This window comes from Chiloscyllium punctatum, chromosome 5 (genome assembly GCF_047496795.1).
Source record: "Chiloscyllium punctatum isolate Juve2018m chromosome 5, sChiPun1.3, whole genome shotgun sequence".
In the NCBI taxonomy this organism is placed as follows: Eukaryota; Metazoa; Chordata; class Chondrichthyes; order Orectolobiformes; family Hemiscylliidae; genus Chiloscyllium; species Chiloscyllium punctatum.
In genome coordinates, this window is record NC_092743.1 from 141,400,150 (window position 1) to 141,688,507 (window position 288,358).

The 288,358-nt window shown below is 41.9% G+C and overlaps 1 long non-coding RNA gene across 2 annotated transcripts; it reads left to right on the forward strand.

The window, feature by feature from the left end:
• The first annotated feature begins 88,898 nt into the window (after positions 1–88,898).
• LOC140477504 (uncharacterized) lies at positions 88,899–221,013 on the forward strand. Of its 2 annotated transcripts, none has more exons than XR_011960754.1 (3): positions 88,899–89,003; positions 213,068–213,217; positions 218,318–221,013. It is a non-coding gene; the product is annotated as an uncharacterized lncRNA (long non-coding RNA). The 2 variants fall into 2 exon arrangements; XR_011960753.1 differs by lacking the exon at positions 88,899–89,003 and adding an exon at positions 201,491–201,631.
• The last annotated feature ends 67,345 nt before the right edge of the window (positions 221,014–288,358 follow it).

A 288,358-nucleotide genomic window follows, 5' to 3' on the forward strand; every position in this document is an offset into this window, starting at 1 on the left:
AGGCTTTGTCAATATTGGCTCTGGGCTCTCACAGCTGGTCTTTTTTTCCAGGAGTTTTGGAATGGAAAGCAATGGACTCAGCAGAGGGCTGTGTGGCTCAGAGGCTGCTTGCTGAGAAAAGTGAAAGGATCAACTTTGAAAATGGTCTTGCACTGAGGATGCAAGAGAGTGACCTGATTATGGAAGCACACAGTTTGTTTTAAGATCCAGAGGAGACTTTGTCCATCCAACTGCACATGAACCTCCTTTTCCCAGAATTTTTACCTGGCAGGAAAATCTCATTAAATTACCAGCTCACGACGCCAGTTAAGAATAGCCTGGTCCTGATAACACCATTGGGCCTTGACATAAGAAGAGCCACTCTGGCTCGGTGGGTTTCTTCGGCGCTGGAACACATGACAGATGGTTATGGTTGATGTGCTGATAGCTGTTAATGAGAAGTAATTTGGGATGATAGAATAGTTTAAAGCACAGAGAGGTCCTCTGCTAGAGCAACTCCCCAAGATCCACTGCCCATACTCTTTCCCATAGTTTTGCAAAATGTGAATAATTCAGATAATTCTCCAATTCCCTTCTGAAAGCCATATTTGAATCTTCTTCCACCACACTAATGCATTCCAGATCCTAATCTGGGACAATTTCTAACAGGCAGATGAAACTAATGTATAAGTCAAAACCCAGTTGAAAATTATTCTTGGAACATTTTATTAATTCCTAGGATGTGAGCATCATTGACTGGGCCAGTTTTTAATGCCGATCCACAATCTCCCTGGAAAAGATGATGGGAAGCTGCTATCTTGAACTGAAGCTTCTCAGAGTGTCCTGCATTAATGGAATTCTGTATCACAGAGGGCTGTTAAGGCTGGGTCATATTGAAGGCTGAAATAAACAGATATTTTTACTCAGTAGCGGAATTAAGGGTTATAGGGAAAAGACAGGAGAGTGGTGTTGAGGGTTATCTGATCAGCTATGGTCTCACTGAATGGTGGAGCAGACTCAATGGGCTGAATGGCTTACTTCTGCTTGTAAGTCTTATGGTCAATCCATGCATTCCCATACATCTGTTGTTCTTGTTCTTTAACATGGTAAAGGTCATGAGCTGGAAGTTGCTGTCAAAGGAATGCTGGAACTGCACCCATCCCTACAAGATTAAAGTATTCCATCACAATCCTAACTGGTGTCTTGTAGATAGAGGACAGTCTTTGATGAGTTAGGAGCTGAGTTACTCACCGCAGAATTCCCAGCCTCTGACCTGCTCTCGTTGCCACAGTTTTTATGTGGCTAGCCCAGTTCAGTTCCTGGGCAATGGTAAGTCCCTATAGTGTTGACAGTAGGTGATTTGGTAACGCTAATGTCAGTGAGTGATAATTAGATTCTGTCTTATTTGAGATGATCATTGCCTGGTACTTACGTGGTGCAACAGTTACTTGGCAAGTAACCAAAGCCTGGATATTGCCCAGGTCTTACTGATTGTGGATTATTAATTAATAGGATGTGAGCATCATTGATTGGACCAGTATTTATTACCCATGCACAATCTCCCTGGAGATTTAGTAACTGAGGAAACACAAATGATGCAGAACATTATCAGAGAACATCCACACTTCTGACCTTATTATAGGGAGGTCAATTATAAAGTAACTGGAGATGTTTGGGGCTTAAAGATTACCTTGAGGAACACCTGCAGTGTTGCCCAGGGCTTGAGGTGACTGATCTCCGACAAACACAACCATGTTACTTTGAGCCAAATTGTGCTTTAGTTCATCAAAGCCTCATGCTTGACTTGGTGTCAAATGCAATCTCATTCTCACCTCAGCTCTGGAGTTCAGATATTTTGTCACAGAATGACAGAATTGTTATAGTGCAGAAGGAAGTTGTTCAGCCCATCATGTCTACGTTATGTCCATGTTTGGACCATGCCTGAAATGAGATCAGGAGCTCAATGACCCTGGTAGAATGTAAACTGATCCTAAGGAAGCAGATTATTACTGAGTAAATGCCAGTTAATATCACTGACCTCTTCCATTGTTTTGCTGATGATTGAGAGGACACTGATTGGATGTCAATGGGTTGTGTTGGATTTAACCTTTTTTTTGGAATCCAGAAATATGTGGGCTATTTCCTAAATTGCTGGGTGAATGTCAGTTTTGTAGCTTTACTAGAACAATTTGGCTGAGGCATTACTAGTTCTGGAACACATCTTCAGTACTATTCTGTCTTCACAAAGGAGAGAGATGATGTAGATATCCCAGTTAAAAGGAAGAGTGTAATATTGGATAGAATAACTATAATTAGAAAAAAGCGTGCTGAAAAGACTGACTCCATTGACCGTCGATAATTCAGCAGGATTGGAGTAATTGTATCCCGGACTGTTAAGCGAAGCTCGGAAGCAAATAGCAAAGTGTTCTGTGGATCATTTTACAATCTCCACTCAATACAGGAATGGTACCAAAGGATTGGAGGTGTGAAAATGTTGCATCATTATTCAACAAAGAATGTGGTGGGGTAAGTCAAATCATTACAGGTCTATCAGTCTGACCATAGAGTCATTGAGTCATACAGCATGGAAACAGACCCTTCGGTCCAACCAGTCCATGCCGACCATAGTCCCAAACTAAACCACTCCCACCTACCTGCACTTGGCCTCTCACCCTCCAAACATTACCTATTCATGTACTTATCCAAATGTCTTTTAAATATTGTAACTATACCCTGCATCTGCCACTTCCTCAGCAAGCTCATTCCACACATGAAACACTACAGGTGTAAAAAAATTGCCCCCAAGTATTTTTAAAATCTTTCTCCTCTCACCTTAAAACATGCCCCTAGTCTTGAAATCCCCACTGTAAGGAAACGACACCTCCATTCACCTTATCAAACCTCTCGTAATTTTATATGCTCCTATGAGATCGCCCCTCAGCTTCCTACGGTCCAATGAGAAAAGTCACATATTTACTAGCATCAATACTGAATTATGAGATTTATTGTTACTTAGAGATTTTTGAAGATGTAGTAAGGAGGACTGATAATGGTAGTGTAATAGATCCTGTCTGCATGGAGCATGTGGCAAAGCCCATTGGAAACATGGAAACGTGGTGAGATGGGTCCAAACTTGGCTCAAGGGTAATGATTGACAGATGCATCTTGTAAACAGAAAGCAATTTCCAGTTGTGTTGTACAGATTCCTTAGTAATTGTGAACTGTGAGAGACATGATTGGGAAATTCGTAGACAACACACAAATTGACAATGTAATTTATAATGAAAAGGATAACTTTTGACTGCAGGATGAGATCAATGGTTTGGTTGAGTGGGTGGAAAAGTGACAATAAAATTCAATTGGGCAAAATGCAATGTTTTGCATTTGGGGTGAAGTAAGAAGTATAGAGAATATAGAATAAACCGTAGGATATTGTGAGGAGTAAAGGAAGTGAGTAACCTTGGAGACAAGTTCTTGAAGGTGGCATGGTTATGTAGATAAGGCAATAAGGGACACTTAATGGGATGCTTACTATCATTGGCCAGGGTATTGAATAAAAAAGCAGGATTGTAATGGGAGAACTATATCAGACACAGGTTAGGCTGTAGCTTAGAATTTTCCATCTGAATGACCTCTCTCAGCACATTAGGGGTTCAAGGACATCATCACTAATCCACTGTCTCCCCTGAACAGTAGTTTCAGAATTGAAGAATTCAAGGTAACATTAATAGATTGGATGCAGCTCTAATTCCAGTTAAGCTGAAGTGTGCTAACAGAGGACTGCCGAGGGTGTATGTGAGAGTGTGAATTGGGGAACGTGCGAGGGGAGCAAAGTTGGAAAACAAATTTGCAAACTACTTCAATGAAAATTGCTGGAATGGATTCCCTCTCGATTTTTTAAGGATCCATCTGAATCTTCGCCCTAAAACTAGCAAAGAAATTAGACATTGCAGATTTCTTAATTTTCTTGCATTTAAAACTTTACCTTACCTGCCTCTGTTCAGCGAGCACCAGGGAGGTAGGTGGAGGTGAGATAAGGGACGTGTAGAGATTGATTAAAATCAATTTCACATTGTCAGGGCAGAGTTTTAGTGGTACTTAATATGAAATTGGAAAACAAATTTCTTTCTCCTTGATAGCAAATTATCAAATGATAACATTTTTAAAATTAATATCAGTAACCTTTTGCCATCGGTATTGATGATATGCTCCAGGCCCAAGTACTTCTCTGTTCAATCTTTGATTACATCTAGTGCCCAGTCCTTCCCAGGATGTTAAATAAATATTCTGCACATGCACATACCCAAATCAAATTTGATCTTGTTTCAATACAAATTCAATACAAGTTCAGCTCATAAAGTGCCAGGGTGAATACTGGGAACTGGGGCATCTGGCTCAGTTGGCCAGTAGGAGCTTTCATTTATTAAAATCATATTTACTCATAGTTATTTTATTTCTTCTATTTTCCCCAGCACTTGGTGCAATCCCTGCAGTCACAATAGTGTGTGCTCTATTGTCTAAGAGAAAGGATTATTACAGTTTCGGAGTCTCACTGCAGCTCTCACACTTGATTGCATTTCAAATTAATTGGGTTATTGGCACGTGACATTGCGAGGGTGAAAGATGCACCATTTCAATTGGGAAGTAGTGAGATCAACCAGCACTCAGCAAGGCCTTGTGTTGCTTACTACTGTCGATTGTGTGGTTTTCATACTCATTAAAGGAAATAAGCCAGTTATTCCCACTCCCCAATCATAATGGTGAACTATATGTCCTGATTATGCTTCATTCGAAGCTATTTAAATGTTATTACTGTCCCACATTCATATCAGGCAGAGAGATCTGTAATTAGGTGGTTACTGCAGCAACCATGTAGGGCGTGAAGCTGAAAATAAGATGCAGTTCAGGCGGTGAACATTAATGTACTTGAAAATGTGTAACCTATGCAAAAAAGAACATAGCCACTTACCAGGAATCCAGAACTAAAAGTAGAACATTAACAATAATTGAGGAATATAGATGGCTGTGAATTTTCAATGCCTTTCACCTAATCAAAAATATCTATTTGCCTGATGCTCAATTAACTAAAAGCTGCAGTCACATGCAAATCATAATATGCAACATAATATTGTCCCTTTAAGAGTCAAACAAAAGCCACCATTGGTAATGTCCAAGTGATTAGATGCTAGATGGCTTATTTGGGTTAAATTACAATCGTTGCAAAATTTCATACATTTTCTGTTCCATAGCTCTGTTCAATCCTTCATTTTCTGGGCAATCTTATTGTACATGGGGATTGAAACCATTTTTGATGAAGGGTCAAAAATGTCCTTTACTCAGCAACTCAAGTCACAAATAAAAACACAATAAATTTCCATTTCTCTTCTAAACATATTCATGTTTTTAAGATTCTCTTTGATCTCTTTTTCACATACACTTCTGCCTGGCAGAGCTGCTTTCTATCCCTGAATTTATGTCAGAAAATAAATAATAAGTTATGGGGTAGGAGCTGATTTGTATTGTTTTTCTGTCAAGAAGTGGACACTGGTGAGAAAGCACAGTGCCAGAGCATGTAAGGCAAAACCTGATCAAAATTGGGACTTATGACTTAATTTACTAAAGCCAGCAAACTTCAGATATCTAATGTGAATCCCAAGCATTCTAAAGTAGAGAATGAGGCTGGCTTAGTTGCAAATGCAAGTGCAGAGGAGATTGAGCTTCTGTTGAGGAGGTGACTCCAGCAACTGCTTCCAATTTACTTTTTGCTTAAAATATTGATCTCTTTGGTCAAAGTTAAAAAGCACACAACAGCCAGTCGAACACCGGCTCTTCCAAATCATGAGTACCATCGATCTCTTTGGTGGTTGTCACCACAGTTTTCTTTTCAGGATGACTAGTCCAGCCTCCAGTAGATCCTTGCAATCATGAGTGGGGGACAAAGCTGATAGAACTGGATTTTTGGAATTACTGCTAAAACAAAAGCCAGCATCCCTGCTAGCATACTTAAATAGCATGAGGAACACTTCTAAAGGGCTTGTATCAAAATGGTGTCAGACATGCTTTCAATATTGTTCAGGCACGGGCACTGATGATCTAAATTGAACCTCTGTGTTGCGGTTATCCATCCAGACAATGGGTTAAATGAGTTCCAATGTGTCTTGACCATGCCTTTTATTTTCATTGTTCTTCCCCTTCACAGTCCAAAAATTAAATACTTATTCAGAATTATGTGTGCTAAAGTGATTTAATAATAGTAAATTGTTGCAAATGCTTAAAGTAGATTAATTCTCTAATTGTACATTTAGTTGGAAGTTCACTAAACTTTCGATGAACATATACAAAACCACAGCTGCTTTTCTCTTGCATAATGATTGTACCTGCACTAACATCTTATTCAAAGGCATTATTAAATGGACACCACTTGCTGATGTGCAGTGATCATTAGCACATTTGTTCCAGACTTTTATGTTTGAAAACTCATCTGGAAAATCTGGCCTTTTATTTTGTTGTCACTCTCAAACAATCTAAAAATGCGATCATGAATCACACTCTGAATGACTTACTCCTATTGGTAACATTGTGCCTTTTGTTTGTTCGCGTTCATTTTTTATTTAGGCAAAAAAAATAGAAAAGTAAGGAATGAAAGAATATTAGCAGAAAGTACTCCATGGGAATCAAGGGTTATGGGGAAATCTCAGGAAAGTGGGTTTGAGGAATGTCAGATCAGCTATGATCCTATTGAATGGCAGAGGAGGCTTCAGGGCAGAACAGCCTACCCCTGTTCCTTTTTTTTATGCTCTATGGCATGGCTCAAAGATATTCAGTGATCTTGAACCTTCTCTGATATATAGTTGTTGGTCTAGACTGTGCGTTTAAGGCCATCCTTAAATCTTTCTTCTGGAGAGCTGACTAAGTAGGAATTCTAGGTAATGAACTCTGATTGCAAACTAACATCAGAGTCTTTTTTAATATTCTGTCTCCAGATCATTTTGATGAAAGATCATTGAACTGAAATAGTGACTCTTCATCCACAGGTGCAACCAGAACTGCTTAGAATTTCACTACGTTCAGTTATCCCTTTATGAGTTCATTGCCTTTGATTGACTTGCTTTAAAAAAAGGTCTTGTGCATGTAACAGCAACCAGATAGTTACTGACTCCCAGATGGCAAGCATAGATCCGTGGGACCCAATTAAAGAGCTTTGCAAACAAGATGAGCAGCCAATTGGAGTGAGACATAGCACGATTAAGGGCAATATTCCTACACCTCTGGCAACTTGGAGAAACAATGGCCTAGTAGTAATGTGACTGAGCAGTTAATCTGGAGAACCAGCTTCCAAGAATCCGGGTTCAAGTCAGATATGAAATTCGATTTCAACAAAACACGTCTTGAATTAAGAGTCTAATGATGACCATGAAACCATTGCTGATTGTTAGGAAAAAAGCCCATCTGGTTCACTAATGCCCTTTAGGGAAGAAACAGTCATCATTAGCTGGTCTGGCCTTCACGTGACTTCAGACCCACAGCGATGTTGTTGAATCTTAACTGCCCTCCGGGATGAACAATAAATGCCCATATCCTGTGAATGAATAAAAATATCTCTCTGGTGAAGCAGCTTCGATACTTTGTAGGGAGTCAGCCTCATTCAGGGAGTCAGCCTCATTCAGGGAGTCAGCCTCATTCAGGGAGTCAGCTCCATGCAGCTGCTTTGGTAGCAGTAGCAAGGCCTCAGAATGTCTGGCCTCTGGTACATGTTAAGGTTTATTGGTATGTCCCATCCCTTAACACACACATGGACATAAGTGAGTAAATAGATTTTTGCTTCATTCAGTCATGAATCTGAGAGTTGGCTATCTGGGTCAGCATTTATTGCCCATCCTTAGTTGCCCCTGGAGAATTTGGTGGTAAGCTGCCTTTTTGAACTGCTATCGTTTTTGTAAAGACACCAACAGTGCTGTTCGAAAGGGAGTTCCAGGACTTTAACCTATTAACAGAGAAGGATGGTGATATCCGTCCAAATCAGGATGATGTGTGACTATCAGATACCTTTGTCATAACTTCAGTAATGTCTTGTTAATAGTTGCCCAATCAGAAAACAACAAACATACACTCCAATCCCACCAACACTTTCTGATCCTTGCTATTCCTACTTCACACATACTGATTCCACTTCCTACTTATTTTTCCTCACTAATGCCTTTATATCATATTTTATTGTACATCACTTTCTCCTGCAAGCGAGCAAGAAATTTGTAAATACGTTTGATGCAATTTGTTGGGTAACTTGCCAGCCTTTAAATGAATACTGTGGAGTGTGTGTGTGTGTGAGAGAGAATGTGTATGTGTTATGTATGTGAGAGTGTCTGTGAGAGACAATATGCGAATCTGTGAGAGTGTGTCTGTGTGAGTTGTGTGCGTGTATTTGTGTGGGAGAGAGAATGTGTATGTGTTATGTGTTTTTGTTTGTGTGTGAGAGAGAGAAAACCAGTGTGTGTGTGTGTGTGTGAGAGAGAGAGAGAATGTGTATGTGTTATGTGTATGTGTGTATGTGAGACCGTCTGTGAGAGACAGTGTGAGAGTGTGTGTCTGTGTGAGCACGTGTGCATGTATTTGTGTGGGAGAGAGAATGTATGTGTTATGTGTGTGTGTCTGTGTGTGAGAGAATCTGTGTGTGAGAGAAAGTGTGGGTGTTTGTGAGAGAGAGAGTGTGTGTATGTGAGTGCTTGTGTGAGAGAGTCTGTGTGAGAGTGTGTGTGTGTGAAATGAGAATATCAGTCTTTCAGCAGTGCTAATTGTATGGAAATGTGATGAAGATTATGAAAGTGATGCATAAATCATAATAGATACAGAATATATAGATGAGTGATGAGGATGTAAAACAGAAAGTGCTGTAAATATTTAATAGGCCTGGAAGCATCTGTGGAGAGAGAAACAAAGTTATTTTCAAGAGAAATATAACTGTCCTTCAAAACTAGGGACTGATCTTCACTGAAGGAGATATGTTGCATTGAATAGGGTATGAGATTAATGTTGCAATTTGATTTAAAGATGAATTCTCAGACCATGACCCTTTATTTGAGGTAATTGAACTGCATGTGATAGTATCCCAGTCCTTGGGAATTTACAACTGGCATTGACCACAATGGTATTTGCATGGTCTACTTGGATTCAAAGTGGGCAAAGGACTAATCTCCTGCTCGCCACCTTCTCATTGAGAGGTCCATTGAGAAACTTGGGTATGCTCCCTTCCCTATTCCACCATGATTCACTCTCCTGCCAACTTTCAATGAGTTCCAGTGTGTGCTCCAGATAGAATGTACCTGTCCGCTATAAGTGGAGTCTGGCTTTAAGTATCATGGGCAAGCTTTAAGTGGTAGAAGCCACTTCAAAATGTGAGCCTTTTATGAGGTATGCAACCATTCAACAGTAGCCATAATGTGGAGGAGCCAGTGTTGGACTGGGGTGAACAAAGTTAAAAGTCACAACACCAGGTAATAGTCCAACAGGTTTATTTGGAAGCTCTAGGTTTCGCAGCCTTGCTCCTGATGAGGAGTAACACACTAAAAGCTAGTACTTTCAAATAAACTTGTTGGATTATAACCTGGTGTTGTGTGATCTTTAACTTTGATCATTCAACAGTAATTGCTGCTGGCTGCATGCTTCTATACTGCATACCCACATCCAGCTCAAAACTGGCAAGTTAATATCACATTCTAATTCCTGCTCCTGTCTTTGGGGACTATCAATTTCAGTCCTCAGAGACTCTGACGTGTTTTATCTGGAATTCAGAAGTTACTTGTACACTAAATGAATGAGCTACTGCAATGGAGTAGAAGCACAGATTATGAATGAACCCAGTTCACATAAGAGTCTTTCTGTCTCCATGGTCAATTAATAATTCGCTCAAAAAATACATTGAGGGTGAACTTACTGGAGAAGAAATTAGGCATTGAGTAAAAGGACTGACAGATTTGCCAGCACCCAATTTTGCAGGCAACATAATTTCACCTCTTCAGAAATCTTTAATTGACCTGCTCAGACCTGTGATGACACACAGCTGGAGCAGGTGGGACTCGAATCCAGGACTCCTGACTCACAGGTAGGGACAGTACCATTGCACTACAGCAGTCCTTCCCATTGTCCTTTAATTTTAGAATAATACTTATTCCATTGCTATATTAATCTGCATTGGAGAGACCGTTCTTCTTGCTCCATATGGGTCCCCCCATTATTTTGTGCAAATCTAAACCAAAGGAAAGCTCAAGAACTCTAGAAAAAAAGTTTCTGAAGGTATTAATGCTTTGTATTCAAAAAACTTTATTATTTATACATAAATCAAAGCTCCCTAGTGATCGTCAATAAGCCACATAGTCCAGGAATATCTCGTTTCTAATGCCAATTCCGATAAGTTAGCTGAGACTGTACATGAAAGATGAGGAGAAGTGAGTAGGATTTAAGTTCCTGATTGTGATCATGCTGTTGATTTGGGTTTAGAAGTGAACATTGGCTGAAGTAGAATTGGACTTGCTGGTGATATGCTGAAGTAATTCAATATCTCAGGTCATGCATATTAAATAGTCCCTTAGATGGATACCCAGGTGGTCATTGTCCAGAATGTGTTAGGGGATGTTTTTGTTAGACCCTAAGGGGTCAAGATTTCACCTGACTATTTTTATTGAAAAAACAGAATTGATTGAGACTAAATTTGTAATTTTTATTAATGACTTGGATGAGGGAATTGAAGGATATGTCAACAAGTTTGCAGACGACACAAAGGTTGGAGGTGTCGTTGACAGTGTAGAGGGCTGTTGTAGGCTGCAGCGGGACATTGACAGGATGCAGAGATGGACTGAGAGGTGGCAGATGGAGTTCAACCTGGATAAATGCGAGGTGATGCATTTTGGAAGGTCGAATTTGAAAGCTGAGTACAGGATTAAGGATAGGATTCTTGGCAGTGTGGAGGAACAGAGGGCTCTTGGTGTGCAGGTACATAGATCCCTTAAAAATGGCCACCCAAGTGGACAGGGTTGTTAAGAAAGCATATGGTGTTTTGGCTTTCATTAATGGGGGATTGAGTTTAAGAGTCGTGAGATCTTGTTGCAGCTCTATAAAACTTTGGTTAGACCGCACTTGGAATACTGTGTCCAGTTCTGGTCGCCCTATTATAGGAAAGATGTGGATGCTTTGGAGAGGGTTCAGAGGAGGTTTACCAGGATGCTGCCTGGACTGGAGGGCTTATCTTATGAAGAGAGGTTGACTGATTAGATTACTTACAGTGTGGAAACAGGCCCTTCGGCCCAACAAGTCCACACCGCCCCGCCGAAGCGTAACCCACCCATACCCCTACATCTACATTTACCCCTTACCTAACACTATGGGCAACTTAGCATGGCCAATTCACCTGGCCTGCACATCTTTGGACTGTGGGAGGAAACCGGAGCACCCGGAGGAAACCCACGCAGACACGGGGAGAACGTGCAAACTCCACACAGTCAGTCGCCTGAGGCGGGAATTGAACCCAGGTCTCAGGCGCTGTGAAGCAGCAGTGCTAACCACTGTGCCACCGTGCCGCCGACTGAGCTCGGACTTTTTTCATTGGAGAAAAGGAGGAGGAGGGGACCTAATTGAGGTATACAAGATAATGAGAGGCATAGATAGAGTCGATAGCCAGAGACTATTTCCCAGGGCAGAAATGACTAACACGAGGGTCATAGTTTTAAGCTGGTTGGAGGAAAGTATAGAGGGGATGTCAGAGGCGAGTTCTTTATACAGAGAGTTGTGAGAGTATGGAATGTGTTGTCAGTAGCAGTTGTGGAAGCAAGGTCATTGGGGACATTTAAGAGACTGCTGGACATGCATATGGTCACAGAAATCTGAGGGTGCATACATGAGGATCAGTGGTCGGCACAACATCGTGGGCTGAAGGGCTTGTTCTGTGCTGTACTGTTCTATGTTCTATGTTCTAACATGCTATGCAGCTGTTGTTTTGTTACTTCCTTACTCTTAGATTTAAATTTCACTGTTTTATTAAACTTTCCTAGCCTTAGATGATGTCATCACTGTTAGGTGACAGCACAGAGAACAGCCCAGGAATTGTGAAATGGAAGACACTATCCCAGATTTCAGGAAACAATCTTATCTCTCCGAGTCAGTCAATTTTCAGGTCCAAATCCATCAGAAACAGCTGTTGTGCATTTATCTACTCTAACCAGCTGTTCTCACTGGTGGAACCCTTGACAGCTACAACCACACAGAAACTCCTGATTCAAATACCACACAAAACTAAAATCAAACATACAATAGGTCTGTGAGCACAGTTTTTAAATCACAGAATGAATTGTGAGATTGCACTGTTCATATGAAAGAAGCTGACTTTTCTAACCACTCTAAATGTAATGCTCGCTAATAGAACAACATCCAATTCTTGTAGCTTAAAAACACATGGCTGATCCCTTCTGTATTGGAAGGTGTGATATTGATAGCCTATGTAAACATTCTGCTCTTTTTAATACAAAGGAGGCCTGCAACATTAAAACACACTATCTCTGTCAGCTATTAACGTTTGCAGTATTTACCATTTCTAGTTCAGAATTCTATCATGTGCAGGTTTGCTTTCATTGTTATATGTGAGAAAAACAGTAAATTAAGTGATTGTAGTAAAACAAATTTGATGAAATATCCCTCCCATGGTTTACAAGCATCTGAAATATCTGGCGCAAGATTATTTTCCTTTTAATTATTCATGCTCCATATTACTGTCAATGGAATGATGGCCAATGTGATATAATACAAAAATATCATACTGTAATAATCCTAATTTATAAAGTCGAATGTTATAAATTCGAGTCAGAGTAAGGCTGACCATGGCAAGGTGCATGGCAGATTCAGGTGACAAGTGAGACAAGCAGCAGGTTTAGATTCTCACTCGATAGCCACAAGTTATCAATTGACAGTCATTGACTGTTAAACACCTTGTTATAAGCTCAACTCTGCCCATTAGTGTACAGCCTTGTACTAAACTCACCAAATAAGCTTGATATTGGGGAGTCCTGATAAGGAAACCAGAGCAAGGACCAGGCAGATTTAGCTCGCTACTTCCTCCAAAATATCTCCATGTTAGATATCAGACACCAACATCTCTAGGCATGCTCCATGGGCTCCAGCTACACACACTACACATCCATGCACATTGGCATCTGACATGTACCAGCCTCTAAGAACCCTCATGGCACATTGCCCATCCACTTACAAGACACCTCCGCACTTCAGTGCTGCCCCTTGGGATGCACTGAGTGACTCTCACTGTAACACTGCAGCAAGGACACTGTGTGCTCAAGCACACCCACCTAGTTCAGGGCCTGCACCCGGCTGTATCTCCAGGTTATTCACTGGCTCTCCTAACACTCACTCACACAGAACCCATCTGGACTCTCAAACTATCCCTGACTTGAGTTGTCTGGCTTTGTCTTTCGCACATTGTTCCCTCAGCTAGAGATACCAGACTTACATGGTTGTAAGTCGATAAAATGTGCAGCTGAAAAGGCACTGCAGGTCAGGCAGCATTGGAGGAGCAGGAAAGTCAATGTTTCAGGCCGGCACCCTTCAGCAGGACTGGTTGCAGTCTTGCATTGCTGTTTAGTGCGGACAGAAAGCTTGTTGTGATTGTCAGCAGGTCTCATTCAAGTCAAGATTGAAAGCCTTCATTCAGAGGTTCCCAGCTTAGTGAGTGACAGGCAGCAACTGAAACTCCAGGGCCTGCTCAAAGCAGTCAGAGTCAGGATCCTCTGCTGATAACAGGTGTGGCAAAGACTGTCAGGCAGCTCACCACCTAGGCAGAAGTGGGTGCTACAGATGCTGAGATTAGAGTCAAGATTAGAGTGGCCCTGGAAAAGCACAGCAGGTCAGGCAGCATCCAAGGAGCAGGAAAAAAAAATCGACGTTTCAGGCAAAAGCCCTTCATCAAGAATTCCTGATGAAGGGCTTTTGCCCAAGACGTCGATTTTTCCGACTCCTCAGATGCTGCCTGATCTGGTGTGCTTTTCCAGCACAGCTCACCAACTACCTTGAGTCCTTCTGCTCTGCTCTTTATACACCATCCTAATAACTTCCTCATCTGAGTCCCCTACAGCAAACATCATCTGCAACCTGACCCTCAGGTAGCTTTGTAGATGCATTATTCCTTCCATCTTGGCTGGAGCGTTTTTCCACTGAGGATATACCATCTGCTATTTGGCAGAGCAGTATGAGAAATATTATCCCATTTATTTTAAAACTCAATGAAAAGAATTTCCACATGAATCTAGTAGGCAACAGAACAAGTTAACATCACAGTGCACCAGTTCTCTGAGTGAATCCCAGACATGGAAAGAGGGATTAAGACCTGAGAAGTGTACTTTTTTGTACAAGGTACTATACCTCATGAAGAATCACTGTGCAACGAAGAGAGAATTGTCTAACTCCTTTCTGCAAAACGTATTGTCTTCTAGACTTGGCTTATCCTTTTGAGGCAACAGACTGATTGTCACATATTAATATGCCTATTTTAAATGGTTAAGAACTGGGGCTAATCCCACTAGAATGGCAAAATGTTAATCACACTCAAAGTCGTGAGCCTGTTTATTTGCATAATAATTACAACTCCAGGTGCAAATTTGGATGGGTGGATGAAACATGTTAGTGCTAGGAGCAGAAAATTGGATATAGGTGAAATTCAAAGGGATAATTGATGGGAAGTGATGATTAAAGGTAAGTGGCAAAACAGGACACAATAATAGTGCACTTAGAAGACATTGCAGTCCATTTGTACTCTTTATCAAGCCTGAAGGGGTAAGATGGTTAAGAAATAGAAGGTTAAGATTAAAGAAAGGGAAATCCAATGTGAGAATCCGTACTTGCAGTCAAGTGACAAAGGATTCTCGCACTCATTACCTACTGAAAGGCTGCAGGAATAGAGATGCTGTTGTGATTGTGACAACTACAGCCTCTCCATCATCACAAACCCACAGACCTGGGGAAAGTTACTTATACACAGAGCTTTTGTGCACGGAATGCATTGTCACTTTAAGGGAATTGCAAAAATATTTAAAGTAGAGGAGTAGAGAGAGGTGTAGGCCAGATCCTTCCTTCTATATTATTAAGGAAACTACCGTTATGGTGACACTTCATCCTGGTTACATTTAATCATAATTCACTGGAAGTGGTAAAGATTTTCTGCTACGTCAGATTCTTCATACAGAATACGACACAAGCATAAGGAAAGTACTTTACTCAGAAACTATACATAAATAACCTCATTGAGAGTGTGGTGCTGGAAAAGCACAGCAGGTCAGGCAGCATCCGAGGAGCAGCAGAATCGACATTTGGGGCAGGAGCCCTTCATCAGGAATGGTGAAGGCCTCACTTTCTCCATAAATAACTTCATGCTGACTCTCAGGACTGAGTGTGAAGTATTTCAATACCATAAGACAGGATCTGGCAAACATAGACTAGGAGCAACTACTTACGGGTAAGTCTACACTAATGGCAGGGTCTTTTAAAAAGAGTATACTAGGAATTCAGGGCAAGTGTGTTCCTTGAAGAGTGAGGAGGGGACAGCAAGTCCAGGGAATTCTGGATGTCAAGGGATGTTAAGAGATTGATAAAGAAAAAGAAGGAAGAATATGTTAGTGTATTTAAAAAAAAGGAGGTCCTTAGGAGGTTTTTAGAAAGGGAATTAAGAGGGCAAATAGGGGCCATGGAACACTTTTGGCAGAAGGCTTTATTTCTATCCAGTGAATTGTGTCATGAATGTCTTTGATTTGATTGAGGAGGATAGATTTCATAAGTGAAAAAAACATATCTCCTAGAAGGCTTAAGTGAACTGTATTTCATACCTGGCTGCTAATTTTATATTGGTTGTTAGTGTAATTCTGAGCACAATTGGGATTGTTCAGCACTTGCTGACTAATCTTGGCATCATATCAAATGTTAGACATTAGAATCTGAGTTCTTCAAGCGCAGACTGGTTTAATAGGGTCAGTAACCTGTTATTTGCAAAGAGCCATACCATTTATACAGCCATTTATACTTTCCTTCTGCTTGTGTCGCATTCTGTATGAAGCAGTACGGTGGCACAGTGGTTAGCACTGCTGCTTCACAGCTCTAGAGACCTGAGTTCAATTCCCGCCTCAGGTGACTGACTGTGTGGAGTTTGCACATTCTCCCTGTGTCTGTGTGGGTTTCCTCTGGGTGCTCCAGTTTTCTCCCACTATCCAAAAATGTGTAGGTTAGGTGAATTGGCCATGCTAAATTGCCCGTAGTGTTAGGTGTAGTGGGATGGGTTGCAGGTTGGTGTGGGATTGTTGGGCTGAAGGGCCTGTTTCCACACTGTAAGTAATCTAATGCAATTTAGCCGTCATGGGTGTTTTGGCTTGATGGCATTATCCTGTTAGTAAGAAACAATAAAACTTCAACTCTGATGAAAAGTCACCTAGACTCGAAGTTTTAGCTTGCTCTCTTTCTATGGATGCTGCCTGACCTGCTGAGATCTCTAGGATTTGTTGTTTTCAGTACAGAATCCAGCATCTGCAGTAATTTGCTCTGAGATTTGCATAAGAGGAGCATAAGAGGAGCATAGGACTTAGCAGCAAGGGTTTCAATCCTACGCCTTCTTTCACTAAGATGGCTGTGATCTCAACTCTATCTTCCTGTCTGCCTCCTGTAGTCCTTGATTCCATCAACCATCAACAGTTCCTGTAACTAATTAAATTCAATGATCCAGTTTCTATTCCTTTCTGGAAAAAAGGAGACCAGCAGCACTGAGAAAAAAAATTACTTAAACATCTCGAAAGGGAGACATCCTAGTCTCCTGGTTCTAATCTCCCACATAACAGGAAACATCCTCCTGGTTTCCACCATCATGATCTTTTATGCTTCGATGATGTCACATTCTGTTCTTCTAAACCCTAATGAACACAGGCTTAACCTGTTCAACTTCTGTTTCATAAGTTTACTCTTTACCCTAGCAATGAATTGAGGGGACCTTCTCTGAGGTGCTTCTAATATATCTTTCCAAATGTGGAGGTGAAAAGTGCACACAGGATTCTAGATATGGTCTCACTAACGGTATACAGCTGCAGTAAAACCTCTCTACTTTTACAAGCCATTCGCTTTGTAATGAACATCAACATTCCATTTGCCATCCTGGTCATTTACTGCACCTGCATAACAGTTTATTGTGATTCATTTATTTGGAAAGCTTTTGAAATGTAGTGTTCTGAAACCTTTCTCTTAAACTGCGTTTATACTTCCCCTGTCAAAATGGTAAAGTTCAGAGTCTCCCACATTAAACTCAATCCACCAAATTTCTGCCAGTTAACCTATCTATATCTGTAACCTCTCTTCACCATTTATTTTTCTACCTATCTTGGTGTTATCAACAAATTGTGACTATATTTCTAATTACTACATCTGAATTGTTGATAAAGATTATAAATGGATGAATGCAACACTTTTATTCTCCAATCACATTCCATTAATTACAGATCTCTACTCTCTGCTTCCTGTTGACTTACAAATTCTTTATCAATGCTAACATGGTGCTGAGTATGCCATATCGCTCTCATTTTGTGCAGTAACATTTTATGTAGGACTTTATCAAATGCTTTTGGATTCCAATTACACCACAGTTACAGGTTTTCATTGATCCACCCAGCATGTTCTATCTTCAAAGAATTCTAATGAATTAGCTGTGTTAAGTTTGCCTGATCCCATTATGAATTTCCAAATGTCCTATTATAATCTTATTAATAATGCATTATAGCAATTTCCCTATGACAAATGCTAGGCTAACTGGTCTATAAGGAGAAAGTGAGGACTGCAGATGCTGGAGACCAGAGTCGAGAGTGTGGCACTGGAAAATCACAGCCAGTCAGGAGAGTCAACATTTTGGGCATAAGCTCTTTATCAGGAAGGGCTTAGCCTGAAACGTCGATTCTCCTGCTCCTCAGATGCTGCCTGACCTGCTGTGCTTTTCCAGGCCATACTCTCATAACTGGTTTATAATTTCTGATGCCCTTCTTTCTTGAATAAAAAGTGTTGTGTTGCTTTTTTTCCAACCTCCCAGCTATAAGGATTTTTTGAAGATTATAAACAATGCCTGTATTAGCTAAATAGCCACTACTTTTAAGGAATGCAAGCTGTTTGATTCTTGGGACCTGTCAGCATTTAGGTTTCACAGAGCCTTTTCTCTGGTGACAATGGTTGCTTTATGTTCCTCACTACCTTTTTGTCTCATGATTTTCATGTATCTGCAAGGTTTTCTAAGTCTTCTACAGTGAAAAAAAGGACAAATTACCCTTTCAGTATCTCTATCGTTTCATGGAATTCCATTATTAATTCCTCAGTCTTGCTCTCTGGATAACCCACACTAGCTTTGAGCACTCTTTTCCAATCTAAATATTTGTAAAAAAATCTTACTCTTTATATTACTTGCTAGTTTTCTCTCACGGTCTACTTTCTGCCTTTTTACCGCATTTTATTAATTTGTAGTTATCTTTAAAATCTTTCTCATCTCTGACCTACAATAAGCTTTAAAACAATGTTTCCTTTAATCTAATGCTGTCACTTGCTTCCGTATTTAACCATAAATGATGCATCTCTCTCAGAATCTTTCTCACTGAATTAGATCTTTGCTGAATGTTATTAAATAGCTATCACAGCATTTCAACTTTTCTACTTTTTAAATTAGTTTCCAATTAACTTTAGCTAGCTCTGCCTTCATGCCCTTATCTAAACCTTAATTTAGATTTAAAACTTTAGTTTTAGAAACACACTTCTCCTCTTAAAGTTAATGTGAAACACTAACATGTATCATAACTATTATCCTCAGGGTCCTTTGTCATGTGATTATTGATTAATCCTACCACATTACTCATCACTAAATCCAGAATAATTGGTATTCTCTAAAATGTACTCCTGTAAGAACATGTCTTAAAAACACTCAAATGGATTCATTTTCCATGCTATCAAGGCCAATCTATTTCATCCAATCCCACATAAAGTCATCCAATACTATTGGGGCACCTTTTTTCCAAGCCTCATTTATGTCTCCATGCATGCACCTGTCTTACATTGTAATTACTACTGTCCAGCCAATAAATCATTCCCATAAGTAATTTCTGACCTCTCCTAATTCTTAACATTTTGCAAAATGGCGCTACATTTACCCATTCAAGCCAAGGTCATCTCTCAGTACCATATTGATGAACTCCTTAATTAACAACATCATCCCATCACTGTTCCCTAACTACGTATCTTTTTGACATGTCACATATCCTTCAAAACATGAATTCCAGCTTTAGTCATACTGTAGCCCTATTCCTGTTAAGGTTATCAGGTCATTTGTATTCATTTCTATCTGTTTTAATAATTTTCTATTTTGTTATGAATGCTGCATACATTCAGATGCAAAGCCTTTAACTTAAGCTGTTTAAACGCTGCTATCCATTCTCCTCTCATCCCTATCTATCATTTTTTTCCAATCTCTAACCTTATCTTCTTCAGTATCATCATGTGTGTACTCTCTATCCCACACAACACTGATTCACCATTGTAAACCTACTCTATTACCTCATTGTTTTCCTTTGATTGAGCACAAAACCCCACATATTATTCCTTTTCCCCACTATTTATTTCAAAGCCCTCACCACTACCCTCATTTTATCACTCACCAGTTCCCAACATTATTCAGATGAAGCCCAATTCAGAGTACTCTTCCCAGTGTGCCCCATGAATTAAAAACAAATTCTCTTGCACTAGTCTTTGAGCCACATATTCATTTCTCCAAACTTATTCAGCATAAATTGCAGGTGCCGGTGTTGGACTAGGATGGACAAGGTCAGAATTGTGACTCCAGATGAAGGGCTATTAGATCACAGAATCATAGAGATGTACAGCATGGAAACAGACCCTTCAGTCCAATCCATCCATGCTGGCCAGATATCCCAACCCAATCTAGTCCCACCTGCCAGCACCCGGCCCATATCGCTCCAAAACCTTCCTATTCGCATATCCATTCAAATGTGTATTAAATGTTGCAATTGTACCAGCCTCCGCCACTTCCTTTGGCGGCTCATTCCATACACGTACCACCCTCTGTGAAAAAGTTGCCCCTTAGGTCTCTTTTATATCTTTCCCCTCTCACCCTAAACCTATGCCCTCTAGTTCTGGACTCCCTGACCCCAGGGAAAAAATTTTGCCTATTTACCCTATCCATGACCCTCATAATTTTGTAAACCTCTATAAGGTCACTCCTTAGCCTTCGCCGCTCCAGGGAAAACAGCCCCAGCCTGTTCAGCCTCTCCCTATAGCTCAAATCCTCTAACATCCTTGTAAATTTCTCCTGAACCCTTTCAAGTTTCATAACATCTTTCCGCTAGGAAGGAGACCAGAATTGCGTGCAATATTTCAACAGTGGCCTAACCAATGTCCTGTACAGCCGCAACATGACCTCCCAACTCCTGTACTCAATACTCTGATAAATAAAGCAAAGCATACCAAACGTCTTCTTCACTATCCTATCTACCTGCGACTTCACTTTCAAGGAGTTATGAACCTGCACTCCAAGGTCTCTTTGTTCAGCAACACTCACTAGTAACTTATCATTAAGTGTATAAGTCCTACTAAGATCTGCTTTCCCAAAATGGTGCATCTTGCATTTATTTGAATTAAACTATATCTGCCACTTCTCAGCCCATTGGTCCATCTGGTCCAGATCCTGCTGTAATCTGAGGTAACCCTCTTCACTATCCACTACACCTCCAATTTTGGTGTCATCTGCAAACTTACTAACTGTACCTCTTATGCTTGTGTCCAAATCATTTATGTAAATAACAAAAAGTAGAGGACCCAGCACCGATCCTTGTGGCACTCCACTGGTCACAGGCCTCCAGTCTGAAAAACAACCCTCCACCACCACCCTCTGTCTTCTACCTTTGAGCCAGTTCTGTATCCAAATGGCTAGTTCTCCCTGTATTCCGTGAGATCTAACCTTGCTGATCAGTTTCCCATGGGGAACCTTGTCGAACGCCTTACTGAAGTCCATATACCGCTCTACTCTCATCAATCCTCTTTGTTACTTCCTCAAAAAACTCAATCAAGTTTGTGAGACATGATTTCCTATGCATGAAACCATGCTGACTATCCCTAATCAGTCCTTGCCTTTCCAAATACATGTACATCCTCTCCCTCAAGATTCCCTCCAACAACTTGCCCGCCACCAATGTCAGGCTCACTGGTCTATAGTTCCCTGTCTTGTCCTTACCACCCTACTTAAACAGTGGCACCACGTTTGCCAATCTCCAGTCTTCCAGCAGCTCACCTGTGACTATCGATGATACAAATATCACAGCAAGAGGCTCAGCAATCACTTCTCTACCTTCCCACAGAGTTCTCGAGTACATCTGATCAGGTCCTGGGGATTTATCCACTTTTAAGCGTTTCAAGACATCGAGCACTTCCTCGTCTGTAATATGGACATTTTGCAAGATGTCACCATCTACTTCCCTACAGTCTATATCTTCCATATACTTTTCCACAGTAAATACTGATGCAAGATACTCATTTAGTATCTCCCCCATTTTCTGCAGCTCCACACAAAGGCCGCCTTGCTGATCTTTGAGGGGCCCTATTCTCTCCCTAGTTACCCTCTTGTCCTTAATGAATTTGTAAAAGTTCTTTGGATTCTCCTTAATTCTATTTGCCAACGCTAGCTCATGTCCCCTTTTTGCCCTCCTGATTTCCCTCTGAAGTATACTCCTACTGTGGGCGGCACGGTGGCACAGTGGCACAGTGGTTAGCACTGCTGCCTCACAGCGCCTGAGACCCGGGTTCAATTCCCGCCTCAGGCGACTGACTGTGTGGAGTTTGCACGTTCTCCCCGTGTCTGCGTGGGTTTCCTCCGGGTGCTCCGGTTTCCTCCCACAGTCCAAAGATGTGCAGGCCAGGTGAATTGGCCATGCTAAATTGCCCATAGTGTTAGGTAAGGGGTAGATGTAGATGTAGGGGTATGGGTGAGTTACGCTTCGGCAGGGTGTTGTGGACTTGTTGGGCCGAAGGGCCTGTTTCCACACTGTAAGTAATCTAATCTATACTTCCTTTATACTCTTCTAAGGATTCACTCGATCTATCCTGTCTATACCTTACATATGCTTCCTTCTTTTTCTTAACCAAACCCTCAATTTCTTTAGTCATCCAGCATTCCCTATACCTACCAGCCTTCCCTTTCACCCTGCCAGGAATATACTTTCTCTGGCTTCTTGTTATCTCATTTCTGAAGGCTTCCCATTTTCCAGCCGTCCTTTAACTGCGAACATCTGCCCCCAATCAGCTTTTGAAAGTTCTTACCTAATGCCGTCAAAATTGGTCTTTCTCCAATTTAGAACTTCAACTTTTAGATCTGGTCTATCCTTTTCCGTCACTATTTTAAAATGAATAGAATTATGGTCACTGGCCCCTAAGTGCTCCCCCACTGACACCACAGTCACCTGCCCTGCCTTATTTCCCAAAAGTAAGTCAAGTTTTGCACCTTCTCTTGTAGGTACATCCACATATTGAATCAGAAAATTATCTTGTATACACTTTACAAAGTCCTCTCCATCTAAACCCTTAACACTATGGCAGTCCCAGTCTATGTTTGGAAAGTTAAAATCCCCTACCATAACCACCTTATTATTCTTACAGATAGCTGAGATCTCCTTATACGTTTGTTTCTCAATTTCCCTCTGACTAATTGGGGGTCTATAATACAATCCCAATAAGGTTATCATCCCTTTCTTATTTCTCAGTGCCCCCTAAATAACTTCCCTGGATGTATTTCCGGGAATATCCTCCCTCAGCACAGCTGTAATGCTATCCCTTACAAAAATGCCACTCCCCCTCCTCTCCTGCCTCCCTTTCTATCCTTCCTGTAGCATTTGTATCCTGGAACATTAAGCTGCCAGTCCTGCCCATCCCTGAGCCATGTTTCTGGAATTGTTATGATATCCCAATCCCATGTTCCTAACCATGCCCTTAGTTCATCTGCCTTCCCTGTTAGGCCCCTTGCATTGAAATAAATGCAGTTTAATTTTTTAGTCCTACCTTGTCCCTGCCTGCCCTGACTGACTCGCTTCTGTTCTCAACTGAATCAGTCTCAGATCGATCTCTTTCCTCACTATCTCCCTGGGTCCCACCACCCCCCGCCCCCCCCCGCCCCCACCTTACTAGTTTAAATCCTCCCAAGCAGTTCGAGCAAATTTCCCTGCCAATATATTAGTCCCTTCCAATTTAGATGCAATCCATCTTTCTTGTACAGGTCACTTCTACCCCAAAAGAGATTCCAATGATCCAAAAATGTGAATCCTTCTCCCATACACCAGCTCCTCAGCCATGCATTCATCTGCTCTATCCTCCTATTCCTGCCCTCACTAGCTCATAGCACTGGGAGTAATCCAGATATTACTACTCTCGAGGACCTCCTTTTTAAATTTCTGCCTAACTTTCTGTAATCTCCCTTCAGAATATCAACCTTTTCCCTTCCTATGTCATTGGTTCCAATGTGGACAATGACTTCTTGCTGGCCCCCGTTCCCCATGAGAACATTCTGCATCCTCTCTGAGACATCCTTCATCCTGGCACCAGGGAAACAACACACCATTCTGCTTTTTCACTGCTCGCCACAGAAACGTCTGTCCGTACCTCGAACTAGAGAATCCCCTAACACAATTGATCTCTTGGAAGCCGACGTACCCCTCATTGCATTAGAGCCAGTCTCAATACCAGAAACTTCGCTGTTCGTGCTATTTTCCCCTGAGAATCCATCACCCCCTACATTTTCCAAAACAGCATACCTGTTTGAAATGGGTATATCCACAAAAGACTCCTGCACTAGCTGCCTGCCTCTCTTACCCTTCCTGGAGCTTTTGCTTGAAACGTCAATTTTCCTGCACCTCGGATGCTGCCTGACCTGCTGTGCTCTTCCAGCACCACACTCTTGACTCTAATCTCCAGCATCTGCAGTCCTCCCTTTCACCTGGACAAGGTCAGAAGTCACGCGACACCAGATTAAAATCCAATCGTCAAGAGGAAGGAGCAGCGCTCCAAGAGCTTGTGATTACAGATAAGCTTGTTGGACCATAATCTGTTATTGCGTGATTTCTGACTTTATTTACCATAAGCTGATTTTCTTGTAGTTTGAATAATAATCCAGGGAGTTCTTTGTGACTCTAATGGCTCAGATACTATCTAAGCAGGACTTATTTCCTGGTGCTATCTAAGTTGGTACGATCCATGTAAACCAACTGGATCCACAAAATCAGATGGTGTTCTCATAAAGGCTGCCTCCTGAATCAATGTATCTTGGTAACTTCATCCCTCCCTGATGGATTACAGTGTCTGTAGCTCAGCATCCAACTCATTAACTCTGAGCCAACATTCCTCAAGCTGCCAACACATATTACAGATAAGTCTGCCTTGGATCACACTGGTATCCATCAGTTCACATGTACTGCAGTCAACACACACCACCTGCCCTAGCATCTTTATTACATGCTACTTAGTTTATTAATAACTTAATTTATTTTAATTTATAAAAAGTACATCTCCTAATAAGCTTTATTACTGCTAGTAAAAGTTCAAATGAAAGCTTATTATTACAAATAAATTACTTGAGCTTTAAAATATAAATAAAAATGCCCACCAATCAATGGGTTATTTCCCCATGACAGTACACTTTGATTTTCCTCAGAACATGACTGATATTCTCTGGACCCACCGTCCTGCTTACCTTTCTGTGTTAGACGCTGCTTTCCTGTTCTTTTCTTGCAATATTTTAAGACACAGCTACAGCAGTTTGAAACGGTTAGCTTCATTTGTACATCGAAACTTGGAAGTGATTAACCTTACTGGATTAATTGACTGGGCACTGTTCAGGCCAGAAATTGTGAATGTGTGTGATGCACAGCGAGGAATGATCTCAACAGGGTAGGTGGTAAATTTCTTTGATGTCACCACTAAGCCTGCATGGCAAGCAAATGCCTCAGGTCCTACTTACAGCATTGCTGACAAAATCAAACTTACAATGTATGGAGCTATAGAAATCTCAAAGAAAAAGTGATGTATATTGTACAGGGAAGATCGGCTTGTGGAAGAAGAAAGCCCAGTAGCAGATTCTTCAACTCACAAGATATAATGAGGGACCTCAAGTACCTATAGCTTCTTGAGTGACACATTAGGAGATAAGAAATAGGAGTTTAATTCATGGTACCGTTTCACTTTCATTATTTTGCTTAATCACTATCTTATGTGTAGATCGTGACAGAAAACACAAAGTCACACTGCTGCTCTTTTTTGACTTTGCAATTTATTGAAGTTGAGTAAAAGCAAAATGCCATAACTCTTACAAAGTTCAGAATTATAAATTCTGCTTTTCCTTACATAACAGAGTCAGAAGTCACATGACACCAGGTTCGAGTCCAACAGATTTATTTAAAATCACAGGCTGGGCACCCGATGAAGGGCAGCACTCCAAAAGATTGTGATTTTAAATAAACTTGTTGGACTATAACCTGGTGTCGTGTGACATCCGAATTTGTCCACCCCCAGTCCAACACCAGCACCTCCACAGCATGGTGACATATTACAGACTAGTCACTTACTGAGATGTACTTAGAATACATATGCATCTGCTTCATTTTTGCATGATTTTTACCAACTTGTTCAGCTTCCCACATGTCATTGTATTTTCATTTTCAAGTATGTAGCTTAATCAGTGAGTATAGAGTTGGCAGGGGAAAGGCTACAACTCCTTTAAATAATTGTTATTATATGGTGAATGTTGTCTTTGTATTGGTGAACTTTCAGAGGTATCCTTTCCCAACGGTGTAAGCTCATCATGCAGGATTAATTTGCCGCTATCTTGGAAGTTATGGTTGAATAACCATGACTTTATATGCAGTGAACTACATGCTGTGCACCACTTCTCACTGAGATAGAGCCCTTTCCAGAGTTTCTACCACCTTTTACATGGAATAAAGGTGTTCATCAACAACAACCAGTTTGACAGTAATCTGAACCAAGGCACCACAAAGTCTTTAAATATCAATGTGAGCGGTGACTTAAAGAGGTCATTTCAAAATATATAAATAAATAATGTTTTCTTCAGATTCAATTTTCTTAGTTTCTCTCAAACTGCAGCTGAAGCAGGTGGTAATTGGAGCTGGATAGTGGTATTCAAGGCTTCCTGTGTATACCCTGATTAGTATACATGTCCCAGCAGAATTCTAATAAGGTATTTTTAGAGCCTGTTAATGATTGTGGGCTTTTTACACATGAGATAAATGAAGTTGATTAATAGGGGTATAACACTCCGAGCAATATTCTCATCAGGATAGCTTTTTTTGATCCTGACAGTACAGTAAAATATATGCTGAATGCGATCTTTCAACACTGAGCTTGCTTTAGCTCAATCCTGGTGCCTGCACATTGTGGTAACAGTCTGGAGCATTTCAGGTAGTGTGTGTCTACACTGTTCTCTGAGGCTGAATGGTCTTTACGTCGAAGCAAGGCTCTTCAATTCTATATGTAGAGTGACACTCCATTGTTTATGTTGATAAACAATAAAGCTTTCTTGTATACTATTAAAAGTGTTACACTTTATAGATATTTTTAATCAACCCATTCAGACAGGTTACGGTGCCTTTGGATCAGGTGGGACTTGACCCCAATCTAGCTGGTTCAAAGGTATGGACACTAATATTGCACCAAAGTGAATGGATGAGGTTGGAGTAGTCTCAAGCCATCAACCTTTCAGTAAATAGCCAAAAGCCTGACCAATTGCCTCACAGAGACTGGTACATTTGTTCAAGACTAATGCTTTCATTCTGAACTGATGTCAGAGTCAAGTGATCAGTTACTTAATCATAATTTACCTGTTTTTAATCATACCACCAGCTTGCAAACTTGTGATGTGGGCATGCAATGTCTTGGTCTTGAATCCTTTAATCATTGAATTATTCATTACACTAGTTATAGAGTCATAAAGCCAAAGAGATGCACAGCACAGAAACAGACCCTTCGGTCCAAGTCATCCATGCCAACCAGATATCCCAACCCAATCTAGTCCCACTTGCCAGCACCCGGCCCATATCCCTCCAAACCCTTCCTATTCATATACCCATCCAGATACCTTTTTAAATGTTGCAATTGTACCAGCCTCCACCACTTCCTCTGGCAGCTCATTCCATACATGAAACCCTCTGTGTGAAAAGTTGCCCTTAGATCCCTTTTATATCTTTCCCCTCTCACCAAAAATGTATGCCCTCTAGTTCTGGACTCCCCCACTCCAGGGAAAAGACTTTGTCTATTTAGCCTATCCATGCCCTTCATGATTTTATAAACCTCTATAAGGTCACCCCCAGCCTCTGACACTCCAGGGAAAACAGCCCCAGCCTGTTCAGCCTCTCCATATAGCTCAAATCCTCCAACCCTGGCAACATGCTTGTAAATCTTTTCTGAACCCTTTCAAGTTTCACAACATTTTTCCGACAGGAAGGAGACCAGAAGTGAATGCAATTTTCCAAAATTGGCCTAACCAATGTCCTGTACAGCCGCAACATGACCTCCCAACCCCTGTATTCAATACTCTGACCGATAAAGGAAAGCATACCAAATGCCTTCTTCACTATCCTATCTATCTGCGACTCCACTTTCAAGGAGCTATGAACCTACACTCCAAGGTCTCTTTGTTCAGCAACACTCCCTAGGACTTACCATTCAGTATATAAGTCCTCCTAAGATTTGCTTTCCCAAAATGCAGCACCTAGCACTTATCTAAATTAAACTCCATCTGCCACTTCTCAGCCCATTGGCCCATCTGATCAAGGACCCCTTGCAATCTGAGGTAATCATCTTCGCTGTCCACTACATCTCCAATTTTGGTGTCATCTGCAGACTTACTAACTCTACCTCTGATGTTCATGTCCAAATCATCTATATAAATGATGAAAAGTAATGCATCCAGCGCCGATCCTTGTGACACTCCACTGGTCACAGGCCTCCAGTCTGAAAAACAACCCTCCACCACCACCCTCTGTCTTCTACCTTTGAGCCAGTTCTGTATCCATATGGCTAGTTCTCCCTGTATCCCATGAGATCTAACCTTGCTAACCAAGGCAAACCATCTACCCCTCTGCCATCATCAATCCTCTTTGTTACTTGGTCAAAAAACTCAATCAATTTTGTGAGATATGATTTCCCACTCACAAAGCCATGTTGACTATCCTCATTAGTCCTTGCCTTTCCAAATACATGTACATCCTGTCCCTCAGGATTCCCTCCAACAACTTGCCCACCACTGAGGTCAGGCTCACTGGTCTATAATTCCCTGGCTTGTCCTTACCACCCTGCTTAAACAGTGGCACCACGTTAGCCAACCACCAGTCTTCTGGCACCTCACCTGTGACTATCGATGATACAAATATCTCAGCAAGAGGCCCAGAAATCACTTCCCCAGCTTCCCACAGAGTCTAAGGTACATCTGATCAGGTCCTAGGGATTTTTTATGTGTTTCAAGATATCCAGCACTTCCTCCTCTGTATGATGGACATTTTTCAAGATGTCACCATCTATTTCCCTACATTCTATATCTTCCATCTTCTTTTCCACAGCAAGCACTAATGCAAAATACTCATTTAGTATCTCCTCCATCTCCTGCGGCTCCACACAAAGGCCGCCTTGCTGATCTTTGAGGGGCCCTATTCTCTCCCTAGTTACTCTTTTTTCCTTAATATATTTGTAAAAACCCTTTGGATTCTCCTTCATTCTATTTACCAAGCTATCTCATGTCCCCTTTTTTCTCTCCTGATTTCTCTCTTAAATATACTCCTACTGCCTTTATACGCTTCTAAGGATTCGCGCAATCTATCTTGCCTATACCTTTTATATGCTTCCTTCTTTTTCTTAATCGAACCCTCAGTTTCTCTAATCATCCAGCATTCCCTATACCTATCAGCCTTTCCTTTCACCCTAATAGGAATATACTGTCTCTGGACTCTTGTTATCACATTTCTGAAGGTTTCCCATTTTCCCGCCCTTTACCTGCGAACATCTGCCCCCAATCAGCTTTTGAAAGTTCTTGGTAAAAACAATGACTGCAGATGCTGGAAACCAGATTCTGGATTAGTGGTGCTGGAAGAGCACAGCAGTTCAGGCAGCATCCAAGTAGCTTCGAAATCGATGTTTCTGGCAAAAGCACCTTCATCAGGGTTATTCCTGATGAAGGGCTTTTGCCCGAAACGTCGATTTCGAAGCTACTTGGATGCTGCCTGAACTGCTGTGCTCTTCCAGCACCACTAATCCAGATTTTGAAAGTTCTTGCCTAATACCATCAAAATTAGCCTTCTTCCAATTTAGAACTTCAACTTTTAGAACTGGTCTATCCTTTTCCATCACTATTTTAAAACTAATAGAATTATGGTCACTGGCCTCAAAGTGCTCCCCCACTGACACCTCAGTCACCTGCCCTGCCTTATTTCCCAAGAGTAGGTCTAGCTTTGCACCTTCTCTAGTAGGTACATCCACATATTCATAAACAAAATTTTAGTAGTCTTTGGACTGAAACTAAAACAAACATTTTACAGAGAATCTTAACCTATAATTTATATTTAGTTAATGGCTTCTTGTTAAAGTACAATTGTTAAAGTATCTTCACAGAATTATAGATATCTAAGATGCTTAATACTGACTAAACTAAAACTCATACATTTTTTCTTATGTAGTTATCAGTTAAGATATAAAGTTAAGAAGATATCAGTGTAATGACACTGCTGACATGGTATAAATGAGAGCATGCAAAATTCAAAATGCCTCGTGATTAGAGTGAAGATTAACCTGGCATTTTCCGTCACACTCATTTCCAATTGTGTGTAAAATGTCCAGAATTATAAGTTAATCTACAGAAGTGACTTGTGCTGAATTACATTTAATACTTAATTCATACTAGCTGCATGAATGATTTTTACAGAAATACTCGACACGCTTTGATGGCCTTGGTGGATCTTTTAAGACTTTGGGAATGGGGAGGTCAGTGATGCTGTTGTGCATACAGTGTTTCAAATGGGGTCAGGCAATGTGATACCAGACCCAGGGCCGTACAATTGGAATTGGATTAAATACACCTGACACTACCCTACTCATACATACAGACAAAGAATAGCATGTGTAGCACTGGCTGTGAGGAACCTTATTTACAAAAGCAGGCAGTAAGAATTTAACATGATGTTTGCAATGCAATGGATAGGAGTGGGTTAATTGCATCCGACATCCCTACGCCTGATTTCATAGACTATCCTATTAAAGAAGGAATTCCGCCTTATCTCAGTCTTACATGTCCACTGATCCTTGGTTCTCCCACAAGGAGAAGCAACTCCTCTACATATGTCAAAGAATTTACCGTCCATGCTTCAATAAAGTCACCCCTCATTCTTCTAAACTCTGGTGAGTACAAGCTCACCTACTCAAATTGTCTTCATAAAAATACTTCTCCATGCCAGCATTAACTGAGTAAATCACTTGTACCAATATGAATAATGGCAACTTAATTCCCTGTTTCCTAAATCTCTAGCCCTAATGAGATGTCCTTAAAACTTGGCACCGGGGAGGCAATACACCTTTTGGGACTCATGCCAATGGCTGTATAGAACATTATCTTTATCCCAAATGATATTGTCCCCTAGAACCACTAAATTCCTATTGTCACCTTCTATGTGAACATCTCCCTGTACTGTATTGTCACTCTCCCTGTAGACCCCATTCTCATTCATACAGCTTGTGTGAACCTTATAACCACTGGACAATTGCAGGGTCTAAGGCTGCTTTAAACCTACCCGTTGGGTCCCCATACCTGTCACAATCTCATGTCCCTGATCATGAAACAAACCTGAATTTATCTAATCTGAGATGTTTGGTCACCTCCTGCAGCAAAGGGTCGAGATAATTTCCGCTGATGGATGTGATACAATGTCTGCAATTCAAACTCTGATTTTGATCAAAAATTGCCCAAACTTTAAAGACTTGCTGCAGATGAGTTCACTTTGGTGTCCATCTGCTCCCACATGCTGCAGCACCAACACATCATTTGACCTGCTATTCCTATGGTATTTTGTTTGATTTTGTTCATTAATCCCTACTATCTATCCTTTATTCTATTTCATTTTGCATCAGCATCAATGTTATACCTAACAAGCTATTTTTAAAGAAAACAAGCCAACAACTGGAGACCTAAATACAGTCTAAATACCTCAGTTTTACCTTAAAGCCGAACAATATTCACCAATGCTACGAATCAAACTCATGGAATAGCAATCAGTTCTTCCTATCTTCCTCCACTTAATCCTTTGGGATGTTCAACTCATTTTATGTAAATCATACTCTCAAGCACTATGTTTTGCTAAATTGGCTACATATAAATGCTCCCATCAAAGATGTGAGCCCTTGCTGGTGATACAGTTTCAACTGATTCTTAAGTTATCTGCACTTCCACTGAAATCCTTGAAACAAAAAGCCTACTTAAGGCTAGCACTGACAAAATGTAAACTGTAGATTTCAGATTAATAACAACTGTAAATTACAAACTAAACTGGGCTAAATTAGTTTTGCACAAATTACACATGTGGATTTTCGTACAAAGTAAACACACACAGTCCTAACTTGAACTGAGTTTGCTAAGAGAGAGTACATCATGTATTAGTGCCTGCTGAATGTATGTCCCATGATACCACCTTGTATTTCTCCAGGGACCAACGCACCACATTTCAACAATGATCAAGGAGAACTGGTTCAATGTACCCCGGGTCAACAGGGAACCAGATTCAGAGCATGTCATCTGTTACACGATCACCCATAGGCAGGTAGCACCTTGAGGTGAAAGCCTTGTGATAATTGAGATCAATTCCTCTGTCAACTTCTCAACATCTTCCAGTTAACAGGGTGTAGCTGCAGTAACAACCAATGTGCAGTGTATATGAAAGCCAAGCAGGGGACTGTTGTATCAGTTAGCACGGCAAGCAATTTCATAAACTTTATTTTCTGAACAGCACCATACATGACATGGCCATTGACCATCAATGAGCAGTTACAAAACATTCTATAAACTTGAATTAACTCTACAATTTAAGGAAATTCAGCCTCAAAGGGTTAATGAGGCTGAATCTCTTTAAATTGTAGAGTTAATTCAAGTTCATAGAATGTTTTTGGATAATTAGGGATACTAGCATGTCCTGGAGCTGTCCAGACTATGGGCTGTTCTAGACATGGTATTATGCAATGAGATAGGATTAATTAATGACCTCATAGTGAATATTCCCCAGGTAGCAATTACTATAATAATATTGAATTTTATATCCAGTTTGAGGGATAGAGGACTGAATCTGGGACTATTTTAAAAATTTAAGTGAGGGCAATTAAGAGGTAATGGAAGCAGAGCTGGCTAAAGGCAAGTGGTCGATTAAACTAAAGGATACATTTAGTATATGATATTTAAGTACAGATATTTAAAAGGATTTTTCAGAATCCACAGTATAGATACATTCTAAAGATACAAAGAAGTCCAAGGGAGTAACCCACCATTTGAGGTTAACTAGAAAGGTTAGAAAAAGCATACAAGTGCAAATATAGGTGGCAGGCCTGAAGATTGGACACAATATAAAGACATCAAGGAATGGTCATAAAAATAATAAGGAATGAAAAATTAAAGTACAAACGAAAGCTCAGCAAAAATGTAAAAACAGATAAGACTATAAGACATAGAAGCAGAAATCAGGCCATTCAGCCCATTGAGTCTGCTCCCCCATTCAATCATGGCTGAAATGTTGATTTTCCTGCTCCTTGGATGCTGCCTGACCTGCTGTGCTTTTCCAGCACTATTCTAATCCAGGCTCAGGTTTCCAGCATCTGCAGTCCTCATTTTTACCCCTGATAAATTTCTCAACCCCATTCTCCCACTTTGTCCCTGTAACCCTTGATACTCAAGAACCTATCTATCTCAGTCTAAAATGACCTGCCCTCCACATCCTTCTGTGGTAGTGAATTCCATGGATTCCCCACTCTCTGGGTGAAGAAGTTTCTCCTTATCTCCATTCTAAAAGGTTTTTCCCTTTACTCTAAAGCTGTGCCCTCAGGTTCTAGTCTCTCTTACCAATGGAAATATCTTCCCAACACCTACTCTGTCCAGGCCATTCAGTATTCTAGTAGAATTAAGTATCGATCCTATAGAAAGTAAGTCAGAAGAATAATAATGGGAAATGGATGGCAGTTGAATTAAGTATGTTTTTTGCATTGCTCTCACTATCAAGGATTCAAGAATTCAAGTAACCCCATCTTGGGAGAAACTATAAATCAGGAAATTGGAATAGAGGGAAAAACTCAGGAAAATGACAAATACTAGATAAGTGGTAAATTGTTGGAGCCGTGAGCTGACTGTTGCCTAGTTTCTAATGGGCTTTATCCAAGAGTCTTAAAAGAAATTGCTGCTGAGATGATTGATGTATTAAGTTTACCATTCCAAAATTTTGGTAAGGTTGCTTTTGGATTTGAAGATAGCAGACGTAACTCCTTTAATCCAAAATATAGGAAATCACAGGTCAGTCATCTTAATATCTCTCTTAGGGAAAATGTTGAAAGTTATTATTAAAGGTATTATAGGAGGGCATGTGCATAAAGTCAAAGTAATCAGGCAGAGTTGACATGGTTTCGTGAACAGGAAATCACGTTTAACCATTCTATTGGCATTCTTTGAGAAAACATCATGTGCTGTGGATAATGGAGAACCAGTGAAGATATTACCAGTACATTTCCAGAAGGCACTTAATAAAGTACCACATTAAAAATTTATTGTGGAAAATTACCCCTGATAAATTTCTCAACCCCATTCTCCCACTTTGTCCCTGTAACCCTTGATACTCAAGAACCTATCTATCTCAGTCTAAAATGACCTGCCCTCCACATCCTTCTGTGGTAGTGAATTCCATGGATTCCCCACTCTCTGGGTGAAGAAGTTTCTCCTTATCTCCATTCTAAAAGGTTTTTCCCTCTACTCTAAAGCTGTGCCCTCAGGTTCTAGTCTCTCTTACCAATGGAAATATCTTCCCAACACCTACTCTGTCCAGGCCATTCAGTATTCTAGTAGAATTAAGTATCGATCCTATAGAAAGTAAGTCAGAAGAAAATGAGGACTGCAGATGCTGGAAACCTGAGCCTGGATTAGAATAGTGCTGGAAAAGCACAGCAGGTCAGGCAGCATCCAAGGAGCAGGAAAATCAACATTTCAGCCATGATTGAATGGGGGAGCAGACTCAATGGGCTGAATGGCCTGATTTCTGCTTCTATGTCTTATAGTCTTATCTGTTTTGTGGTGCAAGCTAACAATTTGGTAGAGAGAGAAGATTGACTTTCTGACAGGAAACAGACAGACAGCCTAAGTGGGTCATCAGTTGGCAAGATGTAATAAGTGGTATGCCACAGAGAACAGGTGTTGGGACTTTCTGTTAATAATTTATGTAAATGTCTTGGATGAAGGAATGGAAGTTATGGTTGCCAAATTGCTGGTAGCACAAATTTAAATCGGAAAGTTAGTTATCACAATGTAAGGAGGTTACATAAAGATATAGGCAGACTAAGCGAGTGGGCCAAAAATCTGACAAATGGTATGTAACGTGGAAGAATTTGATATTGTACATTTTGGTGGGAACAATAAAGAAGAAACATATTGCTTAAATGGAGAGTGATTGCAGAACTTTAAGATGCTGTGGGAAATGAATGTACTAATGCATGAACGGTTAAAGGTTAACAAGCAGGTATTGGGTTAGTATGTAAGGGCTATTGAATACAAAAGTAGAGAGGTTCTTCTTCAGTTATGAAGTTCATTGTTGAGACCACATGTGGAGTACAGAATAAAGTATTGGTCATCTTATTTAGGAAGAATATAAATGCATTAGAGATGATTCAGAGAAGATTTACCAAATGAAAACATGGGTTCTCTTATGTGGAAAAGTTGGAGAGACTAGGCCAGTGTCTACTTGTATTTTGAAGAATTTAAGGTGACTTGATTGAAACATATCAGATATGAAAGACATTGGCAGGTTGCATGTTTACTCTTTTGGGCAAATCATGGTCTAAATGTCATTGTTTAACTGATACAAAACAGAAATGAAGCAAATGTGTTTTCTCTCAGGAAGCTGTGAACCCTCTTCCTGAAAAGACATTGGAACCGGAATTCTTCAATATTTTTAAGGTAGAAGTTGACAGATTCTTGATATGTAAAGGGTGAAAGGTTATCAGAGGTAGACAGGAAGGTGGATTTGAGATTACAATTAAATAGTGAAGCAGGCTTGAAGGGTTGAATGGCCTACTCCTGCTCTCTGTAAACCTTGCCTGCAGATGATTTGTACAATTTTCATCCAGATTGAACTGGAGGTTTGTCAGCTACAGCTGATTAGGTTGGCTTTGTGTCTTGTTGGCGATAGTGTGGACTGCAGATGCTGGAAAGTCAGAGTTGATAAAATGTGGATCTTGAAAAAGCACAGCAGGTTAGGCAGCATCAGAAGAGCAGGAGATTCGATGTCTCGGGGCTGGGCCATGTCCTGATGAAGGGCCCTGCCCAAAACATCGACTCTTCTGTTTTTCTGATGCTGCTTGATCCTTTGTGTATTGTTGGCAGGGGTCCTGTGGGATTGGAGCTGAGCAAAAAACATTTCCCTGCCCTTCATTGTAAACATTAAGCAATAGAGAGAACTCTGCGCTGATGGAGGTGAGATCCAGAACTTGTGATGATTGTTTTCATGCCAAGGACGCTGCATAAAACAAACATTCATGTTCTCATTTTCCAACTGTACTTGCACACACCAGTGCTTAATGAGGTCTATGTGGGTGCAGAAATGCACCTGAATTTGTGCTATTGGTTGTCATTACTTAGCAAGTTTTGAGAAGATTTGTAGCTCAGGTTGAGGTTCTGGATGTAGGTTTGCTCGTGGAGCTGGAAGGTTCATTTCCGGATGTTTCATCACCTTACTGGGTAACATCTTTAGTGGGCCTCCAGATGAAGCACGGTACATGCTTCCTGCTTTCTATTTATATGTTTGGGTTTCTTTGGGTTGGTGATGTCATTTACTGTCATGATGTCATTTCCTGTTCTTTTTCTCAGGGATGTGGTAGATGGGGTCTAACTCAATGTGTTTGTTGATAGAGTTACCCCCTGAGAAAAAGAACAGGAAATGACATCACCACATGAAATGACATCACCAACCCAAAGAAACCCAAACATATAAGTAGAAAGCTGGAATCGTGCACAGTTCTTCGCTTGGAGGCCCACTGAAGATGTTACCTAGTAGGGCGACGAAACGTTTTGAAATGAACCTTCCAGCTCAGTGAGCAAACCTACATCTAGTTGTCATTACTAACAAGCTGAGTTTTCAGTTGAATCTTCTATCTTTCCTGTTGATAAATTACTCGCTGCTTGTGTTTTGTATTTATTGTATAATTGCTAACTATTAGTGGCCAGCAGTACAATCCATTGTTCTTAGTCCTCCTCAGATAATCACATTTTCTTGAGAGTGCTGGTCAGCTGCCTTACCTTTTCCTTTTCCAGCTTTTCCATCGGGTTTGTCTCAGGATCTGGTCCTGATTTCCAGTACATGGCCAATGTAGCACATTTACACTCTTTGGCATTGAATCAACACTAATGCCATTGTTTGGGTTGAAACTTTAAGTATTTTGTTCTGTCAAATAAGGCTCAGGGTATTACAGAGGTACCTTATTTGAGTCTCAGTATTTCTTTTGCATGATTTTTGTTATAATTTCAGCATGGTATATCAGGGCGATAATAGTATATTAATCAGCTTTATGTTTGATCTTCATCACAGAGCATTAGCCCAATTCTATTGTATATCCCATATTTTGATTGTTCCAATTTTGATGACAGCACATTTTAGCTTCCTGAAACCTATCTCTTTGTCCAAACCTTCAGTCATCTGTCCTATTATTCCTTACTGTAGCTCAATGTTGAAGTTTGTTGCATAACAGTAAAATGACTTAGAAGGACATTTTACTGCACTAAAGATACTACAGTAACATAAGTTGTTATCAATCGATGCCCATTTCTTCTTGCATTTTTCATTTTGCTGATATCCTACATATTGCCCACCTACTGGTGGAAATGATGCTGTTCAGGTGTGCTGCTGTCTTATGCGTTCTGTTTGTGAAGCCTGTACATTACTCAGTACAGTGTTTAGTTGTTCTGTGCTTTATTATTCATCCTGTTTACTAATGATGCTGTCTGTGCCTGATTAGTTTAGCCTGGATGTGGACTCAGAGAAAAGCAAACAAAACTGCAGCAGGAGCCAGAAACAAGAGAAGCATGGAGGAGACATCATAAACATGGTGAATAAAATTTGCCACATTTATGTCATCATTTTACAGGTCTGTGAAGTATAAAGCATACAGCAGTGAGAACCTTAATGAAAAGTGTAAATCTGTTGACTCCTGCACCTCTCTTTTCTTCACCTGGAAATGCTGTGTGCTCGAGGTGTTTGGAGTTAAAGGTCTACTTAATCAACAGATATCATCTGAATGTAGCACTGATATTTAAGAAGGAGATATTTGTGCATAGTCTCAGGGCAGAAGGTGAGTGAAAATTTAAGCAACTCACATAAGGATTGTTTACATTTGATATGGTGGTTGCATGCTCTCAAAAAAATGCTTCCAGCTAAAGGAAAGTATGATGATTAAATTATATAAATTCCATCAGCAATGCCAGGGAAATTTTCAGCACATTAAAAAAAATATGACAGCACTGTGTGTATATTTGGTGCACTAACTAATGAACTAATTTGTGACAAATTAATTGAAAAGACTTCGGGGCTGAATCTTATGTTTTTATGGATAGGTCCAACTTGAGTTGGATTTAATTTTGAGGATTTATCATCTTTAAAAGCCTGTGGTGCAGCCAGATAAGCACTGTCAGTCCAGCGCTGCTTTGCACGGTTACTGACACTTCCCCAACCTGTGGTCCTCTGCTTTGTGGGCAGGGAGCTGAGATACTGCACAGGTGAGATTTCCTCTTCCCCCAGAGATAGCAGGGGAGGCCACGACACCAATCTGGTCTAAAGTTACCACTGGGTTAAAGTAATTTCAATTGTCTGGAGGAATGCCTGGCACTGTCGCTAAATGATGAACCCCAACCTCTCTTCAATCCCTCACACTCACTCTATCTCTGTCTCTGCTACTGCACTCACCTCCAAGACACATGCTCCAACTCTCTTGCCTGCAACATTATCGTTCACTTGTACCAACCCATCCCAGCCCCTGATACCACTAACATTGAATGCCCTCTGTGCTCCCCACTCCCTCACTTGGGACACTACCCCACCTACACCAACAGTAACAGCTGTGCACCCATTTTTTAAATCTCCCATATTACCTGCTTCTGTCCTTCTGTGAAGAAATCAGCCCACAACAGGGCAGAAAGAATGAGGTGAGTGGTTAGCTAGCCCTGGTTCAATTCGTTTGCTCTTTTGAAGTGAATATCCAGACTCCAACCGAAGCAGGGCCTGGACTGGTACTTGAGGCTGTCATTGACATCCTGTGTTGGGATTCCCTGAGCATACCCTTCTTGACTTGACTGAGAGCTGCTGACAGCCATCAAAAGCTTCCTGGATCTGTGCTTGCACTAAGCAGCATGGCAAGACAGCAGTGATGTGAAAGGTATCTCTCTGGCTGAGGGGACACAGCACAGAAAGACAAGGCAAGGATGCTATGAGCATCAAGGTATCATCAAAGTGAGTGAGGCTATGGCGAGGAGTGAGGATCCCAGACGGAGAGATAGCCCGGTGCAGTCCCTGAGCCTGGGGGGGTGAGGGATGTGGGGGGATGGGAGGTGTGAGTTGGTGGCAGGGAGTCCCAGAGCACACAGTGTCCTTGTTGCAGTGAGGGTTACAGTGAGAGTTCCCAAGGGACAGCACTGAAGGGCAGAGTGTCCTGTTACTGTCTCAGAGACAATCCAGGAGGGTGGCTGGCACATGTCCGATACCAATGTCCATGGACTTGGGTTACTTATTGCTGGTACCTATGGGGTGCACCCTGAAATGTTAGTGCCCAGTTTAGAGGTGATTTGAACCAACCAGAGAGCTTAATCCACCAGTTGGTCACTGCTGTTTCCATGTTGAGCTTTGTCTAGAATCAGAATGTTGAATATTAATGAGATGAGTTGTGGAGTTAAAAGGGAGTTTAATGCATTATCCTCATCAACTGACATTTCAATCCTGCCATACTGCTTGTGAAAAGTATCACAAGAGGTGCACGTTGCTCCTGAAGCTGAGATCAGCCTCATCCTGCTTCTCTTCTGATTTTGCTGAACATTTTGTCATAGCCCACACTGCTCAGACCCTATAAGGTTTCAACCTTCACTTCCATGGATGAGAATGTATCTCCTCATGGAGGGCAATGATTTAACCATGGAAAAGGTGATCTGAATTTGTAATTGTCATTGTTGACTCAAAGAAGTTCTGCAGAAATGTACCTTTGGACTCAGGTCTACAGACAGAGTTTGTCCAGCCAGCTCACATGCAGGGGAACACATTAAAAAGATCTCAATATTATCATTGAGTCAGGCTCCATCATGGTCAGATAACGTCAGAATGGTGCCTGAATTATGAAAGTACTCATTCAATCACAACGTCATGTGCAGCTTAAGGGAAAAATAGTGATATAGCTTAGAGGTGGAATAATTTCACAAAAGTATATACTTTGAAGAAGAGGACTTCATTGAGTCAACACAGAGAGGATTCTTTTCCTGAGAGTAAGGTATCGCATGTGTATATCATTATGAATGGAAAAACACCAGGTCCTTTTAAGAATTGATTGAGATTGCAGACATGTCAGTATTGCCTCTCATCAATATTGACACAGAATTATCTCTGTGTTTAACATCTACTGAACTGTATTGATTGTAACGGGGTCAACCAGGTGGACCACATAGAATATGAGTTCCCTGATTGGGGCTGTTAACCTCGTCCAATCAGGGAGCCCTGGCTGATAGATATAAACAGAAGTGTAGAACATCCTGTTCACTCTGAGATCTGACTCTGAGGGAGCTGGATCAGTGTCAACAACTCTCCACATGCAAATGAAAGGTGACTTGGTTATTGGATACCATCCCCTGTGTTGTTATTTCATGAATCGTAGATACTTTCCACAAATTTCGCTCACTCATGAGGCAAGCAACCTCTGGGGTTATGATGACTCAGTTTTCCAGGTTTAGAAATGCTGTGGTCCACTATAGAAATGTCAATCTAGGGCAGATTCAAGTTCCAATGGGCTAAAGGTGGAAGCATTTTGGGCCAGGCCTTTTCAATGGGCTCACATTTTTCATAATGACACGATTAACAATGCAAACTATACATTTCAATATCTTTCCTTCTCTACCAGACTTGGGAAGATTAAAGGGTAGTCTTGTGCGCTTTGCATTATTTCAAACAGATCGGAGTACAGGAGCAGAGTAATCTTACTGCAGCTGTACAAGGTGCTGATGAGACACATCTGGAATACTGAGAGCAGGTTTTGTTCCTTATTTAAGGAATGATATCATTTTGTTGGAGGTAGGTTAACTAAGATGATTCTGGTATGGAGGGATTTTCTAATGAGCAAAGGCTAAACAGGTTGGGACTCAACTCCCTGGAGTTTAGAAAAATGAGAGGTGATCCTAGTGAGGCATAGAGGATTCTTAAGGGGCTTGACAGGGTCAATGCTGAGAGGGTGTTTCCCCTCATGGGGGAGTCTGGGACCAGAGGGCACAGTCTCAGAATAAAAGCACACCAATTTAAGACTGAGATGAGGAGGAATTTGTTCTGTCAGAGGGTTGTGAGACTTTGAAACTCCTTACCAGAGAGAGCTGTGGAGGCAGAGTCCTTGTGTATGTTTAAGGCTGAGATAGAGTTTTGATCAGTCAGGGAACCAAGGGTTACAGGGAAAAGGCAGGAAAGTGGCCTAGAGGAATTTTGGACCAGTCATTGATCCTATTAAATTGTGGAGCAGGCTTGAGGGGCTGAATGGCCTACTCGTCTTTCTATCTTTTAAAATCCTAAAAACACATCAAGTTTGTGAGTTTCGCAACCATTTATAATCATTGCCAAAATGCCAGAGGAGCTGGAATGACTTGAAGCAGATGGTAATATTGAGTAAATAGACTCATCATCATGTAATCTAGTCATTTCCATACACTAAAATGGTGAACTTAGAGTATGCATCAAACTGAAATTGGTATATAGATTGCTATTTAGGAGAATTCATCAGAAACGTCGTAGCTTGCACTTAATTACAAAACTGCCAATCTATGTTCTGCAATTTTACAGCTGACCCATGGCAAAAACTCCAGGTTGATATTTTTGGAGAATTGCAAATGTTTTTACTTGCTCATGATCTACACAACAAACAGAAATTAGAACAACTAATTCCAGACACACCACTTCATTGACATTCTGGACAGGGTAATACACAATGAGGTTTTCCAGAGACTATCACCATAGACAAGGAGCATGTAATTTTTCTGGTCAGCTTGAAAAGTTCACAAGCAAGCTTTGGAATTCATCATCATCTGTCCTTGTGATACAACCTGTAAATGAATTATAAAATCCGACAATTCAACAAGGACAGTTTGAAAGCTAAATGCAAGAAGCGAAAATATTCCAACGCGCTATTTGTATCTTAACTTTGTGCATTTTGAATCATTTCCCACTCTGCCAGAAAGGTGGCAGCTGAACTTCAGGTAAGTTATAACTTTCACAAGCCATTGACAATTCTTAAACAATTATCAGTAAAAGAGAATGTTAGTGTGAGCTGAGAAAAAATCGCAACGAGACAAAAGTAAATCAAAAACACATTTCAATGTGGAACAGGGGCAAGGGAACCCTGAAATTGGAGATTGGGATTGCATCAAAAGGCCAGATCAGGATCACCTCTCTCTACACAAGGGCAAATCAAGCAGTGACACAGCATGAATACTTATCTGTTTAATGCCAACGCCAATTGGAATGCAAGATGCTTTATAGGAAATAGACCAGGGTCTTTCAGTGATGGTAACTGTGAAGATACATATCTCTTTCTGATGCGTCTCTGTTATATTGATCATTTGCCCCATTGAAATTGATGACAACCTCAAATTTGTAGACTTTTGTATTTAAGAGACTATTTCTGTACTTAGAGAAAACAAACAAGCTGAATTCTAAGAAATGACTCAATGTACATGTTTTTTGATCTAGATGGTTTCAGCTTGTTACTGATGACTCAGCTCTTCTTCAAATATCCTTTAAGGAAACAATTGACAGCATGAAATCACATTTGTTATTTTCTTCTTCTGTCCAGTGAAGAAACTTTGCCGAGAATCTAATAACTTCGACAGTGTTGGTGGGGAGAACTCTCGACTCAGGATTCTTTTAAATAAAAGTTGGTTGTTCAACAAGTGATGCTTTCAAAAGAAGAGGCATCTGAATGATCTCGCAGCTGTTCTGCTTTTGGCATATGCTTGAAACCAAAGTGAAATATAATAATATTACACCATTTAGAGACAGGGAGTGAAATCATAACATGTCAGCAGATGTATTCCAGAGGCAGCTAGATATAGCCCTCGGGGTGAATGGGATCAAAGGTAATGAGGAGAAAGCAGGTTGAGTCTATTGAGCTGGATGATCAGCCATGATCGTGAAGAATGGTAGAGCAGGCTCGAAGGGCTGAATGGCCTCCTCCTCCTCCTATCTTCTGTGGTTCTATGCATTAGATAATTGTCACATTTCTAATGAATGAAGCAATAATTAACTTCAACTCAGCAAAAAGAATTATTAAGTCTGTGCCAAGCACTAATTAATTAAATAAATCATTCACTTGAGTTTAAATTCTTTTTGCTACCAAAAGGCCACTGACTAGAACAGTGACCTTCACGAATTTCTTACCCTGAGGCACCAGGACAACACCTCCAGCCTTTTGCAGATCCATGTAGGCAAGAATAACTAGCATTTCAGAAGATTCAGAAAAACTGCTACAGAATTCATAGTGAGTTGACAGTTTCTTCACACAGATCTTGAGGAGTGTGGTACCGACAGTTTGCAAAGGGAATTTTTTTTTCTTAAAAACGCATTTGACCGGGTGCAAACATGTGTGAACTCTCAGTTGGTCAAAATTGTACCTTCAATGTTTGCAACTTGGTGTCTGTGACATCACCAGCAACCCAGTTGATAATGACCAATGCACTGAAGAAATACACTTTGCATCCTTTGCTACTGTTTCTGCAGTTTGACCAAACTGTAATATCATACTAGCCTTTGCAGCAAAGTCCACCTTACAAAAAGAAATTCAAAAATAATGGACACAGTGTGTAGATATCATGAAACTGAACACATTCCTAAATTGACTCAAGACATCATAATAGCAAAAGTGAGGACTGCAGATGCTGGAGATCAGAGTCTAGATTAGAGTGGTGCTGGAAAAGCACAGCAGGTCAGGCAGCATCTGAGGAGCAGGAAAATCGACATTTTGGGCAAAAACCCTTGATCAGGAATCAAGACATCATAATGCACATCTAAATCTACTACATAACAGACAATTTGCACACACTTTGCTGAAGGGAAGTAGTTTGGAGTTGACTTTGTAACAAGTTTTCAAAGCTTAGCTGTTTGTTTAATGCACCAAGAAGTAGTTGTATTTTTCTTCTCCTTACACTGACTGATAAATAAACATGAAGCTACACAAATATATAGGTTCAATTCTTAAAGTGTTGCAAAGTTGGAAGTCTTGCAGATTGGAATGCTAGAGGACTGGAGTATACAGATGTAGTTGTGATGCTGTAGCTGTATGCTACCTGACCTTAGGACTGCTTTCTCATTAGAGAGCTGATTGATGATAGTTTAACCTGAGGTTTACCATGCCTCAGGTGAGAATAGAATAGCAATTGTCACTTGCATTTATGAAAATACAGTGAGCTGGGTCTAAGTCACCACAATTCAGCACTATTTTAATTACAGAATTTCTAAAAATATTTAATGGAGATAATGTTGGAACAAAGTTCACCTGTTGTTCCCTTCATGGCTCCTGGGTTTCTGGAGTTGCTGTAGGACACCGCCACTGAAGGTGCCCCTGAGGCCCTGAAAGCAAAGATTTCTGGACAGGACTTACCATACTGTCACCACCGAAACAGGCACTACCAAAGAAGGTGTAGGTGGACCCAACCAATATTGAAGTCCTGGTCTTCGGACACCATCTTTGTCAAAGGGCCGATACTCCTCTGCCACTGTCTCACCGCTGCCTATGCCGGACTGTCCAATGACCAAATCATGTCTCTCACCGCTGAGTCTACCTCATTGATGTCGCTGTGATGCTCTTCCACCATCACTTCACAGCCACCGGTACTGTACCCAACTAACAAGGTGCCATCTTTTGCCGCTGGGCCGACCTCACCAACATTCCCTCTGCCAATGGAAAAATAAGTAGGGGCTCACTCTCCTCCACCCTGGATCCATTCAACGCCCATGCCCTTGGTTCACCCGAGGTCTGTGCCCTGGTTCCACCCAAGGTCTGTGCCCTGAATCCATTCAAGGTCTGTGCCCTGGATCTGCCTGAGGTCCATGCCCTGGGTCCACTCAAGGACAGTGTCCTGGACTCTCTGAGCCGCTGATGCAGTCCAAGCTCAGGAGGAGGTAAATAAAGAGAATGAAAAGAAAGGGAAAACAAAAAACAAGGAAAAAGAAACATGATTGGAGAGGATGAGCTCCAGCACAGTGGCCCTATTCGGCTGCTATCCTGAGAAGCAGCTCCCCATCCACAATAACAACCAAGGCAGCAATGGCCACACATTGAACAATTCAGGAAGTTATCGAGGGTTTTATAAATCAGGTGACACCCTGGCAATACTGACCCACTGTGACATTGCTTGCAGTGGGGCACAGCCCTGCACTGCCTTCAATGTTCAAGTAGCCCTCACGTCTGTGTCCCCGTTTGCCACTCCTACTTAGACAGGAACCTTTGAGGGACCCAACTTCGTGCAGGTGGGTGTGACTCAGGCACCATCAAGACTGGATCCTACCTACAATTCTGAGTGTCTAAATACAGTGTCAGAGTAAGTGAGGGTAATGTGAGTTATACAGTAAAATTATTGATAAGCACAAGGCTGCATTGTTTACTGGAGCTGACCTTCAAAGTTCACAGACTTGGCACAAGCAATTTTGTTGATTTCCACCTCTAAAATATTTCCCACTTCAATCCACATTGCCCTGCTGACATCAAATCTCATTCACACCTTCATTTCCTTCAGGCTTGAATTCTTCAATTTTGCTTTCCACCTCCTCATGTTCCAACCTTTATAAATTGCAACTCAACCAAACCTTTACAGCAAAATTCCTATTAGATACCACCTTCATATCACCCCAACCTTTCACTATTTCCATGAACTCCCATCCTTCCAGCTTCACATTAAAAGTCCTGAAGTAAGTTTACATTGCCATCTATTGCCTGCCCCTTCAAACACCAGGAACCTGTTTTGCTCTCTGTAGCAACCTGTGCCCTCATTGTCTTGATCACACACTTTGAAATGCTCTTTGTAAACACTTAACTCTTGTTCTTTCTCTTCCTTCCTTCAAAGTAGGGCAGCACGATGGCTGAGTGGTTATCACTGCTGCCTCACAGTGCCAGCAACCTGGGCTCGATTCCAGCTTCAGACAATTGTCTGTGTGGAGCTTGCATGTTTTCCCTGTGTCTGTGTGGGTTTCTTTCATGTGCTCTGGTTTCCTCCCATAGGTCCAAGGATGTGCACGTCAGGTGAATTGGCCATGCTAAATTGCCCATAGTGTTTAGGAATGTGTAGGTGCATTAGTCAGGGGCAAATATAGGGTAGGGGAATGGGTTTGGGTGGGCTACTCTTTTAAGGGTCAGTGTGGACTTGTTGGGCTGAAGGGCCTGTTTCCACACTGTAGGGATTCTAATTCTAAAATCCTGCTCATGTCAATTGTCTTAAATCTGTTGTGTAGTCACCTCCTCTAAATTTTTCTCATCAGCATGAAGCACTATGAGTTGGTTATGTGCAATGATTATAGAAATCCAGATAATTCAAAGTAAAATGAGAGAAGATTCTTGTTTTTGCATTGTGTGACAGCTTAGTTCCTTGGCTCGGACACTCCTTTCTTAGAAATGTCATGGATTCAAGTTCCACTCCAGTAGTTTGGTCCCCTAATTCAAATAGACATGCCTGAGGAGACAAAGGCAAATTACTGCAGAGGCCAGAAATCTGAGGTAAAAACAGAAAATGCTGGAGGTAATCTGCAGATCAATAATATCTGTCATCTGAGTTGCAGAGTTAATATTTCAGGTTCAAGATCTTTCATGAGAATGAAGAAAATTTAGAAGCGTTAATAAATTTAAACAAGGAAAATGGGGGGGTGGAGGGGGAGGTATAAAAAGGACGAGAAAGGGAAAGGCTGTGAAGTTAGGAACAATAATGAGAGAAAAGGACAGGTTGTGCAAGGACAAAGGGAATGAACATGAAAAAGTAACAAAGCCAAAAAGTGTGTCCAGAGGAGGTGCAAATGTTAGAATGTTGGAAAGCTGCTTCCTAAAAGCAAACACTGAAGAGAAATGGAAGTAAAATCGAAAGCTGCAAAGGAAAAAGAAACAAACTATAAACAGAAGTTCAGGTCTGAAATTGTTGATGATTTGGATGAAAATGTAAATGGCCTGATTAGCAAGTTTGCAGATGACATGAAAATTGGTGGAATTGTGGATAATGGGGAAGGTTATCAAAGGATTCAGGTAAATATCATACACATGGTGGGAAATATATAACTTGTTTGCTGATTGAACGATATAATGCCTGAATGCATTAATGATAATCGCCAGTGTTGTATCAGTGAGATAGATATACTGTTAGCTTTGATTGTATCCATTATTTCCTAACTTTCAAAGAACTCAATACATGTTCGCAATTCTTGATATTTTAGTTGAAGGAAGTATCCAAATGATTGGAACCCTAAAATGAGGTCTAGGGTACTACAATGGTGATGTTGTAAAATATCCAATTTGCTGCCGTGTTTACTAAATTGAGAGAAACTGGGTTATTAGTAAGCTGGAGTTCTCATGGCTATTCTGCATACATTATTTTACCATAGCAACTGGTTCTGCAGCATGCACAAACCTTAAATGATGAAGTGACCGCATACGCATACTAACATAAGGACAGGAAGGCAACTCCTTTATTAAGCTTTAATTTTCATAAATTGTAGGCATGATATGAACTGAGAAAACATCATGTGTCAAGACATTATGAATATTTTGTGTTATGGATATTTGATGCATTTTTAACCAGGAATGACACTCTCTTGAGTATTTTCACAAATGAAGATGAATATGCAGAGATCCATTTGGTTGATTTTCCGCCAGATGGCAAGTAACAGAGGCTCCATGAAGCTGATTTGCTTGAATTGTTTTTGCCACATTGGATGCTGACATCTACTTGAGTTTATATCATCTGCAAACACCTACAGCATTTCCTCACAGTATCTCAAAGTACTTGAAGCCAGGCTTACTACAGTTGCCAGATTTTCAAGAGTCTGTTAACTCTTTTTGTCAATTTGCATAAAGTGCATTTCAAAGTGATTAAAGTGCATAAATGAAGTGAATGTATTAACAATAAAGGTCTGAAAAGACATCAACAAAAGTCAACGATACAAGCCAATGAACTCAGTTGAGGTGATGGATGACAACTGAATGATGGATTTGGCAAGACTTTTATATTTTTCAATTTTGTTTATAAAATTATGAAACAAATGCCAAATTTAATAAATGGCCATAATGTAGCTCATTTAATTGGCAGCTCAATATACATGATGTAAGGGTTGGATGCTCTGACAGATATTGTACAAAATTTGATTCCCAGTCAGTTCATAGAGACATCCAGCATGGAAACAGACCCTTCAGTCCAACTCATCCATGCCAACCTGATATTCTAAGTAAATCTAGTCTCATTTGCTGGTGTTTGGCCCATATACCCTCTATACCCATCCAGTTGCCTTTTAAATGCTGCAATTGTACCAGCCTCCACTACTTCCTCTGGTAGCTCATTCCATACACGCACCACCCTCTGTGTGAAAAATTGCCCCATAGGTCCCTTTTAGCTCTTTGCCCTCTCACCTTAAATCTATGCACTCTTGTTTTGTACTCCCCTACCCTGTGGAAAAGACCTTGTCTATTTACCCTATCCATGCCCCTCATGATTTTATAAACTTCCATATGGTCACCTCTCAACCTTCGATGCTCCACAGAAAATAGCCCCAGTCTGTTCACCTTCTCCCTCCAGCACATCTGTGTTACTTAATCTTGTCTAGAGCTTTAACCTGGGAAAACAAGCTGACATCAGCACATCTGGGCTAGGAAGATTAAAGCAGAACAATAGGTTTTGATTTCAAAAGGTTGCATTGACTCTCACACCCTAGAACATGTTCTATAAAAATAACAGATCTGATTTGGTGTTGATGGTATGTTCCAACATTCAAATCAATTGTCCAGCCTCCTAGGTGAAGCATAGTAATATGGACAGGTACTGTAGGATACTGTAACCTAGCATGATTCACACCAGGCACAATGAGACAGGTCAGAAAAGAAAACTAGATCAAATATTTCTCCACAAATCATGTACTGCAATTGCTTATAGTATGGTAAATATCGCACATACACAATTGACAAGAAAGGTTAAAAAATACTTGTTGCAGTTATTAATGCTTACCTTTAAGTATATTTAAAATAGAGTCGGATAAATTTTTGATTGTCAAGGGATCAAAGGTTACGGGAAGAGAGTAGAAGAATGGGGTTGAGAAAACTTATCAGCCATGATTAAATGACAGAGTAGACTAAATGGGCCAAATGGCCTAATTTCTGCTCCCATGTTTTATGGTCTTTATATCTTTCCCTATAGAAATTCAATCATGTGAACAGACCACCTCATTATTGGAAAAGCTGAGGGACAAAGAGCCAATTTCTGGGTGGAAAAGAAACCAGCAGGAGATTTATTTTGGAATTTACTTAGGTATTTTATAAATTCCTCACTTGGTTTAGGAACGAGCGTACAAGTAGTCTGGAGGAATTGTAGCAACACTCCTTCCTCTAAATTGCATTAGAACAACAAACTCATTTATTGTGTTAGCATTCACACTGACCCTGATTTACATAAACAGAACCAGATCTTTACATAACTGAAGAAACCAGTTACTGTGGGACTGACTGCTCAGTAATTTTGAATCTGGGGAACAATGAAAATACATACTTTGCAAATAGAACCTTATTCTGAGTCCATATGGATACTTTGCAAGTTTAGTCTTTGAATCATAAATGCGTTTTGCAGACGCAAGAACAGAAAGTTGTGAAAATTATATCTGATGTATGAGTGCATACTTCATAGCAAGCACCACCTGGTAAAGGAGAATTATGAAGGATATGTTCAGGATTTCCCATTTTGTACTGTCGATAAGTGCCACTCTTTGCTGCAACTGCCAATTGCAGACTCAACCTTATAATGTAGCACTGGTCACATTCTATCCAGAAGTTCTCAAGCATATAATATTTATTACCAGGCTTTGTCAACCATTGAATATTAAACAAGTCCTCATTGGCACTAGTAGAGCAGGTGCATTACCAATGGTGCATATTTTTGTTTCAAATGCATGTTACCACTTTTGGAAGTAGCTTTTTCTATACCGTGACATGTCTGAAAAACAACATATAATAATAATGAATTATGCTGAGGAGGTACTTCAAACAAATTATACCCGTCAGATGTAAGATGCTGCATTAATAAACCAAATGGCTTGTACATAAAGCATCACTCTCCACTGACATGTTACAAAGCCTCTGTGCTTCCAAACAATGTGTGAATAATCCACAATTCTTTGTTAGATGCAGATAACTTGACATTATTTTGATTTATAACTGACTCAAATTAAACATCTTGCTGGATGTAGGTATTTTAAAATGTTAATTATGAAGTCTGCCTTTGTTCTTAAGAAGGGTCACCAGACCTGAAATGTTAACTGTGCTTTCTCTCCACAGATGCGGCCAGACCTACTGGGTTCCTCCAGCGATTTCTGCTTTTGTTTCTGATTTACAGCATCCTCAGTTTTTGAGTTTGTTTAAAACTCCGCTTCTGTTTTTCACACGCGCAGGGTTTAGGAGAAAGTGAGGATTGCAGATGTTGGAGAGCCAGAGTTGAAAATTGTGGCACTGAAAAAGCACAGCAGGTCAGGCAGCATCCGAGGAGCAGGAGAGTTGACATTCTGGACGTAAGTCCTTCATCAGGAATTTGGCTGTAATTCAATATGAGCTATTGCTGTATTTCAGTTTTAAAGAGCCTTTGCTTTGAGCTACCTACCTGAGACTGGTATGCTGCAGAGAAGGAAGCCTAAGGGTTATATTACAAGCTACAACTTTCACTCCATGCAGTGTGCATAGATCGGCCTGCATTAGTAGGCGAGGGGGCGAAAGGGAAAGAAACTTTGAGAGATGGCGGAGGGGAAGACCAACCATTGTCTTCACACTTCCATAGCATTTCAGCAGTGTAGGGGGAACGTGGAGGATAGCCCTCCCACCCAAGGCCCAGTTGTGGCCCTTTAAGTGGGGTTTTCCTGCTGGTGCTGGAATATTTCCAGCAGTGAGAGTCTGAGCTTGGATGGGGAGTGTTACAGGCCCTCTTCATCACGCCCTCTGCAGCAATCAAATAGACTCCCCAATGACAATGGGCTGTTTTGACAATAATCCTCCATTCCATTGCCAATGACACATTGTCCAACCCCCAATACATCTATTTGTTGTGTGGTCACCATCCATCGACAAACCTCTTGGATGTGTGCAGGCCGAGTATTGGCCACCACTCCCACTGAGATGCAGGGGCTGTAGCTCTGCTGGGCCCTCTCTTTGCCTGGCAGCTCTTGCAGATGGTTCACATTGATTAAAGGGATGGAATCTTCTTTAGCCCATTGTCATGGTCATGCAGAGCTAACTGTCTCAAGAGGGAACAGAATGTACCTGTTGTAACATCAAAAAGGTTCAAAATTAAAATGATTCCATGAATTAATTTAAAAAGTAACTGAACGTGTTAGGAAATTGATTTGCCTGATTTGCTAAGTTTTTTTGAGTTTATTTTTATTAAAAATGAGCAGCTTTAACACTGACCTCCCACAGTGTTAGAGGACTCTTTAACTTGATACCAAGTACAAGTATGGAATGATCAGCCTTTCAGATAATGCCTGAAATAACTTGCCTTTAGTTTATTCTCGATCACATTGGAATCTGATTTGGAAGTTTTATTAAGTGGCCAAGGTCTTCCAGCCTCCATGGGAATTGTTCAAAAGTTTGAACTTCTGGTGAGCAATTTCCCTGCTCAGCGGGATTTTGAATTAGAGTTGGAAACTTAGACCATAAGACTCTGAAAGTGGAGTCACAGGTAGAAGGGGCAGTGAAGAAGGCTTTTGGCACACTGGCCTTCATCAGTCAGCGCAATGAGTTTAGAAGTTGAGTAGTTATGTTACCGGTTTACAGGATGTTGATGAGGACGAACTTGGAGTATTGTGTTCAGTTTTGGTCACTTTGTTATCAGAAGGATGTCACTAAACTGGAAAGAGTGCAAAAGAAATTTACAAGGATGTTGCCTGGACTCAGTGGTCTGGGTTATAAAGAGAGGTTGGACAAGCTAGGACTTTTTCTTTAGAGCATAGGAGACTGAGGGGGGATCTTATAGAGGTGCATAAGATCATGAGAGGTATAGATAGAGTGAATGTACTTAGTCTTTTTCCCAGGTTTAGGAAATCGAGGACTAGAGGGCATCAGTTTAAGGTGAGAGGGGAAAGAATAAAAGGGAACCTGAGGGGCAGCTGTGGTACGCATACAGAATGAGAGGCCAGTGGACGCGGTTCAGGTGGGTACATTAACAACATTTAAAAGACTTTTGGACAAATCCATGGATAGGAAAGGTTTAGAAGGATATGGGTCAAGTGCGTGGATGGACATTTTGGAGTTAGTGTGGATGGACATTTTGGTCGGCATGTACCAGTTTGGGCAAAAGGACCTGTCTCCATGCTGTAGAACTCTATGACCATATAGGAACAAAATTAGGCCATTCGGTTCATCACATCTGCTCTGTATTCGATCATGGCTGAAATGTTTCTCAACCTCATTCTCCTGCCTTCTCCCCATAAACCTTGACTCCTTTACTAATCATGAACCTATTTGTCTCTGTCTTAAATACTCCCAATGACTTGGCCTCCACAGCCCTCTGCAGCAATGAGTTCCACAGATTTACCACCCTCTGGCTAAAGAAATTCCCCCTCATCCCAGAGCTAAAACGTCATCCTTTCATTCTGAGGCCATGCCCTCGGGTCCTAGTCTCTCCCACAATCACCTTTCCCAAGTGGGTGGATTATAGTAAAATGTAAAAACAGCAGGGTTGTACTGGTGGATGATTTTAACTTCCCCTTTATTGACCTTGACTTGCTTAGTGCCAGGGGCTTGGATGGGAGAAATTTGTTTGGTGTATCCAGGATGGCTTTTTGAAACAAATTGAAATATTCCAACTCTCGAAGGGCCATACTCGACCTGGTACTGGGGAATGAGCTTGGCCAGGTGATCAAAGACTCAGTGGGGGAGTATTTCGGGAACAGTGATCATAATGCTGTAAATTTGAAGTTACTATGGAGAAGGATAAGAGTAGTTCTCAGGTGAAAGTACTAAATTGGGGGAAGGCTAACTACCACAAAATTAGGCAGAAACTGGGAAATGTAGATTGGAGGGTAAATCCACATCTGGCGTGTGAGGACCTTTCAAAGGCCAATTGATTAGAGTTCAGGACCAGCATGTTGCTGTGAAAACGAAGGTTGAGCATGGCAAAATTCAAGATCCTTGCATGATAAGAGAAATTGAGAGCTTAGTCAAAAAGAAAAGGGAGGCAAATGTAAGTTTAAGGAAACTAAAGACAGACAAAGACCTCAAAGAGAACAAGAACGCAATAACAAACAAGGAGTTAGGAGGGATAAATGAGGCCATGAACTGTCTTTGGCAAACAGGATTAAGGAAAACCCTAAGACGTGTTATACATATATAGTGAGCAAAAGGTCGCTAGGGAAAGGGTAGGTTCACTCAAGGACAAAGGAGGATGTGGATGAGTCATAAACAAATACTTTGCATCAGTATTCACAAAGGAGAAGGACATGGTGGATGGTGAGTCAGGATAGGGATATGTTAATGCTCTGGGGCAGGTCAATATAAAAAAGAAGGAAGTGTTGGATGCTTTGAAAAGTATTAAAGAAACAAGTCTATAGGACCAGAGGGATCTATCCCAGAATTCTGAGGGAGGCAATTGAGGAGATTGCTGGGGCCTTATACAAAATCTTTGTATTGTCTTTAGTCACAGGGGAGGTCCCAGAAGACTGGGGAAGAGCCAATGTTGTTCCTTTGTTTAAGAAGGACAACAGGGATAATCCAAGAAATTACAGACCAGTGACCTTTATGTCAGCAGTATGGAAATAATTCAAAAAGATTTTTAGAAATAGGATTTACTCACATTGGCAAAAATAACTTAGTAACATTAGACAGCATTAGGCTTAGTGCAGGGAAGGTTTTGACTGAGTTTTTTTGAAGAAGTTGCAATCTTGATTGATGAGGGCAGGTGGTAGATGTTGTCTATATGGACTTTAGCAAGGCATTGATAAGGTCCCTCAAGGCAGGCTGAAAGAAAAAGTGAAGTCACATGGGATCCATGGTGAACTGGTAAGATGGATACAGAACTGGCTTAGTTAAAGAAGACAGAGAGTAACAGAGGAAGGGTATTCTTCTGACTGGAGATCTGTGACAAGTGATGTTCCACAGGGATCACTGCTGAGATCCCTGTTGTTTATGTATTATAACCAATTTGGAAGAGATTATAGGTGCCCTGATTAGTAAGCTTGTGGATGACACAAAGACTGGGGGAGCTATGGATAGTTTGCCAGAGGATACAACAGGGTATAGAGAGGCTGCAGACTTGGCTGGATAAATAACAGGTGGAGTTTAACCTGAACAAATGTGAGGTGCTGCATTTGGAAGATCTAATCTAGGAGGAAAGTACACTTCCTCCTAGTAGAACTTTTAGTAGCATCAACAGACAGAGGAATCTAGGTGTACAAGTACACAATTGCCTGAAAGTGGTAACACAGGTAGATAAAGTGGTCAAGAAAGTGTATGGCATGCTTACCTTCATTGGTCGGGGCATAGAGTATAAAAATTGGCAAGTTATGTTGCAGCTGTATAGAACTTCAGTTTGGCCACATTGGAGTATTTTGTACAGTTCTGGTCATCACACTCGCGGAAGGATTTGAAAGTTTTGAGGAGGGTACGGAAGCGTTTTACCAGGATGTTGCCTAGTTTGAAGGGTATTAGCTGTGAAGAGAGGTTGGACAAACTCGGTTTGTTTTCACTTGAACATCAAAGGATGAGAGGTGACCTGGTAAAAGTTTACAAAGTTTAGAGAGGCATGGACTGATTGGATAGTCAAAGATTTTTTTTCCCCATGGTGGAAATATGAACTACGATGGACATAGGTTTAGGGTGAAGGGGGGTGAGTTTAAAGGACATGTGAGAGGCAAGTTGTTTACACAGAGAGTTAAGAGTGCTTGGAATGTGCTGCCAGAGAAGGTGGAGGGGGGTACTATAGCAAAATTTAAGAGGCATTGTGACAGACACATGAGTAGACAGAGAATAGAGGGATACATACCACACAGAGGCAAAAGGTTTTTAGTTTAGAAAGGCATTATGTGTCGGTGCAGGCTTGGTGGGCTGAAGGGCCTATTCCTGTGCTGTACTGTTCTTTGTATTAATGGATCTCCACACCCACTCTATGCAGACCTCTCAGTATTCTATAAGTTTCAATGAGATCCCCCTCATCCTTCTAAACTCCATTGAGTACAGAGTCCTCCACCACCCCTCATATGACAAGCCTTTCATCCACAGGATCATTCTTGTGAACCTCCTCTGGACCCTGTCCAACACCAGAACATCCTACCTTAGATTTGGTGCCCTAAGCCACTCACTTCTTACAGTTCCAATTTACTCCCAGGAATAGTTGGACGTAAAGATCCTAGTCCAAATCCTTGAAAACAATACATCTGTTCACGTGACTCCTCCAACAGTAGACTCCCAGCCATTCCTGATTTGACCTTGGCATCCTACCTAGCTACCACCTTATCAAGCAATGACCCTACTCAACTGCCACCCTTACCCACTTCCCTCAACACACTGTCCCTCTACTAACTTAGCCCACCCACCTTACCCACTTACACACCAACATATTCATCCAGTTTTTCACCAATTCACTCACAATCATTCACCAACACACTGAAACACTGTTTTAAATATCCCAAAGAATTTCCACCTGGTTTAAACATGGCAGAAAGCAGTACATTCTGAGCTGTATTTATCTCATCCTGAATGACTTATTGTTCACCTCAAGTATAATTTCCTGCTTGTTCCAACCTGGTGATGAATTTTGAAAATAATTACTAAACACTGAGCAGAATAAGACACTCCCTGCTGTGGTCAATGAGCCAATCGATTAAGGGCTCAAGTAAAGGTCACTTTGTGTCACCCAGGCAATATGTCACCGGGAGGGGAAGCTACCTAATGGGGAGCCATCAGGTAGACACCCAGCCTCCTGGGGGTGGGGGTGGGGGGGGGGGGGGGGGGTGGGGTGGAGGGAAATCCACTTTAAGAAACTCCTTGGCCAACTGAGGAGTCCCAGTGATTTTGGTTGCCCCCATTGTAACCCACCACTTTGCAGTTGATGGCCATACCGTGACTGTCATAGAGAGTCGTATAGTCCAAAAACAGGCCCTCCCCAATGGCCAAGTTGCCCAACATAAACTAATTCCACTTGCCAGTATTTGGCCCATATCTCTGTAAACCTTTCCTATTCATGTACTTTTCCAAATGTCTCATAAATGTTATAACTGCACAGCATCTACCAGTTTTTTTGCCTGTTCATTCCACGTACACACCACCCTCTGTGTGAAAAAATTGCCCCTCAGGTCCCTTTTAAATCTTCCCCTTCTTACCTTAAAACTATGCCCTCTAGGTTTGGATTCCCCTATCCTGGGAAAAAGACTTTGGCTTTTCACCATATCTATGCCCTGTATGATTTAATAAACCCCTATATGATTACTCCTCAGCCTTCTACACTCCAGGCAAAGAAGTCCCAGCCTATTCAGATACTCCTTATAACTCAAACACTCCAGACTTGGTAATATCCTTTTAAATATCTTTTGCATCCTTTCCAGTTTAATACCATCTTATCTATAGCAGGGTAACCAGAATTGTACACAACACTCTGAATCCGGTTTGCCAATGTCCTGTATAGCTGCAACATGATGTCCCAACTCATATTCAATGCTCTGATCAATGAAAGCAAGCGTGCCAAATGCCTTTGTCATTAGTCTGGCTTTCAAGGAACTAGGTACTTGCACCCCCTCGGTCTCTCTGTAAACAACACTCTCCAGGGCCTTACCATTAACTGTGTAACTCCTGCCAAAATGCAGCACATTGCATTTATCTGAATTAAACTCTGCCATTCCTTGACCCAATGGCCAAGTTGATCAAAGTCCCATTGTATTCTTGGATAACCTTCTTCACTGTCCACTATATCTCCAATTCTGGTGTCATCTGCAAACCTCCTATATTCACATTCAAAGAGTTTATATAAATGACAGACAACAGTGGACCCAGCTCCAATTCCTGCGGCTTTGTTGGAAACGTTCATATCTTCCAGGGTGCCTCTGCATTAAAGTGCACTCGCTCTCTCACTCTGCAGTCTCAGTTTTGGGCACCTTGAGTGGTGATGCTGCAAGGCTGCTGAGCTGCAAGCTTTCTGATTGGTCAGAGAGCTCTGTGTGGTGGTATAAACCTAAACTGAATAGCGGTATCTGCAAAGGACTGCCAATTGAACTCCATCAGCAAATGCTGCCCACTGGAGATCTTTGGCCCCAAAAGTGGATATTCTTTGGGACTGACAAATATCGGTCATATGAAGTTCAGGGGTAGTTTTCAGGAACAATCTTTCCTTGAACTAATATGGGGACAGATCATATTTGACTCAATAATGAACAATGTGCCAGATTTAGCTAATGGTGTATGAGCATTCGTACAATCAGGAAAGCGAAACACAGTGAATATTGGGAATATGAAATAAAAAGAGAAAGTGCTGGAGAAACTCAAAAGCGTCAGTTCTGAAGAAAAGATACCGGATTCAAAACATTAACTGTGTCTGTCTTTCCACAGATGCTGCCAGCCCTGCTGAAGTTCTCCAAGGCTTTCTATTATATCTAATTATAATCAGAATATGAGCAACGTAAAATGTAAAAGGAAGAGCCAAAAAACAGCTACTAAACTGCTGGATTCTAAGATGCTAGACTTCAATGTAATGAGATGGAGATAGTAAACTGGAAATTGGTTTCTAATGGAGTAAATGATAGAAGGAGTGGGAGATTTTCAAAATAAATACCTAAATATGATTTAGAAGCAGGTCAAGCATTCTATTTGTCAAAAAGTGCATCAATAGAGAATGAAATTGATAACATATGACTGAAATAAAAATGTACAAAAGTGCAAACATTATCACTAATCCTAGTAAATGGATAAGAGACAGAGGACAGCAAAGCAGATAAGAACGATAAAGAGAGAGAAGATAAGCTACATAAGGGTATCAGAGTTAACAGAAATATTTTTACAATTGCATCAGGGAATGAGAGTTAACTGAAAATCACAAAAGACAGAATTATCAGACAGTCATGATCACATAGTCATAGAGATGTACAGCATGGAAACAGACCCTTCAGTCCAACCTGTCCATGCCGACCAGATATCCCAACCCAATCTAGTCCCACCTCTCCCTACAGCTCAAATCCTCCAACCTTGGCAATATCCTTATAAATCTTTTCTGAACCCTTTCAAGGTTTACAACATCTTTCCAAAAGGATTGCTATTGACTGGATGTTGCTATGCCCATAATGATTGTCATGGTTCTTCATTTCTGACAGTACACTTCCAGACTATTTAATTGGCTGGTATTGGGACATCCTGCAGCTGGAAATGATGCAAAAAGGTCCAGGTCACTTCTGCTTTCATATGACAAAAATATCCATAAGATAAAAGATGAAATTAAATAACTACGCACCACTGATAAATAACTGGGAAACAACCAGTAATTACCTCCTAACAACATCAATCACTGTGTAATCAGACCATGAGATTTTATCACCTAGAGAGTAGGTGAACTTGTGAAATTCACAAGCACAGAAAATGAGGCCAAATGTTGTGAAGTTGATGGCATATACTGTGCCTTTAGGAGAGAGTGACTGCTCTTCTGCAGAGAGCCTACAAGCACCTGTCATATGACTAGCTAGCAGTATCAGAGTATACTGGAAAATTGAAAATATGTAACATTTTGCTGTGAAATAGATACCTGAGTTAGTTGCTGTTTTGACAACAAATTAAATTTAACCAATCTGTTTAAATTATGCCCCAGGATATTAAAACCCAACTAAGTTTGAATTCATTGTTTTTGCCAAACTTGAACCAATGAGATGATCTGATATTTGGGATTTTGCCAGACAGACAGTAACTGCCATCGAGAAAGACTGCCATTCAAAACACTCTCTATCAATGGTACCTTTTTCATGCGAAATATACAAGGTGACAGCCGCTGTGTGGTTTCGATGTAATTTTAATATGGAGTTTTCATGAGAATAGTATATTGTTATACAGTTGGAGGCAGATAATACGAAAACATGGGCTTAGAGTTAATTGTTGTTTAATGTTCACTTTTAGAGTTAAAAAATGATATTTTTTCTTTAAATAGTGGAATTTGGGAGTTCTCTATCATTCATACTTTAACAGATTACGAGGTGAGGTGAGCTTTTCTGGATGTTTGGTTTAATTAGCAGAAGGGTTCACCACCGTGTTGTAACACCAAAACAATGTGTTTGTAAAAAGGGAGTACATATACCTCTTGCGACTAAAGGGATTAAGCGATATAGAGGGGGAGGGTGCGAATCGGGTATTGAGCTTGATGACCAGCCATGATCATATTGAACTGAGGATCAGACTCAGGTGGTCATTTTCTCCAAAAGCACTCTCTAGTCATCTATCCCTGCCTCCACCTTGCCCCCCGAGAGACCCAGACTCCCTTCTCAGTTCTGCCTTGACATCCGACTTGCCAAATTAGACTTTATTATTTGTTTTAAATCAAGTCCTATCGTGCATGCACAACAAACCATAAATTCCTCTCATTTTTAAATGCAACATTTGTCTGATTTACTAGTAACTTATTTGCTTTAGTGATTAATTTGTTTCGTTCAACTTTCCGTGCATTTGGAGGTTTTTGGTTGTGAGATTTAGGCCGACTGCCTGTGTGAGATTAATGGCATTTTCCTCTGTATTTTTATACAATAAGTTATATAATAGTACTCCCATTAATAACCAAATATTCTCTAAGTCATTGCACATTTGGTGATTTATGAGGATTTAAATAAAACAGAAGAAAATAAAAGCATCTTTGTACATTATGATTGCGTGAATCTGCAAGATACAAAAGAACTTTGGAAATCTTTTCAGAAGCACAGTACTTTGTTAAGCCCAATTAACCATTGCTTGTAAAGATATTTTGTATTCAGACTTGCAAAAGACAATTCTGCATTTTCTTTAGTTCAGTATCCTTCTGGAAAAGTACCTTCTAGTTATTATTCCATCCAATAAAATGCAGAGGGCAAATGTGCTCCCTCGTTTTAGTAAAGGTTGTATCAATCACAATGCATATGAAGTTTCTGCAGCCTTTGATGAAGAATTGCATTTCATATCAACATAGTCATTTCAGATTGTCCGGTTAGAAAACGACAGTCTATTATATTACTACTGCCTCACAGCACCAGGGACCTGGGTTCGATTCCAGTCTCGGGTGACTGTGAGCACATTCTCCCCGTGTCTGTGTGGGTTTCCTCCGGGTGCTCCGGTTTCCTCCCACAGTCCAAAGATGTGCAGGCTAGATGAATTGGCCATGCTAAATTGCCCGTACTGTTCAAGGATGTGTACAAAGTTAAAAATCACACATCACCAGGTTATAAACCAACAGGCTTATTTGGAAGCACTAGCTTTCATAACGCTGCTCCTTCAAACACAATCACCTGATGAAGCTTTCTGCACCCCAGTCCAACACCGGCGTCTCCAAATTAAGGATGTGTAGATTAGGTGGATTAGCCAGAGGAAATGTAGAGTAATAGGGCAGGGGAACGGTTTGGGGTGGGATACTGTTTGGAGGGTCGGCGTGGACTTGTTGGGCCAAATGGCCTGTTGCCACACTTTTAGATTAGATCACTTACAGTGTAGAAACAGGCCCTTCGGCCCAACATGTCCACACCGACCCACCGAAGCACAACCCACCCAGACCCATTCCCCTACATTTACCCCATCACCTCACACTACGGGCAATTTAGCATGGCCAATTCACCTGACCTGCACATCTTTGGACTGTGGGAGGAAACCGGAGCACCCGGAGGAAACCCACGCAGACACGGGGAGAAGGTGCAAACGCCACTCAGTCAGTTGCCTGAGGCAGGAATTGAGCCCAGGTCAACCTGTAGGGATTCTATGATTTTATGATAACGTGATAGTTCCATTCCCATGCGATCCTGTGTTATAAGGAAATTGCATAATAACCATTTAAACCAATGGGACCAGAATTGTATTATAGCCCATACTGGTAAGCAAAATTTGTGTTCTACAAATAATGGCCTAAATTTTACAATCGTGTTATAACCAATTTGCATTGAAGAAACACACGTTATTGCAGAACTGACAGTACTTAAATATAATGTGAATATTAATCCATATTCAGATGATTTAACTGAATTCTATAATTGTGAAATGCAGCATTTTGAAACGTACATCAATTCCTTCCACCAATCATACAGCTGACCGAAGGTCAGACTGTATGGGCAGCCCAAATTCAACATGTCAGCACTGAATTGGTCATGTGGTTCAATACCATTCACAGAAATATGTCCAAAAGCACCAGAGTTGCTTCCATATCAAATAAGCTATCAGCCTTTCTTTCACATATCACTTTTCAGATGGGGCAGTACCCAGAGGACACAGATCCTGAAGAATGAGAAGGGAAGAGTGGATTTGATGAGTTGTTCCAATCAGAAGTTCACTGCCTGAAATGATGATGGTAATAAGTGTCTAAATATTAGCTAATAATAACATTTGAAATCAATTGAAGATGTAAAGGGCAATTTAACCACTGAATCCCCACCATCACTGAATCCCCACCATCACTGAATCCCCACCATCACCAAATCCCCACTATCACCGAATCCCCACCATCACCGAATCCCCACCATCACCGAATCCCCACTATCACCGAATCCCCACCATCACTGAATCCCCACCATCACCGAATCCCCACCATCACCGAATCCCCACTATCACCGAATCCCCACCATCACTGAATCCCCACTATCACCGAATCCCCACCATCACCGAATCCCCACCATCACCGAATCCCCACCATCACTGAATCCCCACTATCACTGAATCCCCACCATCACCGAATCCCCACCATCACTGAATCCCCACTATCACCGAATCCCCACCATCACTGAATCCCCACCATCACTGAAACCCCACCATCACCGAATCCCCACCATCACCGAATCCCCACCATCACCGAATCCCCACCATCACTGAATCCCCACCATCACCGAATCCCCACCATCACCGAATCCCCACCATCACTGAATCCCCACCATCACCGAATCCCCACCATCACTGAATCCCCACCATCACCGAATCCCCACCATCACCGAATCCCCACCATCACTGAATCCCCACCATCACCGAATCCCCACCATCACTGAATCCCCACCATCACTGAATCCCCACCATCACTGAATCCCCACTATCAATATCCTGGGGGTTACTATTGACCAAAAACTCAACTGGACCTGTCACATAAACACAGTGGTTACAAGAAAAGGTCAGAGGCTAGGAATACTGCAGCAGGTAACTCATCTTTGGACTCCCCCAAGCATGTCCACCATCTACAAAGCACAGGTCAGGAGTGTGATAGAATATTCCCTCCTTGCCTGGATGGGTGCAGCTCCAACAATAATCAAGTAGCTTGATATCATCCAGGACAAAGCAACCTGGCTTGTTTGGCACCACATCGACAAACATCCACTATCCCCACCACCGACACTCAGTAGCTGCAGTGTGTACTATCTACAAGATTCACTGCAGAAAATCATGAAAGATCCTTAGACAACACCTTACAAATCCATAGCTACTTCCATCTGGAAGGAGAAGGGCTGCAGATACATGGGAACACCATCCTCTACAAGTGTTCCTCCAAGCCAGGAAAATAGTTTAACTTGTCCAGTTCATCATTGACCCAGAGAGCCAAGCTGCTTGAACTGAGTGATTTGTCCCTATTGCTGCATTCTCTTGGATACAAGCCTGAATATATTTGGAAATTGAAGCTCCTTGGCATCATCCAGCCAGGTTCCTGATCAGCAAGGGATTTCACTCCCTCACTGTCCAGCTCCTTTGGAACCATGGGCAACAATTCCATCACCTATGTGCCCACAGCCCAGGGAACTGTCATGATGCTTACATTCTGCAGAGTTCCCAGGTTCCTTGAACATTTGGCCCACAATATCATCACCAGGGCTTGGGTGTTGATGACAAGAGGGAACCTCAGAAGATGACCCCAGTGCAAACCTTGAGATTGATGTCAAACTGCACTCCAATAACTACACTGTCAATGTATCCATTACTGCCATCATTGAACAGTCAATTAAGCTTCTGATGTTGTGTCTTTCTTCCCACAATGTCATGAAGAACATTGCATTACTCACTGGACAAGGTCTCCAGAATAATAATTATTGTTGCATCATGTACAACCAGGCTCAATGACAGAGTGAGGGTTTAGAGGAGGGAGAGATGGAGATAGCTAACTGTCTCCTGATTTGAGGGAAAGGGGGAGTCTAATGGAGATGCTGAGAGGACCTTTTCTGTGCTGTATGACTCCATGGTGCTGAGGATGCCAGGGCTGTTATGAGATGAGACAGCCAGTCTGACAGCTGCTAGATTTGAGGCTGAGTAACTTTGCATGATTGTTTGTAGACACTCACAAATAATAGCCAATTCCGAAGCAGAGGCATTCCTGCTCTCAATGAAATGTTTGTTCAATATCGGTTGAACCTTACACGACTTTGCATTTCTCACATTGTCCATCTTTCTGCAGCAATAAACCCTGTTCATTCTGATGGTCATAACCACAGGATGGAGTTCATGAAGGAGGTGGGCTGACATCGCAAGGAACATTCATCTATCAGAGTGATGGAAAAGAGCCACACCAAGCTGACTGAGAGTCAAACATCCACGGGGCTGGTGTTCCTCTCTTTCAGATTTTAGCTCTCTTCAAGCACACACGAGCATCCAGGGTGATAATCCACCTCCCTGTCAGTGTGCAAATAGGACTTTCTAATCCCTTGAGAGGATCGGCCACCAAAAGCGAGGTTCCTGTCACTTGATACCTCTCAGCAAGCCAATTCTTGACAGTATCTGTGGCTTGGACGATGGATTTTTTCATTTAGATCTTAATGCATGATGGGCAGCTGATATTCACTGCTTGGAGGAATGCTCACAAGGGGATTGGATCTATTCAATCTCAGTGCTCACACACATATTGCCTGTGCTCAGCTGTCAGCTCAGCTTCCTGCTCCTCCAACTGAGTGAGGAACCTGCGGTCTGGCAACTCCTTCACTGGCCATGCACACTCTCATTGGCTGAGCAGGGTCTTCATCTGCAGCTGAGAGACATTAACATGGGAATCTGAGCACTCTGCCTGTATCTGTAGATACAGAGAGATACCTATCCCCAAATTGTCCCTGTGTGTTACTTGTTTGAACAATCAGCTCGAGCTGACTGGGATCCATGAGGCTTTACATGATCTGAATGCCTGATAGACAAGTGAGTTGTTCACCCTGAAGCCACATTTTGTGATGCTGTTGTTGCTCCATGCTGGTTTGGTGAGACATTGTGATGAACTGGGGCTGTATGTGCTGCTGAGTATTCTCACCCCTATTCCTGTAAAGTGTGAGGGCTGGCTGATGGGAGAGAGCACTGCAGTCCACATGTGCATGTGTGCAGTGAACTGACGGAGATCGATTGCACATGAGGGAAGTCTGGCATTCAATACTGTGTTGAACATTTTTGTTAATTGGCAAGTTTACCAAACTAACTCACCCTCACACCCTATGGCCAAACCACCTTTGGACTGTGTGTGTGTGTGTGTGTGTTGGGGGGGGGGAGAGCAGAGCACCTGGAGGAAACCCATACAACATGAGGAGAATGTGCAAACTCCACACATTCAGTCTCCCAAAGGTGGAATCAAATCTGGGCCCCTGGTGCTGTGAGGCAGCAGTGCTAATGACTGAGCTACCGTGTTGCCTAGAGAGATTAGTTGTTTTCTTGGACAGCTCTGGCCAGTCTTTCTTAACCCTCCTATTGAGGTGAACCTTCATTGCTCCCTCAGTCCAGTCTACCTCAGTATTCCAGTTGGACCTGTTGGATGGCCGGTGAGAAAATCCCTTGGTAGGAATCACTGAAGCAATGCGTTGAATTTCTGGGGGTCTCTGACATCTCCAAGGGTAAATGAGAATGGTGAACTGGGGTCCACTGATAGTCCTGATTGCAGACAATAAAGTGCTGTCAAGGTGGCATTAGAATATGATTTGATTTGATTTATTTCTTTTCTTAATTTGATTTATTTATTGTCATGTGTATTTTTGTTACAAAATACAGTGAAAAGAGGAGCACAAAGTTCCTGGCAGATTTCAGAACTTCCTGCCTGCCCGGCACTAAAATTTGACCTTTAACCATTAACCAGTGTGTGGATATGTTATGAGCTTAAGAGAATGTAATAGAAATGCCCACCTCACTTAAGTGAAAATCAATCCTGCTTAACTGTCTGCGTCTACATTCATTCTCCGAAATGGAAATTTCAGCCAAAGGTTCCATTTAGAAACTGAGAACAGCATTTCACTCAGACATTTGACTGAACAAAAATGGTCTGGACAATTATTCTTTATGAACTTTGTTCTGTCTACACTAAAAACAATGTCCATTATCCAGGTAATTTAACTTGTGTTGCATGTAACTGGCAAAATTTGAATCGATACATTTGATATGTACCCCTATCTGTAAAAGCAGTCAGTAATTGCTATAATTTTACTTATGGCAGTATTGTAAGGGACTAAATTTCTGCTTGCAAATGTTAGTGACTGCTTGAACACTGCTCAGTATGATTTCCAGTTTCAGCTACATGTTAAATACTTTAAAATCTAGTGCTGTATCAGGTTCCTGTCCTTTATTTTGCAGTGAAACCCACGTTCTCTTACTGTGCCCGTCCTTCCAGTTCATATGGGGTAGGAGTGAGAAACAACGCTGTTATTCAATGCATGGATTGTAATGCCAGACCTGTCACTGTGGCTATGCCCATGCACATGCATTCCTTCTGTTGTGAAAATTTGGACAATGGAAAATTCTGTCCATCTGACTAAAGAAACAACAGGTTAGTATTTTAGTAGCAAACTTTAATCCCGAAACATTTACCTGATTTTGCTGTATTGAGCTGCTCATATTTCTGCCATGCACTTATGACAATGTCTGCTTCCCTTTCAGTTTTGCAGCACTAAAAGTTTATAATAATCCTGAATTTGGTCACACCTCACCTAATCCACAGTCAGTACAATTCAATTTATATCGTCTGTTCAATCAGTCATATAAATGACAACTGTTTCCCTTATACATTTCCATTTCTCTTTTCTGGCTAGAAAGCAGTATTGTAAACTCATTACCGTGAATCTGACAATAAACAGTCTTACCAATCTTCATAGGTGCACCATAGAAAGTATTCTAACTGGATGCGTCATAGCCTGGTACGTCAACCGCTGCTCAGGACTGTAAGAAACTACAGAAAGTTGTGACAAAGCCCAATCCATCACATAACCCAACCTCCATCCATTGACTCCATCCATACATCCTACTGCCTCAGAAAGGCTGCCAACACCGTCACATATCCCTCCTACCCCAGTTATAATTTCTTCCAACTTCTTCCATCGGACAGAAGATACAAAAGCTTAAACACACGTACCAGCAGATTCAAGAATGGCTTCTTCCCACTGCTATTAGACTTCTGATTGGACCTCTCAAATTTTAAGCTTAATGTTGATCTCACTGTTTGTGCACCTTCTCTGCAGCGATAAGTTGTATTCCTTGCTCTGTTCCATTACCCTAATGCATTTTGTATGGTATAATTTTCCTGCACTGCACACAAAACAAAACTTTTCACGGTACCTAGGTACATGTGACAATAATAAATCAAATCACATCAAATATTGGGTTCTCAGTATTCTTCCTTAGCACTTGCTAGGTTTTGGTACGTTGGATAGTTCCAGCTTCGCTTGTCTTGCTGGTCTTTCCTCTTGCACATTCAAAACATGAGGAGTCATGTCTAAATAACTGAAATACAGTAAAAAGAGAGCCACAGAACAGCACTGCACAAAGGGAGACATTATGTCCATCAAGTCTGTGTCAGCTATTTTAAAGACAAATTCATCTCGTCCTACTCCCACACTCTCTCCACATTCATGTCCTTTTCATTATTTAGCTGACTCCCTTTTGAATCCTACTATCCAATACATTTTCCACCAGCTTTTTCTTATTACAACTTTTAATCAATGATAAAAACGATAAGTTAGGTTTGTTTTTAATAACCAGAAATAATGTATATGCACTTTGAACTACCAACACTGTCAAGAGTTAATGTAATATTTTGGAAACGTGAACTCAGCCTGTTGGCGTGGGCAAACCTATACGGATCTCATCTAAAAGGGTACAACATTTTCTCAAGTTCAGTTTGATGAAAACATACATTGCTGAATTGAAATTAACTTTTTGCATAAAGGCAAATTAATGCAGATGTTGGAAATCAAAAACACAAACAGAAATTGCTGGAGAAACTCAGCAGATACGGCAGCACCTGTGAAGAGAGAGAGAGAGACAGGGTTAATGCTTTAAGTCTAGTACAACTCTTCATTGACTAAGTCTAGTCCAACTGTTCGTCAGAACTGGATACCAGTCTTGAAATGTTAACTCTGTTTCTCTCTATATAGATGCTGCCAGACTTGCTGAGTTTCTCTACCATTCTCTCTGTTTGAAGCAATGGATGTGCCTTATCCTTGTCAGACTGTTCACATTGCCATGGATTATGGTGAAGGCAACTACAACAAAGACCTGAACGAATCGTACCTTTACCGTTTAAAGAAGGTGCTTTCTGGTTGTCTTTCACAACATGCCTGATTTGATCTGTTGAAAAACATTCCTCTCTGTAGCCTTTGTACCTTCAACAGCACCAATCTACAGTCGACATTCAAATTTATGAAATCTGCCTGTGGGGTTTTTCTCATAGAGTTTGACCATTCTCTCATTGTTGATGTTAAATATTAGCTGTAATAATTCTAACAAAAAAGGAGATTTTTTTTTCCCATGGATTCAAATCAACTACTTCAGCAGCTAATTAATTGGATGATGCATTAGTTTATAGAAATTACTGATGCTGGAAATCCAAGCAGCAAATGCTACACACATGCGAAAAATAATAGTTTATTTGTTCAACTTTTGTGCTTTCTGCCAAAGACACTTCAGCAAATATTGTTATGATTAAGTACAACCTTTGATTGTAAATATTATTTTTCATATTTAGAGACTTGTTTGCATCAAGTACAATCATTTCAAGGGAATAAGAAAAACAGCTGTGTCAGACTATTGCTTATCCTTCCAATACGAAACCATTTCACAACAGTTTTTCTCTGGCAGCATGAGTCCTCAGCAAAATTAGGCAAGCAGGAATGTAAACAAAAATCAACATTCCATTATTGCTTTCCTCATCAGATATACTTTTCTGAAAAAAAAACTAAAAGAACATGCAGGTGAAGGCAAGTAGGTTACTGCAAAAGAGTACATTTATGGGCTGGTTTTAGCATCATAGCATTCATGTCACAGTATAAATACAGAAGGAAGCCTATGATTGTAGAATGAATCAGAGTGGGAATCTTAAATGGTCTCATTCCTAAATTCTGGAAAAATATCAGGACATTAAACGCACACACCGCCATTGCTGTGTAAATAACCATGCAGTTTCTGCACAGGCAGAGGTAAGTCGTCAACTGCAAATTGTCACAAATTCTGTCTTGCGTAAATGGGAGCTCACTCATCTTGAGGGTATCATGAAATTGCTTGCACTTGCTAGAAAATGTTAGTGCTGGCACTTAACAGAAAAAAAACCATTTAATAAAAAAAATTCATTTTTTCTGATGCAGCAGTTTTTTGAAATGATTGTGTTTGATTAAATCAAACCTCCAAAGACCTCCCCGCGGCCGTTCCCCTCAAGAACAAGTATACCGTTTTGGGTACTTGTGGGGGGGACGACTTACCAGGGGTAAGCAATGGGGTTCAGGCCTCTGGCACGGAGCCTGTCCCCGTTGCTCAGAAGGGAAGGGTGGAGAAGAGCAGAGCAATAGTTATTGGGGACTCGATAGTTCGGGGCACAAATAGGCGGTTTTGTGGGGGCGAGAGAGACTCCTGTTTGGTATGTTGCCTCCCAGGTGCAAGGGTACGTGACGTCTCTGATCGTGTTTTCCGGTTCCTTAAGGGGGAGGGGGAACAGCCCAAAGTCGTGGTCCACCAACGACATAGGTAGGTAGAGGGCTGAGGATGTTAGGCAGGCTTTCAGGGAGCTAGGTTGGAAGCTCAGAGTTAGAACAAACAGAGTTGTTGTCTCTGGTTTGTTAACCGTGCCATGTGATAGAGAGTCAAGGAATAGGGAGAGAGAACAGTTAAATGCGTGGCCACAGGGATGGTGCAGGAGGGAGGGATGGAGGGATTCCAGTATCTGGATAACTGGGGTTCTTTCTGGGGAAGGTGGGACCTCTATAAACAGGATGGTCTACACCTGAACCTGAGGGGCACCAGTATCCTTGGGGGGGGGGGGGGAGGTTTGCTAGTGCTCTTTGGGGGGGTTTAAACTAACTCTGCAGGGGCATGGGAACCTAGACTGTAGCTTTAGGGTGCAGGACCTGGAGTGTAGGGAGGTTAGGAACATGGCATCAATCTCGAAGGAGGGTGCCTGTAAACAGGAAGGTGGCTTGAAGTGTGTATACTTCAATGCGAGAAGTATACGAAATAAGGTAGGTGAACTTGCAGCGTGGGTTGGTACCTGGGATTTCGATGTTGTGGCTATTACGGAGACATGGTTAGAACAGGGACAGGATTGGCTGTTGCAGGTTCCAGGGTTTAAATGTTTTAGTAGAGTCAGAGGTGGGGTAAAAGAGGGGGAGGTGTGGCATTGCTTGTCAAAGATAGTATTACAGCGGTGGAAAGGACGGTGGATGAAGACTCGCCATCTGAGGTAGTTTGGGCTGAGGTTAGGAATAGGAAAGGTGAGGTCACCCTGTTAGGAGTTTTCTACAGGCCTCCTAATAGTCCTAGAGACGTAGAAGAAAGGATTGCGAGGATGATTCAGGAGAAGAGTGAAAGTAAGAGGGGGTTGTTATGGGGGACTTTAACTTTCCAGGTATTGACTGGGAAAGCTATAGCTGGAGTTCGTTAGATGGGTCGGTGTTTGTCCAATGTGTGCAGGAGGGTTTCCTGACACAATATGTAGACAGGCCAACAAGAGGTGAGGCCATACTGGATTTGGTTCTGGGTAACGAACCAGGCCAGGTGTTAGAATTGGAGGTAGGTGAGCACTTTGGGGACAGTGACCACAATTCGGTGACTTTTACTCTAGTGATGGAGAGGGATAAGTGTGCACTGCAGGGCAAGAGTTATAGCTGGGGGCAGGGAAATTATGATGCGGTGAGGCACGACTTAGGATGCGTGGCTTGGAAAAGTAGGCTTCGAGGGAAGGGCGCAATCGATATGTGGAGCTTGTTCAAGGAGCAACTATTGAATGTTCTTGATAAGTATGTACCTGTCAGGCAGGGAGGAAAGGGTCGTGTGAGGGAGCCGTGGTTTAATAAGGAATTTGAATCCCTTGTTAAAGGGAAGAGGGCGGCCTATGTAAAGATGAGGCGTGAAGGTTCAATTGGGGCGATTGAGAGTTATAAGGTAGCCAGGAAGGATCTAAAGAGAGAGCTAAGAGCAGCAAGGAGGGGACATGAAAAGTCCTTGGTTGGTAGGATTAGGGAAAACCTAAAGGCTTTCAATAGGTATGTCAGGAATAAAAGAATGACTAGGGTAGGAATAGGTCCAGTCAAGGATAGTAGTGGGAAGTTGCGTGTGGAGGCTGTAGGGATTGGGGAGACACTGAATGAATACTTTTCGTCAGTATTCACTCAAGAACAGGACATTGTTGCCGATGTGAATATCGAGTCACAATTAATTAGAATGGATGGCTTTGAGGTATGTAGGGAAGAGGTGTTGGAAATTCTGGAAAGGGTGAAAATAGATAAGTCCCCTGGGTCTGATGGCATTTATCCTAGGATTCTCTGGGAAGCAAGGGAGGAGATTGCAGAGCCATTGGCCTTGATTTTTATGTCCTCGTTGTCTACAGGAATAGTGCCAGAAGACTGGAGGATAGCAAATGTGGTTCCCTTGTTCAAGAAGGGGAGTAGGGATAACCCTAGTAACTATAGGCCAGTGAGTCTCACTTCTGTTGTGGGCAAAGTCTTAGAGAGAATTGTAAGGGATAGGATTTATGAACATCTGGATAAGAATAATGTGTTCAAGGATAGTCAGCTTGGTTTTGTGAAGGGCAGGTCGTGCCTCACAAACCTTATTGAATTCTTTGAGAAGGTGACTAAGGAGGTGGACGAGCGTAAAGCGGTAGATGTGGTGTATATGGATTTTAGTAAGGTGTTTGATAAGGTTCCCCATGGTAGGCTACTGCAAAAAATACGGAGGTATGGCATTGAGGGTGAGTTGGAGGTTTGGATTAGGAATTGGCTGGCTGGAAGAAGACAGAGGGTAGTAGTTGATGGTAAAGGTTCATCTTGGAGTGCATTACTAGCGGTGTTCCGTGAGGATCTGTTTTGGGACCATTGCTGTTTGTCATTTTTATAAATGACCTGGAGGAGGGGCTTGAAGGTTGGGTGAGCAAGTTTGCGGATGATACGAGAGTCGGTGGAGTTGTTGACAGTGAGGAAGGATATGGCAGTTTACAGCGGGATATAGATAAGCTGCAGAGCTGGGCAGAAATGTGGCAAATGGAGTTCAATGTAGCTAAGTGTGAAGTGATTCACTTCGGTAAGAGTAACAAGAAGATGGGCTAATGGTCAGATACTTGGTAGTGTGGATGAGCAGAGGGATCTTCGTGTCCATGTACACAGATCTCTGAAAGTTGCCACCCAGGTAAATAGTGCTGCGAAGAAGGCGTATAGTGTACTGGGCTTGATTGGTAGAGAAATTGAGTTCTGGAGTCCTGAGGTCATGTTGCAGTTGTATAAGACTCTGGTACAGCTGCATCTGGAGGATTCTGTGCAGCTTTGGTCGCCATACTATAGGAAGGATGTGGAGGCACTGGAACGGGTACAGAGGAGGTTTACCAGGATGTTGCCTGGTATGGAAGGAAGATCGTATGAGGAAAGGCTGAGGCACTTGGGGCTGTTTTCATTGGAGAAAAGAAGGTGTAGGGGTGACTTGATAGAGATGTACAAGATGATTAGGGGTTTAGATAGGGTTGACCATGAGAACACATCGGCCTGGACCCAATATACCGGCCACTACAGCGGACAGCTCGAACTGACAACCGGAAGCGGCAGAGACAGGCCACTATAAATGCCGGAGGAAACAGCACAGAAGCGCTTCACAGGAGGCTACCAAGCACTGAGGATGTCACCTAGACAGGGGACGAAATATTTGCAAGACAAATTCCCAGCTCGGCGAACAGAACCATAACAATGAGAACCTTTTTCCACGTATGGAGTCAGCTATTACGAGGGGGCATAGCTTTAAATTAAGGGGTGGTAGGTATAGGGCAGATGTTAGGGGTAGATTCTTTACTCAGCGAGTCGTGAGTTCATGGAATGCCCTGCCAGTAGCAGTGGTGGACTCTCCCTCTTTATGGGTATTTAAACGGGCATTGGATAGGCATATGGAGGATAGTGGGCTAGTGTAGGTTAGGTGGGCTTGGATCGGCGCAACATCGAGGGCCAAAGGGCCTGTACTGCGCTGTATTTTTCTTTGTTCTATGTTCTAATATTTACAATCAAATGCTGTACTTAATCATAACAATATTTGCTAAAGTGTCTTTGGCAGAAAGCACAAAAGTTGAATAAATGAACTACTGTTTTTAAGTTTGTGTAGCATTTGCTGCTTGGATTTCCAGTATCAGTCATTTCTATAAACTAACATATCACCCAATTAACTGGCTACTGAAGTAGTTGATTTGAATCAATGGGCAAAAAAAATTGGGGTGGCACAGTGGTTAGCACTGCTACCTCATAGTATCAGGGTCCCAGGTTCAATTCCAGCCTTGGGCAACTGTCTGTGTGAAGTTTGCACATTCTCCCCATGTCTGTCTGGGTTTCCTCCCACAACCCAAAGATATGCAGGTTAGGTGCTCTAGTAAGAGGGAGAATGGGCCTGGGTGGCTTACTCTTTGGAGGGTCACTGTGGACTGGATGAGCCAAAGAGCTGGTTTCCACACCGTAGGAAATCTAAATTGTCTACCTTTTGTTTTTCTGGTCCTTCATTCAACTTTCATAGCCCAGAAAAGGAAAAAAATATTCTAGATTTTGTTTCTCACAAATAATAAATTGGTCTCAAGCTAACCTTTTTTTATGACACTTCTTTTCAGCCTTCTGTTTCCCTGTTTATCCAATTTCTATTTTTCTCTATAGTTCTGTTTCCGCATCTAATTCTGTTACTGATTCTCCTTTGATTCTATTTGTTTCACTATCTTTGAAACTCATTGTTTAACTGTTTCATTCAGTAAGCTCTCAAACATCTCCTTGCTTCACTCTTATAATCTTGCAGTACCACCTATTTGTATTTCAAGTAACATTTTGAGCTGAATGACAATTGAAAATGTCCAACTAATAGGATATGCCACAAGATGCAAATGAAAAACTCTCCTAAGGCAAATTCTGGGTCAATGGACTGAAGTTTTGACACTTTTAAAATGTGAAATGTAATTCAAGATGAAAGTCTAAAAGCAAAACACTCATTGGACTGATATTCAAGGAATGGAAGCAGGGAGAAAGAATCTCCCAAAAGTTCCAAGAGCCTGGAACTTATGGCTACGTATTTGCAAGAAACATGGTGTAAAGTCAAAATGTTTCAGAATGTATACTTCAGATGTACTGATTAGTAAATATGTAAACATTATCTTCTCAGTTTGAATTAGTCAAATATTGAGTAATGTCAAATGTATCGAAAAGTGTGGCGCTGGAAAAGCACAGCAGGTCAGGCAGCATGCGAGGAGCAGGAGAATCAACATTTTGGGCATAAGTCCTTTATCAGGAATTCCTGATGAAGGGCTGATGCCTGAAATGTTGATTCTCCTGCTCCTCAGATACTGCCTGACCTGCTGTGCTTTTCCAGCGTCATGCTTTTAGATTCTGATTTCCAGCACCTGCCGTCCTCACTTTCTCCTAATGTTGATTTTAAGCAGTCTGTTGTAGTGAATGTGCTAAAACACGAAATCTTCTAATTTGGTTATTTCTATTGGACATTGAAATAAGTGTTTCCTTCAAAAGTCATTGGTCTCAATTGGGATTTTTGTAGATCTCTTCAGGGATCAACACATTTCCTGATAGATCAGTGATTGACTGTACTTGATGGTGGTTCGATACTGAGTCATATACTCCAGGAAGGCAGTTGTGGTGGAGAATTTAACAACTAACAAGGGTTGGTATCTCCAAAAATATCTCCATCCTCAATGAAGGGGGAGCACAGTATATCAGTGCAGATGGGAAGGATGAATCACTTCAGTAAATCTTCAGCCAGGTCAGATTGGATGATCCATCTTAAACTTCTCTTCATAAAAACAATGCTCCCAGCAGTGATTAGATTTGCTACAGACTTGAACTTTGAGACAGTAGTTAACAGCAGCATCAATTTGCATATAAAAACTGAACAAACTGTGGATGCTGTAGATCAGAAACAAAAACAGAAATTGCTTGAAAAGCTCAATAGGTGTGTCTGCATCTGTGGCGAGAAACCAGAATAGAATTTTCTGTTCAACACAACCCCGAAAGGTTAACTCTGATTTCTCTCCACACAGGGGTTATACCCGAAATGTTGACTTGCACAATCCTGATGCTGCCTGCCTTGCTGTGTCCCTTTCGCTCCTGATGCTGCCTGCCTTGCTGTGTCCCTCTCCCTCCTGATGCTGCCTGCCTTGCTGTGTCCCTCTCCCTCCTCATGCTGCCTGCCTTGCTGAGTTCCTCTCCCTCCTGATGCTGCCTGCCTTGCTGTGTTCCCCTCCCTCCTGATGCTGCCTGCCTTGCTGTGTTCCCCTCCCTCCTGATGCTGCCTGCCTTGCTGTGTTCCCCCTCCCTCCTGATGCTGCCTGCCTTGCTGTGTTCCCCTCCCTCCTGATGCTGCCTGCCTTGCTGTGTCCTTTCCCTCCTGATGCTGCCTGCCTTGCTGTGTACCCCTCCCTCCTGATGCTGCCTGCCTTGCTGTGTCCTTTCCCTCCTGATGCTGCCTGCCTTGCTGTGTTCCCTCTCCCTCCTGATCCTGCCTGCCTTGCTGTGTTCCCTCTCCCTCCTGATGCTGCTTGCCTTGCTGTGTCCTCTCCCTCCTGATGCTGCCTGCCTTGCTGTGTTCCCCCTCCCTCCTGATGCTGCTTGCCTTGCTGTGTCCTCTCCCTCCTGATGCTGCCTGCCTTGCTGTGTCCCCCTCCCTCCTGATGCTGCCTGCCTTGCTGTGTCCCCCTCCCTCCTGATGCTGCCTGCCTTGCTGTGTCCCTCTCCCTCCGGATGCTGCCTGCCTTGCTGTGTTCCTCTCCCTCCTGATGCTGCCTGCCTTGCTGTGTCCCTCTCCCCCCTGATGCTGCCTGCCTTGCTGAGTTCCTCTCCCTCTTGATGCTGCCTGCCTTGCTGTGTTCCCCTCCCTCCTGATACTGCCTGCCTTGCTGTGTCCCCCTCCCTCCTGATGCTGCCTGCCTTGCTGTGTTCCCCTCCCTCCTGATGCTGCCTGCCTTGCTGTGTTCCCCCTCCCTCCTGATGCTGCCTGCCTTGCTGTGTTCCCCCTCCCTCCTGATGCTGCCTGCCTTGCTGTGTTCCCCCTCCCTCCTGATGCTGCCTGCCTTGCTGTGTTCCCTCTCCCTCCTGATGCTGCCTGCCTTGCTGTGTCCTTTCCCTCCTGATGCTGCCTGCCTCGCTGTGTCCCCTCTCCCTCCGGATGCTGCCTGCCTTGCTGTGTCCCCCTCCCTCCTGATGCTGCCTGCCTTGCTGTGTTCCCTCTCCCTCTTGATGCTGCCTGCCTTGCTGAATTGCTCTCCCTCCTGATACTGCCTGCCTTGCTGTGTCCCTCTCCCTCTTGATGCTGCCTGCCTTGCTGTGTCTTTCTCGCTCCTGATGCTGCCTCCCTTGCTGTGTCTTTCTCCCTCCTGATGCTGCCTGCCTTGCTGTGTCCCCCTCCCTCCTGATGCTGCCTGCCTTGCTGTGTTCCCTCTCCCTCCTGATGCTGCCTGCCTTGCTGTGTCCCTCTCCCTCCTGATGCTGCCTGCCTTGCTCTGTTCCCCCTCCCTCCTGATGCTGCCTGCCTTGCTGTGTTCCCCCTCCCACCTGATGCTACCTGCCTTGCTGTGTTCCTCTCCCTCCTGATACTGCCTGCCTTGCTGTGTTCCCCCTCCCTCCTGATGCTGCCTGCCTTGCTGTGTTCTCTCTTCCTCCTGATGCTGCCTGCCTTGCTGTGTCCCTCCCCCTCCTGATGCTGCCTGCCTTGCTGTGTTCCTCTCCCTCCTGATGCTGCCTGTCTTCCTGTGTCCCTCTGCCTCCTGATGCTGCCTGCCTTGCTGTGTTCCCCCTCCCTCCTGATGCTGCCTGCCTTGCTGTGTTCCCTCTCCCTCCTGATGCTGCCTGCCTTGCTGTGTTCCTCTCCCCCCTGATACTGCCTGCCTTGCTGTGTTTCCCCTCCCCCCGATGCTGCCTGCCTTGCTGTGTTCCTCTCCCCCCGATGCTGCCTGCCTTGCTGTGTTCCCCCTCCCCCCTGATGCTGCATGCCTTGCTGTGTTCCTCTCCCCCCTGATGCTGCCTGCCTTGCTGTGTTCCTCTCCCTCCTGATGCTGCCTGTCTTGCTGTGTCCCTCTGCCTCCTGATGCTGCCTGCCTTGCTGTGTTCCCCCTCCCTCCTGATGCTGCCTGCCTTGCTGTGTTCCCTCTCCCTCCTGATGCTGCCTGCCTTGCTGTGTCCCTCTCCCTCCTGATGCTGCCTGCCTTGCTGTGTTCCTCTCCCTCCTGATGCTGCCTGCCTTGCTGTGTTCTTCCAGCCTCCTTTCTATTGTTCCTTTCCAGCAATTTGTGCTTTTGTTATGAATTTGCAGTACATAGATGAATAAAACAGCTTGTTGATGAATTGGTGGAGAACCTAATTTCATCATCACTTTAATCCAAAAACAGACCCCCAAATACATTCAGCATAATCCCTGCCACTGACAACAGTGACCATTTGTTTACTTTGGCAGCATTGGACGATCCTCTGACCTTCACGAACTGCAAGAAGTTCTACTCCATCAATGTCTGTATGGTTAATAGTCCACAGCACAGGATCCTTTCTGTGCAGCAGTCCTGACCCCTCTGCTTTCACATCAACCTGTGTGGTGGAGCTATTTAAAGGTATTGCAGCCCTTTGGATTGATTCTTAATAGGCCAAGGTGACTCTCTTCACTTATGGTTTATAAGACCAGACAGCAGGTTGATGAATAATGATAAATTTCACACAGTCATGAGGATTATCATCAAACACATTAGTGAGAGCTCAAAGTGGTACTTCAGGTGTCTATATAGATTAAGTGGTATCAAACCATGAGTGCTTTATCTTAAAATGCTGCATGCTGCCAATTTATAAGTCGAACAATACATCAAGTGTATGAGGATGAAAATACGGCGTAACTGCAGCAGAAAAAGAGCAAGAGCCTTACACTGAGTCTGTTGGCATTTCCTGCAGTTATGTCCCAACACTCCATTGACAAGAGCTTAGACAAATGAAACATCAGGTCAGGACACTCATTGTTCTATCCACCTGTAACAGAGTACATCCATCTGAAAATTCTTTCTGAACTGAATTGACTAATAAGGATATTAACGCTTTAATCTGCTTTTACTTTATTCTTGACAACCAGATGGAAACTCTCTGGCAGAGTTGAAAGAAATTGAGACAGAATTTACTTCCATTAAGTGATGAGTAGATGTGGTAAGTGCATTTTTGCCTTGACAGTTCATCTTGGAGGCTCTGTTATATTTTGTTTTCAATTGGACATGATCTTCTACTTGGAGTTACTCTGGTGACAGGTATTAGTGAGGTGGTTGTTGCTGCAGGTCAGTGGCACAGTTCACTGTGAAAGTTGAGTATTCTTTCCTCACTCTGAATTAGTTAATGTTTAAAATTCTCGTCCACTTCTGAACCAAATTCCACATATTCTCTCTACCATTTAGTGCTGTCATTTTTCCCCTTTGACCACTGAACCAATTCATTGCCATTTATTAGGTGAAAGTGAGGACTGCAGATGCTGGAGATCGGAGCTGAAAATGTGTTGCTGGAAAAGCGCAGCAGGTCAGGCAGCATCTAAGGAGCAGGAGAATCGATGTTTCGGGCATGAGCCCTTCTTCAGGAATGAGGAGAGTGTGCCAAGCAGGCTAAGATAAAAAGTAGGGAGGGGGGATTTGGGGGAGAGGCATTGGAAATGCGATAGGTGGAAGGAGGTTAAGGTGAGGGTGATAGGCTGGAGTGGGGGTGGGGTGGAGAGGTCAGGAAGAAGATTGCAGGTTAGGAAGGTGGTGCTGAGTTTGAGGGTTGGGACTGAGACAAGGTGGGGGGAGGGGAAGTGAGGAAACTGGAATGTTGAAGTAGACATCATATTTACAGAATAAGGGAACATGCATTCAAAACTGAGATGCGAAGGAACTTCTTCTCTTGGAGAGTAGCAAATATCTGGAAAATCTACCCCAGAGAATAGTGGAGGCTGGATCACTGACAGTATTTAAAAAGGAGGTAGATGAGATAGGAATTGAGGGCTGTGAGGAGCTGACAGGTAAGAGGAGTTAGGCCTGCGACAAATCAGCCATGACCGAAAGAAAGTTGAGGCAGGCTGAAGGAACTGAATGGCCTTGCTTCAAATACTAACGTTCTTTTAGATTAGATTACTTACAGTGTGGAAACAGGCCCTTCGGCCCAACAAGTCCACACCGCCCCGCCGAAGCGCAACCCACCCATACCCCTACATCTACCCCTTACCAAACACTACTGGCAATTTAGGATGGTCAATTCACCTGACCTGCACATCTTTGGACTGTGGGAGGAAACCGGAGCACCCGGAGGAAAGCCACGCAGACACGGGGAGAATGTGCAAACTCCACACAGTCAGTCGCCTGAGGCGGGAATTGAACCCGGGTCTCAGGCGCTGTGAGGCAGCAGTGCTAACCACTGTGCCACCGTGCTGCCCACATGGCTCTCCATTGTCATCATTTTCTCCTTCAAAATCATCTGGTCAACCTCCCTAGAGAAACTACAAGTGACTGTAAATGAAAATAATGAAAAAAAAGACTCTCCTGCTTCCCTTTGACGAGTCTGATGGGATTCAGCCAGGTGGCGTGCCCTCAATTATCATTTCACCGAAAAGCAAGTGCAATCATCACGAAGTACTGCATGAAGAGCTGGAATGTTTAGCAGAAATGGTGGCCCAGTGCACCAGCTGAAATGTCAGGGTGGGCTATCTCTTCTGACTCAGGAAACAGCAACCAGATCCTGAGGTCGTGACTTCCATGCTATGAGACGTTATGTCCCACCTCTAAGAGTTAGCCATCAATTGGATGGCTAAGAGCTCTCCAGGAGCAACAGCATGACCAGAGCTTGGCCTCTGCAGGAAGTGCCATCAAATCTGAATGAACAGTGATAGAAGCTGGAGAACAGGGTAAGGTGGGTGGCTCCTGTTAGGCAGATCCCAATAACGAGGGGTTTGAACAAGCATAGTCAGCCATTTGCACTGGAGGGTCCTTCATTGTTTGACTAGTAAAGAGCAGCAATTTCTTAGGGTCAAAAAGTGTGGTGCTGGAAAAGCACAGCTGGTCAGGCAGCATCTGAGGAGCAGGAGAGTCGATGTATTGAGCGTAAGCTCTTCATCAGAAATTTCTCAGGGTCAAGTAGACTGTACAAAACCCTCCCCATTGCTCATAAAAACTCCAGTGGAGATGAACAGTTGATGGGCATGGCTGCTGTGCCCATGCCACCAAATATTATATCCTCCTCCTGTACTAGCACATTTCTTGGAATTTCTAGTGTGGAATGACCCATTTATGGATTCATTGAGTCATAGAGATATACAGCACAGAATCAGACCCTTCGGTCCAACCTGTCCATGCTGACCAGATATCCCAACACAATCTAGTCCCACCTGCCAGCATCAGACCCATATCCCTCCAAACCCTTTCTATTCATATACCCATCCAGATGCCTTTTAAATGTTGCAATTGTACCAACCTCCACCACTTCCTCTGGCAGCTCATTCCATACACGTACCACCCTCTGCATTAAAAAATTGCCCTTTAGGTCTCTTTTATATCTTTTCCCTCTCACCCTAAAACTATGCCCTCTAGTTCTGGACTCCCCCACCCCAGAGAAAAGACCTTGTTGATTTACCCTATCCATGCCATTCATGATTTTCTATACCTCTATAATGTTGCCCCTCAGCCTCCAACGCTCCAGGGAAAACAGCCCCAGCCTGTTCAGCCTCTCCCTGTAGCTCAAATTCTCCAATCCTGACAATATCCTTGTAAATCTTTTCTGAACCCTTTCAAGTTTCACAACACCCTTCCGATAGGAAGGAGACCAGAATTGCATGCAATATTCCAAAAGTGGCCTAACCAATGTCCTGTACAGCCGCAACATGATCTCCCTGTACTCCTGTACCCAATACTCTGACCAATAAAAGAAAGCAGAACAAATGTGTTCTTCACTATCCTATCTACCTGCGACTCCACTTTCAAGGAGCTATGAACCTGCACTCCAAGGTCTCTTTGTTCAGCAATACTCCCTCGGACCTTATCATTAAGTGGAAAAGTCCTGCTATGATTTGCTTTACCAAAATGCAGCACCTCGCATTTAACTAAATTAAACTCCATCTGCCACTCCTCAGCACATTGGCCAATCTGATCAAGATTCCATGGTAATCTGAGGTGACCTTCTTCGCTGTCCACTACACCTCCAATTTTGGTGTCATCAGCAAACTTACTAATTACACCTCCTACGTTAGTATCCAAATCATTTATACAATAACAAAAAGCAGTGGACCCAGCACTGATCCTTGTGACAATCCACTGGTCACAGGCCTCCAGTCTGAAAAACAACCCTCCACCACCACTCTCTGTCTTCTACCTTTGAGCCAGTTCTGTATCCAAATAACCCTGTATTCCGTGAAATCTAACCTTGTCAAGCAATCTCCCATGGGAAACCTTGTCGAACACCTTACTTAAGTCCACATAGATTACATCTACCGCTCTGCCCTCATCAATCCTCTTTGCAATTTCTTCAATTAAGTTTGTGAGACATGATTTCCCACGCACAAAGCCATGTTGACTATCCCTCATCAGTCCTTGCCTTTCCAAATACATGTACATCCTGTCCCTCAGGATTCCCTCTAATAACTTGCCACCGCTGACATCAGGCTCACTGGTCTATAGTTCCCTGGCTTGTCCTTACCACATTTCATAATACTAGCACCATGTTAGCCAACCTCCAGTCTTCCAGCACCTCACCTGTGACTATCGATGATACAAATATCACAGCAAGAGGCCCATCAATCACTTCCCTAGCTTCCCACAGAGTTCTAGGGTTAACCTGATCAGGTCCTGGGGATTTATGTATTTCATAAAATACTTTTATGTATTTCAAGACATCCAGCACTTCCTCCTCTGTAATATGGGCATTTTGCAAGATGTCACTATCTATTTCCTCACATTCTACATCTTCCATGTCCTTTTCCAAAGTAAATACTGATGCAAAATACTTGTTAAGTATCTCCCCCATCTCCTGTGGCTCCATGCAAAGGCTGCCTTGCTGAACTTTGAGGGGGCCTATTCTCTCCCTTTTGCCCTTAATGTATTTGTAAAATCCCTTTGGATTCTCCTTAACTCTGTTTGCCAAAGCTATCTCATGTTCCCTTTTTGCCCTCCTGATTTCCCTCTTAAGTATACTCCGACTTCCTTTATACTCTTCTAAGGATTCCCTCGATCTATCCTGTCTATACCTGACATAGGTGAGGACAAAAGGCTAACTAAGGAGCGAATAGGTCCCCTCAAAGATCAGCAAGGCAGCCTTTGTGAAAGCATAGACCACAAGGATTGGTGCTGGGTCCACTAATTTTCATTGTGTATATGAATGATTTGGATATGAACATAGGAGGTACAGTTAGTAAGTTTGTAAATGGCACCAAAATTGCATGTTCATAGCTCCTTGAAAGTGGAGTCGCAGGTAGATAGGATAGTGAAGAAAATGTTTGGTATGCTTTGCTTTATTGGTCAGAGTATTGAGTACAGGAGTTGGGAGGTCATGTTGCGGCTGTACAGGACATTGGTTAGGCCATTTTGGAAAATTACGTGCAATTCTGGTCTCCGTCCTATCGGAAGGATGTTTGCGAAACTTGAAAGGGTTCGGAAAAGATTTACAAGGATGTTGCCAGGGTTGGAGGATTTGAGCTATAGGGAGAGGCTGAACAGGCTGGGGCTGTTTTCCCTGGAGCGTCGGAGGCTGAGGGGTGACCTTATAGAGTTTTACAAAATTATAAGGGGCACGGATAGGATAAATAGACAAGGTCTTTTCCCTGGGGTGAGTGAGTCCAGAACTCAAGGGCATAGGGTTAGGTGAGAGGGGAAAGATATAAAAGGGAGCTAAGGGGCAACTTTTTCACACAGAGGGTGGTGCGTGTACGGATTAAGCTGCCAGAGGACGTGATGGAGGCTGGTACAATTATAACATTTAAAAGGCATCTGGCTGGGTATATAAATAGGAAGGGTTTAGAGGGATATGGGCCAAGTGCTGGCAAATGGGACTAGATTGGGTTGGGATATCTGGTCAGCATGGTTGTGTTGGACCGAAAGGTCTGTTTCCATGCTGTTTCCATTCTGACTCTAAGTATGTAATGAAATGTGAAAGCTGATAACTCACCAATTCACCAGGCTCCTTTCATAGCACCTACCAAACTTCTATTACCTTGAAGACCATAGAGCAGCAAATGCATGGGAACACCACCACTTGCAGGTCCCCCTCCCTGTCACACAGCATCTTGATTTGGAGCTATGTTAGCATTCATTCAATTTTGCTGGGTGAGAAATCTAGAACACACTTCCAATAGCTCTAATCTACCCAGCTGCTGTTCCTGAATACCACTTAGGTCCTGGAGCTTGAGATAATACACTCGAAGACAACAAAAAGATCCACATCAACCCCACTACCTTCAGCTTGCCATCTACAATACAAGGAGCTCAACCAGCTTCTGTCAGGAGTCACCATAGCCCAGGGCATAGTCCTGCCCAACATTCAGGTCACCATACTGCACAAGAAAACAGAACAAGCCTTGTCTTAAAGGTAAAGAGAAACTGCTGGAGAAACTCAGCAGGTCTGGCAGCATCCATGGAGAGAGAAACAGAGTTAATGTGTCGACCATGAAGTGTCACTGGACGTGAAATGTTAATTCTAATTTCTCTCCACAGATGCTGCCAGACCTGCTGAATTTCTCCAGCAACTTCTGCTTCTACTTCTGATCTTCAGTATCCATAATTCTTTGTCTTATTTTTGACGTCAAAAAGCAGCATGAGTAAAGGTTGAAAACTTAGTCTGAATTTAAAAAATGTTAACGGAAAGGTCTACCACTCAATGTGTGTTTCCTTGTGACTAACATCATCTGTTGAACAGTGAGTGAATGTGGTCCTCACTGAATATGTTCAGTATAAGCTCTATACCGCTGAGTCTTAGTACAAACCCTTGCATTTACATTGAGACACAAACAGCATTGAACGTTACTGAGCACTGCACCTGTACAGATTAAAACAAACAGGTGAGGAGGCTATCACTTTGCTCAGGAATTCATATCTACTAAATAAAATACAATAAACAATGCATTGGGACTTTCTGTCATGTGAATCTTTCCTTGACTCCCTTCTGCATAGCTCCAGAAATGACTGTGAACAAATTTAGGGTGTAGGTTTGCTTGCTGAGCTGTAGGTTTGATATCCAGACGTTTCATTACCTGGCTAGGTAACATCATCAGTGGCGACCTCCAAGTGAAGTGAAGCTGTTGTCTCCTGCTTTCTATTTATATGTTTATCCTGGATGGGGTTCCTGGGGTTTGTGGTGATGTCATTTCCTGTTTGTTTTCTGAGGGGTTGATAGATGGTATCTAGATCAATGTCTCTGTTTATGGCGTTGTGGTTGGAGTGCCAGGCCTCTAGGAATTCTCTGGCGTGTCTTTGTTTAGCCTGTCCCAGGATAGATGTGTTGTCCCAGTCGAAATGGTGGTTTCTTTCAGCTGTGTGTAGGGCTATGAGGGAGAGAGGGTTGTGTCTTTTTGTGGCTAGCTGGTGTTCGTGTATCCTGGTGGCTAACTTTCTTCCTGTTTGTCCTACGTAGTGTTTGTGGCAGTCCTTGCATGGAACTTTGTAGATGATGTTGGTTTTGTCCATGGGTTGTACTGGGTCTTTTAAGTTTGTTAGTTTTTTTTGATGATGTTACCTAGCCAGGTAATGAAACGTCTGGATATCAAACCTACAGCTCAGCGAGCAAACCTACACCCTAAACCTCAACCTGAACTACAAACCCTCACAAACCTTGTGAACAAATTCCTTACCTTCATTTGTCTGGTAATAAGGAGACATAAAAGGAGTAAACAGAAAGGTTTTGAAGTATATAACAATGTAAAGATATTCATTGTTTATATTCATAAATATTTTGAGAACCAGTGACTACTTCGACAAATCTTCCCCTCAAGACTGAATTCAACATGATTCAATTCACAATAAGGTTGTCTGAGCACGGTTTGCTGAAATAGTAGCAGGCATGAGTAGAATATAGTGTTCCAGTTTTATTTTATTCTTGTACTCTTTATTGTTGTTCCTGATAACTTTTATTGACCTTAAGTAAGATCAAAAGAGAACAACAATATTGTCAGCATAAGCTACAAGTCGCTATTAAGGAAATGACCTTTAAGATCTCTCTTCGTTTCTGAACTCCTCTCCTAAAGGCACCAATTCAGCACTGTAGTGCCTCAGCCAAGACACCAATTTTCATGTCAAAATTCAGAAACTACATGTTAGTTAAACAAAACTATGGATAACACCACAGTGTAACCATAACTTGATCTCACCTAATGTGCGCACGTGCAAATGTTCAAATCTAGGATTCGTAGGTAACAACCAAGATAGGGAAATGATATAGCCCTGCATGTCAGCCTAGTTTCCTGTTTTTCTTGAATGTCTTAAAACTTCAATATTCAGAATCGAAATCTCACCATCGTGAATCCATGTCTCTGTGATTGCTATCAGATTGTACTTATTTGCTTCAATGTGCAGTATAAATGTGTTTATTTTTCTTATATATGCTATACATGTCCAGATACACAGCCTGCTTTTGTCTTCAATATTTTCATTTATGAAGCCCAAAATCCCATTCTTACACAAAGCTTTGCACATGAACCCTGTGGCTATATGTGCCTTTCAGAGGGATTTGTTGCGTGCTCTTTCTCCTGCAGTGAGGTCTTGGCAGTGATTTGATTTGACTGTTACATACATTTTATAGAAAAAATGCAGTAAAATACAGTGAAGAGCTTTCATTTATCACTACAAAACATTGCCATTTTGAATCATTTAAAAATAAGGAAAATTAAAAGATGAAGTCTGAGCCTGATCATCACTGTCAACGATGCCCTGAACTGCACCGGACCCAACCAAAATTGAAGTCCCCAATCCTCAGGCACTATGTTTTACCACTGGGCCTGTCTCACCGAGGTCGCCTCTGCCAATATAGCAGCCGCCGAATCCTATTTTCCTGTGTCAGCTCCAGAAAAGTAAGTAGTTCCTCACTGTCCTCCGTGCTGAGCCTGCCTGAGGACTGTGCCCTGGACCCATCTCAGTACCACTTGAGGTCGGTGCCCTTGCCTCTCCCCATTGCCAGTGCCGTCCAAGTTCAGGACAAGGTCAGTAAGTTAGAGAAAGAAAAGAGAAAGAAAAAGGAAAAAGAAAGAGCTCAGAAGGGATGAGCTCCAGCAGCAGCCCTACTCCACCACCATCTTAAACCAGCACGGTGTCCGAATGACTGCTTCAGACGGTAAACAGCTTTAAACTCCCTGAGTGTTTGTTTTTAATTAGACAAAAGACTCATGAGTGGGTGAAGTCAGGCTCAGACAGACCCAGGGTTTTAGTTTTGTTTTCAGTTGAAGTCGAACCCGGGGTCTGAAGCATTTCTGTCTGCGGCAATTAAAATCCTGAGTCCCCTCTCAGCTGCTAGACTGACTCTTTTGGTGTTCCCTTCTCCTGGACTGGAGATAGTCCAGGAGGAAATCTATTTTGCTACATTTGCCTTTGCCAAGGGTGCGTTTATGGGACGCTGTTGTGCTGGAACAGTTCATGAGTAGTAATTAAATAATATATCTTTTTGCTAAGTATTTCAATAGAGTTAAAGATATGCCAATTTGGTTTTTGTTTGCATTTTAATAATTGTGTAAAAATGAAGTGTGCTTTGTTTAAAGCTTAGTAGTTTTTCCAATTGAATCATAACAGGAACACAACACCTTGCATTTATAAGATAAAAGTTAGGTTCTAGGCTATCTCCTTGATATATTTTGAAGGGGTTTGGTCTAATAGAGAACAAACCCTAGTTCCCTCAATCTCTTTAGAAATGTGCCATTAAGTCTACATTGCCTCACATTATCCCTTCTGTGAAAATGCAATATCTTATGTTCTCTATATTAAATTCCTTTTGCCACTTATCTGCTTGTTCTTCTCACCGATGTCCTGTTGCAGTCAATTGGTATCTTTCTCACTGTAAGGCAAATGTTTGAAATGCTATTCTGTATTCCAATATACAGATTGCTTATATATCAGAAAGATAGTGTTTCCAACAGTGACCTTGGAGAGCAACACTCTCTATCATTCTACACTCTGAAAAACAACCCTTTGCCAAGATTCGCTGTTCTCTGTCCTTATGCCTTTTTAAATCTAACCTTTCTATTCCATGAACTTGAATTTTGTTATTTGGGTTTCGAAGTGATATTTTATCAAAAGCTTTCTTGAAACCCTAAAGTGCTTATCTTATCTATTATTTCATAAAATAATCCATTAAATTAGTTACTAATGAGCTGTCTTTTGTAAATTCGTATTTACTATCCTCCTAATACAAGCTTCTTCAAGTATCAATTTGTTTTGTTTCATTTATCACTTCCAAAACCTTACCCACCACTGATATTGAACTAACCTTGCAGTCTTTTTTAATCAAGTGTGTCACATTTGCCAGTCTCCAATCCTCTGCTGCCTTTTCCAAACTTGTATCGTTATGATGTGGAGGTGCCAGTGTTGGACTGGGGTGGACAAAATTAAAAATCTCACAACAACAGGTTATGTCCAGCAGGTTTTATTTGGAAGCACTAGCTTTCAGAGTGCTGCTCCTTCATCAGGTAGCTCGTGGGGCAGGATCATAGGACACAGAATTTACAGCAAAAGATCATCGAGTCATAAAACTAATGCAATGTATTGAATAAACCTAGATTGCTGTTAAGTCTTTAATGTCTTAGAATGGGGTTACAGGTTTTGATTCATTGATATGTAAATCCCAGAACTTCTTTCAGGTTACATAGAGTCATAGAGATGTACAGCATGGAAACAGACCCTTCGGTCCAACCTGTCCATGCTCACCAACTAACCCAACCCAATCTAGTCCCATCTGCCAGCACCTGGCCCATATCCCTCCAAACCCTTCCTATTCATATACCCATCCAAATGCCTCTTAAATGTTGCAATTGTACCAGCCTCCACCACTTCCTCTGGCAGCTCATTCCATACACGTACCACCCTCTGTGTGAAAAAGTTGCCCCTTAGGCTTCTTTTCTATCTTTCCCCTCTCACCCTAAACCTATGCCCTCTAGTTTTGGACTCCCTGACCCCAGGGAAAAGACTTTGTCTATTTACCCTATCCATGCCCCTCATAATTTTGTAAACCTCTATAAGGTCACCCCTCAACCTCCGACACTCCAGGGAAAACAGCCTCAGCCTGTTCAGCCTCTCCCTATAGCTCAATCCTGGCAACATCCTTATAAATCTTTTCTGAACCCTTTCAAGTTTCACAACATCTTTCCGATAGGAAGGAGACCAGAATTGCACGCAATATTCCAACAGTGGCAACATGACCTCCCAACTCCTGTTCACATTCCCGAGATAACATAAGATTTTATTTTTAAAAAGTGACATCTCAGCTCAGACAATGCATTAAAGATGCGAGGTTAGAGTCTGTCTGTATTCCAACCTTGAGTCAGACTGATTCTATTTCCAAAGTAGGAATTTATAAAATGTCACATGAACTGACTGCCTTATTATTCTACTATGGAGGTTCCATTTGAAGAGCTAAAATTCGGGCTAAGACAAATTCCCTGAAGTACTCTGAAATCACGCGCCAAAATTTGATCCACCCTTAGATTGGTGATTTAATTCCCTAATAATTTTCTTTTTCATGGAACACAGAAAAACATTGCAATAAAATTAGATACTACAGAATGTCAACATGCTCCCACTCACCCTGCAGTTGTAACATATGGATGACAACCCAGTATGTTGCTTTATTTTATCACCATTTTTCCATACTAGCATTAAAGATATGTATATAAACCAGAAGCATAAGAGGACAAACGAGAAAGATTAAAAAAAGACACGGGGCAATTTTTTTACGCAGAGGTTGGCTTGCATGTGGAATGAACTTGCTGAGGAAGTGGTACAATTACGATGTTTAAAAGACATGTAGATAAGTACATGAATAGGAAAGATTTGGAGGGATATGGGCCAGGAGCAGGCAGGTGGGACTAGTTTAGTTTGGGATTATGCTCGGCATGGACGGGGTGGACCCAAGGGTCTGTTTTCCTTGCTGTATGACTTTCGACATTTTCCTGTAGATACATGTAGTAGTTGGTGAGATTAAATTGATTTGTTTCAAATTTATCTACGGAAAAGAAAACAGACAATGAAAAATGTTATTGTTATTTGATATGCATGGTTTTGAAATGTAGACTAAATTGGCAATCTAGGTAGTCCTGTTTCTTTTGTGTGGAATGATAATGGTATAATTGTATTGTAAGAAGAAACTGGAAAGACTGTTTAATGAGTAACATTACATAGGCACATCCCTTTTTGTGCAATCAGCTCCTGCACATTCCCCTATGTATCGGTATGATTTGCCTGCAAGGCTGGTGTTAATACTGATTGCAGCAGCTGCTTACACATGGATTCACCATGGCAACCGTGATAGTTGCTAGGCAACTATGTTCTTTTAGGGACAGTGAAAATGCCCAAAGGCTCACTAAATATATGTGAGGAGAGAGGAAGTTCCTACTTTTTGTACAGATAATTTAAAGGAATCAGCACCAGGGACAGACTTAATAGGGTATGTAATCAATGAACTGTATGTAATGGCCTGCAAATGGTCAGCTAGAGCTAAGCAAGTACGCAGCCAGTGAAGTTGAGAGCTGACCATTCAAAATTATGATTTTCTTCATTGCGCAGTGGGTCAGGCTTTATTCACAATTCTTTATTGGTTTGCTTAGAGATTGTGGGACTCGCTGCTGCATTGAAGCAGCTTTCTCTAACTGTCATGAAAGCACAGAGCTTTCCTGGCAATTTGATGTTGGGAGAAGAGTGTGATATTGATTGGTGCTGGTGAATTAGTGCCTCGGTTGTCTGAAGTGTTGCTGCTCAGGGGTGTAATGTACAGTGGGGGAGCAGAGATTTGTGAATTTGCTGCATTCCATCAGTGTGTGTATGTGACATCATTGCAGGCAGCTCAGCTGTTTCTGCAGATACCATAAATAGCTGATGGAAGAATCAGACTCCCTGCAATGAAAAACCATTAACCCTTGTAACCCTGGTATTAAGAATGTGGCAAACCTAATTACCAATTGGTTCAATGCTGGTATGAGCTTTGGATTTTAGCATTCAGAATGATTCACTTCATCATTTGAGCATCTTAAAGTAATGGTTGAATATCTTTTTTTAATGAGTGATTCATTGAATTGGTCAGAATTAAGCACAGTTGCCAATCTTCATCCTGATCAAATCGAAGTTTGCCACAATTGTGACTTAATGCAGTACTATTTGCAAATGTGCTCTAAATATCATGTTTGGATAAGTAAATGCTGGGAACTGTCTCGTTAAATGAAGTGTAGGTTGAATTTTGAGGTAGAATAGTGCAGGAGGCGTTTTTGTGTTTGAGAAACATCTATCAAATGTTTGTCAGAATATAAAAGTAAAAGTTGATGCAGAAAAATTACACCGATTACGATTTTGAAAACGCAGTGCAGTTTAATTAATCCAAATGATAATACCAATGTTAGCACAAAGGTTACCAGACATATGTAGCTGCTGTGGAACCAATTTTTTTACCCCCTACATGGGTTGCTATAACAATTTTAATTACAAAATTTGTAATGGATGAGTTTGCTACTGGTAAGCCACTTTTTAAGAGGAATAATTATGATGTATCTTGGGCAAAATCTTTGATTTTGGAAACAAATGTTTCAGATTCTGCATTACATCCTATTGGGAAGGTAGGTTTTGTAACACTAGGCAAAATGATTTATTTTCTCAAGTGAATTGGTGCTGAACTGCAAACATGGAATCTCATGAATAATGCAAACATGATCTGAATCGCAAGTTAAGAGTTTTACCCGGCGTACTTTGGTGTGTATGTGTGTAAGACTGAATATATGGTAACACTTGCTATCTGACTGATATATACTGCTAGGTCACACTAATAGAGCTTTTCTAGCAGCATTGTCACTGGCTTAGCTTCAAGCAGTTGATTCACTTCTTTCATACAACTAGGAAGGTAGATGCTCTAAAATGCAATGTATGTTTGCGTCGTGGAAGTGAAAACAAATGGCGAGAAGAGAATTCAATGAATGGGGATTTGATTTCAGACACATTAGTGGGAAAGTTAACCCACTCAGCTGCTCCCACATTGGCAGCTTGCCAGTCTTGTCGTGTGCCATGCTTGTTTTTATACTGATGTTGCTTAGATTGGCAAATGCTGCTGCACATTGGAGATGTTGGCATGTCACTGGATGCCTGCCAGGACATTGTAGGATTGATGCCATAACTGGCTCTGCAGCCTGGCAGGAATAACTAGCGCAAAGGCATTCAACACTTTGAATGTCACTTTGTTTCTGAGCGCAATGCCAGGGAGTGTTTAATGAGAGAACTCTTTGTTCCCAGGCCCTCAACATCAAGTGGGCTGGTGGTCTCATTAACTTGACTGCAGCAAATAAAAACACACACAATAGACTCCTATGATACTGTGCTTGATGTTGTTAAAGTTCTCGGTTTCCTTTTAATTCATGATTCGTTAATGGGTATTGAGGAAAGGTCTGCGATCAAACTAATTTAACATATGCGGTTCACACTTTTTGATGTTTATGTATTAGCAAAAGTGTATTGTTCCTTCAAAAAAGTACACAGTTCCTGAATCCAATTATAGCTCAGCGAGTGTGTATTTGAAATTTTGAGTGGGTTACTTCCTATAATTCATACATATGAAATTTGTTTACTTTGCAAAGCTGAATAAGCTGATAACTGCATACTTTTTTGCAGATAAAGCAGTAAATTTAACATTTAATCAATTACTTTATATCACTGTAGAAAGACATGGAATTTCAATAATATTTTAGCAAGTCTTCTGTCACATCGCAATTAACAATATAGTTAAAAATCACACAACACCAGGATATAGTCCAACAGGTTTATTTGGAAGCACTGTTGTGTGATTATTAATTTGGAGAAAGTGAGGACTACAGATGCTGGAGTTCAGAGACAAGAATGTGGTGCTGGAAAAGCACAGCAGGTCAGGCAGCTTTGTCCACCTCAGTCCAACACCGACACCTCCACTTCATTAATGATATAGCTCACAAGTTACAATTCTTTCCAGGGATAAAGTTAGCGAACTCCGCCCTTGGCCAGATAATGGGGAGCAGAACACTGAGGCCAGAGTATGCACAGAAGATAAAGTATGGGCTATTTACTTTGAAGAAAAAAAGTATGAAGAATGTTAGACTACTGTGACTGTGTGGAGTTTGTACGTTCTCCCCGTGTCTGTGTGGGTTTCCTCCGGGTGCTCCGGTTTCCTTCCACAGTCCAAAGATGTGCAGGTCAGGTGAATTGGCCATGTTAAATTGCCCGTAGTGTTAGGCAAGGGGTAGATGTAGATGTAGGGGTATGGGTGGGTTACGTTTCGACGGAGCGGTGTAGACTTATTGGGCCGAAGGGCCTGTTTCCACACTGTAAGTAATCTAATCTAAAGTGGAGAATGTGTTTTGCAACCATCCTATATCTACAGTGTATACCTGAAGGGAGTATTTTATACTTGCTGCATAACAGGAATTCCAGTATTTACCCTCATGATTATCCAGACCACACCTGAAGGATAAGTGGCATCAGCTGAAGGAGAAAAATATTACCTTCTGTAGAAATGATATTCTTCCTCATCAGTACTTAACAAGTTGTTATCTTTGCAAAGAATGGTTCGGTGTTATACGAATCAAACTGAGATCTTTGCTAAGAAACAAATCTTTTTCAATTGTATCGTGAACTAAAGACTACAACATCCTCAGATCTACACTAACTGCAGATATGTACCATTTCACAAATAGGTAACGTTGCTTACCTTTTCCGTGACAACTTAAAACTGTCCACCTGTGTATTGTTTTCTTTTTAGAGAGTGTGTCAAACCATCAAGAGGTTATTTCAGACTCTTTTACATCACACTATTTCATATGGTGATGACTTTGAACCTCTTTTAATAATTTGGAAATTATATTGCATAATATACTCATCATTAAAATTTATGAGTAGACTTCCTTTCTCTCTGTAAATTGAGAATACAGGGCAGAATCTTCCTCAGCACTGGGCCATGGTGAGAACTTTGGAAGAACTGTATGAGAAATCAGCACAGCCTTTATTGATATTGGGAACAAAAGGTCACGTTTTCCAACTGAGTTCCAGGTGCCGAGATGAATTCTCACCAGTGAGTGGTTAGAGGTCTATTCTCACTCTCATTAATACCCAATCTCAGCTCATTAACTTGCAGGTTCCTACTTAATAGCTGCTGGATAGAAACTAGACGCTGGTAATTCCTGATGTACAAGTTGGAGTGGGTACTTAGTGACTCCAGCTCACTGCCCCCTCAGCTGAATCTCCACCTGGCACCAACATTTCAGATCACGTTCCAAGGGCAGTAGCCCATAGCAGCCCATGTCCACTGAAAGCCCAAGAGGATATTATCAGGAAGCCAATGTTGGGGAATTTTAATCACGGAGAATGGAGGCCGAGGGGCCGATTACAGAGGGGAGGCAGTTCCACAATGGGGAAGGAGATGACAGAATATGGCAAAGGAAAGAGGGGTTGTTTGGGGGAATGTTGAAGACTTGTTGAAGAAACAGCTTGGCTACCACTGGGGAAAATGCATTAATGAATGTGGCACATCTGCATGATATGACTGGAGCTGGTGTTAAAGTAAGCAGATGCAGAATCAGATAGATGGGTTAGGTGGGGACTTGGGGTAAGTGCAAAGCCTACGGGTTGATGATGGGTGGAAAGGCACAAGGTGAAACTCAATATCTTGAGAATTACCTGCTGTTGACATCCCTTGTCCTTTAAGGGCACAATAGAGATGGGAGTAGGGTAGCTCATCAGGCTAGATGGCCTGTTTGCAGTGCAGAGTAATACCAACAGAGAGGGTTCAATTCCTTCACTGGCTGAGGTCACCATGAAGGTTCTGTCTTTTCAACCTCTCCTCTCACCTGAGGTATGGTGACCTGTGATGATCTCACAAAACTCAGGATGAGACAGTACAAATGTAGGAAGGATGTGCCCAGTGATCATTGAGTCCAGAACCAAGTGTCACAGTTTAAGAATATGGGGTCTGAGATAAGGATAAATGTCTTTGCCTAGAGAGTGGCACGCCTGTCTCTACAATAGAAGGTGGTTGAGGCCAAAACATTGAATGTTTTCATGAAGGAGTTAGATGTAGTTCTTGGACCTAAACAGGGTATGGGGAGAAAATAGGAACAGGAGACTGAACTGGATGATCAGCCATGATAATACTGAATGGTGGAGCAGGTCCAACGGGCCAAATGGCCTACTTTGCCACCTATTTTTTGTGTAATCTCATGGGCCTACCGATCTATGTTCTACACCTCCCACCAAGCAAGGAATTTAACCTTGGTACCACATAGAGCATTCAAGAGCATGCCAGGAGCAGCATTAGACCTGGAAACAATGTGTCAAATGGTGAAGCTACCATAGAGCCTACTAAGCTGCCAAACAGCAGATGTAGCATCTTGTAGAAAGAGCTAAGAGATTGGACAGCCAGTGGATTAGACCTAAGCTCTGCAGTCCTACTATATCCAGTTGTGAATGGTGGAGAACAGTTAAAGGTCAGCAGATGTTGGCTACATGGACTTTACTAAAGCAATTGATGAGGTCCCTCATGGTCGGCTGGTCCAGATAATTGTCACATGGGACCCATGGTAAGTTGGCAAATTTGATACAAACTTGTCTTTATCATAGGAGACAGAAGGGTAGTTGTGGAGGGGTCTTTTTCTGACAGAAGGTCTGTGACTGTTGGAAGGAACAGTGCTAAAATCTCTGTATTTGTAACATACATAAATGACTTAGATGAAGGTGTTGGTGGTCGGATTAGTAAGTTTGCAGATGACATGAAAATTGGTGGAGTTGTGGAAGGTTATCAAAGGGTACAGCAGGATGTAGATCAGCTGGGAAGTTGAGCAGAGAAATGGCAGATGGAGTTTGATCTGGACAATTGTGAGATGATGCATTTTGAGAGGTCAAATGTAAGAGGAAAATATACAGTAAATGGCAGGATCTCTCGGAGCATTGACATACAGATCTTGGGATCCAAGTCAGTAGCTCCCTGAAAGTGGCAATGCAAATAGATAAGGTGGTAAAGAGGGCAAACAACATGCTTGTCTGCTTTGGTCGGGTCATTGAATACAAAAGTTGGTGAGACATTGCATTTGGTTAAAACTTTAGTTGGGTCACAATTGGAGTATTGTGTGCAGTTCTGGTCGCCACAGCATGGGAAAGAAGAGGGCACCCATACCAGACTCCTGCTCAGTGACTACAGCTCCACCTTCAACATCATAATCCCCTCCAGACTGATCTCAAAACTCTGAGACCTCAGTCTCGGCTCTGCCCTCTGCAACTGGATCCTCAGTTTCCTGACCCATACACCTCAATCAGTGAAAATGGATAACTTCACCTCCTCCATGATAATGCCCTCCAAGTCCTCAGTCCCCTACTGTACTCCCTGTACCCTCACCACTGTGTTGCCAAACTCCAAATGAACACCATCTACAAATTCGCTGATGACACCACTATGATAGGTCAGAAAGCAAACAATGACGAGTCAGAATACAGAAGGGAGATAGAGGGCTTGGTCATGTGGTGCAGTGTTAAAAAATCTCTCTCAATGTCAGTAAAACTAAAGAACTGATTGTTGAGTTCAGAAAGGAAGGAGGAGAACATGCTCCCATCTGAATCAATGGATCTGAGATTGAGAGGATGGAGAGCGCCAAGGTCTTCAGAGTGACGACAACCTATAACCTGTTCTGGACTTCCCACGTAGATGTGATGATCATGAAGGCACAACAATCCCTCTTCTTCCTCGGGTGGCTCAGGAAATACAGCCTGTCCATAAGAACCTTCACTAACTCTTACAGATACACCATTGAGAGCAAACTGTCCAGATGTGTAGCAGCCTGGTACAGCTATTGCCCTGCCCAGGACCGTAAGAAACTACAAAAGGTGGTGTGCACAGCCTAGAGCATCACGGATTCTGGATTAGTGGTGCTGGAAGAGCACAGCACCTTGGATGCTGCCTGAACTGCTGTGCTCTTCCAGCACCACTAATCCAGAATCTGGTTTCCAGCATCTGCAGTCATTGTTTTTACCAAGAGCATCACGGAAGCCAACCTCCCATCCATCAACTCCAATTACATTTTCCATTGCAGCAGAAAGGCTGTCAACATCATCAAAGACCCCTCCCACCTATGCTCTCCTACAACCTCCTCCATCCAGCTGAAGATACAGAAGCCTGAACACACTGACTAGTGGGTTCAGGAACAACTTCTTCCCTGCCATTACTAGATGATGAATGGACTCTCTAACTTCAAATAATGCTGATTTTGTTAATGTTGATCTTGTCTCGTGCGCGTCCTGTGCAGTGTAACTTGTATGCCACTACCTAGTTTATTTTCAGCCTATGGTCTGTACATCCTTGCTTACTACGATCTGCCTGTATTGCTCGTAAACAAAGCTTTTCACTGTACTTAGGTACGCATGACAATAAATCAATCAAATCAAAGGATGTGGAGGATTTAGAGAGGGTGCAAAAAAGGTTTGCCAGCATGTTGCCTGAGTGGAATGTATTAGCCATAAGGAGAGGTTGGACAGTTCTGAAGAAGGGTCACTGGACTGGAAACATTAACTATGTTCTACCTCCACAGACCTGCTGGGTTTTTCCAGAAATTTCTGTTTTTAGTTTCCGATTTCCAGCACCCGCTCTTTTTTTTTGTTTAAACTCCTGAGGGGATTTGACAGGATAAATGTGGAGAGGGTTTTTCCTCTAGTCAGATAATCTGGAACTACTAAGGGTCAATTTTCACAAATTGGGGGTCACCCGTTTAGAACTAAACGGAGGGAAAGCTTTTTCTTCCAGAGGTTTGTGATCTTGGGAACTCTCATCATGAAATGGTATTGGAAGCAGAGTCCTTAAATAGTTTTAAAGCAGAGGGAGACAGGTTCTTGAACAGCAAGGGGGTAAAAGGTTATTCAGGGTAAATGGAAATGTGAAGTTACAATCAGATTAACCGTGATCCTTTTAACTTGTGGGGTGGGCACGAGGGGCTGAATAGCATTCTACTCCTCCTTGTTCATTTAGATACACATCCTGTGGTGAAAAGAGGGGTCAAAGGCTTAGAACTCTACAGTGAGTAACTTGCCTCGACTCCCCAGAGCTTGTATCACTTACAAGGTACAAATCAGGATTACAAAGGAATACTCTTCACAGGCCAAGGTGTTTGCAACTCTGGCAACATGAAAAGTGCAACACATTCAAGACAAAACAGCCTACTTCAGTGTCACCTCATCCACCTTCTTTAGCATTCGCTCCCTTCACTATCGAGTCGGCAGTGTGTGCTAATCACAAGATGTGCTGCAACAACTCACGAAGGCTCCTTCTGATCGTGCCTTCTGAGCCCACAGCTCCCGCCTGCTGGAAGGACCAGGATGTTTCTGGGAATGGAAGGTTTGAGCAATAAGCAGAGGCTGGATAGGCTGGGACTTTTTCACTGGAGAATAGGAGGTTAAGGAGTGACCTAGATAGACGTTTATAAAATCGTGAGGGGTATAGATAAGGTGAATGATAGGTGTCTTTTCCCTAGGGTGGGAGAGTTCAAGATTGGGGGCACATGTTTAAGGTGAGAGGAGAAAGATTTGAAAAGACTTGAGTATTTTTTTTTCCTATACAGAGAGTGGTTTGTGTGAGGAATGACCTTCCAGATGAAGTGATGGATGTGGGTACAGTTACAATATTTAAAGACATTTGGATGAGTACAGTGGGCGGCATGGTGGCACAGTGGTTAGCACTACTGCCTCACAGCGCCAGAGACCCTGGTTCAATTCCCGCCTCAGGCGACTGATTGTGTGGAGTTTGCACATTCTCCCCATGTCTGCGTGGATTTCCTCCGGGTGCTCCGGTTTCCTCCCACAGTCCAAAGATGTGCAGGTCAGGTGAATTGGCCATGCTAAATTGCCCATAGTGTTAGCTAAAGGGGTAAATGTAGGAGAATGGGTGGGTTGCGCTTCGGCGGGTCGGTGTGGACTTGTTGGGCCGAAGGGCCTGTTTCCACGCTGTAAATAATCTAATCTAATCTAAAAACATGCATAAGAAATATTTGGAGGGATATGGGCCAAGTGCAGGCAAGTAGGACTAGTTTAGTTTGGGATAATGGTTGGGCTGAAAGGTCTGTTTCATTCTGTATGACTCTATGACTCTCAGCAGATGCATGCATGGGAACACTACAACTTGCAAGATCCCCTTTAAGCCATCCAGCATCCTAACTTAGAAATCTATATTGCCATTCTTTTGCTCTTACTGGTCAAAATCTTGGAATTTCCTTCCGAACAGCTCTGCGGGTGTACCTATACCACATGTAATGCAGTTTATCAATTCGGTGTCTCTCTCTCTCTCACACACACACAAACACACACCCCTATGATTTAACTTGACTTATTGTAGTCACATGTACACAAGTTCAGCGAAAAGCTTTGTTTTGCGAGCAGTGCAGGCAGACCATAGGAAACAAGGACGTAGGGTGCTTAGACAGAGTGAGGCATACAGGGTTAAATTGCACAGGAGTGCGTGAACTAAGATCAACATTTGCAAGATCAACATTATTTGATATTACAGAGGTCCATTCAGCAGTCTAATAACATCAGGGAGAAGTGGTTCTTTTCCTTCTCCAGTCAATTAATGCTGGTCGATAACTGCTGTGTGAGCCAGAGATGCCCATATCCAGTGAAAGAAGAATTTTTTAAAAACCACACATTTACCAGCAAATAAGGCATTTGCACATGTTCCATTCTATGTTCAAGGCTTTACTTTTCACAAACTACTGTCATAACTGAAATGTTTGCTTATTGTAAGTCACTGCACTACACCATCCAATTTCTGTTCAGATGTGATTTATACAGACATGAAACACACGTTTCAAATGTCTCATTGATAGCCTCAGCTTGAACACAACGAAATGCTGCAACATTAGCATTAACATGTTGTGCGATGAGACTTACACATAATGAAGTCGACCTGAGTACCGCTAACTCGTGTATGTTTTGCAAATCTGAAAAAATATGGCATTTGAAAGGTTTTATTTCTGAGAGAATTGCAGAAATTGTGTGTTGCTTAGGTCTGCTTCAACTCTTGCACTGAAGTGTGGAATGTGTAATAGAACTAAAATGGCTGGCAGTCTTAGGTAGTAATTCCAACATGCTCGCTAATTTTGATAGTTTGATAAAAATCAAGCTCCTTGATGTAAAATTGCAGACTCCACTTTTAAGTTAAGTCAACAATTGAAACAATCAATTTGGAAACCAGAAGACTGACTCCGAGTTGCTGGCAAATCAGGCTAGATTAGGTTGGGATACCTGGTCAGCATGGATGACTGGAACGAAAGGTGTTTTGTCATGTTGTACATCTCTATGACTCTAATAAACCTGTAAAACCAAGGTGATGCCAAAATATCCCTAGAATAAGATGTCTTGGTGTTAGGCGAGAATCGATAGTCTGTGCTGTCTAAGGTCACAACTGAAAAATGTCCCAACAATAAACTTGCACTCCAAGCTCTCTTTTTTTAGCAACACTCCCCAGGACTTACGCACCTTATTGGTAAGGTCCTGGTAAGTCCTGCCCTAATTTGCCTTTCCAAAATGCAACACCTCACATTTATCTAAATTAAACTCCATCTTGAGGGAATAATCCTGAAGTTCTGTAGTGCTCATAGAATCCTTAGTATCGGCCCCTTCCTTCAAAGTGAATGGAAATTTAATTTGTAGGTATATTCACAATTTAGTGCACAAGTCATTGAGGTGTTGTTTGCAAAGTAAGTTAAATCTGAAAGCTTGGAAATTGAACAATTTTAGAGAAATCGGTCTGGTTCCAAACCTCCTTTCCCAGCTATAAGAGCTGTTCTGCTTGCCATTTCATAAACAAACCATTGGTGATCAACAGATATGGACACAGTAGCAAACAGAGACAAACTTTAAGTGTCTAGCTCTGACACAACTTACATCTTGATTACTTATGAAAAGGTCAGAATATTATTAATGTTTCTAAGGACCTCAATTCAGATTTTCTGGATTGATATATCTAGTCAAAGCCACTTTTTAAAAAAAATTCACAGGATGTGGGCATTGCTGGGTATGCCAGTACTTACAGTCCATTCCTAGTTGCTCTTACAGGTAGCTTCTAACTTATGAATGTCCATCTTAAGACATAAGACATAAGACCATGTTCTCATACAAAGATACCATTTTGAAAACCCATATGAACATTGCTTGCGCTTATAAACAGCTGCTTTATATTGTCCTGCATTGTGTTCTGACTTGCATACAAACTGACTTGCAAATGTATTCCAGAATGGAACCTGTTCACAACCTGGGGATACGCTATATTTCACTCTTTATTAAGCAATATATATTTGCCTTAAATAGCTCAGTAACGACAAGAGATTAAACATGAATTCTCTTTCTATACACAGAAATCAATCAATCCAATGAATGAAGATTTAATTGGCTCATTGTAGGTGGGAAAATTCAAACTCTGGGTGAAGTTGTGAAACATTTATTTTTCTCCATGTACATTTTCAGTTCCCTTTAGTTTTATTCCTATGCCTATCTCTGCCTATGGGCTGTGTTCACATGCTGCCAGGTCCAATATTAACCTTTTTGTTACACTCTCCCTTTGGACAACCCCAAATGGTGCTGATGACCTCAGAAGTGACAGCATCCAGGTCCTCCACAAATAACCCAAGATAAAAATAACTTTGGCTAAACATTCGGTACGTCAGTCAACATCTGCAGGCAATGTAGTACATTCATATTTTAGGTATAACCTCTTCACTGGAACTAGAGAAAAAGTACAGAGAGCATTGGAGAAGACTTAGAGCAAAGTGAATAAGAATCTTGTGTGTCTCACCACAGTTTTATCAGACCATAGGGCTACTCTCTTATTAGAGAGAGGCGGTTGTTGGTGTTTAACCCAAGAGTCACCACGCCTCAGGTGAGGGGAGAGGTTGAAAAGGAGAGTTCCTCATGGTAACCTCAGCTGATGTGGGAATTGAACCCATGCTGTTGGCATCACAGTACTTCACAAACTAACTGTCCAGCCAACTGAGCTAAAATTAGAATCTGGCAGAATTGTTGGAGCAATATTAGCAGGTTATAAACCAAAGAAACTCAAATAATTGAGTTAATTTTTGTTGAGATTGTAAGCAAAGTATGTTGAAGGACTTTGCCCAGACTCAAAGCCTGTACACAAACCATTTCCTTCTGCAGTGGTCCCTGGGAGCATGCATTCCCTTTGGATTACAACCTGATGGAGAGAATTAGCACAGAGCGGATGAAGGTGAGAGAAGAGAATGGAAGATGAGGCATACAGTTGAGCTCTCAGTGGGAGCTATTCCTGATAAAGGGCTTATCCCCGAAACGTCGACTTTCCTGCTCCTCGGATGCTGCCTGGCCGGCTGTGCTTTTCCAGCACCACCCTTTTTGACTCTGACTCTCCAGCATCTTGCAGTCCTCGCGGTCTCCCAGGGAGGCCTTACTTGTCAGAGTCATCTGAGAGCAATTCATGAGGAATGGTATGCAGAGAACTCCCTTTCACTTGGGTCGTCCATTCTGAGAGCTGCCATCTGGACTGTAGTCTCTGAACAAGACAGGGACAGTCTACCAGTGGCTGTGAATGTGACCATGACCTTGAACGTTTTACTTCTACTGAGCTGGAAAAGGCAGTTCCTTGCCTGCATCATGTACTGTATCATCCAGCTCTGAAGAAAGTTGGCCACTGATGAGTCCAAGAGAGCAAAATATATTTCATTCTGTCTTGGTAGTCAGAAGCTGGCAGACTGAGCTTTGTGAAGATAGTTGGCTTCCTTTGATGCAGACTGCCTGCACATTGCTTTGTGGGCACTACATGTCAACCTTCGAGATGTTCCAAACTTTAAGAAAATTCATGACAAACGTTGAGCTGGTTTGTGACATTGGGCCAGGAATCATTATCCAAGGCAGCTGTCATCAGTCTCTGTCATTCCACTGTCTTTTCAGCTGTATTTGCCTGGCAATGACTTTGGCTACTGACTGATGGGGCAATCTGCTGACCACTTGCTTCCCAGCTCCACTCCAAAACCCACCAAATTATCGGGAGGATGCACACAATGAAAGTCCTATACAATAAGACAGAGCTGTTTGTTCGCAAGGCTTTCACTGTTTGGAATGCTCTTAAAGTAGCCACGAGTGGTGCTCAGTACAGCATGTGCCAAAAAACATAATTATTTTCTGCATTTCACACATCGCTGCCATTGTGATAGCATGGAATGTACTATACAGCAAATAGCTGAGGATGAAGTGAATGCATGGAATCATCTGACCAACAGCTCCATTGTCCTCCCCTTCCAACACCCCCACAGCTCCACGGTACCTTCCCCTGCAATCACAAAAGGTGTAACACCTTCCCATTTACTTTGCACCCCCCACCCTATTCAAGGCCCCAGACACACCTTCCAGAAGAAGCTGTGATTTACCTGCACTTCACTCAATCTAGTTTAGTGTACTTGTTGCTCCAGACTGGGGTGACCACTTCACAGAATACCTACAGAATACCTCTGTCCACAAAAATGACCCTAACCTTTTAGTTGCCTGTCACTTCAACAGAGTGTTCCCTGGCCAACCTCTCTGTCTCAGGCTTGCTGTAGTGCTCCAGTGAAGCTCAGCACAAGTTGGAAGAACAACACCTCATTTTCCACTTGGGAACCCTGCAGCCCTCCAGACGCAATATCGTGATCAATAATTTTAGGGCCTGAGCATCTTCTCCCATGTCTTTAACCCAACCCCCACACACCAGGCCTTGTCATCACATGGGCTAAGACCATAAACAACCCATTGTCAGCCATTAGCAGTCCCTGTTAACAGCTCTTCACTCTCCCAAGCCGACCTTTCCCCATTCCTTTATCTGTCCAACTGTATTTCTCTCTCTTTGGGCTCCATAGAGTCATTGAATCATACAGCACACTAAACAGATGCTTCGGTTCAGCCAGTCTATGCTGAATATAATCTCGAATTAAACCAGTCCCACCTGTCTGCCCCTGGCCCATATCCATTCAAACCATTCTTATTCATGTATCTATCCAAATTTCTTTTAAATGTTGTAATTGTACCCACATCCACCACTTTCTACAGGAAGTTCATTCCACACACGAACCACCCTCTGTGTAAAATAAATTTGCCTCTCTTGTCTTTTTTTTAAATCTCTCTTCTCTCACCTTAAAAATGTGCCTTCCTTGTCTTGAAATCCCCCATCCTAGTGAAAAGACAACTACCGTCAACTCTATCTATACTTCTCAATATTTTATATACTTCTATTAGGTTGCATCCCCAGTTATTGTTTAATCCCCCTCCCTTTCCCCACGTCATCTTCAGAAATACCAACCTTTTCTTAGCTACAATCAATGCTGAAGAGAGATCACTGGATCTAAAACGTTAACTCTGCTTTCTCTCAACAGATGCTGCCAGACCTGCTGTTTTCTGTTTTTATATCCATTATCTGATTAGGCTGTCCATGATTGACTTATCCGAATGCAGTGCTAAGACAATTCCATTTCTCAATGAATCATGAAATGGAATCATTGAGTCTCACACCTTGCCTTTCTTCTGTTACTTACGCAGGATCATTTGGCAAAGAAAAGCAAAAGTCCCTGAAGGTATGAAGGGAGGCTGGGGTTGTTTTACTTGGAGCAGAGGAGATTAAGAGGGGATGTTATTGAGATATATGGAATTATGAGGGGCATTGACAAGCTAGACAGGAAAACACTTGAGAGGGATCAATAACCGAGGGCATAGATTTAAGGTAAGGGGCGGAAGGTCTAGAGGAGAAATGAGAAGGTTTCTCACTCAGTGGATGGTGTGCATCTGGGAAATGGGATTAAAAAGTTAAGTGGTTGGTTTTGACCGTCACAGACACACTGTGCTGTAGACCTCTGCGACTCAATGACATAAAATAAACATTCCAGGCTAAACGTTTGCATGCATTGTGATATGGTTTACTTACAAAATCTACTATTCACCCTTGTCGTGGAATCACAGAGTCATACAGCAGGGAAACAGACCCTTCGGTCCAACCAGTCCTCACTGACCATGTTCACAAACTAAACTAGTCCGATCTGTCTGCGTTTGGCCCATATCCCTCTCAACCTTTCCTATTCATGAACTTATACAAATGTCTTTCAAAGGTTTTAACTATATCTGCATCCAGCACTTCCTCTGGCAGTTCATTCCACACACAAGCTACTCTCTGTGTAAAAAAAAGTTGTCCCTCATGTCCTTTTTAAAACTTTCCCCACCCTGCCTAAAAATATGCCCCCTGCTTTTAAACTCCCCCTACCCTAGGGAACAGACCCTTGCTATTCACCGTATCCATGCCCCTCATGATTTTATAAACCTCTATAAGACCACCCCTCAATCTCCTACACTCCTGTGACAAAGTCCCAGCCTATCCAGCCTTTCTTTATAACTCAAACCCTCCATTCCTGGCAACATCCTGGTAAATCTTTTCTGAACCCTCTCCAATTTAATAATATCCTTATTAGCAGTCATCGTGTGCTGTTTGCTTATGGTGTGCTATACTGCAGTGTTACTCCAGTAGCTACTGAATACCAGTGGGGGAGTCTGTAGTTAGCTTTGGAAGACAAGCTGGAGCAGCTTATACCTTAGACAGCCCAATTTCAGACCGCCACGTCACATCATGGATGTTCTTTGCTTGTTGTCTGACAGCAGCAAGGTTGCCATCTAAAAATGAAGAAAGGAAACAGTTTGATGCTTTACATTGACTTGGTTCAGCCTTGGGGCACTCCTCAGAAATTCTACAGATCTGTTTGGGAACAGCCGATTGGTCAGGGAGATGAAAACCTGAGAAGAAATTCAGACTGGAGAAAAAAGAACAAAGTTGATACAATTTAGAATATCGAGTCGGCTTTTTTTTTAAAAATGCTTATTTGTATTTTTTGCCTATATTGAAATGCCCTTGAAAAGATGATCGTGAGCTGCCTTCTTGGACAGTTTCAATTCTTGGCTTGTAGGGACAAACAGAGTGCTGTTAGGAAAGGAGTTTCAGGATTTTGACCCAACAGCAGTGAAGAAACAGCACTATGATTCTAACTCAAGAAGGCACGTCACTTGGAGAGGAACTTGTAGACGGAAGTGTTTCCATGTATCTGCTGTCCTTATCCTTCTGGATGATAGATGTCACAGGTTTGGAGGGTGGCGTCAAAAGAGTTGTAGGAGAGTTATTCCGGTGCATTTAGGAGATGGTACACTCTGTTACCATGATACATTGCTATAGAGGGAGCGAATATTTAAGATGGTGGTGTTGCCCATATCCGTGAGACAACAACATATACATAGATGAAGGTAGAGCAGAGACTCTTTGAGCTCGATAAAATTTGATTGATTTATTAAGTACTTAGGTGAATTATACATGCCTTTAACTACTAGAGATATCTCAGCCACCATTCTTTATTACTCTGAGTTCTGTAACTAACTCTAAACGTTATTACCCGGGAGAGATGGCAGCTAGCCAGGCCTCCTGGAGTAGGGCATTCCTTCATAGTTGTTCGTCTCCGGAGTTACTACTAAAATTGGGAATTCCCCGGGTTTCTGATATACACTTCCGACCTGCCAAGTTGGATTTCCGGTTTCCTTATTTGGAATTGCTTGTGAAACTTGACCAATTCCAAATAATTTTGCCATATACAGCTCGCAATTGTCAAATTCCTTTGACTTCTCCAAATCCTTCTTCTCTTTATGGTCTCAATCGTAATTTAGTTCTCTGATTAGTCTTCGGTTGTTCTTCCCAACTGCAGCTGTAATGTCAGTCTGTTAAACTGAAGATAACCAATTTACCTTACAGCCAGTTATTTGGTCACCACTTTCTACAATTTCTTCTGTCTGGTTTGCAGCCAACTTGTCTCATATCGATTCTGTTATGTTCAGCATTATTCAACAGTGGTTGGGGTGGCAAACACAAGGGTTGCATTGTCTTCAGTGTTGTCAGGTTGCTTGGGTGTGTTTGGAACTGCACTCAGGCAGACAATTGGAGAGTAATCTGTCATACTCCTGATTTAGATGGTGAACAGGTACCGGGGAGATAGAGATGAGTTACTCACTGCAGAATTCTAACCTGCTCCTAAGGCATAGCATTTAAATAGGAGAAAATGAGGCCTGCAGATTGCTGGAGATCAGAGTCAAGAGTGTGGTGCTGGAAAAGCACAGCAGGTCAGGCAGTATCCGAGGAGCAGGAGAGTCGACGTTTCGATCAAGAGTCCTTCATCAGGAATCAATATATTAAAATAGTTGATCCAGTTAAGCAGTAATCGCAGGATATTGATAGTGGAGAATTTAGCAATGAGAGTGTCAATGAGTGTCAAGGGGAAATTGTTAAATTCTCTCTTGCCATTGTGTGGTGTGAATGATTTATCAATCCCCTGAATGTCATCCGGTCTTGCTATATGTGAACAGGACTGCTTTAAACTTTAAGATGTCCTGAATATTGTGCGATCATCAGCAAACACCCCCACTCCTGACCTTGTGATGAAGAAAGGTCATTGAAGCAGCAGGTGATGGTGGGCTCTAGGACAATTTCCTGAGGCACTACCGTGGGGTAAGGAGGCCTCATATCAAATGCCCCTCCTGCTCCAGAGGTGTGCCATAATCTATCGGAACAGATTAATTTGAAGATAACTTCACGAGTGCCTCAGGGAACCTATGACCTGGGACTGAGATGATTGACCTCCAACAACGACAACCATCTTCCTTTGTGCTGGATTGCCATTGGGAATATACAATGAATGTTATGTGTTTGATTATTTTACCAGCAACTCAATCTACACTTGAGTTTTTACATACCCTAGATGCAATTATATACTTATGCTTCAGAATGACAGAAGTAGTAAGGCCATGACTGTTAAATGTGAAAAATGTTCTGATGCACTTCAATTTAAAAAATAAAACACAGTGAATCGTAATGTGATATATTTATATATGTGATTATGCTACAATGTTGGATTGCAGCAGAATAGAAACAGAATACATATGTTAAATGTTGGAAGCATCAGAATGATCTCCTTTGTCTGCTTTAAATTCTGTGTAACATAATTCATATATTGAGTATATAAACTTAAACTGGAAAAAAATGGCTGAACAACATTTGATGTTGATTTAGTTGACTATTACCAGACTTTTGACACCTTATTGTCTTATTAATAACCACATTATTGAGGATTTTTCTGATGTCAATAATTAAGCCATCTGATCGACAGTGGTTAATCAAAGAAATCAATGTGTCAATTGCTCACAGAACAACATAATTTAACTTGGTTCATTTCAAATAAATGAAATATAATAAACATAACATATGGTTATGTATGTTTTATGGTAATAAAAATCATTAAATGTGGGTAGCTTCAGTGCAGGTTGAATAATTTTTGAAGTTTGATTTTTTTTTTCCCAGTTTTAAGTTTTATTCTTGAATTGGATGTATTAAGTTTATGTTGTTCGCTTACTAAAGATTTGAAAAACAATCATCTCCCTTATTAACAGATAACATAAATTGACAGCTAGACTTAAGTGAGTACTCTTCCAGATCAGTTTCATGTTTCCAACTCAAGTATATGCAGTTGCATTGTGTGCTGGCGTGCTGCTGGGGTGTGTGTTAATATTTGTCTGTTCACTCACTTGCAGAAGGAACAGGTTTCTGAATCTCCTTTTTTTTTCTCACTTGCATTCTCTCTCTCTCTCTCTCTCTCTCTCTCTCTGTCCTTTTCCATATGGTTACTTGTTCCAGCTGTCATCATGATTCTTTGAACTTTATATATTAGGGTGAATGTGGAGGCCTCAGTTGAAGTTCCACTTCCTCCAAAGGTGTGTCATAAATCTCTGAACAGGTTGACTTAAAATAAAATACCCTTGGTCTGCAAGGGCTCTTGAGGCATATTTATAACATCCATGCCTCTGAACCGGGTGGTCAGTGTTCAAATCCAATATGCTCCAGGCATCTATGTGACAATTTTAGGTTTCCTAATGTAAGAGTGTTGAACATTATGTTCCAATGATAATGAAAAGCAGAGGGGCAGATGGAGTACCTTTATGATTGTTCCAATGTACTTCGATCACTGAGAGAGTGACTGTAACATTATTACAGTAGATGTCCGAAGAGACTTAAAGGATGGGAACCTATGGTGTAGTTCCAGTACACAGGAGGATGAGAAGAGGGAGGATACGGACAGGATATCATGGTCACAAGAATGTGCAGGCAGGCAGCAAGCTGATTTGAAATGTGTTTACTTCAACTCCAGGAGTATCTGAAATCAGGTAGGTGAGCTTGCAGCATGGGTAGATACCTGGGATTTTGATGATGTGGCCATTTCAGAGACATGGATAGAGCAGGGTCAGGAATGGATGTTGCAGGTTCCAGGGTTTAGATCTTTCATTAAGATCAGGGAAGGCGGTAAAAGAAGGGGAGGTGTGGCTTTGTTAGTCAAGGACAGTACAACGATGGCTGAAAGAACTTTTGATGAGGACTCGTCTACTGAGGTAGTATGGGCTAAGGTTAGAAACAGCAGAGGAGAGGTCACACTGCTGGGAGTTTTTTATAGGACTCCGCAAAGTTCCAAGGATGTGGAAGAGAGGATTGGCAAATCGATTCTGGGCAGGAGTGAAAGGAACAGGGTGGTCATTATGACTTCCCCAACATTGACTGGAAATGCTATATCTCTAGTACGTTTGATGGATCAGTTTTTGTCCAATGTGTACAGGAGGGTTTCTTGACACAGTATGTCGAAGAGCCGACAAGAGGGGAGACCACACTGGATCTGTTACTTGGTAATGAACCAGGCCAGATGAGGTGATGGAGAGTTACAGATTAGCTAGGAAGGTTTAAAGAGAGAATTAAGAAGAGCAAAGAGAGGACATGAGCAGTCTTTAGCAGGTTGAATAATGGAGAACCCTAATGTTTTCTACAGGTATGTGAGGAATAAAAGGATGGCTAGGGTAGGAATAGGCAAAAGTGAGTATTGCAGATGCTGGAGATTAGAGTCAAGACCAGAGCGGTGCTGGAAAAACACAGCAGCTCAAACAGCATCTGAGGAGCAGGAAAATTGATGTTTCGGGCAAAAGCCCTTCATCAGGATTGAGGCTGGGAGCCTTGGGGGTGGAGAGATAAATGGGAAGGGGGTCGGACTGGGGGGAAGGTAGCTGAGAGGTGGGGGTAAAGGTGATAGGTCGGAGAGGAGGATGGAGTGGATAGGTGGGAAGGAAGATGGACAGATGGGACAGATCCGCTCCACCCTCCCCTCTGACCTATCACCTTTAACCCCACCTCCATCCACCTATTGCACTCTCAGTTATCTTCCCCCCAGCCCCACCCCCCTCTCATTTACCTCTTTATAGTTTCAGAAAAGGCAATTCGAATGCTATTAGGCAAGACTTTGATTTCATAGGATGGGGAAGTAAACTGCAGGGGGTGGGCACCACTCTAATCTAGGGTAGGAGTAGAGCTAGTCAAAGCCAGAAGTAGAAAGTTGTGTCTGGACCCTGTGGAGATCGGAGAGGTGCTAAATGAATATTTCTCACCTGATTTCACTCAAGAAAGGTAGAATATTATAGAGGACAAGACTGAAATACCGGCTATTATACTTGAAAGGATTAAAGTTAGTAAGGAGGAGTGATATCAATTCTAGAATGTGTAACAGTAGATAGGTCACCTGGGCCAAATGGGATTTATCCAAGGATTCTAGGATAAAGACTCTCACTATCCACTCTATCTAATCCTCTGATCATCTTGTACATCCCTATTAGACCCCCCCTCTTAGCCATCTTCCCTCCAATGAAACAGACCCAAGTCCCTCAGCCTTAAATCATAAGACCTTTCGCTCCAGATCAGGCAACATCCTGGTAAATCTCCTCTGCACCTTTTCCAATGCTTCCACATCCTTCCTTTAATAGGTACCGAGAACTGTATACAATATTCCAAGTGAGGCCGCAGTAACATTGTGTATAGTTGCAGCATGACATCACGGCTCCGGAACTCAATCCCTCTACCAGTAAAACCTAACACACTGTATGCCTTCTGAACAGTACTATCAACCTGGGTGGCAACTTTCAGGGATCTATGGAGGGAAGCTAGGGAGGAGATAGCGGAGCCTTTGGCCTTGATCTTTGAGTCATCGTTGCCTACAAGTTTAGTACCAGAGGACTGGAGGATTACAAATGTTGTACCCTTGTTCAAGGTAATTATAGACCAGTGAGCCTTACATCTGTTGTAGGAAAAGTTTTGGAAAGGATTATAAGTGATGAGATTTATAATCATCTAGCAAGCAACAATTTGACTGGAGATAGTCAACATGGTTTCGTAAAGGGCAGGTCGTGTCTCACAAACCTATGAGTTTTTTGAGAAGGTGACCAAGCATGTGGATGAGGGTAGGGCAGTTGATGTGTTATACATGGACTTCAGTAAAGGTCCACAAACCTTCAATAAGGTTCCACATGGTAGGCTATTGGAGAAAATGCAGAGGCATGGAATTGAGGGTGATCTAGCAGTTTGGATTAGAAAATGGCTTTCTGAAAGAAGGCAGCGAGTGGTGGTCGATGGAAAATATTCAGCCTGGAGTCCGGTTACTAGTGGTGTGCCACAAGGATCTGTTTGGGACTACTGCTGTTTGTCATTTTTAGAAGTGACTTAGAGACAGGCATAGATGGATGGATTAGTAAATTTGCAGATGACACTAAAGTTGGTAGAGTAGTGAACGGTGTGGAAGAATGTTGTAGGTTGCAGGGGGACTTGGATAAGCTGCAAATTTGGGCTGAGAGGTGGCAAATGGAGTTCAATGCAGATAAATGTGAGGTGATTCACTTTGGGAAGAATAACAGGAAGGCAGAGTACTGGGTCAATAGAAAGATTCTTGGTAGTGTGGATGTGCAGAGGGATCTTGGTGTCCATGTACATAGATCTGCGAAAGTTTCTACCCAGGTTAATAGTGCTGTTAAGAAGGCATATGGTGTGTTAGGTTTCATTGATAGAGGGATTAAGTTCCAGATCTGCAATATCATGCTGCAACTATACAAAACGCTAGTGTGGTCTCACTTGGAATATTGTATACAGTTCTGGGCACCCTATTAAAGGAAAGATGTGGAGGCATTGGAAAAGGTGCAGAGGAGATTTACTAGAATTTGCCTGGTCTGGAGTGAAGGTCTTGTGATTTAACGTTGAGGGATTTAGGTCTGTTCTCATTGGAGAGAGGGAGGCTAAGAGGGGATTTATTAGAGACATACAAGATGATCAGAGGATTAGATAGGGTGGACAGTGAGAGTCTTTTACCTCGGATGATGACACTAACTTGTACAAGGACGCAAACCTGTAAGTTGAGGGGTGATAGATTTAAGACAGATGTCAGAGGCAGGTTCTTTTATCAGAGAGTGGTAAGGGTGTGGAATGTCTTACCTGCCAATGGAGTTAACTCAGCCACATTAGGGGCATTTAAACAGTCCTTGGATAAGCACATGGATGATGATAGGATAGCGTAGGGGGATGGTACTTAGATTAGTTCGCCAGTCGGCACAACATCGAGGGCCAAAGGGCTCTATGTTCGATATTCTATGTTCATGTGCATTGATTTTTAAAATGCCATGAACAGGTGCAGAATATAATCAAGAACGTTAATGGAATGCTGGCCTGTATACCTAAAGGACTGGAGGACAAAGATGCATAAGTTATGCTGGGGTTGTACAAAACCCTGGTTAGAACCCACTCAGAGTACCATGAGCAAATCTGGTCACCACACCTTAGAAAGGATATACTGGCCTTGGAGAGAATACGGTGTCGGTTTACAAGAATGATACATGGACTGCAGAGCTTAAGACTATCAAGGGTGATCTGATCAAAGTCTTCAAGATACTAACAGGAAAATACAGAAGAGACAAAGATAAATTATTTCCACTGGTTGGGAATCTAGAACTGGGAGCATGTTCTGAGAATCAGGACCAGACCATTCAGCAGCACTTCTGCACACAAAGGGTGGTAGAGGTTTGAAATTCTCTTCCCCAATGGATGCTAGATCAGTTGTTAGCCTTAAATCTGAGATAGGTAATTAAAGGGAGTTAGGGATGAGGCCTAAAGGCAAGTATATAGAGTTAGGCCACAGCTTAGCCATGATTTCATTGAATGGTGGAACAGGCTTGAGGGGATGAATGGCCTACTGCTGTTCCTATGTTCCTATTACCAAGACTGTTAGTGACTGTTTTTAAAATGTTTACATTTAATTTTAAACAATTAAAAAGTGTATTCTAATTGAGTAAGAAATGCTTGTTCATGTTTAGATACAAGTTTCTTCGAAATAAATACAATTCTCAAACTGACAGATCCAACTTTGAGTCTCCTTTACACCAAGCTTGCTTTGATCATTGCTTAAAACACATCTCTGAAAACAAAAAGGTTCTTTCAAAAGTATTTAAGGGTGGAAAATTATCTCCAGCAGAAGTACAAACTCCACCGGATCAACAATCCAACAATTGGATGAAATATGGTAATAATGGGCAGGCAACCAAACCAACTATTTTATGCCACCACTTAAAGCAAATTTCTACTTCATAATTTTCAAAATAATTCCAGTCTCAATTTAAAACAAAAATAATGATTGGCTAATTGCATATTTTCCAAAGACATGATTTCCACTAAGATGATGTCTGTTGTTGCTGAAACAATGGTTATGGGAAGATTCAGACATTATCCTTATTTTCTTTCCACAGAAACACCTCACCTCTTCATGTTATTCTGCTGTACTTTTGAAAACTGACCTCGATGATAATATAATTGTCTTCATCTGACCAAGAGTGTAATGGAGTTGACAGAATCCTTCTGCATTCTATGTCCTTCTCTAATTCTGACCTGAACATAATTGATCCTTTCACCAACAAAAAAAAAGGCAATATTTATTTTTTGCATACAGCTAGATAAAGTTAGAACAAGCTGTACATTGTATTTATTCTTCAAGAATACATTATTGATAAACTGACAAAAATCCAGAAAGATTCAATGCAGAACAGTCTAAATAATAAACCGTTAGTGCACACTTGTGTATGTTAAAAGTATAGAGCCACGAAGAACACAGTAACGTGCTCTCTGATGTAATATCACCAAATTATTTAACCAATTTTCAGCAGAACGTGTAAAGAGCACAATGTGGGCATTTTATCTGGCAGACAATTGAAATCATGGATCCTATTTTGCTTCTGCTTCATTTTAGGCAGTTTAAATTTAGTGCAATTTTATACTCCACTGCTGCTATTGTTGCTATGTGCATTCCCAAAATTACCCATCCACCAAATTATGTCTTTGCCTTGAATCGTTAACAGAAAAGAATACAATACAGGTGATTTAAAATGATTACGCGGATATTATCATTGGCGTATATCTGTGCTATTTTGTAAAATGCAAATTATAATACATGGGTATAGATAAATCCTATCAAAAGCCCATCCTGCTGTATACAAATGAACATCAAATGAGTTCAGAGCTCCTGACTTTGACAAATTGCAGATGGGTTTTGTTCATTAACAGGGCTGCTAATGTTTATTTAAATGCAAGTTACTGTTACATTATTGATTAGCTGATGAGAAATTATCTGATAGAAAACATGTGAAGCTAGAAGGTCTGGTATTTTAGAGATTTGCTCAGAATAGAACTCTCTCTATTGAAGGCCACAGGCAGGGAACGGTTTCCCTTTGTCTACAGTTAATCACAATCACGCAAAAGAAAATAGAGTTTAAATGTAGACTGAAAATGGCTTGGGATTAATTTTGATTACAGTCTTCATTTGAGAACTAGTAATAGTCAACGTTAGTTTAAATAGTTTTAGGAATCGTGGCATAAATGGATTGAATTATATCTAGTAAACTGATGTATAGGATAAAGCTTCATGAAGGCAGGATGAAACAATTCATGAATGTTACTTTACATTGAGATGCTATAAACATGACCTTGAATACTCTTCATCATTTTATTTATTATCCTCTTGTCTAAACGATTATAAAGGTTACATAGTGAAGAACTAAAGATATATAATCAACAGGCTAGCCTGATAACTCATGAACAGCAAGTCTATGGTCCTTTATACAGATGGGCTATATAACATGTGAACTGTTTATATCATATATTAATTAAATAATTCAAATGAAAAATAAGTGGCAGATGTACATTTTAATTTTAAATGGAAACTAAATTGGTGTATAGATTGTAGTCTGACTGCAGTGACACTATTATGGAAATGTATTCTGCTTGGTGTCATTTATTCTCAATTATGACATTACCTTGCTGACATGGAAAAAATATTTTATGGGCACAATGCCAGGACAGTTGGTATGACACTTGGTTGTACAGAGGGCATTGACATTTCTAATTGTCAGGTTTTGAATGACTTCAATTAATTCTGAGAATGGTACATATTGGAATATGGATTTGAGTGTTTACAAATAAAAATGAAGAAAAATATTAATATATTAAATTTAAATCACATAAACACAACAAATAATATTTCTGAATTTTTTTTACTGATCAAATCAAATTTATGAATGCCAAATGTAAAACAATTAATACTACAGGAGAAAAGGTGTGCTAAAGTTTGCATGGTGCCTGTGATTGGTCAAGATAATGATTATCCTGATCAAATTAATTTTCAAAGGGCTTATTCAAATCTCAAATGAGCTGAAGACTGCCCACATTCAGATCCTGAAAAGTGCCAGGTCAACCGTCAAAGTTACTCGAGAACAGCTGAAAAATCCTGAGTGTGCTACACCAATAATCAATTTATGATGACCAGTTCTGCTTGTAATGTGGCCTTTTTTGATTCCTGGAAGGGACACGTGTAAGGATCCATTAGCTGTGAACAAAAGGAATATATTCAAGGTTTGTGCCTTGTTTTAAATTAACCAGAAGCAGAGGGAGCCTACACTCCCCTTGTTGGTCACTCCACAATAATCAGAACTGAATTGTTCATCAGCACTCCATTTCTGCTGTAATATAAATGTTTGAGACTGATTGGTGATGCATTTTCACTCATTGAGACAATTGGTTGATGAAAAGCTTTAGCAATATGTCTTTTTTTCAGCAAAATACAACAAATAATGCAATGGGGAAGGCAATGATACAGTGTGCTCTTGAAGCTAACCTAATTACAGGTAATTTCCTGACAGTGTAGTAAACAGATGGAATATGATGTGGGATGATGTGAGTTTATGCACTTTGGCAGGAAGAATAGAGACAAAAAAACTGCAGATGCTGGAATCCAAAGCAGATAAGCAGGAGGCAGGATGAACACAGCAAGCCAGGAAGTGGAGAAGTCAACATTTCGGGTGTAACCCTTCCTCTTGAAACATTGACTTCTCCAAATCCTGATGCTGCCTGGCTTGCTGTGTTCTTCCAGGAAGAAGAGAGGAACTGGATGTTAATTTAAAAAGGCAAGACTGTATAATGTTACAGAACAGAGCAACTTCAGGCTCCTCCTGCATGAAATACAAAAGACTAGCATCCCCAGTTCTGTCCATAAAAGCTTAGATTACAGACAATGTGGAAACAGACCATTTGGCCCAACCAGTTCATACCGACCCTCCGAAGAGTAACCCACCCAGACCCATTCCCCTCTGACTAATGCACCTAACACTATGGGCAATTTAGCATGGTACCTAACCGGCACATCTTTGGACTATGGGAGCAAACCAGAGCACCCGGAAGAAACCCACACAGACATGGGGAGAATGTTCAAACTCCACACAGATAGTCACACAAGGGTGGAATTTAACCCGGGCTCCTGGTGCTGTGAGACTGTGGTGCTAACCACTGAGCTGCCCCTTGAATATATAGAGAAGGTAAATGGAATGTTGGTCCTCATTTCAAGGGGGATGGCGCATAACAAGAGGGCTATCTTGTTAAAACTATACACAGCACAAGTCAGACTACATCGAGAATACCACAAACATTTCTCACCCTGGCCTAAGGAAAGCTATATACTGGCTTTGGAGGCAGTCAGGGGAGGTTCTCTGACTTGATTCCACGCATGGAGGAATTTTTGTCTGAGAGGTTGGGTAGGTTGGCTTTGTTGTCCTTTGGAATTCAGAAGAATGGGGGAAGACCTCATTGTAACATACAAGATGCTTAGAGGTTTGGCAGGGTAGCCATGGAGAGGTGGTTTTCCCTTGAACGGAAAGTGTAAGAGCAGAGAGAAAATCTCAGCATACGGTCTGCATAATTAAGACTGAGAAGAGGAGGAATTTCTTCCTTTAAAGGGTAGTGAATCTGGAACTTGTTACTGCAAAAGCTTGTAAATTATTAAGATTAGAGTGGTGCTGGAAAAGCACAGCAGGTCAGGTAGCATCCAAGGGGCAAGAAAATCGACATTTTGGGCAAAAGTTCTTCAACAGGAATGAGGTCATTCCTGATGAAGGGCTTCTGCCCGACATGTCGATTTTCCTGCTCCTTGGATGCTGCCCGACCTCCTATGCTTTTCCAGCACCACTCTAATCTTTTGACTCTGATCTCCAGCATCTGCAGTCCTCACTTTTGCCTTGTAAATCATTAAGTGTATTTAATACTGAGATGAATAGATTTTTTTGTCACTAAGGGAATCCTTGGTTATTGGGAAAATGGAATGGAGGATTATCAGTTCATCCATGATCTCATTGAATGGTAGATGGGCTGAATGGTCTACTTCTCCTCCTATGTCTTTGGTCTAACCTCCTGTGTCTATCTTTGGGTAGGCAAGGGGGCTCTTGTTATTGACAGAAGAATATTACTGAGAACATTTTGTCTGCTTTTAGAAACTGTAAACTGCACAATATATTGTCAAAGATGTTGATCAGATTGAATACTTCTTGAGTTCTTCACAGTATTCCAAGAGGAGCACGCTGCTCCAAAATTTAGTTTTTATCTAGAATATGTTTATTATTAGCCCTTCCTTGTAAATTAAGGCTATCATTTATGAGAAAACACGTCCAAGTTAAACATGAATATTGTCACTGATTTTGTTTTTCAAACAGCAGATAATGAGAATGGACTACTCTTTAGACCTATTGAACCAAATGTTTGTTTGTAAAATTAAAACAGGGATTGAAGAAACTTTATTTTTTAATTGGTGGTTGTTTCCATAATTGAAAGCAGAGTGTTGTCATGTATAACATCAAGTTTCCAGTAAGTCTGAATGAATTCTCATGATGGTTTTCCTAATGATAAGGCATTTAAGAAATCAAATAGACCCACTATTTAGGTGTTAAAAAGAAAAGAAACACTTGTTTTTAGTCCCATACTTACCGCTCTTGCATTTGTCCTTATAATTTCCATTGGAATATTTTGCTGGGTTTTTCTCGGACCCCTTTCTCCCCAGTTTTACAACTTTTGTGTTTAGAGAAGTAGAGATGACAGTGGGATTCTCTGATTATTTAACTAGTGAAGAGTAGCTACATGAAAGAAACCAAAGTATTTGGGTGTCTCAGTGGTTAGCACTGCTGCCTTACAGTACCAGGGATGCAGGTTTGATTCCAGCCTCGGGTGACTGTGTGCAGTTTGCACATTCTCCCTGCATCCGTGTGGGTTTCCTTTGGGTACTCTGTTTTGTTCCCATAGTCCAAAGATGTGCAGGTTAGGTGGATTGGCCATGCTAAATTGCCCATAGTGTCCAGGGATATACAGAGTAGGTGGGTTAGCCATGGGGAATGCAGAGTGACGGGAATGGGGTGAGTCTGGGTGGGATGCTCTGAATGTCAGTGTGGATTCAGCTGGCCTGATTCTATACTTTAGGGATCCTATGATTCTAGTGTTACACTACAATGTAGCCCACAACTAAAACTGGATACAAATATTTGGTCAAGAAAGCCAGATAACAGAAATAAAGTATCATAGAATCCCTACAACATGGAGGCAGACTATTAAAGCCACATCAACCCACCAAGAGTATCCCATCCCATCACTCCACATTTCCCATGGCTAACCCACCTAGCCTGCACATCCATAGACACCATGGAGCAATTTAACATGGCCCATCCACCCTAACTTGCACATTTTTGAATTGTGGAAGGAAATCACAGCAAATAGGTGACAGGTTTATATAGAAGATCTGGATCGGCACAGGCTTGGAGGGCTGAAGGGCGTGTTCCTGTGCTGTAATTTTTTTTTTGTTCTTTAAACCCACGCAGACACGGGGAGAATGTGCAAACTCTACATAGACAGTCCCCCGAGGCTGGAATCAAACCCTGGTCCCTGGTGCTGTGAGGCAGCAGTGCTAACCACTGAGCCACTGTGCTGCGCCATCATTTATGATTATATAAAGCGCCCATGCTTATTTGAACCACAGCTGGAAAGAGATATCAGCACCTGCAATGACAGCCTGTTAATCTATCCACAGTGAATCCAACCATTGAAAGAACTCAGCACACTTTTGCACCTCATTTGCTGTATAGAACATTGAACATTACAGCACAGTACAGGCCCTTTGGCCCTTGATGTTGTGCTGACCTGTGGAACCAATCTAAAGCCTATCTATCCTACACTATTTCATTATCATCTATATGTTTATCCAATGACCATTTAAATGCCCTTAAAGTTGGCGAGTCTACTACTGTTGCAGGCAGGCCATTCAACGCCCCTATTACTCTCTGAGGAAAGAAACTGCCTCTGACATCTGTCCTATATCTATTACCCCTCAATTTAATGCTATGTCTCCTCATGATAGCTGTCACCATCCGAGGAAAACGGCTTTCACTGTCTACCCGATCTAACCCTCTGATTATCTTTTATGTCTCAATTAAGTCACCTCCCAACCTTCTTCTCTCTAACGAAAACAGCCTCAAATCCCTCAGCCTTTCCTGGTAAGACCGTCCTTCCATACCAGGCAACATCCTGGTAAATTTCCCCTGAACCCTTTCCAAAGCTTCCACATCCTTCCTATAATGCAGTGACCAGAACTGTACACAATACTCCAAGTGCGGCTGCACCAGAGTTTTGTACAGCTGCAGCATGACCTAGTGGTTCCGAAACTCAATTCCTCTCCCAATAAAAGTTAACACACAGTATACCTTCTTAACAACCCTAACAACCTGGGTGGCAACTTTCAGGGATCTATGTATTTGGATATCGAGATCTCTCTGCTCATCTACACTGCCAAGAATCTTACTGTTAGCCCAGTATTCTTTATTCCTGTTGCTCCTTCCAAAGTGAATCACCTCACACTTTTCTGCATTAAACTCCATTTGCCACCTCTCAGCTCAGCTCTGCACCTTATCTATGTCCCTCTGTAACCTGCAACATCCTACGACATGATCCGCAACTCCGTCGACCTTAATGTCATTCACAATTTACTCACCCATCCTTCTACGCCCTCATCCAGGTCATTTATAAAATGACAAACAGCAGTGGCCCCAAAACAGGTCCTTGCAGTACACCACTAGTAACTGAACTCCAGGATGAACATTTCCCATCAACCACCACCTCTGCCTTCTTTCAGCTAGCCAATTTCTGATCCAAACCACGAAATCAACCTCAATCCCATGCTTCCGTGTCTTATGCAATAACCTACCATGGGGAACCTTATCAAACAACTTACTGAAATCCATATACACCACATCAACTGCTTTACCCTCATCTACCTGTTTGGTCATCATCTCAAAGAACTCAATAAGGTTTGTGAGGCATGACCTACCCTTCACAAACCGTTTTGACTTTCCCTAATCAACATATTTCTCCCTCGATGATTAGAAATCATATCTCTTATAAATTTTTCCAACACTTCACCCACAACAGAGGTAAGGCTCACTGGTCTATACCTAGCAGGGTTGTCTCTACTCCCCTTCTTGAACAAGGGGACGACATTTGCTATCCTCCTGTCTGCTGGCACTATTCCTGTAGGCAATGACGCAATAAAGATCAAAGCCAAAGGCTCTGCAATCTCCTACCTAACTTCCCAGAAAATCCTAGGATAAATCTCATCTGGCCTAGGGATCGTATCTATTTTTACACTTTCCAGAATTGCTAACACCTCCTCCTTGTGAACCTCAATCCCGTCTAGTCTAGTAGCCTGTATCTCAGTATTCTCCTTGACAACATTGTCTTTTTTCAGGGTGAGTACTGATGAAAAATAATCAGTTAGTGCTTCCCTTATCTCCTCAGATTCCACACACAAATTCTCACTACTATCTTTGATTGGCCCTAATCTTACTCTAGTTATTCTTTTATTCCTGATCAAGGGTTTTCCTTATCCTGTCCGCCAATGACTTCTCATGTCCCCTCCTGACTCTTCTTAACTCCCTCTTTCAGTCTTTCCTGGCTAACTTGTAACTCTCAAGTGCCCTAACTTAGCCTTCACATCTCATCATAACATAAACCTTCTTCCTCTTGACAAGAGCTTCAACTTCCTTCGTAAACCATGACTCCCTTGCTTAACCACTTCCTCCCTGCCTGGCAGGTACATACTTCTCAAGGACACACAGTAGCTGTTCCTTGAATAAACTCTACATTTAAATTATGCATGTTTATTGAGTTGCTTTTGTTTTGTCAGATTTGGTCAGTACTGATTTGGAGATGCTAGTGTTGGACTGGGGTGTACAAAGTTAAAAATCACACAACACCAGATTATAGTCCAACAGGTTTAATTGGAAGCACTAGCTTTCAGAGCGCTGCTCCTTCATCAGGTGGTTGTGCTATTGCTTCCAATTAAACCTGTTGGACTATAACCTGGTGCTGTGTGATTTTAAACCTTGGTCAGTACTGCTCTGCTAGTTGTATTTATGATATGAAAATAGGAAAATTAAATAACTACAATTGTTTGAAATTGAACCAGCAGCTTCTGTCTTATTTTACATGTCTTTGTCTTTACTCCAACCAACCAACCAACCACCCCCACACTATTTTTACACTTTCCAGAATTGCTAACACCTCCTCCTTGTGAACCTCAATCCCGTCTAGTCTAGTAGCCTGTATCTCAGTATTCTCCTTGACAACATTGTCTTTTTTCAGGGTGAGTACTGATGAAAAATAATCATTAATGGATGCAGTCAAAGAAAAAATGAAAAGCAATGCTGAGAAATACAAACCAAGGCCTATTTTTGATTATTCCCTGAAACCTCACCACACCCCCACCACCCCAATCCCCCCCAATCCCCCCACACCCTCATTACCCCCACCCCCACCCCCCGATAACAATTTAAGGACAGCAGTGACGCTTCTCCATCAAAATAGCACAAATTTAAATGTTGTTCAGGGAAGTTAGGCAGAGATTTTTCTGCATTTCAGAAATGTTTCCAGTGCGAATACTGATGAAAAATATTAATTTAGCGCTTCCCCTATTTCCTTAGGCTCCACGCACAACTTCCTCCTGCTATCCTTGTTTGGCCCTAATCCTTCTCACATTGCAGCACGGTGGCTCAGTGGTTAGCACAGCTGCCTCACAGCACCAGGGTCCCAGGTTTGATTCCAGCCTCAGGTGACTGTCTGTATGGGTTTCCTCCCACAGTCCAAAGATGTGCAGGGCAGGTGAATTGGCCATGCTAAACTGCCCATAGTATAAGGGGCATTAGTCAGAGGGAAATGGGTCTGGGAGGGTTACTGTTCAGAGGGTTGATGTGGACTTGTTGGGCCAAAGGGCCTGTTTCCACACTGTAGGGAATCTAATCATTCTTTTATTCATGATATACCTATAGAAAGCCTTAGGGTTTTCCTTGATCCTATCCACCAATGACTTCTCATGTCCCTTCCTGGCTTTTTAGTTTTGATAAATGTTTTGATAATTAGATTAGATTAGATTAGATTACTTACAGTGTGGAAACATCAGCATGAAATGTGTTCTTTGAAATGACCTTGAAAGTTGAGTGCTGGCTTCTATTATGTTGAAGTGTTTTAAGGCCTAATCCTTGAGCAGTATCCTTTGCAGCTTGTTTGCCTTCAATTAGATGAAAAGTTTCTAATGAAAAATAATACATCAAAACCAGACATTAATGGATGCAGTCAAAGCAAAAATAAAAAGCAATGCAGAGAAATACAAACCAAGGCCTATTTTGACGGTATTAGGTAAGAGCTTTCGAAAGCTGATTGGAGGAAGATGTTGGCAGGTAAAGGGACGGCTGGAAATGGGAAGCCTTCAGAAATGAGGTAACAAGAATCCAGAGAAAGTATATTCCTGTCAAGGTGAAAGGGAAGGCTGGTAGGTATAGGGAATGCTGGATGACTAAAGAAATTGAGGATTTGGTTAAGAAAAAGAAGGAAGCAGATGTCAGGTATAGATCAAGAGAATCCTTAGAAGAGTATAAAGAAAGTAGGAGTATACTTAAGAGGGAAATCAGGAGGGCAAAACGGGGACATGAGATAGCTTTGGCAAATAGAATTAAGGAGAATCCAAAGGGATTTTACAAATATATTAAGGACAAAAGGGTAACTAGGGAGAGAATAGGGCCCCTCAAACAGAGTCATAGTTACTCCCGCCGTTTACCCGCGCTTCATTGAATTTCTTCACCTTGACATTCAGAGCACTGGCAGAAATCACATCGCGTCAACACCGACCTGCGGCCTTCGCGATGCTTTGTTTTAATTAAACAGTCGGATTCCCCTGGTCCGCACCAGTTCTAAGTCAGCTGCTAGGCGCCGGCCGAGGCCACTCATCTGCTATGGAAGGACGACGGGCACTGTAGCTGGGGCAATCCACAGGAAGGGCCCGGCGCACGTTCAGAGTCACCACCGGCCCCCGTGAGGGGGCGGCGCCTCGTCCAGCCGCGGCACGTGCCCAGCCCCGCTTCCCATCCTACCTCCTCAAACATGCCATCCCGTATTCCCAATTCCTCCGCCTGCGCCGTATCTGCTCCCAGGAGGACCAGTTCCACCACAGAACACACCAGATGGCCTCCTTCTTTAGAGACCGCAATTTCCCTTCCCACGTGGTTAAAGTTGCCCTCCAACACATCTCATCTACATCCCGCACCTCCACCCTCAGACCCCACCCCTCCAACCGTAACAAGGACAGAACCACCCCTGGTGCTCACCTTCCACCGTACCAACCTTCGCATAAATCAAATCATCCACCGATATTTCCGCCACCTCCAAACGGACCCCACCACCAGGGATATATTTCCCTCCCCACCCCTTTATGCCTTCCGCAAAGACCGTTCCCTCCGTGACTACCTGGTCAGGTCCACGCCCCCCCTTACAACCCACCCTCCAATCCTGGCACCTTCCCCTGCCACCGCAGGAACTGTAAAACCTGCGCCCACACCTCCTCCCTCACCTCCATCCAAGGCCCTAAAGGAGCCTTCCATATCCATCAAAGTTTTACCTGCACATCCACCAAGATCATTTATTGTATCCGTTGCTCCCGATGCAGTCTCCTCTACATTGGGGAGACTGGGCGCCTCCTAGCAGAGCACTTTAGGGAACATCTTTGAGACACCTGCACCAATCAACCACACCGCCCCGTGGCCCAACATTTCAACTCCCCCGCCCACTCTGCCGAGGACATGGAGGTCCTGGGCCTCCTTCACCGCCACTCCCTCACCACCCGACACCTGGAGGAAGAACGCCTCATCTTCCGCCTCAGAACACTTCAACCCCAGGGCATCAATGTGGACTTCAACAGTTTCCTCATTTCCCCTTCCCCCACCTCACCCCAGTTCCAAACTTCCAGCTTAGCACTGTCCCCATGACTTGTCCTACCTGCCTATTTTCTTTTCCACCTATCCACTCCATCCTCCTCCCTGACCTATCACCTTCATCCCCTCCCCCACTCACCTATTGTACTCTATGCTACTTTCTCCCCACCCGCACCCTCCTCTCATTTATCTCTCCACCCTTCAGGCTCTCTGCCTGTATTCCTGATGAAGGGCTTTTGCCCAAAACGTTGATTTTACTGCTCCTCAGATGCTCCCTGCACTGCTGTGCTTTTCCAGCACCACTAATCCCCTCAAAGATCAGCAAGGTGGCCTTTGTGTGGAGCGACAGAAAATGGGGGAGATACTAAATGAATATTTTGCATCAGTATTTACTGTGGAAAAGGATATGGAAGATATAGACTGTAGGGAAATAGATGGTAACATCTTGCAAATGTCTAGATTACAGAGGAGGAAGTGCTGGATGTCTTGAAATGGGTAATGGTGGATAGATCCCCAGGACCTGATCAGGTATACCCGAGAACTCTGTGAGAAGCTAGAGAAGTGATTGCTGGGCCTCTTGCTGAGATATTTGAATCATCGACAGTCACAGGTGAGGTGCCAGAAGACTGGAGGTTGGCAAACGTGGTGCCACTGTTTAAGAAGGGTGGTAAAGATAAGCCTGGGAACTATAGACCGGTGAGCCTGATCTCAGTGGTGGGCAGGTTGCCGGAGGGAATCCTGAGGGAGAGGATGTATATGTATTTGGAAAGGCAAGGACTGATTAGGGATAGTCAACATGGCTTTGTGCGTGGGAAATCATGTCTCACAAACTTGATTGAGTTTTTAGAAGAAATAACAAAGAAGATTGATGAGGGCAGAGCAGTAGATGTGATCTATATGGACTTCAGTAAGGCGTTCGACAAGATTCCCCATGGGAGACTGATTAGCAAGGTTAGATCTCATGGAATACAGGGAGAACTTGGATACAGAACTGTCTCAAAGGTAGAAGACAGAGGATGGTGGTGGAGGGTTGTTTTTCAGACAGGAGGCCTGTGACCAGTGGAGTGTCACAAGGAGCGGTGCTGGGTCCTCTACTTTTTGTCATTTACATAATAAGAGGTACAATTAGTAAGTTTGCAGATGACACCAAAATTGGAGGTGTAGTGGACAGCGAAGAGGGTTACCTCAGATTACAACAGGATCTGGACCAGATGGGCAATGGGCTGAGAAGTAGCAGATGGGGTTTAATTCAGATAAATGTGAGGTGCTACATTTTGGGAAAGTAAATCTTAGCAGGACTTATACACTTAATGGTAAGGTCCTAGGGAGTGTTGCTGAACAAAGAGACCTTGGAGTGCAGGTTCATAGCTCCTTGAAAGTGGAGTCGCAGGTAGGTAGGATAGTGAAGAAGGCGTTTGGTATGCTTTCCTTTATTGGTCAGAGTATTGAGTACAGGAGTTGGGAGGTCATGTTGCAGATGTACAGGACATTGGTTAGGCCACTGTTGGAATATTGCGTGCAATTCTGATCTCCTTCCTATCGGAAAGGGTTCAGAAAAGATTTACAAGGATGTTGCCAGGGTTGGAGGATCTGAGCTACAGGGAGAGGCTGAACAGCCTGGGGCTGTTTTCCCTGGAGCATCGGAGACTGGGATCGGAGACCTTATAGAGGTTTACAAAATTATGAGGGGCATGGATAAGATAAATAGACAAAGGCTTTTCCCTGGGGTCGGGGAGTCCAGAACTAGAGGACACAGGTTTAGGGTGAGAGGGGAAAGATACAAAAGAGACCTAAGGGGCAACCTTTTTACCCAGTGGGTGGTATGTGTATGGAATGAGCTGCCAGAGGAAGTGGTGGAGGCTGGTACAATTACAACATTTAAGGGACATTTGGATGGGTATATGAATAGGAAGGGTTTGGAGGGATATGAGCCGGGTGCTGGCAGGTGAGACTAGATTGGGTTGGGATATCTGGTCAGCATGGACGGGTTGGACCGAAGGATCTGTTTCCATGCTGTACATCTCTATGACTCTAAAAGAAACAAATTGGTTGTCCTTTTAAATCTGGAGACCTGTGCCAATAGTGTTCCCACAAGAATCGGTACTGGGTCCACTTTTGTTTGCCATTTATGCAAATAATTTCAGAGGCATGGTTAGTAAGTTTGTGGATGACACCAAAACTGATGATACAATTGACAGTGAAGATTACAAAAAGATCATGGCCAGTTGGCTCAGTGTTGAAGGGTGTGGTGCTGGAAATGTGCAGCCGGTCAGGCAACATCCGAGGAGCAGGAGAGTCAACGTTTCGAGCATAATCTCTTCATCAAGAATGAGGGGGCTGAGAGATAAATGGGAGGGGGGTGGGGCTGGGGGTAAGGTAGCTGCGAATGTGATATGTAGACGAAGGAAAACTGGCTGCGCCAAGCAACCCATCATCTCAGCCTGCTCCTGCACCACCGAACTTATCTCTGCACACGTTGACACTGTCCTGTCCGCCTTGGTCCAGGAATTCCCCACACACATTCAGGACACCACCCACGTCCTCGACCTCCTCCAAGATCTCCGCTTCCCTGGCCCCCAATGCCTCATCTTCACCATGGACATCGAAACCCTCTACACCTCCATCCGCCATGACCTCCAAGCCCTCCGTTTCTTCCTCTCCCGACATCCCCAACAGTACCCTTCCACCGACACATTCATTCGTTTGGCTGAACTGGTCCTCACCCGTAACAATTTCTCCTTCGAATCCTCCCACTTCCTCCAGCTTAAAGGGTAGCCATGGGCACCCGCATGGGCCCCAGCTATGCCTGTCTCTTCGTCAGGTACGTGGAACAGTCCATCTTCCGGAGTTACACCGGCACCACTCTCCACCTCTTTCTCCACTACCATTGATGACTGTACTGCTGCCACCTCATGCTCCTATGAGGACATTGAAAAGTTCATCAACTATACGAACACCTTCCACCTCATTCTCCAGTTCACCTGGACCATCTCGGACACCTCCCTCCCTTTCCTGGACCTCTCCATCTCCATCAACAGTGATTGACTCAATACTGACATCCCACAGCTACCTGGACCACACCTCTTCCCAGCCTGCCTCCTGTAAAAATGCTTTCCCCTATTCCCAATTCCTCCGCCTCCGCGGCATCTGCTTCCAGGAGGACCAATTCCATCATAGAACATCCCAGATGGCCTCCTTTAAAGACTGCAATTTCCCCTCCCATGTAGTCGACAATGCCCTCCAACACATTTCCTCAACTTTCTGCACCTCAAACTCCACCCCTCCAATCACAATAAAGACAGAACCCCCCGATCTTCACCTTCTACCCTACCAACCTCTAGATACAACACATCCTCCTCCACCATTTCCACCACCTACAAACAACCCAAACACCAGGGATGTATTTCCCTCTCCACCCCTATCTGCGTTCCATTGAGATCATTCCCTCTGTGACTCCCTTGCCCTCCATCAACCCACTCTCCATCCCTGGTACCACCCTCTGCTACTGCAAGAAGTGCAAAATCTGTGCCCACAGCACCCCCTCACCTCTGTCCAAGGCCCCAAAGGATCTTTCCACATCCGACAGAGATTTACCTGCACTTCCACACACATCATCTACTGTGTCCGTAGCTCTCAATGTGGTCTCCTCTATATTGGGGAGAGAGGACACCAACTTGCAAAACATTTCGGAGAACATCACTGAGTCACATGCACAAAACCTGTGGCCAAACATTTTAACTCCCCCTCCCACTCTGTCAAAGATATGCAAGTCCTGGGCCTCCTCCACTGTCACTCTAATGACCCAATGCCTGGAGGTGAATGCCTCATCTTCTGCCTTGGGATCCTCCAACCATACAGGATTAATGTGGATTTCACCAGTTTCCTCATTTCCCCTCCCCCCCCACCTTATCCCAGAGCAAACCCTCCAACTCGGCACCACCCTCTTGAACTGTCCTACCTTCCCACCTATCCGCTCCACCCTCCTCTCTGACCTATCAGCTAGTCCCTCACCTTCATCTACCTATTGCATTCCCAGCTACCTTCCCCCCAGTCCCACCTCCCTCCCATTTTTCTCTCAGCCTCCTTGTGCCATACCCCCCACCCACCATTCCTGTACAAGAGCTTATGCTTGAAATGTCGACTCTCCTGCTCCTCGGATGCTGCCTGACTGACTGTGCTTTTCCAGCACCACTCACTTGACTCTGATCTCCAGCATCTGCAGTCCTCACTTTCTTCCAATTGGTCCAATGGACTGAAGAGTGGCAAACTGATTTGGATAAATGCAAGGTGTTGCATTTTGATAAAACAAACAAGGGCAGGAGTTATACAATTAGTGGTAGGGCCCTGGGTAGTGTTGTAGAACAGAGAGATCTAGGAGTTCAGATACATAATTCTTTGAAATTTTCATCACAGGTAGAAGGGTGGTTAAGAAGGCGTTTAGCACACTTACCTTCATTGCTCAGGCCTTTGAGCGTCGGAATTGGGATGATATGTTGAGGCTGTACAGGACGTTGGTGAGGCCTCTTCTGGAGTATTCTGTGCAGTTCTGGTTGCCCTGCTAAAGGAGGGATATTATTAAGCTGAAGAAGGTTTGGAACTTGCTGGGAATGAAGGATTTGAGATATGAAAATGGACTGGAAAGGTGGGGACATTTTTCCCTGTAGCATAGGAGGTTGAGGGGTGACCTTGTTGAGGTTTATAAAATCATGAGGGGCATGGATAGGTTGGGGGAGAGGGAGTTCAAAGCTAGGAGCATATTTTTGAGGTCAAAAGAATATTTTAGAAGGACATGAGGGGCAATGTTTTTACACAGAGAGTGGTTCATGTGTGGAATGAGCTGCCAGAGGAAGTGGTGGATGTAGGTACAGTTACAACATTTAAAAGACATTTGCATAAGTACATGAATAGGAAAGGTTGGAGGGATATGGGTCAAACGCAGCAGGTGGGACTAGTTTAGTTTGGGAACATGGTGAGCGTTGGACCAAAGGGTCTGTTTCCATGCTTTATTACTCTATGACTCTATGACATGAGAAAATGTGGGAGATGGAGAGGTGCAGGAATGGAGTAACTTAAAGTTTACTTCTATTGTTTATTTTTCCCATTTCTGCGAGCCTGACACTAAGGAGACTATTGTGGAGTTTTACATTTTTATTTTATTGAAGCGCTGAATATCCACCTCTTTGCGTAAACGTGTTTGTTTTATTTTATGCAAGATCCAAAAGTTTACATTTTGCAAATGCTCAAAGAGAAATTAAATTGAGACTATCTCTTCGGTCCTTTGACCTCCTCTATGTCAATTCACTGCATTTCTGTTTCAATCATCAGCAAGAACGAACTGAGACAGTCATCATCAGCCAATGGAGGGCCACATTTTCAAGATGAAATCACTGCTGTTTTTATTCAGTTTCCTTCAGAGCTGCTTAATTAGTGAACTTGCTGCATCGCAGGTTGTTGGGTTGTCCGGGGTTAGATGGCAGCTAGTTGACTGTCAGAGGAAATTGTGCAACCCTCAGTTTCTAACACTGCTAACTGCACACAAGCAACTTGTAAATCTCACTGATGCAACATGTCAATGCTGTAGAAAGCACATTTCTATTTTAAGTTTTTGAAATGTCCTTGTTCTGCATGCACCCTGAGTAGTTTTCCTTCTCAATCCAATGAATAACATTATTCTGAAGGATTAAATAAATCTGGTTGAAGATGAGCGGTTTGTTAGCAACATACTGATAAAATATTTGATTCCTTTTAGAAAATGCTGTGGTTATAATTCAGGTAGAGTCTACAGAATCTGCTTTGTGGCGAACCTGCTTGTCTGCAGACAGAAGAAGGAGCTCTGTTCCCCTTTAGTGTTGCTGCCCTGGGCAGCCTCTGTGAACATTAATGTGGACCAATTTGTCAACACAACTCCTCACAATGAACTGCAGTTTATCGGCAGGTGCTCAGGAAGCTGAGAAAAACCCAGCGAAAAAGACTCAATAAAAGTGAGTGATGACCATGCTGAGGTGATGGTCCTGCCTAATTTCCTGTAATTGACTTAAATATTCAGCAAAACTTAATTTAAAGTATGTTTGTCCTTGGGATTTGAGATTTGTTTTGTCTCTCGGATTTATTGCACAGAAAAGGCATGGGCGGAGTTATTACACTGTTTCACATTCAGTCTGGGACATCCACTTCAGTTAAACCCCTTACCTTGTATTTGCTGTTCACTGGTCCACTGAAAGATCAAGTACAAACATAAACCATCTATTTGTACATCTCGGTCTCTGCACAGACCTGAGATTATAAATTTAAATCTTCAAGAATGACATTGGTTTAAATGAGCGCACTCACGCTGTCGCTGTCCATTCTCTGTTCCCCTGGAGCGCCTGAATAATTACTCCATGGTAATACAATCACATTAACAAATGCATAGAACCTTGTGCAAGGAGTAATGTGTGTACAATGGAACAATGTCGAGCATGGTTCGGGCAATTGTGCAATGTATTTTTTTTTAACAAAACATCCAAAACTCTAAATATTGTACGGTTTATGGTCTTTGGAATTGATTAACGCTGTAATCAGAATAGGGTGGCAGGACTAGAGATTTGATTTTCTAAGCACCTCAGCAGAGCTACATGAGCTTTTGAAAATTAAAATTCGAATGTTTGTTACTCCTACAGTACAACACAATGAATATATAATTTTGTGAAGTCATATATATATTCTCACATAACGGCAAACTTGTGAAATCCTGACAGGTCTTTCAATTGCCAATGGTGATCTGTTGACCGAATCACAATTCTCCACCCTCCTTATCCCAAGAATGTCTTGAATTCGGATTAAACAGCTCTGGGGACCGTAAACAATCAGCGGGATTCTTTCTCTGTAAATCAGCCTGTGGGAGTCATCCGTTAGAAGGCTAAAGTCTGATTTGACACAAATTTAAGGGGAAAACAAAACTTCGGTTGTTTTCCACCTCAAGGATCTCCATGAAATATTTAGGCTGAATTTAAACATGGGATTGTCCAAGAAAAAAAAAGGATTAATATTGGGATAAGAGACCTTAATTCAACAAAATCAAACAGGATACGAATGTCATGGGGCGGGGGGGGGGGGAGATGTTGCACTTTCTAGGAAATGCTGTGAATTGACAGTAAATATTTTTAAACAGACAGCAGCTAGCTTGAGTTTTACCGGATGCAAAAGTGCAGAGGAAATACTTGGGGTCAATGAATATCAAACACTGTTCAGGTAACTCTGTATTGTTGTGTTTTCCCCTGTGACAGCGATCATTTTTAGGATTTATTTCCAGTCATTGTGTACGAAACATCGGTCAGGGGAAGGGAGGGGGCGGGCTGGTGTGATGTAGCATAAAACTTGCTGTTTGATTTTTAAACCAGACTGTATGTCTGTGTCAGCCTGCGCTGCATGTGACACGGTGGTGGGACAGGAGAGTTAACAGGACTGCAAAAGGAGAGGCAGAGAAATCCACAATCTCTTTCGCGTTTGCATCAGGAATATTTGCTGCAGAGGGTCATGGTAATGCAGAGAGCTGTTCCTCTGAAACCCGGGGGGTGGGGGTGGTGGTGGACAACAGCTGTTTCTCAGTTCCATTATTATCCCTGGCTGCTTTGGCTGAAACTGATTTGATGAAAGTCAAATATTACATTGCTGATGATTATGTGATGACAGGAATTTACCTACTAAATTAATCCTGTGGGCTGTTGATTTTTCATTAATTTCTCTCCGGCCATGCGTCAGGGCTGTACGGCGTTAATCTGTTGGGGCTGTGCCAGCTATCTGAGGGATGGCCCCCTGATCCGCCAACGAGGAAATAAAAAGGCACAGGATTGCTGTTAGCAGCATTGGAGGAATTCGAGTTATTGCCGAGCATGTGTAACTCTTAATTGCACAGCCCTGGTTTAATATATTGATGTGTTCGACTCTGGATTTAAAGTCTGATTGTGTGCACTCATCCCCCGATTTCACTAATTTAGAACAGGGATGACATTATTACACAGTAAAGACGGCCCGCAGTTTCCTTGGAGAACGCTGCCTCTGATTTCCATCCATTAATTTTATAGGATACGAGAGAGGTGCAATGTTCCCAGTGACTTCTCAATGGGAGTTCTATCAGTTTAGGGAGGAGCTGCGAGGCGAAACTGTTTTTCCAATGCTCCCTTCCCCCTCAACCCTGTTTTTAAAAAAAAATCCAGTTGATAAACCTTAATGCATCTAAATGATAATCTTAAAATAAAATCGTTGTATGTCTGGTTTGTAAATCATACCATTTATATGACCAAGCCTGGGCACTGTAGCTGTCTTAACACACACTTCAAACACAAACAGCCTATGGACGGTGTGTTACAATCTATTTCAGAAGGATGTCAGCACTAGCCTGACTCTTTATTTTCCAGTAAACTGCTGTTTGGTAATGATAACACAGGAACTGTGTGTAGAGGGAAAGAACGTTCCATTTTTTTTTGACAGTTATATTGACAACCTTTAAAAATCAGTTTTAACAAAGATATCTTGTACTCACACCATCTAAGTGTTAAGTAAAATGAAAAATTATAGTGTTTTTCTGTTTTGTTTTAAGAGAGATTCAGAAATGCTACCAACATGTTCCGGAGTTGCCTTTATTAATGAAACCGTCATTGTAAATTGATTCCTTATTATGCAAAATACTGAGGTAACATTTGTAGGCTTTGTGCCAAATGCATGGATCATTGTCAATCTTTGCTAGTCAGATTCAGATCGTGTAAACGTGATGAAAGTGGGATAAATATTTCTGAATGGAATTGTTTTCTGACTTTCTAGATTCATAAACGCCACCTCAATCATTTTAAAAGTCAAAGTTGGTGCAAGTAAATTTGAAAAAAAGAATATGCAGACCAAAGGCATACCTTGCAATGGAAATAAAAGCTCTTCAGAACTTGTGACTTTTAATACATGTGTACATTTCCCATCCATGAGGGAAACAAAGAATTTGAAAGATGGGAAGAAGGTTTATCTGCACTTGGCTTGGTATTCTTATACAGCATTAATCTAATTACGTGAGAGCTGTTCAGGTTCATTTTTGGGCAGCATCTCTTATTCTGTTATATTCTTCCTGCATCTCTTTTCTATGTTACATACATTAACCCCCATTTCCCTTGTGTTGTGCCCAAGGTAACAAACTCTGATCTTCATCCTGAGTAATCTTAAGAACCCCGAACTTGCTCAGACTTGAACCACTGTACAGTGTGTTAGCCTGTTTTAATCTAAAGCTGATTGCTCTTTTTCTGTTGCAAGTGAGCTGTGCTTTGTTCAATTCAGGTAGGGATTTAAAGCGTCAGATTTAACAATTCTTTCATCATGCATGGGGCCTGAGTTATTTGGTGAGACCCCGAGTGTCACAGAGCTCAGTTGGTGACAGATGGCAATACTGTCCTCGAAAATTTGTCACCTCAACATGACACACAATATGTAAATATCCTGATTGTGCAGAGGGGAGCTCCAAATGTCCCAAGATAATTGCCATGAATGAGCATTGCCTCTTCATTATGTGGGTGCTATGCACAAGACACTCATGGACCTTGCCTCTATATTGTCAGAGAAGCTCGGCAAATCTGCAAGATGTGATTTGACTATAACAAAAGCAGCACGTGCTAAATCACTTTACATTTTTGTTTGTTTTAAATAATCCTTGTATTTGATCTGTGGCTTTTCTTTAGTGTCTGTTGTATTCACTGTTCATTTTCTATATTTGTTTTGCTTCACTAAACTTGTAAGCGCAGCAAGTCATACAGTGCAATGGGTTCAAAGTTCTAAATGTCACCAGTTTGACATACCAATTTTGCAGAAATATTGGTGTATCTTTGTTAAGGCTCCAGCTAAGATAACACTTCCATGTTGGTACAAAGTGGTTTCCAGTGTGTACATATTGTACATGCTGTATAATTCTAGGGTCAGGTAGATGATTTCAGTCACGAGTGAAACTGTGAAAATGAGAACATTTTCAATGCAGCTCTGTTCTGGTAAAAATGATTTTGAAAATGCCAAGATATGCTATAAAATTACTTGAGAGTTTGTTTGTAACTTGGCATGAAATGATATAAGAGCCTCTGCCCTTCCTACTATATGTCTGAAAATAGCCTTCTAGGGAGTATGGCGCTGAAGATGTACTCTTCATTCACTGGTTGAGTATGGAAAAGCAGCTGACAGTGTTAACTCTCAGCATCATTCCTTACAGATGCCAATATTAGGAGCTATATTTATCAATCTATTATTCAATTATTCAAAATTCTTTTTAAGAATACATTTACTTAGAAAAATATGCAATAGATTCAGCTCAGTAATACTGACATGGAAGTATATGCATGAATTAGGGTAAATAATTTCACTGCTGAGGTTTTCAATTTTATTAGCAAACAGGGAAAAGCATACTCAAGTTAAGCTCTGAAATAATGTATGCTATTTATGGCTTTCAGAAAAACAACAACCCAGTAGACGTATCCATTTTTATATGACTTCCAGAAGACACCATTCTAATGTTTGATTGCACGTATGTGAACTGAAAAACATTAGGGGGAAAATTGGAATTCAAAGTTTACTTTAAGAAAATATCAGTATGTCAATGAACATGTAAGCTTTTGCAAGTTATTACTTTTAAAAAAATGTTTCTATGATAACTATGCCTCTGAATGAAAACAGCAAAATAGCATACTTAAGTGAAGTATATTTCTAACATTTACAGTAGGGATCTGGATAGAGTAATTCAAATCACCTGTGGTTCCCTTTCAAACTAGGTTCTGAAATTAAGAGGATATTAATATTATTTTAGGATTTCCCTCTCCTACAGTATGGCATGTTTGAAAAGTTTCAGACATCGTTGGTAGTTCAGCATCGATTACAAACTGTTGTCACTGTTTCATTTCCTTTACCTCCCTGCTTTTCATTTTGCTATTTTACGTCAATGGTATTTTTAAAGATGGTGATTTTTTTACAGTGTGATTTTATTGACGAAATCTCAGTTGAACTTAAAAGTATGAAAAGCTTGTTATTGGTAGTAAGGCAAAAAACTAAATTTGAACAGCATACGTTTAGATTGGGGCTTTACCAGCCAAAAGTGTGTAGGCTGTGCACCTTCCAGGATCTAAACAGATCAAAAAGGAAGCTTTTTATTTTCATTGTCATTGATAGATTCAGCTCTATGAGATCCCATATGGTTTTGCTGAAAGTAAATGTTCAGACCAAAACTGTAGTAGATTATAGAAAGGATTGGAGACTTCAGCTGATGTTCTAGCCTGCTTTAACTCATTGCTAATCATTTATCAACAATGGAATTACTACTGCTGTACATAAAGCTATCCTGATGGAGTATAAAATGTCAGCAAATGTATTGTAACTCAATAACAAAAAAACTTAGCTTTGTAAATAAAGCCCAAATAGCAAATATAGAATAATAATTAAATAAGTCTTCACAAATAATGTTTGAAAATTACAGCCTGTATTTAAATCTTAAAAAGTTTTAACAATGTAATGAGACATAATGCAGTTTTTTAAAAACTTCAAGTATTAGGCAATGGTTACATCCTCTTTCTAAGATTACGTCTGTGTTAACAGCATAATTATAGAATAACATTTCTTCATTAAAAGGTATCTTTCTGTTAAATGCTGTCATATATTTTCTGTCTCCAGAATAAAGTGATCCATTTGAATATACATTAATATATTGTGCCCAGTATTCTGTTATGTATTTTAACCCATTGCTGTTCAAATGTAGTCAGATACAAGATCCAAAAAAATCTCTAATAATTTCTGGCTTGGTGGGATCATGCTAGAATTTATGCATCACTGCATGTTGTTTCCTAGATTTTCTAATCCTAAAAGTTGGCATAACTGCACTAGAGAAAGTGATAACACAGTCAAGGCTGACAATATAATCTCTAAAGACTGATTGAAGAATTCGCAATACTAATCTCTACCATAAATGAGGAAAGGTCACCCCTCCCTTAATTTTAAAACTAATAATTGGGGTTTGGAGATCTAGTGCAATTAACCATTTGCATCTTCATATTTGCTTGTTATTTACATGAAACATGCAACTTAATTGGATCTAGCCATATTCTAAAACAAAAAGCAAAAATGTTTGCTAAATTATGATGTATTTTCTAAAACTTGACCTCATGTATGAATGCTCATTAATTTGGTGGTGCTTTGGGACAAGATATCTAAAAGCAGCAAAAAGCATTGCTTTTGATGCACTCATTGATTTAATACAGTTAAGCCAACACCATGAAATCATTTGCAGCATAATGTCAAATGGAGATGTACTGTCATTACCAGACCAATCCCTACTTTCATTTTACAAAATTACCAGCATCTGCAATTCTCATGCCAATTTATTTTTAGTTTAAAGGGATTCCGTTACCACTAAGAGAAAATTGATTGAGCATATTATTGGAGCAATTTTCAGAATACTCAAGGATTTTAATTTTTGAAGAAGAGTTTGTGTATTTTTGCTAGCCCTTCATTAGAAATAACATTCAGAAAATGAAGAGCAACATTTAAATTTCAAATTTGGATTTCAATGATTTGCTTTAATCTGATTTTCATTTTCAGTATTTTCCCATAAGGTATAGCTCTACAAGGTATAGCTCTATAAGTGCTTCAGTATTTCCTACTCAATAAAATCATGAGTTTCATATCGTAACTCTGATCCACACTGTGTACCATTAAGCATTAAAACTAGGCTTTACTGTGACTGATAGATAAACATGATCAGAATTAAGTAATGTTTAAGGAAAATGGGAGGCAAGATGTGAAAATATATGAAACTTATGTAAAGATATTACCACATAATATACAAAAAAGCCTTCTTCAAGACCTTTACCCGCAATTGAAACAGTGGCTTCAATGGCTAGGCCTTTTTTTTAAGCAGAACCCCTGTGCTACTTACAAATGGTCTGATCCATTGACATAGTGGAGTGCAGTACACAGAGTGCAATGCGGCAAGACCTCTCAATCTATATTTTTTCTCTTAATATTTACAGTGCCACAGCAGTTTACCACATTGTTTTAGACGTGGTAGTTAGCTCTCTTTTTGTGATATGGTGACACCCCCTTTGCTCCCCACCTTGTGTTTTGGGGAACAATGGGACGTACATCTGTGCACAGTGCACTATTCTACCATAGAAGACAGAACTGCAGCAGTTTCACCTGATTGGTAAAAGCTTTGTTCTTGCTGCAGGGTTGAAAAAGCTGACAAGGCACTTAATCTCTCCTCTTAATAATTGGAAATGACATAGCTCAGTGTGTGCATTCAGCTTTATGGTACTGCAGTAAATCATATGTTAATGCAACTTACCCCATCCCCCAACCTGCGCACCATCCCAATGCCAAAGGTTATTTCCATGCAAACTCTTAGACCGATTAAGGATTCTAATCTTTGTTTTGGTCAAAAAGCCCTTGGTTTGTTTACAAATGCAGGAGAGACACAGAAGGCAGCATGCTAATCCTCTCTGAATTTGCCCTAATCTCTGCAGCAAGGATACACTCGTGCATCTTTAATATTTTGCTTTCCCCAAACCGTCACTTATTTTCCCCACAACAGAAGGGGCTCAACAGAAAGCTAGTTTACATCTGTCACTTGCCATTAGACCTATAACCTGCATTTTTTAAAGAACTTCTTGTTAAAATAAAATGTTGGGTGGATTAGAGAAAGCGCTAAATCCAGCCGTACCAATTATTGTATTAAACAACCAGAAGAAAAGTGGAAAAATATCAATATCGATCTCCATTCTCAAGATACTTAAAAAAAACATCTGTGATAACAATTTCAATCTGAATGCCTTTTTTCTTTTGTCTGATATGTTGCACAACTTTGAGTTACAGCTGGAGCAGTCTATATATTCTTAAATATTTTTAAAAATTAAGACTTTCTATTGAAATATTTTCCATTTTAGTGGAAGCAATTTAAAGGTTTTCAGAGGAAAATGGTTTGATTTAATTTTTGACATTCATCAGCTGGTTTGTAAACAAAGGGCCCATTCAATCTCTGTGACCTCATCACACAGCTGCATAATTAACCATTTTACAGGCAAGTCTTCATGATTGATTCCCATTTCTCCTCCTCCTCTGTGTAAGATATGTTTATTCTTGATTGCGGTATTTTAAAATTATCTGCTCTCAAATATAAATATTTCATTACTATCCACCAGCCTCACAAACATGCTAAAAATGTGCGTAAGATGTTTCAGATACAAAAAACAGGCCTGGAATAAGAAACTGTTTTCTCGATCCAATTAAACCATAAGCAATCTTGTGTATAAGCAGAGTGTTATATTTTACAGATTCCCATTCAGTGTTCAGCTTTGAAGTGGGATATAGGTGGCAGTTGCCGGTGGTAAATACAAATAAACCTATTCTTCCTCAGAAATTATTTTGCAAACATTTTTTGCTTTGGCAAGATGACACTTACATCGTCATCATGGATATTTGCAGAGAAATTGGAGTGAAGTAGATAACTCCATTGTGGTTTGCCATATGAACAATGGGCATCATTTTCTGCTGCTCTTCCTATGATTCTATAATTTACATCAGCTTGCACAATATATTTTCTATATTAGAAACACGGAAACATTATTCTGTACTTATTTTTATAAAGATTATGTCCCTGTAAAGCACTCCATTAATCATGTCACCTGGTGTTAGGCTGAACTTGTATTCATATATCTCCATGTTAGCTTCATTATGAGATCCACAGTGAAGGTCAGACACAAACTATAGGAGAGTGGGAGAAATCAGAAGTAGATTCATCTAAGTTATCCTCTGTATCTCATGACAGTCAGCTCAAGGGTAACACTGGGAAGGTATTAGAAACAGCTTTCCAAGTTCCTAATTGTTCATAAATACCAAGCGGACTAACCATGGGAAATTCTGAAGGAACCTCTACAACATCAGAAATATTATTGTTGATGAACAATTTCTCACTGAACGAAACACTTGTGTGCTTAGAACTGAGAGATAAAAGTCATGTTTTTCTCTTTTCAATCCCTTTTCTTGCATATTTCCAAGTCTTCCAGAAGAGAGGGAAAATTAGCATCACTGTTTAGATTTTATCCCACATTTTATGCCCTCAGTGGAGTTCTTCATACAGAATCTAAAACAGTCACTGACGTGCTAATAATGGCTGTCAGCCACGCCTGTACTATTAAATTTAACAGACTTGTTGTTTGAAATTCTTTGCATTGTCTGGAGCATTCAAAATGGCTGACAAAGGCCTCAGTGCAATATTTAAAGTAGCATCTGGCCCTGCCCATATTAAGAGAACTTTGTTTCTGATTGCACTTTTTATAAAGTGACTGATATTAATTGAAGTTCTTTTGCCAAAAGTTGCCACCATTATCCCAAATTAAACATGATGCAACAATTCTGGTGATTACCTGATGATTTAAAATGGAATAGAATACTCATTTATTGTCACTTGTACTTTTTAACAAAAGTGTTTACCACAGTCTCTATATCAATAATAAGGATGATTTATAAGAATTTTGTTAACAATTTTTAAAATATAAAAAACTGATTCATTTTAAAGATACAAACATGAATTGGTGTGGTGGGTCATATTTGTTTTTTGTCATCTGTTATATTCCTAGGGCTGCTCAGTTATTTTAGAGAATGAAAAATCCCATCAGAATTGCTTGATGCCCATTTTTAATAGCAATGCCATAAGGACACCGTTTTGATCAACTGAAATGCAATGGTTAGGGACAAAGAGCAACAAAGAAAGCTGTTTACATTTTATTCAGTTCTTAAAATAACAAAATTGTTATAAGTTCTCATTGCTGCCAAAGTGGAACAAACCTGGGCATAGCTCACAGTCATTTGCTTTTGACACTGTGTTGCAAATTAGGCTAAAAATATAACATTTCAAAACAATATACTGAACTGGCAGGTTTTGAGTTGGGATGAAAGAATAATTGTTTGTTTTATTGTTTATGAATAATTGGACAACAGACAATTGGATAACAGTAAAGAAACTGTGGATGCCATAAATCAGAAACAGGAAGTTTCACTTGACCGAAACGCCAACTCTGAATCCTTTCCCCAGATGCTGCCACACCTGCTGAGCTTTTCCAGCAATTTTCGTTTTTGTTTAACGGAAAGGATCCATGATTGTGAAGTGAAATGGAAAGGGAGAGCACAATCATTAGTAAGAACTTGCTATACACAAAAAAATTGTCCAGAAGAAACTGACTTGGAGGAACCTCCTGTATGAAGGGACACAGTTCCTTTAAAGCAATGACCAGTGCAGCTGACTGCTCAACAAACCACTGGCCTATTGAAGGCTCAATGTTCATCAAATACCACCACAAACAGCTGAAGATGAACAAACAATTTTGGATAAAAACTCAATGCTGAGCAACTTCAAGAGCCAAGCAGCTGAGCGAACTTTAAACAATGTCTTCAACAAAATCTCCAAAGGAGTCCACTTTAGTGAAGTGGAGGGAATCCAAAAAGAGCTGAAGACAGCCAACAATTCATGCTGCAAAGAGTCCATTGGCTACAAGACCAGGAATCACCAAGACTGCTTCGACAAGGATAACTGTGTCATCCAAGACCTCATTGACAAGAAGAGGAATGCACTCCATGCCTGGCCAAAACAACGTCATCAGCCAAGCAAAGAAAAGAACTTGTCAAACAGCAAAGGTGGAATTATAAAGAAGATCGAAGGATATCCAGACTGAGAAAGCTAATCTTGCAGACAGTCATGATACCCCAGGTTTCTTCAGTGTCACCAAGGCAATGTGGGGACCTAACATTTTTGGCCACAAACCGAAGCAGAATGAGAATGGAGCTATTTTGAGAGACAAAGAGAACATCATCCTCCAATGGAGAGAACACTGAAAGAACTCCAGAAACATGATACAGTCAAACGTGAGGACACATTTTGGGGAAATCCTCCAACTCTTCATCAACGATGACCTTAGACACTCACCTACTGTGGCAGAAGTTGAAGTTTCCATTAGACACATAGAATGGAAAAGCTACAGGACTGAGCAGGATTCCAGCACAGACTTACAAACGTGGAGGAGCAGAGCTTACCCATCATCTCCTGCAACAGTTCCTGAAAATCTGGGACAAAGGAGAAATCCCTGCCGATTTCAGGGGTGCAGCCAATGCTACCATCTTCGAGAAAGGAGACTAAGTGGGAAGCACCGTACCTTATACTGTGGAAGCAGGCCATTCAGCCCATCAAGCCCACATCAGTTCTCCAACCCAGATCGAGCCCCCTACTCTATCCCTGTAATCCTGCATGGCTAAGCCACTTAATCTGCACCTCGCTGGACACTACAGGCAATTTCCCACGGCCAGTCCACCCTAACCTGCACAATATAGGAGGAAACCAAAGCACCTTGAGGAAATCCATGCAGACACGGGGAGAATGTGCAAACTCCACACAATCACCCGAGACAGGAATCGAAGCCGGGGCCCTGGCACTGAGGGCAACAGTGCTAACCACTGAGCCACCTATTAGATAGGTCTTATATAATGGGAATCAGCATCCAGCAGTGTTTTCTTTGACATAAAGAAAATCAATACCATAAGCAAGGAATTTGACATTTACTTTAACAGAAATTTTGAAACAGTCCTATTAATGACTTTAGAAAACATTTTCAACGATAGCTTTGACACAAATACATTACCAATATAAAAACAAATCAGGTTGTTATAGTATTACTGATATTATTGTTAGAATCCTCACTGATTATTCATTAGTTTATTTGATTCTGGATTAGTGGTGCTGGAAGAGCACAGCAGTTCAGGCAGCATCCAAGGAGCAGCGAAATCGACGTTTCAGGCAAAAGCCCCGTCAATTTCACTGCTCCTTGGATGCTGCCTGAACTGCTGTGCTCTTCCAGCACCACTAATCCAGAATCTGGTTTCCAGCATCTGCAGTCATTGTTTTTACCTCATTACTTTATTCGAGTAGAGTCAGAGAGTCATAGAGATGTACAGCATGGAAATAGACCCTTCAGTCCAACCTGTCCATGCTGACAGATATCCCAACCCAATCTAGTCCCACCTGCCAGGACCCGGCCCATATCCCTCCAAACCCTTCCTATTCATATACCCATCCAAATGCCTCTTTAATGTTGCAATTGTACCAGGCTCCATCACATCCTCTGGCAGCTCATTCCATACATGTACCACTCTCTGAGTGAAAACATTGCCCCTTAGGTCTCCTTTATATCTTTCCCCTCTCACCCTAAACCTATGCCCTCTAGTTCTGGACTCCCAGACCCCAGGGAAAAGACTTTGTCTATTTATCCTATCCATGCCCCTCATAATTTTGTAAACCTCTATAAGGTCACCCCTCAGCCTCCGACGCTCCAGGGAAAACAGCCCCAGCCTGGTCAGCCTCTCCCTGTAGCTCAGATCCTCCAACCCTGGCAACATGCTTGTAAATCTTTTCTGAACCCTTTCAAGTTTCACAACATCTTTCCCATAGGAAGGAGACCAGAATTGCATGCAATATTCCAGCAGTGGCCTATCCAATGTCCTGTACAACCGCAACATGACCTCCTGTGACTCGACTTTCACGGAGCTATGAACCTACACTCCAAGGTCTCTTTGTTCAACAACACTCCCTAGGACCTTCTCATTAAGTGTATAAGTCCTACTAAGGTTTGCTTTCCCAAAATGCAGCACCTTGCATTTATCTGAATTAAACTCCATCTGCCACTTCTCAGCCCATTGGCCCATCTGGTCAAGATCCTGTTATAATCTGCGGTAACCTTCTTCACTGTCCACTACACCTCCATTTGGTGTCATCTGCAAACTTACTAACTGTACCTCTTATGCTCACATCCAAATCATTTATGTAAATGACAAAGAGTAGCGGGCCCAGCACCGATCCTTGTGGCACTCCACTGGTCACAGGCCTCCAGTCTGAAAAACAACCCTTCAATACTGTCTTCTACCTTTGAGCCAGTTCTGTATCCAAATGGCTAGTTCTTCCTGTATTCTATGAGATCTAACCTTGCTAATCAGTTTCCCATGGGGAACCTTTGTCGAACACCTTACTGAAGTCCATACAGATCACAACTACCATTCTGTCCTCATCAATCCTCTTTGTTACTTCTTCAAAAAACTCAATCAAATCTGTGAGACATAATTTCCCACACACAAAGTCATGTTGACTATCCCTAATCAGTCCTTGCCTTTCCAAATACATGTACATCCTCTCCCTCAGGATTCCCTCCAACAACTTGCCCATCACCGACGTCAGGCTCACCAGTCTATAGTTCCCTGGCTTATCTTTACCACCCTTCTTAAACAGTGGCACCATGTTAGCCAACCTCCAGTCTTCCAGCACCTTACCTGTCTTTAGTGATGATACACATACCTCAGCAAGAGGCCCAGCAATCACTTCTCTAGCTTCCCACATAGTTCTCGGGTACACCTGATCAGGTCCTGGGGATTTATTCACCTTTACGTGTTTCAAGTCATCCAGCACATGCTCCTCTGTAATCTGGACATTTTGCAAGATGTCACCATCTATTTCCCTACAGTCTATATCTCCCATATACTTTTCTACAGTAAATACTGATGCAAAATACTCGTTTAGTATCTCCCCCATCTTCTGCGGCTCCACACTAAGGCCACCTTGCTGATCTTTGAGGGGCCCTATTCTCTCCCTAGTTACCCTTTTGTCCTTAATATATTTGTAAAAACCCTTTGGATTCTACTTAATTCTATTTGCCAAAACTATCTCATGTCCCCTTTTTGCCCTCCTGATTTCCCTCTTAAGTATACTCCTACTTCCTTTATTCTCTTCTAAGGATTCACTCGATCTATCCTGTCTATACCTGACATATGCTTCCTTCTTTTTCTTCATCAAACCCTCAATTTCTTTATAGTCATCCAGCATTCCCTATACCTACCAGCCTTCCCTTTCACCCTGACAGGAATATACTTTCTGTGGATTCTCGTTATCTCATTCCTGAAGGCTTCCCATTTTCCAGCCGTCCCTTTACCTGCGAACATCTGCCCCAATCAGCTTTCGAAAGTTCTTGCCTAATACCGTCAAAATTGGCCTTTCTCCAATTTAGAACTTCAACTTTTAGATCTGGTCTGTCCTTTTCCATCACTATTTTAAATCTAATAGAATTATGGTCGCTGACCCCAAAGTGCTCTCCCACTGACACCTCAGTCACCTGCCCTCCTTAGTTCCCAAGAGTGGGTCAAGTTTTGCACCTTCTCTAGTAGGTACATCTACATACTGAATCAGAAAATTTTCTTGTACACACTTAACAAATTCCTCTCCATCTAAACCCTTAACACTATGGCAGTCAATGTTTGGAAAGTTAAAATCCCCTACCACAACCACCTTATTATTCTTACAGATAGCTGAGATTTCCTTATAAGTTTGTTTCTCAATTTCCCTCTGACTATTAGGGGGTCTATAATATAATCCCAATAAGGTCTTTTATCAATTTTCATTTGGAGCTATTAATGGAGAATTAAGATGAAAATCATCTTTGTAAAGTGGGCATCAGGTTATGTTAAAAACAGAAGCCAGAATAATCAAGCTGCTTTCTGTTAATGAGGTTAGACCTGGAGGTTAACTGCAGGTTGGACTTTGATCAAAATATTCTAGAGGCTTTGTCATGAGGGAAGAGCATTGTGCCTCTGAGGAAATCCTTCCTGAAAGTCAGTGACTTCCAACCAAACTGTGGAATGATGGGCCTGATTTTCACTGCTAAAAATGCCAAGAACATACCAGCTACTCTTTATGGCCAAAGCTCCTGACTCAGACAATGGGGAAGTGCTGTGGAAGATCCTGTCAAAGACCAAGCCATCCAGTGACATTCATCAGTATTCTCCATCTCCTTCACAACAAGATGTACTCTGCTTCACTTTGAGGCCAAAGATGTTGGGTCTATGCATTGCCTTGGTGGCACTGAAGAAACCCAGGGTGTCAGCATTAGAGTCATACAGTCCTAGAGATATACAACACGGAAATGGACCCTTCAGCCCAACTTGTCTGTGCCGACCAGATATCCTAACCTTATCTAGTCCCATTTGCCAGTTCTTTCATCCAGTTGTCTTCTGGGCTGTGTTGAAAGCAGGTTGGGAGAAAATAATGACTGGGAATGATAACATTGGTGAACAACGCCCCCAAAAGAATGAGAACCTTTAGAGAAATGGATCCCTCTTGCTCTCTTCTTCAAACAAAATCAACCGCAGACTGGTGCAAGTGACACCTCCAGTGTGGGACTGGGGAAAGATTTCAACATAACACTCTTGCCATTATGCTAGTCCATCACCTCATTTCTCCCCTGCACTTGATGATTGTCTGCAAGGTTAGCTTTCTCAATCTACCATTACTCCTGGCCAACAGTAATATGACAGAATCTTTGAAGATCGAGACAGGGGTCAAGCAGGGATGTGTCATCACCCCCACCCTTTTTGTCATCTTCATCGCCACCACTCTCATCTCATCAAGAACAACCTTTCTAGTGGTGTGGACATTGTCTACAGGACGGACAGAAAACCTCTCAACCAGTAGAAATTGAAGAAGAAAATGACACTGACCTCAGTTGTGGCACTCCAGTAGGTGGGTGACAATGTCATGTCTGTTCTCTTGGAAAAGAATCTTCAAGTCTTGCTGAACACCTTCTTGGAACATACTGAAGAATTGGACAAAGTCTCAACCTCAAGAAGACTCAAATCCTTTGCCAATCCATCCGAGGTTATGTGCCAGTCCATCCCCTCATAACATCAATGGAGACATCCTCCCAAATGTGGGATATTTCCCTTGGTTGGGTAAGCTACCTCTCTTCTAAGCCAAACCAAAGGAGTAGCCATGGGCACCCGCATGGGCCCCAGCTATGCCTGCCTCTTTGTAGGATATGTGGAACAGTCCATCTTCTGCAGCTACACTGCCACCACCCCCCACGTTTTCCTCCGCGACATCGATGACTGTATCGGCGCTACCTCGTGCTCCCACGAGGAGGTTGAATAGTTCATTCACCTTACCAACACCTTCCACCCCAATCTCAAATTCACCTGAACCGTCTCAGACTCCTCCCTCCCCTTCCTAGACCTTTCCATTTCCATCTTGGGCGACTGAATCAACACGGACATTTACTATAAACCGACCGACTCCCACAGCTACCGAGACTACACTTCCTCCCACCCTGCCACCTGTAAAAACGCCATCCCATATTCCCAATTCCTTCGTCTCCGCCGCATCTGCTCCCAGGAGGACCAGTTCCAATACCGTACAACCCAGATGGCCTCCTTCTTCAAAGACCGCAATTTCCCCCCAAACGTGGTCGATGATGCCCTCCACCGCATCTCCTCCACTTCCCACTCCTCCGCCTTGAACCCCGCCCCTCCAACCGCCACCAGGGCAGAACCCCACTGGTCCTCACCTACCACCCCACCAACCTCCATATACAGCGTCATTTCTGCCACCTCCAAACGGACCCCACCACCAGGGATATATTTCCCTCCCCTCCCCTATCAACGTTCCGAAAAGACCACTCCCTCCGTGACTCCCTCGTCAGGTCCACACCCCCCACCAACCCAACATTTTCAGCTCTGATCTCCAGCATCTGCAGTCCTCACTTTCTCCTCTCTTTAAGCTGACAAAGATGTGGAGATTCAGCATCACACTCAGTCTGCAAGCACAGACTCCAGATGTCTAAGGATGGCTCTCTGATGATCATGATATCCAAACTGATACCAAGATCCTCTGTGACTGAGGCAGTCAGCCTTCTTACTCTGTTGACATATGGACACCACCTCAATCCCCTCGCGACTTACCATCAACAGCGTTTGAGATGGATTCTCCACATCAGCTGGGAGATCAGGCCTGTTAAAACCATAGAAACATAGAATCCCTACAATGTGGAAGCAGGCCATTTGGCCAATCGAGTCTACATTGACCCTCCAAAGAGCATCCCACCCAGACCCACCCCCTACCCTAAACCTGCGACCCTGAATTTCCCATGGTTAACTCACCTAGTCTGTACATCCCTGGACACTATGGGCAATTAAGCATGGCCAATCCACCCCAACCTGCACGACCTTGAACTGCACCATTCAAGCAGCCAATAGTATTAGCATGAACAAGAGGAGGACACAGGAAGCATTTCAAAGACTCCCTGAAGGCTTCCCTCCAGAAATGTAACATACATGTCAACTTGTCGTCCTCCTGTTCGAGTGACTTGCTTGAGCTCGGTGTGAACAACGTTTCCACTGGCAGTTGGGACTTAGACATTGTAGACACGTTGCTAGTCCAGTGGGGTTGGTTTGAGATGATCATTGCCATGATGCTGGCCTTGATGCTGGCCTTGTATGAGGAGACACAACTCTTTGGGAATACCTGTCAGTAAGATAGAAAAGCAACTGGAGAAAGAAATGCAAGCGATCTCCAGGACAAGGCCCAGGACTGATTCCAGCTCCTGGAAGCACAGGCCCAGCTTGCTGTTGGAGATGCAGCTGTAGGATTAGACTCATTAATCACACGAGGACCCCAGAGTCCAGGACCAGTGACACTGAATTCCCGAGGTGGACAATCATTCTCATTGGCCAGTGATTGCCAACATTGTGACCAATATTGTGACAAACTCATATAACATGGGAAAATCCAAAAGAGAGAAGTAAGTGACTTTTTCTGCACATAAAGTAACAAAGGAGCAGCAAGATTGGTGTCTTTGCATTCATAAAAACTTATAGCTTTCCCAGATAAATTGCAACGGTTCAAGAAGGTAGCTCACCACCACTTTCTCAAAGGCAACGAGGGACAAAAAAGTGCTGAACCAGTCAGCAATGCTCATGAGTGAATTTTTTTTTAAATGTTATTCAGAGAGTAAAGGATATTTTAAATAAGTTTTGAACCACTGATAGATATTGTTGTCATATCAACAACAAAATAACTTTCAGATTGTATCCTTTTTAACCCAAACTTTTAAAATACTTACAACCTTTTGCAGGTTGTGAAAGTATTTTTGGGCTAAGGCAAATAAATAACAAAGGCGAAAGTGGGTACTGCAGATGCTGAAGATTAGAGTCAAGATGTTATATGTCATTCCTGATGAAGGGCTTTTGCCCAAAACGTCAATTTTCCTGCTCCTCGGATGCTACTTGACCTGCTGTGCTTTTCTAGCACCATTCCAAAATTGAATAAATAGCAAAGTCAGGAGGGAAAAAGAGTAGTAGTAACGTCACTGGACTAGTAATCCAAAAACTCAGGCTAATATTCTGGGGTGTGGGTACGACTCCCAATGTGGCAGCTATTAAAACTTGAACTCAGTTAGAAGCTAGCCAATTGTGGTTAAAAACCCATCTGCTTTGCTAATGTCCTTTTTAGGGAAAGCAATCTGCCAACCATACCAGGTCTGGTCTACACGAGAGGCCAGACCCACAGCAATGTCATTGACTCTTAACATCTCGCTGGGAAATTAAGTATGAGGAATAAGTGTGGCCTAACCAGTGACACCCACAATTCATTTATAAATTCTAAACAAATATTTTAATCCATTCTTTTTCCAAAACAATGAGAGGGAATATGAAAATAACAACAAAAACTAAATACTTGGATACTGGAAATCTGAAATAAAAGCAACCAATTAAAAGAAATGGTTTAGATGTCAGGCAGTATCTGTAGAGAGGAAGAGTTTAGGGATGGGATCATTCCAGCTCCTAAACAATGTCAACAGTTGTGGGTTAGTTGGATAAATGTGGCAAAATTGGAAAATGAGATTCCCAACGTCGAGGAAAAGAAAGTCCAATTTTTCCTCCCAACAAGGTTTGAACAGCCAGACAAGAATCTCACCAGTGGGACGTGGGAGGTCAATTTGTGTAAATTTACACCTCATCTGTACTTACCTCCTTTCATATGCAGTTTCCTGTTCTCCCATGTAGCAGAGAGAAACTATATAGCAACATAGTATAACTCTTCTCTATAAAACAACAGACGGATATACATTCTCATGGAAGTCTGGCATTTCCAGCTCAAAGCTTATTCCTTTTGGCCTCCATCTCGGCCTGTGGTTCCCAACATTTCAGGGTCTGCTCTGTCGGCAACAACCATTCACATTCATTGATGTTGGCATCAGACAAATACCAGCCTCACCACGTCATTTTGGCACATTTCATTGCCAATTGGATACAAAATTGGCATAATGGTAGGAGATATTAGGTGGTTGTGGAGGGTTGCTTTTTGGGCTGGAGACCTGTGACCAGTGATGTTCCACAGGGATCGGGGTTTGTTATTCATTTCAATGTTTTGGATGAGAATTTAGGAGGAATGCTTATTAAGTTTGTGGATGATGTCAAATATGGTGACCAAAAATTGTCATTCCTGATGAAGGGCTTTTTCCTGAAACGTCAACTTTCCTGCTCCTCGGGCTGACTGGCTGTGCTTTTCTCTCTCAACACCAAAATTGGTGATATAGTGGACAGTGAAGAAGGTTATCTAAGATTACAAAGGGATCTTGATCAATTGGGTCAATGGGCTGAGGAGAGGCAGATGGAGTTTAATTTGGATAAATACGAGGTATTGTATTTTGGTAAAACAAACAAGGGCAGGAGTTATACAGTTAATGGTAGGGCCCTGAATAGTGGTATCAAATGGAAAGACCAAGTGGTTCAGGTACATAGTTCTTTGAAAGCTATGTCATAGGTCAACAGGGTGGTTAAGCAGGTGTTTAGCACGCTTACCTTTATTGCTCAGACCATTGAGTGTAGAGTTGGGACATCGGGTTGAGATTGTACAGGATGTTAATGAAGCCACTTTTGGGGTACTGTGTACATTATGGTCACCCTGCTATAGGAAGGATATTATTAAATTGAAGAGGGTTCAGAAAAGATTTACCAGAACTAGAGTGGTTGAGATATAAGGAGAGGCTGGACAGGTTGGGAATTTTTTCACTGGAGCATAGGAGGTTGTGGGGTGACCTTATAAAGGTTTATAAAATCATGAGTGGCATAGATAAAGTGAATAGCAAAGGTCTTTTGCCTAGGGTGGGGGAGTTCAAAATTAGGGCCCACATTTTTAAGGTGAGAGGATAAAAATTTAAAAGGGACCTGAGGGGCAACCTGTTCACAGAAAGAGTGGTCCGTACGTCACAGAGTCACAGAGATATACAGCACGGAAACAGACTCTTTGGTCCAACTTGTCTGTGCTGACTAGATATCTTAAATTAATCTAGTCCCATTTGCCAGTATTGGACCCATATCCCTCTAAATGGAATAAACTGCTTGAGGAAGTGGCAGATGCAGATATGGTTACAATATTTAAGAAGACATTTGGACAGGTACATGAACAGCACAGGTTTAGAGGGATATGGACCAAACACAGGCAGGTGGAACAAGTTTACTTTGGGGAAATTTGGTCAGCATGGATGAGTTGGAGCAAAGGGTCTGTTGCCGTGTTGTATGACTCTTATCGCCAACTCATTTAAAATACTGTTCTCCACTTCAGTACAGCACTTTGGGGTGCACTGGTATCTTGCAATGCAATGCTGTTGCCATGTCACCAGTGTACAAGGATCCCTGAGAACTGGGTGCACCTCAGGGATATTAACTTGCTCTCTTGGTGCTCACCCACTGTCCGCTGGCTTAGATGTTCACTGCAACCCTGACTGGCTTTGCCTTTTGCGCTTGGCCACCTCATTCCAAACTTCTCAGCTCTCAGTCCTTCTGTTCCTGCCTTGAGTTTGAGCACAGACAAAATATCAGACATCCTGTCATGGTTGACAGCAGTGACCAATCATGGGGCTGTACAGCATTGTGCTACATCAGTCTCACACTTACAGCAGAGGCCAGCAAAGTATGTGATAACCACACCGCAAGGGCTGTAACAAAATACATGACTGCCAGGTCTAAGGGGCGTAGCTCTCAGTCAATTTCCAGGGAATGGATAGTAGACACATAGACGATAGGATCAGGAGGAGGCCAATCAGCCCTTTAAGCCTATACTGCCATTCATCATGATTATGACCCAACCCAGTAGCCTAATCCTGCTTTCTCCCAATAACCTTTGATTGCATTTGCCCCAAGGGTACTAGCACATTAATTAAGGGAGCATTGTCTGATCTCAGTGCAGCAGCTTTGTGATAGTCATTCAGCCACTTGTGGTGTCTCAGGTCAGAATGCTTATATCGCTGCAGTCCGGGGAATAGGGCACTCTCAGTCCAGCAGGTTCAGTGCAACCAATCCAGGGATTAGTGTTAAATCAGTTCGGGAGCTCCACCAAGATTGGTTAGGAGGCTGGTCACTAATGGGTCAGGGCTACCACGCTGGGTCTCTCCAGGGAATGGTCCACAGTCAGACCAGAGGATCTGCTCACTGAAAATCAAAGAGGATTTATCAGGTACCAATGCTGTGATGGGAAAGTAGGAGAGGTCAGTTGAAGAGATCGGAGACAGCATTCTGGGATCGTAATTGTGAAAAGGGTGCAATTCAACACACAAGGGTAGGAGCCAGTGTAGGATGGCAGATCATGGTGTACTGTGTGGAGGTGGTGATCACCCCCACTGGCTCCGATAGGGTGGTTCTGCATGAATAGTTCAGCATGTTTAAGTTTTGTGATGCGTGTAAATGGTTTAATTTTGGTGTGGGAGCAGTGAACTTGAAAAAGCATCGGAGGCTGAGAGGTGACCTTATGGAGGTGTATAAAATCATGAGGGGCATAGATAGGACAAATAGACAAAGTCTTTTACCTGGGATGGGAGATTCCAGGACTAGCCCTATTTGCCAGCACTTGGCCCATTATCCCTCTAAACCCTTCCTTTTCATATACTTATCCAGATTCCTTTTAAATGTTATATTTGTACCAGCCACCAACACTTCCTCTGGCAGCTCATTTCATACATATACCACACTCTGACTGAAAAGGTTACCCCTTAGGTCCCTTTAAAGTTTTCCCCTATCACCCTAAAACCATGCCTTCTCATTCTGGACTCTCGTACTCTGGGAAAAGACCTTGTGTATTCACCCTATCGATGCCCCTCATGAGTTATAAACCACTATAAGGTCACCCTTCAGCTGCTGAAATTCCAGGGTTTAACAGTCCCATCCCATTCAACCTCCCCCTATAGCTCAAATCCTCCAACCCTGGCAACATCCTTGTAAATCTTTCAGAACCCTTTCAAGTTTCACAACATCGTTCTATAGGAAGGAGACCAGAATTGCACACAATATTCTAACAGTGGCCTAACCAATGTCCTGTACAGCTGCAACATGATCTCCCAACTCCTGTAATCAATACTCTGACCAATAAAGGAAAGCATACCAAACACCTTCTTCACTATCCTATCGACCTGTGACTCCACTTTCAAGGAGGGACAAACCTGCACTCCAAGGTCTCATGTTTAGCAACACTGCCCAAGACCTTACCATTAAGTAAATAAGTCCTGCTAAGATTTGCGTTTTCAAAATGCAGCACCTCATATTTATCTAAATTAAACCCCATCTGCCACTTCACAGCCCATTGGCCCATCTGATCGAGATCCCATTGTAATCTTTGCTGTCCACTAAACCTCCAATTTTGATGTCATCTGCAAACTTACTAACTATACCTTCTATGTTCACATCTAAATCATTTATATAAATGATGAAAAGCAGTGGACCCAGCACCAATCCACATGGCACTCCACTGGTTACAGGTCTCTATTCTGAAAAGCAATCTTCCATCACCACCCTCTGTCTTCTACCTTCTGTATCCAACCTCGTTCTTCCTGTATTCCATGAGAGCTAACCTTGCTAACCAGTGTCCCATGAGGAACCTTATCAACTGCCTAACTGAAGTCCATATAGATCAAGTCTACTGCTTTACTCTCATCAATCCTCTTTGTTACTTCTTCCAAAAACTCAAACAAGTTCATGAAACATGATTTCCCGCGCACAAAGCCATGTTGACTATCCCTAATCAGTCCTTGCCTTTCCAAATGCATGTAAATCCTGTCCCTCAGGACTCCCCCCTACAACTTGCCCACCAGTGATGTCAGGCTCACTGGTCTTTAGTTCCCTAGCTTTTCCTTACCACCTTTCTTAAATAGTGGCACCACGTTTGCCAACCTCCAGTCTTCCAGCACCTCACCTGTGATTATCGATGATACAAATGTCTCAGCAAGAGGCCCAGCAATCACTTCTCTAGCTTCCCCAGAGTTCTAGGGTATACCCGATCAGGTCCTGGGGATTTATCCACTTTAAGTGTTTTAAGACATCCAGCACTTCCCCTCTGTAATATGGACATTTTTAAAGATGTCACCATCTATTTCCCCACATTCTATATCTAATGTGGTATTAAGGAATTCCTAAAACCTAATTAAAGGAGATGAATATATTAATGAAGAGGAGTTGGGGCAGCAAGGTGGCTCAGTGGTTAGCACTGCTGCCTCACAGCATCAGGGATCCGGGTTCGATTCCCGCCTCGGGCAACTGTCTGTGTGGAGTTTGCACATTCTCCCCGTTTCTGTGTGGGTTTCTTCTGGGTACTCCAGTTTCCTCCCACAATCCGAAGCTGTGCAGGTCAGGTGAATTGGCCATGCTAAGTTGTCCGTAGTGTTAGGTGCTTTAGTCAGGGATGAACGTAGGGAAATGGGTCTGGGTGGGTTGCTCTTCGGAGGGTCGGTGTGCACTTGTTGGCCCGAAGCGCCTGTTTTCACACTGACACAGAAAAGTAGCATAGACTTGTATCTTATTTAAACACAATTATCTTTTGGAGTAAAATGATCTTCACTGAGAGGCTAAGCCTGTAACTCAGTCACCCTGTTGAAGTTCTATCTGTGTTGCATTCCAATCTCATCCAAATTGTAAGCATGCAATCGAAACAGAGTGGCTGTCACCGCATCTGCATTATACAGAGTTGGTGTTACTTTTTTCTCTGAGAGAACGGGTTTGCTTTTCAGCCCCATGAGGTCCTTATAGTAGCTTTAAATAGACACTCAGACACACGGGTACATTATTATATAATTCTGAATGTGTGCGTCACACATTGACCAACTGTATTGTTGAGGAGTCCTGGCCACAAACAGTCTTGATCACATCATTTGGGAAAGCAGTAACGTGGTGGTAATGTCATTGGATTAACAATCCAGAAACCCAGGCTAGTGGGTTCCTCAGGGGACGTACATTTGACTCACGTGAAATTCGAATTGAATTCAATTGTCATTAAAAACCTATCTCATTCACTCATGTCCTTTAGGGAAGGAACCTCTGCTGTCCATGTTGGGCCTGGTCAGATGTGACTCCAGGCCCATAGCAATGAGGTTGACTCTTAACTATCCTCTGGTCAGTTCAGGATGGCCAATAAATGCTGGCCCAGCCAGTGATACACACATCCTGAGAACACATTTTTAATTATTCAACATTACACAAAGAATATAGATGCTGGAGCAGATGATGTGTTGCAGCAATAGTAAGTTGGAGCTGGTGCACTCTAGTATCATCCATGCTGACCACATTACAGGAAGGAATTACATGGGAACATTAGCAGGCCATTCAGCCCTTCGAGCCTGTTCCACCTTGCAGTGGGATCATGGCTATGTCATATACCTGCCTTGGATCTGTGTCCTTTAAACCTTTGTTTAATTCAAAAAAACTATCTTGAATGTAAAGCTCACCACAGATCTAACAGGAGCTATTGTTTGTGCAAAAGAGTTTCAAACATCTTTCCATGCAGAAGTGTTCCCTAACATCTCTCCTAAACGACCTGGCCCTAATTCTTAGACTCTGCCCCCAGTTCCAGAATCTCCAACCAGTGGAAATAGTTTATCTTTATCTACCGTGTCCTTTCCTGTTAATATCTTACAAGACTTTGATCAGATCACTCCTTAACGTTCTAAATTCTAGCCATGATGGCTAGTTGGACTGGGGTGGCCAAAGTCAGAAGTTTGACCCCAGATTATAGTCCATCAGGTTTATTTGAAATCATAAGCTTTTGGAGTGTTGTTCCTTCGTCAAGTGAATTGGAGGGAAGCACAAAGGCACAGAATTTATAGGCAGAGAGATCATTGCAAGATAAATCTAGGTAAGTAAGAGTGTCAAGCGATAGTAGAAATGGTAGCTAGGGGATGTAAAAGGGGTGGGGGAGTTGCATTACTGGTAAAGGACTATGTCACAACTGTACTGAGGAAGGATACAAGAGAAGGATCTTGTAGTGAGGTAATATGGTAGAACTCAGGAATAGGAAAAGTCCCTCGGCAAGTGAATCTTATACCTATCATGTTATTCTAGTCATTTGGTTTGTCTCTAGCACTATCTAATTGTTTTATTTTTCATGTTTTATAATTATATCTCTGCCTTAATGAACCAGATCAAGGTCATCCCTACATTTATTATTCAGCTGTTGACACTTTACTCACACTATCTGACACTTTTGATCACCTGCAGACACTTCTTATTCAGGCTGTCGACACTCCACTCAGATGGTTTGTACTATCTTTTGGCACTCTTAATTACCTGGAATTATCTTACAATGATCTCTCCGCCCTATAAATTCTGTGCCTACATGCTTCCCTCCACTTTGCCTGATGGAAGAGTGGTGCTCGAAAGCTTATGATTTCAAGTAAACGTGTGGACTATAACCTGGCGTCCTGACTTTCTAAATTCTGGAGAAAACAGGCCTAATTTATATAATCTCTCCTCATATAGTAACCTTCTTGTATCATTCTTGTAAACATACTTTGTATTCCCTCCAAGGCCAATATATCCTTCTGAAGGTGTGGTGACCAGATCTACTCTCATTACTCCAAGTGTGGCCTAACCAGGGTTATGTATAACTGCAGCATAACTTCTGCATCCTGACACTCCAGTCCTCTATATTTAAAACATAGAACATAGAACAATACAACGCAGAATAGGCCCTTCGGCCCTTGATGTTGCGCCGACCTGTGAACTATTCTCAGCTCATTCCCCTACACTATTCCATCATCATCCATATGCTTATCCAAGGATTGTTTAAATCTCCCTAAAGATCAGCATTCCATTAGCCATTTTGATTTTTTTTTTGCACCTCTTCATGGTATTTAAAAAATTTATGCACCTGATTTTCCCCCCTCACCACCCCCGACCCCCCAAATTTGGACATCCACTGTATCTAACTTCATACCTTTTAGAAAGTACCCAGTTCTATCAATTTTCAGTCCAAAGCTGATAATGTCGCATTTGCTTACATTGAACTTTATTTGTCCATTCACATAATTTATCAATATTCCTTTTTTAATTTCATGCTATAATCTATACTGTTAACAATGCCACCTAAATTTGAGTCATCAGCAAATTTGAATATATGGATTTTTGTGCCATTACCTGATTAAGAAACTTTGGCTCTGAGTTGATGACAGAAAGTTGGGTGAGAACTGCAGAGACGTTTCCATGTGATTTGGACAAGGTGATGTAGTATAATGTGGAGAAATGTGAGGTTATCCACTTTGGTCGCAAAGGCAGGAGAGTGGATTATTATCTGAATGGTGAATGATTGTGGAGGGGATTGTGCAGTGAGACCTGGGTGTCTTTGTACACCAGTTACTGAAAATCAGCTTTGCAGATGCAACAGCCCATGAAGAAGGCCAATGGTATGCCAACCTTCATGGCAAGAGGATTGGAATACAGGAGCAGGGATCTCTTGCTGCAATTGTACAGGACCTTAGCTTGATGGCACCTAGAGTATTGAGTGGAGTTTTGGTCTCCTTATCTGAGGAAGGATGTTCTAGCTATGGAGGAAGCACAACAGAGGTTTACCAGACTGATTCCTGGGATGGCACACCTGACAAATGTGAGACAAAGACTGGATTGCTTAGGACTAAGAGATTAGAAGACTGAGGGAGGATCTCATAAAAACCAGTAAATTTCTCAATGGACTAGTCAGTATAAATGTAGGAAGGATATTCCTGATTGCTAGGGAGTCCACGACCAAGTCACAGTTTAAGCAAACAGGAGTGGGTCATTTAAGACTGAGATGAAGAGAATTTATTTCACCCAGCCAGTGGTTAGGCTGAGGAATTCAGTGCCACTGAGTGATAGAGTTGGGCCCAATTCTCGTCATTCACATAGGTACCAACAACACAGATAGGATGAGTAAAGAGTTTCTGCCGAAGGATTATGAGGAGCTCAGTGGGAATAGAATAGAATAAATTTGTTTCACAGGAAGTAATAATGGTGAATTGCTCAAGCCCAAGAATCTTCATCTGAATGCATGTAGCATTTGCAAAATGTTAGATGGGTTGATGGCTCAAATTGACATAAGTTAATATGACTTGATAGCTAGCACAGAGGCATAGAGTTATACAGCTGGGAAACAGAATTTCAGTCCAACTGGTCCACACCGACCATGTTCCCAAACTAAACTAGTCCGCTTGTCCACGTGGCCCATCTCCCACCAAACCTTTCCTATTCTTGTACTTATCCAAATGCCTTTTAAACATTGAAACTGTACCCAGATCCAGCACTTCGTCTGTCAGTTCATTCCACTCACGAATGTAAAAACTGTTGTCCCTCATATCCTTTTTAAATCTTTCTTCTCTCACCTTAAAAATATGCCCCCAAGTTTTAAACTCCCTCACGTTAGGGAAATAACCTTTGCTATTCACCCTATCTATGTCCCTCATGATTTTATAAGCCTCTATAAAGTCACCCCTCAACCTCCTACAGTCACGTGTAAAACATCCCAGTCTATCCAGCCTCCCCGATAGCTCAAACCTCAAGTTCCAGCAACATCCTGGTAAATATTTTCTGAACCCTCATCAGATTAATAATACCCTTCCTATAACTGGCAATCCAGAACTGACCACCATTCTCCAGAAGAGGCCTCACCAATGTCTGGTACAACTTCAACATGCCGTTTCAACTCCCATACACAAAGGTCTGAGCAATGAAGACAAATGTGCTAAATGCCTTCTTCACCACACTGTCTACCTGTGATGCAAATCTCAAAGAATTATGTATCTGAACCCCGAGGCTGTTTTCTACAACACTCCCCAGGACCCTACCATTAATTGTGCAAGTTCTGCCCTTTCGTGTTTTACCAAAATACAATACCTCGCATTTATCCAAATTAAACTCCATCTGCCACTCCTCAGCCCATTGACCCAATTGATCAAGATCCCTTTGTAATCTTAGATAACCTTCTTCACTGTCCACTGAATCACCAATTTTGGTGTCATCTGCAAACTTACTAATCATGCCTCGTATATTCTCACCTAAATCAGCATATAAATGACAAACAAAAGTGGACACTGTACCGATCCCTCTGGAACCCCGCTGGTCACAGGCTTCCAGTCCAAAAAACAACCCTCCACCACCATCCACTGTCTCCTACTGAAAAGCCAATTATGTATCCAATTGGCAAGCTCAATTTGGTTCCCATGTGATCTAACTTTGCTAATTAATCTATCATGTGGAACCCTATCTAAGGCTTTACTGAAGTCTAAGTAAACAACATCTATGGCTCTATCTTAATCAATCTTCTTGGCTACTTCATTAAAAAATTCAAACAAGTTTGTAAGATATGCTTTCCCCTACACAAAGCCATGCTGATTATCCCTAATCAATCCTTGCCTCTCCAAATGGATATCAATCCTATCTTTCAGAATCACCTCCAACAACCTACCCACCAACGATGTCAGACTCACAGGTCTATAGTTCCCAGGCTTCTCCTTACAGCCTTTCTTAAATAAAGGCACAATACTAGCCACCCTCCAGTTCTCTGGCACCTCACCTGTGGTTATTGATGATACAAATATTTCTGCTAGAGACCCCATAATTTCTTCCTTAACATCCCACAATATCCTTGCCATAGTTGTAGGGTGACCAAGACTAGGAAGTCATTATTCAGAAAAATAAGCAAAAGGAATAAGGAGGTGAGTTAACATTGTTAATAAAGGGCATATCAGCATAGTGGTGGGCAGTCATATAGGTGCAGTACTTCATAACGTGCAGTTAGCTTGGGTGAAAGTAAGGCATAATAAGGGAATGGGTGGGAGTTACCTATTGGCTCCCAAAGAGTCACCTCATTATAGGAAAATTCATAGATCAGTGAATAAAGGAGGCACGCAAGATCTGGGTGGGTACATGAATTGGAAGAGTTTAGAAGGATATGGGCCAGATGCTGGCAAATGAGACTAGATCAGTTTGGGAAATGTAAACGAGGTGGACTGATTGGTCTGTTTCAGTGCAGTATGCCTCTGTGACTCCAAAGGTACTACAGCTATCATGTGTGATTTTAATGTACATGTTGATGAGACCAATCATATTGGTAAAAGTAACATGGAAAACAAATCTGTACAGTTGGTCAGAAATTGTAATTTTTGAGCAGTATGTTGCAGACTCTAGCCAGAAGGCTAGTTTAGATCTAGTATTGCATAATGCCATAAGATTAACCAGTAACCTCATAGTTAAGGATACTCCAAGAAGTAGCGATGAGAGAAATTCAAGCTAATTTTGAGGTGATGCTACTCTGGTCTCAAACTAGTGTGGCCAACTTTAAATATAGGTAATTACAGTGCTATGCAGAAGGAGTTGTCAAAAGTCAGTTGGGAAAATGGATGAAGGGGGCTTATCTGTAGCTGAAACAGAGGTAGACTTTTAAAGAAAATTTCAGTGGCTTGGAAAATGTCAATGTGTTGCTCCTGTTCAAGAAGGGAGGAATGGAAAATTCAGGGTATTATAGGCCTGTTACTTAGGGAAATGCTAGAGTCCATTAATAAGGAAGAAAAAGCAAAGCATTTCAAAAAACTTAATATAATAAAACAGTAGCAGCATGGTTTTATGAAAGGGAAATCAAGTTTGAAACTTTTGGCAGTTTTTGAGGATGAAAGAAGCAGAGGTGATTATGAGAAACTGCTATGTGTAGTATATTTGGATTTACAAAAGGATAAGTTCCACGTTAAAATTGGCATAGTGGCTCAGTGGATAACACTGCTACCTCAGCGCCAGGGACCCAGGTTTATTTTTCCCACCTCAGGTAACTGTCTGTGGACTTTGCATATTCTCCCTGTGTTGCATGGATTTCCTCTGGGTGCTCTGGTTTCCTACCACAATCTAAAGATGTGCGGGTCAGGTGAATTGCCTATTCTAAATTGCCCATAGTATTTGGTGCATTAGTTGGGTAAATATAGGGTAAGGGAATGAGTCTGGGTGGGTTACTTTTCAGAGGGTCAGTGTGGATTTGTTGGGCTGAAAAACCTGTTTCCATACTGTAGAGAATGTAATCTAAAAGGTTATTTCACAAGTTAGGAGCTAATCTTAATGTATTAGTATGGACTGAACAATGGTTAATAACCAGAAGACAGTGAGTCAGGGCTAATGTTTTCTTTCAGTTTGGAAAACTATAACCAATGAAGTGCCGGAAGGATCCGTAGTAGGACCTCAATTTATTTCCTTTCTATATGAATAACTTAGAGAATGGGGCAGAGTGTTATATATCTAAATTAGCTGATGAGGACATGTTGGGACTAATTAAGAGCCTGACCTCTGTCAGCCCCCTGAGTGCCAGGGTCCTGGGGTATTCCTTCTTTGACTTATATATCTATCTTCCAATAGATTGGGTGTTTCCAATCTATTCATGTTAAGCATAGATTTATGGTGGTGGTAATGGCATTTGACATTTGAAACTTTCTTGGTGGTCTGGAAATGGAGGTCTCAGAATCAACACATGAGCAGTCACTGCCCTATCCACTAGGGTGAGGACGAAAATGCTATGGAGTCATAGAGTCGTACAGCATGGAAATCGACCCTTCGGTCCAACCAGTTCATGCCTAACATAATCTCAAACTCAACGAGCCCCACTTGCCTGCATCTGGCCCATATCCCTCCAAACATTTCCTATTCATGTACTTATCCAAATGTCTTTTTAACATTGTAGCTGTACCTGAATCCATCACTTACTCTGGCAGTTCATTCCACACACGAACCACTCTGTACAAATTAGATGCTCCTTGTGTTTTGTTTTAATCTTTCTTCTCTCACTTTAAAAATATTCCCCCTAGTCTTCAAATCTTCCATCCTAGGGAAAAAAAGACCTGCCATTCACCTTATCTATGTGATTTTATAAATATCTAAAAGGTCACCTCTCAACCCCCTACCCACCGGTGAAAAAAGTCCTGGGCTCTCCTTATAACTCAAACCCTCCATTCCCAGCAACATCCTGGTAAACCTCTTTTGAACCCTCTCTGGTTTAATATCCTTCCTATAACTGGACAACCAAAACTGGATACCGAACTCCAGAAAGGGCCTCACCAACATCTTGCACAAACTCAGTGTTGTAAGTGTTATACACAGCACCACCTGTTTTGATTCTCTCCAGCTTTCTCCTGATATGAGAGAAGGAAAGGGATTGAGTCAGATGAAAGTGGCTGGCACAATTATTTCTGGTGCGAGGTGGAGGATAGGTGATGAGATTGTGCTTGGGGTTCAGTCAAAGGTCTTCTCCCAGGCCTGGAGATACGTACATCTTGGAGACAAACAATTGATCATTGGCCATCAATATTGAGAGATTCAATCCCAATCCATTGGGAAAAGACAAAACATGTCACCAGACAGCAGCAAAGAGAGAGGGAAGCTATCTAACACAAGAAAGTGTAATATGGAAGTTCAATTTTTTTTTTGAAAAAGTAACATCTGAGTACATTTGGTTTTATTTCATTTCCTCATTTTGTCTTAGCCAACCCAATTCTCAATGCCTCAATTTTCCATCATGAATCAGCTAAAAATGAAGGCAAAGATCATCCTTTTTAAAGGCTTACATTTTGCTACAATTTAGATTTCAAAAGTCTATATTTACAAATATATTTTATAAAAGTAAAGCTTTCTAAAAATGCTCATGCTAAACTTTAAGACAAATTAGTGTAATTTATTAATATTTATGTGCAATTGGAATTCCCAAATCGCTATATTTTGATTTATTCTTTTTAATTTCTTAATTCCATAGAAAAATGCTAAAGTGTTCATGTATATGCCCAACAATAATGAAGGTGTCTCCCATACGTGTGATTCAACATTTTCTGTCTATTATCTTTGTTCTTCCCTCTCAACTTCAGAGCTCTAAATGGAGCTTTCAAATAGCACACTTTGCATGAAAGAGTACAAGGTTTGGCATGTATCTTAAGCTTTGAAATCTTCCAAATTTATATGTATATTTTAAATTTAATACATTTTTAAAATAGATTTGCAGATTAAGAATTTGTCCTGAATCATATTCAATATTAATTTCATTAACAACATTCAAACAGAAGTTCCAAAATAGTCACACACGTCTGACTTTCATTTTAGTCTATGTTAAACAGACTCTACCATGAGGAACACAACTTTCCCATTTGTAACCTTTTTGAGTAATGCTAAGTGCATAGCCACTCACTTTTAGGTATATTGCAGTGTGATGGTCTGACTGAAAATACTGCAAATTATGGGGTTAATTCACATTTAATATCTTCTATTCCACATTCAAACCAGCTATAAATTATAGATATTTAATTGAAAATTGCATTGAACTGGACTTGAAAATGTTTACTTAGCAGTTTACATCTACCTACAAGGCTTATATAAAATGTTATCTCTGTATCTGATCATATTTCTTATGTGCATTAATTTTTCAATTTTCAAAATGCTTTTAAATGTGTGTAAAATGATGTATTTTTATAGGGTGCAATAGAATTTTTTTCATAAAATTGGAGGAGATGGTAAATAGTTCACACAGCAAATTTCCAAGGATTTATTGCCTTCAGTAGTCAGGTTATTACCAGAATTGATCTTTGACAGTATGTCTCAAGAGACAGTTGGATGCACTGACTGACCTATGCCTGGTAAATGGGTTCTATGGACTATAGGGATTTTTTTTATCAATGAGCAAGCTGGGGTTTTTTTGGTGAGAATTTAATTGTGTAGGCCTTAACACTTTTATGCAGCTTTCAGTGATCAGGAATGAAGACCTTTCTGTCTCAAGTTGGCAAAAATGCTGAATATTGTTCACAAAATGCAAAAGTCTTTCATTAAATTAATAGGGTCGTATTGCTCTGACGTGTGGAAATTCTTACCTAATCAAAGATTCTGTAAACATTTTAATCTGCTACAGTCTTTTTGGAATAAATTGGCCTTGAGTCACAATGTACAGAATAGAAATCACACCAAGCCAAGCATATCCACTTAAATTGCACCTTTCAGCATTGGAAAGCATGTTTTGTTTGACAATTGTTAACAATTGACTAAATGACTGGGAGCATTTTATACAATATATTACATTTTATACAATGTATTGCATTTGATCTAAATTGTGAAAGAAATGTGTCCTTGCACACTGAAAGTGATAATGAATATTGTCATACAGAGTTGCATTAGCTATAGCTCATTCAGAAGTTTTGCTTGCAGTAACCTTGTAATGTTCAGTTATTTTGTTCAGATGATGGACATGTAGGTTAATGTAGTCCAAAGGTGGGGGCAGCCTTTGGGCAGTATATGAACTTCCGTTATTAGGACTTGCATGTTGTAGTGTAGTCATCTAAATTACTAGGCTCCAGTGATAAAATCAAGATCCGAATGTATGTGGATGTTCAGAATGTAATTGTTTAAACGACGGTTTGTAACCAGTTAATGCAATACTTCGAAATTCAGCGTGATTGGGTGGAGCCGTTGGATGAATAAGTTGCAGAATGTAAAACCTTTTCTGGGTGGACAAGAATTTTTAAAAAAATAAAATGTAACATCGTGATGTCAAAAGGCAATTATTATTTTTCATATTTACAAGCTTAACATCACGACAGTATGATCTCTCAGTGGAGCCCTGATTTAGACGGTGTGACAGTTGCAGTGTTAACAGAAGATGCGGATCTTCCATTGTCTGTCTGAATTCCTCTTTTTCATTGTTTGTGCAATTTGATAAACCCCGACCTTCTTAGATGCTTCGGGATGTAATGATTTCTGTTGCTATGCATCCCAGTACAAACAAGGCATTAAGCACATTCCAATTATTTGAAGGTTTGAATCTGCTTTTAAAATCTGCTTTGCCACTAAGGATTTGATTTCGACATTAAAACAACTAATTCAGTTGTTGCTGTAATGATTCAGGTTATGAAAGCTATGATCTGTCAATTTTGAGACCAAATTGGCTGCGAAAACATCGTTTCTTTTTAACTATATCATAATTTTCCATCAACAAAGACGGTTTTTCTTCCACGGTCTGTGAAGGAGTGAATTGGTATCGTTCACTGAAGTGTTATTAGCTGCTTGAATTATGAGCGAATCAGTGAAAACAGCCCAGTTCATTTTGATAAGAATTGTAGCTGAAATCGAAGGATATCGAAGACTCCTTTAAAGCATTGTGACCGCTGTCCGATTAACACCTTGGGTGTACAGGATTTTGGTGTTGACTTGTCCAGAGCTACAATACAATGTTAAAAGTAACAGCAGGCCCCAATGTGTGGAAAGGTCGTGTATGAAAGGAGTGCGGGCAAATTAACATCAATCCCAGATATTTATTATTCTCGTGCTCCTTTTTCTTTCATCTAGGATTTATTTGGTAAACATTAGTGTACTCATTCAGGAATATGTGGGTCTTTAATTGAATGGCACTTGTATAATTGTGTTATCTATTATTTTCAGCATATCAGGTTACAAAATCAGATTCCATTTTTGCGCCAGCCCAGAGGCTGTTGAAAGAAATATCCCTTCCACTGTCTCTCTTTATGTTCCCGTCACAGGATCAGCACAGATGAACAATTCGGTTTCAAAGGTGCATTTCAGGCGGGCCGCTGTTAAACCTCTGAAACAGGCATGTCGTTTTGGGACTGGATGTGGGGGCGGGGGAATTCGTTCAGCGATATGGCCGTGCCTTTTCACAGTTGCTGTGGGAAACATTCAGACGGACGGTCAATAAGAGGCAAAAATCTAAAGGCCGTCTACAGAAGCAATCTACACGCACTCACTGAACTCAGTGCTGCTAGTGCCTTCTCTGAAGGTCGAAGCTGGTCAAAAAAAAATGCAGCCTGCGTCGGTGATGTTTGCGATGTATTTTGAATTCAGAGGATGGATTGGGGGAGGAGGTGCAGGTGGAACGGGAAAGGGGAAAAGAAATCTCGTGTTTTATTACCAGGTTGACCGCTGTGGCCCTTTACCCGTGTTTCCATTCGATTAAGCAAGAACCCCAAAGAATTTGGTTGAATAATTTAGATTAAAGGATAATTTATTTACTGCAATGCGATTAAATAAATGCAAATTAGCTATTTGGTGTTGGCTTTGGAATTAGTTACCCGATTTCTGTTGCTGTTAGAGGTTTACTGTAACAGAAAACAGGGGATGTGTGACTTTATTGAGGTCAGGCATACTAAACAAGCTTTTAATAACTTGCTTTGTTTGAAACGTAAGACGGAAATACTGAAACGATTTGACAATTAGATATATTTGCAAATTTATTTACAGTTTTGTTTATTTTTGTACACACAACCAAGTTTTTAATCAAGCCTGATTACTAAGTATGTGTGCACGTTTCTGGGGAAATAAACTTTTATAATTGTATATCTATATGCATATAGACATATACAAATATATACAGAAGTGCATTTATGCAAAGGCTATAAAATTTCAACTCCTTGTATTTTGGTAAAAACCGAAAGTTCTGCAGATGCTGAAAATCAGAAACAAAAACAGAAATTGCTGGAAAAGCTCGGCAGGTCTGGCAGCATCTGTGGAGAGAAATCAGAGTTAACCTTTCGGCACGGTGACCCTTCCTCAGAACTCGAGGCAAAGTCACTCCACCCGAAACAGTGACTCTGATTTCTGTCCATTGTAGTTTGGTGGTTGGAATCAACAATGGGGAAAAGTAAATCACAAGGGGAATGCAATGGTTAAAATAACCTGATTGTGGAATAACTATAAAAAAATGAAACTGATGTCAATTCAATCATCAAATGTCTTTTAAAAACCATGTATATAGGGATTTTAAAATTATTTTATTTATGAACTGGCAACTAGTTGTACAAACTTTCAACACTACTTTGCATTTCTGCGGCATTCATGAACAAACAAAGATGATTATAGATTTAGTTTCTTTTGGTTTTTTGTTTATTTCTTGGGTTTTCTATTTTATGATGTGATTTACAAAATTACAGTAAATTAATTTGACATCAGATGATATGAGTCTTACTTTCCAATACCACAGACAAGACAGCAATAACACTCAGTATGATGTGTGCGCGGCGCTTAGTGTAGTTTCATGTAGGGAGCTACTGCTAGCCATTTTGTCTCTGGGTTGGCTATTCCAGTATTATTTACTGAGAGTGAACAGCAAGTTGGCCCCAGCAATGTTCCCACTTTCCTTTAAACTTATTAGTGAAGTACAAGGTCAGTGATTAGAATCGGTTTATTATTAAAGGAAAAAGTAATCCTTTGGTGATCAGACAGTAGTTCACTTCATTTATTTGACTGTTTGTGTAATAAACATGACAAGTGTAACACAGAAGAGATGCACACTTAATAATTCGGCTAAATACAGATGAACAAACTCAATCCTGTTAAAATACAGCCACAACTAGTGGAGTTACATGTTTTTTATTGAAACTTTAGCATCACTTGGCACTACATAGGTTAAAAAGAGTCAAACAGGAGTATAACCAGCAAAAAAGAAGTTAGGATTCAAGAAATATATTTGAAAATGGCAACATTCAATGAAGTTATAAAAATGGTTTATCATATTGGAGTGATAGACAAAACATAATCTAGATTAGTTAAAACTGGGCCTGGTAATGCAGTGTGATGATAAATGGACATGCCTCTGTGTGAGGACAGTGACTAATGGAGTGTCTTCGGTTCCTCTACTGAGACCAGTACTACTTATAAAATGGTTATAGAAAGAGTATTCATTGTAACAATATACATTTTGTTCATTTGGTTTGATTTATTGTAGTCACATGTACCTAGGTACAGTGAAAAGCTTTGTTTTGCAAGCAGTACAGGCAGATCATAACAAACAGGACATAAGGTGCTTAGACAGAGCAACAAGATTATGGCTGTACAGAAATGCACAAAACAAGATCAATATTAACAAGATCAACATTATTTGAAGTTAGAGAGGTCCATTCAGCAGTCTAATAACGGCAGAGTAGAATTTGTTCTTGAACCTGTTGGTGCGTGTATTCAAGCTTCTGTATTTTCTGCCTGACTAACCTGCATTGTGAAATGGTAGTATTAAGGAATGCCATTTGGCCATCTTGGTTCATGCAGCCAGAATGACACCACATTCTTTCACAAAACATAGAACTGTTTCTTAACTGGGAACAAGGTTTTCATCTCCTCTATCCACGAAAATGTCAAATCATTCTCTGTGTGAAAAATAACTTCCTAGCCATGGTTCTAAATAATCTATTATCATTTTAAACCTGTACCCCTTTATCCCATTGTATCAGTTGAATTTAAATAGTGTTCAGCAGTTCCCTGTTTTAATAAATTATTATCTTAAGTATACATCTCCAATTGCATCATTTGGTTGCCTCCTTTCATTGCTATGATCCACTTTCTTCAATGATTTTTTCAGAATTCTACCATAATCTCATAGTTCTTTGCCCACATTTTAAGGTGTCTTGATGACCATACTGCATGTAGCACACAAGTAGAGTCATAGAGTCATAGGGATGTACAGCATAGAAACAGACCTTTCGGTCCAAACTGTCCAAGCCGACCAGATATCCCAACCCAATGTAGTCCCACCTGCCAGCACCCGGCCCATATCCCTCCAAACCCTTCCTATTCATATACCCATCCAAATGCCTCTTAAATATTATAATTGTACTAGCCTCCACCACATGCTCTGGCAGCTCATTCCATACGTGTACCACCCTATGTGTGAAAAAGTTGCCCCTTAGCTCTCTTTTATATCTTTTCCCTCTCTCCTAAACCTATGCCTTCTAGTTCTGGACTCCCCAACCCCAGGGAAAAGACTTTGACAATTTATCCTATCCATGCCCCTCATAATTTTGTAAACCTCTATAAGGTCACTCCTCAGCCTCCGATGCTCCAGGGAAAACAGCCCCAGCCTGTTCAGCCTCTCCCTATAGCTCAAATCCTCCAACCCTGGCAACATCCTTGTAAATCTTTTCTGAACCCTTTCAAGTTTCACAACATCTTTTCGATAGGAAGGAGACCAGAATTGCACACAATATTCCAACAGTGGCCTAACCAATGTCCTGTACAGCCGCAACATGACCTCCCAACTCCTGTACTCAGTACTCTGACCAAAAAATACCAACAAGCCAGCCAACTGAGCTAAACCAGTTCAGGATAGAAATGGAACAATAAACTTTTAAATGAGCTTTTTCTAAATTGTCCCTGCGTTTGGCCTTTCAGTTCACCACTTTCTTTTATTTTGCAAAAACTCTGTAACATCAATGACCCTTCTTCAACTGCTAAGCTAAAAGTAGGACATTTATTGCCGTGCTTCCATGATACTCAGTTCCATTCACAACATTTCTGGTCATGGTGCAACACATACTACCTTACGGCATGAACTGAATATGATTCAAGTTTTGTCTGACAAGTGGCAGGTGCACAAAATAAATCCTTTAAAAAAGCACTAAAATGAAAAAGCTCAATTGTCTCCTCTGGTCTTCAGATCACCAATTCCCCAATTTTCCATCTTCTTGGTCAACATTGGTCAGAGGTTTATCGAGAGCTGTGGAATCAACACAATGCCTGTAGGACCAAGATAGAAGCTGGACACAGTACAATGAGTGGCTCATTTCTTGACCCCTTTAACTATTGACCATCTAAAAAAGTTAGTATCAGGCTACAAGATTAGATGGGATTGAGGTTGACAAAGAGAAGGTTTTAGCAATTTTGAAAGATCTGAAAATAGGTAAGACCCCAGGTCTGGATAGGATCTAAGGTAAAAACAATGGCTTTTGCCCGAAACGTTGATTTCACTGCTCGTTGGATGCTGCCTGAACTGCTGTGCTCTTCCAGCACCACTAATCCAGTACTGGATAGGATCTATCCTGGGGTTCTCTGGAAAACCAGGGAGGAGATGGCAGAGTCTTTGGCTTTGATCTTTATGTCATCATTGTTGACAGGAGTAGTGCCAGAAGACTGGAGGATAGCAAATCTTGTTTCCTTGTTTAAGTCGGGACAATCATGGTAATTATAGGCCAGTGAGCCTTAATGCGATTGTGGGTAAGTAGTTGGAAAAGGTTATAAGAGATAGGATTTATAATCATATGGAATGAAATCATTTGATTAGGGATAGTCAACATGTTTTGTGAAGGATGGGTCATGCCTTATTGAGTTCTTCAAAAAGGTGACAAAACAGGTGGATGAAGGTAAGGCAGTTGATGTACTGTATATGGACTTCAGTAAGGCGTTTGATAAGGTTCCACATGGTAGGCTATTGTACAAAATAAGGAGTTTTGGAATTGAAGGTGATTTAGTGGTTTGGATCAGAAATTGGCTAGCTGAAAGAAGACAGAGGTGGTGGTTGATGGGAAATATTCATCCTGGAGTTCAGTTACCAGTGATGTGCCACAAGGATCTGTTTTGGGGCTACTGCTGTTTGTCATTTTTATAAATTATTTGGAGGTAGGTGTAGAAGGATGGGTTAGTAAATTTGCAGATGACACTAAGGTAGGCAGAGTTGTGGATAGTGCTGAAGGATGTTGTGGGTTACAGAGGGACTTAGATAAGACGCAGAGCTGGGCTGAAAAGGAGCAAATGGAGTTCAATGCGAAAAAGTGTGAGGTAGTTCACTTCAGAAGAAGTAACAGGAATGCAGAGTATTGGGCTAATGGTAACGTTCTTGGTAATGTAGATGAACAGAGAGACCTAGGTGTCAAGGTGCATAAATCCCTGAACGTTGCCACCCAGGTTGATAGGGTTGTTAAGAAGGCATATGGTGTGTTGGCTTTTATTGGTAGGGGGGTTGAATTTCAGAGCCACAAGGTCATGCTTCAGCATTGCGTGTAGTTCTAGTCACCGCATTATAGGAAGGATGTGGAAGCTTTGGAAAGGATTCAGAGAAGTTTTACTAGGATGTTGCCTGGCAATGAAGGAAGGTGTTATGAGGAAAGGCTGAGGGAACTGAGGCTATTTTCATTGGAGAGGAGAAGGTTGAGAGATGACTTAATCGATTCGTATAAGATAATCAGAGGGTTAAATAGGGTGGACAGTGAGAGCCTTTTTCCTTGAATGGTGAAGGTTAACACGAGTGGACATAGCTTTAAATTGAAGGGTGATAGATTTAGGACAGATATTAGGGGTAGTTCCTTTACTCAGAAAGTAGTAGGGGCGTGGAGTGGCCTGCCTTCAACAGGAGTAGACTCGCCGATGTTAATTAAATTTAAATTGGCATTGGACATACATATGGATATTACTGGAACGGTGTAGGTTAGAGTGGCATCAGATTAAGTTCACAGGTCAGCATAACATCGAGGGCCAAAGGGCCTGTACTGTGCTGTAACGTTCTATGCTCTATGAATACTCACTTCAGGGCTTAAATTTATGAAACATCTTATAACTGAATGTAGGTTTGCTCACTGAGCTGGAAGCTTCATTTTCAAATGGTTCATCACCATACTAGGTAACATCTTCAGTGGGCCTCCAGGCAAAGCATTACTTATAATTCCTGCTTTCTATTTATATGTTTGGGTTGGTAATGTCATTTCCTGTGGTGATGTCATTTCCTGTTCTTTTTCTCAGAGTGTTAGATGGGGTCTAACTCAATGTGTTTGTTGATAGAGTTCCGGTTGGAATACCATGCTTCTAGGAATTCTTATGCATGTCTCTGTTTGGCTTGTCCTAGGCTGGATGTGTTGTCCCAGTTGAAGCGGTATCCTTCCTTATCTGTATGTAAGGATACTAGTGAGAGAGGGTCATTTCAAAGAAATGAAATGAAGCTTCCAGCTCAGTGAGCAAACCTATATCCAGAACCTCAACCTGAGCTACAAATCTTCTCAAAACTGGGTAACATCTTAGAACATAGAACATAGAACAATACAGCGCAGTACAGGCCCCTCGGCCCTCGATGTTGCGCCGATCAAAGCCCACCTAACCTACACTAACCCACTATCCTCCATATACCTATCCAATGCCCGCTTAAATACCCATAAAGAGGGAGAGTCCACTACTGCTACTGGCAGGGCATTCCATGATCTTACGACTCGCTGAGTGAAGAACCTACCCCTAACATCAGTCCTATATCTACCCCCCCTTAATTTAAAGCTATGCCCCCTTGTAATAGCTGACTCCATACGTGGAAAAAGGTTCTCACTGTCAACCCTATCTAACCCCCTAATCATCTTGTACACCTCTATCAAATCACCCCTAAACCTTCTTTTCTCCAATGAAAACAGCCCCAAGTGCCTCAGCCTTTCCTCATACGATCTTCCTACCATACCAGGCAACATCCTGGTAAACTTCCTCTGCACCCATTCCAGTGCCTCCACATCCTTCCGATAGTATGGCGACCAAAACTGCACACAATATTCCAGATGCGGCCGCACCAGAGTCTTATACAACTGCAGCATGACCTCAGGACTCCGGAACTCAATTCCTCTACCAATAAAAGCCAGTACGCCATATGCCTTCTTCACTGCACTATTTACCTGGGTGGCAACTTTCAGAGATCTGTGTACATGGACACCAAGATCCCTCTGCTCTTCCACACTACCAAGCAGTCTACCATTAGCCCAGTAATCCATCTTTTTATTACTCTTACCAAAGTGAATCACTTCACACTTAGCTACATTGAACTCCATTTGCCACCTTTCTGCCCAGCTCTGCAGCTTCTCTATATCCCGCTGTAACCTGCCATATCCTTCCTCACTGTCTACAACTCCTCCGACTTTCGTATCATCCGCAAACTTGCTCACCCAACCTTCTAACCCTTCCTCCAGGTCATTTATAAAAATGACAAACAGCAATGGTCCCAAAACAGATCCTTGCGGAACACCACTAGTGACGGCACTCCAAGATGAACCTTTGCCATCAACTACTACCCTCTGTATTCTTCCAGAGAGCCAATTCCTAATCCAAACCTCCAACTCACCCTCAATGCCATATCTCTGTATTTTCTGCAGTAGCCTACCATGGGGGACCTTATCAAACGCCTTACTAAAATCCATATATACCACATCTACCGCTTTCCCCTCATCTACCTCCTTCGTCACCTTCTCTTATAACTGTTCAGTACTAAACTGTACAGTTGATCAATATCCTTGCCATTGGACTTAATATTCACTCCCTCTACCTTTAACATGTTGTAGCTACAGTTTGTACAATACTCAGAACGCATTGCTGCAACCCACCAAACTTACTTCCTGCTATAGGAAAGATGTTGATAAACTTGAAAGGATTTAGAAAAGACTGACAAGGATTTTGCCATGATTTGAGGGTTTGAGCTCAAGGCAAATAGGCTGGGGCTTTTGTCTCTGGACAATAGGATGCTGAGGGGGGGACATCATAGAGGTGTATAAAATCATGAGGGGCAAGGATTGGGTGAAAAGCCAACGTCTTTTTTCCAGGGTAAGTGAGTTCAAGCTAGAGGGCATAGGTTTAAGGTGACAGGAGAAAAATTATAAAAGAGACCAAGGGGCAACGTTTTCAAACAGGGGGTGGGACGTGTGTGGAATGAGCTGCCAGAGGAAGTGGTGGAGGCTGGTACAATTACAACATTTAAAATGCATCTGGATGGAAATATGAATAGGAAGGGTTTAGAGGAATATATGCTGAATGCTGGCAAATGGGGCTAGATTAATTTAGGATATGTGGTCGGTGCGGACGAGTTTGACTGTGCTGCACCTTTCTATGACTTTATGACAAGAGCAATAAATAAATGGTACCATATCCTTTCCATGGTGTCCATTCCAAGTCTTAACACTACGGTAACTTAATGTACGACAATGCTTTTCGTTGCCATTGTGTCAATATCCAGGAATTTCTTATCCAATATCATTGTGGAAGCATCATCACCAGAGAGGAATGCATTAAAAACAAGTCTCAACATTATCTACCCGATACAACCAATAGTAGGCAGTAATTGTAGCTTTGTCATCATTTATCCCATTTTAAGACCGATTTAAAAAAAAAATGATTAGCAAAGAAATCTCAAGAAAACACCATATGTGAAATTAAAGGACAAACAATAAAAGAAAATATTGCATTTTTACAGGTGATACATCACATTTGCAGTACGTGGGAGTTTGTGGATGTTCATTTGGCATCGAGTAAACTCAGTTGCAGCAAGTGTTTGAAGTTCTAGCAGCTTCAACTCAGAGTTTATGAGCTAGGCCTGAACTGCAGATATTGCTATGCATCAGAGAGAGACGAGAGAGGGGGAAAACAAAATGTATCTGGATTCTTTGAACCAAGATGCAGTCACAGTTGTTGGGGTTGGAATGCCAGGACAGTATTCTGCTTGGCTTGGAAACAGTGCCACTCAACCTTTTATGTGCAGTTGAGGACAGACTGGACCTCAGTTTAGTAATTCTGGACTGAGGTGATAACTTTGAATATTGTGTGTAGATCTGGAGTTGGACTTGATCCACAGCTTTTTATCTCTGAGGTGGATGTGCTTCCCAATGAATCACAGCTGATATTGTGACAATTTCAATAATTTCAGTTTATAATCTCATTCCTTGTCATTTCAGATGGTTGCTGCTTCTCCTGCTTCTAATCACACCTTCTCTTGAACTGTTTTTGGCTCTTTGCTTGTCTTATTATCATCTGCCCTGCCTTCGATCCTCTCACAAACCTTCGCTTTTGTTGTTTCCTTATCATTTCTCCACCCTTTTCCCTTTATGCATAATTATTTAAAATGAACTATGTTGCTAAGTTTTATCCAGAACTGACAAAAGTTCATCAATCTGAAAAACGAACTCTATTTCCCTCTCTACAGGTGCTGCCTGACCTGCTGTCTTTACCCAACTGATTCCCACTTTATTTCATGCCTGCCATCATTTTGTACCTCGTATTATCTGATTCATAGAGTAGTAGAGATGTGCGGCACGGAAACAGACCCTTTGGTCCAATTTGTCCATGCCAACCAGATATCCTAAATTAGTCTAGTCCCATTTGCCAGCATTTGGCCCATATTCATGTTCATGTTGCCATCCAGGTGCCTTTTAAATGTTGTAATTGTACACTCCCTCTAGCAGCTCATTCCATGCACACATCACCCTTTGTGTGAAACAGTTGCTCCTTACGTCCCTTTTACATCTTTCCCCTCTCACTCTAAACCTATGCCATCTCGTTTTGGACTCCATGGTATGTATGTGCATAGGTGAACACCCGGAGATGTTATCAGAATTTGTGGAATGGCAAGCACATCACATTGAGTCACTACTGTCAAAGATATGATACTGATTTGATAAATTCAGCCTTTGTGGATGATAGTTGGGTAATCTAAGTAAAAGCAGTGCACTCATCGACTATTATTGTTTCAATCCGTTTTTTGAGAGATTGGAATAAACTGTCTGTATGATGTCTGTGTTTATCCAAGAGAAGCTAAGGTCAGTTTTTCATCCCAAGGAAGAAAATTCTGTGTTCTTAGGAATTTGTAAGTCACAGTGAAAATGAGCTAATTACTTTTCATTATTCAATAATCACCTGCACAGTGGAATTGAGCATACAGTCAGCAATTTTTCAGAACATCCAAAAATAGATTTGAATGCTGAGATAGTGGAGAAGTCCATGCTTCGACAGAAAGGTTTAAATGCAGCGTGGAAATGGACCAGAAATTGGTAAATGCCATTTAACTCAAAAACTCCTGTGAGTTTTTAACAGGCTGGACCAATACAGAATATAGATATATGTTTCCTTCTTCCATTTGTAGGAAACAATAGTGAAAGAGAGCAAGAGAGTCAAGAGACAAAACTAAATGCTATTGTACACAAATTAGTCAGGGTTTAGATTGGATTAGATTCCCGACAGTATGGAAACATGCACTGTTTCCCTCGACTAGTTCATGACCAATGCAGAAAATCTGTAACCATACCAACAATAACCTACATTTAAAAAGCAGCCTAAACAGTTTACATTGGGGTGGCACGGTGGCTCAGTGGTTAGTACTGCTGCCTCACAGTACCAAGGTCCCAGGTTCGATTCCAGCCTCGGGTGACTGACTGTGTGGAGTTTGCACATTCTCCCCGTGTCTGCGTGGGTTTTCTCCATGTGCTCCAGTTTCCTCCCACAGTCCAAAGATGTGCAGGTCAGGTGAATTGGCCATGCTAAATTGCCCATAACGTTAGGTGCATTAGTCAGAGGGAAATGGGTCTGGGTGGGTTACTCTTCGGAGGATCAGTGTGGACTGGTTGGGCCAAAGGGCCTGTTTCCACACTGTAGGGAATCTAATCATCTAATCTAATCACATTATCAAAAAAAGAATTGATGCCAATGAAAATAAAGAGATATATGACAAGTGACCAAAAGATGCTGTTTTTAAGGAGTGTCTGAAGGGATAGAAAGGTTGAACAATTCCAGGGAGGGATTGTAAAGTATAGGGGAAAGAAAGGAAACAATGAAATGATAAAAGCATTCAATATGAGTGAAAGATAAATACTCAAGAACCAAAGGGCAGAATTTTTAAGGTTGTCAAAAGGAACCAATGCAAGGTGAGAAACAAAACAGTCCACGTAATGAGCAGTTGGGGGATGGAATGTGCTGTTTGGGATTGTTGTATGAACACTATTGTGGAGCCTGTAATTCCAAATCAGGATGGTGAGAGGCTTGGAGGAGAACTTTCAGGAGGTGATCTTCCCGTATATCTGCTGGCCTTGTCTTTCTAGATGGAAGTGGTTGAGGAATATGGAAGGTGCTGTCCAAGGCACCTTGCTGAATTTCTGATGTATATCATGTAGATAGTACACACTGCTGCTACTGAGCATCAGTGGTGGAGGAAGTGGGTATTTGTGGATGTGGTGCCTTCCATGTGACTGTGTAATCCTGGGCAGTGTCGAGCTTCTCGAGTGTTGTTGGAGCTGCACCCATCCCAGCAAGTGGGGAGTATTTCATGACACTCCTGACCTGTGCCTTGTAGGACAAGCTTGGTGGAGTCAAGAGGTGAGTTACTTTCCATAGGATTGCTAGCCTCTGAACTGCTTTTGTAGCCATTGTGTTTATGTGGCAAGTCCAGTTGAGTTTCTGGTCAATGGTAACTCCCTGGTGTTAATAGTGGGAGATTCAGTGATGGTGACACCATTGAATGTTAAGGGGCAATGGTTAGATTCATTCTTGTTGGCAGTGGTCATTGCCTTAGCACCTGTGTGGTATGAAGGTACCTAACCGATGTTATGGACTAGACCAAACACCTCAAAATATATCCAGGAGATAGCCTCGACCCTAACTTCGATCTTATTTAAAGACAAATGTAAGGTGCTGTGTTCAAGTTGTGTTTCAATTAGCCACATTAGAGCTTTAAGCAAAATTCCCTTCATTCTTACACTACAGTTAAAATGGAAACAAAAAAAAGCTGGCATAACGTTAAGTCTCTTAAAATATTCAATAAAAATAATATATTGCTTTTCCAATATAGCAGCATCCCATACACACACCCTTGGCAATGGGCTGGTGGTATAATCGCTGGGCTGTTGACCCAGGTCATGTTCTGAGGATCTGGGTTTGAATCCCACTGTGACAGATGGTGGAACTTGGAATTCAATGAAAGTCTGAAATTAAGACTCTAATGATGTTGATTGAATAACCATTGTTTAATTTCAGGAAAAATCCACCTGGTTCACTAATGTCCTTTTGGGAAGGAAACTACCATCCTTACCTGGTCTACGTGTGACTCCAGACCCACGGCAATATGGTTGACTCTTAATTAGGAATGGGCAATAAATGCTGAACTAGCAATACTCTCATTCTTGAATGATTTTTTAAAAATCAGCAGAACAGATTTCCCTCACTTGTGATCTCCTCTGGTACAGGAGAAGGAACACCAACAGAATGAATTTAACAGTGGAGACAGAGCAGCGGAGAGAGAGAGAGAGAGCAGTGGAGAGAGAGAGAGAGAGCAGTGGAGAGAGAGCTGATTCCAGCAGCTTCAACTCCAAACCCCCAAACTTCAACAACTGAAAGCAAAACTAAAACCTGGGTCTGTGTCAGCCTAACTCCATCCATTCATGCTTCTTTATGGTCCAAACCAAACCCCCTCAAAATAAATTAAGGATTTAGTCTAGACCTAACTTCTTTCTTATTTTGAAGGCAAATGTAAGGCATTGCATTACAGATGCAATTTGATTGGTCAAAGCACTTGAATTTAGGCAAAACACACTTTATTTTTACTCAACAATTAAAATACAGACAAAATAAAAATGAAGAAAATAATTAGCTTAACTGTAATTCTTGCAAAATACTTAACAAAATAACAGATATATTAACTGGTACCAATTAACTATTTCAATATAGTAACATCTTATAAAAACAACCTTGGCAAAGACAAATTCAGTAAAATAGATTGTCTCACATGCAATTCTAGCAGCAGGAAGAGAACCCCAGCTGTTCACTATAACAGGGAGAGAGAGGTTTAAGAGCTTCCACATTCAGCTTCAAGACCCCAGTGCCTGCAGAAAGCTAAAACAAAAAGTACTGGTTCGATGGGAGCGTGATCCCACCCATTCAGGCTGCTTCTATTGTTCTAACTTTTAAAAAACCCAAGGCTTCACAAGCTGCTTACTTTATTGTCTTTGAACAGACTGTTTGTCACCTCTGTCTCAACCTTCCTTCACAAAACAAAGGGCAAAGTATGCCTCTTAAAGTATTAGTACTGTCACTTGTTCAATTGAATAAAACTCAAAGCTATCTAATCTGCTTTCCATGGAGCAGACACCTCAGCACCAGGTTGACCATCCTTCTGCAAGAGAATCAGGACAGGACAGATCACTGTTAAAAGTGCATATTGCCACATTAACCTTGTCATCTCAAGCCTGGAAATCAGCCAGTTCTTGCGGCATTTGGACATGGACTGCATCAGCATCTGAAGAGTCATGACTAGCTTGGCCAGAGGCACAGCAAGTTCTGGAGCCTTCAATACTAATGCTAGAATATTGTAGGATTCCATAGGCTTTGAAGTCTTCACTCTCTTCAGCCATTTCTTGATATCACGGAGAGTGAATCAAATTGACTGAAGACTGGTATCTGTGATGTTAGGTCCTCTGGGGAAACTGAGATGGATCATCCACTTGGTATTTCTGGCTGAAGATGGGTACAAATGCTTTAGCCTCATCTTTTGAACTGATACGTTGGGTGCCTCCAATTGAATGTTTGTGAAGCCTTGTTCTCCACTGAATTGTTTAATTGTCCCCACCATTCATGACTGGATATGGTAGGACTGCATATCTGATTTGTTAGTTGTGGGATCACTTTGCTCCATCTATCACTTGTTGTTATGCTGTTTGGCATGCAGGTAGTCCTGTTTGATTAGTTTCACCAGGTTGACACCGTTTTCTGTTTTAGATATGCCAGGTGCTGCTCAAGGCATGCCCCCCTGCACTCTTGATTGAACCAGGATTGATTCCTTCACTGAATGGTATTGTTGAAGTGAGGGATTTGCTGAGCAATGAGTTACAGGTTGTCTTGGACCACAATTCTGCTGCTGTTGATGCATGGCCTCATAAGTTTTAAGTTCCTAGATCTGTTTGAAATGTACCTAATTTAGTGCAATGAGAGTACCACACAATATGATGGAGGGTATCCTCAATGTGAAGTCAAGATTTAGTCTTTACAAAGACTGCAGTGATCAATCCCACTACAGTTGTGGGCAGATGAACCTGCAGCAGGTAGATCGGTGAAGATGTGGTCAAGTACATTTTTCACTTTAGTTAGTTTCTTTCCCACCTGCCGCAGACCCAGTCTAGCAGCAATGACCTTTAGGATTGGCCAATAATGGTGCTACTGAGTCATTCTTGGTGATGAACCATGAAGTTCTCCAATCAGAGTATCCAGCACCCTTGCCACCCTCAGTGCCTTCTCAACATGAAGAAGTACTGCTTTAACAGTCAAGGTGGTGTGATGGAGGATGAAGGTAAGTGTTTGCCTACGTTTGGTCAGATGCCATGAGACTTCATGAGGTCCAGAGTCAATTGTGAGGACGCCCAGGACAAATCCCTCTCAATTTTATTTTTGTTTCTTTAATCATTTACAGGATGAGGGTGCCACTGGCTAGGCCAGCATTTATTGCTCATCCCTAATTGCAGTGAAGCATCAACCACATTGCTGTGGGTCTGGAGTCACATGTAGGCCAGACCAGGTAAGGATGGCAATTTCATTCCCTAAAGATCGTTAGTGAATCAGATGGGATTTTTCCAACAATTAATTCATGGTCAGCCATGAATTGGCATTAGATTCTTAATTCCAGATATTTACCAAATTCAAATTCCACCATCTGTTGTGGGGGATTTGAACCTACGACCCCAGCACATTATCCGGATTAAATGCCCAGCAGTAATACTGCTAGGCCACTACCTTCCCTCTAGTGGCTGTGTTGTAAATATATGGTATGATTTTCGCCCTTTCCTGCCCAGAAGTCAATTTTCGCTGGGGAATATCTCAGCTCTTTCTTTCATAAAATAAATCAAATTAAAAACAAAAGCTGCCCACTATCATTTGCTGTTTATATTGTTTGGCATGTAGGTGTAACGCTAGCTAAAAGCCAGAATTAAACGAGGACAACTAGGTCAAAGTGCTGTTGGAGGGGGAACTATAGCAACGCAGCTCCTGTGATACCCATCTATCTCCAAAAGCTTCCAAGTTTTTACTGGATACTGCGTTCTCCCTTTCCAGAGGCACCAAGCATGGGCCATACTGTGGAAGAGAGGCAAGCAGTCAGGAATTCTGTCTGGATGCACAGGCCGTGGCCTGGACCTATTGCTGGCTGCTTTGCCTAGGTCCAGGAGCAGGCCCACCAGAAGCTCATCTCAATGGTCCCTGTCCTCCCCACCCACAATCATCAGAAGCATGAGGCTGTATACATAAATAGAAAAGAGTATGCAACCTCCCACAAACAGTACATTCTTCTTTTCTTTATTTCAGTGAACAGACCTTTGAGATCCATGTGCAGTACTGATTTCCATTGGCACACCAGTTAGTTTGATTTGATTTGATTTATTGTCACGTGTACCTAAGCACAGTGAAAAGCTTTGTTTGAGAGCAGTACAGGCAGATGATAGTAAGCAAGGACATATAGATCATAGGGTGATAAAAAAAAACTAGAAACATTCCATTGCACAGGTGTACAAGATTAAGAAGGGCATGGACATCTTCCTCAATAACAAGGGGACAAAGAGATTTAAAGGGGATTTGAGGAAGGTAGCTGAGGCAAGAAACATTGCAATCTTTAAAAAGTACTTGGATGAGCACTTGAACATTGATGATAATGGAATTAGTGCATCAAATTGGGACTACAGTAGGTAGGCAGTAGTGTATTTTTGGCAGTATAGATTCAATGGACTGAAGGGCCTCCTCTATACTATAGATCCTGTGCTTCAGGTTGGTGCACTATGGAGCCGCTCCTACTCCACTAGAGCAGCAGCTGAGCAATTCCAGCAAGGTGTTGGAGCATGGGTTGCTGGGATGCCATGACAGTCTTGTTACCATTCCCAACAAGACCAACAAATTTACAAAAAAAGAAATTCAAACCAGTTAACTGGAAGGATGGCTCGACATGGTTTTACATTTTTGTAATCCATTCATGGGCTCTGGGTAGCACTGGCTAGGCCAACATTTATTGCTCATTCCTAAATAACCTGGAAAGTTGGTGGTCAGCTGATTTTTAAAAAATAATTAATTCGCAGATTGAGAGCATTGCTGCCTAGGCCAGCATTTACTACCCATCCCTAATTACCCAGAGGGCAGTTAAAAGTCAACCACATTGATGTGGGTTTGGAGTCACATGTAGGCCAGACCAGCTAAGGATGACAGTTTCCTTCCCTAAAGGACAGTGACCCAGATGAGTTCATGGACATTATTAAGCTCTTAATTCTGAGCCTTCCTTTTTCCTCTCTTGAATTCAACTTCCACCCTCTGCCATGGCAGGATTCAAACCCTGGTTCCCAGAACATCATCTGGCTCTCTGGACTAACAGTCCAGCGATAATACCACTATGCTGTCACCTCCCCTGTTAAGAATGTTTGTAACAGACAATAAAAATACTGACTACTGAACTTTGTTACTGCAGGAAATTTATACCTTTGACTATAGAGAGGAAGTTTTCCCATTTACTTCAACACGCCCAAAAGACTCACTTCACAGTTACACTTCACATTGTCTGCTGTGTAGGATTTCAGTTTTCCCTGACTCTGAAGTAATTCTTGTCTCCTGAAGCTTTATTTCCATTCCTTTCCTTTCTCACGCTACAGTTGAATGTTAGGATGTAATTCTCTATTTTGTGCAAAGAGGATGAATCTTCCAGCTTCACAAATCTTCACAAATTTTCAATTGAGTCGACAAGTGAGGCACTGGAAAAACACAGCAGATCAGGCAGCATCCAAGGAGCAGGAGAATCAATGTTTCGGGCATAAGCCCTTCATCAGGACTTTTCAGTCACAATGTCAGAACCCGGTCATATTCCTGCACGCTGAACCAGAGTCCTTTATCCTCATCTCCTGGATCCTGGCAGACTCCCTGTGACTTCCGGTTTCAGGGACATCTTACAAATCCATTCCCGCTCACATCCCATCTCTGTGGTAAATGTGAATCAGGAGAGGTGATGTCCTAGTGGCATTCTCACTGGACTGTTAACCCAGTGACCCAGGGAATGTTCTCGGGACCTAGATTCGAATCCCACTACGGCAGATGGTGGAACTTGGTTTCAGCAAAAAGAAAAGTGGGATTTAAGAGTCCATTGCTATCTGGTTCACTAAGGTCCTTTAGGGAAGGAAACTGCCATCCTTACCTGGTCTGGCCTACATGTGACTCCAGTCCCACACAATGTGGTTGACTCTTAACTGCCCTCTGTGTAAGTAGGAATGTTAAATGCTGGCCTAGCTAGTGATGCCCATATTCTGCAAATGAATAAAAATAATCACATGAGCCTTGTTTTCAAGTAGAAATACTGATTAGTTAATCCTTTGACCTCCAACTTTATTTTATCTTGTAAGAAAATGGGCAGTTTAAAGCATCACTGTTTCTGACCTAACATTCACAACACTTTCCAGGGACCTTCTAGACCAACAACCCAGAAAATGCAGAGAAAGATGCTGCAGTTATTGTCTCTGAATGTGATCAACTTTCACCTTCTTCCCAGTAGTAGAGCCCAGGCCTCTCAAGTCATTGAAGGCTGTTGTAAGAGAGACTTGAGAACAGGTCACATGACCCAGTCATTGTATCCCATTGTGTCTCAGTGGTTAGCAGGGACCTGGGTTCGATTCCAGCCATGGGCGACTGTCTGTGTGGAGTTTGCTCATTCTCCCCGTGTCTCAGTGTGTTTCCTCCGGGTGCTCTGGTTTCTTCCCACAGTCCAAAGATCTGCAGGTTAGGCCATGCTAAATTGCTCAACGTTGCTCAGGGATGTGTAGGCTAGGTGAATTAGGGAAATGTAGAGCAATAGGGGAATGGGTCTAGGCAGAGTAGTCTTTGGAGGGTCAGTGTGGAGTTGTTGGGCCAAATGGCCTGTTTCCACACTGAAGGGATTCTATGATTCTGTGAAAGCCACGATCCGAAATTTTTAAAGATTTTTAAATATTCAAAGACAAAATACTGCGGATGTTGGAAATCTGTAGTATGAACAAAACATGCTGGAAAATCTCACCAGCTAGGGGAGAGAAATGAAATTAATGTTTCAGGTCAATGAAAAACACGACATTTGTGGCAGGTTGTATGTCTCTTTGATGGCCATGATGGCAGTAATCTGAGCCTAAGTGTGTGGTGGAGGCAGAATCAATCGAGGTCCGAAAAAGATAATTAGATAATTAAATGAAGAGGGAAAATTTGTAGGTAAACTGGGTAAAGTTGGGGGCAATGGGATTGGGTGAAAACTGGCATGTCATAGACATAATGGGCCAAGTGCCCTCATCTGTGCTGTCATTAAAATTCTATGAAAATAAATATTTTATTTCCAGTTGGATTGAAAAGATACTATAAAGGCATCCTGGAAATGGGTGCATTCTATAGTTATCCAGCCTGTGGAACCTATCTTGAATTAAATGACTGTAGCCAATTTTCTTCTTAACTTGGGTCTGGGTGCAAGTCAGCAGGAGTGCACCCACAATGAACTTCACCCATAGGCAGCTGAAGCCAGTTATATTGGAGGGTTCAAGTTATCAAAAATATATTGCAATATATGGCTGCAGGCTGCACTGAAAACAGACCCAGTTTGCAATTCTTTTGTCCATTCCCTTGATAACTACTATCAATTTATGGGAATTCTCCTCATCTTCTTTCAGGACCTTTGTCTTTCTGCACTAGGTGTTAATGTGTTCAGCAAACCACAGCCAGGCAGACTGGCACCAAACATGATGATGTATCAACCTGTTGACTCATCTTGACCTTTCTCATCAATGAGCACAGATGAATCGGAAGCATTGTTCGAGTCTGCTGATTTCTTTCCTTCTTTCTGGCACATTTGTGAGGTGTGGTAAATTACTTCACTTAGCTACCTGAGAAGTGTGAAACTGACCAGGCAGTGACTGGCTGATGTCTTTCAGACAAAATGTTCACTGATTCAGCCTGAAGAATCCTAGTGTAATCCAATAAAACAGTTAGCAGGTGCTACAATTAGCAGAAATGAGAGCGCTTACATTTTTATTGCTTAGAAATAAAAACTTAACCCAAATCTTTTAATAACTGCCAATGATTTGTGTCTCAAAGTGTAAGGCTTGGCTATAGATAGTTTTCTATTTATTAAATACTTCAATCCCATATTCCAGTTTTAAATTCCAATGCCAGGAAAACATGACTAAATAAACCTTAACATATATTATCAATTTCCTTCTTAATAATTCTACATCATCCTTTAATCCACTTTCTTTATCATCTTTCATTCAGGACTCAAATTTTCAAACAGAAATCTGAACATGTCCTCTCCCTCTTCTTTTCATGTAATCTACACTGTTTAAAGCTGAAACATTTGGTTTGCACAGTACCTTATTTTTCAATGCTGCAATGCTATTTTTATGCCATTTCAATTTCAAAATCAGTTTCTGTGGAATGTGAGCATGCATCTGCAACGGGCAGTGCTGGTCACTAGTTTGATTAACGTGGTCACACCGGAATGAGAGGTGTAATGTATGTATGCTGAGTCAGCTAAATGTGATGTCATTCCATCTGTAATACTGTTCTGATGCTCCTTGATTCAGCAAACACTATCTTGTTATTCTCACTTCAGTTAAACATGCATTCAGCAACAGGGAAGAGATCCATCAGCATCTGTTAGAACAATCAATTTCTCTCAGGTATGTTGCTTATTAATCCAGAGCCACTGGTGCAGCACAGAGACGCAGTGGTTAGCACTGCTGCCTCACAGTGCCCGGGACCTAGGTATGATTCCACCATTGAGTGACTGACTGTGGGGGCTCCAGTTTCCGCTCACAGTCTGTAGGTTGGATGGATTGGCCATGCTAAATTGTTCATTGTGTCCAAGGGATGTGCAGGCTATGTGGATTAGCTTTGGGAAATGCAGGGTTATGGCAATAGGTTGGGGGCTGGATTCGGTTGGGATGCTCATCGGTGGGGAGGTCGGTGTGGGCTGAATGGCCTGCTTCCACACTGTAAGCATTCTATAATGGTTCTAACTTTGATTGGCTTGTTGCTACGATTGGCTTCAGTGGTGCAGTGGTAGTGCTCTTATGTCTAGGCCGGGAGACCAGGGTTAAAGTCCCACCAACTCCACAGTGTGTCATGACTTCTCTGAACACGTTGATTAAAGATATCCACGAGCAGGGCTGGCAGTTCCCAGACTGAGCATCCATGAGATGCTGTGGTCCATCATCATCAGTAGAAATGTATTCAACTGCATTCTGCAATCTCAGTTTAGCCCCTCATTCTACTACTACCCTCAAGCCAAAGATTGACCCTTATTCAATGTGAAATGTCGCAGAATGCGCCAGGAGCAGCACCAGCATTGCTTAAAAATAAGATGCCAATCTTTTGAAACTATCACACAGGATTGCTCAAACAGATAACACAGCATGCAACAGACAGAGCAAAGCAACCCTGTAAACAATAGATCAGGCCAAGCTCTACAGTCCAGTCAGATGGTCCAATGGGCTGAGGAGTGGCAGATGGTGTTGAATTTAGATAAATGTGAGGTGCTGCATTTTGGGAAAGCAAATCTTAGTAGGATTTATACACTTAATGGTAAGGTGCGAGGGAGTGTTGCTGAACAAAGAGACCTTGGAGTGCTGATTCATAGCTCCTTGAAAGTAGAGTTGCAAGTAGATAGGATAGTGAAGAAGGCAGTTAGTAACTGGAACTCTATCAACAAACACATTGAATTAGACCCCATCTATCACCCCCTGAGAAAAGGAACAGGAAGTGATTTCACCACAGGAAATAACAGCACCACAGGAAATGACATCACATCACCAACCCAAAGAAACTCAAACATATAAATAGAAAGCAGGAATGTGCTGCATGGCTTTGCCTGAGGCCCACTGAAGATGTTACCTAGTAGGGTACTGAAGCATCTGGAAATAAACCTTGCAGCTCAGTGAGCAAACCTACATCCAAAACTTCAACCTGAGCTACAAATCTCCTCAAAACGTGCTAAGACTTTGATGTCTCCTGTGAATTGTCCTGTTGAGTACCAACAGCAAAGCTCATGATTCTTCTTGAACCAAGACTCAAGTGAAGTCCCACTGAATGACAAATTGTATACTCCTTAAAGGTACAATAGCTGCTTGACTGGACCATTGTGATCTATGTTTTTATGGGTCTTTAGAATCATAGAGCTGTTCAGCATGGAAACAGACACTTTGGTCCAACTTGTCCATACCCACCAGATATCCTAAGTAATTCTAGTCCCATTTGCCAGCATTTGGCCCATAACCTTCTAAATTCTCCGTCTTCATATACCCATCCAGATGCCTTTTAAATGCTGTAATTGTACCAGCCTCCACCACTTCGTCTGGCAGCTCATTCCATACACGCACCACCCTCTGTGTGAAAAAGCTGCCCCTGAGGTCCCTTTTAAATTACTTCTTTTTAGGATAAAGTGCTGGAAAAGATTAGAAGAAATAGGATTTGTAGTCATCTAGAAAGGAATAAGTTGATTAGGGATAGTCATCATGGTTTTGTGAAGGGTAGGTCATGCCTCACAAACCTTATTGAGTTCTTTGAGATGGTGACCAAACAGGTGGATGAGGGTAAAGCGGTTAATGTGGTGTATATGAATTTCAGTAAGGCGTTTGATAAGGTTCCCCAGGGTAGGCTGTTGCACAAAATACAGAGGCATGGGATTGAGGGTGATTTAGCAGTTTGGATCAGAAATGGCTAGCTGAAGAACGACAGAGTGTGGTGGTTGATGGGAAATGTTCATCCTGGAGTTTAGTTACCAGTTGGTGTACCGTAAGGAACTGTTTTGGGGCCACTGCTGTTTGTCATTTTTATAAATGAGTTGGATGAGGGTTTAGAAGGATGGGTTAGTAAATTTGCAGATGACTTTAAGGTCGGTAGAGTTGTGGATGGTGCTGAAGGATGTTGTAGATGACAGGTGATAAGCTGGAGAGCTGGGCTGAGAGGTGGCAAATGGAGTTTAATGTGGAAAAGTGTAAGGTGATTCACTTTGGAAGGAGCAACAAGAATGCAGAGTACTGGGCTAATGGTAAGATTCTTGGCAGTGTAGATAAGCAGAGAGATCTCGGTGTCCATGTACATAGATCCCAGAACGTTGGCACCCAGGTTGATAGGGTTGTTAAGAAGGCATACGGTGTATTAGCTTTTATTGGTAGAGGGATTGAGTTTCGGAACCACGAGGTCATGCTGCAGCTGTACAAAACTCTGGTGCGGCTGCATTTGGAGTATTGCATATGGTTCTGGTCACTGCATTATAGGAAGGATGTGAGAGCTTTGCAAAGGGTTCAGAGGAGATTTACTAGGATGTTGCCTGGTATGGAAGGAAGGTCTTATGAGGAAAGGCTGAGGGATTTGAGGCATGTTTTCATTAGAGAGAAGAAGGTTGAGAAATGACTTAATTGAGACATATAAGATAATCAGAGGGTTAGATCCGGTGGACAGGGAGAGCCTTTTTCCTTGGATGGTAATGGCTAGAACGAGGGAACATAGCTTTAAATTGAGGGTTTTAGATATAGGACAGATGTCAGGGTAGTTTCTTTACTCAGAAAGTAGCAGGATCGTGGAACGCACTGCCTGTAACAGTAGTAGATTTGCCAACTTTACGGGTATTTAAATGGTCATTGGATAAACATATGGATGAAAATGGAATAGTGTAGGATAGATAGGCTTCAGATTGGTTCCACAGGTCGGCACAACATCGAGGGCCGAAGGGCTTGTACTGTGCTGTAATGTTCTAAGTTCTAAATCTTTCTGCTCTCACTTTAAACCTAGGTCCTCTAGGACTCCCCCACACAAGAGAAACAACCTTGTTAATTTACCTTAACCACGACCCTTGTGATTTTGTAAGCCTCTGTTAGGTTACCCCTCAGCCTCTGATGCTCCAGGGAACTAGCCCCAGTCTTCAGTAGGCTTCTGTAATAAATGCTGAATTTCTTATGAGTTAGTTTGGAGGAGCTAGTGCAGAGCAATTGCTGTTAATGTGATGGTACCAGCCTATCAGTACGGTGCAGAACTTTACTGTTGAAAAATGTGTTTCTGGAAAAGCACAGCAGGTCAGGCAGCATCAAAGGAGCAGGAGAATTGACGTTTCGGGCATAAGCCCTTCTCCTGCTCCTTTGATACTGCCTGACCTGCTGCGCTTTTCCAGCAACACATTTTTCAGCTCTGATCCCCAGCATCTGCAGTCCTCACTTTCTCCCAGAACTTTACTGTCCCAATAACCTTGAAGATCATTGTACTTTTACAAGGACCTATTATTCCAGGTCTTGTCACATTCAAGCATTCAGGACATTGTATGTTTACAATAATAAGGCTCTATATCAAGCATAGAATTGCACGGCATGGTAGAATTGGTTAAAGCACAGGTACTGTACACTGTTTCATGGTAACAGAGCAGAAGAGACCTTGGAAAAAACTGACCTCTGCAGCTCCGAATACTGCAGTGAAACTCAGGAGTTGTCATCTCAGACATATTTCCCCCATCCCTGTCTATGTCCCTTTTCCCAGAAGCTTCTAGCAAATGATGTCTCTTCAACCATGTCCTGAAGCAGATTCGCATCTTCCGCCTCGGAACACTTCAACCCCAGGGCATCAATGTAGACTTCACCAGTTTCCTCATTTTCCCACTCCTCACCTTACCCCAGTTCCTAACTTTCAGCTCAGCACCATCCCCATGACCTGTCCTACCTGCCAATCTCCCTTCCCACCTATCTGCTCCACCCTCCTCTCTGACCTATCACCTTCATCCCACCCCCATCCACCTATTGTACTCTTTGCTACCTTCCCCCACCCTCCTCTCTGACCTATCACCTCCATCCACCTACTGTACACTTTGTTACGTTCTCCCCCACACCCCCTCCCATTTATCTCTCCACCCCGGAGGCTTCCTGCCTCTATTCCTGATAAAGGGCTTTTGCCCGAAACATCAATTTTCCTGCTCCCCGGATGCTGCCTGACCTGCTGTGCTTTTCCAGCACCACTCTGATCTAGACTCTGATCTCCAGCATCTGCAGTCCTCACTTTTGCCAAAATGATGTCTGTATCCTCGCTAGCTGCCCTCTCTGTCATTCTAGAATTTATATTTAACAGCCACAGCCTGACAGTTGGGTTCATTTGTGGGCAGGCCTCAAAACTGTGATGTCTTCTTTGCTATCGGGTAGCTGATCCACTGATTTAAGGTGAAGATGTATTCCATGAAGTTAACAACATAAGTTACAAGCTTCAAAATCACTTTATTTTAAAAACACATTTATGTATTAAATTTCTCTTTCTGCTATTTTACTGAATGCTGCATTAACCTATTTAGAATAAATGGATTAATGTGTCCATTTAAATGGAGAGGACGGGAATTTGACTTTAATGGGTTGATTGTTTGCATGAATACACCACTCGAAGTTTCTGGACTACAGTCAATGATACAAGTCACACAAAAAAGATCTGTGTTAATCTCAGGCACTTTCAGATACCATTGCCTGATAGTTTCCCATTGATGTTACCAGCAGTCAACCATAACTCCTTAATCAGAAGCATTCAAAATCCAAGCTGGATTGACTGATGAAACAAGTGCAGGTTAACATTAATCAGAATTGATTTTACCTCTCTTTATTTTTTTCAAATGCTGCTGATGGTTAGACTAAGCTTGCAAGTGCATAACAATTAGACTTATTTAAGTGTTCAATGTTGGTTGTACATTGTGCACATAATGGGAATAACTGTGACTTTGTGGAAATAGTGTAAAACGTCTGATATCAATTCAGCCACTTCCTTGGTTTTAAAGTTCTTTTGGATACTGAGATTAAAGGAAAAAACCTTTTTTTTAATCAATGCACCTCATCCCTCTTCCTGGTCTGCATTTCCATTGTCTTTAACTGGTGGCTGAGCCCATGTCTCACCATTTTGTTAGCTGCTGTATGACCCCACAACTCTATTAGTGAACCAGATGGGTTTTCATAACAGAGCTGAAAATGTGTTGCTGGAAAAGCGCAGCAGGTCAGGCAGCATCCAAGGAGCAGGAGAGTCGACGTTTCGGGAATAAGCCCTTAGGCTTAAAGTGATTGGTGGAAAAATTAGAAGGAAGTTAAGGCAAATCTTTTCACTCAGATTGTGGTTGGAGTCTGGCTGAAAGAATCACTGCCTGAACAGTCAGTAGAGACAGGAAACCTCAACTCGTTTTAAAGGAGTATGAAGATGTCTGTCTGATTATGCAGCTTGGATGGTTACACAACAAATGCTGGAAAGTAGGATTGGGCTAGGTAGCTTGTTTCTCACTGATGCCAAGAAAATGGGTCAAGTTGTTTCTGTCCATGCCAAAAACCTTTGTGATTTTACTCTGTGATCCTAAGATGTTATATTTGCATTTTGTTGACTTCATTAAGTCTTGTCCACACATGAAGGATAACTCGTGGGAGGGGTAGGTGACTTCCCTACTCTTCTGGTCCCATGTGTATTGGCTGTATTACAAAGGTCACCTGAGCTCTCAACACCACTTTGTTTTCCTGGAAAGTGTTGACTTTGGGGGTTATGCTTCACAAGTTCTTATTTGGATCCTAATTTTGTATTTCATGAACATGCCAAAGTTCATTATAAGATGATAAGAAATACAAGCAGGAGTAGGCCACGTGACCCACCAAACATGTTCCACTATTTAATAAACCCTGGCTGATCTGATTGTATTCTGATTCACTCCACCTCTTCACCTATCCCCCTGCGCTTTACCCACTTACCAGTCAAAAATCTGTCTAATTCAACCCTGAATATATTCAATACCGCAGACTCTATTGCTCTCTGTGGAAGAGAATTCCAAAGGCTAATGATATTTGAAAAGAATAAATATATACTCATTTCCAAATCTAAATAGGGAACTGGAGGAATAGTGGTATTGTCATAGAATAGCAATCTAGAAGACCAGGTTAATATTCTAGGGACATGAGCCCCACTTTGACAAACCGTAATACTTGAATTCAATAAAAATCCAGAATAATGGTGACCATATAACCATCATCAATGGTCACTAAATCTTGGCAGGTTCTCTAATATCCTTCAGAGAAGAAATGGTGCCATTTAACCGATATGTGACTCCAGACCCTCAGCGATGTGGTTGTCTCTAAAGTACCCACCGGGAAAGAAATGAATGAGTGAATGAAGGAAACTTCCCAGCATCTACCCTGTCAAACCTTGTGAAAAACCTGTCTGCTCTGAACAAGGCAAAAGTGAGGACTGCAGATTCTGGAAACCAGACTCTAGATTAGAGTGATGCTTTTGCCCGAAATGTCGATTTTCCTGCTCCTTGGATGCTGCCTGACCTGCTGTGCTCTGAACAAGGGTCATTAGACAGAAATGCTAATTCTGCTTTCTCTCCACAGATGCTGCCAGACATGGTGAGTTTCTCCAGCATTTTCACTTTGGAATCTTATTTATTTCTATCAGATCACCTCTCATTCTTTTAAATTCCTATGAGTATAGACACAAAATGTTCAACCTCATCTCAAAATACAGCTCCCTCATCGCAGTGAATTAGTTCAGTGAACGCTTTCTCAATTGTGACCCATGAGATAAGGAGACCAAAGCTCTGCATGGTACTCCCAGTGAGGTAAAAACAATGACTGCAGATGCTGGAAACGTTTCGGGCAAAAGCCCTTCATCAGGAATAAAGGCAATGAGCCTGAAGCGTGGAGAGATAAGCTAGAGGAGGGTGGGGGTGGGGAGAAAGTAGCATAGAGTGCAATGGGTGAGTGGGGGAGGGGATGAAGGTGATAGGTCAAGGAGGAGAGGGTGGAGTGGATAGGTGGAAAAGGAGATAGGCAGGTAGGACAAGTCTGGACAAGTCATGGGGACAGTTACTGAGCTGGAAGTTTAGAACTAGGATGAGGTGGGGGAAGGGGAAATGAGGAAACTGTTGAAGTCCACATTGATGCCCTGGGGTTGAAGTGTTCCAAGGCAGAACACTTCCTCCATGCGTCTGGTAGTGAGGGAGCGGCGGTGAAGGAGGCCCAGGACCTCCATGTCCTCGGCAGAGTCGGAGGGGGAGTTGAAATGTTGGGCCACGGGGCGGTGTGGTTGATTGGTGCGGGTGTCCCGGAGATGTTCCCTAAAGTGCTCTGCTAGGAGGCGCCCAGTCTCCCCAATGTAGAGGAGACCACATCGGGAGCAACGGATACAATAAATGATATTGGTGGATGTGCAAGTAAAACTTTGCTGGATGTGGAAGGCTCCTTTAGGGCCTTGGATAGAGGTGAGGGAGGAGGTGTGGGCACAGGTTTTACAGTTCCTACGGTGGCAGGGGAAAGTGCCAGAATGGGAGGGTGGGTCGTAGGGGGGTGTGGACCTGACCAGGTAGTCACGGAGGGAACGGTCTTTGCAGAAGGCGGAAAGGGGTGGGGAGGGAAATATATCCCTGGTAGTGGGGTCTGTTTGGAGGTGGCGGAAATGTCGGCGGATGATTTGGTTTATGCGAAGGTTGGTAGGGTGGAAGGTGAGCACCAGGGAGGGTTCTGTCCTTGTTACGGTTGGAGGGGTGGGGTCTGAGGGCGGAGGTGCGGGATGTAGACGAGATGCATTGGAGGGCATCTTTAACCACGTGGGAAGGGAAATTGCGGTCTCTAAAGAAGGAGGCCATCTGGTGTGTTCTGTGGTGGAACTGGTTCTCCTGGGAGCAGATCCAGCAGAGGCGGAGGAATTGGGAATACGGGATGGCATTTTTGCAAGAGGTAGGGTGGGAAGAGGTGTAATCCAGGTAGCTGTGGGAGTCGATGGGTTTGTAAAAAATGTCAGTGTCAAGTCAGTCATCATTAATGGAGATGGAGAGGTCCAGGAAGGGGAGGGAGGTGTCAGAGATGGTCCAGGTAAATTTAAGGTCAGGGTGGAAAGTGTTGGTGAATTTGATGGATTGCTCAACCTCCTCGCGGGAGCACGAGGTGGCGCCAATGCAGTCATCAATGTAGCGGAGGAAGAGGTGGGGAATGGTGCCGGTGTAATTACGGAAGATCAACTGCTCTACGTAGCCAACAAAGAGACAGGCATAGCTGGGGCCCATACGTGTGCCCATGGCTACCCCTTTGGTCTGGAGGAAGTGGGAGGATTCAAAGGTGAAATTGTTAAGGGTGAGGACCAATTCGGCCAAACGAATGAGAGTGTTGATGGAAGGGTACTGTTGGGGACGTCTGGAGAGGAAAAAACAGAGGGCTTGGAGGCCCTGGTCTTGGCGGATGGCGGTGTAGAGGGATTGGATATCCATGGTGAAGATGAGGCATTGGGGGCCAGGGAAATGGAAGTCTTGGAGGAGGTAGAGGGCGTGGGTGGTGTCTCGAACGTATGTGGGGAATTCCTGGACTAGGGGGGATAGGACAGTGTTGAGGTAGGTAGAGATGAGTTCAGTGGGGCAGGAGCATGCTGAGACAATGGGTCGGCCAGGGTGGTCAGGCTTGTGGATCTTGGGAAGGAGGTAGAACCGGGCAGTGCGGGGTTCCCGGACTATGAGGTTGGAAGCTGTGGGTGGGAGATCTCCTGAGGTGATAAGGTTCTGTATGGTCTGGGAGATGATGGTTTGGTGATGGGGGGTGGGGTCATGGTCGAGGGGGCAGTAGGAAGAGGTGTCCTCGAGTTGATGTTTGGCTTCAGCGGTGTAGAGGTCAGTGCGCCAGACTACCACTGCGCCCCCTTTATCCGCTGGCTTGATGGTGAGGTTGGGATTGGAGCAGAGGGAGTGGAGGGCTGCGCGTTGTGGGGGTGAGAGGTTGGAGTGGGGGAGGGGGGACGACAGGTTGAGGTGGTTAATGTCCCGGCGGCAGTTGGAAATGAAGAGGTCGAGGGCAGGTAATAGGCCAGTGCGGGGTGTCCAGGTGGATGCAGTGTGTTGGAGGTGGGCGAAGGGGTCCTCGGAAGGTGGGCGGGAGTCCTGATTGTGAAAATAAGCTCGGAGGCGGAGGCGACGGAAGAATTCGTCGATATCACGGCGTGTATTAAATTCATTGATGCGTGGACGGAGGGGGATGAAGGTGAGTCCTTTGCTGAGAACTGATCGTTCGTCCTCAGTGAGGGGGAGGTCTGGGGGAATGGTGAAAACTCGGCAGGGCTGGGAGCTGGGATCTGGTGTGGATGTAGAGCTGGGAGTGGGGGCGGAACCTCAGGCTCACTGCCTTTACTCCTAATGAAGGGCTTTTGCCCGAAACGTCGATTTCGAAGCTACTTGGATGCTGCCTGAACTGGTACTCCCACTGCAAACTCACAAGGAGCCTATACCATTGCAGAAAGACTTCCCTACTCTTCAACCCCATCCCCCATGCAATTAAGACCACAACTCCATTTGCCTTCCTAATTACATCTTGCACATGCTTACAAACTTCCTTGATTGTAACCTCAGCAGGGTTAGCTATCACTGGTAAGGTGGAAGGGGAGGTGCTGGCACCTCTGAGGTGCCTGAGAGAAAGTTTCTGGGGGCCGTATGCAGTCCGTCCTCCACCTGCTGACACCATGCTATGCCTTTGAGAGGAGGAGACACTTAGTGTGAAGTGTAGGTCCCCCGTCACTCCCTCATCTTGCTGCTGATAATAACCACCCCAAGGTCTTGGATTTCTAGCAGGCTTGGAGCATTCTGCTGGGTATGGCCTTTAGTTAGCATCTCTCAACCTGTTCATGGAGACAGTCAGACACACACACACACAGAATACTGGCAATGTTGGTGAACCCCCCAACCTCTGACCTAGTTTACTGAGTGCCTCTGACAAACTTGTTCATTGGAACAAAGTTATTAAAGGTCAGCCCATGATGTCCTCTCCTGCCCAGGGCTGAGCAGCTGCCTGGTCTCTGGCATTCCTCTGAGCGCCAGTGACCTTCCATGACCAGCTGCTGAGATGTGTCAGGATGTGCTCCCAAGTCTCATCTAGAAAGGGAATCCATTGAGGTGAATGACTCTGAGCATTTGGAGGAAACAGGAGAAGGCGTTGGCAGTGCAGCCTCTGAGAGATCAGTGGCACCTTCTACCTCAGAGGAGCTGATGTGTTCAGGTGCATCAGGGAGTGGTGTCTGCATAATAACAGCGAGGGCGTTAATTGTGCAATAGGGTTAAAAATCTGAAGAATAAGTGAACAGTGTTGGTAATGGGTGGGCAGCACAGCAAGGTACATTGAAGTTTCACTGAAGCTTGCCTTGATATGGAAGTCTTGGCACCTCAGCATAAGTGTATTCTATCCCCTCCAGCCATAGAACATCAAACATAATAGCTCAGGAACAGGCCCTGCACCCCAGGTTTGTGCTGACCGTGATGCCATGCTAAACTAATCCCATCTGTCCACACACGGTCACTGCCCCTCTATTACCTGCCTGTTCATGTGTCTGCCGAAATTCCCCTTATACTTTGCAATTGTCACCGAGTCATTGAGTCATACAGCATGGAAACAGACCCTTTGGTCCAACCAGTCCCCACTGTATTTATTGTATCTGCTTCTACTACCTCCCATGGCAGCGCATTACAAGCACTGACCACCCTCTGTGTAAAAACACTTGCCACGAATACCTCCTTTAAAAGTTCCCCCTCTTTAACGTATGCCCCCTGGGATTGACAATTCCACCCTGGGAAAGAGACTTCAATTATTCACCCTGTCTGTGCCCCTCATAATGTCTCTCTTCTGTCACATCGCCCCCTCAGCCTCCGACACTCTAGTGAAAACAATCCAAGTTTGTCCAACCTCTCCTTGTAGCTAATACACTGCAATCCAGGCAACATTCTGGGAAACCCCTTATACATCCTTGAAAATCTTCTCCTCATGGTTGAGGGGAGGGGGAGGGGTAGAGAAGCCAAATGTTGGCCACCTTACTGCCTTTCCAGATTCTCTTGGCCCTTTTAGTGTGATAGTTTCACAAGCAATGAGACAAAAGGAGAGATTAGAGTTATAAAGCACAGAAACAGACCCCTTGGCCCAACCCATCCATGCTGACCAGATTTCCTAACCTGAACTAATCCCATTTTCCTGCTTTTGGCCCATATTCCTTTAAACATTTCCCATACAAGTACCTGTCCAAATGTCTTTTAAATGTTGTTATTGTATTCATCTCTATCATTTACTGTGACACATTGTTCCACACACGCATCACATGCTGCCCCTTTGGTTCCTTTCATATCTTTCCCCTCTCAACCTAAACCTATGCCCTCTAATTCTGGACTCCCCCAGCCTGGGGAAAAGACCTTGTCTATTTACCCTAATCATGCTCCTCATGATATTATAAACCTCTATAAGGTCACCCCTCAGCCTCCGACTCTCCAGGGAATACAGCCCCAGCCTGTTCAGATTTTGTCCTTATAGCACAAGCCGTCTAGTCTCGGCAACATCCTTGTAAATCTTTTTTGCAACACTTTCCAATTTTATAACAACCTTTGTGTAACAGGGTGACTAGAATTTGATGCAGTATTCCAAATGTGGCTTTCCCAATGCCTGGTGCAGCCGAAATATGACCTCCAATGTTTGTACTGAGTGCTCTGACTGATGAATCAAATGTGTTAAATGCCTTCTTCACCCCCCCTGCCTACCCTTGAGGCTGTTTTCAAGGAGCTATGTACTCGCACCCCTAGGTCTTTCTGTTCGACAACACTCCCCAGGGCTCTACCATTATCTGTATAAGGTGTGCCCTGGTTTGTCTTACCAAAATGCAACACCGTGTCTTTATCTGAATTAAACTCCAACTGCCATTTTTTGGCCCACTTAATCAAGATTGATTAGATTCCCTTCAGTATGGAAAGAGGCCCTTCGGCCCAACAAGGCCCCACCTACCCTCCGAAGAGTAACCCACCCAGACACTATATTTAACCCTGACTAATGCCCCTAACACTATGGGCAATTTAGCATGGCAATTTAGCGTGGACAGTGAAAACGATTATCTATCCCATCAATTTTGGTGTCATCCGCAAACTTACGAACCATGCCTCCTATATTCCCATCTAAATCATTTATATAAATGACAAACAACAGTAGATTCAGCACTGCTCCTTGTGGCAGGACACAGGTCTTCAGTCTGAACAATGATCCTCTACCACCATCCTCTGTCTCCTACTGTCAAACCAATTTTGCTTCCAATTGGCTAGGTCTCCCTGGATCCCATGTGATCTAACCTTACTAGCCAGTTGACTGTGTGGAATCTAGGTGAAGGTCTTGCTAAAGTCTATGTTGATGCTGTCTACTGCTCTGTCTTCATCTATCTTCTTTGTCACCTCTTCAAAAAACTCAATCAAGTTTGTGAGACATGGTTTCCCTACGCACAAAGCCATGTTGATTGTCCCTAATCAGTCTTTGTCTTTGCAAATCCATGTTAATCTTATCTCTTAGGGTCCCCTCCAACAACTTATCCCAGCTCAGGCTCACTGGGCTATTGCTCCCTGGCTTTTCCTCGCAGCCTTTCTTAAATAAAGGCACAACATTAGCCACTCTCCAGTCTTCCAGCACCTCACCTGTGGCCGTCGATGGTCCAAATATCTCAGCGAGGTGCCCCGCAATTTCTTCCCTTGCTTCCCACAATGTCATGGGATACCTTTGATCAGGTCGCGGGGATGTGAGATGAAAGTGGAAGGAGGAACTGTTAATGGATGCTTTGACAGTCTCCCTCATCCCCTCGCACCCCTTCCACCAGTTTCTCCAGTTCTCTTTCCCCAGGATGCCATCTTTCCTATTGTTGACAAGTCATTCACAAAGATTGTGAAGCAGTAGACTATAATGGGCAGTTACTTGTTTGTAATATTGTGCTGTTCAGTTGGGTTTAAAGTGGGCACCTGTTGTGCAAATGGCACAAAGTCCCAGCAGCAGCATGCCCTTACTGAGGAGGGATGTAGTTTTATTGATTTGATTTGATTTATTATTGTCACATATACAGAGATACAATGAAAAGTATTGTTTTTTGTACTATCTAGGCAAATCATACCTTACACAAGTACATCAGGGTAACAGAACAGAATTAGAATATAATATGACAGCTACAGAGAAGATACAGAGAAAGATCAACTCTAATATATTGTAAAAGGTAAAAGATATTGTAAAAGATTCCTGATGAAGGGCTTTTGCCCGAAACGTCGATTTCGAAGCTATTTGGATGCTGCCTGAACTGCTGTGCTCTTCCAGCACCACTAATCCAGAATCTAATATATTGTAGGCAGCTCTGAGGAAGTTCACCAGATTGATCCCAGAGATGAGGGGTTTGTCTTTTGAGGAGAGATTAAGCAGTTTAAGCCCATGCTAGCTGGAGTTTGGAATAATGAGAGCAGATCTAATTGAGGCCTATAAGACGCTAAAGAGGATTGACAAAGTCAACGTAGAGAGGATGTTTCCTCACGTGAGGCAACCTAAATCGAAAGGTCATCAATTTAGGATAAGGGATGGCTGTTTTAAAACAGAGATGCGGAGAAATTACTTCTCACTGAGGGTCATGAATCTGTGGAAATCACTCTCTCACAGCGTGTGGTGGGAGATATTAAGGAAATGTAAGGAGGAGACTGACAGGTTTTTAATTAGAAATTCGTCGAAGGCTTTTGTAGAGTGGGCAGGAAAGTGGAGTTGAGGCTGAGATGAGATCAGCTGAGATCATATTAAATGGCGAAGCAGACTCGAGGGCTGAATGGCCTCCTCCTGCTCCTAGCTCTGCAGCTGCATGTGTGAAGATATTGTCGAGCCTGACCTGCACAATTACCAGCAGAAGACTGCATGTGGAAAGCCCCCACGGGCTGTGGCGAAAAGCCCTTAAGAGTCCCTAAAGAAAGTGGAGAAATGTTTCAGCAGAGGGACCTGGATTTTCTTCTATCATTGCTGCCTCTGCCAGTGAGCGGATAATGAAACAGCCAGGAATGTGGCACGTGAAGGATGAGGCTGCCTGAATCCAACCGTGAAACTGCAAGCTAATTAATCTGTGTGACGTGGGCTTACAGCCAGAGTGGATGATGGGTGCATTTCTGAGTTCAGGAAGCCCACCTGATCCACAACGCTGCCGTATTTAAAATGTGGTCAGTCTGTGTGTGGCTGCTCCAGATTGGCATATGGCATCAACTTCACTGCATGGCTGATTCCGTCCAGCACTTAAGGAGGACAGAATATGAAGAGAATGATTCCCAGGGTGTTATCATTACTCACTTCCCTTTAAGGCAGCCTCTATAGCATCGTCCCTTAGGGACACAGATATTGATGCCACTTTGATGCATGGGCTCTTTCTCTCCCAGCTGTGCACACCTTCTTTAAATTCTGGGAACCAATAAATTTGGCTCATGGACTTCCTACCTCAGACTGTACCCCTCTTCTGGTGCAGTGCTAGTATCCCCATCTCTGGGTCAGAAGGCATTATTTATGCCAAAAACATGTTATAACTGATTATAAAATGTCTACAAGGTCTTTTTAAGTTCTAATAGAACTACTTCTATGAAAATGATCCAGCGCCTTGTGACTCACTCTCCATCACATTAAAATGATTCAGAGAGAGTTGGGTAATCCACATCAATGTCACCAGCTTCCAATGGGCAGGTTCTTAACGGCACCGAAAACTCATGTCAGCTTCACTTAATCAGGAGGCTACATTAGATCCAACAAAGTAGGATTCAAGTTTGATGCAGGTGATCCGTAATGTTGGGCAATTCTCCCAAAAATACTGATGAGTCATTTTTCCACCTACAGGAGTCTGAGTTTCACCTTCCACATGATTCTGCAAAGCCTAGTCTCCCGCTATTCCAAAAATCTAACCCAGTACGTCAGTTGAAGTTGACTTGTCTTTTATAAAGTTTGATATGTTTTCTTTGCTATTGGTTATACTTTTTATAAAGGAGGAGAAAGTGAGGACTGCAGATGCTGGAGATCAGAGCTGAAAATGTGTTGCTGGAAAAGCGCAGCACGTCAGGCAGCATCCAAGGAACAGGAGAATCGACGTTTCGGGCATCAGCTCTGTACTTTTTATAAAGCCCACTAACCTGGATGCCTTTTAAAGTCAACGTCACCTTCAGTGATTTGTGTACACTTACTCAATATCTCTCCATTTCTGCACCCCTCTTTAGAATCTCATCCTTCAGAATCATAAAGTCATATAGCATAGAAACAGGCCCTTTGGCCCACTATGTCTATGCCAACCAACCATCATCAAATTGCACTAATCCTATTTACCTGCACTTGGTTTATAGCCTGAGACATCCTGGCATTGTAAGTCCTCATCCAGATGATCCTTAAATGTTGTGAGAATATTTGCCTTCACCACCCTCTCAGGCAGCACGTTCCATATTTCTACCACACTCTGGGTAAATAAGATTTTCCCTCAGATCCTTCTAAACCACTGACTCTTCACCTTAAACCTGTGCCTTCTGGTCTTCGAGTTCTCTGCCATGGGGAAAAGAGTCTCACGACCTACTCTGCTTTTGCCTGTCATAAGTTTAGATACTCCAATCAGATCCCTTTCCCCAGCCTCTTCTCCTTTACTGTATGTTTCCTCTCCTCATTCTTCCTATCACATTGTATCATTTCACACTTGTCTTCATTAAATGTCATCTGTCACATGTCCACCCATTTCACTAGCCTAGTCATTTCCTCTTGATGTCTATCACTATCCTCCTGACTCTCCAGGATTTGGGCTATCCAGGCAGCATCTCAGCAGGTCCCAAACAATGTGGACTGTGCCGAGAAATACAGTCCTAAAGTGCAGAGACAGGCCCTTTGGCCCAAACTGGTCCATGCCGACCAAAATGTCCATCCATGCTAACCCCATTTCCCTGCACTTTTCTAAACCTTTCCCATCCATGTATTTGTCCAAATGCCTTTTAAATGTTGTTAATGTACACACCTCAATCACTTCCCCGGCAGCTCATTCCCAATCCGTACCACCCTCTGTGTAAAAATGTTGCCCCTCAGGTTCCCTTTTATTCTTTACCCTCTAACCTGAGAAATCTGGGAGAATCACATGAGAAGCCAAGCAAGGCCGTTCCTGTTATTGGGAACAACTTGGTGCATTTTCCAAATGAGTTCCAGACATTGAGACCAGATTCTTGGGGAGACCCAGCAGTGAGAGTCCATCAATGGGGATTATTGTTTGAGTGTTGTTGGAGCTGCACCTATCCAGGGCAAATGGGAAGCATTCCATCACACTCCTGTCTTGTGCCTTGTAGAAGGTGGACAGGCTCTGGAGAGTCAGGAGGTGAGTTACTTGCTGAAGGACTTGTAGCCTCTGACCTGCTCTTGTAGCCGCTGTGTTTATGTGGTGAGTCCAGCTGAGTTTTTTGTCAATGGTAACTCCCAGGAAATTCAGTGTGGAAATACCATTGAATGTCAAAGGTCAGTGATAAGATTGTCACTTATTGGAGATAGCCATTGCCTGGTATTTGTGTGGCATGTATGTTATTTCACTGACGTTGGACCTTACTATGTAGCAAAACAAAAGTGGTTCTATGACTAACCACTGGGCTACACCACAATATCCTGAACACTAATTCAATAAAACTACTCTGTTTCCTATCACTGAACTAATTTCATATCCACACTCACATTATGTCTTTTTAACCATGGTCTTTTAACTTACTGAACATCGTTTGGAAGTTCATGCACACCATATCAACCACACTATCTTCTGTTACTTTATCAAACTCATCAACACAATATGCCTTTAACTGATCAGTGCTGGCTTTCCTTAAGGAATCCACCCTTGTACAAATGACTATTAGTTTTGTTCTTGATTACCATTTCTAAAAACGTGCCCACCTCTGAGGTTAAGCTGACTGGCCTCTTGTTGCTGGCTGTATCATTTGTAACTGACATGTGGGAAATCTAATTTCATTTTTCTTCTTTTTACAAACCTATTGCTATAACCAGCACATTGAAAGCATTTTGTTTGAAGGAATAATCTTATTTTAATCGTCCTAAAATGGAATGAACTCATATGAAAGCAAGCTCTCATTGTAAACCTCTTATTATAGCAAACAGTGATTAAAAACCTCTCCCAATAATAAACCCTCTTACAACAAACATGTTATGACAGATTCTAAGTACAAGCTGTTCATTTTAAGAAACTCTCATTTTAGCAAACCTCTCATGATGAAAAACAATTTCCCCAAAGCCTACACAGTCCAATAAAAGTGTTCAACCCTTGTTCCATAGCCTCTTTTTGGCAACAAGATATATGCTGATATCACGAATAAGAAAGATTTTCAGTTATTGTAAATGGAGCTGGGTTTTCCTGTTTACTGTTGTGTATGAAATAAGGGCCAGAACTGACAGCCTAAAGGATAAACTCACAAAAACATGCAATGGATGTTTGGAGAGATTTAACTTTTCCTGAGACACTGGCTGTTGCAGAGCGCAGTAATTCTGCGTTAAGAGAACCTTTATTTATTTGGTCTCTTATTTGTCATTCGTGAACATGGAACTACAATTTATGTACCAAATAAATTATTTGAGGATTATTTAGAAATCAAAAATATTTTAGAAGCAGCTCTGCTAGCAGTAAACAAAGGAAGCATCATTAATCTCTATCTTTAGCTTCCGGTGTGTGCTCTAGTTTCTGCAGGTGCAGATTATTGTGTCAAGTTGAAAGATGATGTTGAAACCAGACTGCTGGGGTCAGGCTGTGGGAGAACAGGGGAGGGGTGGGTGGGTGGGGGAGGTAGGAAATAGTGGGGGGGTGGATTCTGGGTGCGTGGGGTGGGATGCAGGAATCTTTTCTCGGACTGACATCACAATGCCCCAAGTCAGCCTGCCTAACCCCATGTAAAGGAAAGTCAGAACAGGCCCACTCCATTCTGTGTGATTGGAGAGCCCCCGTTGCTGTCATTCATGCTAACCATCAGACTCTCATTTCTGCTGCTCTTAGATGAACTGTCAAGCTCCTGGACTGGTTGGTTCTATGAAATTTTATTTGTGATGAGCTTGTGATTTTCTGTTTGCTCAGTGAATTGTGTATGTGGTTTTAAATGAAAGGCACTGTGCCTGAATAATTATTTTAAAGTTGAACTTGTGCTTTTTCCCCCATTCTTAAGTCATTTGAAACTATGCGTTAATAGCATAGCTTGAAGCTTATTTGGATTGATGTTTTCATTCTGTCAATACTGGGGTTATGAGGTGATTGTTAGATGCTCACTTCAAACCAGGGAGAGAAATGTGTTTACCCTCTGAGTAAATTTTAATTTCAGGACAATTGTTTTGGTGACCTGTTTCTGTATATTAGGAGGAGATCCTCTCTGTTAGATCAGTGTAGTCTCTGCTCTTTGTTACTGATTACTAAATTCAGGCCATTCATTAATGCAAATCTGTTCAGCTAGATGAATGTAAATGATATATTAGCAGGGGTAGTCCCAGTGTTCTGACTAGGTACGAATCAAGATGCATTATTAAGAACCTGAAATGATCAAAGCACTGAATACGACTAAGAGTCAATTCTTAATGATTAAGCAGCACAGTTTCTGAGATGGAAACATTTCTGAAATATTAAGAAGTGAGATGATCTGTTTACATCCAATATATGGTCGTTTCTAATATCTGATGGACATTCCTAAAGCAATTCCGAAAGAAATTTATAGGAAAAATAGAAATAGCTTTAAATATTCCATTTTTTAAAAGCAGAAATTCTGGAAATGAACAACAGGCCAGTCAGCAGCCAAGAGGATAATAGGTATTAACATTTGGGACAAAGGCACATTCATTTCTGACATTTTATGTTTTAATGCACCTATTGCACAGAAGTCTTTCAAGAACATTATCTGCACTGCTCATGGATGGTAATCATGATAAGCAACTATCACTATTATATCAAACAGTTACTCAATTAAATAGGAATCAATTGTAATTGGAAGTTGAAAATGTAACATATTGCTGCAGTGAAACATCTAAACCGGTTTATGTAACTTTATTCAGATAATCTCTTCTGTCATTTAACCCTTAGGAGTGGCTAATTCCTCAGCTCCTCTGGTGTTTAAGATTTTACCTAGCTACAAATATCATTACACTATCAGTTTGTCACGAATATATGCAGATTAGCATTTTCTTCACATTTCTGACTGCAGAATGATAACATTTATGGCACAGAACAAATTCTGTTGCTTTCAAGATACAAGTAAAAATACTCTTTCTAACATGATGTTCCCCCCCACCACTCCAGGTTTATTAACATACAGTCTAATGTTCTGATGCATGCAGATAAATATGAAGCTCCAGCTGCATGACTTAAATAATCGGTTATGGTATAGCTGTTCTCTTGTATATGTTTGATTCCAACCAGCTTTTCTGCTGCTTCTGAACTATTGAATGTAACAACATTTCTCTACAGCCAATATGTGTGGTAGAAACACTCTGTACGTAATATCTTGTACTCTTGATTTTTCAAAAATTAAACAATTTGCTGCCTTCTGTGGATATTGTGCTAACATAGGGCATTCTCAAAACCGAACTTCCACTATTCAGAATAATTCTTTTAGTTACCAACTGCGGACATGTGCTTTGACTTTCTTTGACTGTTTTAACATAGCTCACAAAATTATTTCCTTTTCCTTATGATTTTCTTCAGTCCTCAAACATTACTTTTGGTATCGGTATGTGCATGCACAAGTATTTGATAGCAGTAGTCAGGAGATCAATTATTCAAAAATGGATTTTACCTTTGCTAACTAGTTGTACGGCTTCTCTTCTGATTACCTCCTGCTACATCAATTCAGTAATCCACCTCCCCCCACCACCCTTCCCCATCCCCCAATCCCTGCATCCGTCATCACCTTCCATCTATTGGTATCTGCTTCTGGTCCATTGTATCCCTTTCCTCCATTTTGTCTCATTTTCTAGACTGATTTTTTTTTTACAACTGCAAAATGGAGAAGCTCTTGATTACTCCCTCTGTTTGTGATGGAGATAGTAGGATTTTTAAAATTAAAAATAGGTTATTCATATAGGAATAGTATCTTTGTGCTACATGATTTATAAAAATCAGATTTTACCTTTTGGATAGGAAACATAACAGTTATTTTGAATCATTTACTTAGTACTGCAATAAAGACCATCCATAGCCTTTTGAAGATATGTTACTCATTGTCAGCATATTATGCTGAACTGGCTCAGAGCGTTTTAAAAGAAAGCTTGGTGTCACTTTTAATTAATAGTAATCAGATTGAAAAAGATAACATATTCTTTTCCTGACTTACTTATCTAAGATCCTGTAAGATACTCATTCCAATCACATCTTTTTGTTTCATTCAAAACTATGTCATGAGTTATATAATATGTTTTGAACACATTACAATATATTTTTAGTTGTATAAAGACAAAGCTCCTGGTTCAATGCATTTCATCATTTCTGAAACTGACATCTGCAATCAGTGATATATTATTTGTAGCAATATGTGACAAAATCAATTACAGATCATAAAAAGAATAATTATAGCAACAGAAAATGTACATACAATTTCAACAATTTAGTATGAGTGGAGTACTTTAAGAGAAACTTGAAAAAAAATGTAAACATGACATTTCTTGCCTTTAGATTATGCACTAAGCACATGAGCAATAAATCTTTAAATCCAAATAGTCTGCCCAATAATAATCCTAAGGCAGGATAGGACATGGTGGCTATAATATGGTCTGGACATATTACAGTTCACAATCCTTTACCATTCAAGAGCATCCACCTTAAACTGGTCCACTGTGGTTGCCAGCTAAGTTTATACAAAATTCATTTTTCCCTCATTTTCCTCTTGTCTTCTTTTTAATTAAAGCTGCCTATATGTGCAAATGAGTCTGAAATTATTAGTGTACAATGTTTTGGAGTAGCTCTGTGCAGTACAGTTAGCAATCATCGAAAACCAAATATATATGTTAAAAAGTACATCCTCTCAAGGAAGTGTAAGACATGAAAACAGAAGACATTTAAATATTTTATCAGCTTACTCTTGAAAAAGATTGAGTTATACTGCCAGTTAAAAGGCTGCATTTAAGTAGAATGTTGTCAGTTTTTCCCATTATACTGTAATTCTAAACTTGAAAAACAGTATTGCTGAAGTTCAGAAAATGATGTACACGTTATACATTTTTCATATAATACTTACACTGAGAATTGAACAACATAATTTGATTTTTATTTTACTCATTCATTAAAAAATAATTTAGAAGGAGGGGTTGTAATCCTAAAATTATGTTTAATGGCATAGATGGGAATAATCAAGTCTGTGTACATGTATGAATAAAACAATTACTCCAGATACTTCATTCCATTCAATAATACAGAGTTTTTTAAGTATCTGTAATATTCAGAAACACAAAAGAATGCATTGAACAATTAACAATGTAATCAGCTTTTTGTTAAACTAATGAAAGATTTGTTGCTGAACCCATGTTACGTCTTTTCCACCATTCTCCCATCTGTTATAAATCTAACTGGATAACAGGCGAGTGTACAAAAATGTTCATCCTAATCACTGTATAATGGCAGGGACTTATGTCCTTAACACAGTTGATTTGTTTTTCAGGGTTTAAAAGTAGATTATTTCCATGGTGCAGGCTTAGTGTAAGCTGTTGAAAACAACAAGCACTGCACTTCAGTCTGCTTTTGGGAAGTTAGCCAAAAGTAACCTGATTAAAAGGGTGTTTTTTTCTAAATGAAACTGCTTTGGAAGTTGCTTTTGTTTAGATAGCATTGGGCCAGAAACAAGTTGTTTATCGAGTAGCACAGAAACTATTAAAGAAAATTAAAAGTGGTTTTACCTAAGTTACTCCATTAAAAAAATAACATTTATCTTCTATGTCAATTGATGAATTGCATTATTTCCAAAAATTAAGAAGATGATTCACGTTAGCTATGTTCAGAGAATGTAATTAATGGGAAAATGCTTGGTTTATTTTTAGCCCTTATCAGCCAGGATTGAAAAGCTACATTTCAAATCCTGCTGTCAATAAAATACAAATTTAATTATCATTAAAAAATTAAATGAAAGCAGCAAACTTGTTAAAATCAGTATTAGCTCAAGATGCTCTTTACTATAATCGTTGCTGTTCATGTACAACATTTGTGACACTAATTGCAAAAATATACCAGCTATGCAACATGATCAAAATAATATAATGTCTGCATCTCTGTCATATTAGGCTTGTATGCAGGTGTTTTAGAATATATTTTATATGCTTTATTATTTTCTCCATTTGTAAAGTTATTTTTACTGGTATATAAAAGTCTACAGAATGACAATGCGCTGCAAATCAATGAACTGCAGTGCTTTGGGGGATGGGGCTGTATGCAGTGAAACACTATCATACAGATGTGAACATAAACTGAGAAAGCTATTTGTGCTTCTGGACTTTGAGGTCCTATACCAAAGAGAATCCAACCAGGTTAATGATTTCTTATTCAGAGAGAAACAACTTTAGACTTGCTATGCCTAACAACTGTAATAATCAGATAAATAAATATAAATTTTAAGTTTCCAAATCTGACATTTTGCACAAAGTAACTGCAATCAGAAACCAGTGTTCATAAAATGTGTTGCTTCATTTAAAATTGCAAACATTGTAAAATGTTCTTTAGCTTGGGAAGTTCTTTAAAAAAATGTTAATTCAACAGAACAGTAGTTATGTTATGGCAAGACACAGTAAAAATGAAATGTTTTTGTGTGCCTGATGTACAATAACTTCATGTTATTTGTGGGAATTACAATGAGATAATTTTGTTTGCTTTAGTGATATTACATATTTGGCACTTCCTCAGCTTTGTAATATGATTTGTAAATAAATGAAAAACATTCTTACGATCACGCCTGCCAAACCTCAGCACTGGAAAATTTCACTTTAATAAATTCATCCTGAATTTAATAAAATTTCTACAGTATTTCTGTAATGATCATGATGACAGTACACAAGAAGGATGCGTGTTAATATCTTGTAAACAAGTACAGTAGTAATCCTATGAAATTTTTTTAAAATCTCCATATCTTTGTTTTTGCATAATTCTTGTCCAGTACATTATCACTAGTTCTCCTTTCAAATTTTCTTCTGTAGTTGCTGTTTCTTTTTCTATGTTATTTCGTTTGAAAGCGTACCAACGTCTCTGAAAATGTTTGTTCTTCATCACTGGTTACATTAGCAATGGTACAACAGGCCATCAATTTACTGTTCTCAAGTAACTGTGCCCTTCAGCATGGCATTCTATTGAAAGGAACAGAGCCTTGCCAGATAAGTTCAGCACAACCAGCAATAAAACACAAGTGCTGCTTTGTCAAGTCACAAATAATTACTTGGACAAGTGCCTTGGAGTGAGGCAAACATTATAAAACAACATTTCAAACAGCAAAAACAAAGAGGCAATTCACTCTCTCCATTATTTTTAATGACATTTGGTAAAACAATCTCTGAAAATTTGCCACCGATCACAAGTATCTTTTTAATTGGTTACGGGAATTAGTTTGCCTATTGAATATATTCAAAATTATAACAAAAGCAAGAGATTTCTAGGTTTTGAAAATCCATATGCAATTTTTAATGTACAAATTTGATATCGTCATGCTTTTAATCAACAAAATGTTTGGAAAATTAGCAGAAGGAATGTGATTATATTAAAACTGTGCATTTTTTGTAAGAACCGGAAGTGGAAATTCTTTCTAGATTGACATTGATAATTTAGTGAGTCTATCAGAAAATTTACCAACCAATTTTGTTCCCTGTATCTTTAGTTTAGTAACTATGTATTACCAGTCTTTTTTAAAAGTTTGGCGCAGCTGCTTCTTTAAAGAGCATTCAGTCCCACCAACTTGCTTCGTGGCCAACCAAATTTCAAAGTTCCTTGTGTATTGAGGAGATTATATAATATATATTAATTTAAGTAAACACAGAGTGCAAATCTTCTTTAATTATGCACAGCTAATGTTCCAAAGTAACATTGTAAAAGCGCACAGAGCAGAACTTAAATAAAAACAAAATTGTAAAACACCTTTCTATTTTGACTTTCAATAGTGAAGTAGAGTTCTTGAAGTGTTAAATGACCAATAATGCAATCTAAACCCTCTCTTTCAGCTTCTCCACCTTTATAGTCACTGAATAAAAGATGATGGCTATTCGGTTTCAGCATTGTTAAAGTAGGGTGTTATCTCCAGGCTGGAGAATGCAAGGCTCATCAATACAAGCAGATGCAGTTGTTCTTGGGCTATTTTCCATTGGGCTTAAAAATGTTCAATGGAAAAGATATTGTAGTTTTAGAAATTGATTTCATTTCAGTGGAAAAAATTAATCCATATCATTCTTCAAATGGATGAACTAATGTTTCATTTGACATTTGCTTCTGTATAATTTTCTCAAAATAATTCTCTTACCCCATGTCTTCTCTTTAGAAGTATACATTCTCACATGGATAGTCACTCTTAGCACATATTCATGTTTGACAACATAACTTGTCAACATAATATAACCTTGTACTCAGGTCGGCGTTTTTATCAAGTGAAGCTTCTTCGGTTGATCTCTGTAATGTAGCATCACAATCATTTTGGCTTTTAAACTCCTTTATTTCATTTTAGAGCAAAGCAAATCTGTGTTTAAAGAGTATATTATGAAGAATTACTTATTAAAATATCATTGATAAACAAATACAATGTCTGGTTATGTGGAGCAACCAATATTCGGGAATTACTGGACTGCTGCTGAAAAGGGGTCTCCATGCATTATTTGAATGCAAAAGCTAACAGTGTGGACCACAGCTTTGTTCTTCTGCATTACTAGTTTTTAGAATGAAGGCCATAATCTGTATTACATAGGATCATTAAATTCTGCATTTTACACTTGAGCAACTGCATTTTGATTATCTATTGCATTTCAAAGTAAGCAGATTTGCTTCTTGAGACTTAATTACTTGCTGCAGGATTTCCCATTATTGTAGTCAGTTAATAAACATGGTTGAAACCACTATTAGAATTAAAATGATGCTGTGAAGTGATAAACAAACAGCAATGTATTTACTCTTATCACTAACTATTGAAATTCCAAACTAAACAAACGTAGAATAGCACAGTGATTTACATCATTGTTCATCTTAAGCATCAGTCATTTAAGTTGTATTTTCCTGGGCACCAAATGAGTGATAAAAATAGCAAAATCGTTAGAATGGTTTATTTTGAAAAATGATTTAAAGTGATTAGACTAATGCCTAATTCTTCCTAGAATTCCCCTTATATTTTTGGAGTCTTTATCTATGCCTCAGCTTTCGTCCATACCAGCAACGATCAAGGTCATTTTTTTATTGCAATGTTTTTTAGACATTGAGCCACAAAGAGAAATTCGGTGGGAAATTATATTACATATTTACCAACATGCACTGATATCAAGTTACTGAGCTAGTGTGCTGTAGAATGGGAGCTTGTGTCATTTCCAAGCCCTGCAGGTATATTTGAAAATTTTCAGTACACCTATTTGGATCTTTGTTGCATCCATAAAAACTCCATTCTATATTCTGTGTTAATTATCTTAACTTCGTTTTAATTTGGATCAGACATTCTGATTTTATTTCTGAAGTATTTATTTGCTAGCTTGATTGATTATGTTGAGTTGGTTTTTAGTTTGTTCTGCTGTGTATGAATTGATATATACCTGTCAATAGATTGACATTTTGAGCTGAATACTGGATTAGTGGTGTTGGAAGAGCACAGCAGTTCAGGCAGCATCCAAGGAGCAGTAAAATCGGCGTTTCGGGCAAAAGCCCTTCATCAGGAATAAAGCCATTGTTTTTACCATTTTGAGCTGAATGTCAGTCTTTTTCTATTTGAATAATACTTACATACAGCAATAATGAGTGATGAAATATTCAGGGTGTTTCTGTCTTCTTCCCTGTAAAACGCAAGTATTTGTCTCTGACAAATTTTGGACAATAGATTTCAAAATGATTTCAGTACACAGTCCATTCTGTAAACTCGCTTATATCATCCTCACTTGATTGTCTACTGTTTATTGCTTCCTCTAAATAAAAAAGAACCAATTGCAAATCACAAAACAATGAATAAATAAAATATTCCAGAAAATGAGAAACTGATGTATCAACCAACTCATCAGTTTCTCCCAATAAACATTCACAAACTATATTATATATGTAAATACATAAACATTCAAATCAAGAGGTTGTGTACAAAACATTTAACTTTTAATCTGATCAGGAAGATGCAAAAAACTGCATTAGCATTGCAAGACTGTTGGTAGCAATTTCCATAGCTTACCAGCAGTGTAAAATAAAACAGCTTAACTGGTGTCTCTCTTTCCACATTGTTAGCTTTTGCATTTATGGTAGAAGGGCATCATAATCAGAATGCCATTTTCCATTTTTGCCTTTTTAAGTACAGACAATAATTATTGTTGGTAAAGACGTGCTGTTCAATGTGCTGACTGATCCCTTTTGATTTTGTTGAAATAATTTTGAATATTTAAAAGTAAACAAGGCTATCTGCCTCAGCTCCATTTTGTACCATCTTTAGTAACTGCTAATTCTGCAAATGAACTTTCTATTGAAACAGTCATTAGATCTGATTGTTGGTGAGCTTTTATGGCTCTATTGTTATTAATGGGGTCTCTCTGTATAATGATATAAAGAGTCAGCTGCATCCCTGATTTCAGTCATTCTGTCAAATACTTGAGACACTATGATGCCGCTGTTCCCATTTCACTTGAAACAACAATGAGTGGTTTTATTTTCACAAAGGTGAAAGGTTACAATAGGGTTTTTGACCAGGAGGGGCATTGGTGCTAGCAGAACCCATTGCCTTGTAGAACTTTGTACCTCTTGCTTCCAGATTCTTCTGCAGCCGCTCAGCACAGATACTGATACGTGGTACACCCAGAGTGAATGTAAAATTAGATATCACACTTGCACAGCTCTGTTTGCAGCTGCCCAGAAACTCAAAGGAATGGATGGATTGCAAAACCAACAACACTAATGCAAATTGACCACCTTACAACTGGTCAGATGCCGCTAAAGTGCCTTCAAAAGATTTCTTTACTCCTTTCCGTCCCACAGCATCTCAGTATTGTGCCAGATTCTGCAAATGGGTGAAAGGAATGCTTGTTTATTCACTTATGGGATGTGAGCATCACTAGTTTTACTAGCTGCCCTTTGAGAAGGTGGGAGTGAGCTGCCTTCTTGAACTCATTCCTGATGAAGGGCTTTTGCCCAAAACATCAATATTCCTGCTCCTCGGATGCTGCCTGACCTGCTGTGCTGTTCCAGCACCACTGTCATCTTAACTCTGATCTCCAGCATCTGCAGTACCCACTTGCACCCTGCCTTCTTGAACTGTTGCAGTCCACCTGCTAGGGATTAACCCACAATGCCATTAGGGAGGGACTTCCATGATTTTGACCCCGCAACACTGAAGGGACGGTGATATATTTCCAAGTCAGGATGGTGTGTGGCTTGGAGGGGAACTTGGAGGATGTGGTGTTCCCATGTACCTGTGGATTTTTTAACTCACTGTACACAGTAGCATTTCGCTCAGGTCAAACCTCTCATTGTTTTTGAGCAGCGACATGTTTTGATTGTCCAGGAATCTGAGCATGGGTAAAGCTATTTGAATCCCCTCAGTTGGGTGATCGCCAATTGTGTCAGAACATTCTGGTTAAATGATTGTGACCTGGAATTGAGCACAGGCATCAGCACTCTGATGTCCATCCTGCACTTGCCATTGGTAGGATCACCTTCGCAGCTATACCACAGATTGTTGGCCAATTGGCGGACAGCTAACTTGGGACATGTGGGTGAACTCCTGATGCTCCAGGCCCAGTCAGAGGGCCTGGAGATTTGAAATGACTCCAGACGAATCGGGAGAGATGCTTTCAGCTGAGGCAGCCAAGATGCCTCAAGGGTGAGCCAAGTATCTTTGAAAATAATGTGCGGAAAATCAAGGAACTGAAATGGAGGGGAAGACTCTCTGGGCAGATGTTTGTTGCTGTGACAAAACCCATGGTTCCTCCTTGGGCTATCATACCCCTTTGTCCAATAGTACCCAGGGGCTGATTCCGAGAGGGTCCCTCAATGAAACCAGCAACACTTCCAGGGAGAGGAGAGCTGCCTCCCCATGAAAAAAAAGGCATCAACAGCAACTTGAAATGGCTTTGAATTGGGCTTATAACTGCGGTAATTGTGAGAATCACCAGCTTTGTTCTTTTCAGCTGGTTAGTTTAGGTAGGTTGGCCATTATGGAGCCTTCCTGATGAAGGGCTTTTGCCCGAAGCGTCGATTTTCCTGCTCCTCGGACAATGCCTGACCTGCTGTGCTTTTCCAGCACCACTCTAATCTTGACTCTAATCTCCAGCATCTGCAGTACCCACTTTCACCTAGATTTCCCCATAGTGTCCAGGCTTGTGCAGGCTAAGTGGGTTAGCCATAGGGTTACAGGGATAGGGGTGGGGGAGGAGGTTTCTGGCTCTTTGGAGGGTCAGTGCAGACTCGATGGGCTGAATGGTCTCTTTTTGCACTGTCGGGATTCTATGATTTGGTCCAATCGCTGATAGCAATGGCAGTGTATCAGGGAGTTGTGCAGATATCGTTGAAATATTAGTTGACCAATATTTGTCAAGAAAATAGGAACCGTGTGTAATTTTTGGCTAAGCATCAGTGTCATTGAGTTTCATGGAGGGTTTCTCACTACGAAGCTCTCTGAGCTCTCTCGTTGTCTTTTACCAAACTCACCCTTGTTAACTACCCACCCCGAGAACATAACACCCCTCTTGTCTGATTCTAACCCCATTCAATCACTCACTGTTCCAGGAAGAACTCATTACTCACTGGAAATCAGGTGAAAGACCCCCATCTTTTAAAGGCCATTGTGACCAACCTGACACTCTGATGCTGCCCAGTTCAATGATGGACAGAGTCTCATTGTGTTGGTGTTGGGGTAGATGACACCGCGACTATCCAACAAGGACCTGAAAGTCCTTGTAAAGGGGATGATGCACAGGAAGGACACTCTTTACCCAGTCTGAGGTCACTACCAGAGTCAATGTGGTCCTCACAGTTCAGAGAAATGGCCAGCAGCATTGCAAGAAGGTCAGTGATCTTCTCCTCTTAGCTACAGTCTTCACTCTGCAACCTCACACTCACTCTACCCCTGCTACTGCACCCACCTCCCACCACAGCTCACACTCTACCCACTCTCACTGAGACCTGCAACATCTTCCTTCCCTCACTCATTCTCACACCTCCTGCCCCAACCTCTCACATCACTGACCCCCGCACTGACTCCTCGCTCACTCGGGGTACCTCACACAGCATTCAACTCAGCTACCCCACCCACCTTAGTCTTGTTCACTCCCTCTCTTTCTTTTGTTCCAGGAGAAAACAGCCCACAACAGGGTGGAGAGAGCCAGGATGGGTGCAAGGCTGTTAGGCATCAGGCGTATGAGGGGAGAATGCTGCCCTTCCCTGGAGAAGATAGCGACCCCGTCTACAGAGGTGTCAAGATATCCATGTTACACCAGCTGAGTAAGTCCCACTTTTCATTCCATTGCAACCCGTACACTGACCCCATTGTCCCTGTCTAACATTGCTTTCCACAGCTAACCACGGGCTGAGACACCTTGTCTCTCTTGTGCCTTGCAGCTGCCAATAGCTTGTCCCCCAGTTCACTGCCTGAGCCACCTCCCTCATCACTGAGGTCGAGGGAGTAGCAGTAATGCTGCTTCCTGTACCTCCCACAAGCTCAGACAGTGAGCCCTCATGTGGTGGAACCCTCATGTTCAGGAAGAGTGTTGCTGAACAAAGAGACCTTGGAGTACAGGTTCATAGCTCCTTGAAAGTGGAATCGCAAGTAAATAGGATAGTGAAGAAGGCGTTTGATATGCTTTCCTTTATTGGTCAGAGTATTGAGTACAGGAGTTGGGAGGTCATGTAGCGGCTGTACAGAGCATTGGTTAGGCCACTGTTGGAATATTGCGTGCAATTTTGGTCTCCTTCCTATCAGAAGGATCTTGAGAAACTTGAAAGGGTTCAGAAAAGATTTACAAGGATGTTGCCAGGGTTGGAGGATCTGAGCTACAGGGAGAGGCTGAACAGGTTGGGGCTGTTTTCCCTGGAGCGTCGGAGGCTGAGGAGTGATCTTATAGAGGTTTACAAAATTATGAGGGGCATGGATAGGATAAATAGACAAAGTCTTTTCCCTAGAGTTGGGGAGTCCAGAACTAGAGGGCATAGGTTTAGGGTGAGAGGGGAAAGATACAAAAGAGACCTAAGGGGGAACCTTTTCACACAGAGGGTGGTACGTGTGTGGAATGAGCTGCCAGAGGAAGTGGTGGAGGCTGGTACAATTGCAACATTTAAGATGCATTTGGATGGGTTTATGAATAGGAAGAGTTTGGAGGGATATGCTCTGGGTGCTGGCAGGTGGGACTAGATTGGGTTGGGATTTCTGGTTGGCATGGACGGGTTGGACCAAAGGATCTGTTTCCATGCTGTACATCTCTATGGCTCTATGACTCTAAGTCTGGGACCATTAACTGGCGAGCAGCTCAGTGTGTGGCCAGCCAAGGAGGACTACCCAGAGACCAGACTCAGGCAGGAAAGGGACCCGTGGCACTGGCTGTCACGCAATCATACGGCTGCCTTCATGGACGGGTTGGTGGCTTCCATGGAGAACCAGGCTCAGTGCCCTCAGTGTGTGCTGGCCACATACTCGCACCTTCACTCCATTGTCCTGACACCGGGCCCCAGGACTGACAGCTTGGCTGCAGTGGGCAGGAAAGCTTAGTGCAACCTCTGGGGTCCTCTGGAGGCAGGATGATGTCAGGGGCCATCCAGCCAGAGGCCCCCCAGAAACGTCCAGACACTGCCCAGCCCTTCACTTCCCATACCCTACTTCGCCCCCTCCCCACCCACCTTGGAAATTTATGCCAAACAAGAAGGCCCTCAGTATTTTAGGGTCATGCTAAGACTTGCCCAACCAAATCCATTTGAGGGCTTCACTGCCTAATGAGCACTGTTCCTGACTCTTCAGATACTGAAGCAGTTCATCTTCAAATGTAACAGATCTGGACAATATCCAGGCTTGGGCTGACAAGTGGCTAGTCATATACCTCCCCTCCCACATTACCCACTTCCCATCCAGGCTTTACCATATCCCCATCCCCTACGAATACAGTTGCCCACTTCACAATTGCAGTCCGTCCTCTTCTTCACCCCCACTCTCCCCACCCTGCAGCCCCTAATCCCAGTGAACAGCTTCCCATGATGGTGGGGCAGGACTGATCCATAAACCGTACCACATATCTCAGAGGTCTAGGTCCCTCAACCAGGAATGCCCCAACTGGCTGACTGACTGTGGACAATCCCCATGGATTGGTGTTGGAGGCTGCCATTGACTTGCTGTGCCGGGACTCCCTGACTGATGAGTATCTCTGTAGACATTGGTGAGGAGCACTCCCTGCAAGATAGTGAGACCTGTTTGCTTCACAGGCTGTGTGAGTTTGCCATGTAAGCTGCTGGCACAAAGCTCTGGGATGGGACTGAGAGACTGAGGGCTGCTGGGAAAACTGACCCAGTTAGAAACAAAAAAAAACATGCAAGTATTGGAATCCAAGGTAGACAAGCAGGAGGCTGGATGAACACAGCAAGCCAGGCAGCATCAGGAGGCAGCGAATTCAAAGTTTTGGGGAAGGGTTACATCTGAAATGTTGACTTCTCTACTTCCTGATGAGGCTAGGTACACTGACGCCCCCAAGGCAAGCTCTGCCAGGTTATCTGACTGCACCAATGGGCATCGTAAGGTCAAATGAGGCAAGGCAGGAATGTTGTGAATCCTATTGGGCACTACATGGGTGAGCAAGCAGCCCTGAGGTCCAGCCTGTTTTGGCTACTGGTGCCTGTCTGTGCCACACACACAGTGTTCTCACAGCAGCTTTTCACTCCTCGTGGCTGGTGTGTCCTGCAATGCAGCTCTGTGCTTTGTAAGTATCCTACAAGTGGGTCAGAGCGGTGCCAGGAGGATCCTGGGGGTTGGCAAATATTGGATGGCAGTACCTGTTCAACTGATACCAATGAGGAGGAAGTGAGGACTGCAGATGCTGGAGATCAGAGCTGAAAATGTGTTGCTGGAAAAGCGCAGCAGGTCAGGCAGCATCCAAGGAACAGGAGAATCGACCTCCAGCAACACATTTTCAGCAACTGATACCAATGGATTGTGGATTCTGAGATAGAGTCATAGAGCCGTACAACACAGAAGCAGACCCTTCAGTCCGACTCATCTGTGGGTGGCACAGTGGTTAGCACTGCTGCCTCACAGCCCCAGAGACCTGGGTTCAATTCCCACCTCAGGCAACTGTCTGTGTGGAGTTTGCATATTCTCCCCATGTTTGCTCTGGTTTCCTCCCACAGTTCAAAGATGTGCAGGTTAAGTGAATTGGCCATGCTAAATTGCCCGAAGTGTTAAATGTAGGGGAATGGGTCTGGGTGGATTGCTCTTTGGAGAGTCAGTGTGGACTTGTTGAGCCAAAGAGCCTGTTTCCACACTGTATCTAGTCTAATCCCATCCCATTTGCAAGCAATTCTAAACCCTACCCACTAATCTTTTTAATTTTTAGAAAAAGTAATCCTGTACAAACACCTGGCCTATTCCAGGCTTTCTGCTAACCTGGGTCTAAAGATTTGCATACTTTTATAAAATCTGTAATTATTATTATGGCTCTGTGAATGGTGGCACTCAATTTCCTGTGTGTATCTTGTGTAAGGCGTAACATAAGGAGGTTGGGGTAAATTGAGTGAGATATCCAGCCAGGATCTTCTTACTGAAAGCAAAATGTCTAATTTTCCAACTAAGTGTTACATTTCCACAATGGATTCCCACCAGTGAGTGGTGACAGGTTTACTTGCATTTGTTTATCATTGAATCTCACTCCTTACTTCATCTCCTTACTTCATTAATATGTTGTTGTCCATTCCCCCAGCCTCCTGATAGAAACCAGACATTGAAAGTTCTTGATGTGAAAGTCAGAGCAGGTCAGTGGTGATTCACGTTCACGACTTGCTCCTTCAGACCTCTACCCTGGGGATCTGGCACCAGTGTCTCGGGGCACCTTCCACTGGGTAGTGACCTGATGCATCCCACTTCCACAGACCTGGTTATCTGACATGTGTCAGCATCGCTACATCATTATGACACATCTCCAGTCTATTTGCAGTACAGTTCTGCACTTTTGTGCTGCACTTTGGAGCACAGCGCCTCCTGTCATTTCAATGGTACTGCAAGGACACTTGTGCAGAGAGACACATCCCAATCTCATGGACCTGGCCAGAGTGCTCAATTGCGCTCTGGGTGATCACTCTCTTTGAGCTTGGTTGGACGCTCACAACATCTCTGCTTTGCCTTTCATTTTGCCTCTTTGCCCCCTCAGCTGGAGCAAATAGGTTGAGAGTACTTCTGCCTTGCCTTTCCCTTTATCACAGACACAAAGCCAGGCATTGGTCATTGCTGTCAGAAGTCAAGGGGCTGGATATGTTGCTGTATGGCATTGTGTTGTATCATCCAAGGAGCAGCGAAATCGACGTTTCGGGCAAAAGCCATTCCTGATGAAGAGCTTTTGCCCGAAACGTCGATTTTGCTGCTCCTTGGATGCTGCCTGAACTGCTGTGCTCTTCTAGCACCACGAATCTAGAATCTGGTTTCCAGCATCTGCAGTCATTGTTTTTACCCCATTGTGTTATATCAGTCCCACACCTGCACCATCTAAGGCAACATCCTGGTGAAAATCCTCTGCATTCTCTCCAGTGCACTCACATCCTTCCTATAGTGTGGGGACCAGAACTGCGCACAGTACTCCAGCATAGAGAAGGCGGTGTTTGGTATGCTTTCCTTTATTGGTCAGTACATTGAGTGCAAGAATTGGGAGGTCACATTGCAGCTGTACAGGACATTGGTTAGACCACTTTTGGAATATTGCGTGCAATTCTGGTTTCCCTCCTATCCAAAGGATGTTGTGAAGCTTGAAAAGGTTCAGAAAAGATTTACAAGGATGTTGCCAGGGTTGGATGATTTGAGCTGGAGGGAGAGGTTGAATCAGATGGGGCTGCTTTCCCTGGAGTGTCAGAGGCTGAGTGGTAAGAGACATGGATAGTATAAAAGACAAGGTATTTTCCCTGGGGTGGGGGGCAGGGGGGGAGGTGGGGAGGGGAGTCCAGAACTAGAGGGTATAGTTTAGGATGAGAGTGGAAAAATTTAAAAGGGACCTAAAGGCCAACTTTTTCACACAGATGGTGGTGTGTATGGAATGAGCTGCCAGAGGAGTTGGTAGAGGCTGGTACAATTACAACATTTAAAAGGCATCTGAATGGATACATAAATAGGAAGGTTTAGAGGGATATGGGCTAAATGCTGACAAACAGGACTAGATTAGTTGAGGGTATCTGGTCAGCGTGGACTAGTTGGACCAAAGGGTCTGTTTCCATGCTGTACATCTCTATGACTCTCTGATTCTATGGCTGAACCAACATCTTGTACAGCTCCAGCATAACACCCTGCTCTTATAATCTATGCCATGACTGATAAAGGCAAACATTCCATATGCCTTCCTAACTACCCTGTCCTGTTACTTTCAGGGATCTGTGGACAAGCACACCAAGATTCCTCGGTTCCTCTGAGCCTTCTAATATATTGCCATTCATGGAATACTCCCTTATCCTCTTTCTTCTTCCAAAATGCATCACTTCACAATTTCCTGCTCTCTGCCCACAAAGCAGGACAATGATTTTCTCCTTGTCTGCAGATGTCTCAAAGTGTGCAGTATGGTTCTGGACAGTTTGACTGCGTAGACAATGGCCTGTCAAATATCGTGGTGGTGCCGAGGATCTCAGCAATGGTTAGAACTTCCATCCAAGGCAAGTGAGAGAATTGGGCTAGCCCTGGGCAGGTGGTGTGCCAGAGGGGGGTGGTATTTAGTCACAGATGTGAACTTGGCAGGACCACATAAGGAAACTTTCTCGGTCTTAGAGAGGGAAATCCTCCATGAACCTCAACAAAAAATGATAGCCACCTTTTGGTAAGCTCTCACCCACACATTCAGGCTGAAGAGGTAACAACATATTAATTGGAGGATTAAGACCTATGTCAACTGATGCCAATTTTGACCTGTAGATTGTTGTATCAAAAAGAGGATGTATTTTACATGTTAAGCCTCTGCCTTTGCATTGAGGTAGTGGCACCTGTCATTTTCACACTGAAGGTAGTAGAAATTTCCAACATTCAAAGTTATAAAAGAGTTAATTCTAACTCCTTGATCCAACATTTTTTGGACAATCCCTAAACCTAGCGATTTGATTATCACTCCTGTTATGCATAACATTCAAGTGAATTTATTTTGCTAATCAGAGAATAGAAAGTTGCCAAATACTCCGGAATTTAATTTGGAGAAAATTAGTAATTGAATTAGTCCCCAAGTCTTTTACTTATTGTCGATTTTATAAATGTCAGTTCTCTCATTAGCATTTGTGATTGAAAGCTCTGATTCAGCAAATGAAGAAGTCCAATTTTGATGCATATTAACAATGGGATGGGGGAGGGGCCACTCTAGAAATCCTTGTCAGCAGCTGCTTAAATCTAGATGGAACTAGTTTTGACTAGGGACATCCATGTCACCGTTGATTTTCATCAAGGAGGCCTAGCCTGTTTACCCTTTCACAGCATGTGGTGACACGCACTGCAGTAGATGCAAAAATGTCCCATCACCTGATAGTCAAGCTTAATAATTTATCTGTGGTTTGGGTTTCAAACAGAGAGAGCTAGGCGCTTTTAGTGTTCAGTGCTGTCAGAGCGAATGCGGAGAATATTTCCGCCATGGTCAGTGTCAGATTTTTAACATTAATGATGTGAAAAATGGCTATTTTCTAAAGTGGAGGTTTAAAAATGCACCATCTGTGTTTGGGAAGATGACGGTACCTTTCCAGAAGGGAAAAGAAAAGAATCTGACTAAGAATGGTCAGGGTGTTTTTATTTAACTCATCTGGAATGCAGCATGAAAAGAGTTGGTGGACCCATTTTTGCACTTTAGCATATGGATGTTCAATAATTCATAGTTTTAAAAAAAAACCTCTGTACTCAATAGGCAGCACATCTACAGATTAGAATGTTAACAACCAGGCAGCATCCATTTTTAAATAGCAAACAAGTTTCTATCTTTATATTCTGTCGGTGAAATTCAGTTGAGCGTAACAGAATTGTATTAAAAGTCTCATTGAATAAAATTACTGGTATTTCAACTTTACATTTTACAAAAACAAAACGTGCACTGGGCAATTTGTTTTGTTCTTTCAATCATTTCAGGTAATACTAATGGATAGAATACATTGCTGCATAAATAGCACATTAGAGAGATATGGCAGAAAAACTGTTAAGTTTTGATTTGTTAATTTGGATTAATGGAAGAATTATCACCAATGAAATAAAGTTGGAAAATATTAAATTAGACTCTGTGGAGTGTTTGGTGGTTAGCAGTTTTAAAAGAGGTTGCTAAAATTTCATTGTTATCCTTGCTTGGGAATTTATCATCATTCTTTCCTTATTTGAGGTTTCCCCTAAGAAGGAATCCCTAATAAGTTGTTTTCCATTTTTCTTATTAGCACATTGTCACAATAACTGTACAATGGTTTGCAAAGATCTACAGTGTAAGGCAGTCTTCCTTTCAAATAAATTGACAGAGCATATCTCAGCAGATGGTTGATTCTGCTGACCTTCAGGAAAGATGGTGTGGAGGGGGGGAACCTTTCCAATCTTGCTGCTCAGACTTCTCCAGACAGCCAGCCCTATCGACGTTTGATTGCTCAGATGACTGTAACTGGCCTCCAGTCTGCAGTTTTCAGTGAATTGGTCTAAGCGAGCACATTTAGAAAAATTAACAAAGCCTGTATGATTTTTCAAAAATTAACAAAGCCTGTATGATTTTTTTAGCTGCATTATCTATGTTATAGAATGTTATGAAGCTTTATCTATCACAAGTTCCAAGATAACTTAAAGAAAAATTCAAGAATAAGAGAACAAAAATCCCTGTTAATCTATGCATCATACCCGTTTGTATAGAAATATCTTGACCCTGTCCTAATAGTAATAAGGATGAACAAAATTGTACAAATTGTTTAATAAATCTTTTTTTTAAAAAAATACACGTCGTATGAAATTCTGGAGGTATAAACAGAATTCAGTATTGACTTTGATAACAGAAGACACTGAAATGATATTGTTAAAAATCTGAATAGATTTTGTGTTTTTCATTAAAATGTATTTCAAATGTAAATGTTGTAAATTTAGGAACTAAATGTCAAATTTGACATGAAAAACTAATAAATGGAAAGTGACTTTGGATTATATTTCATTAAATAAATCATTTGCTTGAAATAAAGGCTAGTGAACCTTGTATTTTTTATACATACATATAGTAAGGATAGATAATGTATGCAATCCCCTACATCCTTCATCTATATCACAGATCACTAAATAATTCCTAATGTTTATTTCATTTAGGAGAACATCTAACACTGGGTAATACTCCAGGGACTGATTATCGTAGTTATACAAGTTTCTATAGCAACCTACAAGTCTATCAGTTTTGATTCCTTATATTGTTATATCTTCTAGCATTTTCCAAATATTGGGTACACACAGAGTCACAGACTTAACAGTTACAAAAGAAATAGTGCTAAAACTGATTTTGTTTTTGTTTGGAAATGGTTAAATGTATTTTGTTCAATCAGACTTTCCTTACAGATGTACTTGGGACAAAGAGACTATAATCAGGGGAAAACATGGGAAATTTTTAAATGCAATGAATAGGGAGGGTGAATAAGTTGTCACTGACACGATTGAGCCCTATGTTGTGTGAAGTATGCAAGTTGTATTGATTATTTCCACTTTTAAGGCACACCTTTAAGGATTGGTTAGAATTAAAACTGGCATTGGAAGAAAACATGATTCACACATTTTATTTAATGAGCAGGGCACTACGCTAATGATTAAAATTATTTTGAAATCTTTCTTTTCATGTGTAGAAATGCAGTTTGAACAGCTCCTAATGCAGTAACATGTCTTGATGGCATTTACTTCATTGACCTATTGAATGGCTGGAGTATCAAGCATCCTGTTCCAAACCTTACAAAAAGTTTGTTCTGGTGTAGAGCTTGAGGCTGACTGAAGAAAATGGTCAGTGGCAGACTGGATGCAAATCTGGTTAAATGACAGCAAACAATGGCTCGTGCTGAAGAGCTGTTTTTCAGACAGGAGGAAGATATTGTTGTGGACCAGACCAAACCCCCTCAAAACTTGTCAATGATTTAGCCGAGACTCTAACTTTTTCTTATTTTTAAGGCAAATGCCAAGCATTGTGTTCTGGAAGTAATTTGATTGGTCAAATTACCAGGCTTGAAGTAAAACATACTTTATTCATGCACTATAATTAAAATACAGACAAAATAAAAAGAAAAGAACTGGCTTGACTGTAAGTCTGTCAAAATACTTAACAAAATAATTAGCAATTCATTAGCTGTTCTAATATAGTAACATCCCATAAACGCAGCCTTGGCAAAGGCAAAATCAGTAGATTGTCTCATGTGTGATTCTAGCAGCAGGAAGAGAACACCTTGCTTTTAGCTGTAGCAAAGAGAGAGAGAGAGAAGCCACTGACAGCTAAACTAAAAGTTGTGGTACTGTGGGAGTTTGACCCCACTCATTCAGGCTGTTTCTACTGTCCCAACTTTAAACAAAAACCCAAGGCTTCAAAAGCTGTTTACTTCATTGGCTTGAAGCTGATCACCTCTGTCTCAACCTCTCTTCATAAAGAAAACAAGACAAAATCCACCTCTTAAAGCCATAGTATCATTGTATTAGGTTATGGAATTCCTTAGGATTCAGCAACAGGACCGCTGCTTTACTTGATCTGAAGCAGTGATCTGTACTTGAGCGTGAACAGCAAAGAATCAAAACTTGCAGTAAACACAAACCATGGGAAATTATTGAATCTTGTGAGGAGACTAATGATGGACTTAAGAAGAACACACACACAGGTTGGTGGAATGGGAGACAACAGGCAGATGAACTATAATGCAAAGGATTGTGATCACACAGTGGTAGAAGTATGATGAGTAGCAATGGCAATACAAAGGGCATGTGAGCAGAAGAAACTTGTGGTACAGATGTTCAAGTGATTATATTGTGCAGGGCAGGTTAAGAAAGCAGTTAATAAGGTAAGAGAAATTCCAAACCTTTTAAAACAAGGTGAAGAGTAAAATATGAGGAGGTATGGTGAACCTTTACAAAACTATGGGCCAGCCTCAATGGGAATATTGAGGTGAATTTGCCAGTTTATTGGCAGTATTGTTTTTGGGGAGATTCTTGGTGGACAGTCTACCATGGCTCATTTCGACTTCTGTCACACAATCTTCTGCTCTTTAGCTAATTAGGTCTGTAACAGTCTCCAAGGCACCCAGATCAGGGAAATGTGCAGAAGAAGTATGACTACTACCGTGAAACTCCAGCTCCAAATTACTTTGAAGTTTGTCGGGAGGGTACAGCAATTATCATGGGGAATTTCAACCTGGAAAAATCATGTGGGAAAAAGTAGTGTAGAGGAGAAAACCAATGAATGTTTTCAGAACAATGTCTTTGACCAGCATGTTATGGCACCAACCAGACAGCAGGTTGTACTAGACCAGGTTTTGACCAGTGAGATAGGATTAATTTTTTCCTGTTTCTTTGATAGTTCCTTAGGTTCAAGGATGAGTTGAATCATAGAATTATACAGTACAGCAGAGGCCTTTCAGCTCATTGAGTCTGTACAGCCAAAAATATGCTACTACCTGCACCAGTCCCACCTTGCCAACTTGCTCCCTCACTCTGAGGGTGAGGGACACACAGTGGGTTCTGCAGTAGCTGAGTAGTCCAATCTTGATGCCGTAGACTCTGCCATCAGATGACCGTGGATAAGGTACCTGCGAGTGGCCTCCACATGATCCACTCTGTGGTGCTCAAAGTACATGATGTCATAGAGTTATAGAGTCATAGTGATGTACAGCATGGAAACAGACCCTTTGGTCCAACCCGTCCATGCCAACCAGATATCCCAACCCAATCTAGTCCCATCTGCCAGCACCCGGCCCATATCCCTCCAAATCCTTCCTATTCATACACCCATCCAAATGCCTCTTCAATGTTGCAATTGTATCAGCCTCCACCACATCCTCTGGCAGGTCATTCCATACATGTACCACCCTCTGCGTGAAAAGGTTGCCCCTTAGGTCTCTTTTGTATCTTTCCTCTCTCACCCTAAACCTATGACCTCTAGTTCTGGACTCCCCGACCCCAAGGAAAATACTTTGTCTATTTATCCTATCCATGCCCCTCATAATTTTGGAAACCTCTATAAGGTCACCCCTCAGCCTCCGACGCTCCAGGGAAAACAGCCCCAGCCTGTTCAGCCTCTCCCTGTAGCTCAGATCCTCCAACCCTTGCAACATCCTTGTAAATCTTTTCTGAACCCTTTTGAGTTTCACAACATCATTCCGATAGGAAGGAGACCAGAATTGCACACAATATTCCAACAGTGGCCTAACCAATGTCCTGTACAGCCGCAACATGTCCTCCCAACTCCTGTACTCAATACTCTGACCAATAAAGGAAAGCATACCAAACGCCTTCTTCACTATGCTATCTACCTGCGACTTCACTTTCAAGGAGCTCTGAACCTGCACTCCAAGGTCTCTTTGTTCAGCAACACTCCCTAGGATCTTACCATTAAGTGTATAAGTCCTGCTAAGATTTGCTTTCCCAAAATGCAGCACCTCGTATTTATCTGAATTAAACTCCATCTGCCACTTCTCAGCCCATTGGCCCATCTGGTCAAGATCCTGTTGTAATCGGAGGTAACCCTCATCGCTGTCCACTGCACCTCCAATTTTGGTGTCATCTGCAAACTTACTAACCGTACCTTGGGGATGTCCCTTCTCCAGTTTGTGTGTTTTAAAGAAAACAACCTTCACCTGTCAGTGAAGGTGTTACATTTGTTTAGGGAAGCTTTCAGGTATTCTGAATAAAAACCAAAAGAACTGCAGATGCTGGAAATCAGAAACAAAAGGAGAAGTTGCTGGAAAAGCTCAGCAGGTCTGGCAGCATCTATGGAGAGAGGTCAGAGTTAATGTTTTGGGTCCAGTAACCCTGCCTCATAATTTATGGTAGCCAGGACAAAGTTTTAACTCAGACTTCTCTCCACAGATGCTGCCAAATCTGCTGAGCTTTTCCAGTAGTTTCTGTTTTTGTTTTGGGTATTTTTGTTGTGTTTCCTCTGCCCATCTAGTTTTCCCCTCTCAATGTCCACTCTGTCCAGGCCTCTCAGGGTTCTGTAAGTTCAGCGAGACTACCCCCAACATCATTCTAAATTCCATTGGGTACAGACCCAGAGTCCTCAACCACGCCTCATATGATGGGCCATTCATCCATTTATATCCTTCATTAAATGATATGACCGATACTGTACACAGTACTCCAGATGTAGTCTCACCAGTGTCCTGTATAACCTCCCTACTTCAGTATTTAAATCTCTTTTCCCCAGCTTTCCTGATTATTTGCTGTACCTGCATACTAACCTTTTGTGAGAACATCTGGAATGTCCTGTTTTTTCTGCATTTCAGAGCTGTGCACTTTCTCACTATTTCAATAATATGCTTCCAAAACAGAAATTGCTGGAGAAACTCAGCAAGTCTGCCAGCATCTGTGCAGGGAAAACAAAAATTAGCATTGAGTATCTTCTCCCTCCTTGTCCCACCCCATCATCAGCATAAATCCCACCTTTTCATAGATGCTGTCAGTTCTGATGAAGGATCACTGGACCTGAAACGTTAGCTCTGCTTTCTAGCTAGAGATGCTGCCAGACCTGCTTTGTTTCTCTAGCAATTTCTCTGTGGTTATTTCAGGTTTCCAGCAACCACAGTTCTTTGTTTTATTGTAAATAAATGCTTCCCTTCTTACTCTTCCTGGAAAATTTCACATTTTCTCACATTACATTCCATTTGCCAAATTTCCCACTCATCTGACCTACCTATATCCCTTTGTAACACCCTTACATCCTCTTCATAACTTATTTTCATACTTAACTTTGTATCATCAGTAAATTTAACAACTTGGTTATTTGTTTAAATTGTAATAAGAGTAAACTTTAGCATTGATCTCTCTGGCCTCACCACTTGTTACATTTTGTCAACTAGAAAATGATCCATTTAAATTACTCACTGGTTCCAGTTAGCCAGTCAACATTCTGTCTGTGCCAGTATGTTTCCCCTACAACTATTTTCTACTGTAGATTTTGATATCAGACCTTATCAAATACCCTTTGGAAATCTAAGTACAGTACATCCATCAGTTTCCATTTATTCACAGTGCATATTACATCCCTGAAGAACTCCAATATCTTGGATAAATATTATTTCTCTTTAATAGAATTGTGTTGACTCAGCCCAAATAATTTGAACTTATCTAAATCTTACTGCTGTAAAACCTCTAAGAGCATCTTCTAGCATCTTCCTAATGGCAGCTCATTGGTCCATAGTTCCCTGTTTTCTGTCCCTCCCTTTCACGAACAATGTTTCCTGCAGCCATTGAAAGATTCCAGGAGATTCATCATGACATTGTCGGGGATAGGAATATTATTGGAACAAGTTTTATTGCTGCTCGTAGATTTAAGAAGTTGTCACAAAAACATAAAAATTAGGAGCAGGAGTAGGCCATCTGAACCCTCGAGCATGCTCCACCAGACAATAAGATTGTGGCTGTACTTTTCCTGGACTCAGCTCCACTTACCCATTGGCTCACCAGAACCCTTAATTCCTTCATTGTTCAGAAATCTGTCTATCTTTGCCTTAAAAACACCTAATGAGGTAGCCTCAACTGCTTGGTGAAAGTGAGGACTACAGATGCTGGAGATCAGACTCAAGATTAGAGTTGTGCTGGAGAAGCATAGCAGGTCAGGTAAATTTCAAGGAGCAGGAAAATCGATGTTTCGGGCAAAAGCCATTCCTGATGAAGGGCTTTTGCCCAAAATGTCGATTTTCCTGCCCCTTGGATGCTGCCTGACCTGCTGTGCTTTTCCAGCACCACTCTGATCTAGACCCAACTGCTTCTCTGGGCAAGGAATTCCACAGTTCCTCCTCAACTCAGTCCTAAATCTGCTCTCTCTTATTTTGAGGCTTTGTCCCTGAGTTCTAGTTTCACCTGCCAGTGGATACTACACCCTGTTTCTATCTTATCTATTCCCTTTATAATTTTGTACGTTTCTATAACATTCCCCTCATTCCTCTAAATTCCAATAATTATAGTCCCAGTCCACTCAATCTCTCCTCACAAGGCAACCTTCTCAACTCTGCAATCAACCTAGTGAACCTACCCTGCATTCCCTTTAGTGCCAGTACATCCTTTCTCAACTAAGGAGACCAAAACTGTCCATAAATTGTTCAGTGGAAATGGTCACTGAGGTTTACTTCTCAGCAAAACAGGGAAAAAGAAATCCATTGGAAATTGAGTGAAACTATGTACTTTTGCTTAAAAGGTTGTAATTATATGACAGGGCGATGTATGACTGATATAAAAAGGGAATGTTTTTCTCTGTGGTTTAAAGCATTGCTTGTCTAAAAACTGAAATAGTGTTTAGTTAATAGCATGTTTTAAAATCATTTGTCACAGTAAAATATTTAAAATGTGAAATCTTGTCATACCACTCCTGCATCTAGCATCTATACCTCTCTTTATAAGTTATTGGTCTGTATGAAGATTGTGACATAATCCACAGCCTGGAACTTTATACAATTTATGGACGCTTTTCAACATGCATTTGTAGAATCAAAGGATGTGAGGAATTGTTCAAGCTAGGCCAGATTTTGGAAGGCAGACCAAAAACTAGAATTTGGTTGAGATTTTGCCAGAAGCACAGCAAGTTGAATTAGATGGAAAAGCAGCCCATGGGATATTGAAATACACCAAGTTTAGCGAATAATTAGTGAACTGAATCCAATTTAGGAAGGTGTTTTATAATTGCCTGAAGGGAGAATAGTTTTTGTCACGCACAGCATTTATATTTACTTGCAATAGTTTTGAAAACTGCACCATTTGCAAAACAGAAATGGGAATGCTTTTTTAGAAATACAGTGCATCCTCAAAATATAATTTATACACAAGTGGGAAGACATTATAATATAGTTAAATAAAATCACCACAAAGTATGCAGGAAAATTAAATGTTTAAAACAAATAGTGTAAACCAAATGATACAATCAAACTATATGATGTATTCAAAATAACTTGCTGCATTCATGTGTAAAGATTAGATTACTTACAGTGTGGAAACAGGCCCTTCGGCCCAACAAGTCCACACCGACACGCAACCCACCCATACCCCTAACCTAACACTACGGGCAATTTAGCATGGCCAATTCACCTAACCTGCACATCTTTGGACTGTGGGAGGAAACCCACGCAGACACAGGGAGAACGTGCAAACTCCACACAGTCAGTCGCCTGAGGCAGGAATTGAACCCGGATCTCTAGCACTGTGAGGCAGCAGTGCTAACCACTGTGCCACCGTGCCGTAGACAGAATGCAAAGGATAAAAGAGGATTGAATGAACCAAATTCTAGAAACTCTCAAATAACTACTCTTCACATTGTACTGCTAAAATTAAAGTTAAACCAATTTCTTTTGGAAGAAATTCCAACACAACTAAGGCAAACAATAGACAGGATAAGAAAAGTTCTTGATGCAAGATTATTTTCAAAATAAGTGAGAAAGCATTTAAGGAAGTTGTAAGTGCTATGAATCTTAAACATTTGAATATCCATTAGAAGTCATTGAATGCTGTATTGTTTGGTAAAATGTCAAATGCCACTACGAAAATCATAATTTCGATTGAAAATAATATGAGCTTACAAAACTGATAGACAGAAAAAGACTAGTGAATCCATTGCACTTACAGTTTGATGGGTAGAATGCCATATCTAGATATATCCTTTGCCCATTCCATTGTCTGCCTCTGCAGCATCTCCTGGAGAAGCCTAAAGCAGAAAAGCCCAGGAGCAACAGGCAGAAAGCTCCTTTGAGAATCAAAATACACTGCATTGCCTAATCAACTTTAGAGATCTAACTCACTCAGAAAGTCACAGGGATCATGTATAATAAGTAACACCACTTACCTTCCACATGATGCAATCGCCATTTCAGCTCCCCCTTGAAAGCGTGGACAAACATGAACTAGAAATACTTTCCAAAGATTCATATTTGCTGAGAAAGTAAGGTCTCTCTAACATTCAGTCTGTTCTTGATTGTATTGCATAAAAATTCAAGTCTCCATGTTTTCCCCAGTCTTGTAAATTTTTAAATAATCAATAAATAGGCAACTTGACCAACCTTCGAATTACTTTGCAGACATCTGCCACATTTATGTTTAGTGTACTTAGAAACCAATGTGAAATAAGACTAGAGACTTGAAAATGAAACCTGATGTTGTAGCTGTCCCTATGAAATGAAAATTAGCCACATAAACTATCAAGCTCCTTTCTGTCATTTTCTGGGTGCAGTTCTTGATTTTGAACTGTTCAAAGTCTAAAACAAAGAAATAGTTGCAATACCTAACCCGATTCTCGAGGGTAATTTTGTGAAACGTCATTATAATAATGTACCCCTTCACTTCAACAAATCACTTGGTGTGTTACTGTCTGTAAAAGAACCTGAAAATGTAGGGATAATTTTATTTGGATATTAGGAGCAACAGTCACAGAGTCATAGAGTCACATAGCATGGACACAGACCCCTCGGTCCAACCAGTCCATTGCCAACCATGTTCCCAAACTAAACTAATCCCACCTGCCTGCTCCTGGCTCATATCCTTCCAAACATTTCCTATTCATGTACTTATCCAAATGTCTTTTAAACATTGTAACTTTACTCATATCCACTACTTCCTCTGGCAGTTCATTCCTCACACAAACCACCCTCTGTGTGAAACAGTTGCCCCTCACATCCTTTTTAAATCCTCTCACCTTAAAAATATGCCCCCTAGATTTGAACTCCCCCACCCTAGGGAAAAGGCCTTTGTTACTCACCTTATCTATACCCTTGATGATTGTCTAAACCTCTATAAGGTCAATAAAGAAGTTAGCCTTTCAGCCTCCCAAGCCTAAAACAAAAGGCCTCAATGCTTTTCCAGATCATAGCAGATCAGCTACCTCAAAGCCATATTCTCATATGATCCTATATCCCTTGGTGACATTAGAAATCTCTCATACTCACTTTTTTAATGGACCAGAGAATTCCAAGAATTCACTTCTTCTTTGACACCAGGTCCTTAACGATCCCCTTTTCAGTCATGGTGAGTGAGCCAACTTCTTCCAGAATCTTCCTCTACTCTGAGCCTTTTGTTCTGCCTTTTGGATACTTTCGTTGTCTTGAACCTGGTTGATTCTAGGATTTGTTTCTGCCATTTTCCACTTTCATTTGCTGCTTTTCTACTTTCAATAACCAGCTTTGTCTTTACTCTATCTGCAATCCCTCGTGGGCTCCCCTGACAAAGCCTCCCTCCTGCACCATTTTTGCAGAAACATTATCTTCCACTCAATCTTTCTATTCCTAAACTCACCAGAAGATGGTATTGAGATCAATCTTGAGATTACTGCCTTAGGGCTCCTGCTTTTCAGTCTCCTGCCTATCTCCCTAACATCTACTTCCAGGAAACCACATCCCTCTTTCTCCACAAAGTGAAACATAACTTCTGGCTCATCACCCTCTCCTGGTAGAATGTTTTGCAGCTGCTCAGTTACAACCTTGATTCTGGTACCAGAGTGGCACCAACCTGGAGTCGTGCTTAAGGCCACAGAAATGCCTGTCCATTCCTATACCTATCGACCGACCTACTGCTATTACTCATCCACCCTCCCATGACTCTCACCCCCAACAAACTGGAGCCTGAGCCACTTGCAATATGACAAGCTTGGGTTTCAGCACATTCCCATGATGAACCATTGCCCACACCAACATTCACAATGGATAACCTGACCGTAGGGTTTGCCTAGACAAATACAGAATATAGAAAATAAAATGAGTGGTCTAGACTGAAATTTTACCATTAAGAATTCACTTCCTCATTTCTGTTAAACTTGGCACCCCTTAAAGTCTGGTGTTCACCCAAATGGGCAGGCCAGTTCTGACAATTAGGAATAAGGTAGACTCAAGGGGACTCCTGTACTACCCACTCAGTCTAAACCTGAAGTGGGATTACATGCCATCCATGGAGTCTGCAGCATCACAGATGCACTTCAGCAATTCCAGCCACTGCTCAGGTTCCAAATATTTTTCCAATCAACCAGTTCAGACATATTATTCCACAGCTCTACAACCAGTGGGAATTGAACCTAATTCTTTTAGCCCAGAGATAGGAACACTACCACTGCACCCCAAGAACCCTTACTGCTCCAGTTCCAGATATTTCAAATCAACCTGTACTTAAATGCTTCGACACAGCTCTGGAGCAGATGGACTTGAACCCAAGTCTCCTGATTCAGAGACAGGGACACTACCACAAGAGTCCTTACTGCTCAGGTTGCACCTATTTTTCTAACCAGCCTGTTCAGAGATATTATTACATACCTCTTCAGGGCCCAGGGCCTCTCCATCCAGAGCCAGGGACACTACCATAGAGCCACAAGAAGCACCCCCTCTGCTCAAGCTCCAAAACCTGGAGCTCAGACATTTGTAGCTGGAAACATCTCTCACACGTGTGACCATCTAGGTCATATGAAGTGTCCATGACTCATAATCTGGCACAGGATGGACATTGTAACACAATGTTACTGCCATGCCATGACTTAAACCAACGTTTGAATGACTTACTTTATGTTGGAGATGAGAAAGCAAGAAGTAAAATTACTCACCAATCAGCTTCAACACATCTAGCTCTGTCTCTGACTGCATATCTCAGGGTCTTTCTCCTGCCTGCTCTTCAGGGTGCTACTGACTGCCTGTACTCTACGAAAGAATTCTTCAACACAAACTTTTAATTTTCCTGTAACAACATTGTTTTGCAGCTTTGGATCTTTTCAATTATTTCTATAGATCCATCTTAATTCTTCTGTAAGGAGTAAATGTGCAAGTTTAAAGTGATGATAATTGAAACTCTGAATCTGATGCAGATGGAAGAAGTGAAAGTAACAATTCTTTGCATCTCCAATTTGACTTGATGTGGATTAGGTAATGTATTTCTGAGCAAATCCATTTGAATGAAATATTAAAAATATAGGTAAACTCTGATTGCTCTGTGTCATGCCTAAGATTAACAGGTAACACACATAAAGTGTGCAGACCATCAGCAACCTTCAGTGAATAAAGCTCCATCTCATTGTCACATGTCCTAATGTATTCAATACAGACATTAACTTATAAATTCACAGCTGAGATATTAGGACAAGCCACTGAAATAATATGAAAAGATCAAGTTGTTGCACAGTATATTCTTAGGTTATCTGTTATAAACAGAACCGAAATACATTAGATAAGGTCTGGAGTATGTCAAAAGGCAAGTTGAATAGTGGATTAAAACTTGAGATAACTGTGGATTATTGTAAGTGGATAAGGAGGAAGAGAAAGGTCCAATAGATTTGCTACAAGGTGCTTTCTTAACTAATGTTCAATCAAGCAGAAATGGATGGTAGATTGTCTATTCTCATTTGAAACATCATTATGCATAGCCCTTGAATCTAAAATATAACAATTTTCACAGAAATATGCAAATGCATCGCTCTCTCCTTTCAATGAAGGAAATAGGAATTCTTCTAAAAAAGAGTAACCATTAACAGCTATATAATGTGAGGTTTTTTTTCAACTCAATTTTCCTTGGATCTGTAACTTTAGGGATATAAAACCTGAATGGCTTCTTCGTTATGCTTGACCTAACAACACACCAATAACTAGTACTTAAGAGTCATAGATTCATACAGCATGGAAACAGACCCTTCAGTCCAACTCATCCACGCTGACCAGACATCCTAATATGACCTAATCCCATTTGCTAGCATTTGGCCCATATCCCTCTAAACCCTTCCTATTCATATACCCATCCAGATGTCTTTTAAATGCTGTAATTGTACCAGCCTCCACTATTTCCTCTGGCAACTCGTTCCATACATGCACCACCCTCTACATGAAAAAGTTACCACTCAGGTCCCTCCTCTCATTTTAAACCTATATCCTTGAGTTTTAGACTCCTCCAACCCTAGAAAAAAGACCCTAGTTATTCACTCTATCAATGCCCCTCATGATTTTATAAACCTCTATGAAGTCACCCCTCTATCTCTAATGGTCAAGCGGAAAAAGCCCCAGCGTATTCGACCTGTCCCTACAGCTCAAACCCTCCAGTCCTGGCAACATCCCTGTAAATATCTTCTGTATGCTCTCAAATTGTAAATTAAGAGAATTTAATTTGCAAACTTTTGTAAATACTTGGCAAACAAGTGTTGAAGACAACAGGATATTTCTTGTCTTCAACATAATGTCAAAGAATTACACCACAGAAACAATCGCAGAACTGTGCCACAAAAGACACAACTCTTATTCCTGATTTTGAAAGTGATCCATTCCTTATTACTTAATGGTTTAAATTAATTCCCAACTGTACAACTGGAATCAGGAGGATACCTTCTCTCCATTATAAGATCAGAAGTGGGGATTTTCACTGATGATTGCATAACGTTCAAAACCCTTCACAACTCCTCAGATAGTGAAGCTGTCCATGTTTAAATGCAACAAGATCTAGATAATGTCCAGGCTTGGGCTGACAAGTGGTAACATTCCCACCACACAAATGTCAGTCTATAGCCATCACCAATAAGACACAATTTTACCAGTGCCCTTTAACATTCAATGGTGTTACCAACATTGAATCCTCCACTATCAATGTCCTTGGGATTACCATTGATCAGAAACTCAACTGGCTTTGCCACATAAATATAGTGGCTACAGGAGCAGTCCACACTGCGGTGACTAACTCACTTCTTGACTCATGGAAGCATCTCTCAAGACACAATGCAGGTGTTTGATGGAATAACTCCCCGTTTGCTTGGATGAGTGCAGCTCCAACAATATTCAAGACACTTGACACCATCCAGGCCAAGGCAGCTGACTTGATTAGCACCACATCCACAGATACCCACTCCCTCCACCACCGATGCTCCATGTGTACTGTCTAGAAGATGTCTAGCAGAAATTCACCAAAGATTCTCAGACTCACTTTCCAAACTCATGACCACTTGCATCTAGAAGGACAAGGGCAGCAGATACCATCTGCAAGGGAACATCACCATCTGCAAGTTCCTCTCTGAGCCACTCACCATCCTGACTTGGAAACATATCACCATTCCTTCAGTGTCACTGAGTCAAAATCCTGGAATTCCCTCCCTCAAGGCATTGTGGGTCAACCTTCAGCAAGCAGACCTCAGCAGTTCAAGAAGGCAGCTCACCACCACCTTCTCAAGGGCAACTAGGGATGGACAATAAATGTCTTGACTGCAAGATAAAGTGCGCCATAGTACAGGATTGATGATCTGTGACGTAGGTATGATTGTTATCACACATTAATCCTTCCACAAGAAAGCTCATCCTATCAGTCAAAACAGCATCACTGTGTAGAGGAAAGCTGAATAGGTTTAAAGTCTTCCCAAAAAGATTGACTGATAGCATTATGGCAGAATCATTACAGATGAGTTTCAGGGTATCACAGGAGCAGCGAAACTTTCTCAGATTGTCATCAAATGCATACTATTAGATCTTAAGATCACATGATCAGTTGATTTCTCCAATCCCAGAGGGTGAAGCTTACATCCCTTGTGTAAATTCCATTCATATGATCTTGAGGCACAGAAGTTCCTTAAGGTAATGTCGTTAGCCGAATCATTTCAGCTCCTTCATTTATGACCTTCTTGTAAAACACAGTGTGAGAGGAGTACTTTGTTTTTGCTTACATAGGGAGAATTTTATGAACAAACAGTGCACTAGGCTCCAGTTTTGAATCCCAGTGGGTTTTTTTTCTTCTTTCCAGGAAACACCTATACCTTGGGAAAGTAAATATAGTTTCAGTTTCAATTTGGGTGGTTCTGCAGAGTTCTTGACTGAAGTTGGATGTCTAAACAGTAACCATGAGGGCCCGAAACAAAATGATTTACCAAGCTGCATTTCAGGCTGAGATCGTAACACAGACAAGAGAGAATTTAACCATTGCCCCTTGATATCTAATGGCAGTTCTATTGTTGAAGCTCCAAATATCAAATCCTGAGGCTATGCTTTGGAAACCATTCCTCTGTGTACTTCCATGTCATAACTCCGTTCCACCTATTGTTGCATCAGACCCATGAGCCCAACCGTTTAGCTTGTGACCTCACCTTGTGTCCAGAGCCCTACTTTCGGAATGTCTGTCCGAGAGATTACTATTGGCCAGAAGCTGAACTAGGTCAGCCATGTAAATACTATAGTGGGGTGTTTGTTGAGATTGGGAGTGTGAGATATTTGGGCATTTGCTGCTCCTTTCCCTCTTTATGCTTGGACCAGTTGCTGTTTTTCCAGTTTTGGCAGTCTTGGGCAAGAGATTCCCATGAGTTGGTGGGAATTCTGCATTTCTTCAGGAGGCCTTAAGGACATTCTCAAAGCTTTTGCTTGCCCTCCTGTATGATCCACCCAATGCAGCTGATTAACCCAAACCAGTACATAAATTCTGGGGATGTTGGTCTGTGAGAGTAGATTACTATTGGAGCTCTTTCTTGCCAATGGTGATATTTCTCCAGCATTTCCAGTATCTGCTGTACATTATCTGGGTCTGTAACACATTTGAAAGGGCAAGTACCATAGTTGTCATGTAGACCATGATCTTGGCATGGTGGTACGGTGGTTAGCACTGCTGCCTCACAGCGCCAGAGACCTGGGTTCAATTCCCGCCTCAGGCGACTGACTGTGTGGAGTTTGCACGTTCTCCCCGTGTCTGTGTGGGTTTCCTCTGGGTGCTCCGGTTTCCTCCCACACTCCAAAGATGTGCAGGTTAGGGTGAATTGGCCATGCTAAATTGCCCGTAGTGTTAGGTAAGGGGTAAATGTAGGGTTATGGGTGGGTTGCTCTTCGGCGGGGCGGTGTGGACTTGTTGGGCCGAAGGGCCTGTTTCCACACTGTAAGTAATCTAATCTAATCTAATCTTGGTATTCTGTTTGAGACCATTGGCATCAAACATTTGGTTCCTCACATTGTCAAAGGTTAAGCTAGCAACTATGAACTTCATCATTGACATCTGCCAGAAGCTCATAAGGTATGGAAATTGGTCTACATTATCTAGCATCTCACTGTTGATCTTGAGAGTTTTGCGTGGTGGGAGCAGGGTAGTAGTTATTTGTCTTAAGGCTCAATCTCTTGTATGCCTCTCAAACAGATTGACACTGGAACGTGTTCTCAGCCTCTCCCCAACCACATACATTTCCCGGGTACTGTAGGTTGTTAACAGAGGTTGCAGGTGTCCTTCTTTCTAACCTGGAGGAGATGCTGAACAGCTTTCTGCACCCTGTAGAGAAGCTCCACTTCATCAGAAATTGGGAAGGAATGCTACGGGGACAAAAATGGAAATCATGGAAAATGGAAATCGAGGATTCTGTCATTATGCCACAGTATCATGACAAATTTCTGTGGTCAGCCAAATTTGCTGAGTCTGTGCTCAGCTGACAGAGTCAATCTTCTTCATGAGGTCAAAGAAGACAGCACATGAATTGAATTGAATTTATTGTCACATGTACCGAGGCACAGTGAAGAGCTCTGTCTTGTGAGCAATACAGGCAGATCACAGAGTTAAGTAACACAGATAGTAAATAACAGGTAAACAGCGGCAAAAACAAAAACACAGGGACAGGCGAATGTTAAGAGTTTGTGAGTCCATTCAGTGTTCTAACAACAGTAGAAACTGTTTCGAAACCATCTGTGCATGTGTTCAGGCTTCTGTACCTTCGCCCCGATGGTAGAGGTTGTAGAAAAACATTGCCAGGGTGGGATGGATCTTTGAGAATGCTAGCGGCCTTTCCTTGACAGCGGGCCTGGTAGATGCATTCTAGAGATGGGAGGTTGGCCTTTGTTATTGTCCGGGCCGAGTTCACCACTCTCTGTCACCATCTCTGATTTTGAATGGGACAGTTGCCATACTGGGTAGTTATACATCCAGACAGAGTTGCTGATACTCTTTTCGCTTTTCTTGGACATGGTCCTGCTGTGAAAATGATGTCTACAGTACCTTTGGATGGATGGAATTCACATTGTGACACCAATTGGAGCTGTTCTGCTACTGGGCAGAGATAATTGAGAAAGACTTTTTGCAAGCTCGTCACAGCAACAGTATATTGGAGATGCCCTGGTATGCCATCTTCCTTCCAGATGAGGGAGCTGAGATCATGTTTACAGGCCATGGGTAATGCTCTGCTGTATTTGGGTATTTTGGCAGAGATTCAGTCTGCACTAACAGCCTTGTTGGTTCTCAGCTGTCAGATGACCCTTCCAAACCTCATGTTGGGCTGACGTTTTGTCAGGACCAAATCTCAACTGAGGAGATCCTTAAAGTGTTCCTTCCAATAAGAGCTGACTGCCTCTCTGTCCTTGCTGAGCGTCACTCCATTCTTGGCTCTAAATGTGTTCAGTCTTTGAGTGCATGGTCTTCACTGTGCTGCATCGTGACTGTCTGGGAGTTGCTCTAATTCCTCTGCTCTTCCCACTTACCATCTGTTCTTTATGTCATGGGTCTTTTGATGAATCTCAGCCTTCATTTGTTTGTAGACCTGTTTTCTTTCCTTTGAGATCTGGGGAGACACCCAGTTGAGGAACAACTTGTGCTTGTGATTTAGTTGCACCAAAATCTCCTGGTCCTTCTTGAACTGGTCATGATGTTTCTTGGTGGAGAAACCACATATGATGTTGATGATGGATTTAAAGGCAGACCAGGCACTGTGGATTTTCACTCACTCCCATTCAGTGAGCGTTAGCAAGTTGGATGAAAGGCACTAACTGAGTAGGTACTTTTTCCCAGAGTCCTTGAGTCTGTGGACTTCGATTTTGCTTCTTCCTCTAGCACCTCTGCTGCTGCTTTGTTGATAACAGACTGGCCCAGTCAATAGCTGGTTCAGCATTTGTTAGCTCCTGCCATGGTGTGGCAGATTTGAATCTCCTCATGTTTGCTCACTCAGATAACAATATAGTCAAGCTGGTGCCAATGTCCAGGGAGAGGCTGTTGCCATAAGATCTTGTATTTGTCTTTCTGATGGAATACGGTCTTCTGTATGATCAAGCCGTACTGCAGTCTCTGTGTCAGGAGGGGTTTCCATTGGTACATGTTTTCCCTTTACATTCCTTGTCATCATGTCTTTCCAGAGGTTTGTGTCCATCCCAACTCTGGGAATAACACCAAGGAGAATCAGGTTGTCTCCTTTTTGACATTGGACAATGAGCAATCAAGGCTTGAGTAGAATTCCTCTTTGGTCTTATCTGTTTTTTCTAGGCTTGGGGTGTACACACTGATGATTGTGGTGTACTACTTCCAGATAAGAGTGAGGAGTCAGAAGGCATTCATTCGTCTTACTGAGGAGCTTACTGAGGTAGTCAACTAGTTCACTTTTAGACCAACCTGATGGAGTTGTATTTGTCCTCAGTCTTACCTTTCCAGAAGAAGGTGCAACTGCCACTTGGTCTCTGAGTTGACCTTCTCCTGGCTGCTGTGTCTCATGCAGGGCAGCAATGTCAATGTTGTAGTGCAGGAACTCTTGGGCAATGACAGTGACGAACATTGAGGTCTTTCATTGCTGGGTTTGTCTGTGAGGGTCCTGATGCTCTGGGTCCCAAACTTCATTCTGATAGGGTGCAATATACCTACATAAGCTTGCAGTGGACATTGCAGTCTGACAACCACATGGCCCTGGCAGAATGAGGTCTTTGTCCAAAGGCAGGGCTCTCTGAGACAATAAGAGACCAGAATCTGTTATACGGATGGGAACTAACACATAGCCCATGCTGTTGTCCCTAGCATAGCCACCACCCTAGTTGGCTGCAGTCCTGCTTGTTTGTGAGACAGTGCTAATGAAAAGAGTAACCTCTTTTTTGACCAGGCAGTAGAATCCAGTGAGGCCAGGCAATGAAGCAAGCCCATAGCTACCTCTCCAGTCATGTCTGTCCATTATTGTGGAACTGTTCTTTAAATAAAATAAATTAAAAGTACTATAGCAGCACCATAGGAATCAACAACATTTATTATTTCAACATGGAAGAAATTTTAGTTTATAATTGGCCATATTTCAAGACTGAAAAATGTGTTGCTGGAAAAGCACAGCAGGTCAGGCAGCATCCAAGGAACAGGAGAATCGATGTTTCAGGCATAAGCCCTTCTTCAGCTCTGATCTCCAGCATCTGCAGTCCTCACTTTCTCCATATTTCAAGACTATCATCTTTTTTTACTTTCACCTTTTGAGACTAACTCCATCAATCTTCAATTGGAAGTCATTTTGAGCAAACTGAAAGTAAGATGACGGTTTAATTTTCACAATATAACCAGCTCTTTCTCATTACCTCTTTGTTTTGCTGAAAAGCATTTTAATGCCCCAAACTGTCATTTATTGAGAAGGATATTTACCCAAAAGGGAACTAGCACTTGTCAATTTTCACTGACAATGAGAGAATGAAAACAAGCTGCAATTCATTTGCCTTTATCTCCAGCACTATTTTCCCTTGTTGGATGTGGAAAGTGTTCAATGAATAGTTATTGGGCTTCAAATTGAATTTTGGCAGGAAAAGATACAGAGTCAAAAAAAGCTGCAAATGCTGGATTCCCAGGTAGACAAGCAGGAGGCTAATAGAATACAGCAAGCCAGCCAGTATCCTACATGATGCTTAGCTTGCTGTGTTCTTCCAGCCTCCTGCAGGCAAGAGAGCCAGGCAGCAGTGAATGGGTAGTCAGTTCTGTTTTGTGTCCTGCTGACTATTCTTTTTTTCATTGTCCTACTTCCTATTTCATTAGTAATTAACCTGAAATACAAAGTTTTGAATTCTGAGTGTAGTGGTTTTCTTATTAAAGTTTAATGTTTTAATAACAAATTGTGGGAAGAAGTGCCATTGAAACTATTAATCACATAAAATGATGCTGTAATAATTCAAAAGGTTCGCTCCCTCAGATAAAGACTGCCAATTTCTCTTGCGATTTTTAAAAAAACACTGATAATTTTTTCAGCGTTTCTGACATCAGCAGTTATGTTAAGATAGACACAAAAAACGAACTAAATAATTGACCTACATATATAACCTTTTAGATTATCCTCAAAAACAAGTATAATTTAGTATAGAACTGTCCTTGAAGCAAAATGAGTGGAGGACTGTAGCAGCACCAAAAAGAATCAACGACAGTCATTATCTTCTCTCAGATCCTGAAAAAGACAGACAGCATCATTTGCTATAGAAAAAGGATTTACAGTTTTAGTACATTTTACGAAGGGACTTCTGGTAAGATATTACTTTGATACCTTTGATTCACAGCCTAGTCAGACCATGTAGAATGAAATTATAGAAAATCACATATCCTTCAATAATGTCAATAAGTTGAAATCTGTAAAAATTCACTGCCTGGTTGCATTAGGCTTTTACATACTATTGACATCACCAGAACTACTTTTACACATTCCAGTTTTTTGAACATTTCTCCTTATTGCTTCAATATTACAAAACTGAACAGTCATTCAGGTTGTCTTTTTTTTCCTCAAATAGAAACCACTTTACATTGTGAATAATTAAACTTTCCACATAGTGTTGGCAACATGCCTTACCCCTGTCCAAGGAAGAAAATTTGAAGCTACATTAAAGTGACATTTTCATGAACTTGCAGTTGCACTGAGTAAGCTTGAATTAATGATTGCTTAGGGATACAAGTTCATCCTCAATGGAAACAGGAGAGGGGATAATAATTACATTACTCCCACTTGGTTCCTTATAGGCAACAGAGAGGTGACATTCATCTCATCAGTCTGGGTTGAGGTTGAGTTGAAAAGCCAGTGAGCTGACTTACTTTATCACTGTTCCTGTCATTTTAAATTCCATAGTTAAGAAATTTATTTTGCCTCATAGTTTACTTGTATTACAAAACCAAAACATTTAATATTCTCAGTTTCGTTGAAAAGTTAGGCGGCTGTATATCTGACATGGAAAGTTTGCAAAATAAGCATGATTTTTATTTTCATTTTCAACAGCTGGAAATCCCTTGAGCAATTGTACAACTTCCCTGAACGAGTGAATATATATATATATATATATATATATAGAATATATATAGAATATATATAGGGTATGTGTATAGGCTTGGTGTGTATCTGATGATAAAGCATATGATCTAAAAATCAAAATCAAAACAAGATATGATTAATATCAAAAAGAGATTCTAAATAGTGTTACTTTTTCATTGTTGCCAGGTCCCACACTCTCTGCCATGCTAAGTAAAGAGGGTCATCCATTTCTGAAACTTTGTTGTTGCCAAAAGGCTTGAGCTGCATAAAAGCAGTCTTATGTATAAAAAGAGAATGATGTCAACTTTGTATTAAAAATATAGTATGAGAATTGTGAAATCTGAAGGAGACCAGTGTCCTCTTGTAACATGAAACAACAAGAGTACACTTTGACCTCTAGTGTCTGCCCTGGAGCTGTCCACATGAAGGTGCTGAAGATGACAGCTGCAGATGTTCTGGGTATGCAATTAATTCAGGCTATAATGTATCATAATAATCGAGCCTGGGTAGTCGCCTGGGCAGATGTGACCTGCAAACTAAATTACTGACCAAAGACTGCATAACAAACCTAGTATGTGTCTATGGATCAGCAGAGAAGGTTTGATATCTCAGCAATCGACCAATCCTATGTAACAAAAGAGAAGGGTAATCAAGGGTATAGCAGCTAATATATTGAATTTCATCTAGAAAATTACATTCATGATGGCTGTCTGTTTGTTCCCTATCTTCAAAGTGTAATGATCAGACTTCAGTTTATTTTCCTTGTTAGAAGAACTGTGCAATTGGAAATGAATAGAATAATTAATTGTCATGGGATAAAAAGGCTGTTATCATTTTATTGGGATATTGTACTTTCAGCTCTCATGGATGAAGGGACTTAGTTCTGCAACTGCTTTGCCATGGCAGCTGCTCCGAGCTGACATGTCAACATGCATCAGCACTTTGCTTTCCACTGCAATGCCACTTTGACCTTCAGTCGCAATGAGCAGTTGTGTCACATGTGCTTCCATCCTGTTTCTCACAGCTTCCTCTCGCAAATTGTAAGAAGATCAGAGGCTGCCTGTAGAGGAATATAGCCTTACATACCCTGGAGGGATGATGGTTGAGGAAGTGGGTAGTGCTGCTGCCTGAAACACTGTCGGAAATAAAGCTGCCCTAATATCATAAATGGTACATTCTATGCATTATAAAGCTCTCCCACCATTCCATCCAGGTCATAAAAACATGTGCTACTTATTTGAAAGGAGTTAGAGACTACAACAATTCAATTGGTACCTGCTGAAGAAGGAAGTTAAACATTAGTGAAATAATCCTAACCAACAAATAATATGCAACATTTTTAAAGGAAATCACCGACTCATTCACTTAACAGCTTCAAAATAATAACACATTTGAACAGAACTGCATTATTTTCTTCATTCTCTGTAACTATTAGCTGCAGTGTCCTTTAAGTGACCTTGTTTGTGCATTGGAATGGCGGTTTCCAATAGTTGCTGGCCCCTATTGCAGTATTTTGAACAACGCACTAGTGAGTCCGCACTGTAGCACTGCTCAGGAATCAATATTGCATCATCAACAGCCAATAAAGGGGCTGCCAGCATGAATTAGCTGAATGTAGTTGCTTTAAAGCAGAACTGCAGGCTTTAAGGAAAATCCTTACATGATTACTAGCCCCAACACTGAATCAATATTTTAATGCAAAGAGTGAATCTGCTATAATTTAATTTTGGTCCACAGGTCTGACATACTTCTCTGCACAGTGCCTGATGGAACTAAAACTGGTAATGACTAAAAACCATTACAGGATAGGGAGCATGTTAACAGTCTAATACCACCTCCATTCATCAGTGATTTATGTACTGATTTCATACACTGTATATTTAGTAATGAACCTAAAGCCATCAAGGGACATAGATGGAACCATCAGTAGAACTAGACCTTTGAGAATGGGAAAAAAACATTATTACAAATTCATAATCTATGTATCCTCCCACCCACCCCTCCCCTAAATCCATCTACTTTTCTTTCCCCCTTTCTCTTTCTCATTAAGTGTTTTTTTCATTTACTGCCTACGTTGGAGTGAATGTTCACATCATTCTCATTCACTGCAGTCTTTTCCCTACAATAATCAGCAGCAACACTCCTCAAGGACTTTTTCAAGATCATGACCCTACACAGAGTAATCATTAGACAGACTTATTATTATTTTCCTAATTAATCCAAAACAACCTTGATTTCCTATGGCTCTTTCCTGCTGAGCAATGATTTGATTATACCCATGTTGACAAACACGGAGTCACAAATTCTGCTTCATTTATCATTTGACATGGACAGTGTCAGTCTGCTTTCTCATGCATTAATTGGGAGTGGGAGGGTGAGGACTAAAAGGGCAGCAAAAATGGGCAAATAACTTCTACTTTAACTTCTGTCCCAATGTTTCATGCCCAGGCACAAGCAGCAGGAAATTCTAACAGCATTTTAGCCAATTGTTCTAAACAGCATTAAAGTAAATTAAGAATCTGTTGTAAATCTCAGCTTTATGTAGAATGCTTGCTCTGCCACTCACAATGGTTTTATCTTAGCAGGCTGGGAAATCTTGTTCACATTCAGCAGAGCCATTTCCTTAAAAATATCTCCTTAAATGCATTTGGTTCATAGTATTTTGGTAGTGGAACCAACCACTGTTTGCTTTTCCCTTTAGAAACACCAGTATTTGCAACAATTCTATGATGTAGCTGTTCTGTAAATTTAAGAGCAAAATAAATAGCTTTACAAATATAATTTTAAACAATGGAACGTTAAATTGCAAAATGGTAATATTAGGCAATCTTGTTTTAGCTGAAGTTACATTCAGTTGTTTTTGTGCTGATTCAGTCATATTTGTGCTGATGCTTTTCATAGTTTGTTGTTCTCATTTTTAATATGAACTCCTCTCTGTAATATTGATTAATGTGTGAATTCATAAAACTCGAGAAGCTTTGGAAGATACAAGATACTTGTATACAACCTGCCTTTAAGAACTGAATTCAGGAATACCAGGCTTCATTAATGTAAAGACTAGAAGGGACAGAAGATAGGATCATTTTGGCTATTTTGGCTTTTCAGTTGTTTCTAATTATTTTGCTTTAAATTAAAAATACTGCTGCATTTTCTTTATTCATCCTGAGGGAAATTACTTTAATATTAAATAGAAATACGAAGCTAATGTTTCCAGATTCAACTAAATGGCAATGATATGACAACAATAAACATCAATGAATGAGAGTCTAATGAGTCATTGCTATTAACTTATAGAGAAATTCCCTATCTCACTTGCAGTCTAAAATAGCAAAATAACATAAGACCTCTTAGGCAAGTTCTTACTAAATGATCACATAGACAGTCTCCCTGGGATTTCCAGAAACCTATTAAGTGAAAAAGCAAGTATACCAGGAGCTTGGTGCAAAAACCTGTCCGCTATCCCTAACTGCTGCATAAATAAAAATATTGATATGATTACAGATACAATCAAATATAAACATCTGTATCATTAATATATTGTTTAAAAGTTAAAACAGCTTGTCTGATTATTTTGATATATGTAAATTAGTAATCAAAATATAGGTCTATTGTAGATAAAGCGTATGTGTACAAACATTGCTGTATCTCTCTGCTGTGAACAGTACAGTCAACATGACTTCCAAAGTCTGACAGAGACACAAGTATCCTGAACAAAAGCAGTATTTGTATTTAGAACGCATTGGTATCACAACTTGATGTGGTTGGTGAAAGGGAAGTCTAGAATGTTCTGAAATCATTCTTTTGCCCTCATATGAACTTTAAATAAGGCTGGGGTGTTGATGGCCTCATGGCATTATCACTGTACTATTAATCCAGAAACTCAGCTACTGTGCTGGGTACCAAGCTCAAATCCTACCACAGCAGATGGTGGAGTTCAAATTTAATAAAAATCTGAATTACAAGACAAATGATGACCGTGAATTCATTGTTGAAAAAAAACCATCTGGTTCACTAATGTCCTAGAGGAAGGAAATGCCATCCTTACCTGGTCTGGCCTACATGTGACTCCATACCCACAGCAACATGACTAACTCCCAAGTACCCTCTGGGCAATTAAGGATGGGCAATAAATGCTGGCCTAACCAGTGATGCCCACATCCTGTGAATGAATTTTTAAAAATCAGGCACTATCATGACAATATTTATGGCAAAATCAATGCTGGTGATGTGGGATGAGGTTACAGAATTGTGAAAACCTTGTGTTTCTTTTGTACTAACGATGAATGAAGTCATATTTTGAACAAGACCATTATCCCTGACTTTGATTTAAATGATTTGCACTCTCAACCAAATAACATCTAAAACAGAGATGCGGTTCAAAATGAGAAACCAGTGAATCTGTGGGATACCATTTGAGGGTCTGACCCAGACATACACCATTCTTGACAGGTGCATTGGGCAAAGATTAGGGGCCAATTTTTAAACGGGATTGTATCATGCAAAGACACTGACAAACATCCACCCCCTCAATGCAAATAAATGCTATCATTGCTGTCCGCATTCTGTGATGTGCCGTCTTCCCTAATAATAATAACAGCAGCATTAAGTAACAGGCAAAGTGGAATTTTCCTACTCCAGTTTGGGGGATGTCTAATTCTATACGGTTTGTGTTGATAGACAAGTGAAGCGTGCAAATGACTGTCACGGAGGGAGTTGCTCTGGACATCCTGTGATGAAGAAGGCAGTGTTAGTCTTTTAATAAGGTGGCAAAAGCCCCTGAGAGAGTTGAATGTAGGAGAATTGGAGGCAAGTGGTTGTGCTGTTACTTGGTGCTATATAACATTAATAAGTCATAATGTTGCAGCAGTCTGTCCGACGCCACCTTGTGTGTGTACTGAATATTTTTTCAGCACTGCAGTTCAGCATCGGCTGGAGCGGCTCTTGGTTATTCTAGCTGCCATCGCCTGCGAAGTTCCACAGTCCACATTCACTAGGATCATGACAGAGCAATTCCACCCTCAGCTTTCAGCCCTCTGTATCTAACACACATCAATTATTTAGTGGATATGTTCCTAATATAGTTTGTCCTTTTCTGTTCATAATGAGACAATCACAAATGATTGCCACTGAAGCTTAAAAACTTTTATGTCCCAACTAGTTGGATTTGTAAAGGATTTATTCCATGGGTAGGTTTTCTCAATAATTGCCAGTAGAATTTCTGTACCTCTTTTCCAACATTTTAAATGGCTCACCCATCAAGTTTTCAAACAGGGTAGATAAGGAGAAACTATTTCTACTCTTTGGAAATTCAAGGGAACATAGTTTGAGATTAGGGCCAGACCATTCAGGAGAGATGCTAGGAAGCATTTCTACACACAAAGAATCCCTACAGTATGGGAGCAGGCCATTTGGCCCATTAAGTCCACACTTACCCTCTGAAGAGCATTCCACCCAGGATAATTCCATACCCTTTCCATGTAACCCTGCATTCCCCATGGTTAATCCGCCTAGCCTGCACATTCTGGCACACTATGAGCAATTTAGCATTGCCATCTTCCAGGTGTTCCAGGTGTTCTGGTTTCCTCCCACACCCCAAGGATGTGCAGATTAGGGGGATTGGCCATGGGAAATTGCCCGTAGTGTTTGGGTATACACTAGGGGGTTTTGGGTGGGATGCTCTTCAGAGGGTCAGTGCGGACTTTTTCAATCTTGATGTCCCCTTTTCTGTGGTCATAAGCTTCACCATTCTTAAATGTGACCTCCTTAGTTTCTGTTTCATCCTTTTCTATATCATGATCTTGATGGACGTCGTCTGTTTGCAATCTTTACCTTCCCTGATGACTGCTGCTGTAACACTTCTACATCCTACTCTCCACTCCCTTCCAAAACTATCCCTTTCCTGGATGATTTGCCTGAAATGCCAGCCATAAAATATTGTTTGCCTGATTTACACCCTGAGTTAATGTCTGGGCTTATCTGTTTTTCCAAGATGGATGCTTGTTTTGCTTTTGCAGTGCTGATTAACTATCTCCAGAGAGGACAAAATATAATAAAAACCAAAATATCCTTAAAGGATAGGTGTTAGTCAGTTATTGTCCATTAACTAATGGATTGTTTCATTGTCCTACAAGATTATGACTGCGACAAATGCTTTAAATTGATGATGTTGGTCTGTTCAGCATGTGTGAGACGGGAAAGCAAGGCAGTGTTCCGGAGATCCCTGTTCATGTAACCAAAGGTTAGTCTTTCAATCTTGGTCTGGTGACATTAATTGACAGTTCTTTCTGAGTTTTTTGAAGAAAGTGTCAACTCCTTGATTAGCTGATGCCCTGCGATAACCAGCCTGGTTGTCAGGGATTTCATTTCACAGACTAAAAGCGGCAGTTCTCAGGAAGACAAGCAGAGAGAAAGAGACAAAGATTCTCAGTGATTGGGTGTGAATCTATTGCCAACAGGCTATTGATGTTTAAAGGTTTCTGTCATCTTCACCAGGAAACATTGGTGTCTGAGGCCATCAATTTGCAGGCTCGTGGATAGGGTGAATATCAGTGGCATCTTATTATTGTCATTTATAACAGAGTTCTGGAGAAGATATAAAGAAGATTAAACTGTACTGTTCATTCATATATCTCATGCAAATAAAACTATTTGTTGGTTCAAGGTCTATTGACATTAACTGAGCAGGGAAACTATCCTGAGCTTAGAAAATTTAAACCCACAGGCATTACTCCTGATCAGTCTCCCATCCAAACTAATGGCTACTGTTGCTAGCTGTCAGATGAGAGTAGAATGGCAGGTAGTAGGAGGATACAGGCAGACACCTCAACAGCAGAGTGATGGTACAGGGAGGAGGTTTAGGCAAGTGTCCCTCACCTAAGACAAGTGGTACACCCAATGCTGGGAAGGCCTGAACTTGCAGGAACTACAGGAGCTCTCTTGGTCTCACAGAGAAAATAAACGGTACCTCTTCTGGCCCTAGCCTCTCCACATAGAAGCCTCCTTAGAAAATAAGATGGGGGAAGCAATTGTTTAGCAACATTATCACTGGACTGTTAATCTCGAGACCCAGATAACATCAAGGGGGCCCCATTTGAATCCCATCATAGCAGGTGGTGGAATTTGAATTTAAGTGGAAAAAAAAATGCTCTGCAATACGAGTCTAATTAGATTTCATTCCCTACAGTGTGGAAACAGGCCCTTCGGGCCAGCAAGTCCACACCGACCCTCTGAAGAGTAACCCACCCAGACTCATTCCCCCTAACTAATGCACCTAACTCTACGGGAAATTTAGCACGGCCAATTCACCTGACCTGCACATCTTTGGACTGTGGGAGGAAACAGGAGCACCCGGAGGAAACCCACGCAGACACGGGGAGAACGTGCAAACTCCACACAGTCGCCCAAGGTGGGAATTGAACCTGGGATCCTGGTACTGTGAGGCAGCAGTGCTAACCACTGAGCCACAATGCCGCCCCCGCCCCCCCCCCCCCACCCAAGCCACTGTGCCACCCCATGATGACCACATGTCGATTGTCAGGAAAAACCCAAGTGGTTCACTAATGTCCTTTAGGGAAGGAAACTGCCATCCTTATCTGGTTGGTCTACATGTGACTCCAGACCCACAACAATAGACAATAGGTGCAGGAGTAGGCCATTCTGCCCTTTGAGTCTGCACCACCATTCATTATGATCATGGCTGATCATCCTCAATTAGTATTCTGTTCCTGCCTTATCTCCATAATCCTTGATTCCACTATCCTTGAGAGCTCTATCCAACTCTTTCTTAAATGAATCCAGAGACTGGGCCTCCACTGCCTTCTGGGGCAGAGCATTCCACACACCCACCACTCTCTGGGTGAAGAAGTTTCTCCTCATCTCTGTCCTAAATGGCCTACCCCTTATTTTTAAGCTGTGTCCTCTGGTTCGGCACTCACCCATCAGCGGAAACATGTCTCCTGCCTCCAGAGTGTCCAATCCTTTAACAATCTTATACGTCTCAATCAGATCCCCTCTCAGTCTTCTAAACTCAAGGGTATACAAGCCCAGTCGCTCCAATCTTTCAACATAAGATAGTCCCGCCATTCCAGGAATTGACCTCGTGACCAACAATGTGGGTGACTCTTAACTGTCCTCTGAGCAATTAGGGGTGGGCAATAAATGCTGGCCTAGATAGTGATAACCTCATCCCCTGAATGAATAAATAAGATAAACTTTATGAAAGTAAAATCTCGTGGTGGATGGTGAGGATGAAGTGAGATTAAAAGCAGAAAGTGCTGGAGAAACTCTATCAGATCTGACAGTACCTGTGGAAAGCAAAACTGAATGAATGTTTTGAGTCCAATGACACTTCTTCAGAACTCATGAGTCTTGTGAGCTTTTCCCATGAATTTGCTTTGCATGAGTAATTTCCAGCTTTCTGTCGATGCTTAGCTAACTTTTCAAAACAGATGAAAAATGCCTCAGCTTCTCTGACCAAATCTTGGGAATGGAAACAGCTCCACACTGGGTTTTAGATTAGACTCAAATCTTTCTTCATCAGAACATTCCCTAGAGTTGGAGGAGTTTTCCCCCTTCGTTTCAAAGCCGATATTACCCTTTCCTCTCTTGACTGAAATGTTCTTTCCCTTTCTTTTCTCTCCCTCTAAAATGCTCTCTTTCTTTTTCTGACGTGCTGTTGCTCTATTCAAATTTTGCTTTAAATTTCCTTTTCAATTTTAAGCTGGTTCATACGCAGTTAACCTCTTGCTAATTTGAATGACTTGCCATTCAATCTGCATCACATTTATTCCAACTTCAGGTGTTGTTCTAGTTCTTCAAGTATGCCAGCTTCCTTAGCCCCTGCTTTTCACTCTAACTCTAACTTCCCACCCAGTTGAATGAGCCTAACCTCATTCATTCCTTCCAAATCATTCAGAGATAAATCTTCTAGCTGTAAAGGTTCTCAGCAAACATCAAAGCTATTTTGATAGAATAAAGCTGAAAGAAACCTGGTAAATTTCCTTCCATACTTTTCCTATTATTAACATTCCTCTTCAGTAATGTTCTTATTGAGTATCTAGCTACAATCCCCCACTTTTATGTTATAACAAAGGCTAGAGGAATGCTCCATCAGTCTTGATCCACTACTCCATATGTTGTAACAGAAAACTTAAAATAGTATTTCCAGTTGCCAAAATGATCAATTAACGATGTTATCCACACAAGTTTCTAAACAGGATCTATCAACCAGAATTCTTATTAAACACAATTTATTATCTAAACAAACGGATTCAATATGGGTTCAATAATCAGTTAGCATACACAGTGTGTAGCATGGGGCCTTAATATTTATCCCTCGAAGTATTCCCAACTTCTCCATGAGAAATATAAATGGACAATAAATGCTGGCCCAGTCACCGATGCCCACATCCAGTCAACGAATCACAAAAAAAACACACAATGCAAATATACATGTGCACTTCCGAGAAACAGAAAATAAAGAAATTGGCTTGTTTAGAAAAACACCTTAATTACTGGTTCTTGAAGGTTAATGGATGAAATGTTTGGTGTTCTGCAGTCTGATATTCTGGCACATTCAAGTCTCTATCATACATAGTTGACTCAAATATCCTGTACTATCAGTTTGATCAGGAAATGCAATCATGATGTTGAGAGTTTGTTTTGAGAGATCAGCTGGGCAGCTTGTTCACAGCAACATTTCCTCCAACCCAGTTGGTCCTTAGCAGGCTTCTCTCTAACTAAACCAGATAAAACAAATACATAACTCTAAGCCAGTCACTGTTCAAAAACAGCCCCCTCATGGGATTATAGTAAAGCAAACAGCCATTCCCAATCCACATGCTCCAATTCTTACCCAATTCGGTTATAGTTGGCCTTCCCCCAATTTAACACCTTCATCCAAGGTCTACTCTTCTCCTTATCCATAAGTATCTGAAAACTTACAGAATTATGGTCACTATTCCCAAACTGCTCTTCCACTGAAACTTTGATCACCTGGCTGGGCTCCTTTCGCAATATCTGGTCCAGTATGGCCCCTTCCCTCATTATACTATCCACAGACTGTTTCAAAAACCATCCTGGATACACCTAACTCATTGCTCCCCTTCCAAACCCACAGCATTATGGGAGCCCCAGTCAATATGGGAAAAGTTTAAAAACACCCACCTCAAAACCCTGTTATTTTCACATCTTTTCAGAATCTGACTATACATCTCTTCCTCTGTCTCCCACTGGCAGCTGGGAGGTCTGTAGTTCCATCCCAGCATTGTGATTGGACCCGTCCTATTCCTGAGCTCTACCCATATGCCTCATTGCAAAATCCTTCCAGGATGTCTTCCATCAACACAGCTGTGAGATGCTCCCTCATCAGTAATGCAACTTCCCCCACCTCTTTTGCTTCCTCCTCTGTCTCACCGAAAACACCAATATCCCAGAACATTGAGCTGCTAACCCTGTCCCTCTTTCAACCATGTCTCCATGACATAAACAACATCATAGCTGCCTGCGTGAAACCAGGCTCCAAGTTCATCCATCCTACCTGTTATATTGCTTGCATCGAAGGGTCCAGTTCCGCTGAGCTCAGCAACCTCTTCCTGACTGCTCTTCCTTTCAGCTACACTTGCCTTAGTCTCAAGCTCTTCCCCAGTCTCTATACGTGCTGACCTGCTCCTCCAGATCCCATCCCACCTACCACACTAGTTTTACGCTCCGGAGTGACATTTTCAAATCTCCCTGCCAGAAGGTTGGTGCCCCTCCAGTTCAGGTCCTTCTTGTACAGCTCCCATGGAAGACATCCCAATGATCCACATATATTTTTTCCAAGGAACGTCCCTATAACCCCACATTTCCCATGGTTAACCCAACTAGCCTGCACATCCCTGGACATGATGGGCAATTTAGCATGCCAATCCACCCTAACCTACACCTCTTTGGATTGTGGGAGGAAACTGGAGCACCCGGTGGAAACCCACACAGACATGAGGAGAACAAACAAACTCCACATAGACAGTTCGCTTGAAGGTGGAACTGAATCTGGGTCCCTGGTGCTGTGAGGCAGCAATGCTAATTACTGAGCCAACACGCTGCCCACCTGAGATCTGAATTAAGGACAGAAAATTGGGAATATGCAGCATATAGCAGAGACAAATAGGCTAAACGTTTGGGAGAGAGTCTTCATCAAAATTCTAGTAAAGGGTTGTTCTTACGTTTTCTTCTCCAACAGTTTCATTTTATTAAAATCTCTCCAATAACTCAGGAAGCCCGACTGGAAAGAAATATTGTTTATTGTTGAACACTAAACTAAAGCCACTACTCACAGTATATGTTGACTATTCCCAGCCCAGGATAAACAGTTCTGCAGAACCTGAGTCTGCTTTCTAAAGGGCTCAGGTGATGAGCTCCAGTTGGTCAGACTGCAGTCTGTTACCAAGGGAATTCACGGTCAATGAGCTCCATTGGGAGATTAATTAGCGACTCCCCCTGTTTCCATTTCCATTTTCCAAAATTGAATGTTATTCCTTAGCACTGAATTCCTTGAAAATTATGATATTTCAGATCTGGCCTCCAGGCTCAAGACTTTTGTTAATAATTAGGAAAGGCAAATGCAATCCAGTGAAAGGAGCTTGTAACTGATGTGTTCATTCACTCATGCTGTATTTTAAACTGTTGGTGCCTTCTTTTGACAAAAAAGACTAGTTTGACACAAGGATCATTGATTGGAACACTGAGAAATTCAAGCTACCCAAGGTCGGTGAATTTTGAGGCCACTACCAGAATTCTAGAGTTGTTAACAGCTGTGATTGACCTAATCGATCATTGCAGTCATTTTGATGTTACATAAAAAGGTCATTGTGAAGTCACATGGAAGGCAAGATAATCACAGAAAGCGTGACGAGGCGTGTTTAATAATTCACAAGAAGGATCAGAAAAAGATTCTTTAATAAAGCGCAACATTTGGCTGATATTTTATCTTCATTCAGCTGAACGATTTATATGTGCAGTGGCTAGGTTGGGCAAGTGCTGCTCAGCAAACGGCTTTGCAGAAATATACCTGGAATACTCTGCAGGCTGAGGGGCTCACATTAAACAATTCACTGCATGACCATTCCCTGAAGAGGGTGGGGGTGGGGTGAAGCCAGAAAGAAAGATCATCGCATCCAATATGTTGAACTGAAGACTGTGGAGCAGAATCATTGCCAGTAAATCGCGGTTCTTATTTCCACTGAATGTGACATGAGGGGTATGGGTTAATGCTTCCATTGATGCAGGCCTGAAACCAATTACAAGCTTTAAGGAAGTGTACCATCAGCTATGCTGCAGGAAAGGGGAATGAATTATTTATTTATTTAGTTATTCAGGATGTGGCATCACTGACAAAACAACTGTGATCTTGAACCTCTAATAGCCCTGCAGAGCAGAATGTGCCTTCATCAACCAGTCAGTCCATGTCATAAAATACCTTGACCATGAGTAAGGGGAGGTGGGGATGGGAATATATGTCTGAGATATATATATATATATTATGGCTGAATGTTACTAAATTTATTTCACTGTTTCAGTATTTTCACCACTTCACCCAGGCCTTTAATGTACCCTGGCAGAATTTGGTGAAGACTGGGTTCCCTCTTGTGCCTTCACAATGAGTTATTATTCATGTGTGAGCTCTGTGTGTGAGTATCAGCAGTTTATTTAAGTGCACAAAGCATCACAGGAAGGATTAATCCTATCCCCACCTGTTTCATATGAAGGGCACCTTAAAGAAGGAGAATGAAAGGTGAAGAGATGTAGGAAAATTTCAGAACCTTGTAGGCAACGATACATCATAAGACCATCAGATGGAGGAGCAATATTAGGCCATTCAACCCATCAATTCTGCTCAGCCATTCAATCATGGCTGATATGTTTCAAATCCCCATTCTCCTGCCTCGTCCCCCTAACCTCTGATTCCCTTACTAGGGAATAGCAAGAACCTTTCTATCTCTGTCTTAAAGACACTCAACGACTTGGTTTCCACAGCCCTCTGTGACAACTAAAAGCATGGCCATCAAAATATCAAGCTGCACAAGGGACCAGAGCTTGAAGATATCTGATGGGATTGTGGGGTGGGTGGAGATTACAATGAGAGGAAGTGGTAAAGCCATAGAAGTATTTCAAGACAGGGATAAGAATTTTAAATTCAAAATCATAGAATCACACAGCTCAGAACAGGCCCTTCAGCCCATTGAGTCTGCATCGTCAAAAATACACAACTAACCCCACTTTTCAACAGTAGGTCCATGATCTCTTCAAGTGCTCATCCAAGTATTTCTTAAAGGTTGTGAGGTTTCCTGCCTCTGTTACCTTCACAGGCAGTGCATTCCAGATTCCCACCATTCTCTGGGTACAAAACCCTTTCTTCAAATCGCCTCTAAATCTTCACTCTATAATTACACCTCCTTATTATTGATCCTTTGACCAAGATTTGCTTAACCAAGACCCAATCCAGGATAGCAGTCAGAATCAGAATTGATAAACAATAATAAGCAAGTCACTTAGTGCCCATTCCCCCACATCCAGCCCTAACATTGCTTATCCTTCCTTTGCAGACAGCAGTCTAATTGCCTTTGGAAGCTTCCAATTGAACTGGCCTCCATCAATTTCTCAGTTCATGCATTCCAAATCCTAATCATTCACTGAGAAATATTTTTTTCATGTGGTTTATTAGATTAGATTACTTACAGTGTGGAAACAGGCCCTTCGGCCCAACAAGTCCACACCGACCCACAACCCACCCAGATCCATACCCCTACATTTACCCCTTCACCTAACACAACAGGCAATTTAACTTGGCTAATTCACCTAACCTGCACATTTTTCGATTGTGGGAGGAAACCGGAGCACCCGGAGGAAACCCACGCAGACACGGGGAGAATGTGCAAACTCCACACAGTCAGTCGCCTGAGGTGGGAATTGAACCCGGGTCTCTGGCGCTGTGAGGCAGCAGTGCTAACCACTGTGCCACCGTGCCGCCCACTATGATTCTTTTCCCAATTACTTTAAATCTGTGCCCTCTCATGTAACCTAGTCATGAGTGGGAACAGATTTTGCCCATCAACTTTACCCAGATCCCTAATGACTTTCAAAACCCCTAGGAAATCTCCTCTCAGCCTCCTCCAAGGCAAGTTATCTCAACCTCAACAATTCATCAACGTAACAGATTAGACTAGATTACATTACATTACAGTTTGGAAACAGGCCCTTCAGCCTTACAAGTCCACACCGACCCGCCGAAGTGCAACCCACCCATACCCCTTACCTAACACTACGGGCAGTTTAGCATGGTCAATTCACCTAACCTGCACATTTTTAGACTGTGGGAGGAAACCCACGCAGTCACGGGGAGAACGTGCAAACTCCACACAGTCAGTCGCCTGAGGCGGGAAATGAACCCGGGTCTCTGGCGCTGTGAGGCAACAGTGCTAACCACTGTGCCACCGTGCCGCCCTAATCCCTGGAACTAATTTTGTGCTTCTTTTCTGTACCTTCACCAATGTCTTCACACCCTTCCTAAAGTGCAGTGCCTAGAAACAGATGTAATGCTCCAACTTGAGGCCAAATTCGTCTCTTATCACCATTACCTCCCTAATCTTGTTCTCTACACCTCTATAAGTACTGGCCAAGGTACTGTATTCACCTGTGTCTCAACCTGCCAAGCTATCCTGTCACCATTGATAAGTTACACACATGTACACCCAGGCTGCTCTGCTCCTACACTCCTTTTAGAGATTCATGCCCTTTATGTTATTTTGTCCCTCCATGTTCTTCCTACCAAAATGGATATTTTTGTATCTGTCCACACTGAACTTCATCTGCCCATTCCACCAACTTGTCTATATCCTTTTGAAAATTTACCCTATTCTCTTGACAGCTCACAATACTTTTAAATTTCATTGAATAGAATCCCTACAGTGCACATTGAGGCTGTTTGGCCCATTGAGTCTGTACCAACCCCCTGAAGAGCATCTCATTCAGACCCAGAACCCCACACTACTCCATCTGGCCAACATATCCCTGCACAATTTAGCATGACCAATCCACCCTAACCTTCACATCTTTGGACTGTGGGAGGAAACCAGAGGACGGAAAGGAAACCCACGCAGACATGGGGAGAATGTGCAAACTCCACACAGACAGATGCCCGAGGCTGGAATCGAACCCATACTAACCACTGAGACCCCACATTTCAAAATGGGGTCCTGTGAAAAAAATTGAAAGTCGCCATAATCTTACTAGATCATAACGCTGCTTTCTTCTGAGAGAGAGATGATTCATGATGGTTTATCCTGAGCATTAGCACATCTCAGGTAAGGGAGATATTGAGAAGGAGAATCCTTTGTAGTAACCTCAGGTGGTGTATGATACTGTTAGCATCACTCTGTACCTTAACCAGCCGTCCAGCCAACTGAGCTAAACAAAAGCTCTGAGGAAGGGTCACTAAGCTCGAAATGTTGACTGTGTATTCTCTGCACAGATCCTGCCAGACCTGCTGAGTTTCTCCAGCAATTTCAGAATTCCAGCATCTGTAGTTCTTTGTTTAATTTGAGAAACCTAGACACCTTAAGAGCCATGGAAGTTGTCCAAATGTTTGACCATCTCAACGTACTGACTGATAGCATCCTTACAGTCTGTTCACCTCCAATGTTTAAGCGGATAATGACCTTTACAATGCATCGAGGAAGGGCCCAGCTGAGCCTGTGCGTTCAGCCTTATCCCACACAGTGGTGAGTACAGCACTGGATACTAACCTGAATGTTCAATAATGGTTGAATACAAAGACACAACATTGTTTCTTCAACAATGATAGAAATATCCATAATTCCCCTGAAACCATCCTGCGTGCCAATTATGGAGTGTGCACATTTAACTCTTTGACTCAGCTAATCTCAGCAAATCACAATGATGCACACCAGAATATAGTGAAAGCAATATAATGTGAAACATTCACAGTTATGTTTAATTTTGAAAAGAGAACCATCTATGCTATTGACGTACTCTCAAACCTGAAGTTAATGGCAGTGGAGATGGGTACTAAATTTGTGACCTTTTTTATTCACTTGTGTGTTCTGGGCATCGCTGGCTGGGTCAGCATATATTGGCCTTCCCCTTGAGAAGATGGGGGTGAGCTGCTTTCCTGAACCACTGCAGTCCATGTGCTATAGGTTGACCCACAATACTCCTATGGAGCAAGTTCTAGGATTGTGACCCAGTGACACTGAAGGAACGGTGATATATTTGCAAGTCAGAATGGCTTGGAGGGGAACTTTCAGGTGATGATGTTCCTATGTATTTGCTGACCTAGTTCTGAGTTTGAAGGTGCTGACTAAGGATCTTTGGTGAATTTCTGCAGTGTATCTCGATGACCGCGGTGTAGACCTTCCTTGTTTGATCAGGAGACTGTGCAATAGGCTACCTGTCAGTGTAGCATTGTCAGCTATTAGTAGGGTACACCAATGAAAAGTTTCTCCTGTTGCTAAATCAAATGTTTTTTGTACATATGTCACTAGTACTTGGAATTTTAATTATAATTATGTACGAAGGCGCAAAAAGAGAGAAAGCAGAAGAGGTGATAGCTGTGGTTACAATGTTAGGAATGACACTTGGTGACAAAATTCTGCAGAGATAATTTATCCACGATGGATGTTTTTGTTTCGGCTCGGGGTGAGATACAGTTAGCTGTCCATTTACATGTAAAAGCTAACTTCTTGCACTTGATGTTTCATTAATCTCATATCTGATTAAATGAGTTGGACTTAGTTAAACAGAAATGGAAATCAGGAATTGCAAGTGGTGAACATGAAGCTGTTGGATTATCCTAAAATCCAGTCTGGGTTACTAATACACTTTTGTCAATAATTTAGTTAATTTATCAAGGAATGTGGGCAGTCTGAGTCCTGAGTGGCAGAGAATCCACAGTGCCTGTTAACATTTACTTGGCCTTCATTCTTAGAGGGTTAACGACTGTAGGTTTTCTTCAGGTGCAGAGGTTGTACCCCTACCTTTGTGCCAGGATGACTGGATTCAAGTCCTACCTGTTCCAGAGGTGTGTAACCACATCTCTGAACAGAGTTGATTGGAAGATAACTCTTGTCAAAGAAAGTTTGATGAAATAAATCAGAAATGATCATCCTCATGCCATAGAGACTGGGGCTGAGATATATTTTTGAGGCAAACTAAAAGGAGATTTATTTTGTAATATCATTGACTCATTTTCAAAAATTAATTTGTTGCATCTGAAGTAATCAAGTACGCAATGATGTTTCTGAGAGACGTGACAAGATACAAGTTCTTTCTGTCTAAGGATCTTGACCAGATGGGCCAATGGGCTGAGAAGTGGCAGATGGAGTTTAATTCAGATAAATGCGAGGTGCTGCATTTTGGGAAAGCAAATCTTAGCAGGACTTAGGGAGTGTTGCTGAACAAAGAGACCTTGGAGTGCAGGTTCATAGCTCCTTGAAAGTGGAGTCGTAGGTAGATAGGATAGTGAAGAAGGCGTTTGATATTCCTTTATTGAGTACAGTATTGAGTACAGGAGTTGGGAGGTCAGGTTGCGGCTGTACAGGACATTGGTTAGGCCACATTTGGAATATTGCATTTCCTGTCGGAAAGATGTTGTGAAACTTGAAAGGGTTATGAGGGGCATGGATAGGGTAAATAGGCAAAGCCTTTTCCCTGGGGTCGGGAGTCCAGAACTAGAGGGCATAGGTTTAGGGTGAGAGGGGAAAGATATAAAAGAGACCTAAGGGGCATCCTTTTCACACAGAGGGTGGTGTGGGTATGGAATGAGCTGCCAGAGGAAGTGGTGGAGGCTGGTACAATTGCAACATTTAAGAGGCATCTGGATGGGTAAATGAATAGGGAGGGTTTGGAGGGATGTGGGCCGGGTGCTGGCAGGCGGGACTAGATTGGGGTGGGATATCTGGTCGGTTTGGAGAGGTTGGACCATAGGGTCTGTTTCCATGCTGTACATCTCTATGACTCTATTAACTCTGCTCTCCCTGGACCCAAGGTGACTGACAGCAACCAAAATGGAGAATGTTTATCCCTGAGGACGAGCGTGCCTCATCTTGATGAATTCAAAGTTCACATAAAACAGCATGAAACTGCACAATAAATGAAGCTACTCAAACTGTAATCTATTGTTATATAATTTCTTACTGTCAGAAGCAAATAGCAATTGTCCTCTTCATTTAAAATGGCCATCAATAATGTCTAATGTTCAAAGAATGTGGGAATAACAAAGATGGTAGCATTTGTGGAACTTTATAAGATGCCTTCTTATATTTTTCTACTTCAAAAGTGCAAAAAGTGATTTGAAGTGTTTAAACATCCGTAAATCCTGAAATAAATATATTTCAATTCTGTGGTGTGAGGATTAGAAATTAATCTAGTTGGGACACATTAATTCTGAGGCTGTCAGGGTGCACTTCATCCTACTAAACCATTAGGGAAATCCAAGGGCTTGGAGACAGACATGTAATTGTGAAAGCCCTCCATATATCAGTATGGCTGATCATATATCCCAGCTGAGACCTATTAGAACAGGGGCCCCCCTCTATAATAAACAGTGGAAACGTGTATTGGGGTCAGCAGCATGACAACACAAAAGGAACAAAAGTGCAGAAGCTGCCACAGCAAATAAGTGAACCAATTGCTAACAGTTGCAATCAACATGCTTCAGTTAAAAATAACCAGAACCAAACCTGAGAGGTACATGAAAAAGCATTTTCTAACAGAAAACTCATTGAAAAAAAATGCAAAGTGAAACTGGATTTATGTACACTAAAAGATTTATGTGCAAGTTTTTCAGGAAGATGGCTCTAGATGTGAGGAAATCAGACTCTAACAAATCCGTTACAGTGTAATGAATTAACTTTTAAAAGCTATGATATCATTGGTACTAAGAAATCTGTCAGTCAAATCAGGTAGCAATTGTTGTTTGCTGAGTCACTACTGCAATGCAGCTGATTAAGATGACTTTTCAATTTTCAAAGTGAATCCAGTTATTATGACATATTCACTAACGTGTTAAGTTCCACAATAGTTTTTCAGGGCATTATCCTTCCTGATACAAATAAACACACAAAACCAAATTGCTCAAGTATTTTAAGCTTGTTTAAAAGATTATTTTGCAACAGTGGCTGTTGGCTGCTTAAGATTTTTGACACAGTCATCTTCTGTCACTCTTGCTCAGGGAAGTCAAAGAGAAGAGAAAGAAAGCAACAATAAACTTGTAAATCTGTAAAGTCTTTCATGCCCATAGATGGACATAGAACTGCTCCACAATCATTGTGTTCTGAGCTAATGTTAGTTTTGTTATGTAGCCAAATTTACTAGCTAACATATACAACATGCTCCTACAAATGACAAATGATCAGTCACCCTGCATTAATGTTGCTGGCTGAGGGATAAATATTGGTTAGGATGTCAGAACAGTATAGCTGATCATATATCCCAGCTGAGACCTATTAGAGCAGGGGCCCCCCCTCTATAATAAACAGTGGAAACGTGTATTGGGGTCAGTAGCATGACAACACAAAAGGAACAAAAGTGCAGAACCTGCCACAGCAAATAAGTGAACCAATTGCTAACAGTGGTGAGTGGGGCATGGGTGAAGCTAGTCTCCAGAAGCAATATGAAAGAGTGATGTAATGAAAAGGCAACAGATCTTTAACTCTGCCTGCTTTAACTTCCTATTGGCCAATTTCCCACTGCCTCGGCAAGACAGCCAACATCGTCAAAGACCCCACCCACCCCAGTTATCATCTCTTCAGTTTGATTCAATTTGATTTGATTTGATTCATTATTGTTATGTACCTAGGTACAGTGAAAAGTTTAGTTTGGTGTGCAGTACAGACAAATCATACCATACAAAGGGCATCAAAGTAATGGAACAGAGTGAGGAATGCAAAGTTACAGCTGCAGACAAGGTGCACAAAGAGCGAGATCAACATTAGATTTTTAAGTTGTGAGGTCCATTCAGAAGCCTAATAAACAGGAGGGCACCTCCTCTGTCAGGCAGAAGATACAAAAGCTTAAACACGCGTATGAACAGATTCAAGAACAGTATCATCTCCACTGTCATTAGACTTCTGAATGGAATTCTCAATTTCAAATCTAATGTTGATCTTACTCTTTGTGCATCTTCTCTGCAGCCGTAACATCTTGCTCTGTTCAATCACCACATGTTCTTTGTATAGTATGATCTGCCTGTACTGCACGCAAAACAAAACTTTTCACTGTACTTAGTACATATGAAAAAAATAATTCAAGTCAAATCAAACCAGAATGAAGATGGTGTTAACTTTTTAAATTTCATCCTAAGTAGAAGCAAATGCAAAATGCTAAGAAATGAGTTTCCCAAAATAGAATTTGAGCTGTCACTCTGAAATGTTTACTGGAAATAAAAGCAAACAGAGTGAATAATTTGCTGCAAGCATCACTTGTATGGAGTTCGACCAACATCACTCTCGGATCATTTATCTCCACCTGGACAGGTGGAAAAGCAGAGGTTACATTTCAAGTCCAGCAATTCTTCATCACTGGATCTGTAATATTAATTTTTTTTAATCCCCACAGATGCTGCCAGACCTGCTGAGCATCTCCAGCAATTTCTGTTTTTGTTTTAGATCTCTACCATCTGCAGTTCTTTGTTTTATTTTAAGAAAGAACTTCTGTAGGTACAGGTACTTCCCTCAAATTCATAAATCACAGATGTTATGTTTCAGAAAACTGAGCAAGAGAAATTATGTCTGTTTGAAGGCAGCTGCATTTTTAAATGTGTTGCTTCCTCTGTGAAGTACAGATTTTTTGATGAATCTGACATCAAACCAATTAATTGATAGACAACGCACTGGAATCAATAATTAGGGATGCGGTAACAGGGCACTTATAGAATCATCAGATGGTTAGACAGAGTGAACGTGGGCTATGAAAGGGAAATGATGTTGGATCAATCTAGTTGAATTTTTGAGAATATAGTTAGTGGAGTGGAGAAGGGGGAACCAAAGGATATGATACACTACAATTTCCAAAAAGCATTTGATAAAATACCCCAAAGAGGTTTTCACACATAATTCAGATTCATGGGATGGGAGTGATTCATCAGCATGGACTAGTTCAGGGACAGAAAACAGAGAGTGGGAGTCAAGGAGTTATTTTCAGGTTGGCCGGCTTTAATGAGCTGGTCACTGCTCACACTTGGACCTCAGTGATGTAATTGGCAGCTGGCACCCTGACTTAGGCATTTAACGTGCTTACCTCCTAAACAGTAGATCTTGGTAATGTCGTGATCTACATCACATGTAGCAATAGGTTAATGTTTTCAGTCCATGCCCAAATGCAACAAGACCTGAACAATTCCAAGGTTTGGGCTGACAAGAAAAAATAACATTGGTGCGAAATAATTGCTAAGTAATGACCATTTCCAAGAGAAGAGGTTCTAACTATTGACCCTTGACATTCAATGGCATTACAACACTTAATCCCTCAATATCAACATCCTAAAGGCTACCATAGATGATAAATTGGACTGAATCATCCCAGTTGTAATGTCTACAAGAGGCTAGCAATCCAGCAGCAAGTAACATACCTCCTGAGTCCCCAGTCCACAAGGCACAAGTCAGGAGTGTAATGGAATACTCCCCACTTGCCTGGATGGGTGCAGCTCCAATAACACTCAGGAAACTTAACACCATCCAGGACAAAGCAGCCTGCTTCATTAGCACCACATCCACAAGCAATCACTCCCTCCACCAGTGATACTCTGTAGCATTAGAAATGATCATGGCTGATCATCGAGCTCAATACCTTAGTCCTCCCCTCCCCCCATATCTCATGATACCTTTAGCTACAAGAGCTATATCTAACCCCTTCTTGAAAATACAACATTTTGGCATCAACCACTTCCTGTGGTAGTGAATTCCACAAGTGGACCACCCTCTGAGTGAAGAAATGTTTCCTCCTCTCAGTGCTAAAGCGGCATGAATAGAAGGAAGTCTTGATTAGGTTCAATAAAATATGATTGGAAGTGATTGGTATGAAGCATTAACACAGGCCTGCACCACATTGTCTTATTCTGTGCTGTTCATTTCACATAAATCTGTATAATTCTATGGATGTGAGCAGAATATCTTGCTAGTCAGCTTTGCTGTGCCTATTACATACTGTTCTGTTAGCTGGTTTATGACAAGGTCTCAGTAGTTTCCTGAGTTATGATCTGCTGTAACTGCTCAAAAGGTTTTTCATCTCCTCTGTCTTTAAAATACTCACATCACAGATTGGCTTAGCTACCTCTTGACAATGCTGCCAATTGGGCCCAAGTGTTTGTCTACAGTGAATAAGGGGGTTGATTGGCAGGCTGAGTTGCCTGGGTGACTGGTTTCTAAGGCAGAGTGATGTTAACAGCATGGGTTCAGTTCCTGCACTGACTGGGGTTACACGAAGCAATCTTTTTATCGACCTCTGCCCTCACCTGACATATAGCCCTCAGGTCAAACGACCACCAGTTGTCTCTCTCTTTACTGAGAAAGCAACCCTATGGTCTCATATGACGATGGTGATTCCACCCAGCATGGCTTAATATATTATTGCCTTCTGCAGTGTACTCTGGGCTTCCAAAAAGATCATAGAACCATATAGCATGGAAACAGGCCCTTTGGTCTAACCAGTCCATGCCGACCATGTTCCCAAACTGAACTAGTCCCTTCTGCCCATGTTTGGCCCATATCCCTCCAAACTGTTCCTATTCATGTCTTTTTAAATGTTGTTACTTTACCTGCATCCATCACTTCTGCTGGCAGTTAATTTCACATATGAACCACTCTCTGTGTCAAAACATTGCCCCTCATGCCCTTTTTAAAACTTTGTCCTGTCAGCTTAAAAAAGTGCCTCCCCTAGTTTTGAACTTCCCTACCTTAGGGAACAGACCCTTGCTATTCACCTTAACTGTGTTCCTCGTAATTTTATAAACCTCTATACGGTCACCTCTCAAACCTCCTACACTTCCATTCCTCGCAACATCTTGGTAAATCTTTTCCGAATCGTTTCCAATTTAATAATATTCTTTCTGTAGCAGGGTGACCAGAACTGTACACAGTATTCCAAAAGCGGCCTTACCAATGTCCTGTACAATCTCAGCACGACTTCCCAACTCCTACACTCAAGGTTTGAGCAATGGAGGCAAGTGTGCCAAATGCTTTTTTAACCACCCTGTCTACCTGCAACCCAAATTGCAAAGAACTACGTACTTGAACCCCTAGATCTCTCTGTTCTCCAACTCTACCCAAGACCTTACTTTTAATTGGATAAGCTTTACTGTTGTTTGTTTTAGCAAAATGCAATACCCTGTCCTCATCAATCTTTTTGGTTACATCCTCAGAAAACTCAACCAAGATTGTGACACACGGTTTCCTTGGCAGAAAGCCATGCTGACTATCCCTAATCAATCCTTGCCTCTCCAAATCCTATCTTTCAGAATCCTCTCCAACAACTTACCCACCACTGATGTAAAACGCACAGCTCTTCCCAGGTTTCCCCTTATTGTCTTAAATAAAGGCACAGCATTGACAGGTGGCATGGTGGCTCAGTGGTTAGCACTGCTCCCTCACAGCACCAGGGACCTGGGTTCAATTCCAGTCTCAGGTAACTGTCCGTGTGGAGTTTGCACATTCTTCCTGTGTCTGTGAGGGTTTCCTCCCACAGTCCAAAGATGTACATGTCAGGTGAATTAGCCATGCTAAATTGCCCATAGTGTTCAGGGATGTGTAGGTTAGGTGCATTAGTGAGGGGTAAATGTAGGATAATAAGATAGGGGAATGAGTCTGAGTGGATTACTCTTCAGAGGGCCAGTGTGGACATGTTGGGCTGAAGGGCCTGTTTCCACACCAAAGAGATTTTATGAATTAGCCAGCCTCCAGTCCTCTCGCACTGTGGCTGTAGATGATACAAATACTTTTGCTAGGGGTCCCAGAACTCCTTCCCTAACTTCCCACAATGTCCTGGGATATGCTTGATCAGGTCCTGGAGATTTATCCTTCCTGATGCTTTCTAAAACCTCCAGCAATTCCTCTTCTGCAAAGTGTACTGTTTCCAAAACATCAATATTTATTTCCCCGAGTTCTCAAGTCTTCATTTCCTTCTCCACAGTAAAAAACTGACATGAAATATTAATCTCTCCCATCTCTTGAACTTCAAAACATGGATGATGTCATTGATTTTTAATAGGCCCTATTCTCTCCCTATTGCACTTTTGCTCTTAATGTACTTATAGAACCTCTTTGGATTTCCTTAATCTTATCCGTCAAGGCTATCTCACATCCCCTCTTAGTTCTCTTGATTTCCTTCTAAAGAATGCCCCTATACTTTTTATATTCATCAAGAGATTAATTTGATCCCAGTGTCTATATCTAATATATGACACTTCCATATTCTTAACCAAAACTTTGATATCTATATTCATCCATTGTACCCTACTTTTACCAGTCTTACCCTTCACTCTAACAGGAACATAATGCCTCTGAGCTCTCAGTATTACATTTTTGAAAGCCTCCTACTTATCAGTCATTCCTTTACCTGTGAACATTGTACTCCAATCAACTTTTGAAAATTCCTGTCTCATACCATTAAAATCAGCCTTACTCCAATTAAGAAATTTAACTTTTAGGGAAGGCTTATCATTTTTCATAACTATTTTAAAACAAATAGAATTATAATCAGTAGTCCCAAAGTGTTCCTTTACCAGCACTTCAGTTACTTCACAGTATCCCCTATTTGGCCCAAGTCCACACCGACCCTGCTAAGACCATCCACCTAGGCTCACTCTTCCTACCCTATCCCTGTAACCCTGCATTCACCATAGCTACTCCACCCTAATCTGCATATCTTTGGACTTTGGGGGAAACTGGAGTGCCTGGAAGAAACCTATACAGACACAGAGAGAATGTTCAAACTCCACACAGACAGTCGCCTGAGTTGGGAATCGAACCTGGGTTTCTAGCGCTGTGAGAAAGCACCAGTTTCTTTCCAACCTCAACTGGGGTGTCTGGGGGGTGTATGAAGGATCCTGCAGTTGGCAGTTGGTGGCGCAAGTGCCCTCTTGAGTTCACTGATAACCTTCAGGAAAATAATGACGTTGGTCTTGGTCACCATGGACCCAGAGAGTCAAGGTGCCAGAACCTTGGCTTTGTCTCCATCACTGGGCTCCTTCAGACACAAGGGGCCATTGATAACATCCATATGTCCCTGGAGCACCTAGGCATACACGAGCCAGATTCCTGAATAGGAAGGGTTTTCACTTCATCAGTGGCGAGATTGTATGTGACCCCACATGACAATTCTTTCAGGTTTCTGCCTATTATCGAGGGAGCTGGGACCGTTGTCACATTCTGCAGAGCTCCCAGGATCCTTGAATGTTTATTTCCCTGCATTATGTTCAGAACCAACTTGGAGGTAATGCCAGAAGGCATGGCTAATAACCCCAGCCGTGATATCTTCAGGCTGATACTGAGCAGTGCTACAATACTGCTCCTACCTCCACTCGGGCTGTCATTGAACAAATATTAAAGGTTCACTTCCATTGTCTGGTAATCACTGGATATGGTCTCTAGAATAGTGAAGATGCAGTCCTCAGCATGTAGTCTATCATAGAATAACTACAGTGTGGAAGCAGACCATTCAGCCCATTGAGTCCACACCGACCCTCTGAAAAGCATCCAAAACACACCTACCCCATCTACCTTATCCATGTAACCCTACATTCACCATAATTAATCCACTTGGCCTGCACATCCCTTTCAGTATGGGTAATTTCCCATGGCTAATCCACCCTAACCTGCACATCTTTGGACTGTTTGAGGAAACCGGAGCACCCGGAGGAAACCCGTGCAGACACGGGGAGAATGTGCAAACTCCACACAGAGAGTCACCCAGGGCTGGAATCGAACCCAGTCCCTGGCACCGTGAGGCAGCAGTGCTAACCACTGAGCCACCGTGCCGCCCCTCAATGACAGCTCAAAGAACTTCAAAGAAGAGGAGATGGAGCAGCCATCTGTGGCTCAGATAAAGAGGAAGGAGAGTCCAACAGGAGCTGGGGAACAAATGCTCAGAATGAAGATGCTGAAGAAATGAGGGCAGTAGTGAGAGGAGGCAGGCAAACCCACAGGAATCTGATAGCAGAGAGATTTGAGAATGAATTGTTTTGCATGGACCTTCGTAGATACTATTAAATAACAGTGAATTGTAACACAGAGGAGTTTCCCACCTCAAGAGAGTGCTTGTTTTACAAATATGAATCATTACATTCATCTGTCATCAATTGTAAATGATTTGGTCACCTTGTGTACCAATTACCTCCAGTTCAATCTCCTCACCACAGCAGGAGAATGAAGTCCTATAGGCTTATATGGGGCTATGCGTGTGTTTTACGTAAGCTCAGTTTTACGAAGGAGTATTCACCTATCATTGGGATGTGGAAGAACCGAATTCTGCTGAATGACTGCCAAATCCCAACCACCTAGCATACCTCTCACTTTCCAGAGGGTGTGTTGATCCCAACAGAGAGCAGGGGGATGTGCAGCTCAGGCTGCTGCCCACTGCTGAACATGATCAATGCCAGCAGCCAGTGTAGATGGTCCAGAAGGAAAACTTCAAGGCAAGTCTCTTCTCAGTTTAAAATGGATCAAAGATATTTAGTGCAAAGCACTGTCGTTGTTTCAAGTGCCACATTGTACAGAAGGTTAAGGTCCATGCTGCAATGTGACAACACTTCTGTTTACCTTTCCTTTACGTTCACTCCACCTTGGTACCAGAACAGTTGCAGCTCAGCCTGATGACTGCTTCGTTGCCTTTCCTCAGGCATCCTCCACCGTACCTGGGCATAAAGGGATCAAACTGCCCAGAGACCTCCTCCAGAGGTTCTTCTGTAGCTCATTTGCCAGAGAACAGATTTACAAGGAGTGTGCCAGGTTTAGAGGGTTTGAGCTATAGGGAGAGGCTGAATAGGCTGGGGCTGTTTTCCCTGGAGCAGCGGAGGCTGAGGGGTGACCTTATAGAGGTTTATAAAATCATGAAGGGTAAATGGATAGGGTAAATGGACAAGGTCTTTTCTCTGGGTTGGGGGAGTCCAGAACGAGAGGGCATAGGTTTAGAGTGAGAGGAGAAAGATTTAAAAGGGACCTAAGGGACAACGTTTTCATGTAGAGGATGGTGCGTGTATGGAATGAGCTGCCAGAAGAAGTGGTGGAGGCTGGAACATTGCAACATTTAAGAGGCATTTGGATGAGTATATGAATAGGAAAGGTTTGGAGGGATATGGGACAAGCGCTGGCAAATGGGACTAGATTAATTTAGGAAATCGGGCCGGCATGGACAAGTTGGAGCGAAGGTTCCATTTCCATGCCGTATATCTATTAGGCTCGATGACATTGATGGTGCTCGGATCCGTGGCAGAGAGGCTAAGGTGCAGCAGGATAGCTCTGGAGTGTCCTGAGCTGACAATTCCCTGTTGGTAGACAATGATCCTTCCCTCACCCCTTGAAGGGATAGAACATATGGAAGCAAGTCATGTCCCTCTCTCTGAGCCAGTGAACAAAAGCACCAGTTGGCATGAAGGTTCCCATGTATATTCAGCAGATTCTGACTGTTCTACTGGACCTGCAGCTCCTCAGCAGCAGTCACAGACTCACTCACAACAACACAACATCGTAGAGAATGTGGGAAGATTCACTCACTGGGGCACAACATTATACAGAACGTGGGCAGATTCACTCACTGGGGCACAACATTATACAGAACGTGGGCAGATTCACTCACTGGGGCAGAACATCATAGAGAACGTGGGCAAATTCACTCACTGGGGCAGAACATCATAGAGAACGTGGGCAAATTCACTCACTGGGGCAGAACATCATAGAGAACGTGGGAAGATTCATTCACTGGGGCAGACATCATAGAGAACGTGGGAAGATTCATTCACTGGGGCAGAACATCAGACAGAACGTGGGCAGATTCACTCACTGGGGCAGAACATCAGACAGAACGTGGGCAGATTCACTCACTGGGGCAGAACATCAGACAGAACGTGGGAAGATTCACTCACTGGGGCACAACATCATAGAGAACGTGGGCAAATTCACTCACTGGGGCAGAACATCATAGAGAACGTGGGCAGATTCACTCACTGGGGCAGAACATCAGACAGAACGTGGGAAGATTCACTCACTGGGGCACAACATCATAGAGAACGTGGGCAGATTCACTCACTGGGGCAGAACATCAGACAGAACGTGGGCAGATTCACTCACTGGGGCAGAACATCAGACAGAACGTGGGCAGATTCACTCACTGGGGCAGAACATCAGACAGAACGTGGGAAGATTCACTCACTGGGGCACAACATCATAGAGAACGAGGGCAGATTCACTCACTGGGGCACAACATCAGACAGAACGAGGGCAGGTTCACTCACTGGAGCACAACATCAGACAGAACTAATCTTCTGGAATTCTTTGAGGATGCAACTCTGAAGATGGACGAGGGAGATCCAGTAGATGTAGTGTGCCTGGACTTTCAGAAATCTTTTGATAAAATCCCACATAGGATGTCAGTGAGCAAAATTAGGGCGCATGGTATTGGGGGCAAAGTATTGAAAGGTGCAGGAGTAGGCCTGACCTTTCAACTTGGATTGAAAGTTGGTTGGCTGACAGGAAACAAACGGCTCCATTTCAGAATGGCAGGCAGTGACCAGTGGGGTACCGCAGGGATCAGTGCTGGGACCACAGCTTTTTACAATATATATTAATGATGTAGAAAATGGTATTCGTAATAACATTAGCAAATTTGCTGATGATACTAAGCTGGGTGGCAGGGTGAAATGTGAGGAGGATGTTAGAAGATTACAGGGCGACCTGAACAGGTTAGGTGAGTGGTCAGATGCATGGCAGATGCAGTTTAATGTGGATAAATGTATGATTATCCACTTTGGTGGCAAGAACAGGAAGGCAGATTACTACCTAAATGGAGTCAATTTAGGTAAAGGGGCAGTACAAAGAGATCTGGGTGTTCTTGTACACTAGTCAATGAAGGTAAGCATGCAGGTACAGCAGGTAGTGAAGAAGGCTAATAGCATGCTGGCCTTTATAACAAGAGGGATTGAGTATAGAAGCAAAGAAGTTCTTCTGCAGCTGTACAGGGCCCTGGTGAGACCATACCTGGAGTATTGTGTGCAGTTCTGGTCTCCAAATTTGAGGAAAGACATTCTGGCTATTGGGGGAGTGCAGTGTAGGTTCATGAGGTCAATTCCTGGAATGGCAGGACTACCTTACGCTGAAAGACTGGAGCGACTGGGCTTATATACCCTTGAGTTTAGAAGACTGAGAGGGGATCTGACTGAGACATATAAGATTATTAAAGGATTGGACACTCTGGAGGTAGGAAACATGTTTTGGCTGATGGGTGAGTGCCGAATCAGAGGATACAGCTTAAAAATATGGGGTTGACCATTTAGGACAGAGATGAGAGTGATGGCTGTGTGGAATGCTCTGCCCCAGAGGGCAGTGGAGGCCCAGTCTCTGGATTCGTTTAAGAAAGAGTTGGATAGAGCTCTCAAGGATAGTGGAACCAAGAGTTATGGAGATAAGGCAGGAACAGGATACTGATTAAGGATGATCAGCCATGATCATATTGAATGGTGGTGCAGGCTTGAAGGGCAGAATGGCCTACTCCTGCACCTATTGTCTATTGTCTATTGTCTATAGAACGTGGACAGACTCACTTGCCAGAGCACAATATCAGACGGAACGTAGGTAGACTCACTCACTGGAGCACAACATCAGATAAAACGAGGGTAGACTCACTCACTGGAGTGCAATATCAGACAGAACATGGGCAGACTCACTCACTGGGGCACAACATCAGACAGAACATGGGCAGACTCACTCACTGGGGCACAACATCTGACAGAACGAGGGCAGATTCACTCACTGGAGCACAATATCAGACAGAACATGGGCAGATACACTCACTGGGGCACAACATCAGACAGAACGAGGGCAGATACACTCACTGGGGCACAATATCAGACAGAAAGTGGGCAGACTCACTCACTGGAGCACAATGTGGGTAGACTCTGCTTTGTGCTCCAGGATTGTCCGAACCTCTGCCAGACCTTGCACCGCTTACCTCTGTCAGTTCCTTCATGGTCAAGTCAAGGGGTGCCTCACCTCCATTTTATTCAGCAGGGGCCTGTTTTCCATCAGTCCTTGGAGTGTCAGAAACTGTTTGTTCTCCTGTCCGGCTACTGATTCCTCCCAGACCTGAGTGTGCTATAGCCACATTAGTCACTGAGGGGCTTGTGGAGGATGAGGTGGAAGATCTTGATGGTGCTTCTTCTGAGGGTCGCAACTGTTACTTTTCAGAGGAATATGTTCGATGAGTCTGAGAAAAACAGGCCGAAGGAATAAAATGCTTCACATTTTTTGTTCTAGTTCATGCCTGAACTTTGAGAATACAACAGTACCCTTCCACCGACACTCTCATTCGCTTGGCCGAACTGGTCCTCACCCTAAACAGTTTCTCCTTCAAATCCTCCCACTTCCTCCAGACCAAAAGGGCACACGTATGGGCCTCAGCTATGCCTGTCTCTTTGTTGGCTATGTAGAACAGTTGATCTTCCGTAATTACACCGGCACCACTCCCCACCTCTTCCTCCGCTACATTGATGACTGCATTGGCGCCACCTCGTGCTCCCGCGAGGAGGTTGAGCAATTCATCAACTTCACCAACACATTCCACCCTGACCTTAAATTTACCTGGACCATCTCTGACACCTCCCTCCCCTGCCTGGACCTCTCCATCTCCATTAATGACGACCGACTTGACACTGACATTTTTTACAAACCCATCAACTCCCACAGCTACCTGGATTACACGTCTTCCCACCCTACCTCTTGCAAAAATGCCATCCCGTATTCCCAATTCCTCTGCCTCCGCCGTATCTGCTCCCAGGAGGATCAGTTCCACCATAGGACACACCAGATGGCCTCCTTCTTTAGAGACTGTAATTTCCCTTCCCACGTGGTTAAAGATGCCCTCCAATGTATCTCGTCCACATCCTGCACCTCTGCCCTCAGACCCCATCCCTCCAACCATAACAAGGACAGAACGCTCCTGGTGCTCACCTTCCACCCTATCAACCTTCACATAAACCAAATCATCTGCTGACATTTCCACCACCTCTAAAAAGACCCCAACACCAGGGATATATTTCCCTCCCCATCCCTTTCCGCCTTCCGTAAAGACCGTTCCCTCCATGACTACCTGATCAGGTCCACGCCCCCCTACAACCCACCCTCCCATCCTGGCACTTTCCCCTGCCACCGCAGGAACTGTAAAACCTGTGCCCACACCTCCTCCCTCACCTCCATCCAAGGCCCTAAAGGAGCCTTCCACATCCATCAAAGTTTTACCTGCACATCCACCAATATTATTTATAGTATCCATTGCTCCCGATGCAGTCTCCTCTACATTGGGGAGACTGGACGCCTCCTAACAGAGTGCTTTAGGGAACATCTCCGGACACCCGCACCAATCAACCACACCACCCTGTTGCCCAACATTTCAACTCCCCCTCCCACTCTGCCGAGGGAATGGAGGTCCTGGGCCTCCTTCACCGCCGCTCCCTCACCACCAGACGCCCGGAGGAAGAACGCCCCATCTTCCGCCTCGGAAGACTTCAACCCCAGGGCATCAATGTGGACTTCAACAGTTTTCTCATTTCCCCCCCGCCCCACCTCACCCTAGTTCCAAACTTCCAGCTCAGCGCTGTCCCCATGACTTGTCCTACCTGCCTATCTTCTTTTCCACCTATCCACTCCACCCTCCCCCGCCCCCGACCTATCACCTTCATCCTCTCCCCCACTCACCCATTGTACTCTATGCCACCCCACCCCACCCTCCTCTAGCTTATCTCTCCATCCTTCAGGCTCTCTGCCTTTATTCCTGATAAAGGACTTTTGCCCGAAACGTCGATTTTACTGCTCCTTGGATGCTGCCTGAACTGCTGTGCTCTTCCAGCACCACTAATCCAGAATCTGGTTTCCAGCATCTGCAGTCATTGTTTTTACCAAAGTAAATATTAGCTCAGCTTTCTCTCCATGATGCTGTTAGATCGTATTTCTTATTCACTCGTCCCTGGCTGGCCATCTATCGCCCGTCCCTAGTTGCCTGTTGAGAAGGTGGTGGTGAGCAACCTTCTTGATCTGCAGCAGTCCATGCTGTCAGTAGACCCACAAAGTCCATAGGGAGGAATTCCAGGATTGTGACCTAGTTGACAGTGAATGATTGGAGATATATTTCCAAGTCAGGATGGTGAATAGCTCAGAGAGGAAGTTGCAGAGATTGGTGTTCCCATGTATCTGCTGTCCTTATTCATCTAGATCAAAATGGTCATGGGTTTGGAAGGTGCTGTCTGAGGATCTTTGATGAATTTCTGCAAGGCATCTTCTGGATGGTGCACACTGCTGCTTTGAACATTGGTGTAGGAGGAAGTAGGTGCTTGTGGATGTGGTGTCAATCAAATGGGTTGCTTTGTCCAGGATGGTGTCAAGTTTCATCAGTGTTGTTGGAGTTGCCCCCATCCAGGGATCACACTCCTGACTCGTGTCTTGTCACTAGTGGACAGGCTTTGGGAAGTCCCAGCCTCTGACCTGCTCTTTTAGCCACTGTATTTATGTAACCAAGTTTCTCTAACAATTCCTGTTTATTATTGCAGATTTGTTAATGTTGTGAACTGTCACACTTACCCGAGGCTTTGTTAAGACGTGATGTGCTGCTGGGAGTACCAGTTTGGAGGCTTTCACATCCAGCGATTGTAGATATCCAATCTCCCCTTCAACATGGGCATTCTGTCTTCGTTCTCTGCAATCTTGACAGCCTCTTAATGACAATAATCCTCCATTCCTGAACTGATCAAGAATCTATTGATCTCAGCCTTCAATATATACAGGGGCTCTGCCCCCACAGCTCTATGTAGCAAGGAATTCCAAAGATTATCAACTCTCTGAGAGAAGAAATTCCTCCTTATCTCAGTTTTAAATGAATGCCCCTTTATTCTGAGACTATGCAATCAGGTCCTTGACTCTCCCCGAGGGGAAACATCCTCTCAGCATTGAAAAGCATGGATTCTGTCAGATGCATAGGAGGCAGTCACACTGTTATTCACATAGGGCAACATGGATGGATGACATTGATGAGATGTGAAGCAATTGATGGGAGATTTCTGGCTCCCAACCTCATGCATGGCAGTCATGTGCAGTGACAAACTCACAATGCTAACACCCACTCAGGGGATTGAAGCATTGGGTAGCTGGTGGCTTACTCTGGCTTTGTGGCTGTGGCTCATCCTCTCATGGCACTGGATCCAGTCTCTCCTCTGATTTCTCCAGGTGCTGTCTCCCATAATCACCGGGGATGACCTCCTGTTGAAAACCCTGGAAAGCCTCACAACCTTTTCCTCCTGGTTGCCCTGAAGGATCACCCTGTACAGCATTATGTCTAAAGTGTAGGAGTCAATGTCAGTCTTTTGCTTTAACACAAAGAAATAGCTTTATTCATAAAACAGCTTCATACACATACACTGTCCTGTGTGGTCTTTGTATATAAAGAAAAACAAATGATGGTCACTGTTGTTTCAAAAAAACCAAAGACATTTCTTCCTTATGCAGGACACTAGTTACATGCATTGAAGCAACGAGAGGGTCTGATAACTGAAAGGACCCCTATTGTACTTTGGGCAAAAGACATTAGACCGTGGTCTTTCCACACTGCGCCTTAACAGCAGCTACCCCGAGCTTTAGTACATCCCTCAGCATGGAGTCCTGGACCTTGGAATGTGCCAGTCTGCAACACTCAGTCAGGGTCAACTCTATGCTCTGGGAGACCAACAAAGTTTGGGCAGATCAAAAAGCATCTTTCACCAAGTTGATGGTCCTCCAGGCACAGCTGATGTTTGTCTCAGTCTGCGTACAGGGAAAAAGCCTGTAGAGCACAGAGTCCTGCGTCACAGAGCTGCTTGGGATGAACCTCGATATAAACCACTGCACCTCTCTCCAGACTTCCTTTTGCCATGGCACCTTCCAGAAGGAGATGTATGACAGTTTCTAACCTCCTCAAAGCCATTTTGTGGGCAGCATGTAATGGCACAGAGAGACCGGGCATACACAAAGGATCTGTTGGGTAGTGCCCTTCCCACCCCCTGCCAAACGACATCTCGGTGCTTGTGGGAAAGTCGTGGAAATGAGGCCCTGGGCTGTGTGGACATGACAAGTGAAGGCTGAGTCTTCGGCCTGGCTTACAGTGAAAGGATCAGTCTGACTGCCTTTTAAATGTGACGACTGGAAGTGGGAACCCAGAAAATTCCAGATTCCTGTCCGCCAATAAAAATAAATGGTATTTCACTCATACTTGAACATGCAATGAGCTTAAAAGAATGTCACTGTGCATTGTGCATGGCCAGCACCTGTGTGGAAATCCCTCCCACCTTTTGACCACACTTAGTCTTTGAAATGCAAATTCCACTCAAGACATCTAAAGGCTATATTCTTTGGATTTGCGCTACTAACTAATAAGTTATCACCCTAAATTCTCCCTTTTGTCATCAATGTATAGTAGAAATAGTCAACCAGCTGCTCATGGATTCAAAATATTCCTGTGTCATGCTTAATGACCTTGACCTTGGTGCTTTGCTGAGTGGGTCTCAAGTTGCTATTGTCTACAATCACCCTCTAGTTTTGTTGAGTATGCAGAGCACTTAACACATTTCCTTTCGAGGTCCATCGAGTCCTGCTTTGATGACAATAGTGTTGTATCAGCCTCTTGGTCACTTATGTAGCATCATTCATTCCTGAGTTAATTATCTGTCATTTACTGCTATTGTTATGAACAGATGGATGCAAGATATATGTACATAATGATGGTGAAGCTATTATTCGATAAAGAAGCCAGTATACAGATTTATTTTTAAATGCAGAATATGATTATCACTATGAAAAACACTCAGCAAAATACTACAAAATGAATATCACGTGCAAAAGAAATGCCAGCAATTAAATTATCTACAGCCTCAAGACTACAAACACTTGGAAGTCTTTGGGAACTGTGTGATGATAAAAGAACATGTTCTCTAACAGTGTTATAAATTGTTGAGTATGGATAGCAATTAGAAATTTTCTTTGTTTGGTGCCAATGATAGATCCAACAAACATTGGTATTGTTTGGGAGACAGTGTTTAACAAACTCATTGATAAACAAAGCCAGCAGAGGATTTCCAAACCTTATCTCTATCATTTTGACAAAAAACCTTAAGGTTACCCCCAGCCGTCTCCCCTCGTGATTTGTGTTTCAGTTTTACAGAATTAAAATCAAAGAGGCCCTCTACTGGCTGGATTTGATCGATTCAGGCACATTACGGCTGAGAATTGCAATGTGCACAGGAGGAACTGTAGTCAGAAACATGTCAGCTGGTTGTTATGGTGATACAATGTGATTTTCCTGGTATACATTAATTTCCTTTGGGAGGGTGTTAGTTTCATAAGGCGCTGATGCTGCTTGTATTTAAAAGTGAATCTTATTCAGAGTTGAAGAATAATAAAAAACATCAGAACAGCAGCACCATTCCCCAGCTTTGCAGTATTTCTGAATGATTTGATTGCAGATCTTTTTGTAGTTTCCTCTACTCAGTTTAAATGACTTTTAAAGATAAAGGAATATGACTGTAATATTTTAAGGTCAATAATTCTGCCCATTGACTCCATCTACAGTTCTTTGCCTCTGGAAAGCAGCCAAAGCCCCCTCCCACCCCAGGTATAATCTCTTCCACCCTCTTCCATCAGGCAAAAGATAAATGTACCAACAGATTCAAGAACAGCTTCTTCCCTGCTGTTTCAGACTTCTGAATGGGTCTCTCAAACTTGAAATTTAATGTTGCTCCGACTCTCTGTACACCTTCTCTACATTGTATTCCTGGCTCTGTTCTATGTCCCTGATGCACTTTGTATAGTATGATCTACCTGTACTGCACACAAAATAAAACTTTTCATTGTGCCTGGGTATATGTGACAATAATAAATTAAATCAAACCAAACAGTGTAATTTATTCATGCTTGACGTGAATGTTAATGCAATTATTAAAACATTGAACTTACATTATGCATCCCTTTAGCAATTTTGACCATTCCTTTAAGTGACTTTGAGCTATCTATCAAGGAGAACAGCCAGTCTGCTCCTGGATCTCTGCCATCAGAAAGTCCTAAGTACAGCTTAGGGTGACAATTTCCACTTATTCCTCTTGTTGTAATTAAAAGCTTGAAACCAGTGGTACCTATCTCTCTCTAGTGAAATGTATTTCATTTTGTTCCAAGGCTAGCAAATTACTTTTCAAGAAAATATATTGTTCAACAACTTAATGGGTGGCACAGTGCCTCAATGGTTAGCATTGCTGCCTCATAGCACCAAGGACCTGGGTTCGATTCCAGCCTCAGGCAACAGTCTGTGAGGAGTTTGCACATTTTCTCCGTGTCTGCGTGGGTTTCCTTCGGGTGCTCCCGTTTCCTCCCACAATTCAAAGGTGTTCAGGTCAGGAGAATTGACCACGCTAAATTGCCCATAGTGTGCAGGGATGTGTAGGTTAGGTGCATCAGTCAAGGGTAAATATAGGGTAGGGGGACGGGCCTGGGTTAATCTTCAGAGAGTCAGTGTGGACTTGCTGGGCTGAAGGACCTGTTTCCATACTGTACGGATTCTAATTCTAATTTTCTGTCAACTCTATTGCATTCATCTGAAAGGGTTCATACTGACGAATGCCATAAGTAGCATCCACTATAGAATAATGTCATATAAACTGTGGGCAGAATACCTGAGGAGCTCAAAGGTGTGAGATCTCATATCTGATCTTGCTCAGAGTCTCTGTAGCACTGGCTATCATATCAATGAAACACGGAACTAGTTGCCAACATGTTATAAAGAGTTTACCATGAAGGTGCCACATTCTCAACCTTTCCCCATGCCTGAGACATGGTGACCCTCAGGTTAAACCACCACCAGTCATCTCTCTCGAACTGAGGGAGAGCAGTTTTGTAGTCTGCCAAGACCAAGGCAATGTAACTTTTGCAAATTATAAAACAAAGAATGCGGATGCTAGAAATCTAAAACAAAAAACAGAAGCAGCTGGAGAAACTCAGCAGGTTTGGCAGTATCTGTGGAAAGAGAAAGCAGAGTTAACCTTTCAAGTCCAGGGACCCTTCTTTGAAGCAGAAGAATAGGCCAGACCTGCTGAGTTTCTCCAGCAATTTCTGTTTATGTATGCAATAGAACATATCTCATTAACGACAGGAAACTCTTCCAGTTAGATGGGAAAGTAGCTTTCCTCCATCAAGCATGCCCTGTAATCACTACACTTAGACAATGTGGTAGCAATCTCTGCACATACAGCAGGTTACATGGTGTTGACATGCTCACACAACAAACTTCTGTCTCCTCTTTCCTCTATTCTTGAAACTGTTGGTTCCTCACTGAGGCACAATGTCATGACTGCCAGCGACCCTCTGTACTTTGTCTAATGGTGACTACTTCCATATTTTTGATCTGAGACTTAGTGCCAATAAGTTATTACTTTTCATGAATTTGTCAGCCAAGTTCAACTCTGTCTTCATGAGGTACTGTGGGCTATCAACAGCAGCACAATCTATAACCTCAGGCCTGGTATCCTTACTGGGGATCAACTCTGGCTCAATGGAGCATGCAGGAGGGTATGCCAGGAGCAGCACCAGGCGGACCTGAGGTGAGGTGTCAACCTGGTAAGCTACCAACATGCTAAATAGTACAACCAGCAAGTGACAGACAGAGGTAAGTGATGCCATAACCAACAGATCAGATCTTAGCTCTGCAGTCCTGCCACATCCAGTCATGAATGCAACAAAGCTGAAAAATGTGTTGCTGGAAAAGCGCAGCAGGTCAGGCAGCATCAAAAGAGCAGGAGAATGCAATTCCTGAAAAAGGGCATATGCCCAAAACATTGTTTCGCCTGCTCCTTTGATGCTGCCTGACCTGCTGCGCTTTTCCAGCAACGCTTTTTTCAGCTCTGATCTCCTCACTTTCTCCTAGTGAATGGAACAACTCAATTAAACAACTCACTGGAGGAGGAGGCTCCACAAATATCCCCATCCTCAACGATGGAGTGGCCCAGCATATCAGGGCAAAAGATAAGGCTGAAGCTTTTGTAATAATCTTCAGCCCGAAGTGCCAAGTGGATGATCCATCTCAGCTTCATCCAGTGGTCCCCAGCTTTACAAATACCAGTCTTCAGCCAATTCGATTCCCTCCATGTGCTATCAAGAAACAATGGGTACTGCTCAGGCTATGGATCCTGACAATATTCCAGCAATAGTACTAAAGGCTTGTGCTGTAGAACTTGCCACTCCCCTTGCCAAGCTGTTCCAGTAAAGTTACAAAACTGGCATCTACCTGACAATGTAGAAAATTGCCCAGGTATGTTCTATACACAAAAAGCAGGAAAAATCCAACCTAGATAATTACCGCCCAATCAGGAAAGTGATGGAAGGGCTCATCAACAGTGCTATTGAGTAGCACCTGCTCAGCAATAGCCTGCTCAGTGACGCCCAGTTTGGATTCTGCCAGGGCCACTCAGCTCCTGACCTCATTACAGCCTTGGGTCAAACATGGACAAAAGAGCTGAATTCCAGACGGGAGGGGAGAGGGATAGCCTTTGACACCAAGGCTGCATTCAACCGAGTGTGGCATCAAGGAGCCCTAGCAAAACTGGAATCAATGGGTATCAGGGGGCAAACTCTCCAGTGGTTAGAGTCATACCTGACACATTGGAAGACAGTTGTGGTTGTTAGAGATCAGTCATCTCAGCTCCAGGATATCTCTGCAGGAGTTCCTCAGGGGAGTGTCCTAGGCCCAATCATCTTCAGCTGCTTCATCAATGACCTTCCCTCCATCAGAAGGTCAGAAGTGCGGATGTTCGCTGATGATTGCACAATGTTCAGCATCATTCGCGACTCCTCAGATACTGAAGTTGTCCATGTTCAAATGCAACACGATCTGAACAATATCCAGGCTTGGGCTGACAAGTGGCAAGTAACGTTTGCACCACACAAATGCCAAGCTATGACCATCTCCAGTACAAAACAATCTAACCACTGCTCCTTGACATTCAATCACATTACCATCACTGAATTCCCCCACTATTAGCATCCTTACAGTTACCATTGACCAGAATCTCAAATGGACTCACCACATAAACACAGTAGCTACAGGAGCAGGTCAGAGACTAGGAATACAGTGGGGACTGACACTCCTTCTGTGATTTCAAATAAACCTGTTGGACTATAACCTGGTGTTATATGAGTTCTAACCTTGCCCACCCCAGGCCAACACCAGCACCTCCACATCACTGACACTCAGTAACAGCAGTGTACACTATCGACAAGATGCACTGCAGAAATTCACCAAAGATTCTTAGACAGCACCTTCCAAACCCACAACCTTTTTATCTCGAAGGACAAAGGCAGCACAGGAACACCACACCTGCAAGTTCCCCTCCAAATCATTCACTATCCTGACTTGGAAATATATCGCAGTTCCTTCTGTGTCACTGGGTCAAAATCCTGGAATTCCCTCCCGAAGGACATGGAGTACAGCACATGGACTACAGCTGTTCGAGAAGAGAGCTCACCTTCTCATTGGCAACCAGGTCCAGCCAGTGACACCCACATCCCCACCATTGAATATCAAATTGAATCAAGGGGAATTGAATCCTCTGTCAGAAGGCAGGGTGGTCCAATCCTATTGGAGACACTTTTCCTGATCCTGCAGTGGGCGTGGGGAATTCTGATCGTGACTGGTTCCCAATCTCTCCCTGATCCTGCAGTGGGCGTGGGGAATTCTGATCGTGACTGGTTCCCAATCTCTCACCGAGGGAAGTACATAATCGCAGGCTGAATGTCATGTCACTGATCCCGGCACTGGCTTACATCCCAAACTCTCGAGATCTGTGCCTTGCACCATTATAATTCTGGAATGTGATGGGGGAGGGAGAGTTTGATTCTTGGGAAATCAATCTTGGGATTGGTTTCAATCTTGGGGCAGGGAAGAAAGTATACATTTTTGTATGCCCAGAGGGAACAACCAATAAAACCCATCATACTTGGAAATGAGTGCACTGGTTATACTAGAGCCTCAGTTTGAAGTATACAAGATGCACAGACCAAAATGCGTAATTCTCTGGTTTACTCCTCACAGTGGTGGTGTCTGATATTGGTGGAGATTGAAGAGACTTCGAGGGACCAGGAGAAATCATCCAGGAATAATGTTGTGAAGGTTCTAGTCTTCTTCCCGAGGCTGTCTTCACCTTGCTGAGTTAAACTCAAAAGTGGAAATCCAAGGCTTCCAACTTCACTAACTGATTTAAATAAAAACAGCGTGCATTCTCAGAGTGTAATGGCTGCCCTCCCTTGTTCAGCAAGAAATAACCTCAAACTCAGCATTAGAGGCAGCTTTCTTACAATTCTGTTGTCTTTCCCTGATGTAACCACCTTACTTGAATTCATTTCACCCACTCATCCATCTTAATATTTGCCACTTGGGTAAATTTACTGCATAATTTGACTTATTTCAATAGAACAGAGTTCATCACAAATTATTAGTAGTGATAAGGTTTAGGTTATTACATCCTATTTTAAAAAACTTAATTTTTAACCAAACTGCATACATGTCTCTCTAAAGGCAAAAGTCAAAATTTGTCATCCATCAGTGATGATCTCATTGAGGTGAAGTTGTAAGATGTGGTTAAGTAAACACAGCCATATCAGAACCGATTACAGATAGAATGTGCAATGATTCTTTAAATCTTCAGCAATTATGTACATTTCGTCAGACAGAAGATACAAAAGCTTACCAACACATTCAAGAACAGTGGCACGGTGGCATAGTGGTTAGCACTGCTGCCTCACAGCGCCAGTGGCCTGGGTTCAATTCCCGCCTCAGGCGACTGACTGTGTGGAGTTTGCACATTCTGCATGGGTTTCCTCCCACAGTCCAAAAATGTGCAGGTTAGGTGAACTGGTCATGTTAAATTGCCTGTAGTGTTAGGAGTGGGTTGTGGGTCGGTGTAGACTTGTTGGGCTGAAGGGTCTGTTTCCACACTGTAAGAAATCTAATCTAAACAGCTTCTTCCCTTCTGCTATTGGACTTCTCAAATTTCAATACTAATGTTGATCTTACTTTGCATGTGCCTTTGCTGCAGATGTAATATCATATTCCTCGCTCTGTTGTATCACCCCACGATCTTTGTATGGTATAATCTGCCTGTATTGCATGCAAAACAAAACTTTTCACTGTACGTAGGGACATAGAATCACAGACTTATAGAATCCCTACAGTGTGGAAACAGGCCACTCGGCCCAACAAGTCCACACTGACCCTCCGAAGAGTATCGCACCCAGATTTATTCCCCTACTCTACATTTACCCCTGACTAACACACCTAATCTACACATCCCTGAATACAATGGGCAATTTAGCATGGCCAATTCACCCTAACCTGCACATCTTTGGACTGTGGGACAATGATAAATCAAATCAAATCAGAAACAAAAGACAGCACCTACAATAATATGGGGAAAATGTGTAAAATTGAAGAACAGTGAACAAAGATATCAATCACAAAAAGTGCATGAGAAAAGTGGGTGACAAATGTAGCCTATGAGCTCAGTTAAGTAACAAAGAATAAAGACATGCATTAATGTCATGACCACTGAACATCTCAAAGTGTTTTACAATCAGTGAAGTACTTTTTGAAGTATTGTAATGTAGGAAACTTGACAACCAATATGTGCACACCTAATTCCCACTAACAGCAATGTGGTTATGACCAGATAGTCTGTATTATCGTGATATCAATTGAGGACTTAGTGAAAATTACAAAGTAGATTCAACATTCTATGTGACAAATCAATTCACAGCAGAAATCAACTAAGCCAATAGAACATCAATAAACTTAGCCAAATAGTCCCAAAAAAAATCAAAGCCAGTTATCCTCAAAGAAGATAAAATGTACAATGTCCTGCTGAGATCCATTCCTTACTGTGTCAGTCAGACTCAGAAGAAGCATTCAAACCATGAAAATAGTGATTTAAAAAATAACAAGTCAGTCTTAATAAGGCAGCTTTAGATATCTAAGTTGTAAAGAAATAATGAGAAATGCTTTCTAACCTAAAAAGGAGATCTTTGAAAGATAATTTTATAGAGTATTCTGACAGCATAAGAAAAAGTAACACTGTACAATTACTTCAAAGTAAATTTTGAAAATATCTCAAGTTCACATAAGAGCATATGCTGCTCTATTGTTAGGCAATTCTTTTTCACATAAAGTGATCAATACATGAAATAGACTGCTGGACAATGTAGTGGAGGCAAAATCCCTGAAATAATTTACGAAACAAATTGCTGCAACTGACAGCAATAGGAGCTTTCTAGATGGATGGACTGAGATTGGTCAAATAACCTTCCTCATCTATTATTACCTCCTGAAAACTTCGCTGTGATGAAATGGCCCTGTCTGAAAACTAGATAATACATTGTCTGAAACTGTCTTTCACAGTCAACTGTAAGTAGGCAGGTACCCACAGAATAACCACTGAAAGCATTTTGAATGTACCTGAAAGGCAATTGGCTGTGGTATGCCTTTCATATTCAGATCTGGAAGAACTTCATTTCAAAATAACATTGAATGGCATGCAATCGTCAGAAAACCCCTAAATATACAAAGAGGCTACACAGTTAATTGCCAAAATCAGCTTCCAGTCAATCAACTGCCCACCGGTACAGCTGGGAATGAATTTCACATGAGGAATTCACAGAACTCATTGTAACACATGAACATCATTGACTCTACATTCAATACCATTGAAAATGTTTGTCAGATGACAGCTATTTTATTGTAGATGGTCAATTTAAAAAGTACCCTTTTGGATGAGGTGATTGCATTTCAGAAACTGATGATACCAAAAGAGTAAAACAGGGAAGGCGGCTCAATCTTGGCTAACAAGGGAAATCAGGGCTAATGTTAAAGCCAAAGAGGACGTATATAAATTACCCAGGTAAAGCAGCAAACCTGAGGACTGGGAGAAATGTAAAATTCTGCAGAAGAGGACAAAGGAGGTAAAGGGAAAATAGCATATGAATGTAAGCCTGTGGAAAACATAAAAACTGATGGCAAAAGCTTTTGTAGATATGTGAAGAGAAAAAGGCCAATGAAAACAAATGTAGGCCCTTCACGGGTTATAATCAGGTGAATTCAAACCAGTTGAAGAAATATTTAGGATCTGTCTTCACTGAGAACAGCAAAAATAACCTTCAGGAAATGCTCAGGGACAGTGGGTCAGGCATGAAGGGGGAACTGAAGGAAACCTTTATCACTCAGGAAATGGTATTGGGGAAATTGATGAGATTAAAACCCGATAAGGCCCCAGAGCCTGATGCTCTGCATCCCAGAATACTTAAGGAAGTGGCCCCAGAAATATTAGTGATCATTTTCTAGCATTCTGTAGACTCTGGAGGAGTTCCAATGGACGAGAGGGGAGCTAATGTAATCTTACCCTTTAAAAAAGGAGGGAGAGAGAAAATGGGGAATTATAGGTCAGCTAGCCTGACATCGGTGGTGGGGAAAATGCTGGAGTCAATGATTAAGGATGTAATAACTGAGCATTTGGAAAGAGGTAACAGAATTGGTCATAATCAGAGTGGATTCGCTAAAGGGAAACTATGCTTGACAAATCTTCTGGAATTGTTTGAGGATGTGACCAGTAGAGTGGACAAGGGTGGATCAGTGGATGTTGTGTATCTGGACTTTCAAAAGGCTTTTGACAAGGTCCCATACATGAGATTAGTAAGGAACATTAAAGTTCACGGTATCAGAGGTAATGTATTGATGTGGATAGAGAACTGGTTGGCAAACAGGAAGCAGAGAGTTGGAATAAAGGGTCCTTTTCAGAGCAGCAGGCAGTGATGAATGGGGTGCCGCAGGGTTCGGTGCTGGGATCCCAGCTGTTCACAAAAACATTAACAATTTGGATGAAGGAATTGAATGTAATAACTCCAAATGTGCAGATGACACTAAGCTGGGTGCTGCGAGGAGGATGCTAAGAAGCTGCAGGGTGACTTGGACAGACTGGCTGAGTGGGCCATACTTGGCAAATGCAATATAATGTGGATAAATGTGAGGTTAACCACTTTGGTTACAAAAACAGGAAGGCAGATTATTATCTGAATGGTGCCAGTTTAAGAAAAGGTGAGGTGCAACGAGACCAGGGTGTTATGGTGGAACAGTCGCTGAACACTGGCATGAAGGTGCAGCAGGTAGTGAGGAAAGCTAATGGCATGCTGGCCTTCATAGTGAGAGGATTGGAATGTCGGAGTAAGGATGTCTTGCTGCAGTTATACAGGGCCTTAGTGAGGACCCATCCTGAGTATTGTATACAGTTTTGATCTCCTAGTCTGTGCAAGGACATTCTTGTTATTGAGGGAGGTTCACCAGACTGATTCCCGGGATGGCAGGACTGACATATGAGGAAAGACTGGATCGACTGGGCTGATTCTCACTGGAATTTAGATGAATGAAAAGGAGGATCTCATAGAAACATATAAAACTCTGATGGGACTGGACAGGCTCAATGTGGGAAGAATGTTCCCGATATTGGAGAAGTCCAAAACTAGGGGTCACAGTTGAAGAATAAGGGATAAGCCACTCAGAACTGAGATGAGGAGGAATTTCTTCACCCAGAGAGTTGTGAACCTGTGGAATTCTCTCCCACTGGAAGCTGTTGGGGCCAGTCCATTAGATAGATTCAAGAGGGAATTCGACATGCTCCTTGCAGCTGAAAGGATCAAGAGGTATGGAGAGAAATAGGGAATAGGATACTGAAGTTGTTTGATCAGCCATGATCATATTGAATGATGGAGCAGGCTTGAAGGGTCGAATGGCCTACTTCTGCACCTATTATCAATATTTGCATGTTTCTAGGAAACATTAGTTCAACATTCCTGATATTATTGGCCCTATAACTGGGATTGATGAAAGAGAAACTGGGATAAATGTGGACAGACATTATATAGGTCACCATATCTGACCTGAAAATTCCTGCTACTGGATATCTATAACTGTCTATTCTATCCTTTTCCTTGTCCTTACTTTAAACTGAAACTGAAACAACACTAACATAGGCACTGAGCTTCATAGGACTGTACTATGTTTGACCTGGGATTGAAAATGCATAAAGCCCTGCAGTTTGATCTGTATATTCAAAAGGGGAAAGAATTAAACCAGAAGGGAGTTTTTGTAACTTACAAATTTTTCTTTGAATAGATTAGTTGAAATCACAGGATGTCCAATATCATCCTCAAAAGCAAGCTGATTAGAAAGCATGTCAACAACTAAACCCAAATATCGATGCCACATTCCCTCCGTTGTCATACGTAAGGTATGGGACTTCCTCACAGTAATTATTTAACACATTTCTTATCCTGGTACTCAAAGTGTGATGGTGTGTGATGGAATATTCCCCACAGCCCTGGATGGGGGCAGCTCCAACAACACTTAAGAATCTTGACATTATTCAGGACAAAGCAGCTCTCTTGAAATTTAAAAAAAAAATTATATTCTGTTTTTCTAATTAACCTGTTCGGAGATGCTAATACACACCTCTAGAGCAGGTGCAGGTGGGTCTTGAACCTGGGACCCCCAGAACAGAGGTAGGGACATTACCACTGTACAACTAAAAGCAGCCGGCTTGATTGGCACCACCTCCAAAAACGTCCACCCCCTCCACCATTGATGCTCAGTAGCAGCAGTGTGTACTATCCACAAGATGCACTGCAGAAATTCACCAAAGATCCTTAGACAGCCCCTTCCATACTCACAATCACTTCCATAGAAGGACAAGGGCAGCAGGAACTCCACCACCTGTAGGTTTCCCTCCACTCACCATCCTGACCTGGAAAAATATCACTGTTTCTTCACTGTTGCTGTGTCAAAATCTTGGAATTCCCCTCGAAGGGCATTCACAGGGATTGCAGTGGTTCAAGAAAGCAGCTCACCAACATTTTCTCGAGGGCAACTAGAGATGTACAATAAAAACGTCAGTCAAACCAGAGACTACCATGTCCTACATGTGAATAAAAAAAATGCCGGAAAGTATGACAAATTTCTGTCATTCATTAGGAATACCTACAAGTCAGATTTGTGTGAGCCATTTTCTACCTGTGTTGTTGCTTCCAAAAGGGAAACACAATGTACAGTGCCATATGAAAATGCTTTGTGAAGAGAAATAGTTTCCCTTACTCCTCCTGTCTGTTTTCCCTTAATGGACTCGATAATGAAGAAGGTGCATAAAGGCTGCTTTTACCAAATCTCTATATTGATCGGACTCAACAAAATCAACATAATCAGCATGGGTTCTGACTGTTGGCTTAGGTGTCCTCAGGTGAACTTAAAATACTTCTGCAAGTATACAATAGAAAATTTAATAGCTGTACACAGTAGAAAATTTATTGCGACCAAACACTTAGTCACATCTTTTAAGGCAGAATGTCCATAACCTTCACACAGTTAAGCCTTTCTCATGTGAACTGCAACCTGCAGTTTTTCAGAACATGCCAGAGGAGGTAAACACGTTTCTGAACACAATATGGTTGTTTATTAGAAGTTGAGGATATGACATACATTTCGGAATATCTGGAACAGGCTTCAATAATTTTTTAAAAATTACAACTTCTTCAGATCTGTCAACACAAATCTTTTGTCATAATTTAGCTTCTTTTTTGAGGACAGGACAAAGCAGTTTTCCTTTGGTTCGCATACTTTACACAGGATTCATTATCTAATCCTCAATGTATTTTCTATTCCCATTACATTGTAACCATGCCAGATTGCACTCCATGTAGCTCAAAGAACGATCTCGGTTAAAGAGTTTTAGGCATTATCAAACATAATCCCACAGCTCATAATCCATTTCACAAAACAGATTAGCCATCTGTTAAAATGTTGCTGTAAGTTATTTTCATGGACAATTTTAGGTCAACCAAGCACCAGATTCTGGAACGTTTTAACAACTTGAAGTTTCTACATTTGAGTCACTACAACTTTCATAGTTACCGGCAGGGTGTCGATAAAATAAATCTAAGATCTAAGTTGTTATCAC